The sequence below is a fragment of the Pagrus major genome, chromosome 3, assembly GCF_040436345.1.
Source record: "Pagrus major chromosome 3, Pma_NU_1.0".
Lineage (NCBI taxonomy): Eukaryota > Metazoa > Chordata > Actinopteri > Spariformes > Sparidae > Pagrus > Pagrus major.
Window position 1 is genome coordinate 3,824,525 of NC_133217.1, and position 288,358 is coordinate 4,112,882.

The following is a 288,358-nucleotide window of genomic DNA, read 5'->3' on the forward strand; positions in this document are numbered from 1 at the left end:
CCTGTATCCAAACATCATAGATGCACATTTACAATCACTTTAACCAAACAACCAACAGTGGTGACAGGATTCACTGCAGAGTGAGTCGTTTGTGTAATAACGAACAGGATGCACATCAATGCCAACCGTGCACCACACAACGGCAAATGCTCCCTTTGCTATGTCATTTATTTATTATTCTTATCCAACAGGTGAGCTTACGTAAGCCAACATTAAAGGCTTTCTTGATGAGAGTTGGATGAAAAAATCGATACCACTTTACCCAAACTGATTCATACCATGGATAGTAACTTCCTGAAGTCTCTGCTGGCTCTGATCGCACAGAGAATCGTCACTACAGGCGCAGCTGCTTTAAAAGCACCTTGGAAAAGCATGTTTTGTACAAAACAGCGTGGTGCAGCAGTGGAGTGGGGCTTTGTGCACAACTGGCTATCACATTCATTTAAAGCTGCTGTAAGCCTTGTCGTCATTTTAGCTAACTTCCTGTCCGTTTTGCGGTAAGCAATCCCTTCACCCCTTTTTTTGGATTTTTTGAGGTGGCTCTCTTTGCCTCTTTCTTTTCTTCAAGTGCACTTCTTTGCTTGGCCTGTTTGTTGGTATAAGCTGTCATTGGCTCACACTTGGCAGTAAACAGGACGATCCTGCTCTCTGCACGTCCATGACAGACAGGTCCGCCTATTTATTTCTCTGTCCTGATTGGATAAAGTGGGGATACCAGAAAATGTCTCTCTACTTTTGGAATATGGAGCTATTTAACATTTATTTACAAGAAAATAACGCTGACAGCAGCTTTAATGGAAAAGCGACTCTCTGCCTTGCGCTGAAAAGTTGCAACCTCCAAAAACTGGCATACCGTACGACAGAAGAACAATGGTTTTGCTGGCGACACGTATGTAGCGACAGGTCTTGGTGTGATCAGCCTCTTACTTACATAAACCCTGTTAACTCTAGTTATTGTTTTTCCATTAAGGGTTTTATAATGGCTTAAACAAACAAGACAAAACCTAACGTGCCAATTAATGAACTTTAGATGCGGTTAAGTGGATTTTGTTGCATTTAGAGAAAGCCAGTTACATCCTTTTCCAGTCTTTATGCTAAGTTAAGCTAACCAGCTGCTAGCGGTAGCATCTTATTTACAGTACAGACGTGAGAGTGGTTTCTATCCTCTCACTCAACTCTCAGCAAGAAAGGTATTACAAGTATGTCCCAAAATTTCAAATTAACATTTAGTCTAATTCATAATGACCGGACACAAATATATATTTACTGGATCACCGTTAAAAAATATAAACCCTCAAACATAGTCATCATTTTTATTGTCCCACATATTCATTTTAAATACACGTTCATACAAACCGATTAAACCACTGAATAAATAGCCAATCAGATTGTTGCTGTTAAAATAAATAATGAGTGTTGACAGTTTATAGTGAGACACCACGTGCATTGAGACAAAAATAAATAAAAAGCAGACGATGCCCAGAAAATAGAAGGAAACTGACCTGTGTTTAAAGCTTCTCTCTCTCTCACACACACACATACACTCTCATAAGCATAAACACACATTTAATGCATGTGATGTTTAACATGATTCACAACTTTGGAGGCTTTTCAAACATCCAGCACAGGTTACTGTCTGGCTGGGTGTCTGAATCCTAACTGGCTTGCAGTCCAGCTGACTACCTGAGTTACAGGCCATTAACTGATTTATTGACTGACTGATTATCACCAATCAATATAATGGCAATCTGCATTTTCTGAAGAATGCCTGCAACTAACTACCTGACGGACTGATTAACCGGCTCTGTGATCTTTCTTCTCAGAGCACCCTGAGGCTATAAAATGTGACTTTATACCAGCATATACCTGTTGAATTCACTCAAATCAACAGTGCACATTCACTATAGATCTGATGATGGAGGAAGAAGAGGAGGAGGAGAGAGTTGTGACTCCAGTGAAGTTGTGTTAACATATGCAGCAGCCTGGCTACATGCTTGTAAAAGCTAATAAATGTTTCAGAATATGAGTCAACAACCAGAGCATGCACTTCTGTTTGGAGCAACCCCCATGGCCTGTACATGTGTACCTCAGGTGGAAGCAGCCTGTATTATTAATTAATCACTTTTCAGGTTATAAAACTGATTTCATTTACGGTCCAATGATACATAAAGTATGTGTGGTACCTTTTTAAGAAGATGCAGGTAGTTTACTTCTTCTGCTAAAAACGCTTTCTTCCATGACATATATGTTAAAATAACCCATCCTTGGCACTAAAATTCTATTTTTAAGTGAATCTGCAGTAAAAAATATGACGTTGAGGAAGAACATATTCTGTAGTTCTGTTGACGGCTGTTCAGGGTGGATGTTGGCGCAATCCTACTAAATATTTTAAGACCATAAAAGTACTGGTGTCTTCCCCATACTCATTGAGCAGTGGTGGGCCACAACAGCCAGAAGAAAACAGCTCCAGAAAATATTTTTAAAAATAACATATTAAAAAAATATGTATTTCAATAACCCCTGCAAAATGCATCTGCAAAAAGGATCTCTGCTTGCACTGAATGCTGCTTGTTAACTGTGTGTAATGTTCATATTTTGGGGGCGGCAACTGCTCGCTGTGTGCGTCAGACACTACTGTAAATGGACCTCACCGACACCAGGAGTAAAGCAATTAATACCACTGGCTCGCAGGCTAAATCTCTCCCTCCATCTTCCACGTGTCTCTGCCGCTCTCCTTCTTTTGCTCAGAACTGGAAGCTTTCAGCAGAAAACACCGCTCTTTAATAATTTGTATTCATGTGTCATCGCTGCTGGCTACGGGCACTTTTGGCTCTCAGATATGGCTGCTGATCCAACAAGCGCATTAAAATCAACCATCAAGAGAAATGCAACTAAACAAGCATGACAGTCTAAAACAGTTATCAGCAAAATGATCAGCTAACAGGAAACACATGTAAATTGTTACACCGATGGTGACGTGTGAGCAACAGCCTGAAAAAGCATAATGCGTTAGTGTCTCACATGCATGGATGGATTATGAGACAATGGACCCCCAGGCACAAACATGTGAGAGCCCCCTCACCCCTCCTACATAACAGCAAGAGCCCCAGACTGAAAGAGACACAAAATGACTCCAAACTATGCATTCACATCTCTTTGTGGTCATTTTTATTGTCTATCTGGTTTATTTTGCCCTTTATAGTCATTTTGTGCCTCTTTGTAGTAATTTTGTGTCTCTTTATGGTCATTTTACTTGTCTTGTTGGTAGATTTGTATCTCTTTGTGGTCACTTTGCGTCTCTTTGAGGTCGTTTTATGTCTCGTTGTGTTAGTTTTGTCTCTTTATGAGGTCACTTTGCTATTTTATAGCCATTTTTTTTCATTTCTCTGTGGTTGTTTTTGTAGCTGTTTGCATCTTTGTTGTCACTTTACATCTCTTTGTAGTAATTTACGTCTTTTGTAGTCATTTTAAGTCTCTTTCACGTCACTTTGAGTCTTTATGTGGTAATTTTCTGTCCTTATTATGTATGTTGTAATAGTTTGGTATCTCTTTGTAGTCGTTTTACATCTCTCTGTAGTTGTTTTATATCACTTTTTGGTCATTTTGCATCCCTTTGTTGTTGTTTTGTCTCTCTTTGACCTCACTTTGCCTGTCATTGTGATAATTTTTTGTCCAATGTCAACATTTTGCATATTTTTATAGTCATTTTGTATTTCTCTTTGGTCGTTTGGCGTCTCTTTGTAGTCTTTTTGGATCATTTTTGGGGTCTTTTTGCATCCTTTCGTGGTCATTTGATTGACCTGACTTTTCAAAAAGAATTGTTGTCAGTCACTTCACACAGAGGCTCGGGCCCAGCGGCCTAAGTCTTGTTTTTGAAGAGTCAATCAATTGACAGTAGGCCTTTTCAAATATACATCCATGTTCACATGTGGTATGAGGTCTGGGATACTCGCTCAGAAACGTACAACACACATATACCCGCACACATATGCACACACATCCTGAGGCCAACTAGTGGTTAACATATGTTCATTTTGGTTGAGTAGCAACAACCTGTTTGGCACCAAGATAACTGACCTCCTTCACTTTTACTCCAATGTTTCCTCTCAGCAGCAGGAGAGAGGACTTTCAAGTCTTCAACACCTTTGTGTATGTATGTTTGCTTATAGTTAAATCCATCTGAAGAGCAGATGTGTGTCTGCTGTCACCATGTGAGCATCTAACAGTCTAAAATCCCCACCGCCACATCAGAACAGTTGTAGTAACACCTCAGGTCCCCAGTCCATGGCCGTCTGAGCCACAGCGAACACGGCTGCCCCGAGCGTAGCGGACAGCCCCCACACTGCCATCTTCACCATCCTGTTCCCCTTCCCCCACAGCTGGCCTCGGTCCCGGGGCAAAGCTGCTTCCAGACCTGAGTGTCGAGAGGATACAAACACAGAACAAGGAGGAGGGGTCAGAGTGTGAGGAGCAGAGGCACGGAGGGGTCAAGGGGAATCAAAATGCAGGAAGCTGAACCAAAGGAGGATCAAGCTGCATTTTGTTACTGGGATTGAAAATTAAAAGGGGGGTCAAGGGATGTCAACAAACTAGGAGTAGAGACAAGAAGGAGGCGAAAACAAAGAAAACAACAAGTATTAAAAAAAAAAGACAACCCTGCTCCATGATCAACTCAAGGCCCCAACAGTTATGAACTCCACTTAAAGTTTCACTTAGTGGCCAGTTTATTAGGTACACTGAGCGAAATTAATGCAGATATACCTTCATGAAGGCTACAATGAGAGATGTTTTCGAAAATAGGCATTGCATTGAATGGCTCTTACTGAAAATGCAGCTCATAAATAGCACCAGAAACAGGTTTGACATTATAAAAATCTTAAGGATGTCAGTCGTCAGCCAATATTCAGCACTTTAAGACATTCAGGCTTACTGACTCCCATTCAGCGTCTCCTACAGATGAATCACGAGGTTCTATAGATCGTTTCTCTTTCTGTCCGTTATGCACTTCATCTTGGATGCTGCTAATTGAATTTTGATGAAACAACAGGGAATGATGTACATCAATTTTAATATTGCATCGTTTGGCCTGAGGGGAATGTTACAGCATATTTTTGATTGCCTGTACATCACAGACAATATGTCAGACGCCGCTGATCAGATTTTCACTAAAACCTACGGGAATAAAGCATCTCTTTGTTCCGTTCTGGCATATTTAAATCTGAACTTGATTGGTCTGATGGGGGTAGTACATCATTTGTTTACTTGTTATTGATTGGCCCAAAGGGGGGTTCGTCGACATGTTTACTGTTGCCTTGTTTTGATGAATATATGTTCTGTGGATCCATCAAACGATTTTGATGGTCAGGTTGAAATGTTTGCTCTTACAAATCTTACAGTCGATATTGATTTTCCACAAGCTTCAAAGAACAAGAACTCACTTTTACTTCTCTCATCTTCACGTGCGTCTGTGCTGTCTGTATGTGTGGAGTCCTTCGTCAGAGTCAGTAATGAGATTATAGTTACTATTTTTACCGTGTCTGGAGGTGTCGGAGCCATGGGTCTTGGTGAGGCGTTGGAGAACAGAGTCAGGCCTCTGGTGGAGGGTGGAGCGCTGAAAGGCCTGGAAGGTGCTGATGGACAAACTACAGAAGGAAAACGGAGGAAAAGAAGGATGGAAAGAGGGAAGGCGAGTTAGTCAGTGATGGAGAACAGGGTCAGGTGATTGTTGAAGGGTGGGGACAAGCTGATGGATAAAGACAAGTGAGGGAAAAAGTGACAGACAATTTGAGAGATCTGTTAACTCTGTACACAGGAAGCCACGGGAGTAATGCATTATGGGACATGAGTATCTTTCAGCGTGAGTCAGTAAAGGCCTCTAGCCAGTGATGTCACTTCCTCTCCTGAATGATAGCCTGAAGTTACACTGAAGGACGCTGACAAAGAGACTGATGGAGAGAGAGAGAAAGTGTAGTCGAGTAATGTTTCTTCCTCTGTGTTAAAAAAAAAATGTGGAAAAATGGTCACATGCATGGTCACACACCAACATACACACACACACACTGGAGGGCCTGTGTGTGTCCTTCCACCACCGAGTCTGGATGTGTTTTTAGAGCATCCCCTGTTGGTTACTGAGGGAATTACATCCCACCACCTACAGTCAACATAAACCACCTCAAAATATAAGCAAAAAATGCCAGCTCCTTAAACGTGAACATTTCCTGATTTTCTCTTATGATAACTTACAGATGATATACAGAAAGCTGTGTTTTGAGACATTTTGTAGACAAATCAGTCATTGCTCGAAAAATAATTGCAGTTGGTTTTACACCTGCTATCTGTGGATTCAATTTATGCATATCAATTTTTTTTACTGAATCTCAACTATGACCAGAATTTGAACAAAAAGTGACAGTTCTGACATTATATATATTATAATGCAAACATTATATATATCATCATTACATCTGTGTACTGTGTTGTAGAGATACTGAAGTTAGCATGCTAACCAGCAAGCCAACTGCCCCTTTGCTTGCAGTGTACACAACATCAAAACTCCCCCGCTGCTCAAAGCTCCCAGTCTAGACTGCTAGCTGGACGGCATTCACTTTTTTATTATTAATCATTTTTAGTTCCTGTTAATTTCCCCCTCACCTCTTGCGAGACTGCAGTGCTGCCCGCTTGGCCAGTAGCGATGGAGGGTACTGGTCGAACAGGTCCTGAGCCTGGCCAATCAGGAGTTCGTATGGAAGATCCTGTGGGATGCGGGAGAGGAGGTGGTGGACCATGGCCATGTCACACTCGGTCTGCTTCACCTCCTTCTCTCTGTGCAACACAATCTAAGGAGGAGAGGAAGAAGAGGGGTTAAAAAGTTTTAACACTTGAAGCTGTGCACTGTGGTTAACCTGGGAGCGAACGTGAATTATTAGATTATACACGGTGCACTGTGGGTAGTTTCAGTGATATTAGCGAGGCAGGATGAGTGCTTAGCAGTGAAACAGGCAGGCAGATAAAGAGTTAACCCCCACCTCATGCTGTGCGATGTGCTCAGCCTTGGAGGAAACATGAACTACATTCTGCTTTGTTGTTTCACACACTTCAAACAGAGCTCTCCCTCTGCCCAGCCCCTACACACACACACACACACACACACACACATACACACACACACACACACACACACACACAGGCTCAACTGCAAATGAGCAAAATGTGCATGCATAAAAACCCTCATTTTAAACTCAAATAAAAACAAAAATAAATGTTCTTACATCAACTGTAAACATTTCTGGGAAAACAGCTGGTGTGAGCATCCATCCCTTTGTAATCTGTTTCTCTCTCTCCTTCTCACTCAGCTTTCCTTGTCACTCTGTTTCTTCATGCAGTCCACATCCTTTTCCCTCTTCTTCCTTTTATCTCCCCCTCTGTCCCTCCATTTCTCTGTACCCCTCTTTCACTCTCACTCTCATCTGTTCATTAGGAGGTATCTAATTAACTACTTCAGTGACTTCACAGTACTCTGCCTCACTGTGTGCATGAGTATATGAGTGTGAGTGTTCATGAGTGAGAGTCCTGGATTACTGACAAAACAGAGTCACTGCTTCCTGTTAGCCCCAACACACCGACTGATCGATGGCCAATGTCGGGACCGTCGGTGAGCGTCAGTGGCCATAGTTGTTGCTGTGTGTCCCACACCATTAGAAGTAGTCGGCCCTTGTTGAAATGTTGATTCAGCAGCCGAGCCAGTCAGTGAGAGAAATCACTCTGACTGACTAAGGCTAAGTGAATCAGAGCACGAGAAGAGAAACCTATTTAGCATGGTTTCTCCCTATTTTTCACCTCTGCCTCTTCGCCAGTGCCAATCGCAACTTTTAATCGGACATATTCTTAGCCGCTCCTCTCACGCAGTTGACCTTCAGCCGTAGTTTTTGCAGTGTGCTCAAGAGCAGCTCTTAAGCCGAGACACAGACGAGGTGAGACGACCTTCGTCGCCACTAGTTCTCTGATGTTGGTTTGGTGTGTCTGGGCCCTTACCGTAGCAGCGAGGTAGATGGGCATCAGTGGGTGTGAAGCCAGGAAGAAGTCATAGAGTCTCAGGGTGTGTTTGAACTCTGACAACACGTGGCCAAACCATGTGATGAGCCAGGAGAGTGCAAAGATTGTTCCTACCTCCGCTCTAAAAGAGAAGACCAGTATGTAATGAGATGTAAACACACAGAAGAACACACAGGACTGTCTGATGAGCTTTTAAAGCTCACATATTCTGTTCATTTTCAGATTCATACTTTTATTTTTGGTGTCTACTAGAAAATGTTTACATGCTTTAATATTCAAAAAACATTATTTTTCTCACATTGTCCATTTCTGAAGCACCTCTATTCACCCTCTGTGTAAATGCTCTGTTTTAGTGCCTGTCTCTTTAAGCCCCCCCTCCTGAAAAGCCTAGTCTGTTCTGATTGGTCAGCTCCCTAAGGCCTGAGCAGGCACCGCCCACTGTGTTTCCGCACCAGTTCTGCCAGTATTTACGCAACCACGGCCATGCTGGGGAAGTTTTAATACAGTGTTCATTTAGCAATTACACCTGCTTTATAAAGAAAAAAAGACATAGAACTCTCACTGCAGTATGAGACCTTTACCAGGCAAGCATAACTGAGATCATCTGTCCTGGCCAGGAAAAGCAGCAGTAAGTTACAGACATACAACGAAACAGATAACAGAAAATATGCTACAAGAGCAGAATTCAAAATGATGGTAATTAGAAAATCACAAGTAAAATTTCTGATAGCTATAAAATGAGAATATGTTGGCAGATTATGATGTTTTTCTATCTTCTGGGCAGCTTGTGGTTTCAGTTCATTTCAGTTTGGAATGAACATCATCACATCACAATCCATCACAAAGACCAAGTCTCTCCGAGTTGATTTTCATACTGTAGCGAAAATGAATAAAAACCAGTGGCTGGAAGGCAGGAAATCATTTTGAAAACTAATGGTAGGCCAAGTGGTGGCAAGTGGTGTGCAGTGCTGTGAAGTATAAGCAATTTTCTTGTGAGAAAATCTGAAAAATGCACTGGTATGATCTGGCTACATCAGCCTTGAAAAACACTTCAATAAATGCAGGGTACTCATGAGAGGCAGAGAAATAATGGTCAAAGCAGAGGCTCAGATATCCTCTCTTAGGGCAGAAACGTGGTCAACACCAGTGTGTGAACGCAAATGAGCATTTCCATGTGGACACATTGTGTCTGTGGAGGGATGTGTACTGCTGCGCCCTACTGCACAGAAGGGAGAGAAACAGAAAGAGAGAAAAGAAGAGAAGTGAAGATGATGTGGCATAAATATGCCGATGCATACAAACATGTTCAGCTAAAGCTTCGTCAATCCGAGCCGTTTGTTTTTAGGAGACGTGAACCCGAACTGAAGGGGTCAACTTTCTCTTGCTGTTTCATGCTAAAGCACCCGCAGGCTGCAACACTCAGACTGCAGCTCACGCCTGCATTGCGTTATTTTTTCCAAGTGACACGTAACAACGCGTGAAATCGATCTCGCGTAGCTTGAAGCGTATGCATCATGTCTGCATTTGTGCACTTGTGTGGACCATGTTTCTGCCTTCAAGCTCAAGTATGATTCAGGCTCCACATATGCTGCATCCAACGGTTCCTCTCAATAGTGTGCTTTGGTTAGAGGCTCCCTGAGAAACACCTACGTCTTTCAAAAGAATTGTGAGTCAGATTTTACCTCAAAAATGTGTCTCTGATCTGAACCTAAGATGACCGTAATGACATCACTGGGATAATTTTACTCAGACTTGACAAAGCTTCTCCAGAAGACACTGTACAACTGTTTTCACATGCAGAATATTAATTCCCTTGATTCGTAATTGGATCTTCAATAGTTTGATCCAAGGGTCATGAAATATCACGGTTGGAAGAGAAAAATACATTTGCTTTACCTTCACGTAATGTTTATAACCATCCGATACTTTCTTCTGTCTTTCACTGTTGTGTGCCGACATAAATATGCAGTTATTTTTGACAGAGTCTCAAGTAAATTGGATGCTCTCAGAGGTTGTTAATAAATATTGGATAGGAACATTCAGGAAGGAAGAAGGAGAAGGGAGTGACAAGTGAAAGAAATTGTTGGGAGTGATGGACGGGGGAGGGGTAAAGGGAGGGAGCAAAGGGCAGGGAACACGATGGGTGATGAGAGGGACATAAAAGAGATAAAATGAAGTGGTAGAGAGGGAAATAAAGGAACAAAAAAGAAGAGGGAGCAGAAGGAATAAAACGAGGCAGACATGAGAAGGAAGGTTAAAGGAAGAGGAAGTGCTGACAATAAAAGAGGCTTCCTAACTTTGAAGTGGGGTGTTGTTTATCCTGACGTTTTTCTGCGAGTGCACTGTCTGGTCTGTTTGTGCTTTTTGTGTATTTGTGTGAGCTTGTTTGTGAGTAGACAGGTAATTTGCAAATACGGAGGTTGCCAGCACAGCATCAATTATGAACAGGCAACGAGACAGCAGAGGTACTGTAGACGCAGCGGTACACACACATTTGGGCGGTACACACACCTCTGGGTGCAATTCCCAGTCTGCACAATCCACCCCAATAGCAACCTAGAGTAGCTTGGATTATCTTAATAAAATGCTTTTTTTTTGTGTTGTTTCAATAAAGTGCAAAAAGATCATGAATCATTTTTTGGCTAATTACACCTCACAAATAAAAGGTAAATGTGGTGCAAACCTTGGTGGGGCAGAAAAGCCTCTGAAACAGCTGTTGGACCATCTGACACAAGAACTCCCCAATGAGATCACTACTGATGCAATTTAGATTCAAAAACAAAACACAGCACTCTGTCTCCCAGTACAGCTCACAGGTGAACATCAACACTTTGATGCCCTCTAGTGGTTGATGCTTGTATTACAGTATGTCCAAAAGCGAGTGTGTTGTGCGAATGAGTACCTGATCATGAAGTCATGCAGCTCTGTGTCCACCTGTTCCAAAATAGGCATCAGGTAGTTTAAAATGTGTTTAGTGCGGTCCATGGTCGGATCCATGAAATCCCTACAGAAATAAAGAAACAGAAGTTATATAAACATCACTGCTAAACAATTGTATAATTGTACAATAACTGGAATATGGTTGGTTTTAGAGATCCATTAAAGAAAAAACAACAGTTGTGAGTTAAAATGTCGGTGGTAGGTGCAGGTTTCTACTCTGATTTGTTACCGTATAGCAGCTGAATAAACACCACCCTCTATGAAAACATATTTAAATCTGGCACACCCGCAGGGCTCCAGACTAACTTCTTCCACCGGTGGCACTGGTGCGTCTGACTTTTTCATTTGATGTAATTTTGGCACACTCGATAACACATTTTCATTTAATTTTCCTACCACATTATGTTAATGATTGTAAACAGGAATAAAGGTTAAATTAATGTTTTCCGTCACAGCACACACAACAAGAAATTGCTCTAACCTCAATTGTAAAATAAAAAATGAAGCTATAAAGTTCTGATAATTAAAGTTCTCGACAAACTCAAATAAATAAATTAACCCCAAGTATTACTGGTGTATTGTGAAAATCATTCATTGATTTAAAAGTTTGAACTTCGTGTTGAAACTACATACTATAGAGCTGGCTCTAAAACATGCTGGTTTGAGTATTAATGATCCCCGATTTCTGTCCTTCCCTTGAAACGAATGCGGAAGCAGTGCAGGGGACAGCAACAAGGTGTACATAAGATAGCGTTATATGCTGACAAAACTGTCTGTAGAAAATATCTTTATATATATGTATTATTCCCTGAGAAATTAACAAAAAATGTCATAAAACACCCCACCTCACAATGGTGAAGAACGTGGATCTGTCCCTTTATCCAGATCTACACCAAAAGTTAATGAGGTCTTCTAAGCTGAGACCAATCCTCCATCCAAGTTTTGAGGAAATCAGTTCAGTATTTTTTTTTTTGTGATACTCCTGACAAACAAACCAACCAACAAACAAACAAACAGACATGGGTGAAACATAACCTCCTCAGTGAAGGTAAAAATATACCAACCTGAGATGGAAATTGGACAGCGTGTCCAACATGGCGATGGCCATCCGCTCCCCGACCACCAGCAGCAGGGAGACGGCCACATCATGGTAGCCTTGGTAATAATGGAGCTGTGGGTTGCGTTTCAAAACCTCCAGTATGATGTCAATCAGCTGCTCCTGAAGCACGGCCCTCTCTGCGGCTGGCATACCTGAGAGAGAGCCAAGGATCATCACATTCAATCGTGCTCGACATGGAACAGCCAGTTCTCTGAGAGAGTGATAAAGGCCGGGGCGGCCACTGGAACATGGTCATGGGACATGGAAACTCTAAACACACCATGTGGCCTTAACACTACTATTCCATTCATTCAAAGTCATCTTTAAACAGCAAAACAACATCAAATTCTGCATTGGAGTTACAATATTTTTCCTTGGTTTCTTCCGCCTGCCAGAAAAGTTTATATAGTCAGCACCACAAGTACAGTTAGTGGGATTCAACTGACGGCCGCTCTGTTAGATAAGTCACTTTTCTCTGTTGGTCTCCGAACATTGTGATTTTGGCTGACAACACAGGCGTCTTGTGACATATGAATCTTCCCTGGTGCTGCTTCTACCCGGTTCATTAATTATTAAGCCTCGCCAGATATCTGCATGTTGCTGTAAGTACGATGGTACGGTTATGATAAATGGCACTCTGAGCTCTGCTGCTATCTTTAGAGATAACAAACACACACACACACACACACACACACACACACACACACACACACCTTTAGGGAACCGCTTCATGGACCTCCTGACATCCAGGACTACTTGGTTGTAGTCCTTGTGGTTCTTCCTCACATCCCGACCTACAACAGTAGACATTTTGTTAGTATTTCTGCTAATACCAGTAAATATTAGTGTCAATCAAAGACTCACCAGGTTTATGTGGGAGCTCAAACACATTGATGCTCAGCAGTTTGGGCCAGACTTTCCTCCTCAGTTCATCAGTGAGCAGTCCTCCCTTACTGGCTGCTGCTCTCCTCAGGGTCTCAATGTCCACTGGATCACTGCAAGTTAGAATTGGACACTGTTCAGAGTAATGCAATAATTTGCACACCCTTCAAGACACAGTTTATCATCTAAATCTGTAAAGTAACTAAAGTTAGCAAATAAATGTAGTGGAGCTGAATTATTAAGGAGCAGAAAATAGAGATACATAAGTAAAGTACATCAGTAGTGAAGTACTTCTGTAATCCTTCTGTAATCATTTTATTCACTCCATGTCTGTAGCATGATGTGCGTCCACATGTCTAAGTCAAATGGCTAAAGGAAACTGTTGCGATTAAACGTGAATTCACAAAATCAGCTCGCTCAAATCTGCAGGAGCTCTGAAGTCCCACCCGTCTCCTGACGCTAATGTCTTCATGATCCGCATCACACTATTCCTCTGGGCCCATGTGAGTAATCTTCATGTGTGAAATTAGCTTAGTACGGAGAGATGAAGGTCACCGTCTCTGGATAAATGCAAACCATCTAATTGTGGAACAGTGAGCAGCCGAGGGAGGGGAATTTCTTCCCACTTGGGAAAACACATCCCATGGCTTGTTGCTCTAGAGCTGCTAATGGAGGCGTTTTGTACAGTCAAAATTGTCAAAAGCTTATATATTTCTAGAAATACAGGTATATATGTATATAGTATCCCAGTGTCAGCCATTATTCATCAAATCAAAGGTTCTCATTAGCAGCAAGATAGCTCATTTGCAGCTGTTTCAGATAAAAACCACTTTAGATGAACACAACAGCAATCCAGGAGGTGTTTTGACTGAATGTGACAAGCTCCTGTGTGGGAAAACAAAATTAGCTTCACAACAACTCAAATCAATACATCCTCCTGGATGCCATTCAGGCAAGAAGAAAGAGTGAATCATCCTTAAGAAGCAAACTGTAACTGATAGTAATTATTTTAACCTGATCAAAGCCTGATGGATCTCAGCCAACTTCTGTTTCCTCCCACAGTCTGGTTCTGTAAGAGAGAGACAGAGATGAGGGGGAAGCGAGAAAAGAAGTATGTGGTTCAAAAACCCTATTGTGATCATTTTTGACAAGATGTGATTGCTTTATGATTCATGACTAGTGGGAATTATTATTTTGGCATTATGATTATTATGTTCACTGAAAAAACTTGTAACATTTCACCTTTAAGTATAGTGGGTAAAAGTATCTTATGTGTCTTGTACGATTGTTTTGGAAATCATAGCTGTGCAAAATAAACCACATAAACCAAAACTAAAATGATTTAAATTAAATTTGCATTCTGTCTGTGGAACTGTGTTGTTTTGCATTTTCTGCTTGACATAATTTGCATGAGGATAAAAGATTTGACTTTCATTATTGAATCCCTTTGAATGATTCCACTGACTGACCAATTTAGTTTCTGATCACTGACTGATCATGAGTCACAAATACCAGAATTATCTACCACACCTGAGTGTTTGAATGGCTTGAAGGTTTTAAACCATAATCCAGTGTTGAGTGATGATAGCAGGTCTTGTTTTGTATTTACAACAGTGAATAAAATCAGGCCCTTGTTCCTCTGTCTGGCTAACAGCTGCAACTTTCCAAAATTGTCCAAGTTGGCTGACAGGTTGCCACGCATGCACCTCTCGGGAGATAAGCAGCTAACGTGTACTTAACAAAAGGGAAAACAAAGATACAAACGGTGGTTGTCAACAGGTTAGGAGAACAGTGAACAACTCGTGATTCCTGTCTCCTGATGCAGTTTGTGGGAGCTGGCCTGACTGCAGTAATAGTATTAAGTTCACTGGCATTTCGCCACACAGACTTGACTGGTCAAGAGTCTGTCTGTCGGCTCCACGTACAGTAGATCAACACATAAGTGAATATAAAGGATTTTTGAGGTTTTAATTGTCGAACTAGCTTTGTGTGACTGGCCTGTCTAGTGTGTTTATTAAACACCACCTAGCTATCTGTTGGTTCACTTACCTCTTGTGACAGATCCATTCCCATTCACTCCAGCTCCTGTGTTTTGTTTCTTCCTCTTGAGCCTTTTCATCCCCTTTAAAAACTGACTACCGACTGACGAAGTTTGTGTTGTGCCATAGGCAAACTGGCGATAAAAAAATATGTCTCCAAAATGATAAAAACACTCACAATATTAAGCGAGACGTGTTAAACGTTTCTCTCAACAGCTGTCCGCGAAAGAATCAATCTAGCCTGAGAGCACCGAGCTGTGCTCCGATTGGACAGACGTGACACGTGACACAGCGCTCGAATTCCATTGGCTTTCCATCAACTCGCACCGCAACCTGACTTGACTGTAGTTTTGTAGTTCTTATTAATATTTTGCGATTGTCGCCAGTGTTGGTTTCATTTTATGTTTTAATGATATTCGCTCGATTGAAATGTGATTAATGACTTAATCACTTACTCTGAATGTTACCACCTTTACACGGTTATGTGCTATAAAGCAAATATTAGGTAAAATAATATATTATTATGCACAATAAAACTTGATATTTTTTATCATAATATGTCAAAATGTCGATATAGACGATGGTGTCTGTGGTCTTTTAAGAGTATGTATTGTATGCACTACATCTTTTCTCTCTTCTGAGAGTGAAAAATGCTAAAATTTACTTTCATAACAATGAGAAAATAAACTTTATAAAGCTTTATTGAGCACTTTAAAAATCCTACATCGGAACAAAACAACGCAAGTTAAAATATGGAACATAAATATGTGTATGTAATGTCCCCGTTCATGCAATACTCTTTATTAGGGTGATTTATTGTTGGTGAACTTTGATCCATTGGAATTGATGAAGTGCAATGGTGGGATCTGATGATAGCATGAGTCTTGATGATCTTGTTGATGTAGGAGAAATGTACGGTCTAAATGCCAGTGATTTGCGACTGCAAACTGGTTGAGTGAGTGACTGGTACAGGGTCATTTCAGGACATGCAGTAAATAGAGGCAGTAGGCTACAAAAGAATATTTCCTTTTTGGAGTGATGCAGTCTGAGAGGCAAACCTCAGGGCAATTTACCATAATACAGACTCAACTAAATCTAAACTGCATGCATATGTAATGTGTTCAGATGGCCAGTGAGTTAATATTTAATGAATACATAATACAACAAATAAAACATAATAAAAGATAAATAAAATACAAAAACATAAACTAGATCAGGTTGTCCTCATCTTTATAGTTGTTGAGGCTGACTAAAAACATGTTCAGAGGTCAGATTTTACAATTATATGTTACGATAAAAATGGACAGGAAACCCGAGTTAGGTTTCAACTTTTGTGGAACAGCTTTCCGGAAGTGGATTGTGAGTTCGGCTCGATAGGGGGATGTCAGTTGAAAACACAGACCTGGCAACCCTGTTGACAATTGCACCTTGAGCAGTAGTAGTGATGAAACGCCTTATCATTTCCAGCACTGACACGACTTGGGACGTGGGCAGCCCGCTACTGTTCACTCAGCTCTTCATGTAAAAAAGCTGCGGGTGGAAACAGAGCGAAACGGGTGACCAGAAATGTCAGGCAGGTAAAAAAAAAAAAAACTGCGTGACTGAAGCCGCTGAGATGAGCGACAGAGCCGAGATGAGAGGCCCCGTAACCCGCCGGAGGAGGACGACCATCTCCGGCGGTGGCAACGGAGCTACCGGCGTCAAACAAGCCAACGGGAGCAAGTTGCACGATGCCGGGGAGAAACCACCACAGTGTCCGGCTAAAGCCAAAAAAGACGAGGTGGATAGGCATGCGAGTAATAACCGGAAGGCGGACGGACAGATGAGGGTGTCAGGTGAGCAGCAGCTCGCGAACGCTCCGAGGAAACAGAGGAGTGCAGTGGAGGATATCAACGACAGACTCAGGTAGGGAACCGTGGATGCCACGCTCCGACGTGACGTACGCAAAGTAGCTACCTGCAGCTGGAATGTCACGAGCAAGCTAGGCTACATTTCATAATGATATTACAGATTTTCTCTTCATTTGTAGGATGTGATATGCGATATGGCCTCGAAATAATATTGTGATATTTCTAAGCTATATCGCAAGTCAAAAATATTTACCTACATATTTTGAAAACTCCTCAAAAGCACTTAAAATGCTAGGAGTGGGTGATAAAAGCATATCAAATATCGCGATATTTTGGATTGAGACAATATTACAGGGATGAATATTGGTGCTTTCGCAACATATTAACTTAATTCATGAATAAAGATCAGTGGATATAATGACTAAGTGGGTAAAGGCAAGTATTAGAAAAAAAAAAGGACGGTCTTGTAAGTTTACAAAAGTACCACACTTTAAAGGAGCACTATGTAGTTTGGGGAAATTTTAATCAGAAGAGAAAGATCTTCATTGACTGCCAGATCAAACTAAATAAACAATCTCTTTGATTTCATGATGGAATAAACTGAATACACAAAGTGACCTTCAAGGACGACACAATTTCATAACGTTTTGCTTTGTTTATATGTGGCGGACCCTGCCAGAGTTCAGCTTGATTATTCAGTTATGGAAAAATACATATTTCTGAGTTTGTATTATTACCTCATTAATATTGTCAATATTACAAATCTGAGTTTGAATTTCCTCTCCAAAACCCCTTTAACAGTAATGCAGCCTTTAAAACCAGGTAAAGACAGCGATATCTAACATCTAAGACGATATATATTCTCATATCACAATAATGATATCATATGATATATTGCACTGCGCTAGTGTCATTTAGTCAGAGGTTACTCATTTGTATTTCAAATCTTTTCCTTTATTTTCCTTAGCTTTTATTACCGGAAGTTAGCTTGTAAACGCGTAAATTGAGACACTCTAATGTCAAATAGCACTCAAGCAGCGATATTCAACTTGCTTGTGCAAATTAACTGACTTATTATCAAAATTAACTTGGTACAAAGATTGACACTAGTTCTATATGACAGATGAATCAGATATTTTACTGCATTAAATAAAATTAGCTGTAACTGCTCTGTAGTTGAAAATGCTTTGGTTACTTTGAAAGAGTTTTTCCGAAACATTAAACGCAACTGGAGCCTCTTCCACAATGCAATCACTCAAATGTTCGAATGATCATATATACATTCATAATAGAGTTGCAGTGGTATACCAGTCTCAAGGCATACCGCTAAAGCACAAACCCTAAAACCCTAAACACAACCATTCATTTTATGGTAGCACACCCTTTTCTCCAGATATGTCTTCACCTTTGAAAACATGCAATTCTGGCTGCAGTTTTGCACATGGCTTGGACTTAAAATTGTTAAAAGTTTGTTTCCTGAGGGACTCTGCAACACTAGTATGCTAGAATAAAGTGATTGCAACACTTTCATTGGAGGCTTTCCAACTATGTATGTGTGTACTGTCACTTTCCTGTATTACAGCAACTGTGGCATGTCCTTTTGCAATACTGTGCTTGCTGACTACGTCTCTGTCTGCACGTTCTTCTGCTGCTCTGGTGCTGACATGTCAGGGCACTTTTCTCTGTCTTTAAGTGCTCCCTGTAGTCATGTAAACCACCCATCTCTTCACCTCATCCATTCTCTCCTCTATCCGCTTTACCTGACTCTTTCCTAATTCTCCTCTCCTCTCTTAATTATTTTCAATTTCACCATCCTTCTTTTCTTCCCATTCCTTATTCTCCTCTCCCTTCTCTTTCATCTCTGCTCTATTGACTCTTTGTCACGTACAGTTGTGTAAAAAAAAAAAAACTTGGCCTGATGAACAGTCTCAGTTTACACAATGCTCTCTGGACAATGGGGTCAATACCTTTAACCTACATTTTCAAAACTCTTTCATTGACTGGTGCCACATTGGACTACTGAATGTGATTCATTAAGAAGAGGCCCTAGCTCTAGAAAATAATTTAAACCTCAAGTTATTTTTTCATCTTAAGAAAGTTTGGGGAAAAAAATGCATCAAGCAATACAAAGATTAAAACAAGCATTGTAAATAAATAAAAATCCTTAAATATTTCACGAATGTGTGATGCATAGTGAGTCCTCCACACTGTCATGTCAAATTAGTGAAATGTGTAGTTTGAGAAAGCATGTTCCTCTTCTGAATAATTAGTGGACTAACCATGAGTCACTATGTGTTGTCAGTTTGAGTCATGCAGCCTCCTCCAAACCAAATACACACTGTTTTCAAAATGCAGCATCATCCCTCTTGGTCTCTTCTGACATACACCTTCAGTCTTGTTTAATTTCAAGATGCAGTTGAATGTTTCGTTAACAGAGGTGACTAATGGTTTCATCCCTCAGGTCATGGTGATAATCAGGCAGGATGTGAAGAGCTTGATGTACCCTAAAAATCAATTAACTGTTGACTGTTTGCTTCCCCACAGCTGTCACGTCCTCCAGGAGTCTCTCTTGAGCTCAGCCAGTGGCTACAGCAACTACAGAGGAATCCTCAACTGGTGTGTTGTCATGCTGGTGAGTAAAACTACGTACACAGTGACTCCCAAAGCTGTATACAATTAGCAATGTAGACCCTGACATTGGACTGCAACAATTAGTCGATTAATCAATCCGTTGATTGAAAGAAATTTAGTTGCCAGCTATTTTGATAAATCAATCGTTTCAGTCATTTTTTTGAGCAAAAATGTCAAACAGTTGCTGGTTACAGCTTCTTAAATGTTGGGATTTGCTGGTTTTCATTGTCCTTTATGAAAGTAAATGAAGTCTTGGGGTTTGGAAAAGAAGCAATTCAACGACATCAGTTCAGGCTGACAATAATCGTTAGTTGCTGCTCTACCTAACATAGATGAATATTCCCCCTCTTTTCATTTGAATGTTTGTGAAACGAAAAAGAATGACTCATGAACACAGAATGAGAACATAACAGGAAGTCAAAAAGCAATTTATCATTTTCTCTTTCATCTCTTGACATTGCTTCAGATTGCGGGCCTCTTGCACGTCGGCACATCTGTTCTAAAAGCTGTCGGAAATTTGAGTCATTATTTTTAACAAATTGCGTATGACTCTCTTTGTCTTTGAAGCTCACACACAAAGTATGTGAACAATGAAACTGAGAAAAATTGGCTTCAAAGTTTTTTGACTGTCCAGTCAAATGGGTTATTGATAGAACAGTGGTAATGTGCTTATTAAATATGTTTTATTTCAGAACCCCCAAATGTAGTTACCAAACACTTGACAAAGATAGGTACAGTATGTAATGAAGGTTTTTTTTTTTAAATGTACGTCAACATATTTTTACAATTATGGTTGTATCTGCTCCCTGATAGATCGAACATAGACATTTTGTCAGAAGATAAAATCAACATTTAAATGTTTAATTTCAGTCTCAACTCAATTTTGACCAAAGTTGTAGTTGTGTGCTTTGGTTTTTCAGGGCATATAAATCGGTATATAAAACTACTACAATAACTAACTAACTACTGTAACACATTTTTTGTCAGTTGTAACAATGCCTTTATGTTAAACTTGTCTGTGTGAGTTGTCTGTAAAGTCTGATAAGTTGCTTTCTGTGTTATCTCTCTTCACACAAGTAGATTCACCACATGCATGCACAGTTGCGTGCTTGTTGCCCAGTTTAACATTTCCTGTAGTTTCTCATTTGCTTTTTTTTTTTTTTTGATTAAGAGGGGTTGATTGGTACAGTTTGATCTCAGTAGAGTTGAGTGTGCTTTATAAGTTGACCTTTCACTCTCAAGTCATCAGTAATTGACTTTTCCGTCAGCTGTACCTGTTTTCAGGGTGTTATGTTATATCTGCAGTGTATATCCTGAGGCTTGAAGTGACAGACAATAATCATACATTAAGCAAACACCAAGGAGGACTTTTCTGTCATCCCTAAGTCATAGGAGTGAGATGATTATAGGGTGCAAAGCAAGAAGCATCTGTGACCAAATACAAATGGAAAAAGTGTTGCATTTTAAGCGTCTTTAATGATTTGAGTGTTATATCGTTTTATTTTTAAATCCTTGTTTTAATAGTCACACGTCTTAATGGATTAGAACATCATTTACATGCCGGATGGATGTTTTCTTAGCAGTATCTTTTCAGTCAGTGGCTTGGCCAATGAAGTCATTCTGAAATTCTAAAATAAAACATGAGACTAAAAGATTAATCTTCTAGCAGGGATATTTTTATTAATAATCCTGAAAAAAGCCTGTGTATGCATGACAGTTTGTGCTTCCAAATCTTAAGCCCGCTAGTACGATCTAAGAAGGATCACTTGAAAGCAGCAGCACAAGAAGCTTCTTGCAGACACCCTCCATGTGACAGGAAAATAAACTGGCAGGAGCTCCTGTTAAAACAGCTGAAAGACTAGGCTACAGTGTATGCACTTACTGTACACAACATGTGCGGCTGCTGTTTTTGACACTGTTGAAGATGCAGTGGAAAATAGGGAAGTTTCAGTATGTATTATGGTTGCCATGTTGAGTGAGTTTTGCCCTGTGGTTTTTTGTCTGTGGCTTCTCAAACTCTTATACAGACGTGTCAGTATTGGGCACTTAAATATCTCTTCCTGGACTGGGTTCACATCAGGACAAGTGAACTCCTGTTCCAATGGCTGAAATTATGTGTGTGTGTGTGAGTGTGTGTCTGTGTCTGTGTGTGTCTCCAGAGGCGCCCTGCAGTGCCTCTGAACATCCAGTCACTGTTAGTATTTTGATAGGCGTGGAGGATACAAATATCCAGTTAGCCCTAATCCTAATGGAATTGAAATGGACAGACTATAAATGGAGCTCTATACATGTGTGCATGTTTCTGTCTTTGTGCACACACATGCATGGTTTTGCACATGTGGATCTAAATGTACTGCACTTGCATGGTTGCACGTACAGGGATTAATATTTGTCCGTGTGTCTGTGACGTTAGTGTCTATGTAGGTTTTTGTGTGTGTGCATGTTTTTGTTGGCTTTTCCAAATCAAGCCTAATTTTGCAGTTCTGTGACAGGATTAATGCCGTCTTTAAAAGTTTGTATTGCCGTAACTACCACGTCCTCTACTTTGTGGTCACCAGGGACAGTTGACACTGCTCGGTTCAGACCGTTTTTAGGAAGTCTTCAGGATTAGGCTGTAAGAGTGTGAAGTGGAACCACAGAGTCTTGAGTGTGTGTGTCTGTGTGTACATTTACAAGCTTATTTGTGTAATTTGTCCTCAATAACCAGGACCAACGGCTAAATTTCTCAAAATGTCAGCTGCAAGAGCGCATGTTTCCAGAGAACAGAGATTAGATGTGTTGTCAGTCTTACCTTCATTTTTACACTCTGAATGTTGAAGACAAGTGTTTATTATTATGGCTTATTCAATTCATGCACAATCTCAAAATATTGATAGTTGGATATTGGAAATAAAGTTTAAAAATCCACTAGTTGCCTTCAGAACAGCTTCTTTCAATTCTCCTAAAGTGCTTGTAAATTAAGTGTATCATCATCTCAGCATTCTCAATAAACATCTCTGTGTTTCAAGCTATCCTTGGTCTGCAGGCATAAACGTGTCATTTTCAAGGTTTAAAGCTCTTATTAACGAGACAAACACACAGAGGCAAGCAGATTTGGACAGGTGCTACTATATCTCTGCATATGAACCAGCAAAAAAGATTAATACTTCAGATGCTGTACCTTGTTCAGTAGACCTGGATGATGTAGTCAGACATTGACGATATTTGGCACAAGCAAAAATCATCCCAGGGTGAGGCCCAAACAATTGATGCTTCAGCTGGTTCATATTATTGTTCCCTCTGATGTGAAGCCAAACAGACCATGTGAATCACTTAAATGACCACAGGCTGATAAGGACAAGGCAAAGCAAAGCCAGCTGCAAGTATGTTATCACACTCAATTTGTTTCTGAATTTACCAAGACAGAAAATGAATGGCTTGTTTGTTTTGTTGGTCTTTCTACATTGTTTTTTTTTTTGGTGGTGGGGGGGGGGGATTATGAGTACAAATTGCTGACTACATTTAGTAGATACAAGAACATACTGTACTGTAATCTTTGTAGAAAAGCTTCAAACAGCAGACCTGTGGCAATGCAAAATGGTTGATCATTCATTCTTTTTTTGGCACCAGTTCTTTCAGGTCAGTTTTGTATGTCAGGGTGATGTTCAGCCAACCCCAGCAGCTCTTTCTAATTTTAGATTGAATGCCCACCAGATCTGATACATCTCTCCTGTCCACAGCTAAGGACACTGAGATACAGATTAATTAGACAAGTTCATTACTTCAACTTTATTTACACTAGTCCCAGACAGGTAAAAAACATACATAAAAGCAATTAATTGGTAAGGGTAAAAGTGTTTGTTCAACCAAGAAAAACCCTTGGATTTCCACTGTTTAAGGTCATTGTAAATGTTTATAATTATAATTGCGTGTTACTGTGAAACTGATATTTTCTGAGATGGACATTGTACCGTGACAATCAAATACCAATACTATATTTGGTAAATAGCGATGTTTGTAGTTCAGTATGAAAGGGAAAAAACAATTATATCTTCTTATCATTTGTGTTTTATTACTGAGGAAATTGTAAATGATTATAAAGAGGATTAGATAATAAAATGAGGTCAACTCGGACCATAAATGTTCCAATCTAGAAGACGAGAAGAAGTGACACAATAAATCTAAAAGAATGATACATTTTAAAATTATTCAAGAATGGATTTTCAATTATATGAAAAAAATGTAGACATTGAGATTTTACCCAAATTCACTGATGCACCCAGGTCAGAGTTACTGTCAAGTTTATAATATTGTTGCACCTAACAGAATTACAAATGTCTGCATGCAAAAATATAAAAAATGACAATTAGTAGCCAACTGTAAAGAAAAAATATACGGCTGCATGTATTCCTATTTCTTGTGACAATTTAAACCATGTAGATGACAATAACAAGACATAACAGCACAGAGGTTGAGCAATGCAATGGATGTAACTGACCATAAGCCAGATAACAGATGGTAGAAAAACATCCTCACTGCATTTAATAGTGTGCTGCTGGACAGAAACAGTTCGTAAACCTCCTGCTGAGGTGTCTTTGAGCAAGACTCTGAATTCCTGCCAACTCCTGGGTGTTGCTCTGTATCAAACTTTGACCCTTCAGTGTGCTAAGCAAGATTTAATATTACAAAATCAGATCTTGCAATGATCTCTATGAACGCTCTGTACAGGCCACTGTTGCAGTCGTAGTAGGTGATGGTCCCCTCTGGTCCATGCTGAAGGTTACTAAGGCAAAGGTTGGTGGTTTGGACAAAAGGCATAGTTGAATCAGAACCACATTGCTGCAGCCTCTTGGCAGACCAGTGGGCTGCCACATAATCACTCCAGTATGACCTTATCGTGTGTCATCCCCTCACTGTTCTCATTTTCTTCCCTGTCCCTTTAACCTGTGTACTGACCACAAGTTACAAATGACCTTAAAATGTAAACATGCTATACATATGCAGTCCTGATTAGTTTTATCTCGTAGAAGCTCAGATAAGTGTTGGCTGAGATAAAGCTGGGCTCGGACCTTGAACTTCAATACATTATATAATAATAAACCTATTTTGCTTGACACTTTTTAACAGAGTGAGCAGCAGCAGGGTGTGACAGTAACACATTCTTTAAACTTTGGTATGAGACAGATCTGATCTATGCAATCATTCAAACAGAATATGTAGATATCACCAGCTTTCACACAGGGCAGGTGTGTATACCGGTCAGTGACCTTTTAATCCTTTAATCCTAAAAGTTACTGTTGTTTGTAAAAGGAACCAGCCTGTTCCTGTTCTTGTTTTGAATAATAACTCACTCAACACGTACAAACAAACACACTGAAACCTGCAGACTAATCATACGCAGAGAAACGATAAGCCAGATTTACACCAGAGGGCTAAAAATATGTTGAGCTGGTAAACAACGGCTAGATCCACTCTTGTTGATACTGTGAACTATGCTCATTATCTCCTGTTTCCTGTTTCGTCTTCTCTTTCAGGGGCTGAGTAATGCACGCCTCTTCTTGGAGAACATTATAAAGTGAGAATGTACCTACACACACAAACTTACGTTTATGTAATGTACTGTATATACACAAGCCAAGTTATACAACTGGCTGTCTTCCACCTCACCATCACTACATATTTTATTGCATTTTATTAGTTTGTTGCTATATATGTGAGAATTCTGCATTAAAATGTCTAAAAACAACTAGTCCTTTTGATATATGTTTTGTTGGAGTGTACTTGCATTATCCCAAATCCTTCCAGTGATGTTCAAACCCAGAGAAAATCTACAAGTTTACTCAAAGTATTGGTGCATTTGATTTGGTTACTCACGCAACTCAAGTGTTTATTCACCCCAAACAGCCAGATTACTTTACTGTACATTAGCCGTAAACTAGCAAGCAATGGCTTAAATTCAGGTCAGCTCTCACTGAATTCAGCACTCACCTGAGACTACAGCTCTCTCTCTTCTTCCCCCCTCTCCTGTCTGTAACGTTACATTCATGTAGTAAAGTACATTCCCCCTCCAGCTCCAGTCGGCAGTCAACATTACAGTACATTAACAACTGACAATGGAGGTCAAGTTGATAAACAGGAGTGAAATATCCACTTTTTAATCCCAAAAGTTTAAAAGTTATCTCTGAGCTCTCCTCCCGTCGGTAAACATCTCTGGATCAGAGCAGAATCTGATGTGACTCTGGGTGATTATTCCTCCAGAAGGAACGGTTCTGCGCCTGACTCTCTCCTCCCCCCACCACACTCCGCCACCACTCTTGCCATTTCCTTAACATCACCAAACCTTTACCTGACAACACCAATCCTAAATTATAAACTAAAACCATTTTTAAATTATGCCTTGTTGGATCAATATTCTCACTTCTCTTTTCTCTCATCTAGGTATGGTATTTTGGTGGACCCTATTCAAGTAGTGTCTCTCTTCTTGAAGGACCCCTATAGCTGGCCTGCAGCTTGCGTCATCATTGGTATGTAGCATTTTAAACAGTAGGTGAAGGAATTACAACCACTTGTCCTTCTGTGACCTGACTTCGAGATTGATGTTCAAGCTGAACTTGGCAAAGTTCAACTTGAACATCAATCTTGAAGTGTTTTACCCGTATTTCCCGTTTTAAATCCAGAAACATTAGTTCCTTTCATGGTAACACAAAGTGCTATGTCGCAAATGGCTGATGTGATACAGCATGGCGTATAGATTTAATGAGCAGGATTTTCAAAGATAGCATAGAAGCATTTTGAGTTCTTGCATTTAATATTCTAGCACAGCTGTTATTGATTATTTACTCTTTATTTACTCAATGAAGACGTGACATTGTCTCTTTTCTGGAAACAACTTGCAGTGAAACAAGTCAATAATAAGCTGAAAGCTGAAAAAACATAGTTGTCCTCCTCTTTACCTACAGACTGACATTAGAACAATCGATCTAAATAAAGTGCTACTTTTTAGAGAAACGCTGGACTATTTTTGTACCTGAAATTAACCACAAAATCAGCATTCAACACCAGTTACCAGTTTCTCCATCTCTCTGTCTGTGTTGTCTGTGAGTAATAAAATCAGCCTACTAGTCACATCTACAGTATGTGCTGTAGCTTATGATTCTGTTGTTTGTCTGTTCTCTGTTTCAGTGTCTAATGTGTTCATCTTAGCAGCCTTGTACACTGAGAGGCGTCTGGCTGTGGTGAGTACTTACTATGATTTGCATACTTGTTTGTCATCTTTTCTTATAAAAGTCCTATAGGCCATTGACCTCACCTTTGTTTGGATCTCAAAGACCTACGGGTGACAATATAACTTTGATTAGGGATTGAAAATATTGCTGCATTTTAAAATGAACTGTAAAGAGAGTGTAGGCTTTATTTATTTATCAATCAGGGATCTCCCATCAAGGATGTTTGCTTAAACGTCCTGGAGTGTACTCAGTAAATCCTCCCCTTTTTGTGCCAGCTCTTTACTCTGATAAGAAACCGGCCACTCCTGGTTCAGATTAGATAACATAATCTAAAACACTATGAAAAGGGCAAAGACAAAGTAACACATAATGAAGGCATATCTTTATTAGTTATATGAGTGGTAATGGCTAAACTCTTCTTTGTTTTTCTCTCATCTTTTCAAGGGTACCATTTCTGAAATGACCGGACTGATCCTTCACATTTTCAACTTGACTGCCCTGTTGATATTTCCTTCAGCCACTGTGCTCACTGTGCCCTCCATGACCCCAGGTACATACTTAATATATACATGTTTATGTGGTAAAGTTATGAGACATAAATATGGCATTTTGAATGTGAATTAATTTGGAAAACTGTTGAGCTAATAAACTGTTTTTAGCTTTGTTCCTATTTGTACACAGTGCTTCATATATGTGTGTGTGTGTGTGTGTGTGTGTGTGTGTGTGTGTGTGTGTGTGTGTGTGTGTGTGTGCGTGTGCGTGTGTCAGTGGGTGGTGTGCTCTCCCTAGGAATCTACACAGTACTGTTTCTCAAGCTGTACTCCTACCAAGACACCAACAGGTGGTGTAGAGAAATCAGACAGGCGAAAGCCAAGAGACTAACACGCTCATACTCATGTAAGTATATCAACACACACACAAACCGTTGAGGAGATATTATCTAACTAGTAGGCACACAGATGTAGCACAGGGCACTTAACCCTAGTGTCAACAGTTTAGACAAACAGCTTAATTTGGCTAAATAAAGGCCTGTAAACTAGATATATACATATAAATATCATATTTTTGTATGTATTATTTTTCTTATACTACCATCTAGTGGTGACAAGAAAGCATGACATGAAGCTTTTGGCTAACACACACACTTACAGATCACAGTGGTGTATGGTTTCAATCTATTTTTAATCGCAAATGCAACTTGATGACTTTATCTCCTCACTCTAATACAGAGTAATCGAGCAATAATTATAATGGAATTTGGTTGACTGTTGTAGGAAGACATGGGTATGGCAGCGAGTGAAATGAGCTTGTGAGACTTAAAGTACTGATTAATTTACATCTCCTTTTTTATGTGTTTTTCAGGTCCATCTGTGGCACAATCCAATGGTTCAGCTGTTCATTCTCACGTCTCCTACCCAGGCAACCTCACCCACAGAGGTAACCATGGTGCCCGCACGGAGATAAATACCAGAGTTTCTAAATGAAGCGTTTTAATAATAAATGAATGTATTGTTTCTTTGTGTCTGTAGACATGTACTACTTTGTCTTTGCCCCAACTCTCTGCTACCAGCTCAACTTCCCGCGGTCATCTCGAATACGCAAAAGGTTCCTGATGAGAAGACTTTTTGAAATGGTGAGAGGGAACACACACACACAAACACACACACACACACAATGTACATGTTCTTGAAAATGTCAACTGAGATGGGTGGAAATGAACCAAAAACATGCATGTTAACACTTTTTGCTCTTTCTTGTAGCTTTTCTTCATGCAGCTGTTGGTAGGATTGATACAGCAGGTATGTTGATGAACATTTACATTATTTAAATCACACAGACGAGCTTTCATGGTGTACTCTGCACACACAAGGTTCAGCAGAGACAATCAGATCATGAAAATTGTTTCCTATTGCAAACTAACACAGTCTTCATTTGTATCTTCCAGTGGATGGTTCCCACCATACAGAACTCAATGAAACCATTTCAGGTGCATACACACACACAAACACACACACTTTATTTATTTTACCTTGCATGTAATGTGTCTGCTTCCTCAGAGCCTTACCAACAACCTCTGCCCATATGCTATAATTGTTTTTTGCTAAGATCAGACTTTGATAATGACGAAATCTCATTGTTCATGTCTCTCGCAGGAAATGGACTTTTCTAGGATGGTGGAGCGCCTCCTTAAGTTAGCTGTGAGTATATGGACATACTGTAGTTACACTGGAATATTTAAGGTAATTTCCAAGTGTATTTTCACCCCAAAATAAAGTCACTAATAAAAAGGTACCATTTTTATATTCACATTGAAATTGTGCAAGATTTCCCAAAAAACTTCCCTTGGAAATTTTCCTGGAATTTTACCAACCCTTTCCCACCGTACACTGGACACATAATTGAGTCCTATCATAACATTATACACCTCCTCTACCATTTGCTTTTACATATTGAAACAGTTGTGACGACTGTCTCACGTGTATTGAAAAAGAGTTGGTAACATGGCAGCCATAGTGTAACCCTACCAACCCAGACTCCACTCCACTCCACTCCTCTCCTCTCCTCTCCTCTCCTCTCCTCTCCTCTCCTCTCCTCTCCTCTCCTCTCCTCTCCTCTCCTCTCCTCTCCTCTCCCTCTTCCTCTTCCTCTTCCTCTCCCAGGTCCCTAACCATCTGATATGGTTAATATTCTTCTATTGGTTTTTCCACTCCTCTATGAACTTTGTGGCAGAGCTGCTGCAGTTCGGAGACAGAGAGTTCTACAAAGACTGGTGGTGAGTGGAAGCAGCATTCAGTCACACAATTACATTTAGTAGTACATACACTATTCACAGATGTAAATAAACATTTTTTAAAAGCGATCTCATCGCCAGGGTAATTTGATTTGATTTTTCCATCTTACAAACAGCAGTAACTTGTTTCCAAATGAAAGTATGCACATACATAATACGTTTTTGTAACACAGCACTCAGGAATAAAAGCATTTATTAAAGGATGTATATATCCATCATTTAGAAGGTCCAATGACCTTGAATTCAAATTCTCAAACTGTTTCATTTGGTTTATTTCAGGAACTCTGAGACTGTCACATATTTCTGGGCCAACTGGAATATCCCAGTTCACAAGTGGTGTCTGAGGTGACCACCAACCTTTCTAAAATGTTTTTTTTTTTTCTAGTATTTTTTGAACATTGACTCCTTGTTCGATGTTACAGCTTCACATTCACTGTAGCTTGTATTACCTAATATTTGACGTGCAATAATTAAAAAAGAGATAGTTGATTATTGTTAAGTCTCACTGCAAAGTCGTCAAATACAGACGCTTTGGGTTAGAATTTCGGGCCAAAGCGTATTTAATGACTATATCAACTGTCTTTCTCCAGAATTGCCTTCCCTTCCCTTCATCATGTGTCTTTGTGTGTTACAGACACTTTTATAAGCCAATGTTGAGGAAGGGGATCAACAAGTTTTGTGCTCAAACCGCTGTCTTCCTGGTGTCGGCTTTCTTCCACGAGGTGAACCAACAGCATTCAGTCTTCCACGAAGCACTATGAAAGTCTCCATATCGGCTAACTTAACCTCAAAACATCTGTATTGTTTTTTACTTTTAATTAATGTCTGGACATGAAACAGCCGGTTGTGGACAGTTGTTTTATTGAAACATGATGGCAACATCCAAGTACGGCGAGATGTGCCGAAACTTTAATTCTTGAAGCTAAAAATAAAAAGTTATTGGAGGTGTGTGCAGCTTTTACCTTCTTATATTTAGATATTACCAATAGATTTTGATAAACACTTTTTCCTCCAGTACCTGGTGAGTGTTCCTCTGAAGATGTTCCGACTGTGGGCCTTTATGGGAATGATGGCTCAGGTATGACACATTTGAATATTGCATCTCTTTCCCTCATCCCAAACACACACAAGCGCACTTTGACCTCTGAACTTTCATCTCTCCAGGTTCCTTTGGCTTGGTTTGTGAGTCGCTTCCTGAATGGAAACTATGGCAACACCGCTGTGTGGATCTCCCTCATCATTGGCCAGCCTGTCGCTGTGTTGATGTACGTCCATGACTACTATGTCATTCATTATGGGGGCACTACATAGTACTGGACAAATGTATTAAAGCTTCCACAGTCACACACATAAACATGTGCAAGTCATGTTGTATACACACATACAAGCGCACGAGCGCGCACACACACACACACACACCAGCCTGCAGGACAACTCAATGAGTAAATGCAGACAAGTATGAAGAAGCTCTGCTAATATGAACCCAACAGGAAAATTATTTTTGACTTCTTGATTTTTGCACTAAATAGAAATGACCCAGAGGATATCAGGAACGTGTTCTAACAACAGGAGGAGTGCTCGGTTTAAAGGGGTATACCACTTTATTAGGACAAAGGCAACTTTAGGCAAACCTCTGTATCTACAGCGATCACCCTGTCTTAATATCTCTATCTAGCATCGGATCCTAAACTTAGAGTGAAATAGCACTTTGATCTCTATTAATTGAAACTGATCCATCATTGTTAGATATGCTAGATGAATGACTTTATCTAAAGTAAATGTGCGGTGATGAGGTTTCCTCAAATAGCCAATATCAGTGGGTGATGATTCATGAGCTCAAAAAAAGGTTTGGTGCATTTAATAACATTTTCCGCCTGACCGTTGACAAAAAGTTATTGAACTTTTGAATATATTGAAGTGCTTTTAAAGTGGAAACAGTGTTTGTAACCGGGCACTGCTCGAGTTTTGGAAACAAATGTGAACCACTGCCGAGCGAGCAGAAGCCAGGACAGAATCCTGCCTCTGTGGAGCCAATATGAAAATGCTGTTTCTATGTTTCTGTGGTTGAAAAGTCACTTTTTACTTGTGTCCAAAGGCAACAGTGCTATTATGAAGCCAGATTAACAGTTTGTTTCTCCAAGCTAAGGCTTAAAAAATCCAATTTCCAATGTAGGATGTCTCAAAGTGTTAAAATTGACCACAGCAACAATTTATTTTTTACAAGTATTCTGTATAAAACACTCTTTTTGAAGCAATGAGGTTGTTGAGTATTAGACATTTATAATAAAAAAGATTTGTTAAACAAATGTGGTCAAAGGCAGGAAACTGAAGACTGAGAAGGACCTTACTTGTACAGTCGTGGACCTCCAGGCAGCCTCTTCGCCTCTATTTCTCAACTACTAATAACATCAATGCAAGCTCTACGTGTATCAGTACATGCTACAGATGTGTTGTCTGCCTTGGCTTTATTGTATTTATTTGTGTTGCATTTGACTTATCAGGTTTATTTTATACATTGTACAGCTGTATCTGTCTGCAGTTATGTTTTGCCATCTAGAAATTATAATTTATGTTGTATTTTATTTACAATCAATGATTTACTGCAGTAGTTGATTTACTGATTTGAACCAATGAATGTTTTTTGCACTTTAAAGAGATGCATGCTGTCGACTGAAGCAATAGATTTCTATGAATGTATTCTTTAAGTTATAGCAATCGTGTAAGGAAAATATGTTTTGTTAAAATAATTAGTATATTTTGTAATTTGCTTGTTGACAGTTTGTTATATGAGGGTTGTTTCAAAGAGAAACAGCAGCTGCAGTGGTGATAATGAGAGTTTCAAACAGCAGTTTCATGCCACATTCTTTTCAGTATCTAAATTCTGAAGAGTCCTGATTTGAAAGCTATTACAGCCTGACACTATTGCCAATATTGATTTTGCCATATCAAAGTTATTATAGAAAGATGTCCTTTTGTTTTATTTTTTATGCTTTAATATGCTTTCCAAATATATGATGACAGTTGACTGATAATGTTAAATTGGAGCCTTTTCAGGTTTTTTTCTTTTAATGTATGTCCTCTTTTCTTTCCCAATGCCTGACCACATTTTAGGCATAACGCTGTTGTTAAATCATAACACCAGTTCTCAAAAAGACTGACGATCCTTCTTGAAATTTATACGTGCCTGCTGGGAAAAATATGCTTACTCTCAACACGTACAAACATTTTATACCAATAGTTTATAACACTTACTGCCCTTACTTCAAATTCTTGTCCAGATGTAACCCTATAGCAGTATGACCTTTTTCAAGTGTTAATTTTTAAATCTGTTGTTGTTAATGAGAGCCATATGTAAATCTTATCACCTTATTGGTGTTTCAGCGCACAAATGGCAGCTTTATATATACATTAATCTGACCTGACTTTTATCAACACGACCCAGTTTAAAACCTGTGTTGCAGTAGTGAGTGCATGACATTTGTTCAATCTTTTGTTTTATAAAGAGTGAACATCTGAGGATTATTGCTGAAGCAGCAGATGTAGCAACAATGCCTTGAGTACCATATTTGCAACTCCTGTATCTCAATGCCAAAATGCACATTTGTGCAGTGGAAAGACTTGACCACTAAATGATTAAAATTACTCAAGTCAGTCTGTGACCGAATATGTTGGCAGAGACATTTAATGGTATTTTGAACTCATACTTAAAGGTGCAATTAATTCTTTGTTTTCATTTGCATGACTCTCCAGTGTGTCAATGCGTTCACGCAGTTCAGTTGTTTACTTTTAATTATACCTGGCTTTGTTTTGTTTTTCTGATATTGCGAGAAGGAAACTATGAAGTCACAGTGTTTATGCTTAAGACAGGGATATCAAAATTCTTCCCGGTTCGTTTTTCATGTTATCTTGTTCTCCTGAAACCCTTGCACTTACTGCATTTGGAAAATGAGTTGAAGATGCAGCTTTATGTCATTTAAGTTAATTTTGTTCGTGGATGATTGTTTGATGCAACATTTAGTGAAATGAATGTATTGCTGATCTGTTCATACTGTATACAGAAATCCAAAGTGAATCAAAGTGAAATCATTTTCATAGCCTTTCACTTGAGATTATTTGTGTTGTTTGATAAAGATTATTTATATTTGATGAATGGACTCGTCTGTTTTTCTTTGTATTTTTAAACGCCAGCACCAGGCCTTCATTCTAGCAGTAGGTATCTGGATTATTGTGAATTTCCTGGTTATTTGGCTCGTCTTTAAAATACAGCATGCATTGAAATTGAGGACAAATTGGTCCATAAAAAAATTTATTGTGCAGAGAGCAACACGAGACCGCACTCAAAACTCTTAGCTCCAAAATTACAATATAATATTACAAAGTTCATCATACATCTACACACAGAAAACCTTACAGCTAAACTCCACAGCAGGTCCGAGGGAAGAGGGCAGGCTGAGAATAACTACTGCTGCAAGAGACAAACACAAAAACAGACGGGTGTAAGACAAGTTATATGTCATGTTATAAGTAAATGCAGTGATGTGTGTGTTTCACCTTGGCTTTCTGGTTCTGGACAGGCAGATATAGTTTAAACTCTGCTGGGAGCTCATCTTCAGAGTACAACCTGTCTGAGAAATACACTCTCCTAATCCGACAGTTAGCGTGGATCTGAGAGGAAAACAGCAGGTTAGACATTAGCAACTGAAAGAGAATACAGAGTTGTAGCTGGTTTCTAATCTGTCTCTGTGCGCTGACCTGTACACGCAGCGTCTCAAGGTAGTTGGTTCCGTAGGCCCTCCTGGTAAAGTCCGACAGGTTGAACTGAATTTGGTTCCAGCCGTCGTCCAGCCTCATTGGCATGGTGCAGATAAACGGCTTCACTCGCGTCGTGCTCTGGTAGTTACTCGCCCGAAACCGCCGACGAACGTTTTTATCATCCAACACCTGAAAGTTTAAAAGATGGGAGAATATGTCCACTTTACTTGTTTGTACCACCAAAACATGGAACAGGTCTGTATCTGTGAGAGTGCATATACCCTACCTGGACTTCAAAGGTGAAATACTTCTTCAGATTTTTTATGATCATTACAAGAAAGGGCAGCTTGATGCCCAGTGTCTTCTTTGGGTCTGCTGGACACGTTATGTAGGTGGTACTACAGAGACGAGAAGAGATGAGGGTGCTTTAATGAGTTGCCCTGAGCTGAAGAATCAATTAAACAGACACAAACTCACCTGACGTTTGCCCCCTCGACCTCCAACACCTGGGAGTGGATGTCATTGTCTATTACTCTCTTGATGTGACCATTCCTCACCTGTGTACACACAGAAAAGTATGTATATTAAGGCTGCGCAGTCAATCGAAATATAGTTAGTTAGCTTTAGCACGACCGGCTAAGGAAGCTTGATGAGCTTCATAGCATCCACTTTGAATCGCTGCTTACCTTTTTATCCCAAATCTGAAGCGGTTTGCTGCCGATGCTGTACAAAATAGACAAAAATCCGCTCTGGAATGTGTTTTTAAACATCTTCTTTCTGTATAAATCTGTTGCTAACGAGCGTTGCGTTTGTTTACAGACGTGGTTTCCGTTCCCTGCGCTACAGGTTCCGTGTGGTACAAAATAAGCAGTTCCGCTACCAGAAGTTAAATCGTTTAAGTTAAATATAAATAATGTATTGTCGTGAATTGTGATATTTCCACACGTCTATGCTCTCAGAGGTTCGTAAAATGACAAACGCGTAGCCAGTGGTCACCTCTTCATTATTTGGTGTTGCTAAGGAACGGAATATTTAAACGGTATCACGGTGGTTGTTAAGCGGTGACGCAGCTCGTATTTCAGGAAGACCCGTCCCCTACTAAGCTTCTGATTGGCTGCTCTTCTAACCCCAACAAGTGCAACCAATCAAGCCAATTAGAGGCAGATTAGGGCGGGTCTTCGCGGAATGAGTTTAATAATAAAACCCAATTATTCAATATGAGGGCTCATTTAGTGGTTTTGACTAAATTAATCCCAATGATTATTATAAATTAGCTATTTTCACATTCGTTTTATGTATGATAATAATAAGCCAAGATAACAGAGTTGATCCAACTTCCAAAACATCCTAGAAGTAATTTAGGATTTATGCCCAGCACTGACAATCAAGCCAGCCCAAAGCACTAGTTTTACTCATGAAGTCCTCTAACTAAAATATTGAGTATATCTCAGCTTCCTCCTATATATCAGAACTCCTTCCCCCCACTAAATCCCACTAAAGTGTCAAGTGGGACATCCTTCCTCTCTGTCTCCAGCACTTTAAACAAGCCGGACCAGGATAGATCTGACAAAGGTTTCAAATATTTGAACAAGCCAAGAAAGTTTTAATCAAACATTAACCAGGCACTCTGCAAAATGACATCACCAGCGATGCAACATAAATCAAAGGTCCCTTATTACTTTCATAAGAAACCAAGATGAATTCATCTGCTAGTAGTCAGGCGAGGTCTGTGCTACAGCAGTTTGTTTGACATTTTGACACACACTAAAACACACACACACACACACATTGGAGTGTTGGCCATCTCTCTGGTTGTTTATGTCACCGTGGTTTATGAGGTGCTGCTTCCCTCCACATCTCTGTTAGAACAAATGTAGAAGATCTCTTCTCCGTCTTTTTCTTTCTTTTTTCTGTTTCTAGAAATGTGTGTGTAAATTTGATGAAACTCATTCAGTCTGGCAGTTTTGTGAAAACATCTACAGAAACAGTTTATATTTCTTAGTCTCTTTCTCTCTATTATTTTCCCCCTTTCTCTTCTCTAATTGAGTCAGATATTTACACAGATACAAACAGAGTACTTTCAGTGACCCTTTCAGTGTGGGACCACCCCGGAGACAGCTTTAAATAAACTTTATTGAAAACCCACTTGAATGAAATAGTCTGTTACAGCGTCTCCTTCCTTTTGTATCTCTTAGACATGACAGTCTGTGCCATAGCATCAGCCAGCTCTTAATTTTTGCAGTCTATTTTGCCACTTACTCAACTGCTGTTTTAGATCCTGTTATTCCCAATTACCTTCAGTGTGGCTATATGTCTATTTTTTCCTGACTCCCCTTTTGTTGCCTGTTTTGACTGCTTATCTGTTGCCAACCTTTGCCTGCATCAACAACCAAATAAACCAAGCTTTAAACTTATGCGCCTTACCAGGACACTATGCTTTTGGGTCCAAAATTTGTTTTACATGCCGTTCTTCCATTTTCCTTCTACTGTCTCCCATCCATCTGTTCCAAGTCCTTGTTTCAAATATTTGAAAAGAGACAAAGAAAGAAAAAGAGACAGGGATAAAGCAGAAATACAGAGGGTGAGGAGGGAGTGATCATGAAGATTGAGAGAAAATCAAGGTTGGCAAAATAAGAGGAAGAGAGCCAGAGAGGTGGAAGAAGATGAAGCTTGAAGGAGACCGGAGAAAGACTCTTTTTACTGTATTTCTATTTTGATTTGTGTTCATTCCTGGGCTGTAGCTCAGTGGGACAGAGGGGTGACATGATGAGGAGATGAGTAGGAGGTCCAGCTGCGTGATTGTCAACTCCAGTCCCGCCCAGAGAGGTTCACATCCCAACTCCTTTCTACTCATGGTCTACTGTCTGATGACCAACGACTGAAAGAATAATAGAAGGGAAGAAAGAAGAAGTAACTTTTAGGATACAAACATCAAACCTTTAGGAAGCTAGCGGTGGATCTACTTGGGGAAGGCTTTCGCACTTTGACTTTGTCCCCACAAGGTATGAAACACCTCTTTAATCTGTTTAGTGATCACTGTTTTGTTGTTCTTTTGTTTTTAGCTCATTTTCCATATGTGACTGGTCGCCTTGAACCCAAGGCTCCCTCTGTAATAATGTTTGAAATAAATCATCTCACCCAACAATACTTTGCCAGCTGTTTCAGGAAATGTTACCAACACCCTCTGGTCACAGCCGTGCTTCTCTCATGCATATGTTACATGCAGCTTGTTGATTTTTGACAGGATATTATGTGAAAACAGGAGCTTTCATTCACTAGAATTTACATGAAGTGGATTTTACTGTTCTGTCTGAAGCTGTTGGGGTTGATGGACTCAAAGTTTAGGTTAAAGGAAGCCAGAGATTTCTTTTTATGTGATCCAATCTGATGGGCCGCAGACAATCAACAGGAGGCACCATTATTCTTTGCAGGTGTAGGGTACCAATAAACTAAAAAAGTAGAATCAGGAATGAGGTAGCAGCATGTGGGTATTTTTCTGTCTTTTAATCCAGGCTCTCTGACATGTGTTATCCAACTGTCTGTATGATGATGAAGAGTGGAAAGACCTTCCTCGGCAGGACATGTTAACAGATAGGAGCTCATCCGTCTTTGGTATATTTATGAGGAAAGGAAAGACGTTTTGGCCAATAGCAGTTGGGTCTGTCATGAGACTTTTAACAATAAGCTGAATAGCTGTGATTTAGGGAAATCCACTCGGTGTTCTACCTTGTTCTAGGTGAAGAAAGAAGTCACCAGGCCCATTTTAAAATTGGAAGAAAAAGAAAGGATTAAATTTCATTGAAATCCTTCAAATGCTCAACCATGTTTTATCATTGTTGCCATGAAGATTTAGCCACCTTTCATGCATTTTAGGTGAAGTTTTAACAATTAAAGATAAAAATAAAAATACTTTGTAATCTGTGTTTAGTGAGGTGTCTATTTCTGTTTTACATAAACTTAACGTAGGACACACTCAGCTGAACACACTTTCGCTGGAAGTCTTTTGAAGCTATAATTTGGACAGAAAAGCATGTAAAAGCATAAAAATTCATTCTTGACCTTGGAAATAGTCGTCTGACAAAACCATCAAACCACTTTTTCTAAGGTCGGGAATGAACTATGATGCTTAAAGCAGCTGGAAACGTAAAATAGAGTCTTTTCTAACATTAAATAGTCATGACTCAATAAACAGTGATTCAATTAAATTTGGGGGAAAAAAGTGACTGAAAAAAGTGACTGACCAGTCACCTTTTTGTAATGTCATAGCTTTGTGTCATGGAGAAGTTATCCTTTCAAAAGGGTTTATTTTAAATGTGCAATATGTAAGAAATTTAGTTTAAATGTTCAAAAACTGTCCGAAAATTATTTACAGTTTACAAGTTGTGTCAAAGACATGTACTGTGTTGCAGAGATACCTTAAAGTAAGCATGCTAACCATTTTGCCCATCGCTACTTTGTACCTCAACTCACGGCAACAGTAGCTACAGTTGGCAGGACTTAAAAGTCACTCGGTTGTTATGCTGCCCCCTATTTGTTTGGCGTATGACTTCGACAAGTGGCTTATTCTTACATATCGCACCTTCAACCCAAACCTTCTTTTCCAAGTATTTTTGTTGCCTCAACCAAACAGTGACATAAAACTGAAAAGAAACTGAAACTAATAAGTGAAAAACTATACAACTTGCAGGACCAATTTTAACATTATCTTACTTTCCACCATTTTTCAACCAGAGCACCTTTAAAATCCCTGCTCTAATTTTAGCCTATTGTATAGATAGGCCTATGTTCACATTAAAACCTCTTGAGAGTGAACAGCATCTGCACGTCGAGGATTTCAAAGCCCCCCCTCCTTTAAACAGGATGTGTCACATTCGTCAAATTTATGTGACTTGCTCAAGATGAACGTATATCAGGGGTGTGTTAAATAGCAGCACCCGCTGACACGGTTCATTAAATAATGTGCACCGTGTTTAGAGTAACACACAAGGTCACGTACTGAACTTTTTAAAAAGTGTCACATCTCTTCTAGAGAGCATATGAAGATGGATTCAGTCGTCTCCACAGTCAGACAGGACGTTGTTTATAAGACGAGGATTTCTAAAGTCTCTCTCTCTGGATTAACTTCTGCTGATGTTGATCACTTTTCATCCCTGTGTGTATCTGCTCCCCAAATATGAAAATGTAGAGGATTCTTAAGCCAATTGGAGCCCATTGCATCACTTTAGAGCTGAGTGGTTTAAGTCTATTTATACTATGGTATCTGCAGCCGCCTCCAGGGTATAAGGTTGAGTTATCTGTCTCCTACAAACATTATGAGAGCTCCTGCTGTAAGTTTAAACTCCTGCTTTGAAATTAACTGTGAGGTTAAAAGTGGACAGCAACAGAACAAGTTTGGAAACAGTCCTAATATGCTTTAAGCTTTAAAAACGACAAACAAAGGAGTCAGGAGAATTATCAAGTAACAAAGTGTAATTTGATTGCTATAATGACTTGAATAACCACCAACAGAGACAAGATAATAATGACATCAAAGGACTTCAACGCCGTAAACACAATGCTAAGTGTGATTTTATGCAGATACGTCCCTTTGTAGACCATATTCAGATGGCAGCCATTTTCTTCTGATGTCACACTCAGGGTGTAAAGATCAAATGTCGTATTGCTGTGTTCCAGTTTGTCGTATAAAAATAAATGTTGCCGTAATTGTCTTATAAATGTAGTGAATCTGACAAATCGTTATCTTTTTACGGCTTCCTGATTGGTAGGCAACTGTAAAGATGAATGATGGTGAAAACTCCATCTCAACTCAGGTGTATATAAAACTCCTGTGCTGCAACTAATATCACTATCACTAAATTTAACAGATATTAATATTATGGCATAAATATAGGCATAAGACAATCTTATCATTAATTCACTCTTTTTGTCATCCAGACATCACCCTACCATTCATTCATCCTTTTCAACCAATGGAGCGCCTTCTCACCACCAACACCTCCACCTCCACCACCAAGCCCCTCCTGCCCCTCTTGACCCCTGATCCAACTAACTGTAGCAACTGGGACCAGGGCTGGGGGGGACCATACCTGCACAAGTTAGCCCACCTGGATGTGCAGCTGTACCAGGACTTCTACGCTGTGTGGGTTTCTCTCATGGTAAGACAGATCATCAGAGAAGGCTTGATTTAAGGATTATCATCACTGTCAAAGATAAAATATATTATATCCACATTAAGAGCCCTGACCCTCCGTCCCTTCCTGCTGCAGGTGTGTAACTGTCTGATGCTGGTGGTCGGTGTGGTCCTCAACAGTCTGGCTCTCTACGTCTTCTGTGGGGCGTCCACCCACTCTTCAGCCTCAGTGGTTTACACCATAAACCTGGCTGTAGCTGACCTGCTGGTGGCGCTGTCGTTGCCGGCTCGTATCGCTCTGTACCACAGCGGAGGGAAGTGTGTGGCCTGCTCCTACGTCCACACCTTCAGCTACTTTGTCAACATGTACTGTAGTATACTGTTTCTGACCAGGTGGGTGCTTCATCACTTCATTCAACACTTAAAATAAGTCCCAGCATGCACAGCGAAAAACGTTTTGTGCTTCTCCCTTTCTCTGCCTCCCCTCTCAGTATCTGTATAGATCGGTACCTCGCTGTCGTCCATGCGTCCAGTACGCTCCATCGATGCAGGACCACAGGGACAGCCAAGTGTGTCAGCGCCACAGTTTGGTTCATTGCAGTTGTGGTCACCTACTCGTTCCAGGTGAAGACACAAACACGACACAAACACTTGCACACATGCATAGATCTTAAACAGAACAAATGAAAAACCTGAGTCAAAGTCTCCTTAAACAGAGTACAACTTGCATTTAATTGTACAATCCTGTTCTGTAGAATGACAATTAAATGAACCTTGAACGTTAATTCGTTATCTGAATAGACAGAGGGTATCACTGCTCAGGCCAACTTCACATTTAGTCACTTCGATCCAAACAAAAAGGTGTTTGTTAATCTTGAAATGCACACTGCATCACTTCAGCTAAGGATTTTTCCAGGGAAAGGCCTGCACAGGAGAATTCAGTACGACTGACGGACTCTAATCTTCCAACCCATTAACTTCAAGAGTATAAACTTAACCCTGAAGACTTATTTATGACTTAAAACATTTGGCAGAGCTTACAGTGACGGGAAGGTGGTGCACACTGGGAGGCCCACACATTCCCCACTAAATGGGTCACCATGTGCTTGGAAGAGCAAAACATGAAGCTTTTAATTGGCCAGAGCAGGTCCCGAAATAAATCTAATGAGGTCACAGGTGGATTAATGATAGGAAAGAGAAAATATGTCTGTTAAACCAATTTTAATTTGTCATGTGTTTCTTATGAAATACTGAAAAGTTGATCTATTCAGGCTTTTAAAGAGCTTAGTCTCAAGCCAAAGTGAGAAATAGATCAGCCGATCCACTAGAGGCCAGCATGTGAGGGTGACCGTTATGCTTGGCGCGAAAAAGTGCACGTGTGTTGGGCAGCATGAGCAGGGGGTTATCATGAAAGACATTTGACCTCACATCTATGTGCATGGAAAGTGATAGTCTACCTTGTAAGGAAGGTTTCATGAGAAGTTTTCCGCTCGAAAGCCTTTAGGAAGTCAGGATGTTGTTGGTATTTACTTTTAGACTGAGTGAATTCATTGATTCCAAGTATTTAAAAGAATATTTTCGGTTTCCAGTTGCAGTTTTGTTAGGTTTAGGCAACAAACTAACCTAATCTAACCTGATTAGATTTCGAAAAATACAGAGGTTTGGGTTGAAATAATAAGTCACCGGTCACTTTCGATTCTAATGGGACAGCGATGACCACAAAAAATGAAAATGTTTGAAGTTGCAAGTGTCAAGCTGAAGAGAATGAAACACTCTGTGTGACTGTGAAACACTCTGGTTTCCTGTTGGAGTCCTGTGTGAGACAAACCAGTGATGGACTGTTTTGAGGAAGTAGTTATCTTAAGTGACACCATGATCTTTTCCTGAACCTAACCAAGTTGTTTTGGTGCCTTTATTTTGAAGATGTAACCGGACTCCGTGGCCAAACGCAGCAGTGACTTGTTGGACCAGTGGGTCTTTTACAGTTTGGCGTGATACTGGGTTGAAATTAAACAATATGAGAGAAGGAATTCTCTCTGGTTGTTCTGCCTACACTTATTTCCACAATTAGTCCGTCACCTGTGATGAGGGTTTTACATTATGTGGGGTCACAAGCTGAAACAGTTGGGAACTGGTGAATACTAAATGTTGAGTCTTGAACACTTGTCATGTTGGGATCTCTCTCTTGCTCTCCACAGACCACAGCGTTGGGGTTCAGCTCCTCCTGTGTGCTCCTCCCTGCCCTCTTCTACCTCACCATCCTGGAGTTCCTGCTCCCCCTGCTGGCCGTGGTGGGCTTTACCCTGCGCGTCGCCTGTTTTCTCTCCTCCAGCCAGGGCCTGATGCCCCAGCAGAGCCGGGCGAGGAGGGCGCGTGCCGTCAGACTGCTGGCCACCGTCCTGGTGGTCTTCACTATCTGCTTCACACCGTTCCACATCCGGCAGGTGCTGGTTTACCTCCGGGTCAAAGTCGGAGGGGAGGGGCTAGAGCAGGGGGCGGGGCATGTGCTCGCCTATCACATCACAGTTACCCTGAGCAGCCTGAACAGCTGCCTGGATCCAGTGGTTTACTGCTTTGTGACGGACAGCTTCAAGAGAGTGTGGAGGAGGAGGAGGAGGGGAGGGAGGGACGAGGAGGGGGAGGCAGGGCACACAAGTGGGGGAGAAGGGGAGAGGAATTCAATGAATAAATGTTCAGGTACAGCGATGGCAATAGCTCACAGCGTGGCCACACTCACCTTCACTCGCACTCCCCTCTCTGTGGCCAACATGGAACAGTCCACTTAAAAGACACCCTGGACACCCGTAGATGGAAGAATCCAGAGAGACACCTGAGGAAGACTCACAGAGAGTGATGAATAAACAGATGCAGAGAAAGATTCAGAGGCTGGAAAAGGAACAAGATAAATAATCAAATGAACACATACTACTAGTACACATAATACTAGTAACACAAATTCGTCTACACAATAACAAAAATAAAACAAACCACTTTGAGGACAGGCAGCACTTCAGTGGGGACGTCCCTCCATCCATTGTCATCCCTTCATCTCTCATTTTTGTCCCTGTGACCTCGCTTGGACTTTGTCCTGAGACTTGGGATAACAAATACTGGACCACAAATGGATACTGATCTTGATACTGTGCTTTAACTGTGGGAGAGACCACACCAACTCTAAATATGAACTACACTGAATACAGAGTTGATATTTGGTGTCCAGGCTCTGACCTCGTCAACATCAAGCCCAGCACAGCTGGGAGTGGGGAGTGACAATTATAATCCTCCCCTCGAGGAACTGACAGTTTTCACTACCATCATGAAAAGGACATGTATCTTGTTGGCCACTTACCTGTTAAATCTAATGCAATCTGATACGACAGTTCAGCCATATATTTTGTCTTTACAAAGATAATAATGTTTTTGAGGTTGTAACCAACTAACTGTGACCTCAGTCATAAACATACCAACAATTGGTCAGGGCTGCCTAAATGGTGTCCAAAGTTGGCCTGCCAGATGCTTCTAGCAGAAAAACATATTGCAACGACTTAAAAAGATTATATCATAAATCACTGTTATACCTTTTATTTTTTGTGAGGGAAAAATGCCCTTTAAATACATGTTTTTAGGATCCCTAAATATTAATTATGTTTCATGATCTGAGCAGGGAATGCGCTTTAACAAAAAAAAAGGACCCAATCACAAGATACAGGCAGACAAGTAACTGAACGAAAAGCGAGCTTTTAATAACAAAAGCTGAAAACCAAAATCCATGAAACACAAAATACAAAATGCAAGGACACAAAAGCTAAACAAAGTACAAACCAAAAGCAAAGTACCAAATCAAAAGGCAGGGGTACAAACCAGGAATAACACGGGGAATCAGGAACGAAAAGCCAGAAACATATCATGGGAGATGGGAACGGGAGACATAGGAACAGACCCAGGGAAACTAAACAGATGAGCTAACAAAGAGAGCAGGGAGCACACAGACTATATACACAAGGGAGGTATGCATAATTGGACACAGGTGAAACACATCTGGGAGGGGCAGACAATCACAAAGATGGGAAACATGGGCAAAGGGAGAAAATGAAAAGCATGACACGAGGGCAGAACTTCAAAATAAAACAGGAAACCAAAAACTAAAACGACAAAAAAATGTAGGGGGGCACTATTGAGACATTTCGCCACACCCATGCACAAGACCCATAAACATTATTCTTCACGTCAGGTGCATTGTGTAAAAGTGGTGTGATGTTGTTTTGACCACTTTTTCCCTGCAAAAATATGATTGAATGTTATAATTAAGAACAATAATAATAATTCTTGGAAATACAATAAGGTCCTCGTGCTGGTCGGTGCTTGGGCCCTAATGAACTAACGCATGCTCATACTTAAACAGTTGAATAGGTTGATTGCCATTCAATCACTCCAAAAACAACATATATCACTGTTCTAAAAAAAACAACATGGCTGTTGGCATCAAAATTACTACAGCCACAAGATTTCACTGCATAAGAAGAAACATAAACCCTCCAATCTACGTCAAACGAAGAATATGTGGCAGCTGTTGTACTGGATTGTACTAGACTGTGGAGTGTATGCTATGTGGCTGCACTGACAAACTTGAGTTGAGTCATGTGATCAACTTTTTATTGCATTTTATTAACGTAAGGATGTATTCACTGTAATTATAGCTGCACTTGTAACCATTAAACCGCAACATCTCCAGTTCCAGAGATAATTCTACTACAGGACTTTTGTTGTATGTTGCACACCTTTCCTTCTCTCTTTCCCTGTGTTTCCTGTCTGTTACTTCACTGTGATGGCCTTTTAAATGGGCAGTACACAGTAGAGTTAGTATATTCTACCAGTATTGCTGCGTAAAGTCAAAGAGGAGGTTAAAAACATTCAGAAAAAATGACATCAACATTCAAATGCAGGACGACAGAAAGAGCTGAGAGCAGAAATTACGGGACGGGGCCTTGAGTCAACACACTTAATAAGCTGGAAGCTCTTCAGTGTTATAAACACAGTTAGTCTTTAAAGTATATAATGCAGCTCTCTAACACTTTTGTTTATCATTTTACAAGTGTTTAAATGGGGGGATGTCGTCAGCGTCACACAGAAAACTTACATCTCTAAAACAACAACTTTAAAAGAAATTATGAATTGAGTTTCATCAAATGTCGTATTTTATTTTTCTGACATTTTTGAGGACATGATCGCTGGTTTGCCTCACAAAATATGTGATGCTTAAAGAGCTTAATGTGGACCTTTGTATGTTGTTTTAGAAAGTTAAAGAGAGTTGTGTTCTTTTATTATCTAAGTCGAAGGACTAAAAACATGACCCAATGACTACACCAACTACGGCCTCACCATCATTAATTGTTGTTGGTGTACCATTTCTTTTTGGATTTATTGTATTTTCTTTGTGTTTATGTTTTGAAAATGTTCTCTTAAGTTTGACCTTTTGTTAAATGTAAAGTTATTTTTTGGTTTTATACCTGCTCAAATAAATCAAATCTTATTCTTTGCAGTAAGATAAGTAGAGGAGTTTCTGTGTTGCTGCTGGACGAGCGCCAGTTTTCATCGTGGCCAAACGGTGTAACTACATCATCACATAATGCACTGCGGCCCCAAAAGACTTTCCCATAAGCTAACATTGTGAAAGAAGCGTCTGTAAAACGGTGGATAATTTTTTTTAGCGTCAAACCCCCCGCGAAATGACTCGTTTGACCGTCATAATTTGAGCCATTAGGTCCAATAAAATTGGGAAAGTCTAGAAGAACCGCACAATTAAATTATTCATTAAAGTTAGCCGGGCGCCAAACCGGAAGTTAGCCGGCTCGGTCGGCGGAAGTTGTGGCCCCACAACACGACGGAACATCCGGGTATTTTTTTTATCGAGCGTTGAAACTTAAACTAGCGAAAATGGAGAAAAGAAAAGAGCCCTGACCTCAACCCCAGTGAACAGCTTTGGGATGAACTACAACGGCGATTGCGAGCCAGGCCCTCTCGTCCAACATCAGTGTCCGACCTCACAAATGCTCTTCTGGGGGCAAAAAAGAGTGTCAGGGACCAGTGGACTGCTCTGACGCCTGCTGGTGATGAGAGGTAGGACAGCCTCCATTTGTTTTGGGGGGGTAATTTTGATGATAAACTGAGTTGGTCAAGTCTCAGTACCACTGGTCTTGAGTATTTGAACTTGGTGGCTTCATTAGAGAACAGCAGCACTGGTTATGTGTGGAGTGGTGCTGAATTTGCATGAGCTTACATGTGGTAAATTTCCTGAAGTTTTCAATGGGGATAACCAAACATTTGGCGTCCTAATAATAGGGCCTCTCCATCTCAAAGTCCCGGGCTGAATTTCTGTCCCAGTACATCACTGATGACAACCAAAAATGACAGTAAATATCAGCTTGAATCAAAAGTAATCTACAGAGTTTGTTTGATTTTTTTCCACCAGAGGACAGTGTCTCACCACAGCAGCAGGTCATGTTGTGTAGAACAGGCCAGGGTGTCATACACTGATTCACAATGAACTGCAACAGTTAATATAATGGAAACAGACAGGCAGGCTGGATCTGAGCACACACACCTGGCAGGAGGTGGCCTCCATGCACTTCCGCCGCTGCTATGTGTGCATCACTGTGCTGAATGGACGCATCTATGCAATGGGAGGTTATGATGGGCATGTGCGCCTCAGGACTGCAGAGTGCTACAGGCCCGACACCAACCAGTGGGCCATCATTCCACACATGCATGAGCACAGGAGCGACGCCAGCTGCACAACAATCAACAACAAGGTGGGTGAAGTGAAAGAGCAGCTGGGACTAGTAACAGAGAGATGTATGGTGCTGACTGGAACATTGCTAATTTGATTTTCTACCTGCTTGAATTCAGACCTGGTATTAACATCCATCCTGAGTGATCCGACCACAGGTGGACAGCTCAAAACCCTTCAGTTCAAACCTCGAGTGACCGACTGTGATCTGACTTCCTTACTCTTAACATGTAGCATCAGTCCAACAAACAGAGACAAAGTTTTTTATACAAATAAAGAAATATCTTCATGTATAACATTTGACAAATTACCAAGACCTAAACAGTTTTGTTGCAGGCAACATTTTACAGAGTTAAGTTTCTCCCAACTCAGCACCTCACAAAGGGAGTCTGGGGATTTTCTTCAGAGGCGACAAAATTGGTAAATTTGACATGTTTACCGTCAATAAATTCTGTCTTCTTTTCATAAATTTAATGCGAATGAAAACAGTTGAAACAGTGTGTTCAAACAGCTGCCAAATTTTGGCAAGTAAGACGCATAAGCATAAGCAGAAGACACTTACACTCTATACAAGCTAAGAAACAACTTAATGTATTGCATATAATGCCAAATTTGCAAGAATTCATGAATGATTTAGAATTTGTCGAAGTTTGTTCACACAGTTTAAGTTTTTTCTCACTCAATAAACTCTTAAAATCATTTGATTTGTTATGGGAGTCTGGGGATATTGGGGTCAGTAGTTCAATGGTTAGTTGAGACAGACAGCATTCACAAACATCTGCTGCAAGATGGTGTTGGCCTACTGAGCCGTGCATTTTACAATAGAAAAATAAACTTCTAAGTGATCTCCTACAAACAATGTAATGGTGACACGTTTCTAAATCACCTCAATATCTTTTGCCTCTCTGTGCTGCAATTTATATTATTTATCAGCCGACAGCTGCAATAACATAAGATCAGCTGCAATTGATTTTTCATTTGGACTATTAGATTTGTGACTAGACGCTGGGTCTCAGCTGTGATTCACTTGTTATCTTACAATGGTGTAAAAACATTTCCGTATTATTTGCATTAATACAAGGAACAGAGTCAACATTTGAAGTTGAGAAGTGCTAAATAACTTAATGTCCCTTCCTAGATCTACATTTGTGGAGGTTTCGATGGGATTGAGTGCCTGGAAACCTGTGAATATTACAGCCCAGAAACCAACCAGTGGACTGTGATCACCCCCATGAACAGCCAGCGCAGTGGAGTTGCCATCGTGGCATATGGGTCAGTGACAAATAAGGGTTTGCATTATGAGCAATTCAAAAATGTTTTAAAAAATTGTTTTAAAAGCTTGCATCAGGTTTGCTAAAGTGTATATTTTGTATTTATGTTGGTTTCATGTAATTTGAAATAGCATTTGAACTATTTTTTATGAAAGGTAAGACTGATTGCCCCTGAAAATGTCAAGTGGTGTAACCACGACAAAAGGAGAAATATTTAATATTTCTTTCCACCTAGAGTGTATGCAAGTGTACTTATGAAAACATTTACTTAGTTTTAAAATATCACATGAAAATAGATTTTATTAGGATTATTTTAAATTAAAATTGTGTGCGTTTTTGTAATATAGAGCAGGACAAATGCTGAAAACACTTTGTGCTTTCTAAATAATATCTGACAAATTATGTATAGGGGAAGAAGTCGTATTTTTCTGTTTTAAGGCAACGTAGTTGGAAAAAAGGGAGTCAACTGTCTCCTCTTGTCTCAGGGCAGAAGTTGTTTTGTAGGATTTTCCTCATGGCTGTTTAGTCTCATCTGGTCCCAGGGCAGAGACCATTGTTTCCCACAATTTTGTCTGAGGGCAGGTGAATCCCTCCTGGTCTCAGGGAAGAAGTCGTATTTTTCTGTTTTAAGGCAACGTAGTTGGACAAAAGGGAGTCAACTGTCTCCTCTGGTCTCAGGGCAGAAGTTGTCTGAGGGCAGGTGAATCTCTCGTGGTCTCAGGGCAGAAGTTGTATTTTTCTGTTTTAAGGCAACGTAGTTGGACAAAAGGGAGTCAACTGTCTCCTCTGGTCTCAGGGCAGAAGTCGTATTTTTCTGTTTTAAGGCAACGTAGTTGGACAAAAGGGAGTCAACTGTCTCCTCTGGTCTCAGGGCAGAAGTTGTCTGAGGGCAGGTGAATCTCTCGTGGTCTCAGGGCAGAAGTTGTATTTTTCTGTTTTAAGGCAACGTAGTTGGACAAAAGGGAGTCAACTGTCTCCTCTGGTCTCAGGGCAGAAGTCGTATTTTTCTGTTTTAAGGCAACGTAGTTGGACAAAAGGGAGTCAACTGTCTCCTCTGGTCTCAGGGCAGAAGTTGTCTGAGGGCAGGTGAATCTCTCCTGGTCTCAGGGCAGAAGTCGTATTTTTCTGTTTTAAGGCAACGTAGTTGGAAAAAAGGGAGTCAACTGTCTCCTCTGGTCTCAGGGCAGAAGTCGTATTTTTCTGTTTTAAGGCAACGTAGTTGGACAAAAGGGAGTCAACTGTCTCCTCTGGTCTCAGGGCAGAAGTTGTCTGAGGGCAGGTGATTCTCTCCTGGTCTCAGGGCAGAAGTTGTCTGAGGGCAGGTGAATCTCTCCTGGTCTCAGGGCAGAAGTTGTCTGAGGGCAGGTGAATCTCTCCTGGTCTCAGGGCAGAAGTTGTCTGAGGGCAGGTGAATCTCTCCTGGTCTCAGGGCAGAAGTTGTCTGAGGGCAGGTGAATCTCTCCTGGTCTCTCCACATGGCTTTTTAGTCTCATCTGGTCCCAGGGCAGAGACCATTGTTTCCCACAATTTTGTCTGAGGGCAGGTGAATCCCTCCTGGTCTCAGGGAAGAAGTTGTCTGAGGGCAGGTGAATCCCTCCTGGTCTCAGGGCAGAAGTCGTATTTTTCTGTTTTAAAGCAACGTAGTTGGACAAAAGGGAGTCAACTGTCTCCTCTGGTCTCAGGGCAGAAGTTGTCTGAGGGCAGGTGAATCTCTCCTGGTCTCAGGGCAGAAGTCGTATTTTTCTGTTTTAAGGCAACGTAGTTGGAAAAAAGGGAGTCAACTGTCTCCTCTTGTCTCAGGGCAGAAGTTGTTTTGTAGGATTTTCCTCATGGCTGTTTAGTCTCATCTGGTCCCAGGGCAGAGACCATTGTTTCCCACAATTTTGTCTGAGGGCAGGTGAATCCCTCCTGGTCTCAGGGCAGAAGTTGTATTTTTCTGTTTTAAGGCAACGTAGTTGGACAAAAGGGAGTCAACTGTCTGCTCTGGTCTCAGGGCAGAAGTCGTATTTTTCTGTTTTAAGGCAACGTAGTTGGAAAAAAGGAAGTCAACTGTCTCCTCTTGTCTCAGGGCAGAAGTTGTTTTGTAGGATTTTCCTCATGGCTGTTTAGTCTCATCTGGTCCCAGGGCAGAGACCATTGTTTCCCACAATTTTGTCTGAGGGCAGGTGAATCCCTCCTGGTCTCAGGGCAGAAGTCGTATTTTTCTGTTTTAAGGCAACGTAGTTGGACAAAAGGGAGTCAACTATCTCCTCTGGTCTCAGGGCAGAAGTTGTCTGAGGGCAGGTGAATCTCTCCTGGTCTCAGGGCAGAAGTCGTATTTTTCTGTTTTAAGGCAACGTAGTTGGAAAAAAGGGAGTCAACTGTCTCCTCTGGTCTCAGGGCAGAAGTCGTATTTTTCTGTTTTAAGGCAACGTAGTTGGACAAAAGGGAGTCAACTGTCTCCTCTGGTCTCAGGGCAGAAGTTGTCTGAGGGCAGGTGATTCTCTCCTGGTCTCAGGGCAGAAGTTGTCTGAGGGCAGGTGAATCTCTCCTGGTCTCAGGGCAGAAGTTGTCTGAGGGCAGGTGAATCTCTCCTGGTCTCAGGGCAGAAGTTGTCTGAGGGCAGGTGAATCTCTCCTGGTCTCTCCACATGGCTTTTTAGTCTCATCTGGTCCCAGGGCAGAGACCATTGTTTCCCACAATTTTGTCTGAGGGCAGGTGAATCCCTCCTGGTCTCAGGGAAGAAGTTGTCTGAGGGCAGGTGAATCCCTCCTGGTCTCAGGGCAGAAGTCGTATTTTTCTGTTTTAAGGCAACGTAGTTGGACAAAAGGGAGTCAACTGTCTCCTCTGGTCTCAGGGCAGAAGTTGTCTGAGGGCAGGTGAATCTCTCCTGGTCTCAGGGCAGAAGTCGTATTTTTCTGTTTTAAGGCAACGTAGTTGGAAAAAAGGGAGTCAACTGTCTCCTCTTGTCTCAGGGCAGAAGTTGTTTTGTAGGATTTTCCTCATGGCTGTTTAGTCTCATCTGGTCCCAGGGCAGAGACCATTGTTTCCCACAATTTTGTCTGAGGGCAGGTGAATCCCTCCTGGTCTCAGGGCAGAAGTCGTATTTTTCTGTTTTAAGGCAACGTAGTTGGACAAAAGGGAGTCAACTATCTCCTCTGGTCTCAGGGCAGAAGTTGTCTGAGGGCAGGTGAATCTCTCCTGGTCTCAGGGCAGAAGTCGTATTTTTCTGTTTTAAGGCAACGTAGTTGGAAAAAAGGGAGTCAACTGTCTCCTCTGGTCTCAGGGCAGAAGTCGTATTTTTCTGTTTTAAGGCAACGTAGTTGGACAAAAGGGAGTCAACTGTCTCCTCTGGTCTCAGGGCAGAAGTTGTCTGAGGGCAGGTGATTCTCTCCTGGTCTCAGGGCAGAAGTTGTCTGAGGGCAGGTGAATCTCTCCTGGTCTCAGGGCAGAAGTTGTCTGAGGGCAGGTGAATCTCTCCTGGTCTCAGGGCAGAAGTTGTCTGAGGGCAGGTGAATCTCTCCTGGTCTCTCCACATGGCTTTTTAGTCTCATCTGGTCCCAGGGCAGAGACCATTGTTTCCCACAATTTTGTCTGAGGGCAGGTGAATCCCTCCTGGTCTCAGGGAAGAAGTCGTATTTTTCTGTTTTAAGGCAACGTAGTTGGACAAAAGGGAGTCAACTGTCTCCTCTGGTCTCAGGGCAGAAGTTGTCTGAGGGCAGGTGAATCCCTCCTGGTCTCAGGGCAGAAGTCGTATTTTTCTGTTTTAAGGCAACGTAGTTGGAAAAAAGGGAGTCAACTGTCTCCTCTTGTCTCAGGGCAGAAGTTGTTTTGTAGGATTTTCCTCATGGCTGTTTAGTCTCATCTGGTCCCAGGGCAGAGACCATTGTTTCCCACAATTTTATCTGAGGGCAGGTGAATCCCTCCTGGTCTCAGGGAAGAAGTCGTATTTTTCTGTTTTAAGGCAACGTAGTTGGACAAAAGGGAGTCAACTGTCTCCTCTGGTCTCAGGGCAGAAGTTGTCTGAGGGCAGGTGAATCTCTCCTGGTCTCAGGGCAGAAGTTGTCTGAGGGCAGGTGAATCTCTCCTGGTCTCTCCACATGGCTTTTTAGTCTCATCTGGTCCCAGGGCAGAGACCATTGTTTCCCACAATTTTGTCTGAGGGCAGGTGAATCTCTCCTGGTCTCAGGGCAGAAGTTGTCTGAGGGCAGGTGAATCTCTCCTGGTCTCAGGACAGAAGTTGTCTGAGGGCAGGTGAATCTCTCCTGGTCTCAGGGCAGAAGTTGTCTGAGGGCAGGTGAATCTCTCCTGGTCTCAGGGCAGAAGTTGTCTGAGGGCAGGTGAATCTCTCCTGGTCTCTCCACATGGCTTTTTAGTCTCATCTGGTCCCAGGGCAGAGACCATTGTTTCCCACAATTTTGTCTGAGGGCAGGTGAATCTCTCCTGGTCTCAGGGAAGAAGTCGTATTTTTCTGTTTTAAGGCAACGTAGTTGGACAAAAGGGAGTCAACTGTCTCCTCTGGTCTCAGGGCAGAAGTTGTCTGAGGGCAGGTGAATCCCTCCTGGTCTCAGGGCAGAAGTCGTATTTTTCTGTTTTAAGGCAACGTAGTTGGAAAAAAGGGAGTCAACTGTCTCCTCTTGTCTCAGGGCAGAAGTTGTTTTGTAGGATTTTCCTCATGGCTGTTTAGTCTCATCTGGTCCCAGGGCAGAGACCATTGTTTCCCACAATTTTGTCTGAGGGCAGGTGAATCCCTCCTGGTCTCAGGGAAGAAGTCGTATTTTTCTGTTTTAAGGCAACGTAGTTGGACAAAAGGGAGTCAACTGTCTCCTCTGGTCTCAGGGCAGAAGTTGTCTGAGGGCAGGTGAATCTCTCGTGGTCTCAGGGCAGAAGTTGTATTTTTCTGTTTTAAGGCAACGTAGTTGGACAAAAGGGAGTCAACTGTCTCCTCTGGTCTCAGGGCAGAAGTCGTATTTTTCTGTTTTAAGGCAACGTAGTTGGACAAAAGGGAGTCAACTGTCTCCTCTGGTCTCAGGGCAGAAGTCGTATTTTTCTGTTTTAAGGCAACGTAGTTGGACAAAAGGGAGTCAACTGTCTCCTCTGGTCTCAGGGCAGAAGTTGTCTGAGGGCAGGTGAATCTCTCGTGGTCTCAGGGCAGAAGTTGTATTTTTCTGTTTTAAGGCAACGTAGTTGGACAAAAGGGAGTCAACTGTCTCCTCTGGTCTCAGGGCAGAAGTTGTCTGAGGGCAGGTGAATCTCTCCTGGTCTCAGGGCAGAAGTCGTATTTTTCTGTTTTAAGGCAACGTAGTTGGACAAAAGGGAGTCAACTGTCTCCTCTGGTCTCAGGGCAGAAGTTGTCTGAGGGCAGGTGATTCTCTCCTGGTCTCAGGGCAGAAGTTGTCTGAGGGCAGGTGAATCTCTCCTGGTCTCAGGGCAGAAGTTGTCTGAGGGCAGGTGAATCTCTCCTGGTCTCAGGGCAGAAGTTGTCTGAGGGCAGGTGAATCTCTCCTGGTCTCTCCACATGGCTTTTTAGTCTCATCTGGTCCCAGGGCAGAGACCATTGTTTCCCACAATTTTGTCTGAGGGCAGGTGAATCCCTCCTGGTCTCAGGGAAGAAGTTGTCTGAGGGCAGGTGAATCCCTCCTGGTCTCAGGGCAGAAGTCGTATTTTTCTGTTTTAAGGCAACGTAGTTGGACAAAAGGGAGTCAACTATCTCCTCTGGTCTCAGGGCAGAAGTTGTCTGAGGGCAGGTGAATCTCTCCTGGTCTCAGGGCAGAAGTCGTATTTTTCTGTTTTAAGGCAACGTAGTTGGAAAAAAGGGAGTCAACTGTCTCCTCTTGTCTCAGGGCAGAAGTTGTTTTGTAGGATTTTCCTCATGGCTGTTTAGTCTCATCTGGTCCCAGGGCAGAGACCATTGTTTCCCACAATTTTGTCTGAGGGCAGGTGAATCCCTCCTGGTCTCAGGGCAGAAGTTGTATTTTTCTGTTTTAAGGCAACGTAGTTGGACAAAAGGGAGTCAACTGTCTGCTCTGGTCTCAGGGCAGAAGTCGTATTTTTCTGTTTTAAGGCAACGTAGTTGGAAAAAAGGAAGTCAACTGTCTCCTCTTGTCTCAGGGCAGAAGTTGTTTTGTAGGATTTTCCTCATGGCTGTTTAGTCTCATCTGGTCCCAGGGCAGAGACCATTGTTTCCCACAATTTTGTCTGAGGGCAGGTGAATCCCTCCTGGTCTCAGGGCAGAAGTCGTATTTTTCTGTTTTAAGGCAACGTAGTTGGACAAAAGGGAGTCAACTATCTCCTCTGGTCTCAGGGCAGAAGTTGTCTGAGGGCAGGTGAATCTCTCCTGGTCTCAGGGCAGAAGTCGTATTTTTCTGTTTTAAGGCAACGTAGTTGGAAAAAAGGGAGTCAACTGTCTCCTCTGGTCTCAGGGCAGAAGTCGTATTTTTCTGTTTTAAGGCAACGTAGTTGGACAAAAGGGAGTCAACTGTCTCCTCTGGTCTCAGGGCAGAAGTTGTCTGAGGGCAGGTGATTCTCTCCTGGTCTCAGGGCAGAAGTTGTCTGAGGGCAGGTGAATCTCTCCTGGTCTCAGGGCAGAAGTTGTCTGAGGGCAGGTGAATCTCTCCTGGTCTCAGGGCAGAAGTTGTCTGAGGGCAGGTGAATCTCTCCTGGTCTCTCCACATGGCTTTTTAGTCTCATCTGGTCCCAGGGCAGAGACCATTGTTTCCCACAATTTTGTCTGAGGGCAGGTGAATCCCTCCTGGTCTCAGGGAAGAAGTTGTCTGAGGGCAGGTGAATCCCTCCTGGTCTCAGGGCAGAAGTCGTATTTTTCTGTTTTAAGGCAACGTAGTTGGACAAAAGGGAGTCAACTGTCTCCTCTGGTCTCAGGGCAGAAGTTGTCTGAGGGCAGGTGAATCTCTCCTGGTCTCAGGGCAGAAGTCGTATTTTTCTGTTTTAAGGCAACGTAGTTGGAAAAAAGGGAGTCAACTGTCTCCTCTTGTCTCAGGGCAGAAGTTGTTTTGTAGGATTTTCCTCATGGCTGTTTAGTCTCATCTGGTCCCAGGGCAGAGACCATTGTTTCCCACAATTTTGTCTGAGGGCAGGTGAATCCCTCCTGGTCTCAGGGCAGAAGTCGTATTTTTCTGTTTTAAGGCAACGTAGTTGGACAAAAGGGAGTCAACTATCTCCTCTGGTCTCAGGGCAGAAGTTGTCTGAGGGCAGGTGAATCTCTCCTGGTCTCAGGGCAGAAGTCGTATTTTTCTGTTTTAAGGCAACGTAGTTGGAAAAAAGGGAGTCAACTGTCTCCTCTGGTCTCAGGGCAGAAGTCGTATTTTTCTGTTTTAAGGCAACGTAGTTGGACAAAAGGGAGTCAACTGTCTCCTCTGGTCTCAGGGCAGAAGTTGTCTGAGGGCAGGTGATTCTCTCCTGGTCTCAGGGCAGAAGTTGTCTGAGGGCAGGTGAATCTCTCCTGGTCTCAGGGCAGAAGTTGTCTGAGGGCAGGTGAATCTCTCCTGGTCTCAGGGCAGAAGTTGTCTGAGGGCAGGTGAATCTCTCCTGGTCTCTCCACATGGCTTTTTAGTCTCATCTGGTCCCAGGGCAGAGACCATTGTTTCCCACAATTTTGTCTGAGGGCAGGTGAATCCCTCCTGGTCTCAGGGAAGAAGTCGTATTTTTCTGTTTTAAGGCAACGTAGTTGGACAAAAGGGAGTCAACTGTCTCCTCTGGTCTCAGGGCAGAAGTTGTCTGAGGGCAGGTGAATCCCTCCTGGTCTCAGGGCAGAAGTCGTATTTTTCTGTTTTAAGGCAACGTAGTTGGAAAAAAGGGAGTCAACTGTCTCCTCTTGTCTCAGGGCAGAAGTTGTTTTGTAGGATTTTCCTCATGGCTGTTTAGTCTCATCTGGTCCCAGGGCAGAGACCATTGTTTCCCACAATTTTATCTGAGGGCAGGTGAATCCCTCCTGGTCTCAGGGAAGAAGTCGTATTTTTCTGTTTTAAGGCAACGTAGTTGGACAAAAGGGAGTCAACTGTCTCCTCTGGTCTCAGGGCAGAAGTTGTCTGAGGGCAGGTGAATCTCTCCTGGTCTCAGGGCAGAAGTTGTCTGAGGGCAGGTGAATCTCTCCTGGTCTCTCCACATGGCTTTTTAGTCTCATCTGGTCCCAGGGCAGAGACCATTGTTTCCCACAATTTTGTCTGAGGGCAGGTGAATCCCTCCTGGTCTCAGGGAAGAAGTCGTATTTTTCTGTTTTAAGGCAACGTAGTTGGACAAAAGGGAGTCAACTGTCTCCTCTGGTCTCAGGGCAGAAGTTGTCTGAGGGCAGGTGAATCCCTCCTGGTCTCAGGGCAGAAGTCGTATTTTTCTGTTTTAAGGCAACGTAGTTGGAAAAAAGGGAGTCAACTGTCTCCTCTTGTCTCAGGGCAGAAGTTGTTTTGTAGGATTTTCCTCATGGCTGTTTAGTCTCATCTGGTCCCAGGGCAGAGACCATTGTTTCCCACAATTTTGTCTGAGGGCAGGTGAATCCCTCCTGGTCTCAGGGAAGAAGTCGTATTTTTCTGTTTTAAGGCAACGCAGTTGGACAATTCTCATATTATTGAAGTTTTTTTTAAAGCTGCTGTTCATGTTCAACATTGTCACTGTTCACCCACTTCATTCTGCTACATTATGAAATTACATATATTGCACTGTATATTGCTTAAAATTGTAAGTGAATGGAATACAAATATATATTAAAGCCAAACATTTAAAAAATATCAAAGCCATGCAAAATAATGATTTTATCTTAACCTTCCAGAGCTTTGATAATAAAGGTGTGGATAAATCACCACTTCTTCATGAGAAATATAACACTTAACACTTGAAAATAGTTCCACATAGTAAGTTAGTTCATATTACATCTTTAATCAGCATCATAAACTACTGATATTTGACAAAATCGGCCTCTAACCAAAAGGAATGTAATAAAAGTCAGATGGTGTAACCGGTTACACCATTTGACATTTCAATTTAAATTTAAATTTAACAGGCATTATGATGGACACCTATGTAAGCACATGGCCTTGGTGTGAAGATTTCAAACACATTTTTTAAAATAAATACTTATTTTTACAATTGTTATGAATGATAAATGTTTTCCTGGGGTCATACCATTTGACATGTAACCCTAAGCACACCTGACCATACACTGAAAATGTCAAATTATCAAGATTTCAAAGAGAGTTACTAACCTCGTCATGCAGCAGTTAGGCTAATCAGGGGTCCTTCTCTGTGATATAATTTCCTGTCACATGGTCTTCTTGCACAAATTAACAAAATGGCTCCTTGAATGTTGGTTACACTACCTTGACACTTTAGGAAGTTGACTTGACAGACACAATTCCCCAAATTAATTATAATATTCAGAACAATGGTGTTCCATTTATTTTATTCATTATTAAACAACACAAATGTAAGATTATGCCAAACTAGTTGATAGGGTGTTTTATCGAGAATTTCACATTTTTGAACAAGTTAAACTATTTGGTACGAAGTTTTTATGGTTATACCTCATTGACATTTTTGCCATTATCCCCTGAATATTCTCTGAAAATTGATTAAATCCAGAAATTTTAGATGAGGTCTTCAAAAAGAGAATGTATGCAAGTAATTTGTATGTTTATTTTCAAATTTTAACCTTTTTAAATTCAACTGAACCATAAGAACACAAAAAAAATTGCGTCACGTCATTGACCCATATGCAGGCTGCGTCTTTGCAGTGAGTACATTAATGTCAACCTCTTGAGACCAAATTTGTGCCAACCTGTCTTGTAGATTGTTCATTGAGGGCTGAGAAACTGTTACCATCTTCATTTAAACACCATTTTTTCAACATTTCCTCTCACAGGTCGGTGGCTTCGATGGCAGCGCCCGTCTACTACGACGTGATGACGGATGAGTGGTCTGAGGCCTGTGACATGGAGATTTCCTGCAACTACCTCAGCTGCTGCGTGGTGCGCGGACTCCCCAACATGGCCGAGTACACTCGGTGTCGTGACTCTCGGCCACTTTTATAAGTGGAGTTAATGGAGGAAGAATCCACCGAACAGTCTTTTTATTGTGTTTTATTGTGTTTTAATGCTGATTTAACATCAGCATTTAAAGGTTAAATAACTTTCTCTGAGCATTAAAACACCTGCTTCTTCTGAGCTTTCTATAATTGTTCACTTAGTGAGAAGTTATTTTGTGTTACATGAGAAAGTTTCTGCGTTCACCTGCTGACACAGCACCCTTCCTGCATCCAAGAGCAGTTAGAAACTGTTTGCTGTTATTTAACTAAATGAAAAGAAGTCAGAGGGGGGAGAGAACATCTAGTTCTGATTGGGATTTTTCTGGGGGGAGAAATTGTACCCAGCAATGATTTCTATGGTTTAAAGTGGACATTTTCAAATTAGCTTACTTTTAATCTGGTGCAAGAGAAGTTCTACTTTTGTAAATATCAGTAAAGCAACAACATTTTAGCAGCTCATTCCACCACAAGATGCATATGGTTGGTATAAAACTGAGCTGTATGCAGAACAACACATACACACACATTTAAACCTCTGCATCAGTACATCACACACATAACACACACACACTATCAGCTGGTCCAGCGGTCACATGATGAGTCTGGGTCAAACACACACATGCACACTCACTGGTTTCAGGTTCCTTCTCTGGTTTCTCTGTGACCGAGTGTGAGAGAGAAATCTGATTCTGCAGAAATAAGCTTTCCTGATCTCTCTCAGCGGTCTGACCGCACGGTATTGAGGGAAATCAGTCGGTAGCTTTGAAGATGCTGAGATCAGATGTTTTCCCCCTGTGAAATGAGAAATGTAGAAGTGGTCCTGAAACTGCAAACCAGCGATTACACCGCTGATGTAAAACCCAAACTCTCCATGGATTTATGGACATTTTCTGTATATTTTGTGCACTTCTTCAAATGGGCCACGGGTTCCTGGTCAGCTGTTGGTGTAGTCAATTAGGTTTTAACATTTCATATCATTTTTTATTAACAGAATCCATATTATTAATTGTTTAGGTTGTGTTGATTTATTTTATTTGTCTCATCTATTGACAGTATTTTAATATTTGTTTCACATTCTAATTTCAGTGTCTGAATACTACTGAACATGTAAAGTTCATTGCCCTTTGAAAGGGTGTACTTGCATTAATATGCTATTATATTATAATTATATCAGTGGAATGGTCTTAAAATGACAATGATGTGGTTTGTCATTTTTTTCTGGGACAAAATACCATCCAACAAAATTATTTATAAGGCCTAACTATGTGTACTTTTAACCTCAATGCTATTTAATCCATTTAAATCAATTATGTGAACAATCAAATCATCAGTTGTCTCAACATTTTTTCTGGTAAGACTGAGGTCAACAGTAGATTAAATGGTTTTTTTTCTGATAAAACCATGTACTTAAATGTCATTTTTATCAATACAGTAGTAGATTGTTTACTAACTGGCATCTAACTGCTTTTATTTTGCCAGTAATAAAGGTTCTATCATTCCCAATGCGTCAAATACTGACGCTTTGGGATTGTAGGACGGGTCGGCCGCCATCCCAATGCGTCAGTATTTGACGAGTTGGGACAAGACTCAAAAATCAACTTTTATTTCAAATAGGACCTTTAAGAAGTCAGACTTTGAGCAATGTGATTACAGTTGAGTTTACATTAATTCAAATAGTTAAAGTCACTCTTTCAGACAAATTATTTGAGTGTCTGATTTGTTCTCTTAGTTGGCGAGCAAGTCTGATGAAACAGACAAGAAATACCAGATTTGTCTCATATTTGATATATATTTGATATGAATGTGTTACAAAAACGAAAGGAGTCATTGTTGGTTTAATTCTGAACAGATTTTAAAGGTGCGTTCCATACAGTGTTCATCCAGAGTCCTACATATGAAGGCTCAAGCATATATTTACAGAACATAGAGATTTATACAGTCTTTTTATAGAAAACAAAACTACTAACAAAAATAATCATCTTTTTTATAGCAGCAAAAAAGAAGAAACTAAAAGAGAAATATGTATATTTACATCTTTTTTTTTTTCCAAATAACAAGGCATATTATATATAGTACACTGCGCATATTTGCTTTCCCATTCTTTAAGTATTCTTCTTGATTTAATCTCTGTGAAGATCAAAGTATATAGGCATCTCTCTCCTCCACCATTAACACACAGTTTACTTGAGAAGCAGAGCCACACACACACACGCACGCACACACACACACACACACGCACACACACACACACCGAGTCTGGCCAGGTTGGACTAACTGCATGGCCGCCACGTTGCTGCCACTGAAACAGCATCACCACGTTGCCACATTCATTCAGTGATCGGGACAGTGGAGCCAGCATGGCCGCCACTGAAAAAGTGCAAAGGCCAGACTCGTGTGTGGCTCTGCCTAAAAATTCTAAAGACATTTTCTAGTTGAGTTAAAACACCAGAACAGTAAAGACTATATGACCTCCAGTATTGCAGCCATCGATTCCAGAGTTAAGTGTAAACCAGGTGATTGCAAAGAACAGAGAACCAAAAACGAACACTGAGATGACATTTTTAACACACTCTTTCCTTGTGCATGTGAGCAGCTGCGAGACAACTGCGCGCGCGCACACACACACAAACACACACGATCCAGTCTGTAACATCTCCCGTAATAGCTTTATCGATTCTTTTGGAAACTAAGTGAAAAGTGTGCTTTAAAAATGAGAAAGCTAAAAAAAATAAATATCCACAGTTATTTTTTTATCCTCCTTTTGCAACACACTTCTACTGTTATGTGCAAGTTCTGTGCAACGTCAGACCCCCCCCGCGCCGCCGCCTTGGCGAACATCTCGTCGAACATCTCGTCAAACATCGAAACAAAAAATGATTTCTTTTGAAATCCCTTCACATTCATTGACTTTGTTAAAAAAACAAAACTTTTTAAGTCACAAGATGGAATCAAAGGTAAGAACTCAATCTCCCAGCAGGCCTTGCTGCTGTCTGAACATTCCAGAGTCTGCGGTTAAAAGGCTTGGGACATTAAAAACAAAAGAAATAATTAACCTAAAATCAAAGACTTCCCACTGCACTGGAACAGAAACACTCAAGTTGCACTTCAAGTATTCACGGCCTGGAGTTTCTCGCCTACACTTTTAACAAGGAGTGTCGCTCGGGACGACACACATCTTGTCTGCATGTACAGTATATTGTGTTGAAAAGCAACAAGATGTGTGCTGTCTGACATTTAAAAAAAAAAGTCACATGCTTGTTAAGAGTGTACTGACCCGGACTGAGCACAATGCTTCAGCTTAAAGAGTACATGTTGTTTTTTTGTTTTTTTTACACAAACAAAAAGAAAAAAGACACAAACATCCAGCCATGCATTAGAAAATACATCCCTGACCTATTAGGACAATAAAGAAAACGAGCTTGAGTGATTTGTACAGTCATACTTTGGTGTTCCACACATGCATATTGCTGTTGTCGCATGCAAACCTCCCAAACCCAAAGTTTTTTTTCTTTTTTTAAGCTTCATGTTTGTCCTTAAACTGAAGTTGTGTGTCCATTTTGTTATCCAGGATATTTTATTGCCCTAGTGTTTGCAGAAGCCATTCAAAAATTCTGGCATCTGTACCTCCTCGTTTTTTTATCGCCGTCGCATCCCTGCTTTTTTTGTCGCAGCAGGGTCAACCCAGGAAGCAAAACACACTCTCTCTACTCTGCTGCTCTGGGATTGACTGAATGTACCTGAAATTATGGAAGGAATCTATTTTGTTTTATAAACACTCTGCACCAGCACTTATCCAAGTAAAAAAAATAATAACCACGTCATAAGTGAGTGAATTCTCTTCCAAAGAAAAAACAAAAAAATAGCTTCTCCACTAAATGCTTAAACACACCAAAATAAAAAGTTCTTTCCTCAGTAAATAAAATCACCGCAATTAACATTTCCATTCCTTTCAATTTGCATGTTTCAGCTGATTGAGCTGAAAGGAAAACTGACCCAAATCCACAGACGTTCACAGACAACCGGAACGGTTTTCAGAAAGGTTTTCACCACCCGAAACAACCCTGCTCTGCCCACACGACCCTCACACAGTCCTCCTCCTCATTCTGATTAACAGAGACTGTTATTGCAACCAAAGATCTGATTTGTCAGAAAACAAACAACACAATAAAATCTTAACTCTCTCATTTTGTCTTTCTAACTACATTTTTTTTTTTGTTTTACTTGTCCAGCATTCTCAGCTATTGGAACATTCCAAAGATTAAGATTATTTAATATTATCTGCCTACTTTTAATACTAATATTAATTTATGCAACTTGCATGTATCCCCTCTGTGTAGGTCAGTTTGTCTCAGTACTGTGTATGAATGTTTTTTTAAGGTCAAAGTGAAGCAAAGCTTAACACTCTCACTTCCCCATCCACCATCACGTCGCTGTCGCTTGCCCTGATTAAACAGCAGACGCAGCCAGATTTGCAAAAGCCATTTTGTTAAACTGGAGTTAGGGATGCAAAACTGAGCAGCAGAGGCATGTCTTATAGCATCTCTAGATCATCAGATGATGATGAAGTTCAGGTTGGACGCCAACCCATAGTGTCAATATTTGACAACCTGAAGATAAGACATGATTACCTCTACCTTTTCCAGGAAGGTACATTTTTACTTAAATATTATTCAATATATTTTGGTCAAGGGTAAACTGGGTTTTGGTGGTTAACCTTTATTGCTATCTGGTCAATTACTCTTAATATTTTCTATTTTTTCAGAAAAAGTTAAGCTATTTCTTTTAAGGTGAAAACATGCCTACCATCCTTCTCTCCTCTTCTAAACATCCATTCAATGTACAACACACAGATGTTACGGTCAAGACACCAAGCAGGAGTGTAAATCCTCCACTGAGGCTCAAGTAACACGCGTAAGGTTGATATTATGAGCCACTAATACTAAACACTTGAAGGATTTATTTTTCCTTCACTTACATAATATAAGCCCTGGGAACATGTTGACTAAAACTTTTTCTTCCCATATATCCAGGATCCATTCTAACATTTTTTTGTCTGACGGTTAGTAGTCGAGTTAGTGGATCAACTGGAGCAGAAGAGTCCTGCTGGTGTTTTCGGACAAACAAATCCCACACACCTCAAAGAGGATTCCAAACAAGCTTTTCTAACTGAACACTATTCAACACTCTTTCCACAATGGCTCAGCTAATGTGCAGTTAGTGACGTTGTGCTAACAGCATTTTCTAAAGAAAAATAAGACAGAAAGTAGCGAGAAATCTTTCTTCTCGGCTGTTTGGTTTCTCTCTCTCTCTGCTCCTCTAACATGCAGCATGTAGGTTAGTCTGATTATTCAAAACACAAGCATCATTCTGGGCCCTCAGTAAATCATGAAAATAATATTTGGGATTTTAATGCCCTGTATACTGCACGTATTGCATCTATGCTCTTTCTTTCCTGGAATTTAACTCGATAAATGTATTTTTTTTATAATTCACTCTTGATACACAGGCAGCTTTACACTCATGCTCCTAAATAGTGTCAACTTTGCCCTGGAGTGAAGGCTAAAGCGCTCCTGCCACGTGGAGAAGGGCATAAAACAAAATATATATATCAATTTCGGGACTCAAGATTAATAATTCCCCCCCCCCCTGTAACCAGGCTTCGGGCTCTTAGTTTCAGAAATGCCACTTCCAAAAGTCTCTAGAGTCTTAAAGCTACTGCCATCGAGTGCTGCAGAAGTCCTGCACAGCCACGTGTGTTGGGTTTATTTTGGTGAACACGATGTCTCCGCTGGAGACACACACTCTCGTCCATCAGCTTCAAGAAACGAAGATTCGAACGCGCCGATTCCACAGCGAGGAAGAACAATTTTCAGCATTTTTGAATGATTGCAGCTTCGAGGACTAATGTTCATCAACAACGTTCGTTATTCAGGTGTTCATTCGATTGTGTAGACCACAGATGAAGAGGTGTGTGCGTTTATGTGAGTCCCCTGAAGTTTTCTGTCCAGGCAGCTGCTCAGTAGCACCTCCTAGAGGCCCTGAGAGACAGAGACAACCTCTCTTTTAAACCGTGACGGATGAATTTCTCACTTCTGGAGGACCCTGGCGGATCACTCGAACGTCCATGAGCTAAGTGGAAGGAATTTCGGCAACGGCTGAAACAGAACTGGGACCAGAATGCTTTGTTGTAGGATGAGTTGGTCTGGTTTGACACTGGTCCCATGACAGTTTGAGTTGTTTTCTTAAATTTCAAGTGTCCGTAAACTCGCCAGGATGGTGGCACATCCTTAAGTCTTTTCATTAGCGGTAAAGTCTGCTGACTCATCCGGCCAATCACAGAGCAGACTCATTCTCCGTGTGACAGGATGTGGTGGTGGTGGTGGCCTTGCCCTTCTTGTTGAGTTTCAGGAAGCTGGGTTTCTCCGTTGCCACGGTGACAGCCACATCATTGCTGTTGGGATTTTTCAGCGTTGTCAGGGCCCGTTTCTCCGAAGCTTTGGCAGAGTCCCCCCCCTCCCTGTCGATCATAAATAAAATCATGATTGTTAGCGCGGTATTTTGGGTTTAAAAAGAACAGTTTGACAATTTGGAAAACACACTTATTCCAGGAGCCAAAGGCCAATCAGGTTAACATGGGTTAAAGACAGTCACAAAGCATTCATAACCAATAACTTTTAGAGAAGCTGGTACGTGGATTTTGTTACCTTTGGACACCCAGGCTATTTCCGCCTGTTTCCCGTCTTTATGCTAAGCTAAGCTAACCAGCCGCTGTGTATTTCCTAAAATGTTAATTTTCCTTTGAGGACAGCTAATGTTTAAGGCCAGGTTGGTTTTCTCACCGGCTGTTTGGAGTAGGATAAATAACCAGGAAGCAGGCAGTGAAGAATCCGAGGAGGGAGCCCCCGGAGGCCACCATGGGAATGACACGAACGCTGCCAACAGCTTCCACCACAGCACCCAGAGCCGAGGCCACCAAGATTTGACTGATGTACACCTGCAAAATTACAAATGATAATATTACATGTTTTTTTTTTACACTACCTCAGCGTAACATATGAGACAATACCACAAATATTTTTCTTAATACTGGACGAACACTCACTTGGCAGGATAATATGGCACAGTCAATGCCAAAGCCTCTCCGTGAGTTACCAGGACTGTGTTGGATGTACTGAAGGAGGCAGAGATAGTTTCAGTTTATAAATATCAATGAAAGCATCAGTACATATGAAAAAAATACAGTTTTTGAAATACATTAACACAAAATGTTGCAACAGAAACAGATATATACTCTTTTAAAATGAACTGCAAAGTATGGTGAAGCTGTTTTTATGAACCAAAAGTTTCTTTTTATATCAGCATTTACTGTACCTCTTTAATTTCGTGATACTGTCCCAGCAGAGCATAAGGACAGTAGGAGATACTCATGGAGATGATGCCCATGGTGCTGATCATCACCATAGCAACATACACATTAGGGAAGATTGCCATGACAGCGGTTCCTTTTTGGAGGGAAATAGAGAAAAGTTACTTGTTGGCTGCTCATGTCTATTTTTGCTGTATTTAATCACTGTACTGTGCTTCATACCTATGGAAAATCCAAGCGTTCCCAGGATGTAGATGACCTTAATGCCCAGGTCAAAGTTGTCGAGGTACTTCTGAAGGATGGCTGGAAAAGGTTAAGTGAGTTGATTGGTTAGTCCAGAGTTTCTTGTTGATTTCTTAACGACAGTTAGCATTCCTATGATGTGAGCAAGCGTCCTTCTGTGTTACCTGAGCATGTGGCAGCAGTCATGGCGTATATTACCAGTCCCCAACACCCCATCTGAACTCCTTTGTGATAATTTTCCAACAAAGTGGAGTTGACAGGAGCCTGAGAGAGAGAGAAAAATGTCTTATAGTAATATCAGAATAAGAGGCAAATTCTAAAAGAAAACTTAAATACTCAAGCTGTTTTGGGTTGGGTATTGATTTATATTTTTGGCTGTGTTCTTGTTTTAGTAGTCGTTTTCTGTTACTTTCGATAATATGCATTTTGTAATACAGCAGAACATATGTTTTATATTTGTCTGGTTCTCGTACGGTTGGATCTCCATGGTAGATGACTTGTCCCATGAAGTCAGTGAAGAAGACAGCCTCAGCGATGATGGAGAACCAGGTGAGCAGATGACAGGCACACAGTCGCAGCAGCTCCGGAGGCATCTTCAGCATGGAGAGCCACAGCAGCCGCACGGTGGTCTCAACCTAAAGAGAGGAGACAGGTTCAGACGATATCCGACCAAAAGAGACAAACTTCACATCTTGGAAAGTGAGTTCTTACCTCTCCCTCTTCACTCTCTGTGTCCCCGCTGGAGGAGTTGGTGTTTCCGCTACGGTGTCTGTTTCTCTGCCTGCTCCTCCTCCTGTGCCTGGCCTCCATTTCGTACAGGTCGTTCATGCTGCGAGACGGCTTAATGAGAAAGGCGGCGTTAGCCCGGCGGTAACGGTAGCGGTGGCTCCCAACTCGGCCGTAGTAGGAGAAGGTGCAGGACGGCTGGCGGTAGAACGTGTGACGGTGCCGTGGCTGCCGCAACTGGGCTCCAGTACTGGCAGCTGGAGTAAAGGACAGATTACAGAGCAACATCAAGTGACTGACTAGTATCTTTTTTTTTTTTTAACAAGTACGTCTTTGAGTATTCAGAAAAGTGCTATGTAAGTCCAATGTATTATCATTATTATTATTATTATTACTGAAACCATAAAGAAACTAGGAATAGGGTTAAGACATCTCTCCATTCTTAATATACAGCTTGTTAGCTTAGCTTAGCATACAAACTGAAAACATGGGGAAACATCTGCTTCATTTTATTTTTATTTAATCTAGAATTGCACTTAAAGTAAAGTAAAATGTAAATACCCACCTTTGACCATTCCAGCGCGATGTGCCTGTCCCTTAGAGCTCAGTATGTTAGTGCCATCTCTATTAGCATCACCGTCTAACAGCCGCCCGTTCAGTGTCCGCTGCTCATTGAGCTGGTTGTTCAGCAGTGCCTCCTGACCGTCGTCATTCTCCATTTCCTGTAAGAAAGCTGAGAGGCGGGAAATCCTGGGGTTGAGAGCGTGTGTCATATGGTTGTTGGATTGGAGGCGGAGCAGGTCCTGACTTCCTGCGCTGCTGCTGCGCCTGATGTTGCCGAACCGGGGGGGTGGAGTGTTGCGACTGGGGTTGAAGAAGGAGCTCGTGGGAGGCGAGCCATGATAGGGTGAGAGGCGGTCAGCGAAGATGGACGGCTCCAGGTGGCACAGGAAAAACGCATCGTGCTCCAGGTGGTCGAGAGTGGCGTCTGCCATGGCGAGAACACTGTCACTTTTACCTGAAGACAGAGCAAGGGCTGATTAGATTTACATGTGACAAATTCAGACAAACTAGTGAACAAGTCATACAGTCACTGTATGAAACATGGTTGAGAACTACTGTTCTAGTTCTAGTTCATCTATGATACCACAAATGTGTCTCTTTTAAGGAAAAGGTACCATCCAAAACACACTCTAACGTGTAACGAACTGAACTGAAGTGGACTGCTTGATGGAAACAAGGCTACAGACACAAGATAGGACTTTATGTTTTTGTGTAAGTAGGAAGGACAATATTTGTATAAATTGCCCTCAAACGATCATTTCTTCCTTCATGTAATTAAAATTCAGAAAAAGAAGCAACCGTCTATGAACATACTTCTCACAAGTTCCACCTCTATGAAGTCCATATCCCCACGCTCTGACTGGTCGTCTCCATAGGGGTCATAGAGGTCGTAGGTGTCCATAGTTTCATCCTCTCCAATCAACTCCAGCTTGGGGGCAAGAAGTCCAGTCCTGCCATTGGCTGATGGTTGCTGGTGGCGATCTGGACTCTCCTAGTTAGAGGACAATGAGAGGAGTGAGTTTTTGTAACCTCATGGAAACTGAAGTCTTAAACATACACACATGCTGTACCTGGTCCAGCCTGTCATGCTGGGGTGAGTACTGCTGCTCCTCTATGCTGAAGAGATGTAACACCACAGAGGCTGAGAAGAGGATGGCAGCAAAGAAGAACAGGATCTGCTCCTGGGACCTGAAGATTTTTCCAAGGAAGGTGTGGGTCCAATCTAAACCTCCGAGAGCATAGCCAACCGCACCACCAAGACCTGCACACATGGACAGAGGGACAAGTTTAGACTTGGAAAAGGGACATCAGCAGAAAATTATTGTGTCTGATCTAATTTTCTTTCTTTGTGCTAATTTATGTTAAATTAACATACTACATTAAAATACTATCTGTGTGTCAGATGTCAGTGATACCTGCTGAGGCGGCGTGGATGTTGAGCGCCATGTCTTGTTCTTCCGTGTCTGCCACATCTAGCAGGTACGCTCTGATTGGTCCCTCCGTTGCGTCTGCACAAAAGTCCAACACCACCACCCCCAGCACCGTAAGAACAATTCCTATTGGTTGTCTCCCCTGCTCATCGCCCAAAGACAAACCTAACGGAGAAAGACATGAAAGGACAAAGAGTTGGTATTGTGCAACAAACAAGCTGAAAGCTGAAAACAGAAAGAAATGAGGATAAAATCAGTCAGACCACATGACTCATGAATAAATAAAGTGAAATATCACTTAGATTTGACACAACTGTTTTAAATGTTTATATATAATCAATGACAGATGTAAGCATGTGAATTGTCCATTTTTATAATAGACGTCTTCTGTATGTTCAACATAGACTTTGATTTGAATTTTGAATATTTTTTGCACAGTGGGTTAAGAGAAAAAAACTGAGAAAATATGGTTTAATATGGGTTAACCAGTTGTTTTAGACGTTGTAGGGACCAAATTAAATCATTTCTAATATACATGTATCTGTTTTGGATGCTATGATGGTAAAAAAAGGCCAATAATTATCAACAGAAGGGCATAAAAAGTTCAAATAAGAGTGCATGTACAAAAATAATTCAGTTTAAAAACAATTTAATTATTATCACAGATTAATAATTCTGTAATCACGTTTTACATCCACACACAAACATCTGGAATTGTTCCGCTGATGTAACCCAGGTCAGAGCTGCACATGTGATCAATGACCGATAAGTGAGTAATAACAGCTGCGCGACACAAACACAAAGACATACACAAATGGGTCACTGCGCATTACCCATACTGCTTTGCAGTATGTGTGCGACCTTGTGTGTCTCATTACATTTTTGACCCGGCTGTCCCCTCAAGCTGCTCAGTGTGTGTTTGTGTCTGACGGCCTGAGAGAAATGGTATGAATGGATGGAAACAACACAGAGTGACATGGGAAAGCTTTAGTAACCTGTATGTGTGTGTGTGAGAGAGAGAGAGCCAGTGTGTGTGTGTGTGTGTGTGTGAGAGAGAGAGAGAGAGAGAGAGAGAGAGAGCGATATCACGGGCAGTGTGACGCAGCATGACTTTACAAACTGATATCCATTAACATCGGGAAACAAATGTTCATAGAAGGAACAGCAGATTGTGTCTGCGTGTGTGTGTGTGTGTGTGGGACAATGGAGCCGTACTACTCACTGGCTGGGCAGGCAGACAGGAAGTGAATTGTGATTGGTGGAAAGGGGGAAGCAAACAGGAAGCATTTCCCTGTGAACTGCCTGCTCCTGTGTTCCCATGTCAACACACACACACATACACGTACATACAGGTTACTACAGTGTTCCCATGTCACCCTGCACTGTTCACACACATTCATATATATATACAACTATGGAAACACACTTTCTCTCTTTAATTATCTCATGTCTCTCACACAGAAACAGGTCATGGTCATTCCCATGTCAACCCCGCTGGCAAGGTGGTCACACACACGTACATGGACACAGGCACGCACACACACACCCTAATGCCCTAAAACGACCTGAGTGCCAATCTCCCTGCAGAAGAATGGAGGTAGAACAAAACAGAATTGAATAGAAGTGACCAGAATCTGCTGACTGTGAACAGTTCACACAGCTCTCCTTCACACTATTTATAACTCCTTTAACAATTCATTTCACTCGTTCTATTTAAAAGTCCAGACCACTATTGTTTTACGGTACATTTTTCACCCATTTGGTCCGCATTTAAATATGAACGTTTGACACTCAGTGACACTCAGTGTCAAATGTTCCACCCAATCAGTGATTTCTTTAGACTGAAACCAAGGGCCCACACACACAAAACCAATAGCAAGGCGCTAGCAGCAACAAAAGTTGACTGCTGCGTCGCCTCATATCGCCTGTGGCTCAACAAAAAAGCTGCACTTCAACACATCGCAAAGACTACAACCGTCAGCCGACTAGCTCCTACATTCTCTCCATACGAACAGGTGGCTGTAGTCTGCATCATCATCATCATTCAAAAAGGGACCAGAAGTCAAAAGTCAGAAGGTGAAAAATGAGGATAATCCAGCCTAAATGTGGCAAATCATGGTTAATCGATGCATCCTTGCATCAGGCAGCCCTTGTTCTCAACTGTGGAACTAATGTATTCCTGTGCATAAGCCACAGAACAGAAAGAAATTAAACTTTTCTGGAAATTTTGAAAATGGTACATGCTTGTGTTTTACTGGGCCTTGAAAATATGTGTGTGAGGTCCAGATATATCTGCTTACTGCAGCACATTTCAGCTTAAATGTCTGTCTGTCACCATCAGTATATTCAACAATACGCTGTCAGCCTTTCGTATGTTTATATTTATATAGGAACATGTGGTTAATGATTTTACAACTGGGGCTACACTGATAGTTATCCCAGAAATCAATATCTGTGTGGCACAAATTGACTGATCAATTTGTTTGATTGGAGAGGAGGAATTTGTCCTTGGATTGACATCTGTATGATGTAATACACTGAGGGTCAGACTCGCTAGCTTTCATCACAATGACGCCCCACTGATTCTAGAAAGGAAGCTGTCCTGTTCTTTTATTTCCTCTGTGGAACAAGTGCACGCTGGGTAAAACCAAAGTGTATCTTAGTGCATTTTCAGAGTCTGGGGTTCAATTCCCAGTGAGGCAATGTAGTCTCCGGTGGATTAGATAATAGTGTTCAAGCAGATGGCACAAAGTAAACTTCGGTATTTTTAGGCCAAAATGTAAAAGCATGTTTTTAGACATACGTCACAGTGACAGATCCTAAATTTGTATTTTCAATTAAAGCTGCAAATCAGAGACCTTTTGTTGCTTTATATTTCTGTTATGTCTGTAGCTATAGCGGAGATGTATAAAGAGAAGAAAATGTGTTTGTGGACCTCAAATATTTGTGGCTGTGTCATATTTGCGGTGTACAAACAAAAATGCAAATATTTGTTGAATTGTTTCCAAAACAAATACTTGAAGATTTGCACAAGTTAGTAAAGCAAGCGTACAGTAAATAAAGTGGAGCTGAGATGCTGCACTTTCTAGAACAATAAACACAGAGAAAAAGCATCAATCAACAAAAAAAAAACTGACAACAAAGGAAGGAAACATCCACCTGGCTGTTGACTGAATAGTGCAAACTCACCCAACAACGATCCATTCAGAAACAGCGCCACTCCGATCAGTGTTCCGATACAGAGAGCCAGGATGAACGGCCTCCTCCTGCCCCATCGCAGAGTGCAGCGGTCGCTGGCCGAGCCGATCAGAGGAGTGAACATGAGGCCGAGGACCGGACTGAGGAACCATGTCAGACTGTAATACTGCTCCGGAAGACCTGCACACACACACAGAAAGACATAGTGTATGAGTTATACTGTAGGTGTAGACAGGTCAAGAGAATGGATTCACCAATAACGACTGACACTTGACCATGAAGTTTTTCTGTCATCCACCAGGGGGTGCAAGTAACATCCTTATTGTAGAAGTGTAGAAGACTTTTTATTCGATTTTTATTTGAATGGTTTTATTTAAACTGAACATTTTTCAATTTGAATCAGCCTTTAAGGCAAAAATAAGGGTATGCATTTGATTCATGCATCTGCAAATCTGCAACCAAGTGACTTTAGTTTACAAAACATGATAATTACTTAATCAACTAATGTATTTCATTGTTTATTGCACAATACATTTCTTGCATCAGATAAAGCTTCAATCTCTAATCCCTGTGCGCCGGCCACCAGTGATTTGCAGGTTGACATAGTAAAAGATAAGAAAACAAACACATCAGAGTCGAACTTCATTATAATCACGCTCTGGTTAATAAAATGAAATTGGCTGCAAAAAGTTTACATAAGTACTTTAACTACATTAATAAACATAAACATAACATAACAGGATTTATAATATGATAAAACTGCAACATTTTCTGTTAATTGCTATGTATTAGTATTTTTCAGTTTCATTAAATACCCTGAAAAATATTGATAATAATGTTGGATATGAGGGGGGAAAATTTACAGAACATATTTAGATATTTTATTAAAAGGTTAGTGTGCTGTGTGATAAGCACAACAGTTGTGTTGCAGTTTATTTTACTTCTGCTGTGTGGGCACCACAGCAGTGGAGAGAGTAAAAACAGCTAGAACTGGTGTATCAATACTGAAAAAAATTAGTACTGAAACCTTTCAAATGTAAAGATATATCAATATTTCAGGAGTTGACAACTCTACTACACATGACAACAGTGTAGTTGGAGTCACAGGTGAAGTATACAGCAACACAAATGAACTGTTTTGTTTGTGTTGCCACCTCAGTTACCTACGAGTTGACCTGAGGCTGACGTTTCCAACACTGCCTGTTAAAGCCTACACAAAGGTAAAGAAGAGAAAGCCACAGAGTGTTTATCTCTGTGTGAACATTCAGCCTGGATTATCACACAAAGGCTTGCAACATCAACTCCTGCGTGCTGGTTAATGCAGAGCAAATGGGCAGGAGCGATCACGTTTCTTGGGCTTTTCGTCATTTTCCTTTAAGTAGACTTCCTGAATGAAAGAAAAGAACTTCTCTTTGTCTCTCCTGATGCCACTCTTTTGTTGCATTTGTTGAGTATTTCAAATTTAAAAGAAAATCCACGGAGTGAATTACTTGGACTGTAACCTATAATACACTGTTACGTACACGTGAGAGGACATTCTCTATTATATTAATTTTCCATCGCCGGAAAGCAGGTGAGGATTACAGACACACACATACGTTGAATGACAGTGTCTCAATTAGGAATCAGTGGAAATAACTTTAGCACCTTAAGCTTTAAACAGACACACGCAGGATGCAGCAACTTAATGGAAACACATACTGTACACTGTTCGGTACACAAGCTTTCAAAAGCTTTGAATAATATCCGACAACACCTTCTAAACATATCATACGAACCTTTCACCAACAAAACCCGTTTCTAATTAACTCAGTCACTAAATATAGGACAGGATACACACCCTTAAAGCACACGGGAACAATCACCTTAGGCGTCAGCTCACCGTTCACACGCAAATCAGAGAATTTGACCTGACTTTGACAAACTGACAGAAGGGAGGATGATTTATGATTTCTGACTAAATAAGACACATTTCTGACATCATTTGCCTTTAAGGGATCTAATATTATTGTAATTAAATCCTCTGTTTTTAACATTTGATGAACTTCACTCAATCACTTCTAATGCCCAGTTTCACACAGACAACAATAAACACATGACAGCAGTGCACTGGATTTGATCCCTGAAATGTGTTAAATATTTACTGTAAGAAAATCAGCTTGTTTGTTTAAAAACAAATTGCCTGTCTTTTCTTTGTGCAAAATGAATGAGTTTGTTTTACATCCGACACGCTCCATGCGTTCAGTCAAAAATGAAACGTGAGAACGTCAGCATGGGTGTGATTATATAGTCACAACCATGCCAATGGTCAGGTTATCTTTCAAACAAACAAAACATTTTTCTGGAGCTTCACAGCAAAACAGCATTGCAGCATTCTCCTAAACAACTGAAGTAGCTGGGGACTTTACTTTAAAATGTAAAAAAAACAAACACAAAATGGCTCTATACAGCTCATCCAGCGTAAGCAGCAGTCTCCAGAAGCCCCTAGATCCCAAATTAATTTGAAAAGATGTTATCTACACCCATGACGTGCGGTCGAGCTTGTGCAGCCACTTCAGACAGGGTGTCTTCTAAGGCTTTTAGTTTTGCAGCTGCAGTGAAGATTTCATCTTAGAAAAAAGGTGTAAATAAATGTCCTTTATAAATAATTTGGGATCTTGGGGCTTCTGTAGACTTGGTTTACACCATTTTAGGTTTTTATTTCAACTGTTTATTTAACATTTTAAAACACGAGAACGCTGCAACGCTGTTTTGCTGTGAAGCTCCAGAAATATTTTGTGGACTACGATGCATCACCTGACGATGCATCACCATGAGTGAGCAGATAAAGATTGAATTTCATTTTTAGGTGAATTTATCCTTCAATCATAACTCACAGGTCACAGGGAAACTACGAGTTCAGTTGGATGATGTCAACAAGTTCAATGACTTCATTTAATTTCCCATCTAGCTTAACAATATCAGTAAACTAACTTCCATGATCGCTTTCTTATTTCTCTCACCAGGAAGAGTTGACCGGGATCAGATGTATCGGGTAAAAATCCTACAAGCATAAGTCTTCACTCAGCTCATTAAACCTTCAACTAAACAACTTTGATTTGTAAAGAACACCACAGAGACCATTATAATCATCCTGTCCTAAAGAGTATTTTAAAACCCACAAGATGACTAAAGGCTACTAATTTGCTGTCATATTGTTTCATATTGTTTTAAACTCATAAAACATTCACACACTAAAAAATATGGAGTTTCTATTGTTACACAAGAGCATAACCCTCACAGCGTGTTTACACTTAAATAATATTATATCAAATAATAAAATCAATCATCACATAATGAAATCAGTTTCCCTGAGTCATGACAAAAGACTACGCCCTTGGATAGAGAACCATGATTTCATTGAGCTGCTGAGAGGAAGAAGATGAAGAGGAGGAGGAGGCAGACAGTCTTTTAGCTAAGTGAAGTCAGCTGAATGCAATAATTAAATCAGAACTTTATCATCGTCTCACTGTCAAACTGTCGCGTAATGCGGCTCACTTAGAAAGAAGACAAATATATTAAGTGCCATTTGGCCGCCACACTATCCCTCCCATATATAGAGACAAGCGAGAGATAGACAGTGAAAACATCCATCTGTCCTAATCTTGATAATGTCTCTGCCAGCCTAAGTTGGCTCAGATAATGATCAATAGCTCTGCATAAAGTTTGGTACATAGACTTTTGAACTTTAAGTCAGCAGCAAGGGAGTCTGTATCGGACAACTCTATAATGAATTTTCCATTTGGTTTTTTTGTTCTTTTATTTGACAGGTACAAAGCACAATGCATTTATCATCTAATTTGGGCAGAGGTCACCCGGTTGAGGCCATAAGAGATAAATCAACTGTCCGAAACACTTTCTGTCAGCAAAAAGCGATATATTCAGATCGTACTGTAACTTTATTTTTTAAAACATTTGTTTTATTAAAACTTAAGCAGTGGTTAAAGTTCCCTCTCTTTCCCAGAGCCAGGAATTCATTAAAAAAACAAGCTAACCCACAGTTGCATCAAACTGTATTTTTTGCTTTTGTGATCGAGAAGCAGCATTAGTGCAACTTCCCATAAAATATCCCTCTAAGAGATTTAAAAATTAAAGCCATAATCCTCTCTCAATTTTTGAATGAATCTACATTAGTGAGAAGGAGGAAGGCAGAAAGTTGAGCTGTGGAGTTGCTGCAGATCAATATGAGGAAGAGGCTGCTGATATTTCACTCCTCAGTGAACAAAAGGGATGGAGAAATAGAAGACAGCCGGAAAGAGAGAGCGTTTCAATGGCAGCTAATTTGATTGAGAGAACATAAGGCTCTTTTAAATGTAAAATGCACTTTAATGTTTCTCACACAGACCTCTTTAATGAGAAGAACATCAATAACAGAGTGCCACGGTGTCTAATATGTCCCCGCCTCCAGCGCAGATCCATTAAGAGACCATTCAGTTTCTGAGGTGTGACTCAGACTGTACCTGCTGACTGAGGCTATACATCCACTGTGAGGGTCTGACTGCTTCTTGGCCGACAGAGCAGGAGACATAAAGCTCATTTGGTTGGTAAATTCAGGAAAAATCTTGCATGACTCATCACAGTCAGTGTCCTTGAGTATGGTGTGGATGGAGCTTTTGTCAGCATTTAACATTTTCTGGAGGTTTGGGGAGGAGTTGTTTGTCTGCAAAAATTCTTGTGTCATGTGAAACCTCCCTGCTGCAATCATGGTAATTTTCATGGTTTTCGCCACACTTGGTGAGTCACATGTTTCTCTATGTCAGGAGTTATGGTGTGTAGACCTCAGCCATAGAGTCAACAACATCATATGTATGTTTTTACATGTTACTATACTGTTACCTTCCAGATTGAGATACGTATTTCCTCAGTTAAGCTAGCTGGCTAACTTCAAGCTTCTGAACACAGCTAAGTTACATGACATGTTGTGCAGGGACGAAGACCCTTTTAAACCCGGCACTGAGATGTATGTTGGTGGTGACTGGAGATAGTTGTATCGGCTGGGTGACATCAGTGGATCAGAGCAAGAGTGGGAAATAGTGGTGACTATTCTGAGAGGACGCACTACCTCAAATTCGAAAACATGCTTCAAAATGTTTCCCTAACTAAATCCTCTTTTCAAACCCTCAGTGGATAAACTCAAAAACATCCAAAAATGCTCAAAAACAACCTTGGTTTTCCTTGTTCCTGACATCCTTGAGATCAAAGTTTTTACCCAGACAGAGATTAAAAAAAAGAAAAAAGAAAGACAACTGTTAAGAAGACTTGCGGTAACATACAGCAACCCCACCTCTCTCAAGTTTAGGGCCGCATGTAAACAAGCATGTCAAGAGCCAGTCAGCTCCTTTGAGTGGTGAACTGGTGTTTACTTTGTCTGCTCTCCAGAGAATTTAATGGAGTGAACTGGCAGGGTGCAAAAAAACTGTTTTTCTGGCTATAAAAGAAGTTATGAGCATCAATTTGTGCCTTCACACCAAGAGTAAACATGTACAGCCCTCTGGTAACTTTGAAGCCTATTTTGGTGTTTCCTACCCAATGCACCACAGAGATTACAAACTCTACAACCCGTGCTGTTGAATAACAGAGATCCCAAAGACTGACTATATTTAGGCGCTCTCGTCTCAACTACAAAATACCGTTTGACATCACCTCGTTCCTGTCGACCTGTACAACTGTCGACCTCTTTTATTTCTCTTGAGTGGCCCATAAACAGGGGCTTGACCCCTCTCGCCGTGGTGACCAGGTCTTGGGAACCCTGTCACCACGGAGACTCCATCACCTCTGCTTCCTGGCTCCTAATATGGCCGTGTCATTCACACAGGGCTTCCTGTTGTGGAGTTTTCTTCAAACTAAGGAAAGCTTTGTTTCTACTCTTTTCTTTTCGCACACACACAAACATACAAAGCCTCCACATAAACATACCTGCAATAACAACACACACATGTAGCCGACAGAGACACACACACACACACACACACACACACACACACACACACAATACCTGTTAAAACTCAAACAGTGGCACAGCCATAAAGCAGGCGACAAGGCAGCAGATAGGAATCTGTCTGTCTGTAGGTTTGTCAACATCAAAACAGGAAAACAGTTCCTTGTAAACAGTTCCCTCACACACACACACACACACACACACACACACACACACACACACACACACATACACATACACACACACACACACACACACACACACACACACACAAATGATACAGAAAAACAGTCAACACCTAGTAAATAAAGACTTTTCTCTGTTCCCACACACACACAAACATGCAGATTTACCCACCAAAATAAAACAGCTGAGTTCCCACACACTCCAAGTACTGTAGGTACACACACACACACACACACACACACACACACACACACACACAGGGAACAATACTGAGAGAACAGAAATGCAGGAAGTATTTCAGAAAGAAAGAACAAGAAATGAGTGGAGCGAGAGAGAGAGAGAGAGAGAGAGAGAGAGACAGAGAGGGAGGAAACAGAGAGAGAGGGAGTGTGAGAAAGGATCGAGATCAAAGAAATTGAAAAAGGGAGGACGGAGGGGATGAGGGGATAAGGTGAGACAGGAGGGGAGGAGGAGGAGGAGGAGGAGGAGATGGAGGAGACGGAGAGGGAGAGAGAGAGAGAAAGCCGGAAGGATGGAGAGACAGACAGAAAAAGTTCATAACGTCTGCGAGTGTTGTTGATTGATCGTGGGAAAGAAAAATGTACAATCTGCTCCATCTATCATCAAAGTGCTCAATTTACCACACACACACACACGCACACACTAAACATGGAGCTCAATGTGTGACTGTCGGACTACAGACTGCCCATTCATTCATGTGTGTTTGTGCGTGTGTGTTTCTCCACCTTGGGTCTGCACTCAGACACACGCCATCAGTAAAACTTTGTGGTTCTGACCTTTTTGAGACCATTTAAATCTGGATTAGACACAGTTTGTTTGTACTGGGGCAAGTTTGAATAATAACAAGAAATCACCCAGATAAGAAAACACTTCAGCAGAGGGAAAACAATGCATCCAATACTTGAGCCTTAACTGCATTTGCCTGCAGACTTTCATTTGCAAAAACTATTTGAAACAAATGCCGACTGTCTCCTTCTTCAGAGGGAAGTCGGAGATCAGTTGATATGAATACTACGAGTCCTCATACCTAAGCTGCAAGTCTTCACAACAGTCCTCTCCTTGTTTTCAGGAAATCCTGAACAAGGATTACTGTATGTGTGTGTGTCGTACATTTCTCGGAGCAGCATGATGCTGGGATAAAAATATTTCCAACGTTGTAGAGAGTGCCCTCTTTATTCTGCTGCAAATAAAAACAAACAACAAATATTCTGTGTATTTCACTGCCACTTGAATATTGATGCGAAGTTTGAGGTACGGTGGCTTATAAGTGCCAGTGCTAGAGGAATTTGTATATAGAGTTTATCCAGTAATGTCTGATTAATCATTTAAGAATTAAAGATTTCTCTCTGTTTTGATGGACAAGAACTTTTTTTATTGGAACCTGATAGCTGAGGAAGTTATAATATAATATAAATCTAAATAGACTTAAATCTATTTTGGTTAAAATGCTCAAACATGGAGGAGACAAAGATTGATGCAACAGTGGAATCGGAAGCCAGTTTTATTAATAAGGACTGTAGGCTTTAAAGATTATGGCTGGAAAATTCGACATTTTTCTCACTGTCAAATACGACAAATATGATGAATGAACTGAAACCAACAATGAATTAATCTTACTAACAAGTGCTGACTGTGTAGCCTAATATAGCTTATTCCTCTGTGCCTGGAGCTCCATTGTTGTCCAGAAACTATTAAAAACACATCAATGAGTCACTCTGTAGCACCGAGTGACACATTCATTTATCAACTTCATGAGCATTTTGTTTTCAGTCAATCCCACCGTCCTTAATGCCCACTTTTACACTGAATGTGCATGGGAATAGTTCCCTATTTACTCCTGTTGCTTTTGTTTTTTACTTGAACTAAGAATTTGTGACGTGTGTTTTAGGTTTGCACCTTGAGTACGAACAAATGGGTGTTGGGCTGAGTGCCAGAGACTGGGTGAGGTAGTCGGTGAGTGTTGAGAGACAGACTTTTCTTGGGATTTGTTGCAGATAAGAAAAACACAGAATATTGCCAGTCTTATCCTTTAATCCACTTTCCTCCTGATAGTTTCTCTTTACTATACAACTGTATTTCCCAACATGTTGACTTTCTAGACTCACTCTGGATCTATCTGGCAAAATGTCTGAAATCACATCAAGTTTGATTTTGATGTAATTTTAATTACACAGTGTAGTTCAAATCTATAGATACATTTACTCTATTACAGAACTTAAGTGCAAATTTGAGGTATTTGTGCCTTACTTTAGTCTTTTCTTTTTACAACTCTGCTTCTTCCTTCTTCTACTTCATTACATTTTTTACAGGGAAATACTGAACTTTACTTTTAGGATTTTTGCATTAAACATTTGAATGAGTAAAAGTACATCAGAAACGATTGATCAACAGAGTGAACCATGATATAATTTGGCATTTTTCATGTAAAAACAAGAAATATGAAGGGTAATTGTGACAGATATTATCGCATTTCCTGAATTTTGTCAAATCAAACAGTCAATCTTTTAATAGAGACGATAATCAGTAGCTGTAGATACAGAATCAATTTCAACCAACTACAAACAAAATATAAAATCCTGATTTTACATTAATGTATGTGTTATAAAAATCTAATGAAATCATACAAAATATATTTTTCTGCATTGATTACTTACTTGATTACATTTTCCTGATTAAGCCCGCATACTTTTACTCAAGTAACATTTTCAATGCAGAACGATTACTTGTAACTACCTTTTATTTTTTACAGTTAAGTTAAGGATCTCAATACTTCCTCCAAAACTACACATTTCTCAAGTTTTTGCTTCACCACTCATGACCCTATCAATGGTGCGCTTCTATCCAGTAAACAAAACCCACCATCACTCTTTCACCTCTCCATCCCTCTCTCTGACCCTCCTTTCTCCTCTTACTCCTCCTCTTTCACACACAATGAACTAACAGTGAGCAAACAAAAGTCTGATATCTCCTTCCAGCTGCTGTAAACTCCAAGTTGAAGTCAAACAATCTGACTTTTTCTAAAAGCACCCACAAACATTAACCTCTTTCAGTCCTCCTTTCCTTTCCTTTCACCTCTCCTCTCTTTTCTCCCTCTGTTCCCATTCTCCCATAAACACAAAACAATCCTTTCATATCCTGCGCTGGCGTGAGAAAACCGCAAGAAACATGACAAGCGTCCCCGAAAAGAGCCAGAGAAATGGTGTGAAAGTGAGAGTAGGGCAGAGGTCGTAAAGGGAGAAAGTGGGCAGGAAGGAAGGAGGGTGAGAGCGAGAGAGTGAGAGACAGAGAGCACGAGGAAAAGAAAGGAAAGGAAAGGAGGAAGCAGGTGTTTTTGAATAAACAAAACATGAGAACAGAGTCAGGTGTAGCACTCAGAGAGGAGGAAAGAAAGGCAGCAGATGGAGTTTGGGTGCAGATTTGAAATATTAACATCAATATTTTATTATTGATAAGTGTCTGGTTGAAGGATTTATGCCAACACTGGCTGAAAGCTGCAGGCATATTTCTGTCTCTGCAGCAAACTAGATCATTTTTATGTCTTCCTCTTCTGAAGAAAAAGGAGAACTTGTGATCTAAACTATGTCCAAACATTCGTCATACAAAATAGTCCACATAACCCGCCCCGTCTACCTCAACGTCAATCATTTACTTCACATCCAAGAATCCTCTTTCTCCGTGCTTTGTACCAACACATAGAGTGTAAAGGCAGAAATTATTAATCACTTTGATGATTTGAATCTTTCGTTTCAGTTCAGACAAAGAAATGTAGTCATTATCTGAAGCCACATTTTGACCGCAAGCGAACTAGGAACCTTTGGAGTAACTCAGTGTTTCCACCGCAGGGAAAAGAAATCACAAAAAACACAAAAAGTCCCTGCTCAGGAGAAGTACTTTCCAAAGAACAGGAACTTTTCAGATTGATTATCTACTTGCAGAAATATTTAAAAATAATTTGTTTACTTTGCTTCAACAGATCAACATTGAGACACAGAAGAAGCACATAATAGATGGTGTCTTTATGTTACATCATTATATGTTGTCACTGTATAGCCAGGTATGTTTTGTATTCCTTTTTTCTTGTTATGTTTGAACTCTTGTAAAATGTCTATTTTTATGTAAACTGTAAAAATTTCCATGTGAAGTCGAGTCCTCTCTGTGTCAAAGCCATCTAAAAGTAACACATGGTGCTCGAGATAATAAGGTGAACATTATTATTAAAGCATTATTCATTTCCTGAAGGTGAGCTGACGTCCACTCACCTTATGCATTCTTACTGATTCATAGGTTCTACTAACTAACTGGTACCGGAGGTAACTCTGACAGTATCTGAGGTGTTGGGTTTATTTTCTTTATCAGAGATCCTTTATTGATTTGTTCAAGAAGAGGGTTTACTCATGGGGAAAGAACTGAACAGAACTGATAACATTGCCAAAGAGGCTCTTCTCAATTTGTTTAGGAAGAGGGTTTACTGGGGACAGATTAGAGAAACCAAATTATGTCATAAACTGAATTTCTATCTTTTGTTGTTTATTGTTGAATCCCTGAAGGATGGTACTTTTTGTTAAACTCTGTAATCTTTTTTTATGAATATTATTTGAACTTGCTTAACCCTAACCTGTAAAAAAAACAACCCCACCAGGATAAAGTTAAGCTGCTGCTGGAAAATAGAAATACCTCTATATTTGATTATAATAATGTTATGTCAAGGCATAAAACCAATGATCTGTTGATCTTTACGAATCCAGATGTGATAGTCTAACCATAGTATGGCCATCAGTGCTGAAAAAGACATTGTAAATCTAACATTGAATCATATCATGACCTCAAAATCAAAAGACACATCGAATCACGGATTTGAAGAATCGTGACACTGCTATTAATGGATAATGAACCCCTACAGAGCATTCTCCTGTTTGTTTCAAGGTTGGATATTCATACCTGATGATCCATGTAAAAAAACGTCATTCACCCACTAGGATTCAAAAATTGTCAAACAACAAAACATTAGTTCAAGTTCAAGTCAGGCAATAACATTTTACAGGGACTGTAAATGTTAACAGCTTTTAACACAGAGCATCCTGCAGATATTTGTGAAACCATAGTGATCCCAGACACTGCTGAGATAATAGCAAATAAAAAGGCAGCAGCTTGTGCTGACTGCTAACTCTATCCCCAGATAACATTTATTCTCTCAAGGACTGCAAAGTGAAAGAAGAAGGAAGAGGGGAAGAGAAAGAAGTGAGTCATTGTGCTTCCCAGGAGCAAGAGATGGCGAGAACATCAATCACACAACACGCACATACGGTCTCTTAAGCAAATGCAGACGCAAGGCACACAAGCTGCACGGCTGCAAGGTCATCATTAACAAAGTGCTCAGTGTAGACTGAAAGTGATGTATGGCTGTGTGTGGCTCAGCTGGTGGCGAGAGACTGTGAATCAAATCAATGCAGAAAGAGGAATATGAAAAGTACTGTAAACACTGTATTGTTCTTTTTTATTGATTTGCATTTGCTTTTATTTTTTACTGAAAAGCTCTTTGTTTTGAAAGGTGCTATATACATAAAGATATGATTATTAATGTGTGTTTATCCTCACAGATTTTAAATGTCAGTGTAAGCAGCTTTACTACACACACACACACACACACACACACGACCCTGCGTTAGATTGAGCGGACACTTTCAGAGTCATCCATTCGGCTCATTTAACACTTAACAGGCTGGTTGCTGTCCACTAAATGTGTGTGTGATTGGGTGTGTGCATAGCGGTAAAACCCCCCCACCAACCGTCCTCTCTAGGCATTAAAATTGCATGAAGCCTGCATGTATGCACACACACACACACACACACACACACACACACACACACACACACACACACACACACACACACATAACTGCTTCCAGTCAGCAGAGTTATGTAACACCACTGCAGTAACCTCCTACTGAGAGAGAGACAGGGAGAGACTCATACAGAGACAGAAATTTAAAGTGTGTAATATGGTAAGCTCACAAATGTCCACATATTATTATTCAATCCTATTTTAATGCCTCTACCATATGTAAAAGTACATAAGAATTTGAACAGATGTGACTGACAGGAGGGAGGCTGACTGTGGCTGACCTATCACAAGCAGGAAGCTGCAACCGGCATCACTGACTGCTCTTTTGCTACCAAAGTAGCAATCAATAAAGCAAATCAGCAGCGATCAGTCAGTAATCTTATGTAACCATAAATACAGGATGTCAACAAGAATTCTCCTGATAACTGTGCGGTCTGGTGTTAATTCAAAATTGCAGAAATTTGGTTGGTTGTGGAAAACTCTTCAACATGATACGTAGATGTCATAACATCAAAACTGTTCTTTCTTCACATTCTGCTGATAATTTTAGTGATTTTCTGAATGTTTTCAGCTAAATTCTTGCATACTGCACTTTGAGTACATTGTATCTTTTTAAATAAAAAATAATGACATGGTTGGAAATTTTGTGAGCATAATACCTGAACTTACTACCTTCCTTTGTTCTGCTACAGGTTACTTACTGTGGCATTGTTGCTCCCGAGTTATTTTCCTCTAATATGAGACTCAAAGTTAGCCAGAACAAACATGACATTGGTCACTTTGCCTGCTAGAAGGAATGTTTTAACCGACTCGTAAAAATCAGCCCCTACTTTACTCGAAGCGAACAGATCATTTCTACTTAAATTACATCACCATTTCAGCTGGATATATAACTGTACACAATTAATCTGTCAGTATCCATCCATCTATCCTTTCAGTTATAGACTGTCAAAGCCAATAAGCGTCAGTGAGAGAGAGCAGATGTTTTTCTACTCTCCTTCTTAAACACACACACACATACACATAAAATAACCCTGAGGCCGGCCATTACTGCTTCTCTCTCCGGCTGCTATTAGACCCATCACGTGTGTGTTTATGTGTGCACGTCGTGCTGCTGGGATTTATAGATTTTCTAGCCAGCTTCACTGACAAATGCACTACACGCTCCGACTTGTCTTTTATGAAAAATAAGCTGATGTCAAGTGGAACATGGAAAACAGAAATTATTAAGTCTTTATTCCTTTTATTTCTCGACAGTACAATCCATTTGGGCCCAATTTGCTGGCTATTAAAGATTCTTTGAGCTCACAAATAATTAACTATATATTAACATAGCAAACATATATTTGATATACATTTGATAAGAAATGTATGGAAATGTCCTAGCTCTCATTTGACAGTTTGAAGGTCAGGATATGATTTACCATTTTAATCACGTGTTTAAGCCAAGTTATGCAGTTTAGCTCCCAGTATATAGTTTAACCAAGAATTCAACTTACTTTAAAATTGTATCCTTTGTGCTCATTTAACTTATTTATACAATGTTTTCATGTGCTTTGTATTTTATCCTGTGGTTCTGTTTCACTTCTGCACAACCAGTTGCCCTTTGGGGACTAAAAGAGCGAATGATTGATTTGCTATGGATTTATCAAAACAATAATATAAAGACGTTATAATGAAAAGAACTGGCAGTTGCAGCTTTAAAGAATTTGCTTTCCCTGATGTTTCTTTGTCCCTCGTCATCACCTGAGAGCTCGGTGGTGGTTTGTTTTTGGTTTGTTTTCAACTCCCTGGAGGGGGAGGGGTGGGAGCAATGTGCTGACAAACAAATACACACAGACACACACATATCCAGTTCTGCATTCCTCACATATCCTACACTAATAGCGCACACATACCTCGCTTATCGCCTGTTGAATGTAAAAACACGGACACCCACATGAACGCACATAATATGTCTTTGTCTTGAAGGCTAAAGTGGCTGCTGACTCTGCATTAACTTAACGTCACAAACACATGAATGTAACCTGTACCACAGTTTTTATTACGGTATAACCCTCGCAACAACCCACCCCCCGTGGTCGGCGGACCACAGATTGGGAAGCACAGGCATCAATTATCACATACTGGTTTTGCTGGTTTGATCACCCGTGCTTTAACACAGGTGATGTGAGCAGATACAGCTCTCAAAAACCCTTTTGTGTCTCCGTCTGTGTGTACACTGATAACAATAAATGAACAAAGTTACTGCAGCGATTATATAAAGAGCTATAAATAGAAAAAGGCTTTAAATAACCGACTGGACTGGTGTGTTTCTATCTCTCTCTCTCTGCAGAGACACAGGCAGAAGTGTTAAAGCATAGGGGAGGACTTAAGGTTGTGGTTGAAAGGTCTCGCTGGCTGGCAAGAATACAATTCACACCGTCACTGGCTCCAATTTCTCACTATTTCTCACTTATCGCATAGATGTTTTATTCTTTCCCACCTACTGATTTCATCTGCCCCCTTGATAAATGCTCTTATCTTGTAGTTACCTCACACACACACAACATTTTATCCATCAATCCGCCTACTCTGTCCTTCATCCACTCTGTCCCATGAATGACTGGGTCAGATTATGGTGATTACCGTAGTCGCTGTGTGACATCAAGCCAGTCATTTATATAACCCTGCATTACTCTGTCTGCAAGGTCATCTGCTAGATTAGACCAGCTAACATGATAGGATCACTCAGAGGATTAGGCTACCTGGCATGCTAGCATAAACAATGCAAGATCAAGTTCATTTGGTGCGAATAAATAACATGCAGCATTAAACACCGGGCTCTAAATTTTGTAGAATGCTGCATAAACTATTAACTATCAGTGTTGTAGTGTTTTAATGTGCTTTAACGTTTTGAAATATTGTTGTTGTTGTTGTTGTTATTGTCGGGATTGCTAATGTAGTTGTATGGTGAATAGGTAATATCACCAAAGGTGCACTATGTCACTTTTCAGCAACAGTTTTTGTTATATAGTCCTACTTTCTTGAACTGTAGGACTTGTATCATTTTTTGTTCTCACCATCAGCACCAAAATACAAGCTTGTTCTGCTAATTTGTTTACAAACAAAAATGGCTCTAAAATACATTTGAAACTCAAATGAATCATATAAAAACATTGGATTTGACAGCTAACATTGTAAGGATGCTACATCCTTAAATAAATGTAGCTGTAGCATTGCACAAAAGACAAAACGAGGTGGCATTAAACATGTTGAATCAACCATACAGGGTTTGTGTTTTTAAAGCCTCACATGCTGCTAGCAGAATGCCATTGGTCCACTGTGCTGCATGCTAACATGCTAACATTTGAAACCAGAAGAGTTTAAGTTGAGGACAGGGACCTGAAAAAGCTCTGGTTGTGTTTCTGGTGGATCAAATACATCAAACAAATGCTATGTGTTTAATTTCACAGACTATTGTTTAGAAAACCATCATGATCACAAGACAAGATGCATCAGGATCTGGGGGACAGCCTGCACTTAGCCAGTGCTGCTGAGTGGTGTGTCAAACAGTGAAAGGTTTATCCAAAGGAATCGAACAAAGTAAAGGTCAAGACACTAATACAGTGAGCCTTCAGCCACAGAACCTGAATGAATAGAAGGACATTTCCTGTTGGATTGTGGTAATCTCCTTTAGTAAAGCCAAGACGGCCTCCAAAGAAGGATAACATTGTTGCAGGGCTGCCAGGCCTGGACTGCTTTGGGTACCACATTGGTGGCATGGCTGCTGCTGCGTGCACAGCTAGTTAGTCAAACAAGCAAATAAACAGATTAAGAATGAATAAGATTAATTGTGAAAAATGTGGGTCACCTTCACACAGATTAAATCCCTCGAATCAGAATATTTAGGTTCCCTCCATATGACCTGAACTGGAAAGAAAATACCATTTCATCAAGTTTAGTTTTTTCTACTATTGATCCCTGAAAGTATTGTTCCTTTAAATATGTCAAAGGACCTTCATGTGCGATACAATTAATTCAACTAGTGGAAAAGACTGACGTCACTTTCTGCTCTACAACCAAGAAAAATTACACTTAAATCTGAACTACTGACATGATCGTCTGTATCAAAGAATAGCTGAAAATATCTCATCACACTTGCAGTCCTTTCATATGTTTAAAGACAGCTGACTTTTAAGATGTAACGTTGAACTAAATGACAAGATTTTCAATTAAATTCTTCACTCTACATTCAATTTAGTTTCACTCTCTACGATAATGGCTTGGCATTGTAAGCCTGCACCACACTTATTACCACCAAACCCTCATTTCTTCTACAGTAAAATTAAATTCACCTCTGTTATTGCCTGATGTATGAGGTATTTGATATCCATAAAGGGCTTTTGTGTCCCTAATCTGAGACTCGTGAATGTCCTAATTTTGAACGTTTTCATCTATAATTCCACTGTTCCTGCTGAAGATCTGGAGCTGCTGCACCCGAACATGCAATGAAGATATTTTGTCAGTTGTTGACAGTTCGTCTTCAGTGAGCATCATGGTGATTTAACAGCGTTCTCTGTGTCACTCTGAGCTCAGTTCTGAGAAAGCTTGTCGTTATGTAACCCGCCAAGCTGCTAACCAAAAAACAACGACTCGACACGCCGTCTGCACTCATCACCTCCTCCTCCTCCTCCTCCTCCTTGTTCCACTCTCTTTTCAAAAGCTCTCCTTCTCCTCCTCCTGCCTCTCTTTTCACTCCTTCCTCTAGCCCTTTATCGCCTCTCTTAATCCTTTTCTCATCATTGACTCAATGTCCTCTCACTCGTGTCTCACTTTCAGCTGCATTAAGTTGTTAGGGGATGCTCGTACTCAGGACAACTTTTTTAAAAAAGGCTGGTAGTTAAATAAATCTCAAGGAGATGCACAATAAATCCTAGTCACTACACATAAAGATGAAAATCTTGAGAAAAATGGCCCAAGGTTTGCCCCTTGTTTTTTCTCCCTGGTTTGAAACGGGGTGTTGATGTGATTGGTCCAACAGTCTCGTTACGTATTTCCCTGCCTTCAGTGTCCTTGTATGAGTGACTGCTGCCATGAGACTTAACAGCTCTGCATGCCCTCCACACAAGACCTTGTAAGGTAGAAGTTTCTCATCCTTTCTCTTGGGTTGTGTAAATATGGGCTCCTTGACCAAACTGTGTCTGCTGCACACACACACTTTCTTTGACCCCAGTGTTGTGGGGGTTACAGTACACACACACACACACACACACACACACACACACACACACACACACACACACACACACACACAATGGTTTCACTCAGGGTGAGCCAACCAGCCAGCTTAGCAGCTATCCAGCTAATTCCAGTAGCTACAGTCAGTCTCCAGCGTGCATGGAGCATTAACCACATGGAGGGAGGTCGATATTTGTTATCCCAAAACTTGGATCGCTGCCCACAGTGTTGGGGGGGGGGGGGGGGACTGTTTTCATCTCACTGTGGTTGTTTGTTTGTCTGTTACAATCTGCACAAAACCAACCTTTGTGGAAAAGTTTGGGTCACGGTTGGGTAAAGAGGTAGGGCTCCGGGAAACGTAACCTCTAATTAGATTCACATGACATTATCCGACCAAGTGAGCTGATCGTGGATGTAATGTGAGAAGTGGAAATTCATTTTGAAGAAAGTTGATCAAGACAGGAAGTAAAGTCTTTACAAAATGCCGGGGACAGACCTTAAGATGGCCTTAAACCTGCTCTTATCAATATGTTTACATTAAAATGGCATTAGACAACTTTTTTCTTTAACTCATCATTTTAAAGTAAAAAATAAAAATTACTTTAAAAAAATGATACCTCATGCATATTGAGCAGACCTCCTGTATCTTGTCACATTTCAGGGACTGTCAGCATCTCCTAATATACAACAAACTATTATGCAACTCAAACATGTTGCACTGGCTGTCTAGACAGCAACAGTGTATTTTTGGGGGTCTGCCATCTACTGAGTGCAATGCACTTTACAGTCATTTGGATGTGAGGCAATCCTCTCTACCTATGGTCGGCATGAAAGGTCAGATTGAACAACAGTCAATTAGCCCAACATGAATGGGTTAACTCCCCATATCACTAAGGGTGGTCCGATCAGGATTTTTGGGGCCGACCACTGATCACTGATTAGTGGAAGCAGTATCGGCCGATACCGATCACCGATCACAAGGACGATTTTTTACTTTACTGTCATCTATAGTTGTTAGTTATTAGTGGCATAGCTCCACTCTAAACTATTAGCTATTAGCTGTGTCAACGCTAGTTACAAACACCGGCTGGCTTCTCAGCGTGAGACCTAACGCTAGGATTGCTCCACAGTGTCGGTCCTTCTATCCCCTTAGTCACAAACGGCTAGCTGGCAGGACCTCACAAATATGTTGTACTAGTCAAACCAGGGCATTTAAAATCCATAATGATATTGACAGGAGGAGAGCTAGTGAGCTGTTAGCAGTTTGTCTAATAGGCTCTCATAAACAGGCTTTATAGAGACCAGACAACAACTTTTTATGTATACGTATATCGGCCGATAACAATCAGTGTCCGATCAGTCGGCACCCTAACATATCAGTGATGAATCACAGCTTGAAGACAAATTATCTGTCTGCTTTAGTTTTATTTCTTTCAGTGGACTAATATGCAGCAGTTGTGCCTCCCAGCGGCTCAGAAATCTTCTAAAGGAGGCTCAGACATACAAAAATAGGTTGGGGCAGCTAAATCAGAGCTAAATATAGACCAAAAACATGCAGCAAGTCCCCTGCTCTGATACTACAACTGCAAGAGACAAGGGCTGGTAATGGGTGACAGTAATTATGATCAAAAATACAGATTGTTTTTATGAATCCCACTTTATTAGAGAGTGCATTTAGAACATTGCACTCCTCTGCATGAAGCTGAAATCTCTTTTACTTCCAGCACTTGGCAGATCTCTGCACCGTCCTTTTAAAATAACAGAGAATTGGAACTGAAGTGTTTCAAAGTCTGGTTCCCTGTGGCGGCTCATCCCGGGTGAGCCAGCCAGGAGTCACGGTGGCCACAGAGTGACCTGCCACTCATGTGCGCCTTGGTTATGTAAGCTAGAAGATCACACTACGCCACTGTGGGGAGAAGGAGAGATTTACAGAGCAAAGGAAGCAAGAGAGAGAGCGAGGGGGTGCGGGGGGGTTACATGGGAAGTGACTTTGAATTATATACAAGGTTACGGCTGTTTTAAGATCTCCCTCCCCTCCTCTCCTCCTTTTCACTCTTCACACCCTCTCCGTCTCTCCCCTCAGGGCTCCAGTAATTCCAGACAAAATTGGACTGGCAAAATCTCAAAGACTGTCAATGACGACACTGGTCGCGAATGACAGTACACTCACTGCATCTGTCTGTGCGTGTGTGTCCTGCGAGTGAAGGCGAGCTAATCTCCTGGCAGATGCAGTGGAGGTCCGTCTGAACAAGGTGAACAGGAGGTGGGATACATTTAGAGACCAAGGTGTCTCTTTAAATGCCAGAACAATTTAAGGACAAACAACAAGACTCCCTGTTCCTGCTTACAAACTGTATAATGTTTACGGTCACTTTGAGTTATGAAGATTACTTCTTATTTTTTTGATATACTGAATAAAAAATGGATAATTCCTCAATTAGATGGTTGCAGATTCTCCACTGGAAGGATTTTCTCTTTTCAAAAATAACAAGAAGAATATCTGTGACTTTTTTCATCTGCTGGTTGGACCAAAAAAGGACATTTTCTTGAAAAAAACAAAACAAGTGCAACAATTAGGAGTTTGCCAGGTGAGATTCAAAATGCTGTAGCAGGTAGCAGGCAACATCAGGCAAGTTTCTTCTGGCATTTTTCACTTCAAAGGGTGATGGTTTCAGACTTTATATGTCATGAAGTCTTTGTTTTAATGTGCTGCACCTGTGTTTTTATGCAAATGCAGAATGTATGCGGTAAACCTGTGCGTATGGACTCTTCACTCACCTATCTGCAGCAGTACGGGTGTCACCAGCGCCGTCTCCATGGCGTAGCAGAACTCCCGGCCGAACATCACGGCACCGTGCATCACCCATCTCTTCAAAGGGATGCCTTCGAGCGAGCCTTCACTCGCCGACTCCTCCCCTCCTCGACCTCCTCCGCCTCCTCTTTTTCCCGATCCATCCGTCTCGCCTCCTGCTCCCCCTTTCTCCTCGTCCGACCCTGATGTCGTCGAGTTTTTGGCATTCACCCCGCCCACCACAGATCCGACTTGCATAGCGTCAGCCTCTGTGTTCTGGGGAGGCATGGTGGAGGGCATGCAAGCAACGAGAAAACAACCGCACCAAATCTGAGAAGAACTTGTAGCGACCAAAAAGAAATTCCCAGCTTCAACAAACTACTCGTATCGAAGTATGTGTAGGGACTATAAAACTTGTAGTGACGTAAACACAATCGTTACAAGTTACAAACTGCAACCTGTGGTTGTAACTTTCTGGCTATATAGTAGTTAATCTACTCAAAAAATAAATACAACTGTAACAGAGTGTCCCAGCATCTAAAACTGGGTGCTGCTAAAATCAAAAAGGCTGCGGACGCTAAAAAAATGAACAAAAACAATCAGCAATCAGTTGTCCTCTATACAAGTTGTCCTCCAAAAAACAGTGCAGCTTCTACACGTTTTAATCCTCCTTTGTTCCCCCAGACTTTGGCTTTCCAAAAGCTTGTAGAAAGATCCAGAAGAATAACGGAAGCAGTTGAATTTTCACAGGAAGAGTGAGCGATACATTCCAAGAGTGAGTTTGTGCGTTTGCTTCTTTCTGAGTGCGTCAGGTGTGTATGTGTGTGTGTGTCTGTGTGTGTGTGTGTGTGTGTGTGTGTGTGTGTGTGTGTGTGTGTGTGTGTGTGGTGTGTATGTTTATGGCTTTTTTGTCATTGAGGTTTTTTCCCCTCTTTTCTTTCTTACTGTCTATTACAGGCAGTAAAAATCCATATAGAAGACCATTCGGTGAGTTCCAGAGTCATTTTGTGTTTAGAGGGCTGGATGGAGGGCTGGATGATGGAGAGGGTGGGGGTGAAGAAGAGGCCACAGGAGGAGGGGGGAGGAGGAGGGCAGGCGACGAAGGTGGGTGGAGCTCCTCTGAAAATCCCCATCGAATGGCTGATCAATCTGGAGTAAACGAGTCACAAGGCATGCGTCCCATTGGTCAGGAGGAGCGGTGAGAGCGGAGAAGGTTGAGAAGAGAGGGGGGAGAAAAAAATGAAACAACAGAGTTAGAAACAGAAATTTAACTTTCACGCATTTATTGAGCTTTTCTGTATATGAACATGAAGCAACGCTGCATTTTTCCTCTCATGCAAGTATCTCAGCTGAGTCATACAGGTGTGTACTTCACTGTCAGCAGACTGTCAAATCAATTGGCATGCATCACTTGACAAAAGAAGAATTATAAGAAGTGGTGAAGATGCCAAGATAAATTGATCCTGAGGGCAAACGTATTGATAGGCATAATTGCTGTAAAAGAACAGCTGACAATCAGGCTTCTGCAGAAAACTTTATCTGTGGATGTTTTGATGCACAAGATTGACAAGCTTGAAACACGTTGCAACCCACAAAAGTTCACTCAAGGTCAGTCCAAGTCTTTTTTAGTACAGTTTTTATGCCATATTTAGCATTTTGTGTCAAACGTACTCACTTTTTTTGCATTACGACACATTTATGAGGTTTGTTGTGGATCATATTTGTTGGGTTCTGTTGCTTGTTGTTTTATTTTACAGAGTTATTGTTACCCGTTTCTCATCTTTATGTATTTAGTGTAGAGTTACTTAATTCTTTCAGGGAAGATCTATGTTTGTCCTAAATACATTTTCTATCGGGTACCCCACATATTTCTCACTTCTGACCTTTTGTGGTATCTCTCCATGTAAGAGTTGTGAAATTTTTGCCTCCACCCTAATACAATAGAGGTGAGTGTTATTATGTTTGTGGCGTTCACACGAGAAAAATACTTTTTAAACAATGGTTGTGTTGGAAATCACCTGCTCGTTCACTACTCCAAATGAAAAAACACTTTTGGACACCGCTCAGGTCATTTGTTTTCCCTCCAGCGCAATGCATGATGGGATATAACGTGTGGTTAATTCAAGCCTGTGAGCAGCACCATAAAAAAAGTCCAGTCACCTTTATTGTTGGACTGGAGGAAGAAATGTCAGCGATGCCTGAAATAACCGTGTGTGTGTGTGTGTGTGTGTGTGTGTGTGTGTGTGTGTGTGTGTGTGTGAGACCGACATGCTGACATCAAAACTCAGACACACACACACACGTGTTCTCTCCTATGAAAAGAGTCCATTTTAAGCAGCGTAATTGGTTTGAGCACATGATTCATCCCCGCACACACTCGGACAGTCTTTGAAAGTGGACGGGGAGGATGAAAGCACACAAACAGAGGGCTTGTGTGTGCGCAGAGAAAAACCGAGGGAGTCGTCGAGAAAGAGGAGAATAAGGCGTGAATGTCTTCGGCTAATAACACGCCTCACAGAGAGAGAGAGAGAGAAAAACAAGACAGCGTGGATGTTCAGTATGATTCCCCACAGTGTTAAATTCCAAAGTGTGTGTTTTTGTGTGTGCAGCGGGCCGCTGGATTATAACCCGTGGAGACGGCACGTTTCGTCACACCCAACACACACTAATGCTTGCCACGTGAACGACACACACACACACACACACACACATCATAACAGTGCTAAGACCCTCATCAAGCCTCTTAGGGAGAGACTGAGAAAGAAAACAAAACGAGAGAGAGGGAGGAAGGAGGGAAGGAAGGAGGGTGTGAGCAGGTGGAAGGTGGGAGGAAGGGATGGAGGACAGTTTGGAAAGCAAGGACGGACAGACAGATGGAAAAGGGCGAAGGTCAAAAATATTTATCTCTCCGCCTGTTTCTTACTGGTTCCACTCTTCATCTCTCCGCTCTGTTTTCAGCACTCTCACATGTCCCCATTAACATTCACCATGCACTCAAGATGGTCATGAATATTTCATCCTCACACACACACACACACACAGCCCCATACTCCCCACCTGACCTCACACACTGCAGCACATTACATAACAGCCACACTCCTTTACAGGCACACATATATACAGAACAAACACACAATAATTATCTTCTAAATTTTGTTAAAATTAGAGGGCAACCGCAGGCAGAACACCAGGATGAGAACACCATGTGACGGCGAGATGTGTCACAACAACAACAAAATGTTCAGATCGAGCTAACCAGCCGTCTCCACATGTTTCAGTGAGACGGGAACAAACTGTAAGTTGTGATTAAGTTGGGAATGATGGGAACACCCCAGCAGGGAGGAGATGCTGAAATTATGGGTTTGGTTTGTCGGATGGTACACACATTAATGTCATGTTGAACATGAAAAATGATCGGCTGTTACTTATATTTGATTGATACTTCACAAGTTAAAATATGCCCAGCCCAAAAGCAATAAAGTTATTGCTATTAAAGGGTTTTCTACATTTAATGGGCCATTAGTTTTACTGTCAAAGTTACACCAGTTCTGCATCGTAATTAGAGCTGCAATATGAGATTATTTTCACCACTGATTCATCAAATTATCAAGAAGATAATAAGCACAGAAATCGTCCATAACCCAGAAAAAAGGTCCATAAAATTCACATCATCAAAAACCAAAAACCTTGAGAGAATCAACCAAACTCGGTGGCTGGTTGATTCTTTCTGTTCAGCAGCCGAACCTCAAGTCTGAGATTTTGAGGTTTTCCACATCGCTGAACGCTCCGCAGTGACTTCAATAATGTAAATATAAGTGGTTGAGAGGAGCAAACTTTAAAGGAGGGTGCATTGTAGAGGGATCACTTGGGTGTTAGGTCTGATGGCAGCTCGAGTAGAAGGGCTCCTTAGCAGAATTTTGTTTTTGGCCTCAGGCAAGTCAGAACCGCCTCTGCTGATCGACAGTGAAACATTTCAGTTTGAGGCTGTTTTGAAAGTTTGCAGAGGAATTAAAATGCGACCCACCATTTTTGAGTACTTGACTGCAGATCTGTTTTCAGTGAGTCTGTATGTGGTGAAAATATGTGGCTCTGTGCTGAGAATGTGTAACAAGTTGTGACTTTTAAAGTAACAGGTCAAAGTAAACAAACAAGCCTTCAGTGAAGGCGCTGCTGCCTTTCTCTCAGCTGACAGGACAACTTGGCCTGCATCTACAATTCCTACAAAACACTCACACACACACACACACACACACACAATGCTATCTGATCAGCGGTCCATATACATGTAGAGCCAGTTGTCCTACTGTCTTTGTGTGTTTGTGCATGTGTGTGTCCGTAACATGAGCTCAGCTTATATTGAATTACACCTCAGCGTTTGTGGAAGCCAACCTAAACAACGTACAGTCTGAGAGAGGGGAAGGTGAGGTGAGGGTGGAGGAGAGACAGAGAGGATGGGGTTGAAGCAAGAGGGAGAGGAGGGAGAGACAGCTGGAAGACAGTCGAATAAAGTTGCAAAATAAATTAAAATAGTTTTTTTTTTCTATCCTCAGATGGACAGAGACAATAAAAAGAGACACAGACAGACAATACGCTGGAGAGAGGGAAAGGAGATGCCTGTACACACACAAGCTTTCTACTTCTGAAAACACACACTCTGAACACACACACAACCCAGGTCTATTTTAGTGAGTGTTTATTCTTGTGCCACAGACCAGATTACCTGTGACACCGGCATGAAATCAGGCCAAGCTCCCTCTTTCTCACTACTTCTACCCTCTCCATTTCTTCTTCTGTCTCTCTCTTACGTGAAAACAGGTAACATGAGAAAACAGTCTCATGTCTGCTGCAAGCCTGATCATGTATGAGACGAAGTGTCAATCTGCAAATAAGCAGTGACATGCATTGTAAAATGCTCAGCATGTTCTCTTGTATAACTGTTCTGACTGACTGATACTGTCGGTGACATGTTACAGTCCTGCGGGGTGGGCTGTGGTACATGTCGCCATCTTATGAGTCATCTTAGGCCAAAAAATGTATGTAAGTGTATTTAGGAAAATGTTGGAGAAGTGACAATGTTCAGAGCAAACTGACCAGGATGTAAGTTTTGGTATATTTTGATTAGGGTTAGTAGTATTCGTACAATCATAAAAAGGTCCTTGCAATAATTGTTTAAAAAAAACTCACCCTCGTGCTAGAACTAAAAAAATATTGTCGTAAACATCGATCTGATGATTGTTTTCTTTATAAAATTTCAGAAAACTGTGAAAAATGGCCATCAAAATATCCCAGAGCCACAGTCAAGTTATTCAAACTCGTCCTTTGGCCGTATAACAACAGAAAACCTGAAGCTACGCAATTAAATATCACAGAAGATTTTAAAAAAGTAGCGCTGCATGATATGGTAAAAAAAAAAGAAATACTGTATTCTTACATCTGGAGAAGAAAATTTGGAGGCCGGAGTATCTCTGCAGCACTTTGGCACTTAATTTTAACGCTGTTTTGTCACACATTTTATCTTTATCATAAAATTGCAGTTTCTGTGAGTTGGTTTTCAACTTGGGCACGTTGCAATAGCAGTAACATTTCAATTAATTGTGCAGCCCTATAAAAGCTTTAAAAAAAAATCAAAAATCTAATTCGCAATTAATAAAATCTTTAATCATAATCAAAAGCAAAAGGATGAAGACACTAAAAAACTAATGGCTGAGGATTGAGGACCGTATGATACGAAACAAGCTCCAGATGTAGATGTTAAACTTGAACATGCAGTTTAAAGCTTATAGTTTAAATAATTTGATCATTAATTCTCAAGGTCAAGGTCTGGCTCCAGCTTCTCAAAAGTAAGGATTTTATGTTTTTAACTGTTTTATATCATTGTAAATGTAATATCTTTGAGCTCTTTTGGGCTATTTTCTATACTTTTCTGACATTTTATAGACCAAACAATGAATCTAGAAAATGCTGAATAATGACAATAATCTTTGGGTGCAGCCCTGGATGTGTTTCTGTTTGTTTGTGTGTCAGGACTATGTCCTCGGACTTCTAAAACACCGTCACTATTCCATCAATTTGTATCTGGACATGAGTCTTGGTGTCCACACCAGCGAGGCACGAGAACACTCTGCCAACAACAGCACTGACCCATACAGAGCTGCATATAGATTACAAGGCTGAAGATGTCAGGATCAAGTTCTTCATACTGCTGTGGCCTATGGAAGTTTGTGTGTTAGACGTGTTTGTGTGTGAAAGAGAAAAGGAGGGAAAGAGGGGCAGACAGTGAATGAAAATAAAGAGAGGAGGATTTTGTTACCGTGAGAGAGACACTAGACAGTGAGAGACGGTTTTCAAGCAAAGGCCAGACCCAATGACCTGATCTGGCGCTGTACTCGGTTCGATTTGGGAGTATCTGTGCGCTCGAAGCGCCCGTGAAATCCAAGAAATCCCTTCAGGTAGAGCAGATAGGTTCACATCAGAGGCACAAAAGCTGGAAAATAATGTAATCTGGTTTTTTAAATTGCCGCAGGGAGTTATGAGATGTCAGCCCTCTATCACCAAACATTTCAGCTCAGTCTGGTCAAACAAGAAGCTGCTCTTCATTCACTGATGATGGAGCATTTAAACAATTCTTTAGTATTTTTACTGTCTGATTACATCAGCTGGTATAGTGTGTGTACAGTATATATATATATATCTCAAGATTTACTATATGTGAGAATCTGCTGCAACATAAAAGCTTCTTTTGTTTGTGTGTTTCCTTCACATACAAAATCCATCCAGTGATCGTGACAGCAGAGAGCCAGTGGCTCGGCCTTGTCACGTTAGCTTGGACCTCGCATGCATAGCCAGAAAAAACGTTCTGACGTGCTTGTACTTCTTTAAACTAACCACAATCTTGTTGAGTAGCACTAAACCCAGGATGCAGCGAGGGTGCTCTTGCCTGCAGAGTAGTGTCAGGGGAAACTTGTTTTTTGGGGGAAACCCCACAAAAGAATCAATCTATTTTCAGCTAGATGAAGGGAAACAATAAAAATCTAGCTTCCAGCTAATTTTTCTTCCTCTTACTGGAAGTTTAATGAAATATAGACACTTTCTGCATTAAAGGGTTGTGCACAACTTGCGAGAAAAATGTCAAATAAAACATAAAACATAAAATGATGGTGTCTGTATGTACTGTATATCCTTCTATACAGTGCTTTTATATGATTATCATCTGCTAACTGGTGAATTCCTCCTCTTGTCCTGTTTATGTTGTCATTTCTACTGTTGGTGCTCAAGTTAAATAAATAATAATAATTATAATGTAATTGTATTTTTCTTTTTCATTTACTCTCTAAAATCTGATAGTCTTACGTATACATAGCTATTGTATAAAGTTACTATGACGTTATATAAATGAAAGTTTGAATAAAATGTAACTTGTAAACAATTACATAAAAATGTGTCAGGGGTTTTTAACTGGATGTAAAAGTTAAACCACAGAGGAGAGTCCAGGACGTCTGATGTCAAAGTGACAGACACACCTTTGTTGGTGGCACATGTGTGTGCGTGTGTGTGAGAGAGAGAGATCTGAGAAGAAATTCAGCTAAATGTCACTGACAGATGTCTTTTCCCGCGGTTGGAGTGACTGGAGTACAGAGACTCTTCAGTCTTTAGTTGCATACTCTTTCCCTGTCACACACACACACACACACACACACACACACACATGAATATTTGGCAGCACAGAAGACAGTTTCAGGACATCTACACCCACAGAGAAACATGTAGGCTCACAGGATGCCCTGCAAAAGCAATGCATGCACAAAAACACTTCAACGTTCCCATGCTGTCAGTGATATTCCCATGAAAAATAACCATATTCCACGCTTTGGAAAGCAGATGGCAGGGATAAGCACTAGAAAGTGAAGGGGAGAGGAGGGGGTGAGTGAGGTAAACAGAGACTGGATGTGTGCATTATGGTGCAGTGCTGCTGCAGTGCAGAGAGTGCGGGGGGTAGAGGGGGCACATGTGTATCAACGTGCACTAGCGTCAGTGACAAATCCCTTACTCATAACACAGGGCTTATATCACTATACTGGCTGGTATGAATATGACGTAATATACCTGCTGTTCACATGCATGTACTCTTTCTAAAACATTTGTGAGAAAGGATGAACCTCTTCCACTGACTCGGTTTTATCCCCCTGACACCCTAACAGCGCTAAATTAATCTCCAATCGTAGCCTCACCTGAACCTCTCAGCTGCCTCCTCTCAAAATAGAAGATCCCTCACTTCATACTTTCGGCGCCACCACTGATGAAATGACAAGAAGATAGAGCACGACATTGTTTCTCAGTCTCGGGTCAATGAAGGTCAGTCAGTGACAGGTTGACCAATTTTGACGTCTCTATCTACCAGAAAAGAAGATGGACTGATTCAAGGTTTCTATAAGTCTTTAAAAGGTCAATAGAGGTGACGATCTAACCAGCTGATTTTCATGTGGCAACTGGAACTAGCAAAGTAAATTCACCACTTTGTTGTGACACATTAAATGATGTAGACATGTTTTAGTATCATGATGATTTAAGCCCTTTTAAGTACCTCTCTGAGCGCACTGTGCTCTCTCTTTTACGAATGAACTGAGCTACAACAAAATAAAAACAATGGTGTTGTTCAATTAGAAATTTAACTGGAATAGTACGATAATATTTAATAAAAAATATGAAACATGTAAAATGCTTTTCTTGTGTTTTCAACTACTGGCAAAAATTCACAATAAAATGCATTGTCGTCAAAATATCAGTATAAAAATCCTGTTTATGTTGTGTGTTATCATAAACGGTTTGTGCAAATTATCTTTAAGAATCTTGAGAAAGTCAATATATGTTTAATTAAAAGGTGCAATACGTGAGAATTGGCCACCTGTCGAATCCACACTAAAAAACAAATAGGGGGCACCAATCACGAGAGTATCTACTTGCTGCTAACTGCTGCTGCTGTTAGCTAGATAGCTGATTAGCCATGCAGCCAGCAGTACGGACTGTGAGCTTGGAGCATCAAGGGAGTGTTGGTGCTTACAACACTAGCGCGGGAGCTTTGGACCAGGACTAGCCGTCCTAGCTGGTTAGCATCCTAACTTCAGTATGCGAGATATCATCTCTACATTGATGTTGTAGTGTCAATGTGAATTTTCAACCTCAGCAAAGCTAGCACAGGGATCCATTGTTACTGTTATTAAACTTGGCCAAGCTTCTTCGCACTCCCTAATGAAGTCAAGACTACTCTATGGTTAAATCAGGTCTGGATGTCACCTCGGACCAAATGTGGCTCAGGCCTATTTTTGTGGTTTTCCAAAACAGGTTCAAGACATTTTGTTAGCTATGCTAGCTTAACATTTGCAAAAGTTATTGGAGAAGAGAGGACTCTGCTGTGTGGTGTGTCACCTAGCTTGCAGCTAGTAATAGCCCACTCATCCTTGTGTTTATTTATAGCTCAGTTAGCTAGTTAGCACTCTGACTGGCCCACATACACGCCACAGTCAGTTCACACCCACAGTCAGTTAGCTCATGTTGCTTTTAGAAGACAAATCTACACTGACTTTGAGCTTTTCCTTTAGCCAGCTTGCTAATTTTCTCGCTAGGTTTCAGGCTAACCCAAAAAATAGCACCTCTGTGCCCATGTCCAGACAGATTGAAGATGACAAGATCTTATATAGAAAAGTTGTTCGACATTATTATTCGTTTGTCAGCAACAGCAGATTGTCCTGGACACAGAGGCCACACATGCAAACATGAACTATTAATTTAATCCTGCTGATCTGAGCCTGTCTAGACAGCTGATGTCAATGTAGTGTTTGGTGTCTCATAAATTTAGTTTCATTTTTATGTAATCTTCTGACCCAGATGCTTTGTTTTCCTCCCAGAACTAGCATGCAAACAAATAATGATCACAGATTTCTAATGTAAAAAAAAGCTGGGTTGTTGTTAACTCCTGCAGGTCTGAATTGTTGTACAGTCAGGGTTTGACAAGCTGCTGACAGCAGCCTTGGCCTACTTCTACACTGGAGTCACGTTACTGGCTGTGTGTCACCCTTACCACATAACCACACACACACACATACAGGACTGAAACGCACCGCCTCAAACCTCATTTGTGCCCCCTCTGACTATAGTACCCCCTACCCAACATCACATTACAGAACCCCCCACTTGCATCCTGCCTCGGGGGGGGAAGGACTCTGCTTGTGTGTGTTCGTTTGTGCGTCTCCTCCCCCTTACAGCCCCCTGAGGCCTTTACCCACAAGGGAGCAGTGAGCCAAACAGGAGATAGAAAAAAACTAAAAGAGAGCGTGCGAGGAGGTTATACAGATCCTCTTAATGCACCGTGTGGGTGTGTTTTTTTGTCTTCTTTACAGACATTGGTTGACCACACGTTGTCTGTCACGTCTCTCTGATCAAAACAAAAATACGACCCTAAACCTGCCTCTAAATTTGCTCGAACCTCATTACGAACGCACACATGTAACCCAGAGCCGCAGCTAAATGCACAAATAAATAACAGCTGAGGTTTTCATCTTGTAACAAACAGATACAGGTTTGACAACAGGCCAATAGGGTCACGGCTGCCTGCGCAGACATGTACAGGATCGTATGAGGCCTAAAGATGTTCAAGTTTTAACCCAGCCCACACATCTAATGGAATATTCCACCGGTTAGCTGACACACCACGGACGAACACACTCCTAATGCACACACACATGGTTGGTGCTGATAAAGGCCAAAAAGTTTGCATTAACAAACTGCTTGATCTGCATCTCCCTCGCTCACACACAGTAGAGTAAAATCATCACAATGTGAGAATACATGCTAATTATCATGCAAACAAACCACACAAGAGCAGCAACGATGAGATACAGACATAATCCTCTTATAATTATTGCAGTAAAATTTTAATAAAGTTTTTGTCGCAGCATTGCTCTGGCTTGGCACTGGCACAGCTATAACCACAGAGGAACATCTTGTTCCCTGTAATTTCCTGTTGTCAAGCTGGTGAAAACAAAACACGCCAATTATTACACGAGAAGTTGTTATGATTGGGCAGGAGCTGAAAGTCAAGTTTTTTCTCTTGTTTTGTTCCATGTTGTTTTTCTGTCAGAGCTGGACAGGAATGAGGATTGGCACATGGAACTAATTTAGTTTCTGGTATGACACAAACCAAACTGTGTCCAACGATTTCACCAAACCTTCAGCTGAACACTCGAGCAGACTTTGCCTATAAGCTGCAAACACACACAGGCACATTGTCTGTCTGACTATTGGCAACGCGTCAGGAGATCTGTGCCAACATGGCCCACGGCAAACTAACTTTACGGCTCCTCAAAAAAATTGATGTTGATGGTTTTTCAGCCAGCGTTGCATTGCATAACAGTGTGATAAAACTTTGATGAGATAAAACTCATATAGTTTATGGGTCAATAACAATTCAAATGCAAAATTCGGCAAAAAAATTGCGATCATAACATAAAAGATTTTCACTTTTCACTACGGGGTTTAGTCCACTACTTAACATTTTACAGCCCACTGTTCTGCAGATTAGACACAATGACTTTGTGCTTAAGAAGTCACATGGGTATGAACATAAAATATACATTTATTGATAGATTAAGCACTCGTTCGTTTTAATCATTGTGGTTATATCACATAGAAGGCCCCGTTGTAAAAATAACCAAATAAATAACATAAGGTTAAACTGTTATAAGTGCAATGCCTGTTCAAAACATGCTGTTCGGTGCAGATTATCTGGTAATGTGAGAGTTTCATAGATCCAATCTTTAGTCTGATGATTACATCGGTACTTTCTGAGCTGGACCACACCAACCAATAAGAGAGTCATCCCGGAGCATCTGACATTCTAGCCCCTGAGGCTATCTTACCTCCGGTTCTTGCTGAAGAAAACCGAACCCATGATGACCGCGTCGCCTCACTCATCCAGACTCGTTTAACTTTCTGCTTTTATTTTTTTCTCACTGCAATGCGCTGCTAAAGGAAGTTGTTGCACCATGCAAATCTCCAATTTGTTTATGTCTGCTTCCCCATGAGTTCATGAGAGAGAGATACAGACAGACAGAGATTCTTTGTTTATAGTTGGATGTCTGACGGATCTGTTTTTTGGTAATGATCCAATAAATGCTCGTATAGATACCAAAACAAGACACTTAGTAGTTTGACCCTTAAAAATATGGTGTCTACGTAAATTCAATAAAGTCTGACAACGTCAGAAATCACTGGAAATGTATGTGCGAATTTCAAGGGTCTAACAATCAAAAGTAGTCCATTTGTTGTAGTTTAGGCACACAAAGGCGGTGCCGAATCCACAATATAATCCAAAATGTATTGAGTAATGCATCAGTAGCTTTTCACTGACTATAGATAATATTTTTTTGTCTACAGCATCGTCAATGTGATGTTATGATTGGCCTCAGGCAGGCTGTGGTGACTCAATCATCCCTGACTTTACCAAAAACTTGTCACACAATCCAAAATCAAATTTCTATGATTGGGCCACATGGACACACAGAGTTGATTCAACCATTTGGTGGAGTGTTTAAACTGAACCACTTTAAAATACAATGAGTGCAGATTCATATCTTTGGGAGGCCGTGAGAAAACCTTGTCACTCAGGCTGCATTCATTCCCACTGACAAACCAAAACCATATCAAGCCCGTAACAAGACAAACAGAGAGAAAATATGAAAGAGGAACAAAAACTGACACACTAATACTGCTGCTTTTCCAGTTTGATGTTGTGGATCAGGCACAAAACATTTAATGTGCTGAGGAAGAACACACAATCCACCTAATGCCTGTTAAACTATCAGTTTGTATAATAAGCTGCTTCTGTGATCAACTTCTATTTGTAAAAATGCATAAAAGGGATGCCGTGCTCTTCTTTCGGAGTTGGAAAATCAGCTCAAAAGTGAACAAGTTTGTTGCGTGAGTTCGTGTCCATTACTTTGAGTGCAGTATTACTAACAGTGTTAATGACATTACTGGCACACAGCCAGCTGTCGTCTCTCCTCTTTCACCCCAGATACCTGACTACCTGTCTGTCTGTATAGCCCCTTTCAGACAGTAGAGTCTGTAAACACTCCCATTTTACATTAACAATCTATAGATGAAAAAAACTACTTTGATAATTGGTGGCTTTTTTTTTTTTTAGTTTCCTTTGGTCCTTTGTTGGTCAGACAAAACAAGCAATTTGTAAATTATATAACCTTTTTATTTTTATTGACCGAATGGTGATCCAATCGAGAAAATCACATTTTTCTTTTTCTTTTTCTGTGCAGCTCAAATAAATAAATCTCAATTAAAGCTAATAAAAGGCGCACACAAGATTAGGTTCGTACGTCACTACATGGGGAATGACGTACAAACTAATTACAAGAAGCTGTGGCTTGACAATACGATTGGGAAACACGGTGATATACTGAATACATTTGGGCAACTTTGCAAAAAGCAGGACATTTTTAATGACAATATTGTATTTCTTTAAGATTTTTGTTAAAATGTCATGAAGGTGTTCAAATGTTGGATTAGAGAAACAGGACATCACAATACAAAACTTGCAGTAATTGATCTTAGGCCTTCATTCATATTGTTCTCCCTACTTTAGATAATGCTGGAGTGGCAAATGTGACAAAGAGTTTTTTGTGATCTACACAGGATACACTACTTTTATAAAAAGAAAAAGGGGAAGACATTGACTTCAAAATGAAACACGGCTATGACAGGAATTAGAGAGCACAACAAAGACAACGTAAAGTGCTTGTTAAACGCCAAACGCCTCTTGTTAGTTAGCACTGAAGAATCCTGTTGGACCTGACTGACAACTTTCATCACCATTCCAAGAAACGGTGACCTAGCAACAAAATATCACAGGGTGTCGGTTACACTGCCTGCCTTTCAGACAACTACAAGATCAACACAATACTACCTTTCAACATGCCATGAGGGATATGTAATGCATTCCATATGCCAGCAGTGTCACTGTGACACAGCAAATACTTCAGATATAGGTTGTGTGCTGTGCTTTTACCCAGAAAGACCCAAAGATGCATCACCAAAAGCAAATCTGACTCGCTGCCAGTGATCTCTTTGGTAATTTAATTGGCATCAGGTTGTTCTTGGACATTTCCTGTTGGGATGAGTAGGTGAAGATGGGAACAGTGATTGGCGAAAACCCAAAAAGACATCAGAGTTAGAGTGACTTTTCATTATTTGATTTAAAACTGCAATGCAAAGTGACTTTGGAGAAAACTTTGATGACGGACTGCAACTTGTCCACTGAAGAACTGGCCTTGAGTGCAGATGTTTTACATCACACTACTGCCCTTAAAGTAAAATCTTACCTTGACCATAACCTGGTGCATTTTAAGGGTTAAAACTGCAATACGAGCCCTGCAGAAGTTTTTGTCTGCTGGTCCAAATCTATTAATAGCAGGGAAAATGCAGAGCAACTAGTCAGATTTACTGCTCCTTTAACAGGTATTGACACTTGCATTGTGTTTGAAAAGGTCCAGATTTGGGTCTTACTGGTGCTGGCTTTGCCAATCTTTCTACTTTGGAGTTGAACAGCATTGTTTCCCTCTCATGTGATTATGAACAGACTTATAAACAGGATTTCACACCTCCAAAAACTGCTGAAAAACACAGGCCCATGTGCCAGCTCATTGTTTTGTTCTGACAGCAATGACTCGCGGTACAACAGTATAAACCTTCTGATACTGGCCAGCTGTTTTCTACACAAAGTACTTTGACCAGAGGTGACCTTTAACTGTTAATATGACAAGTGGTCAAACAGAAATTGATTAAATGCCTCTCCACTGCTGATAAAACAGTCCCACAGCAAGGTCCATTTAGCAGCTGTTCTGGAGCCTTCAATTACACCACATGATCTTCAGCAGCTGGCAACCCAGTCTAATTAATCTGTACAAATAACACTACTTGCAGTGCATACACTACTTCTTAATATTAACTTCTGTAGAGAGCAAATCCATTGTCAGGTGCCTTTCATAAAACATCCATACTTAGGTGTCCTTCATCATTGTAGTAACCAAACTACATGGTTAGGTTTAGGAAAAGATGATGTAAGATAAAACATTAGGTAAGTTGCGAGCGTAAATTAAAACAAGTAAACACTGACTTTTGTTTTTACACAGGTCACAAAGTCTTGGGCGAAAGTACTGTGTTTGTCTGACCCATTTATCAACCCCAACCTCCACCCCGATGGAATTTCTCACTCATATGCATGGTATTTGGAAGCATCTGTTTTCTACAGAACTTAAACGCTCTATATGTGATTTCTGCCACGAGGGGTCTTTCTATTGAAACAAAACAAAAGATGTTTGCGGAGTGTTGTTTTGGGAGGGCAGAGCAGGCTAGCTCTGAGAAGAGAAAGTCAGGTGCAGAGCCAGACCTTCTGGAAGGATAGAAACTGCTCTGATCCAGAGCAGTTTACTCACAGGAGGAGAGCTTAGACATTATATTTAACTTTTGGGATTCAAAAGTGGATTTATCTTCACTCCCATTTATCAATTTATCTTATGTAAACATACAGATACAAACACCCTCACTGTCTGTCAAAGCTGATTCTTCACCCTGAAAACTGCAGTTGGCAGAAATGACAACTCCATCTGCTGAGGAAGATCTTGTAATATAATCAGAAGGAGTTGAAGAGCTACTCTGTGGACCTTGTGGGAGCTTGCTTTGTCAACTGCTGTTTCCAAGGTCACAACTAAGGTGTACATCAGCCAGATTTTTCCCAGTGTTACTTCTTAACTGTGATGAGTGACGAGTTCAAACCACCTGAAACAAACTATAGAATTGAAGAGGCAACATTGGAGCTCAAGCACTGTAAAAATGGAAACAAAAGTGAAACATAGGAAGAGAAACCAGTAAGAGAGAAACAGTCTGAAAAAAGAGAAACGGAAGACAAGACTGGGAGGAGGAGAGCTGACAAGAGACCGAGCAAACAGTGGAAAATCTCTATTCTTAGAAGACGTTTTGTATTATTGACAACCTCTCAGGCTTAAGAGAGTATCTGCCTGTGTGTGTGTGTGTGTGTGTGTGTCCTCTAACTCAAAGCCAAGGCTAAATACGGTGCAGCCATCTGATATTGTCTTTGATAACAGTCCTCCACCACCAGAAAACCATGCATGCATGAGTTGTTGATATTCGCCACCCAAACAAACACAACTGGCTGTTGATTCATCACAAACATGTAATAGAAGGAAGAAGGAAGGAGTTAATCAAACTGAAACATCTCTTTTCGCTTTTTCCGCAACATCAATGTTAGTCCTGAAAACAACCCTCCAGACTTGTGAAAGACTCTATAGTATCCTTACTTTACTCACATCACAATCTGCTAGTCGGGTAACAACATGTCAACAAAAAATGTATGTAAACAGACCAGCAGCAACCTGTCGTCTTTTTCCCACAGCTGTTGAATACTACAACTACATTACAACATAATTTATAGCTGCAACAAGTGTGTGTGTGTGTGTGTGTGTGTATGTGTGTGTGTGTGTGTGTGTGTGTGTGTGTGTGTGTGTGTGTGCGTGTGTGTGTGTAAGATCTGGTGCCTTTGATGTAAGCGAGATGACAAACACACACACACATAAACACACAGTCCTGCTCTCTGATCAGAGGTGGGAAAACATAACTCGCTTACTCTTTTCTTCCCCCTCTGTCTCTCTCAGGTTTGTGTACAAAAACTTCACACCAGTAGGAAGTGGGTTATCTACACACGGGATCAGGGTTCAGGATACAAAGACGGATCACACGGCGAAAAGAGACAGCATTAGGGAGGTTGCGTTTCTTTAAACTAAATCAAATTTAGCAAAAAGTTGAGTTCTGAATCAAAAAGTAGAGCTGCATTTCACTTTGATGGCTTCAACTTCTGGTCAAACAGTTTAGCTAGGCTCAGCTGTTGGGAACTTATCTTTACTTTTTTGTTATTTTGATGACAATTGGTTATTTTTGTTTGTTATTGTGGCTTTTATTGGACAGTTCTGCCAGTGAGTGAGGACCAAAGACTTTAGAATAAATAGTAGGGCTGTCAACTATGGTTTTCAAAGCCTCGTGTTTGGCATTACGGTGGTCAACATCTTGTTTTTTTGGAGCCAGAAGTGACCATACTTGGATGTGATGGGGCAGGATGCGAGGATATCCTGATTTGATCTGACTGAGACACGAGGACACAGTGCGGTGGCAACTTGTCAATCACAATCGAGCCACGCTCTAAATCATTGCCTGCTATATTCTCTATTTTACTATAAATGGGAACATAATGTACAAAGTGAACACCGTGCTGTATTGAAGACATAAAACTAAAGACTGAGACCATGAACTCATTTGGAAACTGCGTAATGAGTTAAAAAAAAATCAAGTGAGAAGTAGGGTAATTTTTTCATAAGCTTACATACAATCTGACCACTTTTTGCAACCAGTGGAGTCACCCCCTGCTGGCCACTAGAAAGAATGCAGATTCAAGGCACTTCTGCATTGGATTCACTTTTCAGACCTATAAAGACCGTCCATTTATTATAATTGGGGCTTGGTTTGACTCCCTTAAAAGTCCCCTGTTCCGGTGGAAAAGCCCCACTTGGCTATAGTGAGGGATGTCAGGGTTGCATCTGCTCACATAGAGTCTCACAAGCTTTTTGCATGCCGAAGGGAAACCATTAAACCGACAGATCTGGAGTTGCATTGATTGTTGTCTCACAGCAATTGTTTTTTTTTGTGTGTGTGTTTGAATCACAAATCAACCTCTTAAAACGTCCATTTTATAGTAAAAATCCCACACAAGACCTCAACTCTGTCTTCAATTATTCATCATTAATTTAGAGTGTGTTTCTGTGTGTTTTAATGGATGGATCTAGCAAAAGACTACCTACAGTAGTGTGTGCAGTACATGTAGAGAGCATTAGAGCGGAGACACAGGCTGCACGCTTATGATCTTTGCATTATTGATATGTTGTTTATGGAAATGTGATCCAGCTCTGCATGCAAAGTATCAAAATATCTGTATGTGTGCAGACGATCAAAGGCCTTCTTTTGTGCATTTATGCATTAGTCTCTGTTTGTATAACATTAGTACATTTAGGTGCATGAGTGGTTGAGCTCATGTGACTATCTGCGTGTGACCAGCCGTGTCTGGCTACATATTGTGCGCTTGACTGTACGGTAATAACCCACTGCTTACTCAGCACCAGTTGATAGTCAGCACACATTTCATCAAGAGGAAGTCGATTGCTTTCACTTCAGCTGAAGCAGCCGTTCTGAAACCAAGGCGGCATCAACAGCAAGAGGCTGACACAAAGAGATTGTTTAAGGAAGACGTCTGCACAGTTTGCCTCTGTGGGCATATTGCACATCTACTCTGTATTGTTCTGCTCGTGCTGCTTGTGGTTTTCAGCAGAATAGAAACACAATTACAGACGATAGAGGAAGAACATCTGTTGGTCATTTACATCTCTATTTGGGACTTTTTGTTATGTTTTTGTGCGCACCAGACAGCTAAAAAGTCGCCACAAAGAGGATTTTAAAATGTGTGCGAGTGTGTAAAAGTAAGGTACCTCCTCTTGAGTGTTTTTGTGTGCGTGTACTCACCAAAAGGCCTTGAAAGCTTCATAAATGTCGCTGAGACGTTGTCGTTTGGTCCAGGCTGCAATCTTAAGCCCTGCAGTCGTACCTGAACACATGCAAAACAACAAGTCAAGACCCAGCACGCAGACACATCTGCAAGTCAGGTTGAACTGTAGGTTAAATCAATACAGCAAATACGCACATTCGCACTTACTCTCCCGTGTGCATGAGCATGTCATTAAATCAGCTGTTGCCAATAATAAATCAGCACCAGTCATTTGACGGGGCTGCAACAGTCCAACACGGAGATATTTAAACACTATCGTAGACAGAAATGTGTGAAACATACTGTATCAGACACAAACAGTAGCATCAAATGGATGTACGTTGAAGAAGGATTAATAAAAATAAAACACAACGTTTTCTGACAGCAAATAAAAAGGTGGAGAAGCTCTGTTTTTGATTAAACTCTGACATTTACATAACCGCAACTAACGACCGGTATATTATCATTTTTATCTGCTGGTGATTATCTGGATAAATCAAGTAATAGCTTGGTCTGTAGCGTGTCAGTGACTAGTGAAACCACAGCCTAACAGTTTCCTAAACACAACACAAGGTGACGCCTTCGAACTGCTTGTTTTGGCTTGATCAAGAGTACAGTGGCCCTGAGAGTCATTTCAGATTGTTTACCAAAATGTTCTTGTGTTTTGTGAAATATAGTTGTGTTTTCTGAGATGTTGTTATTGTGTGTTGTCCATCAGGGCCACTGTACCAAGAGCCTAAAATGCAAATATATAATACTTTTTATAATAAAACATTATGAGTAGCAGCAAATGCTCACATTTGGGATGCTAGAAGCAGAGGTTTCGACTAATCTTTTCAGCCGGGAACAAATGTATTTTAATATTAAAGTCAGTGAGTCAGTGGCAAGTGACAGACAATCCACACACAGCACAAAGTGACACCTGAGAACTGCTTGTTTTGTCTGACAATGAGGATAAAATGCAAATATATTCAATTTCTTATGTAAAACATTAAGAAAAGCAGCAAATACTCACATCTAGGATGCTATAACCACAGATTTTTTTTGCTACTTTAGCTTAAGAAACTACTGTTTTCTGTCTTAAACATCACTTTGTAATACTGGAGTCAAACTGCAGGCTGTGGCATCACACCTACATGCACCTGCAGGCAGAGATACTACAAATACGGATGATGAGTTAACCACAACGCAGGACACTCCTCATATTTTTCTTCATTTGTAATTGACAACCCCAGATTTCCAAGCACAGCAGTACCTGTTATGTCACAGGTGTGTTATTCACCACAGAAACTGCTCCTCCCTGGTTAATTACCAAGTCATGATGCAAATGAAGCTTCTTCTTCTTCTACGAATGTCGTCAAACTCTCAACAACAACAACAACCCTGAGCGTCTTCTGATTTTAAACCCTCTTTACCTGCTCTCGCTCGGAGATGCTAATTATGCAACACTTTATAATTAGAGCGACCTAATTATGGAAACCTGTCCCGGGGCTGTCTGCACCTCCAGCCTCTCCTCTCTTTTTTGTTTTTGACACAGGCCTACAGAAACTACTGTAAATGCCTCCCCCCACCTCTCCTCCTCCTCCACCTCCTCCTCCTCCTCCTCCTCTCTGCAGCAGCAACCTGAGATGCTGTGTACTCCGCCAGCCGGAGCCGACCGACAGCGGCTACAAAATGTTTAATGTCAGTCCCCTCTTGTCGCCGGACAACGAGCTCACCTCGCCCGGTCGTGTCAGCCGCCGGCTCCGTGTCTGTGTCCGCTGAGCGGTCGGAGAGTCGCTCGGCTCTGCGGCAGCTTTTGTTGCATAGGTTGTCCGCTGCTCCTGCAACTGAAGCCAGGGCTTTAAATACGCCTTTAAAGGAATATCTGTCGGAAGAGAGGCGTAGCGCTGGCTTCCGCCGACGTCACGGTCATTTGCATAAAGGGGCGGGGCCGCGGCGGTGGTATACAAAGAAGCGAAGGGGCTGGATTTAAAGGGAAATACCGTCAAAAACATGCTGTTACAGAAAGTACATTCAAACTACTCAGCTCAGGTTTGAAGTACATGTACTTTACTCGAGTATTTCAATATTCAGGTACTTTATACTTCTACTCCACAGTGATAGAATGTTACTAAGTACATCTACTCAAGTACTTTACTACAATTTTGATGCACTTGTTCTTTACTTGAGTATTTTTCATATTCTGCTACTTTATACTTCTACTCCACAGTGATATAAAGTAACTAAGTACATCTACTCAACTACTTTACTTGAGTATTTCCATTTATTTTCTGCTACTTTATACTTCTACTCCACAGTGATAGAATGTAACTAAGTACATCTACTCAACTACTTTACTTGAATATTTCCATTTATTTTCTGCTACTCTATACCTCCACTCCACAGTGATAGAATGTAACTAAGTACTTCTACTCCAGTAGGTTGATGAAGGTTCTCAGTCATCCAGGTCATGGTAGATCTAAGTGCTGTAGGCAACTGGACTTGTTTCAGTTTCTTGAAGACGTCTCACCTCTCATCACTGCAGGGGAGTTACAGTCTTTTAAACTCTGTGTGGGAGTGTCCTTACAGAGTCATTAAGCACAAGTGTGAGCTCCGAGTTTCAGAGTCGTTAGGGCCACTTGTTGGACGGTGACCCAACCGGCCTTCATGTGGGTTGCTAGGGCTAGGTGAACCCAGGTGTGAATGGTTGTTAGGCTGTCTGGGGAGGAAACTCAGTACTGTATTGCAGGTGGGTGATAAGTCATGTCTTAAGACTACCTCCTCTGGTAAAAGCCGGTCGTTCCAGTTTGACATAGATGGATTATTTTACTCCTCTTTCAAACCATCTGTCTTCTCTGGCCAAGATTGTTTGGTTGATTGTTGTCCTCAAATGACTGATTCTACTTAAGTACTTTATTTGATTGTTTCCATTTTTTTGCTACTTTATACTTTTATTCCACAGTGATAGAATGTAAGTAAGTACACCGACTCAAGTACTTTACTTGAGAATTTCAATTTTCTGTTACTTTATCCTTCTACTCTGCAGTGATAGAAGGTAAGTAAGTACATCTATTCAAGTACTTCACTTAGTTACAGTTTTCAGGCACATGTAGCCTACGTTACTTGAGTATTTTCATTTTCTGCTACTTTATATTTCCTCTCCACAATATTTTGGAGGTAAAAATTGTAGCATACCTTTCACTCAATACATTTATTTTATAACTTTAGTAACTATATACAGATTGTAAACAGAGTATTACTTATTCAATGTGGTAGTGGAGAAAGGGGAGGGTTTAATGTATTCTTCCTGCTCCTTCTCGAACATGAAGACTCTGTGTTAGTGGTGGTAAGTATTATCAAACAGCTTGCATCTGGTGAAATTATGGTCTGTGGCTTCTGGGCGGTTGGCTAACACGTGGTCATAAATTAATAAAAATAAAAACAGAGATTTAACTCTGCCAATTCTTTTCTCAGTTAAAAATCAATATAACCAGGTATCATCTTCAGTAAAAACAGTAAATTCTTCAAAAAACTTCAATTATGAATCAATTATTACATTTTTAATATATAAATGTTTGAATCATCGACTCAGTTCTCAGTTATGGAGTCAATCTGGAACTTGATCACACAACAAACCAGCTCAAAAGTGCATTACACTTTAAAACACACTTCAGTAGTTATGTTCATCAAGGCCTTCAGCGATCAAACTGGAAGCCAACAAACTTTTATCCTCGCAGGTCACCCTATGACCTTTAATGTCTTTAATTGTGTGCTGTCCCTGTTAAAATAAACAATTAAATAAGAAAAACATATATAAAATTCTATAGAGAAGCTAACAGCAAATGATGTGTTTGTTTGCTTGTGTGTGTGTGTGTGTGTGTGTGTTAGGGGGTAGACAGGACTCAAAAACAAGACAATCTACTTAAATTTCACCTGTGGGGTGCACACTTGAAGCTCTGACAGATGTGAGGCACCTCCAGGGTGCATACCTCTGTAGGCGATGACCTCCAAAATTCCTCTGCAGCCCAGGTAGGCTGAGCTCCTTTGGACTTAGTTGACAGTTATGATTCGCATGTGCAACATTGCCCTAGAAAAACAGCACTCAAGAGCACACAACTGTGGCTAAACTGCTTTTAAAGGTTGACAGCCTGAGGGCTCTGGTCCTACCTGTGCTTGACTGTCCATAATGATCACAGGGTGTGGCTTCTGAGGCCTCACCTGAGGAGCAGCTGACGGTGCCAAAACACAGACATAAATATGAAGAAACAGAAAATAATATGCCATTTAAAGAGCAACAGAGAACTGTCCAGATGTTTGCAGCATCTACAGTATCACTTTATAATAACTATTATTAATACATGGTAAATGTGTAGTTGTCACTGTTTACAAACAATGAAAGGCAGTATAAATATTTTATTTAGCAAGTGTAAAGAATTATAAACATCAGTTGCAACTTTGCAATATACAATTGCTTAATAAATGTTTTATAAAGCATTTAATTGTTTGTTAACAGTGAAAGAATTGTTAACTTTTTGATTAACTATATATCAACCATTTATTAATGATGGACACGAAGGCGTTTTCACATAAATATCCAAAAACATCATCTTTAGTTGAAAATCTGAACATTTTTATGAATACAACTCTTAGTAATTCTAATGCCCTCTATGATTTGCAATGCTCAGGAGGACGTGGTATTCTTCTTCTTCCTTCCTCTGTCATAACCTGCATGAATGCAAAACAAATGGCATTAACATGAATTTGTCAAGAGCACTGTACTGTCTGGCTAATGTAAATACTCACAATGCTCCAAATGTGTATTAATCCTCTGCCAAAAGTAGTCCCCAGTAGTTTACTATTTGCTCCTGTTTGAATAATGTTTGCCAAAAACTACAGTGCCCAGCTGTTCTAAGAAATGACTGTGACTACAGAGAATTACTGAGACGTACAGAAACATAATATTTTCTGTTTTGGAAATTTGACATGAAATGATTTCGTATTTGTTGTTGAGTGTTAAACTCTTAATAAGTAATAACTTAAGATGGTTTTCCACAAACTCTGTCTTTGATTGTGTTTTTCACTGATATATTAAAATATGTAACATTTATGTGAAGTTTTCAGAGGCTTTAAAGATTTATATCCTAATTAGCAATAAATAGGTTTGCGGCTGAGAGACGAAGACAGGGAAGGGAAACTAGAAACTGCATTGTGGATTTTGGTGTTTTAAGTGCACTTATTGACAGGAAGAAAAATACATATTAACACCATTGTCATCCTTCGATGAGAAGAAAAACGAACCTTGTAATTTTGTCTTTTGTTTCTTTCTAAGCAACAACAAAGACTCAGAAAAACAAGGAGCAAAAATGAAGTGGAACTATCTTTGTGCCTCTGTTGACTCATTACTGCTTCACCACTGATGAGTTCTGAGCCTGGTTCTGAGTTGCAGCACAAACAACGCTTGTGTTTTTATTCCCTCTTAAATAAAGCCAATGCTTTCAGCCTGTAATAGTTTACGGATTAAAGGAAACTGATAGAAAACAACTTATCTTCCACCGCAGCTGAGGCATGACTCGACCTGCATGGTGAGAGATTAACAGCTGCTTATGGCTTTATGTAACAAAACAATGTACAGCGCGCGCGCACACACACACACACACACACCACCTAAAGGACTCGAAGGGAGTTTCAGTGCAGCGTTGTATTAAAAACACCTTGACTGGCTCCACAGGGAGGTCAGAGGTCATTCACAGAGCATCAGCCCAGCAGGGACTGAGTGTTTGGCTCAGTGTTTGAACACCTGATGAGGGTGGAGCCAGTGTGTTTTAGCTTCATGTTATATCCTCAACACCCTGCTACCCAGGCAGAAGAAGCAGAAGAGTCAAACAACTTTCATGTTTTGCCAAACAATTTCTTGCTTCATCTTCTAAAATATGATGAATTGCTGATTTTCTTTGACATGTACGAAAAAAACCTAAATATTTTGGCGTGTAAGACTGACAGTCAGATGGAAAAAGGACTTTGAAGATGCCACCTTGGGTTTATAACAATTATAATGTTTTGCTATTTTCTTACATTTATAGACAAAGCTGTTAATCACTTAGCCAAGAAAGTAACTGGTAGATAAACAAATAAAGAAGATGTGAAACTGACCTTTCATCAACTCTCAGTAGCAAACCTGCTCCCACTTTAACTTCTCTTGGTATAAAAGAGCACCCTCTTCTGGTAAAGTCTAGGAAGTGCAGACAAATGGGGCTGGAGTTCAATTCTAACTCAACTAGAGAAAGTAATTTGCATACAGCATGTAGTTGGATGGAAACAGTCATAAATGTAATTTTATGCAATGGAAATTATAGGCCAGTAAATCTGACATCTGTATATCTGGAAGATCAACTACACTCTAGTTTCTCACTCTTCTTGATAAGTGGTCATCAGCTTGGGATTGAGGACAGACAGTTGCATATATGGACTTCCCAAAAGCCTTTGGTACAGTCCGTCATAAAATACAGCTGTTAAAATTAAAATTGATTTCATGTTTTATCAGCACTGCCTAGTTTTTACACTTTGATCTGTGTCTTGTGAGCCTGTTGAGTTGTGCTGGATGTACCTGATAGACCAGTCAGAGCAGCAGAACTTTGACTGACTGGTTTCCAGGCCAGAAATAGAGTTGTAGACTGAAATGAACAACAAGCAGAAGCAGTTGGTGTTCCACAAAAAAAATATCTCCATGAGGTAACAATGAGATATTTCTTAATTGCTTGTAAGTAGAGATAATAGGTTTTACATGACATGACAAGCCAAAATGCATGGATGGTTTGTCATGGTATTTACTGGCTGTCCGCAGTAGAGAGGTCCTTGGTGTTGATGTATGATGTGACAGCCTGAAGTGTTCTGATTTTGAAGCTGACCTACTTCTTCCACTTCTTCTGTTTCTTCAGTTGAAAATTGTCCTATTATTATTATTATTGTTATTACCACAGAGTGCCACAGGAGTGTCAGACACTCTAAGTCGACAGGAGGACTGGACTCTCTAATGTGCAATAATTAAGACAAACAATATGCAATAACCCATATTTCAACTGTAGCATTATTTATTACACTGTATATATGGATTTATTCTAGTAGAATGTACATTTCTTGTATTTTTTGTTCTGTTTTTGTTGTTCTTGCTTATATATAGTTTGTATTTTTCCGCATATTTCTGGGACTTTGAATGGGAGCAGCTGTGACACAAGCAATTTCCCCTCGGGATCAATAAAGTATTTCTGATTATGATTTATTATTATTTTTATTATGCTGTACGACATTATGGCTATGACATAAGACTCAACGTTAATTTCCATCATTTTTGACTCTACAAAGGCAAATCACGGCAATTTCTTTTTCCCTCACCAGTTTTAGTGCTAGTTTTCCAGATTTTCATTATCTTTTGGTTTTTTTAAAAGGCGAATGCCAGTTGGTGAACCGGAGCACCCGGCGAAAACCTGTATGAGACATCCAGGGAACAATGTCACTCAATGATCCCCCCTCCACCACCATGCCCGCCCTCACGACATAAGTATTTGGTGTAAATACCATGACAAGCCAAAGTGCATGGTTGGTTTGTCATGGTATTTACTGGCTATGGGCAGTAGAGAGGTCTTTGGTGTTGATGTATGATGGCATATGTGACAGCTTGAGTTGTTCTGATTTGAAGTTGGCCTACTTCTTTCACTTCTTCTGTTTCCTCGGTTGAAAATTGTCCTGGTTATGCAGTTAGTCCTGTCTAAAAGGGAGGAGGTTGTACATGCACTCGTTTGCCGAATTTGGCAAGGATAAAGGAAGAGATCAATGTACTTGCAGTGCTGATGGCAACTTTCAAACCTATTTTCAGTAGACCTTTAGCACATCTGTACCACAAACTACTGGTCTGAACCTCAGCAGCTTGTGGTTCTGCAGGTGGACTCTCCAGGAGGTCGTCATCTCTCAGCTCCTCAGATGAGCCTGGGTTTTCTGTATTTTCAGCCAAAAGCCTACATTCCTGACTGAAATTCTCAACACCAGCCAACACCTCCTCCTCCTGCCTTTTCTCTAACTGGTGTTTAAGTTCACGGAGTGATTGTTTCCCATCGGTTCTTTCAGTGACAAGCTCCCCGACCAGTTGCTGATTGTACTCAATGTGACGGTCTTGCTTTTTTATGAGCTCATCTTTATCAAAGATTTGTTGCTCAGCCGCATTCAGTCGGCGCTGAAGCTCTTGCACAACCGTTTTCAGGTTTTTGTTCTTTTCGATGTGGCTCTTTGTCAGAGACTTATGTTGAGACAGCTCATCGACCATGCTGTCATGCTGCTGCCTAAGAAAGTCTTCATTTTCCTTAAGATCACGCACTGTGGCCATCAGCTGTTTATTCTCTGCCTGGTTTCTCTCATCTAGACCTTCAAGGTCGTCCATCTTAGCAGTGAGATAGCTGATCTGCTCGTTCAGAAACTTCTCTTTGTTCTGAAGACTCTGCAATGCCACCCTCAGTCTTTCAATCTCTTCTTGTTTCTGCTCCGTCAGAGATTCAAGTTGGGCCAGCTCAGCAGTCAGACTCTGGTTCCACTCATGTGTTATTTTCTGATCTGCCTTTGTATCTTTTAACTCCAGCTGAAGCGCCCTAACTTGTGATTTGAATGACTCCAGCATTTCCTCCCTAAACTCCACCCGACCATGAGAAGATCTGGAGGGCATCTCCAGCCCAGGAACCCTTCGAGGCTCCTGTGATTCATGTGAATCTTCCATCTCTGACACAGAGAAGCGCCGCGATTCCACTGATGACCACGAATGGGGCCGAGCAGCAGATGTGTCTTGAAACATACTCAGTAATTCAGCTGTTCACAGCCTCTCAAACGAGAAAATGTATGTATGTAAATTCAGTGAAGATTTAAAACAATCCTTGCCTGTGATTACTTAACTGCTTTCTCGAAATCCTTTAGATGTCAGCTTAACAATGTTGACCAGTTCAAATAAATGTTAAATGTATCAAGAGTGACGTCATCCGTGCCTTTGATGTCTGGTGACGTCATCATGATCAAAGGAAAATGAAAGAACTTTAGCCTTTGATTATTATGATCAAAGGCAAATGTATTTACTTTTAAAAAATAGAAAAGGCCTAATAATGACGTCACGTCGTTTGCATAAAGGGGCGGGGCCGCGGCGGTGGTATACAAAGAAGGGGAGGGGCTGAATTTAAAGGGAAATACCGTCAAAAACATGCTGTTACAGAAAATACATTTAAACTACTCAGCTCAGGATTGAAGTACATGTAGTTTACTCGAGTATTTCCATTTTCTGCTACTTTATACTTCTACTCCACAGTGATAGAATGTAAGTAAGTACATCTACTCAAGTACTTCACTTAATTACAGTTTTCAGGCACATGTAGCCTACCTTACTTGAGTATTTTCATTTTCTGCTACTTTAAATTTCCTCCCCACAACATTTTGAGCATTTAGGCAAAAATTATAGCATACCTTTCACTCAATACATTTATTTTATAACTTAAGTAACTATATACAGATTGTAAACAGAGTATTACTTAATCAGTGTGGTAGTGGAGAATGGGGAGGATTTAATGTATTCTTCCTGCTCCTTCTCGAACGTGAAAACTTTGCACATCATACACACACACACATCACCTAAAGGACTCGAAGGGAGTTTCAGTGCAGCGTTGTATTAAAAACACCTTGACTGGCTCCACAGGGAGGTCAGAGGTCATTCACAGAGCATCAGCCCAGCAGGGACTGAGTGTTTGGCTCGGTGTTTGAACACCTGATGAGGGTGGAGCCAGTGTGTTTTAGCTTTATGTTATATCCTCAACACCCTGCTACCCAGGCAGAAGAAGCAGACGAGTCAAACAACTTCCATGTTTTGCCAAACAATTTCTTGCTTCATCTTCTAAAATATGATGAATTGCTGATTTTCTTTGACATGTACGAATAAAACCTAAATATTTTGGCGTGTAAGACTGACAGTCAGATGGAAAAAGGACTTTGAAGATGCCACCTTGGGTTTATAACAATTATAATGTTTTGCTATTTTCTTACATTTTATAGACAAAGCTGTTAATCACTTCGCCAAGAAAGTAACTGGTAGATAAACAGATAAAGAAGATGTGAAACTGACCTCTCATTAACTCTCAGTAGCAAACCTGCTCCCACTTTAACTTCTCTTGGTATAAAAGAGCACCCTCTTCTGGTAAAGTCTAGGAAGTGCAGACAAATGGGGCTGGAGTTCAATTCTAACTCAACTAGAGAAAGTCATTTGCATACAGCATGTAGTGGGATTTATGCAATGTCATAAATGGAAATTATAGGCCAGTAAATCTGACATCTGTATATCTGGAAGGTCAAATACACAGTTTCAGTTATACAGTTTCTCACTGTTCTTGATAAGTAGCCATCAGCTTGGGATTGAGGACAGACAGTTGCATATATATGGACTTCCCAAAAGCCTTTGGTACAGTCCGTCATAAAATACAGCCGTTAAAATTAAAATCTTACTGCATAGACAACAAGGTACAGATTGGGCAGAGGACTTTTTATGTAATGACGTCATATGAAGGGAGGTTAAGAAAACTACAATTACAAACTCTAGTATACAGGCGACAGAGAGGAGACCTGACTGTGGTTTATAAGCTTGTTCATGCAATATCAATGTCATCCACTCTTAAATGAATAAGTATGAGCTAGGAGGGAACTGCTACCCGCACATGTGTGGTACCAAAGCATGGACCTGGTTCCAGAAGATGTGATGTCGGCTCCTTTAAAAAAATAGAACGGATAAATTTTGCTCAACATATTTTAAACATGTATATTGTGGCATTTTCCTCTTTTTGTTGTTGTTGTTGTAAGGTTTGTTTGTTTTGAGTTGTAGAGTCTGGTGTGGAGGATTTACATTGTGTTCCAGAAAACGTTCAATAAATCAAAATAAATGACGTTAGACTGTAAAACGACGCATAAAGCTGTGATATGCAATCATTTTGGTTTGTTATCCCTTAAACTGAAGCTACATCTACTCATGACTGATCATCACCAGTCGCATTATGTATACAAGTTTTGGGCAGGTCTACTACAGTATATATATTTTTCTTTTTACAGTTTTATTTAGCTTAAATCATTTTCCAGTAATTCTTCCATATAAATTGAGAAAATCTTCTGTGTGACCTCCAGGTGGGGAACCACTGATACAACCTCGCTCGCGTATAAAATACAGACAAACAGAAAACTTCCTTTAAAAATGTGTATTTGCTTTGTTCACTGTTTGGTTAAACATTAAAAAATCTTGTTAACAGTTAACAGGAGATATTTCACACTTTCATGTGAAGTCTTGTAAAAAAAAAAAAAAAGGGAATGACAACAATATTCATAAAACAAAACACAAAATTATATCCATGTCCTCCAGTTATATACAGTGTTTAAATACATTAATAAAAGATAAGTTGAACCTTTGAATGAACCAGAATCATCCCACTTTTAATGCTTTTTGTCAAACGTGTCCCAGAAAGAGAACTTTTATGGAGAAAAAAAAGAGCTGTGAAGAAGAAAGAACTGAAGAAAACTTCAGTTTGTCCTGTTTCACTCTAATAACACCATTGTGATAACAACCAGTTAGAAATCCTTTCAAAACAAACAGGACGCAAGTGTCTGCAGATGATAAATACATTCTAACATATGAGAGGCAATTTAAAGCCTTAAAATTATAAACATTTTAATATGCATAAGGCATTTTTCACATGTTTTGTCAGTCTACGTATAAAAAAACATTTTGCATTTACTTGTTAAAACCAAAAACACGGATAAAACTGATCTTGTAGGCAAATAAATACAGAAAACTGTAGAAACTTTGTCTAACAATGAGGTAAGTATCTGGTAAAGAAAAACAACAAGTGTGAAGCACTGAGGGGTCGCCTCAGTGGTCGCCGCTCCACTGTGCATTGTCCATTAAACTATCAAAATAAGGGGTTTTTTCAAGGCTTTTCTCACAGCGAGGGGTAGTTTGACTCCTGTGAGCTGGAAGAAACACAGTTTGAAGCGAGGCTCAGTCACACACTGTTTCCACATAATACTAGTGTGATCAAACATTAAATACTATAAAATGTAGAAACCTTTATTAAAGCGAAGCACTTTGGATTAAAACAAAAACAAAAACCCATGCAGCAGAACTTTACATCTTCATTTGTCTTCCATATTCCTGATAAAACATGTTAGTACTCTAAGTATTTCTAACTGCAGATCACCACTTCATAGCAGGCAGGAGAAGCTGCTCAGTTGGTGTTGTTAAATGTAAACACGTTGCTTCGCGTGACCGCTATGACGATTCCTTTAAATCTTGGAGGTGCAAAGTCGATCTTCACTCCGATTCTCAACCTGGGGTCCAACTTTGACATTTGTCCATTGTCCATCTACTCCACCTTCCAGATGGCGATCTTTCCGTCATGTTTCCCAGCTCCACTGAGGACGTAGCGGTCCTCAGCAGAGCAGAGCGCCATCACCTTGTCGTTGTGGCCGTGCAGCTCCTTCAGGACCTGGTGGCGTTCTGCGTCCAGGACGTAAATCTTCCCTTTGGTAGAGCTGCGGCCGACACCGCCGACCCACACCTGGAGAGAAAGAGGAGGAGGTCACTGCCAGGGTTCTAAAGCTTTAAGTGAGATTTAGAGATTGAAGTGTGTGCGTGAGTGCTGTATATTAACCTGGTTTTTAACTTTGATCATGCAGTAACATCCGGTGCAGTCCTGCAGAGCCACGCGGTGAAACGGTTTGCTAGTATCCTTAATGTGCCAGATACTCACTTCACCAGAGTCCACACACACACTCCACAGCTCCTCCCTCTGACACACACAAACACAAAGGGTCAAATACAAGAAAAAACAGCAGACACCAGACACATATACTCAAACTGTGTGTGTGTGGTACCTCAGGTAACAGCAGCACAGAGCTGAATATAACTGTGGAGTCTTTTTGTTGCTCTGGCAGATTCAGACGATGTTTCACTGAGCCGTTCCTCCACACCTCCATGATGTTGTCCCTGGAGCCTGGAGAGAAAGACAGAGAGATTACTTCATTTCCATCATCGAGTTTTTTATTTTCATGCTCCATACAGTGTGAAACTTACAGCACCAAAGTGTTCCGTTACAGCTGGAGACCGACTGCAGACGGTCGCAGGAGAGACGAAAGTACCTCTTCACCTGTTTGATACAAACAATTAAGAAACTGGAGGATAAATGGAGGAATGGATCTGACCAGTACGTTCATCTTACAAATTTTAATCCTTGAACTAAAATTGAAAAGTTCTAAAACCTCTAAACTATTAATTCAAGATTATTTTGTTGTATTTCAAAACAGAAAACCAATAAAACACAGTCTACATGTCCCAAAGTGTTGTTTTGAAACTGACCTGTAGTGTCGAGATGTCCCACACCATGACGCTCCCCTCAGCACTGCAGGAGTACGCCACCTTCTGACTGAAGGACAAAGTCAAATAGTACGAGTTTTTTTTTTTCTTTATGTACATCTGAGCAATAACATGTCACTTTGATCGAAAACTGATTTAAACACTGCAAAAAGTTCTGTGCTTGCCACGACTTCCAATCGTGAATTTGGAAACATGAGATTTTTATTTCGTTTTGAAAGTTACTTACTAGTTATCTATCTTTGAATCCATGACATGTTCTTTAATTGATAATGGATATGTCAAGTAATCAGGAAAGTCTTAAAGTTGAGAAATTAGTCACTAAAACAAGCTACTTTAGATAAAGTGAAGCTAAATATCATCTTCTTTTTAAATTAACTTGTTTCAAGTAGTTAAACACTCCACAAGTCATTTTCCACTTATATTAGTAATGTTTTTCTAGATCTTTGGCCTTAATGTTTTCCAGTCTGCTTGAAGTAAAAAAGCAAAAGGGATAATTAGGAATTATTTGCGATTATTTGTTGTATTTATTTTAGCAGGTATGATCCCAAATAATTTGATCTAAAAAACATTTTCCACTTATTTCAAACCTTTAAACACTCATCAGAGTCAACGCATTTCTAGACTGAACCCACTTCTTTCAACATTTCTTGTCAAGTAAAATCATCTGGCAGCATCTTGCTTTCATTTTTGCAGTGCACACACATATTGTCAGGGACTCTCTCACTTCAGTTAAATTAAATACAATTTTATTTTCTGGCATGAGAGCTCAGAAACAATACTGCAGAAGTATGAAGTTAGAACGCAGTTATAACATTCAAAACTGCATTTAAAATCACGTAAAATCCAAGCGAATGCATTTCCATTGAGAGCATTATTTTCTGTATCAGGAGTGTATTATGCTGTTTGCACAATTTAATGTCTTTACACAGTATATGGACAACAAAAACATACCGAATGGACACTTGGTGAAATAATGTTTACAGAGAGCTTTAGGTTTTGTGACATGACTTTACATTTTACTCGTTACCTGTATTTGTCTACGTCGAGCGCCAGTCCGGTGACCTCGGCCCTGTGTTCAGTCAGCTGTCTGTTACAGACCATGGCCACCATGCTGATGATGTAAATAACCGAGTCCTCAGAGCCCATCCAGACCTGGTCCTTATCAACTCCCAGCATGCAGTTCTGCAAACAGAGACCGGAGTAGGAGTCACACTACAGCTGATAACGTTACAACCAGGTTTCTACAAATAAATCTCAAGTTTTACATACGCTACATATATTTTACATCAGTGACACCAGCTTCCTCCAGAAGAGGGGAAGTGGTTAGCAGGGGCAATAAATCAAATCGCTACTTATTTGCACAAAGCTGCGTTCAGCTGGATTTCTCTTTGAAGGGAAATAAAAACCAGATCTGAAACAATTATTTAAATAAGAAAATCAGTCAACTGGCGGAAAACTAAACCAACTATTTAATAACAAAACATTTGCTGGTTCTGGCTTGGAAATTATTTGCCTTATGTGATCGTAAATTGATTATTTTTGGACTGCTGTTCAGACAAACGCTTTGCATTTTTCTACAGTGGCAGTGAGAGAGAACATACATGTCAATGTGTTACAATGAGTTATTCTCTCTCGGCTGCCGTTCTTTTCTCTTTCTGTTTTATTTTTGTCATTTTATGGACCAAACAATTCACTGATTAATCAAGAAAATAATCAGCAGACTGATATACAGTGAAAATAATCATTCATTGCAGCTGTGGTAGAAGGATGTTGGTTAAACATTTAAAGGAAAAGTTCACCCAAAAATGAAAATTCGGTCATTATCTACTCACTCCCATGCCAAAGGGAAGTCGAGTGAAGTTTACAGGGTGTACTCTTAACACTTTTTGCTGTGCAGCTAGTTACAGTGAATATTTCCGCTTTAAAAAGGGTGTAAATAACAAATATTATGAAACAGAAATAAAATAAATGCTGCAAGGCTGTTTTGCTGTGAAGCTCCAGAGAGGTTTTTTGGACTACGAAACTTCCCCCGATTTTCCATCAACATGAATTTTTCATTTTTGGGTGAACTTTTCCTTTAAGTGTAGCAGGTTTGTGTAAAAGTAAGTAGATTAAACGCAAAATGCTGAGAGTTTATTGGGGAGGAAATTCATTGAGCAGTACTGAATTTCTCCACCAGGCGGTAGCATTATCTTACAACCTCCTCTCAACACCAGTGCATCTAATATCATGGTCTATTTTATAGATTCAAACTTCAAACAACAACGTTCTGCCACCGCAGAACGTTGTCGACTGATATTTCAATCATCTGTCAAGCTTAAAGTCACTTTACTGCAGAAGTAAGGCCACGATCCAGGTGTTTCACATGAGACCTGTTGGTGAACTGTGCAAATATTATGGTTGAGTCTAGAGAAAACACACACACCGTCTCTCTCACACACACACACACACACACACACTGGTTAACATATTTCATGTGACTGTGACCTGCATGCCTGGAGTTGAGGTCAGTGATAAGAACCAGTCCTGAGAGGTGCCTTAACCTTAACCTCATTAACCATGAACACTCTCCACAAAAGCTTTGAGGCGTTTCTACTTTTTTATTTTGTTATGAAAGAAAATGCGTTGGTCTTCAACCTATTCATAACACAATGTACACTCCCTCAAACATGTGCATGCTAGTCTGAAGATAATACCGACACTGTTTGAAGTGAAGCAACATGAGAAAAAAATCAAGCTGAGGAAAACAGTTTTATCTGTATCTGATGTCAGTGGCGTGAATGAGCCGTTTATCTGCTGATTCTGTCCACTGATGTGAGGCAGTCAGACATCTAGTGACGGCCAAACACCAGGTTCACTATAGCATTATAATTAGCTAGCACAACTCTTTTTCAGTATCTTACTGTAAGCAACATAAACACGTTTTGTTTACAAATGGTTTTTCAATTAAATGACGTCAAAGTTCTCAAATGCATCCATGATTCATGTTGTCGTCTTGACGCAAGAGGCTTTGTCTGAACCAAGTCAAAAATTGTGGAAAAGATACAAATTGAAATAAATGAGGAAGTGAGAGAAATACAGCTTATTTCACAGACTTGGAGAAAATGAAATAGTTTTGTTATGACTCCTTGACAGAACTTGGAGCAAAGACTCTTGCTGGAGAGACTGTGGATCATACTTGGTGGACCAAACGCAAGCAGCAACCTCCGGGGCCGGAGAAATGCAGCCAACGAAGTAGCTGAAAAACCAACAATTGCAGTTGGCTACAAAAGCGTGTCGACCGCAGAAATAAACAAACTTTTTTTGGTCCAGAAGCCCGGAGCTTCTGGAGGAATAAACGCCCGGAGCCGAGGAGAGAGCAGAGTTTGTTTTTCAAACTTTTGGGATCAAAAAGTGGATTAATCTAGTTTCTCTACCTGACCGTCAAGTCTCATTTCAGCTCCATCCGTGCTCCACCTCTTTAGCCCAATTTTGATTAGCCGGGTGTTTGGCACTGCCCAGATGGCGACAGAAGAGTGAATTTATTTCCCTAATTTATTTGATTTTATTCCAAGACCTTGTGAGACTTTTTAAGGAGCTGTCATGTTGGTGTGTCTGCCGTGTTTTTTCTTTACCAGTCTTGCATTCCCAACGTGACACGTGTGTGTAAGAGACCAGCTGGAGGCGTCAAACACCATCACCTTCCCTCCGCTCACAGACACCCACAACTGACCTGAAAGACACACACATGCACATGAAATATTTATCAGTTACTTCTCAATAGCTTATCACAGTCTTGCGGCTTACAGCTGCCAGTGTTTACTCTCTCAGGGGCTACATAAAAAATGTGAATACCAACCAACAGCTTAAAAGGAAACGCTTCTTTTTCAAATCTATTTTTCTGCTGCCTGACTCTACCCCGGCTTCAACTAACGGTCAGATTTCCTCTAACGTATCTGTTGCTATTTAAAAGCACTGCTGACGGAGAGAAACAGAAAGTAACATCCTGTATTTCATTGGAGGAGAAAGGGAGAGGGACAGTGAGACACAGAGGGGAAGGAGAGAGCTGGGTGTAAAAAGTGAGGGAAAACAGAGAGAGAGAAGGGAGTGGAGAGGGGAGAGAGGGGTGGGAGTGAACTGGACACACGCCAGGAATTCAATTCAGTGACCTATATTCAAACCAGAGAGTCAGAGAGAGGCAGAGAGGATCTGAATGGACAGATTTGTTCTTTTCACCAACAGAGCTGACTGCTGTGGAAGAACTGAACAGTGTGTGAATAATGTGGACATCACTGAGTATGAGTATGCGTGAGTGTGTTACTGCTGGGGGTCAGTCTGCCACCAGCCGGGCATCTAAGTGGCCCCAGATGTCCGGTCCACTGAAGGCCACGGCTTTATAGTTCTTTTTAAGCTGCTCCCTCTCAGTCTTCCTGCCATGTCATGGAAAAGTCTGACTGCCTCCCTCAATAAACTCTGTATAGAAAGGTTAAACAGCAGTAAACAAGTCTTGTGTTTTAAGATTAAATCTGATGACTGGGATGTCTTGATGGATGACACAGTAAAAGACAAACAAATATAGTGTCCGATAAAGTTTTGGGCCACCACAAGCTGCCAGAATCCTCTGTGAACTTTTCCTCCAGTCTCTAGTACCTACCAGAGGGATAAATACCTTTTTTTCCTGATATTCGTTGGTCTCTGAGGCTGCTCAGTCCCGGTCTGGCTACTGGGTCCAGGTTAACTATAGGGCTGACAGCTCCATGGCTAACTAAGTCATGAGGGAATTAGATAGTGGTAGCTAGCTACAGCCAAGGATAGCTAGCAAAGATCAGCTGTTGTCGATTACTCTAGTGATGTGCTTTCCCCTATATTTTTGGAGCTAACTTCGAATTTTGGCCGTATTTTACAAATCAAACCTTTAAAAGGTCCAATATTGTAGAAAGCGAGAAAGCGTTTTTTTCTTTTTACTACAAAACAGGTCTAGGTCGTGTAGGTGCTATATAAATACTGTGAAATGCTCGGTCCACAAAGAAATGCACACAGCCCATATTAAGAAACTGTGCCTTCAAACACGCCTTTTTCCTGTAAAGGCGACCAGGAGGTCTGCGGCTTTATGACAGTCTGTCTTTTTTACGTTGGAGGGAAACAGAGCGAGTCAGAGATGAGAGAGAGAGAGAGAGAGGGGTGATGACAAAGCAAAGTTCATGTGTGTGTATTTGTCAGTCTGTGTGTGTGCGTCGGTGTCACAGTTGAAACTCTGGATTGTGAAACTGCTCTGAGAGAGAAACCTGATACTTTGTCGTCGCAGCAATAATCTGAACACTGAAGGGACTGCTTGGATACGGGACTCACACAGGAGCAATATATGTGTGTGTGTGTGTGTGTGTGTGTGTTTGTTTACCTGGTGTGTACAGAAGTACGTCTATGGCCTGAGGTGCAGCCAGCTCCAGTGAGGGGTTAATTTTATGCTTCAGCGTCTCTGTGGTTGTCTTGGGAACCATCATCGGCACTAGAGACACACACACACCGCTGTTAAAAAGGGATAACTAACCTCTCACAGGTGGTGACGAGCAGCGAAAACCCAGTGAACAGTAATAAACCCCTCTGATGAATCATTATGTGCAGAGGAACACAAAGTTTCCAGATGTTCTCAGACCTATCTCAACTGAGTGTCTGTCATATGCAAATAAGAGCAGAAACCAAGTCATTAATCTCCACAGCAATTCAGAGGCAATTTATCAAAGCTAACTGAATTCATAGTGTGAGCTGGTTGCAAAAGCAAAAGGAACCAAAGTCAGCAACAATAATCATCATCATCATCACCGTCCTCGTCTACCTTCCATCTTGATGCGGTCAAAGTGAGCCAGCTTCGAAGCAGCGTAGATGGCCTTGCTGTTCTGAAGGCTGCCCACAACGGCGTCCATTAACAAGGCGTTGGTCAGAGCCTGCTGCATGTACTGGGGGTCCTGGAGACAAAGGATCCTTTTATGATTACATTTAAACTTATTGTAAAGAAGTAGACAGAGCAGGTGCTTCACTAAAATAACATATAGGAGATATACTTGAGGTTGAGCCACACGTTTGCATAGACAAGCGGCTACGTGCTGAACGCAGTTGTTCACATACTTATACACTTCGCATGTTAAAGGAGGATACCACCGGATGGCACAAGTGAGTTTGTTGTCGGACTGTTGTCCGTACTGCCGCTGACTTGCTACCTGACTCTTGACCCTGTCACATCCCCATACTGCTGCATACGCTCCAAACGGACGCAGGATACGCGAGCTTGTTTACTCTAAAACCCCAAAAAAATAGAGTTTAAAAAGAAATGGGGAGAACATTTTCTCTAGTGATGAGTGGGACTTTTTTCCTTTTGTGTATTTGTTTTTTTTGGGGGGTCTACATTGCCACGCCAAAAGAGAGATATGAGAGTAAGAATGAGAGAGAAAGGAGAGGGGTGAGAGACAGGGATGTTACAGTTTCATCATCTGGTTTCACAAAGGAAACCCTCTGTCTTTGTTCAAGTGGGTCTATTTAGGTTCATGAACGCCTCATGGAATTTCAACCACACCTACAAAGGTCACATGAGTTCACAATGACTTGCACACACACACAAAAGCTGATACAGAGATAAGGACATATTATGAGTAATAAAGTCACATAATAACCCACCAAATCTCATGCATTTATTCCTCTCTTTTATGATTCTCTCTTTCCTCACACACATACACACAACACCCTCAGTGACATCTTTACCTTGTGTTGGTCGGCCATGTTGCGGCCGGCCCACATCTCTTTGACCATCAGGTTCCACAGCTCTGTCTCTGTTTTCAAATTGGCTTCAAACGCCTCCTTTCGGCCCCGAACTCGCAGCTTCAGGCTGGGGATTCGCAGGAGCAGGAAGGGAGCCGAGGACACCTTCACCTCCTACAGGAATCAACAAACTTCAAGTCCTGATTGCAAGCCCCATATTTCTCTCCTCACAACCTTTCTTCTGCTCACTTTAATCTCACTTCAGTCTCATTTTGTCTTACCTCTAAATCTCGGTACTGTGCCACCTCCACGTATCCCGGTCGTCCGTCGGTCAGCAGGAAGAGCCGTCGCTGCGTCATGGCGATCTTCCCCACGCCGCGGCTCGTCTTCACTGAGGAGGATACCTTGAAGACGCATTCGCTGGGCTCAATGTGCTCCAAGACAGATGCCGGCAAGCACACCTGAAAATCACACAGGAACAAATCAGCTGATTTCAAAGAATGTGGCTTTTCATTATCCTTGATTAGGCTATTGTTGAAGTGCTTGCTAACCACGTTCAGCTCAGTTACCACAGATTTCAGATGAACTTCTGGGTTTAAGGGTTTGAACTCAGACACTAAAAAAATCTGCATTACTACAATAACACGATTTGTCTAACGTTTACTAAAAATGCACAGAAATGCATATTTAACACCCTGAAAAGTTATTATGAATCAAGTTATTCTCTTTTTATCCTGACTATTTCCAGACTCTCTACATCTTGCAGTCAGATCAAACACTCAGGTCTGCTTTGACTGATTTATATTTTCTTTTTTTCCTCAATATAAATATATCTAACAAGTATTTGTATTTGTAAGTGTGTGCACCAGCCAGATTACCCTCTCAGACGCAGTATTTCATGCATGAAACACCAGAAATTTAAATAATTTGCATCTTTGCAGCGGGAAAGCTTCCTTCTGCAACACAATCTTCCTCTTTCACAGACTTTACATTTATAAATAAACAAACTAATACAAGGTCTAATGCTGACACTGATGCTGTTTGTATGTCTGTAAGGAGCAGGGGTAAAATAAGCTTAGAATTTCAATCGTGATCAGCTGACAAACGCAAAATGTTGATTTTCCATCTATATGTCACACTACCCCTGAATGTTGTGGATGTGAATATAACTGCAACTCATGTACCACTACTGTATATTCAAGACTTGGGCCTCTCAGTTGTGTGTTACAAGCAAAGCAAACATACAGACCTCCTGTGCCTCGGCCTCAGTCTCCTTCCAGATGGTGTAGAAGACTCTGAACAACTCTGGACCGACCTGCTTCTGATGACCTGCAACAAATAAAACGCTTTCACAGTGAGGATGATTTACAGCATTTCTGATTTGTGACTCCGATTAAAAAAAACTGAGAACTGGCTCTTTCACACACGTAGAAACATCTGGTATCTGACTGGGCCAACTGATTTTTCTCAGTCTAATCTGCCAGCATGCCTGCAGTTGGGGGTTGTCATTGTTACTGTATTACAACAATGACTACATACAGTAGAGGCTGTGTGCTCCCTCCAGCCAAACAACATCCCATACAGCAACACTCATCTGCCAGTGGCCACCGAGGCGCAGCGAAGTCACAAAAGCCTTTCTTTTATTTTCTTTTTCTGTCTTTCTCAGCTGCTTTGGCGTTTAGCAATATGTGAATTTTCACTTTTATGTCTTTTTATAAAGGGAATATACTGTATCTTTCACTTTTCATAAATGCTTTGATGACAAATGTATATGTTCTTGCAAAACCTGATAAACAACTTAGATATATATACATATATTCTCATTGTGTTGTAGGCATACATAAAACATCCAAGAATTCAAGAATAAGGAGTCCCCATGTCACAGATCGACCTCTTTGTTCAATAGGTAATGCAAGTCAAATGAATTACAGAAGCGAAATTCAGTTTCATTCTGTCTTCAGATAACCACATACATACGCGACTCCACATTGTCAGGAAATGTCTGTTTAGCTCCGTCTTACTCAAACAATATTCCACCACAATAGTTTTTGGATGTTTCTGATAATTCTAGTTTTGACAACCAAAACTATGAACTCTCTGTATCTGTTTCTCCAGCGTGTGTCAGAATAGGAAAGGAAAAACTGCAGGATGTAAATGCCTTCTTCTGATAATGTGGAGGGGAAAGATAAGCTCTCAGTCCAAACTCTCTTCCAGAGGAACGATTTCCAGCAAATTTGGTCAAAACTTCAGCTTCTGAAAAAGTACCTCAGCTCCTCCCTTCCTCCCTGATGTCTTATCTTAAGTTCAACACAAATATCTTGACACACGGCTCTTATGACTCAAATATCTTTTCCTCGCCTTCCCTCTCGATCAGAGATCACAGGAATGTCACTGCAGCTCTCACAATGGCTGAATAACTTGTTACTGACAGCTTGTACATGTTTACTGTTGTGTTTGATTCTGCTCTGAGACAGAGAGCAGCATCTTCAACGTAAATGAATTTAATACTAGGTTAAAGAATGGCTACCAAAGGGATTAATAGTGACTTATGTAGCTATTTTCATCAGGATATGCAACTTTTTAGCCATAAGCCTCCAGCTAAATGTCCACTGGAGCCCTGGTTACACCTACAACACCAAACAGCTCTGTGACAAACTCTCCTTCTTCAAGAAGAGGTGAGGTAATGATTAACCCGGGGAATAAATGTTTGCCTGGAAAAAGGGACGAGGAGGGGTGTAGTGGAATATTTTTGTGTGAATGCATGTGTGTGTGTGTGTGCTGAGGCTGGTCAAACGTGGTGGAGTTCGTGAGAAAACTTCTACAGCTCTGACAATTGTGCATTTACGGTAAATAACACAGATCTGACTGTATAAATGTATGTGTATGCAGTATACTACGCTACTTACCTACAGTTAGAGCGTCAAAGAGTCTATGTATAGTTCCTTGGTCTTTTACGATGCCAGACTCCTGGATACATTTCACAAATTCCTCCAGCTGCATGTATTTTTTTGGCAGCTGGAAGCGCTTCACGGCGCCGTCCTCATGCCCGTTGTCATGGCGCGAGCGTTCCCTCTCCTGGTCCCTCTTCACCCGACTGATGAGCCGTTTGAGCTCTGACCGTCTGTCCGCCTGTGGAGAGATATTGTCAATGATTCTTAATCACTATGACAGTTAAGGTTTCTTTGCTAGATGATATTTAATGCACTTAACACCTCAATAAAATACAGTTAGACAGATACAATTAACAGAAGTGAATCTCGATAACTAGCAGAGTAAAACACACTGTCTTTATTCATCTTGGCCTGTACTGACTTGTAAGCGCTCAGCTTCTGGCAGAGAGTCAACCAGTGACTTAACCATCTGAGAAGGGAAGATATCTGAGTCAGTCTTATAAAGACTCTGGAAGTCTTCCAGAGCATCCAGACGCTTGTTGGACACAGTGTTCACCAAACCACGCAGGTAGTGATACCTAGAGAGAGACATTGACATGTTTGGGTCACCTAGTTGTCTACATGTTTGATGGTTTACATGAAATGCACATAATCTGTGTGGAACTTTAGTTATATTCAACTAAAGGCTTCAGTCTGAGTCAGTAACTTATTCCAGAAATGTTGTGAGATTAGCCCGGGGCACTTCTCACGACAGTATTAATAGATACACGAGGGCTGCAAATAATTATTATTTTCATTATTGATTACTCTGCTGATTATTCTCACAATTTATCAAGTCCAAAAACCCAAAGAACTGTAGAAAAAGATCATTCAGATATGAAATGTTGTTCCAGCACCACAATTAAATGATCAGATCTTTCTAGCTTGCACATAAACATTTTCTCCACTGTCTATCACTTTCTTCTCCTCACAGTACCTGGCGAGCAGAGCAGACTCTTCAGGCGGTGTAGAGCTAATAGCCTTCCCCAGGGAAGAAACCATGTCAGAATAATAGTTCTGGACGTAATGATAGGCCAGCGGGGGGGGGAACTCTGGGAGGCGGAAAACTTTCACTGCTTTCTGCGGAAGCTTTAACCCTGAAACGTGAGAAAGGAAATAAGAAAGAGTTCAACTCTCAATCATTTTAATTTGTTTCCTCCACCAGTGCTGACCTGTGTCCGGAGTCATCTTCCTGAGAGAGGCCGGTCTGTTGGAGCTGATAGCGGTCACAGTGTCATTGGCAGGGTGCTCCAGGTTCGGCAGGCTGGCTCCCAGCCTCTTGCTCAGTCTGTCGCTGGGGCTGGTGTAGCTTCTGTAGCCCGTTTTCGACAAATCAGACATGAGAGGACGTCGAGGAGACTCTGTCATCGCACGATTCCTGGAGAAAGAAGAGTAGGAAGAGGCAGCAGAGGTTGAGGTTGAAAAGGAGGAGGCATTAGTTACAGTAGTTTCCTTTATCTTTGTCAATATATATTTTATTCCAGACAATCTCATTTGTATTCATTTATTGGGGTCTTTGCGCAATAAACCCAGATGATTCATGTTTATAGCTGTGGGGACATCCTCCATTCCAGTTATTCACTACATGAGTGTCTTTATCATTGGAAAGTCTCTTCCTTCTTGATAAGCACCTTTGTGTTTCCTTCTCAATTTCCCTCTCTCAACATTACAGGCAGAAATGTAAAAAAAAAAAAAAACAAACTAAAAGCTGTGTTTTTTTCTTGGCCTTTTTTTTATGGGTTCATTGACAGGACAGCTTGATAGATGACGGGAAATGGAATTTGCAGCAAAGGGCTTCAGCTCGGACTCAAACCCTGGGCGGCTACAGCAAGGACATAGGCTCTGCACAGATAAGGCGGCTTTACCAACTGAGCTACCGGGACACCCTTTTTTCTGGTTTTAGAGCTGCAACTAATGCTTATTTTCATCATTGAATCATTTAAAAAAGTGCTAATTAATTTCCTGTTGATCAAGTATTAGTTTCTGGTTCACCAGGTCTAACAAGTATAACAGGTTTGGGGCAGCCCTCGAATTGGTGGCTGGCAAAGGGCTGGGTTGTGCTAAAATAGAAGAATTGTTGGACTACGTCATCAAAAGTGTTTGTAGTTTCTAGCCACACTGGCAGGTTGACTAAAAAGTTAGCTGTGTTCCGTCGCACATGGTTGTTCACACTAACACTGACAGAAATGTTTGTGTTACGAGTGAAAAAAGTGAGCTACAGAGAGAATTCAGACCCAGGCTCCATTCTTTCTTTGCTTGCACTTTGATCCCCTCAGAGTTGCCTGTTTTACCTCTGTCCCTCAGTTATGACATCATACCTGTGGGCGTGGTTACGAGTGTTCTGCTCCATGCGACTGAAGGTGTCCCGTTTCCTGTTCAGCCTGTCTCGCAGAAACGAGTGGAAGATATGCGTGTCTAATGCCTGAGAAGAACGACAAAGGAGAAACATGCAGCACACATTGTCAGAGTGTTGTGTGTGTTTACTAAGTGTGCATATCTGTGTATGTAAATATGTGAGTGTACCTTCTTGTAGAAGGACTGGTCTGCGGGCTCTCTGGTTCTCAGGAACTCCTCACTGTTAAAAACTCTGTGTTCGTAGTTAAGAAAGTCCTGGACGCCTCTGACAGAGTGATGAAAACGACAGAAATAGAAGTTTAATTTAGAATCGGTTTAGTATATCTTAAACAGGTTTTAAATTTAAATCTACTGACCACTTCACTTCCCTGAATTACACAGCTGTGAGCAGAGTGTTACCTGAAGATGTTGACCACCAGTTCCAGAGCGATGTTTTGTATCTGTGTGTTGAGGCGCGTCTGCCAGTCTCTGCGTTGGCCTCGCAGGGCATTGGCATCAGTACCCGCTCCAAGATGACACATCTCCAAGTCATAGTGAAGCTGGAGACACTCTGCCCTGCACACAGAGACAAGCCATACAGGACTTTGATCTAATTCAGTCATTTAAACTGCGTTTCCTTTCTAAATTTGATTTGGCAGATATTTAGGGGGTAGATTAAAGCACACTAAGCATTTAAAGATACATTTTCAAGTTTCAAAGAAGTCAAATTGTTAATCCAAACAAAGAATGGTTTTCTCTGCGTCAAATCATGGCTAGGCTCCGGCTGCATGATTAGAAAGACCAATAGCGACCACGCCATTCAAAGGATACAGTCCAAGCAATACATCAAGCTTAAGAAACTTCATCAAAGATGTAGACTTAGCTAAATAAAGAACACAAGAAACCAATTAGCACAAGTCCTGTCAAAAGAAGGCTGTCTTGTAGTGGTCTCTGGGGACTTCTCATGAGATGCAACAAGGCCAAACACTTGTGGTTTCACAGTGGATGACTGAAAAAAGTCCTGTTTACTGATGCATCCAACTTAGATTTATGGCAGTAACAGGAGGGTGTATGTAAGGAGACAGACAGCAGAGACAATGATACCGCAGTGTTTCAAACCTGCAGTGAAACATGTTGGAGGGAATATTCAAGTCTGGGGTTGTTTTGCCTCCTCTGGACAGAATTGACTCCACCCTAACTAAGGAGAAGTACGACTCCATTCTTCAGAGACATGCTACACCCTCTGGTTTGCTTGATGGCATCCTACTGTTTGTGTGTGTGTTACCTTGAAATAAAGCTCTCAGCTGCAGCCAGAGGGATAGCTGGCAGGTCAAGGTTTTCAGACCATGACGACTGAATGATGCCGTCATCAATGTTCACCAGGATTAGCTCCTCTGTCTCCTATACACAAACAAATAAACATGAACACACATATTGTAGGTACAATGGGTACAATTCATTACACTGTGCCCTGCTCTGTTAGACTAACAGACAGCTACTGTTAAATATGTGAACCGAGCTTCTGTAACACACTGAATAAAGATGAATGCAGTGGAGAATAAACAGCTATTGTTACAAACTGTATGTGTGCATGTCAATCAAGACGATTACAAAACGACTTGTCATTTGAATCACACACACTCACAATTTAAACAACACTTGAGATTAACCTGATGGTAACTTTAAGGCTGAGAGCTTTATGCTTTCTGAGAAATGGCCGAGACATTATGAGGAGGAGTTGAAGCAATAATTGTTCAGATTTTATGCGTAAAACATGCATTTCTGTTCAATAAACAACGCAATACTCTGTCATAATCATAATATGTCCTCCCTTTGGTATGGAGGAATAGAAGATTGGATATGAACTTGAGCCGAAATCTCAAAATATCCCAAGTGGCTCCCATCATCTTGGTCAAGAAAAGTCAGATTTGACTTTAATCTTTGATGCTGCCTGAACAGAGACAGCGAATAATCGTACTCACTGCTGCGACCTCTTCAAAATGACTGATGTGGCAGCCCATCAGGAAGGCTGTGGGCGCCATGAGAAAGTCCAGCATCCCTCCAGACAAGACAGGTACATATGGCTGCTGCCAGGACAGAGGCTGGAAGAGATGAACAGAAAACAGATGAAAAGATGGATGAAGGAATGCTGCAGGAAGTTTCGGAATATTTTTTAAGTTAAGTAGAAAATCAAAAACACGATATTCCTCCTCCACTGACCTGCAGGTACAGCAGCAAACTCTCTGCGACCAGAGTGAGTTTGGCCCAGTCAGCAGAGAAAAATACCAGCCTCTGCTCCTGGAGAAGGCAGGACAGCACCTAGAGAAGCATTTACGAGAATAATTACATAAAATAAAAGTCGTACTGCCACTGCTTCTGACTGTTTCTACCGTGCCATCCAGAAGGTGCTGTCCATCTGCCATTTACCCTTCCACGTGAATGCAGCATAAAAAAATATACTTCAAATCTCTTTATGACTCGTCTCATTGTTGTGCATTACCTGGAGCAGTGTTGTGTGAGTGAAACAGAGGAAAGGTAGATGCAGGTCGATGTCGATAATGGGGCTGTCCTGATCCTCCCTTGATGGAAGAACCACATGGAGAGGACGGAGGCTGAAGCACTAACACACACACACATATACACACACAGTATTATGTTACTGTAAAGATCTAGCAATTGAAACAAGCTCCTTTTGTAATCATTTATAATAACCATCATTAATAAATGGTAAAAACACAGTTTATAAACTTCGGTTTTTTAGTTATTTCACTCTTAACACACTTTACAAACCATTTATTAAGCATCTGTTTATTGTAAAGTTTCAACTGATGTTTCTAAACCTTTACAGTTGCTTCATAGATTTTTGGTCTAAATGTTGCCCAATCAGAACGGAACTGGTTCCATATTGGTTGAAATGGAGCAACAGAAAGACAAAAACAGAAGCAGTGAGCGTGAGCGAAGAGAGATGTGTCAACAGGAAAAAGGTGTTTTCTGACCACATGTAGCTGTCCAGGAGGAGGTAAAGGGACCAGCGACAGCTTGGCTGAAAACTCCTTTATTGTCTCCTCAAAGTCAGATTGTCTTGCAGGCCGCAACTGGACCAGGAGACTGAGAAGGTGGAGACGGGGATGAGAAGTACAGAGAGAGTGTTTAACATGTCATTAAATCACCGTCACTAAGGTCAGGCATCAGATTAATGTATAATTATTACCATGACAAGCAGTCTCTCAGAGCGTTGTAGTAGGGGAACTTGGAGATGACACACACAGCAAAGGGCGTAAAGAGACGGGACTTTGAGGAGTTCCACCTGTGCCCGTTCTGGAGAGCACCTTCCTGATAGGACTGAGAGGTTAGACAGCCAATTAGAAACAACCGTTGGATTCAACATGTTTTTTTTCATGTTTGTGCGGGAGTATGTGTGTGTGTGTGTGTGTGTTTGTACCTGTACTGCCCTGTAGTGCTGCACAACAACTCCATGGGTTCGGTTCCCAAAAAGGTCAGTGAAAACCAGGAAGTGATAGCTGTCTTCTCTCTGCTCATTGGCCAACTGGAGACCACCTAACCAATGGAAATCAAGAAGTCTAAAGATATGCCACAATCCAGAGTTGAGGTCTATGCCACGTTCATGTCACAGAGGAGTTATTTTCACAATGACATCAAAGACGTTGCAATGACTGGGAAATTCAAAATTTTCTGAAAGCTCCAATACACTGTATATCCAAGCATAATAAAACAGAGGTGCCAGAACATGCCCCACGTGAACCAAGTATGAATATAGTGCTGTTTTGTCAATGTACAGTATTTTTTTTGTTAAATTAACTTCATAATCATACTTGACTCGTCACCATCCCTATCTCTCCCATCCATATGACACAAACACAACATTACACACCTAATTAGATGAATACGTGTATTAATAAATTCTAAACATGATATGTTCAACACAGAGTAAAGGCACTATACCAGGGAAACAGAGCTGTGGCAGGGCGATGAGGTCCAGATCCTTTGGAACACTGATGTCCTCTGTCGCTGAGGACACTTCTGTACGACTGGCGTTGTCTCCATTCGGCACCTCTGCAGCACGATCTCGCCTCTTCTGCAAACAAAGAATGTGTCACATAGACACATAGACATTTTTGTTTTTTCTGTCTAACACTGACCATGAATGAATGAATTTGTATTTATAGTTTCAAATAATTGTTTTTGTTTACCTTCTTGATGAAGCTCTTCCTCCTCTGGACACGACTGAAAGCTGGACCAATCGACTGGCTGGAGTTGGTCTCCTTGGAAACAAAGGGCGGGGCATGGACCTGCAGTACCTCAGCTTCCAGCAGCGGGAGTTCGTTTAACTTACTCTGCTGATGAAGCTGTGACACAGTTTGGAAATATTTAGGGCTATAGGTTTGGCAACCTAGCAGTCAGTGAAGACACTAATACCCAATGAAAAATCTATTCTTACGTCTTAAAATGTATTCATGGTATACTATAAGCCATTTCAAAGAATGTGTCTCATCTGTTAGATACCATGTACAGCATGTGTTTAACATGTTCTTGCTCTTCATAGTGTTAAAGGGAGATTCCAGTATTTTTAAACCTGGGCAATAAATCTGCATGATTTGGTGTGTGATTCAAGATGATTCATACTTGCCAAAAGTTTGGGAATCGGTCCAGTAGCTTGCCTCAACTAGCAGCCGTAACATGGCTGCAATGTAACCATTTAGGGCAACTCTGACTGTCAAAGTGAAGTCATCTAAACGTGTTTGTATTTGCCACCGAGAGGCTGAGGTTGCTACTGTAAGTGTCTGTTAACATGACAGAAACGATTCCTCTGGAGACCTTTGTTAAATAATAACGTCCTTTTTTGTAACCAGAAACTCAAGTCTCGCCCGAAGGATAACGTTGCAGCCGTGTCGCGGCAATCTACTAGACCGATTCCATAACTTTTGCTAAGTATCTATCATTCACACACCAAAACATGTAAATTAAGGGCCCAGGTTTAAAAATACCAGATTTCCCGTTTGACTGAGTCACAGAAGAGGTGAAAGAAATCCGATAATCCCTAAGTAAACCGTGTGTTGACACAGGACTCATGCAAGGTGTAAACGCTCCTGTTACTGCGCACAAGGTTTTGATTTTGTCTTTGTGTATGAGTATATTCTGTATCTACCTGGTATATGTCTCGAAGCTTATCACTGGGGGCTCCAACCACTACACATGCCTCCAGCAATCCAGACGGGAGCTCTGCCATCACACACACTGCCAGGAACAGACACACGCAGAGAGAAGGTGCAGTTAGATGAAATCACGATATAAATTTGCCTTCTTGACAGTAAGATTTCTTAGCTACTGAGGAAGCTATCCCTGTAAATAACTCTGGTTATATGTAAATGCAGGAAATGTTACAAATCTAAGATGTAAATCTCGGTTCCTTGTTTATTTACATATTTAATTCAGTGGATTATTATGGAAAATTATCTATGAAAAAAACTTTAAATATATCACATCCACTTACTATAATCAAGGAGAACCACTGGTAAAATTTGGCAATATTGATGATGACAATGGCAGAGTGGGCTGTGGTGATGGTTCAACAATTTTATATTTTGACCATGACTCACAAAAGATTCCCAAACCAGATGTGATCTCATCTGAGTTTGTTTAACAAATGAAAAGCTAGAGCTTGTGCAACCTAATTTGTAAAATATAGCATGAGCTAAATACAAACCAGCAGAACCTCAGGTCTGACTTCAAGCGTTACACATCCACACACACAGACAAACCTCTTTTCCCCGCAACCTCCTCCAGATGTGTCCTCACTCACACACAGACACACACACACACACTCACTGAGGAGGGCACGCACAGACACATATAAACGTCTAAGTCACACACACACAGCAGATGTTGGGTTAGGTCACTGGCGCAGTAAAGTAGTTTGTCATCAGACTCCCAGATGGGAAATCTTGGTTACCATAACTGAATCTGAAAGTAAGGCTGGGCGATATGGCCTGAAAATTGTATCACTGTATTTTTTAGGCTCTATCCCGGTACACGATATATAAATCTCGATATTACAATTACATTACAATATTTTTGACCAAATACCCTCTCTGATGGGACCACATTGCAGGGATGACACACATTCTTTCACAAAATATTGACACAATGAGATTGTTGATAAATAATTGCCAGTAATGTGGATATAATGGCTAAGTCAGGTAAAGGCAAGTATGAGAGAAAGTATAACGGACTCTAAATTCAGAAAAGTACAGCACTTTACTGTAACGCAGCCTTTAAAACCAGGAAAAAACACCATATATGCCTTATCACGGCATAACGATATCCAAAACCTAAGTCGATATACAGTCTAATACCTTGATAACGATATAAAATCTTTATATTGCCCAGCCCTACCTGACAGTCAATGAAGAGGAAAACTTTGTCTTTAGTCTATCTGTCTGGTCTTGGTAAAGCAGATCTCAGAACAAACATCTGACTTGCATTAGTTGCAGCTACAGGCTCAGGGAACTGCATTCTCTTAAATTGTCCTCTTTTTCCTCAACCCTCTCTTTAAACTCACCTCCTCTTTCATTTCACCTCCTTGCTTCCCCTATTTTATCTACTTTTCACCTCCTTCATCCCATATTTGTTCCCTCTTTTTGTCCTCTTCTCTGTTTTGCCATTTTCTCCCCTTTCTTCACCTCCAACATGCTGTCTTTCTTTCTCTTTCTTTCTTTAGGCCATTCCGGCCTCTGACTAACTACCCTGCTGTGTCACGGAAAACACACACGCACAACCTTAAGTAATTTACTCCCTTACAAACCCCCAATTTTGGAAACCCCATGCATGTACGAGTGTGTGTTTACACTTCTCATAAACTCAACCAGTGTCCTGAATCATGGGGTTTTTATAACGATCTGACACAAATGAAGTGGCAGGATAGTCTCTTGAGCACAGATACACAGACTCAAACGCTTGATAAAATGAAGACACCGTGCGAGACTGAGAAAAACAAAGACAATCCATGTGGAAGTTCATTTTGAGTGCATCTCTGAGTCCTTCATTTCTTAATTCCACGTACAATACAAAGACTACTGCAGCTGGGAGTTTAGCTTTGGGGAGGCAGCCTCCTTGCAGACACTGAGAGGCTGTCCAGGAGCTTTAACAAACAAGTTTGTCTTCATATATTTCAGACAGGAAGCAGCTCTGATGTTGCCGACAACGATTTCACCGAGCAGTAGCTGGAAAGCAGGTATTTTATAGAACTGAAAAGGTGTGTGGAAGTGGTGAAGAGAAGTACTTACACCCATTTAGAGTAATGAAAGTAACTTTTGGGAATTCGCACATGGGATTTCTGTGCCCTCAGACAGCTCTTGCCAGTGTCGACCTTTGCTAAATTTAGAAATCAAATTAAGTTTTAACTTTGTAAACTGGCACAGTCCAGAGGTCAGTGAAGGGGTCACTGACTTTGTTGACACAATATCTCCCCCCTTGTATTTCTATTTTGTATTAATGACGTTTCCATTGTTTGGTTGAGATGGTAGATTTTTAGCTTCAAACTGGAGATAATGTACTACTCCTCTGCATTTTCACTGGAAATGAAATCACACAAGTGTTTACTGAGCTCTTCTGGAACACAGGAAGAGTGTCAACTCTTAAAATGGGTGGCATGCACCTTTAATGGGGCACCAGCCAACATTTACTAGGTTTTGGCAGGTTTGTGAGAAGACTTGAACTAATCATCCATGATCTGAACCAGGAGACAACATGAAGAAATGGATAGCAGTGCAGCAGTGGGGCTATTTTAAGTACTTTTACTCTTTCTTCATTGGATTTAAAACTGCCATTTGACGTGTAATGCTCACACAACCTTTAACCTTACTTTTCTTCATGTGTAAATACATTCATTGTTTTGGGGGGTGGGTGGAAAAGTACTAAAAAAAGTGAGCAACGACACACATCCCTCAGGTCCATCATGAAGAAATCTGTTATGTCATGTTAACCCTACATGTATAAAATGTCCCCAACATGTAAGTTAACGCCGAAGAGCTTAAAAACTGACCGCTGATATTATCGTAAAGTTAGTAACAGGACATGAGACTGACTCCTTAAGACCAGTCGAGCAAGTTTCTTGACTCAGCAAGACTAAAGAAAAAAATAATAATAAAAAAAATCAAAGACTGACCTGAAATCACTCGATCATTTCCACCAGCCGACGTTTAAGTGACACTGAAGAGGAGTTAGCTAGCTCCAGCTCGCCGCCATGTATCTGATTAACAGCTCAGGTAGTCACTTCAATGCTGTCTGTTAACTTTTACAGTAAGCTGAGATTCAGTGGTGTCTGACACACACACACAGAGAGACTCACACATTGTGTTGGTTTACCGCTGCTCCGTCAAACTCGGCGCAGCGCCACGGTCAGTTACACTTCCTGTATAGCACATTTCAAAATAAAAGCCCTTCTTCGCTTTCAGTTCCGGAAGCCGCGTAAAGATAACAATGGCGCCATCTGCTGTGTGTTTGGTGTACTGCTGTTTAAAGAGAAGAGGATGAAGCAAAGATAGAATACACAATAGTGCCAAAGTATTGCGTTGATTTTATTGGCAATCAGATTAAAACAACAACAACAACAAAACAGTGATTCAAATTATTAGAAAAATGCTGAATATCAGGTCCAGTAACTAAACAAACAGGCCAATAATCGGTCAACCTATAGTGGGCTGTATAGTTCCTAAAATTAAATATACGTATAATTTACTTTTACTTTAATACTTAAGTAAATGTATTGCCAGAAAATGACTTTTGATACTCGAGTACTATTTGTAAAGGTGACTTTCACTTTTACAAAGTAATATTTGAACATGATATCTTTACTTTTACTCAAGTATGACTTTGATTACTTTTTAAAACACTGCTCATTTCACTGTTTTGTTTTTAAAAGAAATGATAATCTGAATCAAAAACATGCAACCCTGAAGTGCAACTCAATATGCGATTGATATACATGAACACCCAAATGTATACATAACCGTATGCACAGCACTGTCCCAGGAACATACGCACATATGGGCCAACAGATTAAAATACATATCACATGCTGACCTGCACATTACAATGACCTTCTCATGTACACACATGAATACATAAATAAACACACAAACACACACATAGAAAGAAATGTGAATCCACCTGTAGATTAGAAAAAGGGATTATGAAACTGTGGCTGGATGCAGATTAAAGTAGACTACAGAGTCAGAGGCAACAGATTTGAATCTAGTCTTTATGTAATTTATATAACATGTTACATTGTTTTATGGAGGCTAAATATATTAAGGTGGCCTCTGTCTGATATGCTTATGTTGTCTGATGTTCTGCACCTGCTGGTCTCTCTCAGTGGGATTATGTGGAATTAAACAAACACTGTAATCACCTCTAATCCAACCAAATTCCACTTAATTTATTATGACTTTTTTTGGGGGGCGAATCCATAAATATTGAGCTCCGTAATCATTTTGTTCCAGTAGTGTGCTTATTTTGTAGTTAGTAGTATTTCACTCTCACCCCTGTTGTAGAAGCCGTTAAAACAGTTTTGTTCCACTCTCTATTGTTACTATGACAAAGTGACTCAGGGGATCAACCTTATCACTCAAAATAAAGATCTTGCATTTTGAAGTTGTGTTTTCTCATGTTTGCCTTGCAGAGAAGGACATGACTTATTTGCTGAATGAATGAAACAGTAGCCTATTTTTGGAGGAATGAATTAATAATGTTTGCTTATCTGAACATCACTAAATGGCACCCATGCAATATTTAACCATTTTATTTGTCATACAACTACAATCATATATTCTGTTTCCAGTACATAGCTGTCCTTGCATATACAAATATCGAGCACCCTGGCTCTCTGGTGAGTGCCTCACATGTCTGGGGAGCAAGCCGTGATCGTATAGTGGTTAGTACTCTGCGTTGTGGCCGCAGCAACCCCGGTTCGAATCCGGGTCACGGCAGACTGTCCTCGGTCTGTTTTGAGACCGTCTCATTAGACAGAATGAAAAATGAGAGTTACTCTTACTTGAGATTGGTTTGATGGCTTACATGACATGCAACAGAGTCTATTGTGTGTTTGAATTAAGAAAAATGTGATCCTAACTCTTCTATTGCCAAGCAGGCTTTAACAAGGTTGATGGTGTTTTTATGCGTAATAGTCAAAATGTATTAAATAGAAAATACCTGCAAAAAGTAATCTATAATACAAAACAGAAATTTACAATAAAACTATGTAGATAATATTTTCTCGACTATAAAGAACTGTATAAGTGGCGATTTGTAGGCTTGAAAGTATTATTTATACTACTATTTTGAGCTTTTTCTACCAAATTGTAGACATTGTTTGATGTATATGGGAGCCTTGTTCGCCAGCCGTGATCGTATAGTGGTTAGTACTCTGCGTTGTGGCCGCAGCAACCCCGGTTCGAATCCGGGTCACGGCAGCTTTTCTGAAAAAAGCCTCTGTGCTCTCTGTCATCACGAAACTTGTAATTGAAAGGCTTAGCTTATAGTGACCACTTCAAAATGTGCATCCATCACATACATGATGCTTTGAATGTTCTGTGTTTTGTAGGGAGGGACAGATTGATTCAAATGCATAGTCGTGTCTTAGGTTTGTGCTGCTGTTTAATTTTGTTTTGCTCAGTGGATCAGCCGTGATCGTATAGTGGTTAGTACTCTGCGTTGTGGCCGCAGCAACCCCGGTTCGAATCCGGGTCACGGCAGACCCTCATCGTTGAGGGGACCCACATTTAAGGGAGAGGTGGTCTTTAATAGTTTTAAGGCCAGAATTGTCACTGTCAAGCAAAATAGAAGTCATTATCCAATCTGTCCCTTCCAGTGTAATCATGGCATAAAGCTTTTCATATATATATTTGATTGGAAACACTTTATAATAACCATCTTTTTATTAACGAAACAAAATTTTAGTCAATAAGTATTTCACTGTTAAAAAAACAATGAAATGCTTTAAAAAAACATTTATAAAGCAAGTGTTCAGTGTGAAGTTGCAACTGATGCATATAATCGTTAATAACTGTGTTCATCTATACACATTATTTGTTTGGCCGCTATACAGTTGTGAAATAACTATTAGCTAATCAGATATAATTTTACCATTTAATAATGACCGTTATTATAAAGTGTTACTGATGTGGCTTTGCACACCATGAAAATCCAAAACAAAAACCAAATGTAGGCCTACTGATGATCTTTGGCCCTATGGAAAGATAGACAGATCACTAACATTAGTATTTGTCCCACCAGTGAAAATGAAAATGAAAATGGAAAAAAAAAATGTCCATATGGAAATCCATACTCTTGGGGCAACATGTAAACCCCAAAATAGTGCAATAACAAGACGAGGCCACCAGATGTCATTTTTGATCCTGTGCACAGAGGCGCAGCACATCTTTGCCATGGATACTTGGCATTGACATGAAAAGACATCCCCCAGGCTAACTCCAGATCAACTGGTTGAAAGTCATTTGATTAAATGCAAATTTGTCAAGGAATTTCCAACACTAAAGTACAATTTCATCTAAGACAGATCATAATCTTGTGTCCCCAGTCTAGAAGGAGCCCCATGTAAAAAAGGTAGGCCTTTCTATTAACTACCACCTCATACTTTTATTTCCCACATCTATTTCCCATTTCCCATTTATTTGACTGCCTTGTTTACTTACTACTTTGCAGAGTCAGATTATTGATACAAAATAAAATCAACTGTCATATCTAGATAAGACTCTATTGATCCATGGGGGTGAATTCACAGGCTTCTCAGCGGGACCTTATTCTATTGGAGCCACATAACCAGAGCTGGCACGACACAATAGGACACAAAGAATATCCCTCTAAGGTGATGATTTCTCATTGGATAACAGAAAACATGAGGGGGCAATTGCAGAAGATGACGCTGAAACTGCTGGGACATGCATAAAGTTTTCTAGGGCATTTTCAAGAAGCTATTTGTAGTGCAGTGCAAGGAAACTCACAGAAATCTAAAAGGTGTTTTATTGGGATCAATAACAGAAAAAGATTTCCAAATGGGAACGTGGAAATCTTAAAAGAAGACTCCCTGTAGGATTTTCAGACACGTGTGGGAATCAGTGATTTGATTGGAACCCGTAGAAGAAAACAGATTTCCAATAGGACTCTGAGAATCCTGAAAGCTTTTTTAGAAATTTATGGGAATCCTAAAGTATTCCATTAGAAAAGTTGAAAATCCTCGGTAATTTGTCATTCTTGGAAAAATGAATAGTCTTCCAAGAGATTCAATCGTGGGGAAACAAAGCAATATGTCTGCGAAAGGCCTGTCAAAACAGAACCAAACATTTTCCAGTAGGCCCGTGGAGATCCAGAAAGATCCTAAACCTCTTCATCTAGAATTCCTATGTGATTTTTTAGACAATTATAGGAATCCTAAGAACTTTTATTGGGACCCATTGGAAAAAAAATCCTAAAAGAAACAAAACCTTTTCACTGAGAATCCCCATTTGAATTTTAGAAACTTATAGGAAGAACTTTACTGTAAAAAGCTGAAACTCCTTTTGGACTTTTTGACTATAGAGCCACTACTACTACTCATATAAATGCCTGATAATACACAAAGTATGTACACACTGATTCATTCATGGGTTGCTGTTTGCTGAGCCTGAGGCTATGCTTCCCTCACAGGGAGTCTCTCTCTCTCTCTCTCTCTCTCTCCTGTGTCTCTCTACCTCTCTCTCCCTCCCTCCCTCGCTCCCTGCAGCAGCCATATTGGAATGCTGGATGTGGAGAGGGGAAGCAGGAACAGGCGACGAGAAAGGGAGAGGGGGGAGACAGGCAGGAGCGAGAAAAAAAAAAAACAGTAACAGTAACTACTCCTGGCTCTACAGCTGAAATAACGGATTATTTACCGACTCTTAACAGCTTCTCCTGCCGGAAAAGTCAACACGAACCCGCCGGACGTCCCCTGGAACAAGTCGACGTGAGTGATGTTGCGTTTGTGGGATTATTTCAACAGCTAAAAAAGAAAGTATGGGATGCGGTTGGTTCAAAAACGTTCGTCCTGGCTGCCTTTAGCTGTTTTCAACCACTTTTTTTTAAATAATTATTCTTTTGGTTGTGACTTGGGAGTGAGTGGTACATTAGTTTAGCTTCAAACCGCTTCACGACCAGGTCGTACTTTTTCTTTTCTTACGGGTTAGTGAGTTGGAGCAGTGAAGAGTGACACACTGCCGCCGAGCTCGTCGCCACAGTCACATGGAGTGAATGTGGAGTAACATTAACTCAAACGGTAAATAAAAGCACAGGATTAACCTACATTAAGCGAGCTCCTAATCTCTGACCGGAGTAGTTTTTTTTGTTCCCTCTATCATGGACTCAAGGCTGTGTGGTTACCTTGATGTGCCCCTGGATCAAACTGAACTCTTCCTCTCTGTCTTAATGGGGCCAGTTTCATTTTTCAGTCGTCTTAAACCTAACAAATTGGCCTAGAAATGTAGGTTTATTGGCAATTATAACATACTGAATTTATTGATTTGTTTATGATGTATGATATCATGTGCCTGCCCAGGCTCCCTCTCATTCTGCTGTCACTAGTAGCCTAATATAGTTGATCAACTGCATTTAAGCAATTTACAGCTGTTCGTGCACAAATTTAAAGGAGCACTTAACAAAAAAAAAGACAATTCAGTCATTATCTACTCAACCTCATGCCGATGGAAAGTCGGGTGAGGTTTCGTAGTCCACACAAAACATTTCTGGAGCTTCACAGCAAGACAGCGTTGCAGCAATCTCCTTAACAACCAATTTTGATTTATATAGCCCAAAATCACAATCACATTGCCTCAGTGTGCTTTACAAACTGTACAGTCAAAGACATCCTCTGTCCTTGGACCCTCGATTCGAGTGAGGAAAAACTTGCCATATTGAGAAAAAACCCTTTTTAACAGGGGGAGGGGGATGGAAGAAACCTCAGGAAGAGCCACAGAGGAGGGATCCCTCTCCCGGGACGGACAGACATGCAATAGATGTCGCATGTACAGAACAGAATAACAAAATCACAATTTACAAATTGCATTGACAGAATATCTGATACAAATTATATATAAAGTGTGTGGATCCAGGAGACGACTGAGGTGCCTGGGCCACATGACCTCCTCTCCACCGTGGTGACCTGGAAGAGGGCAGGCCACACAAAACACACAAAACAACCTTAATAAAAAACATAAAATGGCATCATACAGCTTTAACTGGTGTAATCGAAGTCTATGGAAGCCCAAGGATCCAAAATTGATTTTAAAAGATGTTATTTACGCCCTTGACACTCAGTTGAGCTCTTGGCTCTAAATAACGTCCTTTCAAATAAATGTGGGATCTCTCTGCTTCTGGAGACATGGATTACGTCAGACAAGCTGTATGGAGAAATTTCTTTTCCGGTTGATTTTTTTTACGTAGTAAAACAAGTCCCCATCTACTTCAGTTGTTTAGGAGAATGCTGCAACGCTGTTTTGCTGTGAAGCTCCAGTAATGTTTTGTGGACTACAAAACTTCACCTGACTTTCCGTTGGCATGACGGTGAAAAGTTTTGGGTGAACTTTCTCCTTTAATCTTACAAATTAGAGCTGAAACAACTGCTCGAATGGTTAAAAGGTAATCATTTAATCAAGCAAAATGCCAAATAGTCACTGGTTCAACCCTTTCAAATGTTAAAATGTGCTGCTCTTTTTTTTTTTTTTTGCAGTTTTATTTTATTTAATATAAGTTGAATACCATTGTGTTAATTAAAGACATCACCCAGACTCTCAGAACCTGTGATATCATTCATCACATTTTAAATGGTAAAAAATTTGCAGTTCATTTCTATTTCCTTGCAGGTTGAAACACCTTAATAGCACTGCTTTTACAACATGTTTCCCTTAATTTTTAAGATAACAAAATTGTTATATTGAACTGACTAAATCCAAGTGAAAAGGCTCATCAACACGCTGCCCTGTGTTCTGTATGAAAGGTAGCTGGAGCTTGATTTGCTTCTACTTCATATTCCAGATGCAAGAAAATGCTAATGAATTGCAGTATCCTGAGGCCACTGAGGCTTCCGACCCACAGTATACTAATAGGAGTGCTGCTCTGCACCCTTATATTTGCACTTCTGTGGACAAGCTAAACCTTTGTGTATGGATGTGATCCGTGACTGAAAGTGTGGGGAAAGGAAAGTTTTGGATACAGCTGTTTATCACAGTCACAGTTTGGTACATTGTAGGTACAATATGTAGATATTCTGAACCAAACGGGCTGCTGTTTATTGGAACAAGCAGAATTCGGTGGTTGTGATGGTGTGACACTAAACTCTGAGAAATTCTTGTCATCTGAATAATGGCTGTAGTGGTGAGATGAAAATTTGTGTGAGGATGATGAAGCCAGTGTTTTAACGGTTTCTCTCATATGTTTCTTGCTCAAAACACGCAGCCTTAAACGCTGTCAGATGTAAAACTAAATCCCCTCACCCATCTTTGAATTTAAGTGTAATTGATTGGAAATGACATTCACAAAGCCTTTTACAGGCTTGAGGTGGTATTTCTGAATTAGCGAACAAGGCTGCTAATTAGTTTATCCACTTGATTAGCTTGTATTTAGTGCCACTTACCGTGACCAAGTGGGGAATTTGTATGGACAGCGACAACTTACTGTGGCTCTTTTGCCAATTCGAATCAAGAAACTCTGATTTTATTACATTTAAGTTAGTCCCATCCCTGTTTGTTTGAACCATGTCATAAAATACAGCTTCGGTCTGCTAATTTGCCATCATAGGATCTAAATGATTGCAGTGGAAACATGTCATTACCTTCAGCGTGTGAAGCAAGCAGAAGACAACGTTGTTTGGCTGTTTTTTATAATTTCGTTACTGTAGGAATTTAGGCTTTTGTGATAGATTCACAGAGAGTAGAGGTAATAGCTACACCTTTTCTGACAGGATTGTTCCTGTGGCTGGTCTACAGCAGGCTAATACAGGCGTGGCAGTGGTGTGTGTGTGTGTGTGTGTGCGTGCACACTAGTGTTTCCGTGTGTGTGTAAATTGCAGAGCAGTGCAGGAGGCCTATATTTATAGAAACACTTGACTACACTTAGAGATCTTACAGGAGCAGTTCACCACATTGCAGAGAACTCTACAGTTTGTATTCTGTTTTAACGTTTTCTTTCCTGCAAGGTTTTGCTCTTTGTTTAACTTTTCGATTATTTGCAGTAATCTACTATATATTCTACTCAAGTTTGTTCTATTCTGGACAGATGGGCAGAAAGAGTAACTGTGGAGAAAGACAAGGGGTAACAAAGCCTGCAGTCTGTAGTGTCAGTCGATTGCAGTATGTGGTGTGACTCATAATGACTCTAACAATGTGATAGCAGTCATTGCAGAGACATATTGTGTGTGTGGAGGTATGTTGAGGTCCTGAATAAGAGTATGTGTGTCCTTAATATGTGTGTCATGCGGAATTCATGACACCAAATGAAGTAATTTGTCTTGGAGGGGAAAAAGAACGACTCTATTTTGCATTTTTTTTATTAAAGTTGTTTGCTGTTGACCTAGCAAACATGGTGGCATTTCCCCCCCCCCAGTGATTGGCCACTTCATCCCTACTGTGTAAATACTTGCAGCTGTGTGGAGGTCAAAGCTGTTTTCTTACATTTCGCCCAAATGAATGAGTGCTATTTGCAAACTCACCTCAGGAAGGAAAAAAGACATGAATGAACAGTTAAACTAAGCAAATGCTTCTCTTTGTTTTGCACCAGTAACTTCATCGGGAAGTATGACTAATTTTGTGTGTGTGTGCGTGCAAGTGCTGGCATGTATGTGATCGTATGCGCCCTGGTTCTGTAAATTTGGCCTCTATCTTCCTGGGGACTAATTCCCCTGCATCCTCCTGCATGTGGTTTCAGCTGCGAAGGAAAAGGAACGTGTGTGTGTGTGTGTGTCTGTGTTTTCGGAGGCTGAATGGAGGTCCTTTCCCTTTGCTTCTGGATTGGTTGCATTCAGGAAGGAGCCCCCACACCCCTCCATGCACACAGACACACACACACACACACACTCACACACACACACTCACAGAGCACTTACTGTACATCCTAAAGCATGCTGTGTCCCTCAGGAGCCAAAAGGAAAACGCCTTCTTCCTCTCAACGCTGCTCAGATCTCTCTGAGTGTTTACGTATGTGTTGGTAAGTTTGTGTGTACCTGTGTGTGTGTGTGTGTGTGTGTGTATGTGCATGCTTGTGTGTTGCTGCACTGTGATAATGACTGTGTTTACCCAAGATAACACGAGTAAACGTAGACTTGGCTTTGTCAGTCGGAAATACTTTTGTACTCATCATTACTTTAGTTTCCCGATATGTGTGGGCCTTCCAGTGGTTGCATTTGTGTGTTTTCTAATTGAGGAGGAATTTTACAATAAGACAGTAATACCCCGGATGGTTGACACCTGTGTGTAATTGTGCATAGTGTATTTGTTGTTTACAGCAGGAGAGTGTCTATATATATATATATCAGAGCTGGACTGATTAATCCACCAGGCCAAGATCTATCGGCCAATATTGGCTCATTGCAGATATGTCAGTAAGAACATGCAGTACAGAAATGCCAAAGTAGGTTTAGCAATTTATAAACATCTTAGAAAATATGCAGAACATGTATTTCACTCCCATGCCCAGTCATTATCAGTTTTGCCCTATCAGCCTACATTAGTCTCATGTTACACCCGCAAGATCCACATTTTAATGCCTTAATGCTTTTATCTATGTCATCTTTTCTGTCATGTGAAAACAGCAGATTTCCACGCGGTCAGAGAAAGTACATATGTTCTTCCCGATCGTATTTAAGTTGTGAAATCAGAGCACACCATGCAGCGTATCTCCTGTTGGGCTGCTGAAAGCACTCAGAGAGACACTCACATTGTCAATCACATTCCCTCAGATCATTTTCCCTCCAACTCCAACATTGAATGTATTGATTTAATTAAGGATGCTAATTAGAAGATAGTCAGCCATGTTGGTGATAAATAAATCATTAAAAGAAATGATATGCAGAGCAGGGATGCATCGCAGGATCCGTACTAGCACTGAGACTGACCTTGTTAAGCAGATCAGCAAATGGCCATGATGTGACCAACAAACCAAGAGAAATATATAATATGTAAGATAAGTAGTTTACAGTAGTTTGCAAATGAGACTAAACTTAATCACTACTGCAGTCAAGTTGATAAACAGGAGTGAGTATGAATCCACATCTTTTTATCCCAAAAGTTAAAATTAATCTCTGAGCTTGTCTACGGATGAGAGCAGAGGTCGATGTGACTCCAGAAGATCTGGCTCTGCGCTCCTTTATGGGTGGCCTGCTCTGAGTCCACGGACTCAGTTTGTAGTCACACAGTAATCTATAAGAATGACTTCCACACGGTAAGATACATAGATTTCAAAATTGGGAAAGAGACAGCACTGGTTTGAGATTAATGCTCAATATTAGTATATCACATAGCATGAGTTGAGTTGAGGTATCAGTCATTGTAGGCCTGTTGGATGGAAGGCCTGATCCATTTCCTATAGAGTGATTGTGTTGGGCCAACGGTAAAAAAATCCCCATTGTGCTACTTTAAAACAATAGACAACATAGTATTAGGAAGTAATGAGTTACAACATGCTTTTGAGAGTCTGTATGTCAGCTGTCACACTCCCCACAGTGGGAATTTCCAACACATTTTGAAAGGAGTACTTACTTGCTTGTGCATACATGGGCCAGCTATTTCAAAGGTGAAAGTTCTGTATTCTGTGTTCCCTAATTATTTTTTATTATTTATGTTTTTATTATCTATATTTAACCTCTGTAGTGTTTGAATCCCCCAGAAAATGTCACTTAACGATTGTTATTGAGTGTGTGTAGTTGGATAGTGTACAGTATTGCATATTTCTGCAGTCGTGTTTAAAAACATACATGAGTTTAATGGAAGACATTATATTAGCAGGTTTTTCTGGCTTTTCCTAATACAGTTCTTCTAGTGTGTGTATGTGAATAGATGACCCGCTGTGTAGTGTAGCATTCTTACTGTGTGCACTGAAATTTGCTACAATGGCAGGAAATGACATCGTAGTTAATGGCTTGTCCCTCCTTGGGGCATGCACACACACACACACACACACACACACACACACACACACACACACACACACACACACACACACACACACACACACAGAGTTAGAGCTAGCTACCTTCGGTCATGCAGGTCACTGGTGCAGCATGTCAGCTTGTGATGAATGAAACTGGAGCACAGAGATTCCCTCTGGTATATATTTATGTATGTGTGTGTGTGTGTGTATGTGGGTTTGTGTGTTTGTGTGTGTGTGTGTGTGCATGAATAAGACTGACTCCTGGACTCAACTGACATGACTCCACAATCTAATGACCGCTCTCTTTTTCCCTCAAAGCGAAGCAGTGACTGAACTGCAGTCTAGAGAAGAACAATTACAACCACAGATATTGTAAATAAGTCGCCCCCTCTCCCTCTGAGTGTGTGCGTGCCTGTCGGGTTTGAGCGGACAGTCAGTGTAATTACATCGCAGTGAGTCAGAGGGAGAGAGAGAAAGAAGTAATTGTTGGGCTTTGTCATATAGAGACAGAGAGAAAAGAGGTGGGAGGAGGAGAAGCCTGGGTTGAGAAAAGGGAGAGAAAACAGAAATAGAAAAAGATGAGGGAAGAAGACTGGAGGGGTGAAGGAGATGTACTACTGTATATTCCCACATTTTGTGCATATAAAAATATGTCAATACCTCCTGGACACAAGCTTCACAGGCAGCCTGTACTTTCAGACAACAAATGCGCTTTGTTCAACCAGTACCAATATATAGTTTGAGCTATTTGGTGAAGCTGTAGTTAATGGAACACTTCAACATTTTGGAAATACAATTACTTGCTTTCTTGCAGAGAGTTAGATGAGAAGATTTACGAAACTTTCATGTCTGTAACTATGAAGTTCCTATGAAGCTCCTGCCAGAAGCTAGTTAGCTTAGCATAGAGTCTGGAACAGGACGAAACAGCTAGTTTGGCTCTGTCCAGAGGTTACAAAATCCACCTATCAGAACCTAAAAGCCCACATATCCGAGTGAACACGCTAAATTCTGACGTATTTCCCACCGTGCAAAGTGATGATGTGTTAGCAACATCCAGTGGTGGCGCGCAAATAAGGAAGGAATTTGGGATGCGGTCTATTGTTGTTTCCTCTTCTGTTACAACATCCGCCTTCATGCTGCCTACTGCTTGTTTGTGTTTACTTTAACTGGTGTTGTTCCCTGTTTCTGGCGCATTCGTGACATGAAACGTGACGTCAGTGACGTACAATGTAACGATTTAGATAAAAATCACAGATGGGCTGCCTTACCTGTGGGAAGTGGGAATGGGGTCAATAGATGATCTTTAGCGGGTTGACATACCTTTAATTTTCAAAGATCCTTCAATTGTGGAAATGTAATGGAAACAGGATATTTTGTGGATATCGCACAACATTTACGCTGATACTGATATATCTGTGATCGATATCCAACCAGATATGTCGGGCTCTACTATGTGGTTTTACTGGGGGTGACATGCTGTCTTGGCACAGTAACTTCATGTTAATGGTGGTTTGTGAATGGTAAACAGGAAAAAGATATGATGTGTTTATTACACGTGATAACTCATCATTCTAACAGATTCAAGATAAATGAAGGTAACAAAATGTAAATCTAAACCCAATCCCATGTCTCTGATGTGAAGTTTGACTGTCGGCAAACAGTGAACACAACGTATAATCATTGGTTAACATGACTTTAAACGATTAAATAACAAGACAGTGATATCGATCTATCATTTCTTGTGTAATCATGTATAGAGTGACTGGTTTCTAGGTTAAATCAAGCCAAGTACTTCACTGAGAGCGAGAATGAGACCAAGGCAGACATCAGTGTCTGCTTGGCCAATCATATGACCTCATCCCTTCTCTCATGCACAACCACACACCCACAAGAACACAAAAAACACACAGTCATAATAGATCACGGCAGAACACACACACACACATTTACACACACCCAGAGATCAGCAGTAAAACACCTGGATACGAGCCATAGGTATGACATCACACATATTCACAGACTGGTGTGCTACCATAAACTAGTGTTGCTGAGGTCAGATGTGGGTATAATGCCACAGTGTGTGTCTGGCTGTGTGTCAATGTATATGTGTCTGTCTGTGTGATTAGTCACCAGCCGTCACACTCGTGTAACAAAGGTTCATTGAAGAATTGTCTCGAGGCTACCCCCCTGTCTGTCTTCCACCCTCCCTATTTTAATCTAAGTGTTTTCTTCTGTTTTTAACATATATGTTTATAAAAATAATAGTTACAAACACTAGAAAACCTGTTACACCTTTCTCAAAGTGTAACATATGTATGGAATAATCTCATTTTGAATCATTTGGATGTACGGGTGAAGTAGAAACTTACTTATTTACCGTTGCAGACCCAGCGTTAATTGAATATTTAAGGACAAACCATGCAAAATGACAGCAGCAGGGTTGTTCAAAGACTATTTGACACATAATTGACCACTAGAGGGCAATGCTAATACACCAACTCAAGCAAAGATTTATAGGAGGGAGGGAGGCAGAGATAGAGCGACAGAGCTTAGATCCACCCTCTAAATGAGAGTTGGAGTATACAAGGGGCTGTGATCGTGTGTGTGTATATGTATTTGTGTGTGTGAGTGTGCGTGTGCGTGTGTTTGTGTGTGTGACATCTTGGCCTACTAATCCAGTGGCCCATTAATCTGCTTTACTCCTGAGCAACTCTCATCTTGTCTGTCTATCTGTTTGCTTACTTGTGTGTGTGTGAGAGAGAGTAAGCTTGCCTCTGCCATGGCTCATTCATAGGCTTTGTCTTCAGTGTCAGTGTGATGAGAATTTAGTGTGACCTCCTGGATATGATATCAAGACTCAGTCACAGCCATGGGATTTTATGGCACTTTGAGCCCATCTTGTGACACAAATTATGGAAAAGAGAATGGAAAGTTCCAGATTTCTGCCTTTTGGGCACAGATGTTCATGCCCTCAAATGCTGACTTCTTTTGAGTCTTGCTGGCACATCAGATGACATCTCTAATACACATTTGTTTTATCAAATAACATTGTCTCCCAACGTTAAAATCCATTTTATGGGCCCAGACACACCAAATCAACATCAAAGCACTAGTGACAACGAAGGCTGACTGTTGCGTTGTCTCATGTCGCCTGAAGAGACTACAGCCGACAGCCAACTACCTGTGTGAGAGGAAATGCCTCTCTGCGGATATTCAAATTGTTATGATAAAGCTGCGTTTTTTGACACCACTCTCGCTAATATATCTGCATCTTATTGAGAATATGATTAAAAAGTTGCAAATGCCATTGGCGGAGAGGCAGAGTTGAAAAATAAGGAGAAACCATGCTAAATGGGTAAATGAAAGCCACTACCAGCCAACTACATACGGTATTCATTATTATTAGCCCTGGCAATTTGAGGTACATAATTTTCTCCTCCCTTTCTGGCACCAGATCAAGTGAAACATTTCTGAAGATCAAGGTTGAATTCTGCTATTATTTATTGCAGAAACCAAAGCAGAACTTATACTTCATCTGCGACGCTGCGTAGGTCTGTGTAACATAAATCTAGTCGTCTGCCCATGTCAAGGCGGGGGTCTGCATACGCTCCGACAAATGTCTGCAGTATACAGTGGCACATAACACTAAAGAGAGGTAACTTCGGACTGTATTGGGCATTTCAAGAGATGGCAACAATCAACCATGAAAACATAAATGAATATTGTAACAACTCCTTAGTATTTAAATTTGTAACATTAAAACATTATAGTCCGATTGCTAATTTCCAGTATATTTAACTGAAGTAATGAAGTTATAGTGAGTTAAGCCAATAGGTTGAGTAAACTATTTTCTCTCAAAATAATCTCAAATTAGTTCAGGGTGGGTGTACTTTCCTCTCTATCCCCGGCTGCATGTGATTTGATTTGATTAGGGTATAAGTGGATTAAATGTGCACCCCTTACAAAGCAAAGTCAGTGGAACAATTGATGGTTACTCCATGTGTCTCCCATTTTCTGTCTTCTTTTTGTTCTGAAGATCGATGATTTCTGTGGGACAATGTTGAGTTGAGAACACTGGGTTATGACTAATTGAGTAGCTCCTCGGGGGTGCATTTGTGTCCAAGAGGCAGAATAGCCAAAGGCAACACACACAGACACACAATGTTTAAATAACCGATACTCCTCTCCCTCCCTTGTTATGTCACTCTGGGCTCTGCTGTATTAATTTTCTTCTCACTTTCTCTTCTTTTTACCACATTCTTCCATTGATGTCTCTGTATTTGCGCCTCTTTTCCTCACTTTCTTGTCATCAAATTGTTCCATCATTTCTCTCCATCTTTCCTCTCGTCTTTCCCTCGTGTCTCCTGTACATCTGGCTCCCTCTCTCCCCCTCCATCCTTCTCCTGGGACACAAAGACGCCCCCTCCCCTCCTCTCCCCCCTTATTCCTTCCTCCTTTTCTCTCTTCCGTCACCCTCCCCCGCCTACTCCTCCTCTCCCCTCCCTCCTTCCCTCTCCCCTCCCCTGCTCTACTCCCACTCGTGCTGCTGTGTATTTGTGTGTCAGTTGTAGTAGTAGAGTGAGGAGGAGGAGGCTGGGTTTGTAAGCTTAAGCCGACATTAGCCATCATTACTGAGTTAGCCGGCTAGCACATCTCAGCGCCAACCCAAAGACGACTGGGATTTTGGCTTTTCCCAATTAAGCTGCCTGTCAAGGGGGGAGATTACACTCTCTTCTCTACTCTTCTTTTTGGGACTTTGAATGGAAGGGCTATACCATGGTAAGGAATTCAACATACAGTAGTGTGTAAGTGTGTGTGAGTGGGTGGGTGCATGTGTGTGAAATTATGTTATGTGTGCATTTAAGTTTATGCATGTGCAAAATTGTGTTCAGTGTGTGTTTGAATGTACATTCATTGTGCAGCCTCTAAACTCAAAATAAGTGTTCCTGCGTTTGTGTGTGGTCTATAGATTTATATGCGTCTATATCTGAACATACTGTATGTATCAGGAAGATTTAGTTTGAGTGTAGTTGTTGATGTTTTGGCTTAAGTAGTAAGTATAATGTTAATTGCAGTTTTGTGGTAATTTTAAGAAAGATGATAAGTAGAAGATGAAGGAAGAAGTATAAGATGGAGCCCAAATGATATTAGCTCATCACAGATCAGTATTGGCGTATATGTTGTCCAATATGTGCCGATATGGAAGCTTTTCATTTTTTACAGACCATACTGCAGAAAAAGATGCCATAGGGTTATGTGAAGTTTTTAATTTCCAGTGAAGTTTACTGTTTCACTGCACTGATGTCATTTTTGGACACTATAGTTTACTGTTAAATTGTGAAATACTCACTTTGTCACAGGTTTTCGATAACCCCATTTGAGGGATCGTTGCCAAAAATGTGTTTTTTATTTATCTGTGAATATGTATTCTAAAAGAATATCGGCCGATATATCAGTAGCAGAGGGTTTTACTCCCTAATATCGTGATCGGTTGCAAAAATTGTTCGGCTCTAGTATAAGATTATGTTATTAAGGACTGTTGATAAATGCAGTTTTTCAGAAGTTGCTTGGTTTGTTTGGCAGCAGGATTACACAAAAATCACTGAACGGATTTCCACCAAACTTGGATGAAAGATGGCTCTCGGCCCAGATTAGACCCCATTAACTTTTGGTCTAGATCCGGATAAAAGGACTATCTTTCTAAAGACTCGATCTTTCTTAACATTGTGAGATAAGGTGTTTTTTGACATTTTTGTTAATATCTCAGGGATGAATGCATGGATCTTGATTAAACAAATCCGTCGTATTTAGGTGGCTCGTATCTATGAGTAAGGACATTTTGATGTGGATCCTAGATCTGGTGAGCTTAAATTATGGATAAGCCGTTATGGGTGGTTTAAGAGTTAGGTTAATTCAGGGCTATTGAGGGGACTGTTGGCAGAGTGCCATCCTAGTTATAAGTGTGCTGATCTCGATGAGGAAGAGTACATCAACACACCTGCAACTGTGCAACTTGAGCTGAAACTGAAAATTTTAATAAGTGATTAATTGTTTTAAGTAATTTCTTAAGCAAAAACATTTTTTGGTTTCAGATCCTAGAACGTGATAATCTTTGTTCTTCCTTCTCTTTGTTTTATATCAATGTAAATTAAACATATTTCAAGAACATATATTTGAAGGTGTTAACTTGGGCTCTTTGAAGTCATAAGGGGATTTTCTTTACTCTTGACATTCTGTAGATGATAACCCATTAATTGAGGATGTAAATGACAGATAAATCGTCAATGAAAGTCGGCTACTTTCAGCCTAATTTCTATTCACTACCACTCAGTTTTGTTTTCCATCTGCCATCCTCATGATGAAGGATCATGTATGTGTGTGTACTGTTTGTGGAAAAAAGGACATGCAAGTGTTTGGTTGCCTGTACGGTATGTAGGAGGCTTCAACATGAAGGGGGTTAGAGTCTCCTGTGTGTATGTGTTTTTGTGTGTGTGTGTGTGTGTGTGTGTGTGTGTGTGGGAGGAAGGCAGTATGTGTGAGATGATATGTGTGTCAAATTAGTGGGCTGTGTTTGAACACAAGTGTGCATCCTTATGTAGAGTGTTGCCCACATGGCTTTTTGTGTAGGTGTAAGTGTGTATTTTTGTGTACATTTGTGCATGTGTGTGTGCGTGCATGTGTGTGTGTGTGTTGTTAACGTAGGCATGAAGTAGCAAATCCCCCAGCGGCGTTTTGTTTCTAGGTTATATCATCTATATTTTAGTATGTTTTAATATATTGATCTTGTTTCATAATTGATGAAAATTTGCTTAACACGAAGCACACACACACAAACAAACACACAGGGCACTGAACCTTTACCTTCTGTTACATTCAAGGGCTTGACCATATGAAGAATTAGTTTTGTGTTGTTAACCTGTTTCAGCATAGTTAATTATACATATATCCATTAGTATGGTCCAGTACGACTCAAATCTAACCGAGCATAGAGCGGAGCTAGTAAGAATTTGTTTTCACTGGCCAATCAGAATTGATTATTAATTTTTAGCCTTGTTAACTTGTTCCCTACTGATTTCCCTCATAAAAAGTCAACGAAGAATTAAATATTTAACGTCACATTTGATTTCCTTCTTACTCAAAAATCATGTTTTCATAGGGACGGCAAGTGTAAATGCATGCTTTGACCCACAACTGGTCCTGTAATTTAATTGGTCATTGATGTCAGATGTATTTTGAAATTTAAAAACCTGGTATCGTTTAAAAACACATTTAAAGCTCAAGCCATTTAACCGGTTCACTCGTCCTAAATCTGCTGTGATGAATTATACATCGTATCTGGTCCGAGTGTGATACATTAACATGCGTGCCGCTCCAGTAAGCCAGTTAGCTTCATCACAGCACCTGAACTATACACACTTGAGTGAATGTGTGTGTCACAGTGTGTGCGCTTTTGCAGATAAATGTCTATGAGCAGTCATGCGTTTATGTGACCTTATTATGTTGCACGCGTGTACGACTTATCTGGAGTATGCATCATCTGTGTGGTGGTGTGTAGGCTGAGTAACTGTGGATGTTTATCTGAATGTGAATAATGAGGAAGTGCGTTTTGTGTTTCTGTTCGAACACATACAGCTCACAATGGCAGTGTTTGGAATGTTTTTCACTCTAAATTGAGTGCTGAAATCACCAACTTGTCCTCTATTGAATACAATTTGTCCCTGCTTTGATGTGAAACAAATTATGTGTCATTTTCAAAGTCAAACCTGCGCTAAAAACCTTTCCCTGCTAAATATGTTTTCAAGGACAAACACGTTGCAAGTGTGTGATTGTATGCATTATGGTAGTGTGGCTGGCAGGTGTGATTGGTGCCTCAGGGGTTATGTTGTTGCATCGTAAGGCCGCACGCTCCAGTAACACCCCATTGTCCAGAGGGACACACACACACACACACACACACACAAACGTGCGCCTGCTCAGCTTGAAGTTTAACCATTAGACACAGAGCAGCGATGCAGAACAGCTGACTGCTCTCATCAGGTTAATTCATTTGATTCTTACGTGTTTTATTTTTTATGGGTAAAAGAACATCTGCCTCTCCTCCTCCTCAGCCAGTCTGATCTGTGACTGTTGTGTTGAGCTGCTGCACACAGTTTTGTTAAATTTCTCTAACTTTTACTTCCATCTACGTACACAACAGCTGTTGTTGGTAGTCATCTGCTGCTTCAGTCTTTCTATTTACATGTACATGTAATTTTAGAGAAACAAAATGTCTAAAGTCTGGACATACAAAAACAATGATTTTTAATGGAAGCTAAACAGGAAAAGAATTGATAAAAAACATCTGGTTGTAATGTTTAACACAATATTTTGCTCTGATAATAGCAGTCATTTGATTTTGATGATGGGAATTTGCTCTTCAACAGAGCAGGAACGTTTTTCTTCTTTTGTTTTGAATAACATTATGTCAAATGCAAAACAAAAATGAACTTTAAACTCAGTTTAAGAGGGTTTTGTCTTTAATTTGTTTTCATCACTTCCCCTAGCAAAGAAAGCTGCATTACTCTTTGATTTTCCTCAAAAAAGGTGAATCTGAGACCAGTAGTTTAGACATCATTGCCTGGCAGACTCTGTCTTGATTGTTCTGTCTAATTACTGTTAGCAGAGAAACTGTGGTTAGCACACAATTATGCGCACACAGCTTGCAGACGTGGAGACTGTCCACATTGTGTGTGTAGATATCTGTCTATAAAGGTGTGTTTTCTGTTTATGTTTTTGGTACCAACATACTAAGCTTTACTAACGCAGGCTCTTGACAGAAGTGTGAAGGGGAGCAGCAACATGTGAACAAAATCAGGTTGTGTTGACTTTAAATCATTTTTTCAGCTAACAGAGCTGTAACTCAGAGGGCAAATGCTTGTGTTTTTGGCATAAGACTGCCTGAGCTCTTCTATTTATTTTGCTTTCACTCCTCCACATAGCTTGTATGTTTCACAATCTCTCAGTAGGAAAATGGTTGGCTTTGAGCAACCAACTTACCTTCAAGACGAAAGAGCTGTTGTCAATTTGACAACATTTACTTGACAACAGTAGATATGAGTCCCAGCTCCTCTCCTCTCCCGTGTGTCTGATTCTTGCGGACAGCTTGAGGAGCAGGTGTTTTGGGCCGCCTGCCAGTCTGCATGCAAGTGTGTGCTCATGTGTCCCAGACCCCTCTTTGATATATGTGCAATGGAGGCTGTTAAAAAGACTGGTATGTAATTAGCACCACGCTAGCTCTCCTCTAAAGAGAAAAAAAATCACATAGTGAGCTATTAACACTTTTCAACATGGCACTGCTAACAATTTAACTCAATAAATTGCACAACATGAATCAGGAAAAGTTTCCTATATGAAAGAGCTGAGAGCTCTATGAAAAGTGTTTTAACTAATTATTTGTCTAAAGACAGCGATCTGTTTTTTTCTAGCTCTTTAGGTGCTGTCTAATCATGTTTCTCAGACATGAAAAGGCCACAGTCTCCTCTGGTTTTTAGTCTAGACTGTAACAACGCCAGTGTGGCTGCTGATGCCCCACTACATAGCACTTAACTTAGACTGAACTCTCACAAAGGAGACAGTGAAAGACAAAATGTCTCTTCAGGGTGAGCATCCGCAGGACAGATGGTGTGTGTAGGGTTCAAATCTGTCTGCTTTAAATGTCTGTATCAACACTTTGAGATTGAAGCAGCAGGATATGGTTTAGTCGTTTATTATAATTGTTGTTTGTGGCTTAATCATCGACTGGATGATCTGTGGCAACATGAGATGAGAGGAAACTGTTGTGCCTAAATATATCTTATTTAATCATTGCACCATTTGACATAATGACTCGAGCTTGTCATAAAAACTTTTCTGCTGCTTTTCTGCTTGTGGTGTATTTAGGTGGATAAATTTAAATGTTGAAATTGACCTAAATATTGACATTTCGTTTACAGAGAGGGAAGTTATGAAGTTTACTATAATGATGTCTCATTTTAACCTTGTTACTCCCTCACACACGCACACGCACACGCACACACTAACTGTAGGGTCCTGGTTTTGTATTACAAAGGGTTTTTGTCAATAATACACACACAGTGAGTCACCTTACTGGTATTTCCTCTTGGTTTGTGGTTTTTCTTCTTAACCTTACATCATTTTTGTTGACAACCCCTGCTGTCATTTCACCCCCTGTGTGTGTGTATGTGTGTGCATCAGGGTGTTTAAAGCACTCAGGCACTTGTCCTTCTGACCTTCCTCCAGCACACAGTCATATCACTGCTCTAACCGGGTGTCAAGTTTTCGAAAAGCTTCTCCTGGGCTTCCTGTGGGGCTTTGGGAGCTGCAGTATCGATGCAGTTTAGTGTACTTAGCCACTCGATAATAGAGTAAGACTGTGTCACTTTTAGCCAGCCTCGAAACAATGGATTTTAAATAGTCGTGTTCAAAAACTAGAAGCATGTCAACTCTGCAGTCCTTAAGAGTACAGCCACATGTCATGTTGCAGTTTACCCACCAAACAAACACAAGAAGGTTGACTGACGTGACTATAAACCTGTTCCTCTGCATTTCCTAGTCAGCTCTTTCATCCAGTAAAGATTTAACATATCTGCAGTGGGTGCTTAATGATGTAACAATGGGCTATTGATTCTAAAAAAATCAATCAATGTCCTGTTGAAAAGTCGACAGGATATTGATTGAAGCTATTAGGTTTGACAAATATTGGGCAGCAGGCACACCAATTCACCCTCATTAACTGAACTGTGAACACCTGCTGTGGGACTTTTTTCTTCAGACAAACCAGCTAACTCTGTCTTTTCTATGTTTGTGTTTCAGATATTTCCAGGATTGCCTACTACACAGGTGAGTGAGCTGAACCCTCTGCAGCACTGATGATCAATCAGCTGCTTCACTCACTCATACACAGTTTGTAGCGGCTCAGGTCACATTAAAGGGGTCCCTAATAGGGGATAGATGAGGAGTATTAGTGTGAACCTCCATTCATGACATTGGGGATTCTTTGATAAAACGGTCTTATCTCATGAAACACTATCTTTTTCTGATTCTGGATCTTTCAGCCATATTGTCGTCAGTATTTGACGACCTGAGAATGAGACTCGCATATCAACTATCGTTGTCCGGATTGCTCTAAAAGCTTTGCTACATAGTGTTCCACCTTATTGCACAGACACTGGCTTGCCTCGCCTTTCTGTTTCTCTCCCTGCACGTGGTTGCTCTGTTGACTGTCTTCAGCAGCAGTATGTTTTATGAAGTCGCCCAAAAACGCATCTCACGTTTTAGATTTTTCACCCCAGATTATGATTTCACAACAGCGGTTTAGCTGCATGTAGATGAAGCTTGTCTGTAATCATGTAGTCTATCCAAACTATTAAAACCCATTAGGTACTGAAAGACTTTGTAAACAAGCAAATTGTTTTTCTCAGGAACTCAAAGTGCTAATAATCTGTGTTGGCGCCAATGAGAAGATAGACTAATTGCACATATTTATGTGAGTCACACTTGTGTTTGTGTGAGACAATTAAATGGGAGAGAAAACATAGAGAGTGGGGTTATTTATTTGTGTGTGAGTGTGTTGGTGTTATTAGTACAGACGGGGTGAGGGAGAGCGTGAACATTGCTCTAGTTGGAGTGTGTGACTAATTGTAATCTTCACACTGTAGACACCAGAAACACAATGTGTTCCTTGGAGACCAAGCTTAACTTCCAGCAACCTGAGGGTGTTTTTGTTTCCTTTGAATCACTGGAAAGAATAAGCAGCCGAGCATATTTATATATCATGGCATCATGCCCTGAAATAAAGCTTCGCTGGCCAGTTATATCAGATGAATTAAGTTGCTAGTGTCCAGCAATTTCCATCCATCTTTTGACCTAAAACGTGATGCTGTAGTTGGAAAACTATTTATAATGTTGCCAAATACATTAACAACATATCCACAGCTAAATACCTATCACAAGCTATTATTTTATGTTCATCCCAATTTCCCAGAGCTTAAAGGGACATCTTCAGATTGCTTCTTTTGTCCAACCAACAGTCCAAAACCCAAAGACTCTTCATTTACTGTCATAAATGACAAAGACAAGCAACAAATCCTTTCTTTTAAGAAGCTTTAACCTAACATTCTTGCTTGAAAAATAACTGAAACGATTAATTGATTACCAAAATTGTTGGCAATTTTCTCTTGATTACCTAACTTAGCGTTTTTCAAACCTGATCCTGGGGGCCCCCTGTCCTGCATGTTTAGATGTTTCTCTGCCCAAACACACCTGATTCAAATGCATTGGTAGTTATCAGGCTTCAGCAGAGTTTGATGATGAGCTGATAATTTAAATCAGTGGTGTTGGAGCAGGGAAACATCTAGAACATGCAGGACATGACCAGGACTGATAAACAAAGACCTAATCGATTAATCCGATTATCACTGTAGCTCTAGTGAATGGGCTGTGACTACAAATGACAGTGGTATTCAGCTTTACCGTTGACACGGATGAAAAAGAAGGATGTAGATTATACACAGGAAAAGGACTGTTTGCCTTTATGAGGTAAAATATGTTTGTAATTCAAATAGTCTTTGAATTTAAACCTCAAGGCATGGATGTGAACACACTGATTGTTCACTGATTAAACATAAGCAAGGATACATCAAAGTAGCTAGTACAGTTCTGAGCTTTACCTGCATCTTTGAATTTTGCATTTAGCAGATAGTGGGTGTTGTTTCTCTCCTCTGCTAAAGTAATTATGTGTTCACAAACACAAACACACACACACACACACACACAAAAACACACACACACACACGCAAACGCAAACACACAAACAGCGAGAGAGAGGGAGAGACTTTGGCACAGTCCCAAAAGAGCGCTTCCCATTCATGGCAACATCCGGCCCTCTGACAAAAGGCTTTCAGTAGTACACACACACACACACACACACACACACACACACACACACACACACGCACACACGCACACACACACACACATACCCTCCTCAAACCCCCTGCTCCCACCAGATTTTCATAACAATGGCCAATGCCTGAATTAGAGCACAAATTATAGGAAACCCACATGTGCACACACACACACATACAGACGCACAGACGGTACCATTAAGATTTCAAGTATCTGTGACTTTACTGTGGGTGCATTTGTGTTTGTGTTCAGTGGTCTGTTCAGTTCTTCAGTCGAGGTTGTGTTCAGCCATATAAATGTCCGTTTGATTAATGGAGTCTGGCATCTGGTCAGCAGTGACACTCGCAGAGCTAGGTGCCACTCGCTGGCAGGATATCGTAGGCAGGTTACCTTGGAGATGTGCCTCCAGGGCAGAACCCTTGCTGCACTCAGCACTCTGAAAGATCGAGAGTGTTTGACCCTCAAAGTACAGGCTGAGTGACTTTGAATGTTCATGATGAAGTGTGATTGATTGAGACCTTGAGGTTTGGAAGTGGATTGGTTGGCACGCTACAAACAGCTGCTAGTTTACATGCTGGGCACGGTCTGGGCAACGTCTGCGTCGGCAAAAATGCTCTTCTCATTGTGTTCGGGTTTGGGAGATTGTTAAAATTTGATTTGTTTTGTTTATTTTTGATGTTTTGTAGAAAGAAACGTGCTTGTTCTACTAGCTTCCCTGTGTGGGTTGACTAAGTTGGCCATTTTTGGGCAGCCAGAAAGAGTTCAGGGGATGTGGCATTTAATCTTGTTGAAATAGTGGACAGTATCGAAATTTTTAGTTTTAAATGGGCTTTGGGAGGAGTGCATATGCTAGGGGTGCAACTAATAATTCTTTTCATTATTGATTAAGCTGATCTGAATGTAATCTCCCTCTGGAGCTGTTCGGTTTCGGGATCCTACTTGTTCAGAATTGCTGAAGAAGTCTCAGGCACTCAAGAGGGTAATGAGTTAAAAAGCCTGAATATCTCATGGTAATTGAGTCAACAACAGGAAAAACATGCCTACTCATTTTAACCATTCAGGCCTTAATCAAGGCAAGTACCTTTTAAGCATGCTCTTGCTGTTGTTAGGATTCAGTAGCCATGAGATATTAAAGGCTTTCCAACTCCTTGCCCACTTTTTGTGTCCAACCAACAGTCCAAAACCAAAGACTCTTTATTTACTATCAGAAATAACAAAGGAAAGCAGGAAATCCTTATATTTAAGAAGTTTTAACTAGCAAATGTTTGACTTTTTTTTCTTGAAAAATTACTGAAACGATCAAACGATTATCAAAATAGTTGGCAATTAATTTTCTTTTAATTGACAAATGGACTTATGACTAATTGTCACAGCTCTATACAGTTGGAAATGATAGAGATCTAAAATGGTTTTGTGAGTATCAGTAATTAGAAACACAAAACAGTGATTGAAATACCTTAAATGTTTTTTGTAGTTTCTTTGAGTGGTTAAATTAAGGTTTTTCTCTGCTTTTCTCTTTCTTTCCGTTCCATTTGGTAGCATTATTTGGTACAACTTAATGGCTGCTCTGAGGTCAGCTTCATAAACAGAAGTGGGAGGGTTTTTTTTTCTTCATTGAACACAAGAGACTAGCCAGATTAGCATATTAATAGTTTGTAGCTCCTCCTGCTTCTCCAGCAGCCCTCTCTCACTCTCTTGATCTCTCTCATTCCCCACTCAACTTTCTTTCAGTTTGTGCTGCTCTGTCCTCTTTTTCCTCTCATTCATTCCGAAACAATCGCTGCACTTCTCTCTCTATTTCTCTCTCTCTCTCTCTGTCTCTGTTTCCTTTGTTTTTCTGGCTCACTCTTTTCTCTCACTTTCTTTATTCTCCAAGAGAAGATAACTTTCTGTTTGTGTAGCACTGAACACAGTAATTGTCTCTCCTTCTCTGTGACCGCTAACTGACTGAACCTCCACTGGATCAGCACTGTAAAAGTTGGATTTTGGCTGTGAACTTTTGCCTTCACTGGGACTCCTGAGTGAAATCCTCTCCTGAGCGACGGTCGCTTGACTCTTCCACGGCAACTGTGTAACTATGGAGTGCAGGCATGGGGCAGAAATTGAGCAAAAAACAAACAGTGTGTTGTCAGCAGAGAGAGGTTGCTGAGAAGTGAAAAGAAGTTGAAACTAACTTTGCTTCTCTGGGGATCGCTTCGTGACTTGTGGATAACAGAGAAGATTTCGAAGAAAAGACTTAACAAAGAAGAAAACTCTCAGAAGGATGGGACTTTTTTGCATTTTCCCTGTTGATGTGTTTTCTTTAGCGTCTTCACACTGTAAACAAAGGATCAACAGACCAGAAAATTGGCCTTTTTGAGGATTACTGCTGTCACCCTTCTGGAAGTAACTGTTGGCTAACGAAGCTGTTGACAAAAGTTGGAGACAAAGATTTCTGCCTCAGAGACTGAGTGTGTTGTGTGTGCCTTAGCGTCCTTGCACCAGTGTCAGGACCTTGTTGTTTGTGTGTGTTTATGTTACTTCTGCAAACGAGTACTACAGTGTGTGTGTGTGATGCGTGGTTGCGAGACGGCTAGCTGTCTATCTGTCCTCGGCGAAGGTAGACACAGGGAGGGACAGACATGTGTTTCCATGGCGATGAGTGGCTGTAGCCCCTTCCCCATGTGTTGGGACAGAGGTATGAATGAAATCACTTTTGCACACACACACACAGAAACAAGTAGCATGAAGCCCCTCCACAGTGTGACATCTGACTCCATGGGAACTGACTTGGTGTGCAGCCAAAGCTACTGTTGCTCTCCAGAAATGTGTGTGTGGTGTGTGTGTGATCGAGAAAGAGAGGCATGTTAATTGTAGAGTGATTTGTCGATATAAGAGTCATTACTGTTTGAAACTGGCAAAGTAACATGGGAGTAAGTTTTTATCTTACTGTGATATATCCCTCAACAGCTTTAGTCTCTCCTCTGAGTTAAGTGTATGTGTATGTGTATGTGTATGTATGTGTGTGTGTGTGTGTGTGTGTGTGTGTGTGTGTGTGTGTGTGTGCATCCGCTCTCTCTGTCTCTCTCTCAGGTGTAATTACCTGCTAGAACATATCAAATTCCCCTTTTAATGGAAGAGAAGGCAGGAAAAGGGAGAGTGAAAGAGATCCCAGTATATTTTTCCACATAGTATTGTGATTACAACAGCACACACACACATAAAAAACACATCTTCCACACAGACATAAAGGAGGTAGCTTTTGTCAGGCATTCCCCGATCAAGTTGCCATGAAATTCCAGGAAGTGTGTCAATGTCGTGACTTCTTATTCAGGAAGAACGTCAGCCCGAGGTGCATTGTCTTCTTTGTGTTAAAGACACACAGGTGCTTACACAGTGAGCCGTGACCCAGACTCCACCTAATTCACTCTCTGGTGTCTCATTGTTGACTGTTTTTCATCTTGTTTTTGATTGTGCCCAAGAGCGTCATATCACAGACTGTACAAGGTTAATTCCAAGTAAGATGAAAGCAGGATCCAAGTCCACAACGTCACATGTGCATCAGTCTGGTATAGAAGGAGAAATCATGTGGTGTCGGCCCATTATTACATTTTACAGATCGAAAGTGAAACAATAATACGATTTAATCAATAATTGGTAACTTTTATTACAACAAATGACTTGTTTACACATTTTTTTAAGCAGAAATGATGAAATGATTCTTTGTCTAAAATGATAGGGAATTGAATATTTTTGGGTAGTAACAAACTTTTATCATTCCTATCACGGTTCTAGAGTGTTGGTTAAACAAAACAAGCAATATGTAGAGTATTGGAGTATAGAGGAGTTTGATTTGTTAACTGACAGAAGAATGAATCAGAAACTATTTTGTTCATTGAGTAATGATTGAAGTGTTTTTTTCCAGCAAAAACACCAAACATTCTCAGATTTCAGCTTCTCGAATGTGCTGATTTACTGTTGTTCCTCTGTTTTATATAATTGTAAACTAGATATTTTTGGGTTTTTGACCGTTTGATGCAGAAAACTGCACATTGATCAAACGATTAAGCGGTTAATCGAAGTAAAAATCGGCAAATACGTCCGTAATAGGAATGATAAAAATTTGTCACTACCCTCTGAAGATTGTCTCACCTTCTCAAAATCTGATGGTGGTCATCTTTTCATTTGTTGTACATTAAATTGACTCATTGAAAAAAATGGAGGAAATAATTGCCAGGTTTCATAATAGGGATCAAGTCAAAAAGATCTCTTCTCTTTATTCTTTCTCATTTCACTGATGTCTAATTTGCCCTCTTATCTCATTCCCAGAATATGACAGACACCTAGCAGCAGCAGTGTCAGCAGGGAAAAACATGGCGACGGCCTACCTGGACCCCAACCTGAACCATGCCCTCCTGGGAGGCGCCAAGTCACGGCTGAGCGCGGGGGGGTCGGACCGAACCATGGCCGGCTCGGTGGACAGGGTTCTGAAAGTCTTCCATCATTTTGAGACCAACACTGAAAGCAGCTGCTGGTCCTCCAATATCAGATACGGAGATGCAACCGATGTCAGGGTAAGATGAGACACCATGTGCTGAATGTGTTGTGACAAAATAAATTGTTGTCAACCAGGAAAATATAGCATATCCCCATATCCCCACTAAAAACTGAATATTATAACTTTTACAGTAGTAATATTTGGAGTTCATGACACTGCCATTTTTTTATATGTTCCTATAGTTTACCCCCACCAGTAAATTTAAAGGTGGATGTAAGCTGATTGTCCTCATCTCAAGGTCCTGGCTGTCTGCTCTGATTTAAAAAAAAAAAACACTCACCACAGTGAGAATATTAAGCTTGCAAAATACATAACCTCAGGGCACTCTCTCTCTCTCTCTCTCTGTGTACCAGTGTAGGTTTATTTGGCAGTAAGCTTTTAGATCCACTCCCATGACGCAGAAACTACTTAGCACTGCTCAAACTTTAGTGGTCATACAGGATATGTCACTGCTTATATCCTCTCCTCCTCCTTCCCTCTCCTCCTCGCTCTTCACTCTCCCCTTTAGTATCTAGGTCAGGGCCCCTAGCATTTTACATGGCAACACACATGGTGCTGTGAGCATTATTGTGCGTGTGTGTGTATGACGGCTGTCAGCTTGTTTGGGTGGGAATGTCACGTTAAATTGCTTCAAGTCACCTACACACACATGCGCATGGATAGACTCTTGCCCTCATTGACCTGATGCAAAATGCCAGACATAAACATTGGCAGAATTGGCACATTGAGGTATGGCAGAGTGACTTCTTTAAAGACTGGCAAACTGTTTTTGACTACAGGGCATCTTTGATTTATTTAGCACTCATCACACTTATGTACATGTGTACATGTGTTGGGCCACTACAACTAGGACACTACCACTGTAGATTAAGGGGGAATTGTTCTGTACTTAAGCCCTATTTTGCCTAACAAATAAATAATAAAAGTAATATCTGCAGACTTTATACCTTACCCTTCAATAATACTGGTGCAGAGTCTAAAAAAACTGTGCAGGGGACGTGTGTTTTTATAAAAATGTTGACTTTTTGTGTCTAGGGAATCATCCAGAAGATTCTGGACATCCACAAAGTGCGCTGGACGTCTTGTTTTGGTCTGCGTCTCAGCAACAGCCTATCCAGAGACCAGGTGCACTGGCTTCATCCAGATATGGGCGTTTCCCACGTCAGAGAGAAATATGAACAGGCACGACCGAACGAGGAGTGGAGGTGAGAGGAGCAGAGTGTGTTGGTCATGTGTGTATATATATATATATATATATATATATATATATATATATATATATATATATATATATATATATATATATATATATATATATATATATATATATAAACAATTGTTTTCAGACAATTTTCACATTGTTGAAGTTGCTTTTTTTCCCCCAGTGACATGTCCGACACAGAGCTGCTGTTTTTCAGTGATTTGATTTGCTAAGGTGGACAGGAAGCAGCGTGGGAAGGGTTGTGACCATAAAGGGATTAGTGTGGCCAACGGGCAAACAACAGCAGTCCACAAAGTTGTAAACTATACTTTGTATCAGCCAAGCAGTCCCTCCTCTGCTTGTATTATTTTGTGATGTAGTTGTACAAATGAGGATTTAAACAATGGATATTTCCTGAACAAGAGAGCAGTCTCCCCTTTTCTCTCAAACTGGTGGACACTGGTGAGCCTGGTGTGTCAAAGTTGAATCAGACTGGAACACGCCTCATCCTCTTCCTCATAGAAATGATTTGAGAGCGAAATCTTATTTGACTCGAGGTGTAAAAATGTAATCATTTCAAGTTACCAAGCAGAGGAGTAGAGATATCCACGACCAAATGTAGTCAACTAACCTTCAGATTCTGTGGCAGGTGTGTGCAGATCCTTTACATACCACTTTAAAACCAGTTTCCTGACATTAAAAGTGACTTATTTGGCCATTTAAATCAGTTGAAGTCACTGTCAAACAGCTAGCTTCAGCAGTCGGCCGTATTGTACACCAAAAGTAGCAGGAGTGATTTATTGCAAACAGCGCTATGAAAAACTCCCGTCTGCTGTGTGGCACTATGAGGCCATGTGTGTGTGCCACTGTGTGGTTGTGTTGATCTGGCAGTTTGGATGTTAATGCCCTGGTATATTACGTTTACTGTGGCAGTCTAGCTAATGCTATTGTGAGGTGGAGACCTTTTGCACTGAGGACATAAAGAGAGAGAGAACCAGATGTCTGCTTTGTCTGACTAAGTCAGCAACTCTCTCTGTCTGTCTCTCCTCCACTTATCTTGCAATCGGTCTTCTCATTTGAGCGCTTGCATATCATTTTTTTCCTTGAATCCTTCTGTTGCTTTCTCGAGCTGTCTTCACCTCACCGAGCTTAATTTATTCATGACCTTTCCTTTCTTCTCCTCTTGGTGTAATATCCTAAACCAGAGTATTCTGATGTTTTTACTACATAGATGACAACTCAAACATATCACTTTATTCCAAGGTTTCTTTCCAGTAGATATAAAAGCTGCAAGCTGTTGTACAATATGAAGGTCGATACTTGTTTTTGCTATAATTGTATTGTTGCATAACACGCTCACTCTCTTACTGCTTTCCTCTTGTGCTCTGTAGGTATGAGTTAAGGATCCGGTATCTTCCAAAGGGCTTTGTGCAGCAGTTTACAGAAGACAAACCTACACTCAACTACTTCTACCACCAGGTACACACATGAATCATGCACAAATACTCAAGAGGGACCCAGACTCAAAAACATATTTTATATTCTGCCAGCAGCATGCCAGCACCAAGACATATGGCACTGCTATAAGACTGTGTGTGTGTGTATGTGTTAGTGTGTATGCCTTTTGGTAATGTAGGTCAGAAGTGCTGTGTGTGTATCAGTGTGTGAAATGGATGCCATGCCATTTTTAATTTGCAGAGATAAATGTTTTAATAAGCATACTTTGATGGGGCGGCTGTTGGCACAGGAGGTAGAGCGGGTCTTCCTCTGATCACAGGGTTGGTGGTTTGATTCCCACCTCCTGCCTACATATTGAAATGTCATAGGGCACGACACTGAACACCAAGTTGCTCCCAATGGTCAGGCCAGTAGCTGCCATCAGTGAATGAGTGTGTGGGTGAATGAGTGATTACTTCTGGAGCCTTTTGGATAAGTCATTTACCATTTTGTGCTGTGTACTTGTGTCCTCCAGGTGAAGAATGACTACATGACGGAGAACGGAGATCAGGTGGAACAAGATATAGCTCTCAAACTGGGCTGTCTAGAAATCAGGTAGGAAGCTTTCACACTGCAGAACAGTGGCTCTCTTTCAGGACTTTGTCAACATTGCAAACCACTAGAATCGTTTATGTTCGATGACGGTATTCTTTTTACATCAAGTTGTTCTGTTTACTACAGACGTCGCTGGAGTTTAGACCTCTTCAGTTTTTTTTCCACTTCGTTCACCATGGAAGTAGACGAAGTTCTGCCAGAAATCCCTGCATCGCTAACATTAAGGGTGTTCTCACAGCTAAGTTTTTAAGTGTGGTTAAATTGGACTGTAGTTAATTTTCCTCTTTGGAGCGATTCATTTGGGGAGGTGTGAACACAGTAATCGCACCCTTGTGCTTACCTAAACAACCGTACCAAGACCCTTGACAGAAGATGGTCTCAGCCCAAGTTGACAAGTACTGATTTGGACCAGAGAAAAAGATCTATAAGTGTAAAAATGCCCTTAAAACCTGAATTGTGTTTGGTACATATTTACCAAGTTGTCCCTTTAACGTGCGTGTGTCTGCAGTGAATGGATCTGACCTTGTTCTCTTTCTGGTTTCAATTCTAGGAGGTTCTTCAAAGAGATGAGAGGAAACGCCCTGGACAAGAAATCCAACTATGAACTACTGGAGTAAGTATTTTCTTCATGAATTTTCTTTACTTTCAGTCCAACTCACAACATTTCTGGTACTTCACGTCCTTCCTCTGCCTGGAAATATGTTTTGTAACCCAGAAGAAACAACAGAAAAACAATCCAATATCTCAGTCTTTTGGTGCAGGACTCCAATTGCAGTTCCTAGGAATCTGATTAGGTGGAAAACAATTGAAAGGATTTGAGTAGGAGTTTGGGAGCAAAAGTCTGGGATCGTTTAAAAATCGATACTGTTGTTTAATTTTTTTGCAGTCTGTGTTTAGTCGGTCTCCCGATCACCTGCTCTATGTTTAACACTTCAATTCATCTTTGTAGATTTATGTGGGATCATCTGATCTGTCTGCGTATATGGATGTCGATGAAGAACATTAACAAACACTGACCATAACGAGGCTTGGCTCTAATGCTGTCTGATTCTAATGAGCCGCCCTCTTCCAGTGAAGTCTTTCTTTCTGTCCGTCTGCCTAACGAGCTCTCCAATTAACCGAGAAGAATGCCCTCTGTCTCTCCACCGTTATCTCTTTGTCTCTCCTCTTCATCCTCTCCGTCCCTTTCCGTCTGTCTGTCTCTCTTCTCTGTGCTCTCAAACTCTATTTTCGTCAGAGTTCCTCCTTTCTTTCTTCATCTATCTCTCCCTCGCTGCCTCTCTGTTGGCTGAAAAAAGCAATGAGAGAGGGAGAGGGAAAGTGCTGTCGGGGCTTTGATACATCGAGCTGACAGTTGGTTATCAAGGCTCCTGTTGAGTGTCTGGTGGATCAGCGCCCATTCATATTGTTGTCTGGCACTTTTGGCCATCGACCATTTTGACTTGCTGGTCGAGGAACCAGTTTGTTAAGCTTTAAAAATCAGTTATTTCACTCAACATTGTCTCTATTTTTGCCTAATTTTTTTTTAATACAATCTGTTGTTGGGTTTAGGAGGACAAACCATTGCCTGCTTAGTTCCTCTTATTAACTGAACATATGTGCGTGTTGGAGATCAGCTGGCTGCAGTTGGCTGTAGTCCTTGTGGTTTGTGAGCTACTGCAGAGCGTGTAATCAGTGGGCCTTTGTTGCTCAGTGCTCGTTCTTTGAGGTCGGCCTGGTGTGTCATCTTTCACAGTCCTTTATTTGCCGTATCTGTTTGTGCTTCTGTGATGAATATAGCTTTGATTTCGAGTGAGAGGGGACAGTTTTAGGGGTGACATGATCATGGAAAGCCCCCAGCGAAATGGTAGAGGAAAATGTTTTTAGTTGTGGCAAGTCTGACATTACAATCCCAAACTTATTGTACACCAAACACTCTAATAATGCTATGATAATAATGATTAGAGACTGTTACTTGACCTATGTTGGAGAGTTAGGCTGACGTAAGCTTTTACTTACGCTCCCTCCACTCGTTCTCTCCTTCTCCCCCTGTACTTTTTCTCCAGAGGAGTTTGAGTCATTAGCTAGCTTCCTGTTTTAGCTCTGCACATCTTTCTTTGTCTCTGTGGTCTCCCTCTTTGTACTCCTCCTCTGCCTCTCTCTATCACTCTCTCCGTTTTCCTTCAGTCTCGTCTCTTAGGAAAAGATGAGTAGTGCTCTCTAGTCAGCACTTAGTCATAGCTTTCTGTTTCTGTTTTCAGTTTTCTTGCCCGTCTGCCTAAATGCATCTGTCTGAAGCTGTTGTTGGTAATTTCTCTGAGGACGAAGGAAAAAACAGTCTGCTAAGATCAGATAAAGTTGAAAGTACTTGTCAATTAGCATTCCTCTGTGTAATTAGTGCATAATCAACATGCTTCTGTATCTCTCTGTCTCTCTTTCCAGGAAAGATGTTGGCTTAAGGCGTTTTTTCCCAAAAGACCTGTTGGATTCAGTCAAGGTGAGATTGATGAATTTTGAGATCAAAACAGAGGTGGAGTGTACAGAGTTTAACGTGCCAGGTTATGCCAAATTTACTTTCAAAAAGAGGCTTTACGATCAAAGTTGGCTATCACTGTGCCCCAGCTGCTCATCTGGAGTTGCTCAGTTACCAAAAGTAACCAAACCTTGTGTTTTTGTGGGCAGCGTCATAGTGTAAGTGAAGTCTCCTCTTAGCCAATGTTTTGAAGGTGTAAGCTGATGTGTTGTCAGGCTCAGTCTAGTCTGGCTGACAGAGGTGTGAAACAGTCCAACACTCAGCAAGAACGAGACAAAGCCTTGGCCGACTAACCAGTGAAGTTTAGATGAATGGAGATGAGTAAGAGAAGGAAGAAGAGAAATGGTTACCTTTGCCAGATGATGAATGTAGAAACCTTATGCTAGCTGGAGTACGCTGAAAGAAACCGGGGTACTGATACATGAGAACCATCTCCAGGTTTCTGAACATTGTCTGCCATGTGTGGAAAACAAATCATCTGATGATCAATGATGTAATGATGTTTTCACTATCAAATTAAGGGAGTCTGAGTTGTATTTCCATTTCCTGTGATGAGATAAAGAAAATTTATCCAGAGATGTATTCAGACAGCCAAGAAACAAACTGGTCTTCCTCAACTATTGAGGTAACTGACTCAGTTTAGAAATGAGTGGCTAAGATTTTATGGAATAAAGACACTCCTGCAGGCAGATGATCAGATGATCTGGATGATGCTATGAGCATGTATATGTCATCATGTCCATGATTAGTCAGTCAATCTTAAATGTAAAGTTTGGCTAACTTTAAACAGATCTCGACAGCTCAAATGTAATATGGAACCATTTTAAGGTATTTTGGTTGTTTTTTTACATTTTAAAACAAGTTGCTATCTACTTTAGTTGTTTTGGAGAAAGCTGCAATGCTGTTTTGCTGTGAAGCTCCAGAAAGGTTTAGTTGACTACAAAACTTCACCCGACTTTCCATCAGCATGAGGGTTGGTAGATATTAATGATTGAATTATCACTTTCAGGTGAACGTATCCTTTAAGTAAGGTTTCTACTGAAGTTTGCTTCTTCAGCACCTTCCATTAACTGCTTTAAAAAAACCTTATTCAGGAGATGAACTCACATGTTAAACTGAAAATGAAGCTTTTGTGTTAGAAAAGAAAAATCCTTTGATTTGTTGTTCAGCAGATTTTTGCTGTGTGGGTTTGTATGTGAAGACAGGGTGTGCTTGCATAATGAGCAGTGTCTGTGTCAGTGATAAATTTACGGCACGCGTTTATGAGGAGGGTCTTGGTGTGTGTGTGTGTGTGTGTGTGTGTGTGTGTGTCTGCATTAAAAGGCTCAATGACCCGAAAAGGTCTTGATGTCAGCAGGCGGGCAGACAGATGCTCTGCAGAGGGGAGTGTGAGTCTGTGTGTGTGTGTGTGTGTGTGTGTGTGACCCTCAGGTCATGTTTAAACCCACTTTCTCTTTCCAACAATGGGGACGGAGCGGGGAGGCGTCAATGTGCGTCTCCTTTGGGGTCCCCCCTCGTCTGTCAAGCCCTGCTGACACCCCTCTCATCAGCTACCAACTTTACCTCCTCTTCTCTTTCTCTCAAATCCTGCGTCATCCGACATGGCATCACACACTCCCCTTTGGCCTGTTTTATATGAAGATGAAGATGCACACAGTGACACACATGTGCAATCAAACATTCAGAAATTGGCACATCTGACTTGATTGTAGATGTCTGCACAGATGCTGCAGTTTAGGAAGACCAACATGTCTAAGAGAATGTAAGAACAAAAAGACAATGAATAGGTACTTTAATTAAACAACATGAGTATAAAGCTGAAACAGTAAGCCAATAATCAAGTATTTTGACAACAGATTAATTAATTCAAGTTATTTTTCAAGCAAAAATACTAAACATTTTCTGGTTCCAGCTTCTCAATTGTAAGAATGTGCTAATAAATTGAATGTCTTTTGAGTTTTTCTACCATTTTAAAGACCGAACGATTACGATTACTCTATTCCTCAAGAAATAAATGGAAAATTAAGTCAATCATTACCTGCAACATAAATGAGTAGGTTGTGCCTGTCTTTAAATATTCTTGTATAATTATATATGTATAACAGTTAGTGTTAAACAAGTGATATATGTCTGACACATCTGCTCGTATATACTTGCATGGATGTGGGTTAGAGAAGAGAGGGCACAGCTGTCATTTACGTTTCTGTAGTTCACTCTGGTGACAGAGAATGGTAGTCATTTAATGGGATTATTCTCCCTCAATGGACTCTACTCAACACACACACACACACACACACACACACACACACACACACACACACACACACACACACACACACACACACACACACACACACACACACACACACACACACCAGAGCAGATGGCTGTGGTGGTAAACAGTGACTGATGTGAAAGCGTTATAAAGAGCAGAGTCTGTTCATTGATATTGACAGGCTGGGCAGCAGGTTCACTAGAACTGACCTTTGGTGGTGTTGGAGATCAAAGTTTGAACAAACAGCCTGAGCTTGAGCCAAGAAGTCACCAACTGACTGAAGTACCCTCAACTTTATGAAACAGGGATTAGCACGAAACAATCTGGAGATACTGCAGTGAGATTTATTGCTACATTTGACAAAAAATGTATCGGAACAAATAATTGCAACACAGCACAATCATCAATGAAATGTCTAAAGAAAACCGAAGATGCTGCGCGGATGTGGAGGTGATCCAATTATTAACTCATTATTTAATATTGAGGTCTATAAACTAGCTAACTCTTGAATAAAGGCTAAAACGTATTATTAGAATCGTCTTATCTGATTTTGTATTATTGGCACAATGAATATTTGTTTAAAAGCTTTGAAAAGACACCAAGAAGGTTTGTACATAACTATCTTAATTTATACATTTCTAATGAATGCTTGAGTCAATCAGTATTACTTTCAAACAAAATGAAATCTATTACTAAACTATTCTGCAGTGAAGGCATCAAAGCAACACAAAAAATTAAAGATTAAACAGAGTAAGTGGTGACTGCGACTGGTCAGCACTGTTGCTACATGGTCAGCATGGTGATGGGGAGGGTGATAGCCACTCACAGTATTTCCTCTCAGGAAGGGTGGACACTTTGGACTGACAATATCCCTCTCTCTATCTGTCTGTGTGTGCGTGTACGTGTGTGTCATGGAATTCTAGGAATTAACACACTGATCCTATCAAGAGCCCGAAGAACACACATACGCACATAGATACATTCTGCAATAATCACACGCGGGTTATGACATCTGTTGAATTGACATACATACACACACACAGCTGAGCACACAGGAACATTGTAGATGTCTGTGTTTCTTAATTCCTTCAGGCTTAACGAATAGACAGCTGGCGATAGAAATGCTGGGATGAAGAATAGATATTAATGCTTTTATTCACAAATGAAAGATAAAAAAATAGATATGGAAAGTTATTAATGATTATAAGAATGATTCTGCCCTCAAAAGTGTAAAAGGTTTAGCACACACTGCACTCTGATAATATGTTTGGGCCTTAATAGACTCACCTGAGACCAATCAACCGACTGACATCTAAAGCCAATACATCAATGCAACTGATTGCTTCTCTTCTTCCCCAACCCTTGGTGGTTAAACTGTTCATTTATTTCCAGGCCGAATGACCTTAATGTGATGAACCAATCTACTGTAAATCCAGCTTTTTTAAGCCTGGTCTGTAGTGCACTAAATCTCCTCTAATCTTGATCTTAATCTATATGTGTAGAGCTATTTATAGCTTGGGATTGCCTGCACTATACTGTACATGTGCTCATGTGAATGTGTTTGTATAATACTTCCATCTATATACATTTAGATGGTGTCGTATGAGGGAGGAAAGGGGTTAAAAAGGTCATTTTGTCAGGGGTGAATAAGTCGAGATGTTTTAAGATATACATCAGATGAAGAGGATTATGTATGACATTGTATGTGAGTGTGTTGTACAGCTTTATGTCTAGAGTGATGAAGTATATAGAGGATTGTAAATGACAGAATAATGTTACTTGATAGATGCTCCCCATCTGTCTACTCTCTGGTGACATAACGGACCAAAAAGAAATCGGGTCGCACAGCGAAAAAACTGGCATACTAAAAATTTTGTCTAGATTACACATACTGTGATCTAAGTTACACTAACGATGAATGAGAAGCAGACTGTGATGTTTAATTGAGTGGTAACTAACAGCATCAATGGGTCTTTGTTAAGATATTGATCTGAACTAAGAGTGCCCCATGAATGAAGTGCTGAGGTCAATTTGATTGGAACCAGAGTGGCCTATTAGTCAATCAATGTCTCTGTCACACACACACATCCCATCACGCCTCCTCCACCTTCTCTCTAGCAGTTACATAATATTTTCAATAAAGTCGGATTTTAATTGTAATTCCTTCCTTTTGCCCCTCCTATCTCCAGGCTAAAACTCTTCGTAAGTTGATTCAGCAGACGTTTAAGCAGGTCGCCAATCTCAACGACGAGCAGTGCATCCTGAAGTTCTTGGAGATACTCGCACCAATCTACCGCTATGACAAAGAGTGCTTCAAATGTGCCCTCGGGGTACGTTTCTTGCCTCCACTCCACTGTGTCCTAATGCACTCTTGTGTTTGTTGTGTTATGTTGACCCCTTTTGGTCACACCAGGTCTTGCATGTATGCTCCAACTCGCTTCCTCTTTTAAAATGTGTCTCTACTCTTCTCTCTAACAGTCCAGCTGGGTGATCCAGGTCGAGTTAGCTATCGGGCCAGAGGAAGGGATCAGCTACCTCACTGACAAGGGATCCACGGTGAGCTTCTACCAATACCACATCCTTTAACGAAGCCATGTTTTAAAAGGCTTTATTAATGGCCTCTGCTTGTATTGCTCTGTTCCCAAGAAAATCTTATTCCTATTTCTTTGTTTCTCTTTCTGTCTCTAGCCAACCCATCTAGCTAACTTTAACCAAGTTGGGTCCATCCAGTACTCGGCTATGGAGGAGAAGGACAGGAAAGGGATGCTACAGCTCAACGTAGCCGGAGCTCCTGAGGTACTACGACCCTGTTTGTCTCTTTGTCTAGATGTAGTAATTTTCTCAGCAGGTACATTTTGTTTTAAAGCATACCATAGATACCTGATTTCCATTTATATGTAGTTCCATTACTGTTTGGTATTATGGTAAAAACACATAAAAGCTGCCTTTATGGTATACACACTTTCCCTTAACCTGTCTCAGATTCAGGCAGCAATTTCTATCTTTCCCAAGAATAATTTCAACAAGAGAAAGAGGGCCTTGTGTGATGTTTATGTACAAAAACACCTTTAGTTCAGTTGTGTTTTTCCACTCTAAAGCAACTGACTGTATGGAGAGAACAATATCATGGAAGTGGGCGATAGGTTAATATAAAAACGTATGTTCAGTCTCACAGACAATTCTGTGACGATTGAAGCTGTCTGCATTGGACTCTCTTCTTTTTATGCTTATGTTGATCTCTACTTAGCTTATGGTTGTGGAGGGAAAAAAATGAGGTCCATCAAGTTTTGTCACTCTCTAAAGGCAGTTTGATTGCCTATCATGGTGCATAGACATGTGTGTCTGTGTGTGTGTGTGTGTGTGTGTGTGTGTGTGTGTGCGTGTGCGTGACTGAGACGGATACAGAGATTATCTAATGGCTTTCCGTGTATAGATTTCACATAATGGTTCTGCTCACAGCAGAAAGGGTTTCGTAACACCCACTGCCGTACGAGTGGAGTCTTTCTGTTTTATAGGCTTTTATAGTATTGGATTTACTTACACACATACACCACACACATGCACGCACACACACACACACATCACAAACACCACACACACACAATACTGTGAGACAGAGGAGTTTTCCCCTGACATAAGGAGCAGCTGGAAACCCCCACTGTGCCGTAATGTGTGTGTGTGTCTTTAGAGATAATGGTTCTTTGTAACAGGCCTGCTACTTTGTGTTTCTGATCGTGCATTCGTGTGTATGTGTATGTGTATGCGCAGCCTCTCACAGTTACAACAGCATCACTGACCATGGCGGAGAACTTGGCCGACTTGATTGACGGTTACTGTCGCCTCGTCTCCATGGAAACTCATTCCTTCATCGTCAGAGTTCAGAAAGGTATGAAACCATACAACCCACCGTTTCTTATACGTGTTTTGTGCTTCACATCATTCATCCTGATGATGTGTGTTATTGTCCTCTAGAGGGAGAGAGAGCGCTGCCTTCCATCCCAAAGTAAGTACCTGTTTCATTCTTTGTATTTGTTACAGTAGAATTAACACTTCTGAAGTTTATGAACTGTTAGTCAGTAAATCTGTAATCCGTCTCTCACTTATGACAGTTAAAGTTTGCCATGCTCCCGGACTTATAATTCTGCTCATATGATCACATGTGCTTCTCCTCAGTACCTTGAAATGCTTTACTCCCATGTTGTCCTGAAAATAAAAGAGGCAGTAAATAAGTCACAGGGACTTTCAGAGCAGCATCAATTTTAACGATGGTTAGACATGATCAGCTCTTAGAGAATTTCTTGTTTATACAATATTATCTATCAGTGCCAGTGACCTTTAGTTCCTGTTTCACAGTTTAAGGCATTTTGACGTCTTTTTCTGACGTTTTAAAAACTGAACAATTAAACGGCTTATTGTAAAAATATCGACAGAATAAGCTATGATAACATTGATCATCATTTGTAGTCCAGTTGTCTTACATTGAGATGGTAGTTCAATGTGTCCATAGATAAACTGCCTCAAAACGGTTTTCAAGTATTTACCCATAATTCAACCTGCATCTTTTTCTCTTAGAAGAAAAATAGAAAAACTAGGACAACCTAATACAAATCCCTTTTCTGTCTTTTTAAGGGTTCTCTGCAGGGTCTTTAAAAAAGATCCTCAGAGGAAACCTTTTATTTTATTTTTGCAACGTGGAGTTCATTGCGTTTGTTTATCTGTGACCGTAAGAAGCCTGGAGCAGTTCAATCAAATCAAAATTCAAACACCACCATTTTGCTTACTTTTGGTCATTTCAACTCAAATCTCTCCCTCTTTTTTCTCCTCCCTCCCTCTGTCCCTGGTCAAATAAGGAGATAAGTTTAGGAGCCAAATATTTTCCACTTAGGGTTTTTAAACACTCGGGTAGTCCCCTCCTCTTTCTCTCGGTCTCTCACTCTAAAAGTTTCTCATTGCTCACTGTCTCTCTCTCTCTCTCTCTTTTTCTCTGCCGGTTGTGGTCTCTGTGATGTAAAGATCGTAGTAGAGCTCAGATGACACAGACAGAGCAACCACAGGAAATGTAGCGAGGCTTAGTTTACAGACGCAGTTACAACAGGCTACTCTTTCAATGAGACCTGACTTTAAAAAATCACTATTGTGAGTGTTCAGATTTAACCCAGGTATGTTTGTTTTGTCATATCTGAGTGTTAACCACAATGTTGTGTCATTGCTGCTAATGTGTTGTTTTCTCCTCTTCTCTAGAGTGTCTAATAATGAGAAAAAGCTAGAAGCAGTCAGGAGTGGAGTAAGAGCGATCTCCGTCTCAGGTAAGATAGAAATCATGCACTCACTCGCAAATCGACTGGTTTATGAGTGATGTCTCTCTTTGCTCGCTGTCTTTCTGTCAGTCTTTCCATTCCCTCCAACATCTGTTTTTTCTTTCTCATTGTTTTCCTCTCTGTCGGGACTACCGCTCCCTCTCTCTCTCATCCCGTCCTCTCTGTTCCTGCTTTCATATGTTTACTTCCTCCTCTCCCTCACATCTCTCCGTCTGTACTCACATCCATTCACTCTGGGTTTTGTTTTTTGTTTTTCCTCTCACACTCTCTGGTCCTCTTTCCTGCCTGATTGGCTGCAGACCTAGTGACATCGATGCCTCCTAAGCCAACCAAGGCACGGCGTTTCCTCCTCCCCTTTGTCTTCTGTTCAGATTCGCCGCCCAATGGTATCCTCGGCTCTCGTTGGACAGTTAGTGGAGGAGCGTGTCCGCAAAATTGTGATGTGGCGGAAACAAAATGCTTGATTTGATGATCACAGAGGGTGAACAAAAATGGCTCAGTTACTTACTGATGAAATCTGAAATAATATTGCACAATGTTAAAAGTATTATTTCAGGGTTTTACTACTGAGTGATGGTTGTAATTTGGTCCCAGAAAGGTTAAAGTTCAAAGTTTTGTCAGCTATTTTTGGATTGTTCCCTTTTTTTTTTAGCATTAATTGAAATGATTTTATGGATTAATCACTTTTATCTGCTGCATCACAATTTGTCTAATTTTAAGAGGCCCTCTTCTACTATACTGTCTTTGCCTGGTTGCTTTGACTAATTCAGTATTACACACACACACACAGACACACACACTTCAACCACAGTAACTGCTTGTGTGTGGCTGCTTATAACCAAAGCCAGTGCTCTTTAAATAAGACTGGGAACCAAATGGAAAAGACTGAATTGTGCAGTACATTCTGACTGAGAGATAGCTCCATAAAACCAAAGGCTTCTGTGTGTTTATAGTTTGGTCTTTTCAGTTTCTATTTATGAGAGTACCTGCTGACAAAATCTAACTTTCATTCAACAAAACTTGACTGGAAGGAGTCGATGCTAAAATACAGAGTGAAACAGTTCTCTTGAGTCTCAACTAAGCGCATGCTTTACTGTTGAGGTCACAGTTTGGTTATTTTATGGTAGTTAATTCAAAGGGGCAGAGCTTAATTAGTAGCAGGGCGGCCAAGTTTTTCAATTTTTTAAGGTCTGAAATCAACCACCAACTATCTGCCCTGTCAAAGAAGAAGAGTACCAGCTCAGGGGTTTAGTCCTGTAGCTTGGAAAAATCAGCTCCTTTATTGAAATGGTATTGAAAATGAAAGAATCTTATTTTAGTGTACAAATGTGTCCTGGTGGAGGTGATTGTTCAGAACATGTCCTTACGTCTTCATCAGTGTGAGCTACTTCATCAGTAGCTCACAGGACTGCTCAGAGAAAGTCATGGATCTGGACAGCAGCTGGTTTGTTCAAACTTTAACAAATGATTCAAACGTTTTCTGCTGGAGACTCCAAACATGACACGCAAGCAGGGTGGACATGCTTCTTTTAGACATTTTACTGCGAGCTCCTGCTTGACGGTTGAGCCCGTAATAATAGATTTATTTGTAAAGCCTTTTTAAAACACAAAGATAACAAAGTGCTAATGGATTAAAATAAGAAAGCTTTAACAATAAGTATGACACTGCATCCAGGAAGGAGTTCAGCTTAGCTCAGTAGAGGTGCTCGTTGGCAGATTTTGTTCCCTGCAGACAAAGCTAGGCTAACTGTTTGTCACCATTTCAACTGGCTGCATGCTGTATATTTACTATACAGCATGAAAGTGATGTTGACCTTCTCATCTTAGTCTTGGTAAGAAGGCGAATAAGTGTATATCCTTCAACTTTTCCTTTTTAAACTGGAGGGATGAGGTTTTTTCCTACGTGTTTGGGTTAAGATTCTTCAGAGACCATCACAGTAATCCAGTCTATAGTTCAACTGCCTCAGAGAATAAAATCTGCCTTTTTTCTAGATTTGGGTGAAACTTTCATCAAGCAACGAGTGTTCACCCTGCTCACTGTTTACATTACACCCACATGTTAAACTCCTCAGCCTGCTAACCATACATTAACTGTCCAACTCAAGTTTTTACAGCTTGACACAGACATCATACTTCATTGAAACCATGCTGGCATTTCTTGCATTAATACATTTCACTTACATATGTGTGCACACTGCACAGCGTTATTAAAAGTTGTTCACTCTGCCTTTTCTACTGGAGATATTTTTGATCTTAACTAACTTTAACCACAAGCGTTTGGCTTTGCAGATCCTGCTACATCTCCCATGTTGTTTCAAGGCTTTTCATGCTCTAACCGCTTTCTTCTCTCTCCCTCTTTTTCTCCACTCTGCCTCCCGCTTTTCTCTCTCTCCTCGCTGCTTTCTCTCTCTCTCTCTCCCTTCTCCTCTGCCGTCCCGTTTCCTGCATGCTCTCCTGGACCCTGCAGAAGATCTTAGCGGGGATGGTAAAGTTTTTGCTGTTGTTTATCAATCTCTCTGTTGTTCTGTCTTTGTAGTTCCTCACTCCACCAACACACTGCAGCCTCCTGGGAAAGGGTAGCGTGTGTGTTGGTGTGTGGGTCGATGTTTATATGTGCATTCCTACGTCTTTAAAAATGGCGCTGTGTGTTTATGTGCTGTATCGTGTACATATACTGTTTCTTTTGGTGATTGTTTCTCATGCTTCAGTGATTGGAAACATGAATAGATCAACAGTAGCCGGAGCGGTTTTATTATTTTAGTCTCGTTTTTGATTTTAAGATGTTCGTGTGTTTGTGCCTTTCCACTAAATTTTGAAATATGTCTGCTTTTAACCACAAAAACAGCACAAAAAATGCAGAATTTGGAAATTAAGTGGTATTTTTCTTTAAGGGAACTACTCCAAACTTCTCTCTCTCTCTCTCCACACACACACGCAACATCACGCACACGTGTACTCGCATACACTCATGCACACACGAACACTGCGAACACTCTGAGTGAAGTTGGGAGAGGTTTGCTGGATTCAAGAGCGGGTGCATTCCTGGCTATAATGGGCTAACTAGATCACACACACACATTCAAACACACACATTATCCCTCCACTGAAAGCAGAAAGAGTTATACCAGTCAAACTTAGAACAAACCGCATGGGAGCGAATATGCAGCAAATAAAAACAATCGACTTCACAGAACAAATTTACGAATGTGTATTAAAAAATCACGTGTGGGAACGCTGATTAACCAGGCTGGATAAAACTAAAAGAAAAGGAGTAAAGTGGTTTTTGTGTTTTATCGTATAAACCATGACAAAACCACCGTTTTGCTGAAATGCAATGTTGTTTTATGATGAGTTTATCTAATAAAACACATTTAGCAGCAGCGTAAGCAGAGCTGTTGCTCTTATTCCAGCTCATATGGAGATATTTTTAGAGGCACATTAAAGTCTTTCCTTTCCTCTCATGCGGAACATAAATCATGCACAGCGATGGCATAGCAAAAGCAAAAGTCATGCCTGTTTGATTAAAACCTGAAACATTTTCCGACCTCTTCTCCTGCCCTGTTGTACTGCTAAAGGAATGGTAGTAATACAAGTATAAGTACAAAGCCTTTAGTATTTCATTCATCCTATCCCTAAAGGTTGAGTGTGTAGGATTCAGGTGGATCTACTGCCATGTTTTCTTTAGTGTAATATCACCTGAAACTGTGTTTTTGTTACCGTACAACGAGCCTTTCATATCTACAGAGGGGAGCAGCTCCCTAGAGTTGCACCGCCATTTTTCTACAGTAGCCCTGAATGGACAAACCAAACACTGGCTCTAGAGACTGTCTTTCGTGTTTGTCGTGTTTTTAGTGGCCGCTGTTGTTTCTCCTTTATTTTTGAAAGTGAAGAGTGAATGGAGGGGTATTTAGTTGGTTGTAATCTGCAATCTCACCCCTAGACACCACTAAATCCTACACACTGGACCTTTTAAAGGGAATAGTTTGACACTTATTTGCTTCCTTGTAATACCTCTCGCATGGCTGTCCATTTAAACATATAGCTGGAGCCAGCAGCTGGTTAGCTTAACTTAGCATAAAGACTGGAAACGGGGATTCGGCTGACATGGCTCTGTCTGAAGAATAAACAAACTATATATGTTACTCAGTGAACTTCAGAAGTGCTACCAGGCCTGCAGACTGTGACCATTTAGTAGCATTTTGCAACCAGTTTTGGCGACAGTGCGACTACATTTTAAAACTAGGAGCACATGTGCGACAATTTATATATCTAACACTTGGTAAGAAAGCAAATGTAGTTCCCAAAACTATTTCTCTCAGCAGTAAAAACACTTTTACTTTTCCTTAATAACCACCCAGCATTATCATTTAGCTTTTATTTTAGCCTGCTTTATATTAACAACTAAATGGCTAACCAGTAGTGTTTTCTCCAGCTTATTATACATGGCTGACTTCCTTGGGAAAAGCAACCACAGGCTTGTGAAAAAAGGATTTCTGATAAGTTTAGGGACACGTTCCCACAGAGCCTGATAAATCCTGAGCAGAGCTGCGAGGGTAGCGTTCAGGACAGCAGATGTTTGACTCTTGTTTCCAACAGCTGAGTCTGCACGCTGATTTTATTTTAAACACCGCCATCTGGTTGGGACAGACTTGGTCCATCTTTTCCTTTTCTTTTCCCCCGCTGGCTCTCTCCTCTCCCCGTCTCTCGCTTGCCTATCTGTGTGATTCTGCACAGATTTGATCCTAAACGCTACCATCTGCTTACATGACAGCCACTATTTCTCTCTCTCTCTTCCTCTCCCACTCTCTTACTCCTGCATCCCTTCCGACTCTTTCCTGTTCTACCTTTTATTTTCTACTCGTCTCACTTGAACTCTCTCCTCTTCTCTTTTTCTTTCCTTCTTCTCCTCCACCACCACAACAGTAACTCCCTGCAGCCAGCTGCTCTCACACAGACAGATATGCACAACACATGCTCAGCTGACACTCTCCGCCAAGTGTGTGTGTGTATGTGTGTGTGTGTGTGTGTGTGTGTGTGCAGAGAGAGAGGGAGAGAGGAGCTACGTGGGTGTTGCTTTGCGCAGGAGTTGTCGAAACTCAAGAGTTTAGCTTCACGCTTTATTTCTTTTGGTGCAGCTTTGTTTCTTTTCTGCACACGTGTTTTGTTGGTATCAGTGGACGCACGGTGAACTTGTGCTTGATTTTCCCTTTGTGTGTAATTTTAGACTTTGGTTCCTGTGTGTGTGTGTTTTTTACTCTCTCTTTCTCCCTCCTCACCTTTTGTGTGTTTCTAATGTTACAGAGACTGATGACTATGCCGAGATAGTTGATGAAGAGGACACATACACCATGCCCTCCAGTAAGTAATTTTTCAATCATTCATTCTTCTCTTTTGCCAATAACATCTGCAAACTTAAAGTAGCTTCTGTTGCACCGCGGCAAGAGAACCATATAACAACTGTTTCAGTGTTATTCTTCTGTCAAAGCCTGACCTTCTCAGTAGCTGAGTGTGGTGTGAATCTTCTCCAAGAAACACACTCGCACAAGGAACATCAGAGAAGCTGCATTAAACCGCATTTGGTTTAGGTAGCGGCTAATCAAATTCAGGCCGGTTTTGTACAAACAGCTGAAGGCCAGAGAGGCTATAGCTCATACTGTGTGACTCCGGCTGGTCGGACTCACATTACATCTGTCAAATTCATTCATATGTTAGTAAGAAGAAAAAAAAACTGAATGTGCTGCTCTGTACCAATACATTTGATGTGGATGTTACGGTCAGTACAAAGTACTCATGTATTTGATTACGTGGTCAAGTTTGAAACTGGACTGTGTTCTCCTTTTCCTCCCACAGTCTTTTTCTATCTTTCCCTGTCTGGCTTTATTTGTTTGTCTCTTTCACTTTGCTTTTTTGGTCTTCTTCTTTCTGCGACTTCCTCTCAACAGACATATTTTCCAAGTCTGAGTTTGTGTGCGTGTTCGTGTCATAACTGTCTACGCTGTTTAAAATGAAGCTGTATAACGGTAATAGCTTTAAAGCAAACCCTACATTTTTAACCAGTGGCAGAGCAAGCTTAGTTTTTTTATTCAGTAACTTGCTTGTTAACGAAGCTTCAGAGTGAAATGGGTCTGTGAGTGTGTGTGTGAGTGTGTGTGTGTATGTGTGTGTGTTTGTTAGTGTGTTATCTGAGTTATTTTCAATCTTAAAGCAGCTCTCTGGCTCTCTCCCTCTCTTCATCTCTCGTTCTTCCTCTTTCTCCCATCGCCAACACAGTGAGCTATGGAGTAGTTGAAGGTAAAACTCCCTGTCTCTCTCTCTCTTCTTCTGTTCCCCCAAAGATTTTACATTTTTGTTGATATTTTTCTTTGCCAGGCATGGTTGCAGGGAAAGATCCCGCACGTTACTTTGCTGATTAAAAGCTAACATTGAGTTACATTAATAACACGATCGATTTTGTGGCTTTTTTGAAAAGTTAGGGAACACAGGGGCCTCATAACAGAAAAATGTTCTATCATAGGCAACATAAGTTTCAAAGATATGAAAAATTCTAGGACTGAAAACTCATTCGTCAATCGGCACTCGTCCCGTCATGCCTGTCTTTGGGTTTAGAATGTACACAAGACTGCCTGTATCATGACAACAGGCTAACATCAGCGTTAGCTTCTCTAATATGCTAATATCAATATTAGCTTCTCCAACAAGCTAACATCAGTGTTAGCTACTCCAACAGGCTGAAGTCAATATAAGCTTCTCCAATATGCTAACATCAATATTAGCTTCTCCAACAGGCTAACATTGATGTTAGCTTCTCCAACAGGCTAACGTCAATATAAGTTTCTCTAATATGCTAACATCAATATTATCTTCTCCAACATGCTAACATCAGTGTTAGCTCCTCCAACTGGCTGAAGTCAATATTAACATCTTCAACAGGCTAACATCAGTGTTAGTTTCTCCAAAAGGCTAAATTCCTATCCTAAGAGAAAGAAGAATGATCTAAATAAAGTTTTGAACCATGTTTTTATAATACCAAAAATCCAAAATGTGCTCCTAAATTGAGTTAAGATAGGATTTCAGACTAGAAAGTTTCTGTAATGAGGCCCAGATATCTTCACCATTCGTAGCTGGCAAAGAAAAATACAAAGTGCCTTATATCCAGATTGTTGTTGACTTGTGGTTGTTGGTGTTTTGTAGAATGCAGTTTATTCGGGTCTGTTGTTGGAAATGAAAGGGAGGGCCAATCCATAAACAATGCAACATGTTTCTTCATTAACGATTGAATCAGAATCCTCTGCAGCTAAACAATCTAACAGTGTTTGCGTTGTTTATTGGCTCGGTTCTCATTTCACCATCATGTTGGTTATGAGATTTTTATTTCTTAATCACGATGTATTATCATGGTCGTATTTCATTTGTGGTCTCTTTTTGGTTGAAGCAATTATTAGTTTCCTGCTGCGTGGATTAAATGCAGTACATTTCCTTGTAGTGGAATGTGTTTTGGTTACGCTGTCAGAATTTGTGATTTTACTGTTTATCTGTTGGTTGAGTCAAACATTCGATCTATGTTCAGCCCAGCAGAAAAGTAAACCTTTACAGGATTAGTTCCTGATGGTCAGTGTCCTACATAAATCTCTTGAACTCAGCATTTAGTCTATTTTTTACTGCAGTTGGTTGGCAGCTGACATTAATGCACTTCTGAGGAAATGACCTTTTCAACAAGGCGGAAATATTGATAACACGTAAATGTCAATGTAAAATGTCAAAGCATGTGGATGTCAGTTGCAGAAACAACTGCTCACTGAATATAAAAGATTACTGTGAGTACACAGTGATTCTTCTTAAATCAAGTTTTTTATCAAATAGGCTCTTGATGTTTACATGCACAGAGCACTCCAGGGTTTTATCTCAATTAATGACCTTAATCAGAGCAGCTCGTTTATATGTTTCCCTGTATCCCCCTTTGTGTCAGGAATGATAATAGACTGTGGTGTGCATGTAAACAGATTTTTATGGTCCTTACATTTTGCTGTCAGATGTGTTTGCTGTATGTTGGTGTCTTGTATATTTGTGTGTGTGCATGTTAAAGTAGAGGTGTCAGGGGGAAGGTGATATAATATAATATGTATGTACAAACCTGGCTTAAATTGTATTTTTGTATGTTGTTAATGGTTTGTTTCAGTCTAATCTGATTTGCCAATGGGTGCGGTTTACCAAAAGGACGATAATTTGACTGCCCGAAAAGTTAAAAATAATTTCCAAGTGTCTTAAAAGTATCTTTTATGTGCTTTTCTGTGATTAAAGCAATCACCTGATACCATCTAAATTGTCTTGTCCTGGTAAGCCCTATCCAATTTGGTCCGAGGCATGTCAAATGTGATGGGGTACAGTCTTTCCAGTGTATGAAGAACAGCAGGTAAATGAGCATACCTCACTCTTTCCACTTGTTTCTGTCTTTTCGTTTCTCTTCCTCTCTCTCAGCGCGGGATTATGAGATCCAGAGGGACCGGATAGAGTTGGGCCGCTGCATAGGAGAGGGCCAGTTTGGAGATGTACACCAAGGAGTCTACAACAGCCCGGTATGTCAAAATACACACAAATAAGTTTTAAAGAAATGGGATACAAGATGGTCGTCACTTTTAAGTCACAGAAAACTAAAGTGACTCTGATATCTGCTAATTTGACTTGCTGTGTGTTCTGCAGGACAAACCAGCTCTGCATGTCGCCATTAAGACCTGCAAGAACTGTACGTCAGACAGCGTCAGAGAAAAGTTCCTACAAGAAGCATGTAAGACCACACTGTCTTGTTTTGTGTCTGTTAACTTGACATATTAGCAAACCGTGACTCACATGACGAGTGTGTTGACGAGTGTGTGTTTGTTTCCCTCACAGTGACGATGCGTCAGTTCGACCACCCTCACATCGTTAAGCTGATCGGAGTGATCACAGAAAACCCAGTGTGGATCATCATGGATCTGTGTACTCTCGGAGAGGTAGGAATGAGGCTGCGGGGTTTGAGTGTGTGTCACTTCTTGTTAGTATACAAACGAAACCGTTGAGTGTAGGTCATGACGGTAAAATGTGTCTCTGTCATGACCTTATCCCTGTCCTTCTGACCATCTTTCTCTGTCTACAGTTGCGTTCGTTCCTTCAGGTGAGGAAGTACAGTTTGGATTTGGCCACACTCATTCTGTTCGCCTACCAGCTCAGCACAGCACTGGCTTATCTGGAGAGTAAACGCTTTGTACACAGGTACACAAACACATGAGAGATTACAGCGATTGACTGAAGAATAATTGTGGGTATTCTGTAAGATCGCATGTACTGTATTCACATTATTATCAAAACTTGTTAACCAGGGTGGTTTAAATAGTTTGTATTTCTAATGTTAAATGAAAATAAATAAGGAGGATGATGTCATGTTGCTTTTTTAGGAAAAGATGCTGTGTTTGAAAACATTCAATTCATTAACTTTACAAGAAACACTCAGCAGTTTGAGATTTCTCAGTAATGAAAGGACACAGTGCATACGGAGTTGTTTTCAGACAGTGTTGCTCTTTGATAGATGTTTTGCATCTGAGAAATGACTAATAACACCTGTGTTTCAGGCTTAATGACAACCTTTTTTTTTTTTTTTCTTACAGGGACATCGCAGCTCGCAATGTGTTGGTCTCTTCAGTCGACTGTGTGATGCTTGGAGACTTTGGTCTGTCACGATACATGGAGGACAGTTCATACTACAAAGGTAATGATACACAAAACCAATATAGAAACACACACACAGCTTCGTAGTATGTTATGACACAGAACATGGATTCACTAATATTTAAAGTGCATCCAAGACCTGAGACCAGTTTGTTGTCCCAGTAACATTTCTAGTTAAGAGTGTGTCCCCACCTCTTCTGGTTGTTAGTACTTTACCACCATCACAAGGTTGCATCAGGTACTGCAGTTTTTCTTGCACAAGTTTGCTTGTTATGAAAACAGTGTCTTCTTCCATTCTATGACCCTCTGAGTCTTTTTCAAATTACAGAGTTACACATTTAATGTTTAATTTAGAGGTAATTTTAATGTTTCTTTTTTAATCTTTGTACCAGCTTCTAAAGGTAAACTTCCTATCAAATGGATGGCTCCTGAATCGATCAACTTCAGAAGATTCACCTCTGCCAGTGATGTCTGGATGTTTGGTGAGTCAAGACAATTTGCTCAATCATCAACACGCTCTCTTATCGAGAGTGTCCGTGTCTGACATTTGTGTTTCTGTCAACAACTGTCTGTTCGTTCCTTGTCTCTCTGCAGGTGTGTGTATGTGGGAGATCTTGATGTACGGCATCAAGCCTTTCCAGGGCGTCAAGAACAACGACGTGATCGGCAGGATAGAGAACGGTGAGCGATTGGCTATGCCTCCTCAGTGCCCGCCCACCCTCTACAGTTTGATGACCAAGTGTTGGTCGTATGACCCCAGCAAGCGGCCGCGATTCACGGAGCTCAAAACACAGCTCAGGTAAGAAAAGGTTTTGTTGCCTAATATACGACAAAGACAAGGAGGAGCACTTCTTCCAATACTTTGTTATAGTTTGATGAATCTACATTAACAGATTTCTTCTTCCTACACGTCTGTCCGCCTATTAATATGAAGAAGTAAACCACTTGATGAAAAGAGTCCTTTGTGTGTAACTTGTGTAGCACCATACTGGAGGAAGAGAAGATGCAACAAGAGGAGAGACTTCGAATGGAGATGAGGAGACAAGTCACCGTGTCCTGGGACTCTGGAGGGTCTGACGAAGCACCGCCTAAAGTAAGATAACACTGTCTGACTGTCTTATTAAGACACTTCTCTTTGATTATTTTGTTGTGTTCCAGCACATGTGTTTGTTATAGCTGATAAAAAAGAAACAACCTGTTTTCTTTCTGCCTGTAGCCCAGTAGACCAGGTTACCCCAGTCCTCGTTCCAGTGAAGGCTTCTTCTCCAGCCCGCAACTCAACCACTTCTCGGTACAGCAAACAAACACAGAGAATACACACAAACAAACACACACATACAGAAAAAAACACAAACAAATGACTGCCAGAGTGAGAAAACTGTGCTCCTCTGTTCCTTTTTCATCCGCCGTGGCTACAGCAGCAGAGGTTTGAGGTGGCGGCAGCAGCAGCTTTCTGCAGCTGTAGATAAAGATTCAGTATGAGGGTGAGAGCCATTGGTGTGCCATTTCCCACCTCTCTTAAGCCTTTCAAACAGGGTGTCGTCACACCCTGATTGGCTGGGAGGGAAACACCCCAAGCTGCTTCCACTCCTCAAATCAGGAGTCAGTCTCCCCACCTGTGCACAGGTGCTCTGAATCCCCTGTGATTAGTCATGAGGGAAAATCAAACAAAGAAAAATAGCAAGTCAAACAACTGGACTGCTACAATCTTATTGTTACTCTTAATATTAATAAATTCTTACGGGAATCTTAAAGAACAAACAGTCTGTAGCTGATCTACAGTATCAGGAATAAATAGCAAACTATTACTTGAGAAAAATATATATTGATCAAGTATTTTTATAGGTTGTGTGTGTTCAAATTCACGAACACTTGTTTTTGTGAGTTGCCCTCTAGCTGTGCAGTGCAAGCTCTGCACAAAGCTATTTTTCCCTCTTTTCCACAAACATATTGCATAATATCAGCTGACAGCTGAGAAGAGAGACACCTAGAGGCCGTAATGTTAAACAAAAGTCAAAATACAAATGTTGTATTGAGACCTGCCCTTTCCACTTTTCTACTATGTTTAATGCTAAGATCAGTGTTGGAGGCTGGTCAGCTTGGCAATAAGCACAAAACTCCTTAAATGTTTTGAAGAAGTAAAGGTTTAGAAAAAGTGCTGAATCAAGAAAGATGCATTAATAACAAACCTTAAAAACGTAGCAGAAAATCTTCTCACTACAATATTGAAATCATATCCTGTCAGATTGCATAAATCATCCATTTAGTTATCAAACACTGTCATCACGATGAAGGTCAAACTCTGTGCTGAGTCTCACAATACAGACTGTCAGCAGACGCGTGTCAGAGTCAGAAGAGAAATGTGAAGGCGGAGAAAATGAGAGAGCCTTTCAGTGCAGTTATTCCTCTCCTCATAAACCGAGCAGACAGCAGGCATTTCCTGTAGTTCTGAAAGACACACACACACACACACACAGACACACACAGGCACACACACACAAATCAAAGCCACTCTACGGCTCTTATGTCAATAAGTAGCTCTCTCTCTCGTCCTTATAAGGAGTGTATAATTTTAACGGCTATTTAAGTCAAACTTCATATCGCAAGTAAGAATAACATCTATATATTTTGGTAGCATTATTACACAGCAGACTGAGAGCAGCTTAGGGAGAGCTGTTGTGCAAAAACTCCCATGATTCTTTGTGGTTTTGTACCAAACCAGGGCTTCTTATTATTGATTGATTGATTGATTCCTTTATTAGTCCATTTTTTCTTACCATTATCAGCCATCCCTCATCCTCTCTCTTTCTGTCTCTCTCCTTGTGTCCACCTCCAGCCGTCAGCCCATGGTGGTGTAGGAGGCAGTTACCCTCCTACTGATACTTGGAATCAACACAGACCTGAACACACCGCACTATGGAGCCCAAACATGGAGGTAAACACACCCACATACACATAAAAAGTCATACCTGAATACAGTATAAGGATGACTTTTAAGTAATATAACTCAACAGTCGAATAATAATGATAATTATTAATAATAATAATCCCTGGTCACAGGTCTCAACTCTTCATTTTGATTAAACATAGCAGGTGACATTAAAGGAGTGTCAATCAATCCATGTCAGCAAATAAAAATGGCCGAGGTGATCATGTTTCTGCCTTGATACAGTTTCCACTTTTTCACAAAAGTCAGAATAAACAAGTTTTTAATTTAAATATTTAGTATGACTAAATGTTAAAAAAAAAAAAATCACATTCAAGCATGTTTCCTACAGGAAAGTGGCCACGCTATGATGGAGGAGAGGCTGATGATGCAGCAACAACAGATGGAGGACGACCAGCGGTGGCTGGAGCAGGAGGAGAGCTTCATGGTAAAACACAAACCTAAAAGCATGGACAAAAAAAGCAAACATCACTTGAAAATACATCGCAAAAACAATAACTCACACAAAATACAAACAAAGGAAACCAAAGATACTAGTAATCTAAACCACTGGATGCTATAGAAGTGTCATAAACCATAGTTGCTATGACTAACATGAAGGAACAACCAAAACAAATATTTAGATGGACAGATAAAATATGAAGGCAGCACTTTTTCCACTTAATAAAACATCTTTATGTGTCTTGTTGTTGCCAGAGGAGCTGCAGGATATCTTTCTCAGATCTTTAAACCAGCTCAGTTGTGCTTGATTTATCTCATCAGACATTGAAATGTCCCCCGAAAGGAGCCAAATCACTACTTTAGCAAAACAAGTCTGTTTTTCTTCTCTCTTCTGGTCTCTTTCCCTGATAGGCTAAGCCAGGTGTAGGAGCGCTGAGACAGAAATTGAGAGAAGATGACAGAGATTTATGTATCCGTGTTCATACTGATATATTGAGTTTGCTTGCCATATTTGAATGGCTCATTTACTTCCTCACAGAAGAGGAAATCTCTCAGGACAGACTGAGTTTCTAATCTTATTTGTTATGTGGTAACCCTGGGACGTAGTTTTCTTTTTTCTCTGGCTTGAGTGTTCACTTACCTTCACAAACATTTGACTGGGCACACAAAGTAGCACTCATCTCTAAATGGTTCACTAAATCCCCAGCAGTTTTATGGCCCTGACCCTGGTCCCTCATGGAAATGTACAAGTCTAAGGAAGCTTCCTTTACAGGGATGAATAAAAAAATATCATTCTGTTTGATGACTTTTTCCCTCAGTAGAAAGACAGCCACATTCTTGACACTTGATACATCGCAGAGGAACTAATTTGCAACTACTGCCCAGGGACTTTTTTCCATTAGAAAACCACAATCAGTTCATACAAACAAGAACGTCAGTGTGGTGAGTTCATCTGTTCTAATCTGATAATGTCACAGTTTAGTAGCTGAAAACAGAGCAAAATACGACAATCAGTTAGGAAACTTATTTTACCACGAAGACAAGTTGATAGAGGATTATTATGTAAGGCAGTGTGGTTTATGAACTCTGTGCAGCTGTAGCCGACTGCGTCATCACTTGTTGGAAGGAATTTCTGTTGACTAAGGCCTCTATCATTGTATTGTGCGCTGAGGACACAAGTATGGAGTATCATAACATCCTCGACTCCGTATCTGAGAAAGTATCGCTTTAATGCATCTGTAATGGGCTAATGGCACAGAAACAACTCTTTCATAACTTAAAACAATATAATATGGAAGAATTCTGCATTAAGATATTTGAAAACAACTAGACCTTTGTGATATAGTTTGTTGAGTTGTGTACTTACATTATCCAAATTTTACTCAAGTTTACTCAAGGTAACGGTGTATTTATCAAGTTACTTCTAATATGAGCTCCAAGTTGAGGTCTAAGACAGTATTGAATCTTAGTTTTTTATACTTTGTGAGTCTTAAAAGAGAAAAATCATGAGAATCCAGGTAAAAAGTATTTGTTTGTTGTTGATCGCTCCCATTCATTATGTCTGGCACAGTAGCATGTAAGGATTTTTAGCACTCAGAGAAATTAAGTCACATCAAATGGAGCTAAACTAACACAGAACGTGTGTTAGAATACCAGTGGTGAAAAATAACTGATTACTCTTACTCAAGTACTCAACTTCAGTTTAATGTTAAGTGAGAATTCTTGAGTATTCATAGTATATGTTACTTTTTTACTTATATTTCTCTATCTCATTTGATAGCCTATATTAGTGCAGTGGAGCTGTCGTTACCAGCAACTTTGACAAGATTGTTTTTATAAAATGCATCATATAAAGTTAATTTTGTACATTATGAAAGGGACATTTTTATAAACTACTCAACCGTAGTTAGAGTTGTTAAATTTAGCATCACTTCAACAGGCTGCAATATGAAATACTGTAGTATTTTTTACATTTAGGTAGTAATACTGTAACCAAGGTAGAAGTACTTCTACCACTAGAGAGTACTGCAGAAGTGAGTTGTATCGATGAAATATGAAAGTAAACTTTGTTACTAATACAAAAGAATAGAAGCAGAAAGTGATGAGAGAAAAGGCCTGAAAAGAAGGAGATGGAAGTTTTTGAGGAGGAACGAGAGTGCAGGACAGAAGGAGGGAGAAAGGAAGTGGGATTGGCAAGAGCCGTGGAGAGGGTGGAACGAACAAGGAGTCAGAGAGAGCGAGGGAAACAGGGAGGGAAACAGAGAGAGAGAAACAGAAGGAGATGCAGAGAGATGGAAAAAGTGGGAGGGAGAAACAGAGTGAGGGAGAGAAACGGAGAGGAGAGTGAGGCGTTTGGATCTTTTCTCTCCAGGATTTTGTCTCTGTGGCTCAGTGGAGCTTTTCCTCCTCTGGAAAAAACTTTCTTTCTCTGTCTAACTCTTCCTCCCCCTTCATTCTTCTCTGACTCAGTTTTTCTGTCTTCCTCGGTTCATTTCTCTCAGTCTCTGCACCACCTTCCACGTTCTTAGTTTCTGCTCTCTCTGTCCGTCTCTTTATCAGTCTTTCTCTATGTCTTAAGTCCTTCGTCTTCGCTCCCGTCTCTCTTTCCCTCATACTTTCTGGCCCTGTCTCCGCCCTTCTTTCGATGGCCTCCTCTCTCTGCTTTCCTCCTCCCGTCTTCATTGGCCTCTTTTCTCCCAGGATGCATCTCTTCAAGGCGTGCTTCACCATCAAAACGGTACTGAAACAGAAGGAAAGAGGGAGTGGGACTCGTGCTTTAGTGGTTCAAATTCGGACAGGGTTTTTGGAGGGTTGCTGTTTTCTGTAGAATAACGAGCTTTGTTGTCATTAAGTTAACTGTTTGAGCAGGATTGTGCTTATCTGCTGCTCTTCTTCCTCACTGATTTGATGCTGATGGTGATGATGTTCACTTTTTGAGACAGTGTAGATGGAAAAGTGGAAATCTGCTTCTGGTTGTAGTGGTGGAACTGAAAGTTTGCAAAAAAATGTGGTGTTTGGTTCGATAAAAACAATTGTAGCTGCTTTGCATAGGCTTTATTCTGAAACCTGCAGGTGTCAAACTGTTTATACATTGTGTTTTCTTATTTTTTTTCTTTGTTTGTGAATGCCCTTTGCTTTTTTAAATTGAGTGTTAAATGAAACGTTGGTCACAATGTGTTGCTTATTTAGTTTTACTTATTTTATCACTAAATTAAAACTTCCTGGAAAAGCTTGCATATAATCTCACAGTAAAGGAACTGCTCCAAAACACATGCTAAGTTATGTTTCTTATATTAAAGAAATATATATCTCCATTTAATTAGTCTTTTTGTCTCTTTCCTGCAGAAAACAGAGTCCAGAAACAGCAGAGGAAGCATCGACAGAGAGGACTGCACACTACAAGCACCGGTCAGTCACTGTGTTTGTGTGTTTGTTAATGCTAACATAAGATATTTGTGATAAAGAACTGGGGAGGAGGAGAAAAGTGGCAGATTGTAGCAAAGAAGAGAAAGATGAAGAATGAAAGTGCAAGAGGGAGGCAGAGGCAAAGTATTCAGTCCAACAGACAGACAGGCAGACAGACAGAGACAGTGAGGCAATGCAGAGGCTGCGAGAAAGAAAGTATTTCTGTCTGTGTGCCAGGGAGGGTACAGCCTACACACCAACCACATGACCACAGAGGGCTCATGGGAAACCCAGAGGCACTGCACAGTCCCATCTGACTGTACATGTGGCTATAATGTCCTAAAGCTAAGGCAAATTCTCAGCATTAACTTCTTCACACTGTGTCAGCCGTAAATGTAGCCGAGAAGTCACATTTAACTGGTGGGAAAGTAGAAATCAATAACATTAACATACCCTCTTTGTCCTCAGAGGGTTCATCTCTTCTTTTTGATTCTTTTGTGATTAAGATGACTGAAAGTTTGTCTATTGTTAATTTGGTGTGTGTGTATTTTTGTCTCTGCACAGGGAGGAAGCCAACATATCTACCAGCCTATAGGGAAACCAGGTAAGAGAGGGAGCATACTGATATACTGATCACATGTTTTCTATGATAAATCATAACCAGTACAGCTGTAAAAGTACAATATTTCACAGAAGTGTAAAGTAGCATTAATTGGAAAAACTCTAGGTACAAGTATCTTAAAATTATAATTAAGTGTAGTTCTTGTGTGTATCTATGTAGTCACATACTGTGTACCTGTTAGCATGCATCCTACTTAGTCTATACTCTATACCACAGATACTAGCATTATTTAGCATTCTAGCATAGTCCGTTCCAATGACACTAGCATTACTTAGCATGCTAACGACTCCATAACGATGACACTAGCACTACATAGCATGACAGTATAGTTTATTCCAATGTGACTAGCATTACTTAGCATGCTGGCATAATCTATTCCGATGATACAGTCCTAGCATTACCAGCATACTCCATATTTATGGTACCAGCATTACTAGCATGCTATCTTAGTCTATTCCAATTATAATCACACTACTTAGCATGCTAGCATACGCCATACCGATGACACAATCATTATTTAGCAGGCGAGCATAGTCTATTACAATGATACTTGCATTATTTAGCATGCTAAGGTACTACATACTAATGAGAGGCTAGCATACTACATATGAACACTCCTCTGTTTTCAGAACATGTGGCTCCTCCAAAGAAACCTCCCCGCCCTGGAGCTCCTGGTCACCTAGGCAACCTGGCCAGTCTTGGCCCTGTGGACAGCTACAACGAGGGGGTCAAGGTACATACATATATGAGTAGATATACTGTATATATCACACATTCATGCACAAACTCAAGAAAAAAATCAGGGTTATAAACAATGATTCTCCAGTTAAAGCTGAAAATCTGATGTAGCTGATTAAAGATTTTTGTTCACATCACTGTGCTCTTATTTGGCCTCTTTCACAAATGGAAGTCTGGCTGTTCTGTATTTTATTGTATTTCTCTTGCACGCTTTGTTTGGACACTCCATTCTGTTTGACTTCAACAGTTTGGCATTGATGGGTTGCATGCTGTGCTGCCTGTGGTTGGCTTTGGACTAATGTGCTGTCCCTCTTCTCTCCCCTTTTACTTCTTTCTCCCCCTCTGCCATTAACACCCATGTATTCATTCTCTTTGTTTCCCTTTAACATCCCGCCATCTTGCTACTCTTTGTCTTGCATTTCTGACCTGTTATTCTGCATCCATCTATCCATCAATCAATCTTTCAAACCCTCTCCCCTCCCTTCACGACCTGCACACCTCAATCCTCTTCCCTGTCAAACCCCCATCAACCCAACCACACCTCCCTCAACCTCCCCATAGCCGTGGAGGGTAAGCTGATCTTTGTGTGTCTGTCATCATTGTAGAAATAGTTAGCTAATAGCTGCCATTACTATCATGTGCGGAGGAGCTTTCTGAAGCTCTCTGAATTGTAGTTATTTTTCTTTACCAGAGACAATTATCACTGTTGGCATGTCAAAAACAAAACGTTGCAGCGTAGAAGGTTAATTCTTGATCTTGGAGCATATATGGCAAAATAATCTCAACTGGGGCTTTCAAATACTGTATACAAAGTGTTGTAAAAAAGATCTCTGGTAAAGAAAAATAAATAAAAAATGTAAAAGTCACCATAAATAGATCAATAGATGATCACTGTATGTCTGTCATTGCATCTTTAGATGTTACATTTAATGAAATTTAGAGGGACATCCACACAAATTCGATTTCGATCTTTAACATTATACAGAAACTTGAGCGTGTTTCCTCTTACTTTTATGGATTTACAAACAAATATGTAATGCTCTTTCTCATTAAAGGGATGGCCGACACATCACTTCAGCCATTCTCTACCTTAATTATGTCCCCACATCATTTAAATAAGTTTTGTGGACATGCAGTAAGGAGATTTCTTTTAGCAGTGGTGGCCAGAAAAAAACAAAAACAAATCATAGACAGACAACAGGAATGCAGAGCTTCAGATAAACCTTTTGAAATGATACCAAATCATTTGATTTAACAGTAGTATTAAAACTATTGCTTGATACAGGTTGAACTCTGAGTCCGTCACTAGACAACTGACCCCGTCTGTCCTCCGATCACACTGTACAAACACAACCCTACACACTCCGCTGTCATAGTGAAAAAGTCAGATGAGTATGTAGAAATGCATGTAGACAGAAATAACAAGGTGTGTGTGTGTGTGTGTGTGTGTGTGTGTGTGTGTGTGTGTGTGTGTGTGTGTGTGTGTGTGTGTGTGTGTGTGTGTGTGTGTGTGTGTGTGTGTGTGTGTGTGTGTGTGTTAGAGAGTTAGAGAGTTAGAGAGTTAGAGAGGGTAAGTGTGTAAATATAGCCAGATACTGCCTCCCAGTGTTGTGTGTGTCTAACTACAGTCACATATGTCGACCCTGGTAGAAGAAAGAGCTTTTAAATTGATCTTGTAATACGATCACTAAAAGATATTCATTTTTTACATTCCTTAAAAAAAATTATAAAATTTGTATTTCTACTGTGTATTTCTATTGTGTGCTGTGTATTTCTACTGTGTGCTGTTATTTAATGTGTATTTCTACTGTGTGATGTGTATTTCTACTGTGTATTTCTGCTGTGTGCTGTGTATTTCTACTATGTGCTGTATATTTCTACTGTGTGCTGTGTATTTCTACTGTCTATTTATGCTGTGTATTTCTACTATGTGCTGTGTATTTCTATTGTGTAGAAATACACAGCACATAGTAGAAATACACAGCACACAGTAGAAACACACAATGCACAGTAGAAATAGACAGCAGAAATACACAGTAGAAATACACAGCACATAGCAGAAATACACATTAGAAATACACATCACACAGAAATACACAGTAGAAATACACAGCACACAGTAGAAATACACGGTAGAAACACACAGCACATAGAAGAAACACACAGCACACAGTAGAAATACACAGCACACAGTAAAATACACAGTAGAAATACAAAGTAGAAATACACAGTTGAAATACACATTAGAAATACACAGTAGAAACACACAGCACATAGTAGAAATACACATCACATAGTAGAAATACACAGTAGAAATACACAGTAGAAATACACAGCTCACAGTAGAAATATACAGCAGAAATGCACAGTAGAAATACACAGCACACAGCAGAAATACACAGTAGAAATACACAGCACAAAGTAGAAATACACAGTTGAAATACACATTAGAAATAGACAGCAGAAATACACAGTAGAAATACACATTAGAAATACACATCACATAGTAGAAATACACATTAGAAATACACAGTACACAGTAGAAATACACAGTTGAAATACACATTAGAAATACACAGTAGAAATACACAGTAGAAACACACAGCACATAGTAGAAATACACAGTAGAAATACACATCACATAGTAGAAATACACAGTAGAAATACACAGTAGAAATACACAGCTCACAGTAGAAATATACAGCAGAAATGCACAGCAGAAATACACAGTAGAAATACACAGTTGAAATACACATTAGAAATAGACAGCAGAAATACACATTAGAAATACACAGCACATAGCAGAAATACACATTAGAAATACACATCACACAGAAATACACAGTAGAAATACACAGTAGAAATACACAGCACACAGTAAAATACACAGTAGAAATACAAAGTAGAAATACACAGTTGAAATACACATTAGAAATACACAGTAGAAATACACAGTAGAAACACACAGCACATAGTAGAAATACACATCACATAGTAGAAATACACAGTAGAAATACACAGCTCACAGTAGAAATATACAGCAGAAATGCACAGTAGAAATACACAGCACACAGCAGAAATACACAGTAGAAATACACAGCACAAAGTAGAAATACACAGTTGAAATACACATTAGAAATAGACAGCAGAAATACACAGTAGAAATACACATTAGAAATACACATCACATAGTAGAAATACACATTAGAAATACACAGTACACAGTAGAAATATACAGCAGAAATGCACAGTAGAAATACACAGCACAAAGTAGAAATACACAGTTGAAATACACATCACATAGTAGAAATACACATTAGAAATACACAGCACACAGTAGAAATATACAGTAGAAATACACAGCACACAGTAGAAATACACATCACATAGTAGAAATACACATTAGAAATACACATCACACAGAAATACACAGTAGAAATACAAAGTAGAAATACACAGCACACAGTAGAAATACACAGTAGAAATATACAGCAGAAATGCACAGTAGAAATACACAGCACACAGTAGAAATACACAGCACACAGCAGAAATACACAGTAGAAATATACAGCACAAAGTAGAAATACACAGTTGAAATACACATTAGAAATACACAGTAGAAATACACAGTAGAAACACACAGCACATAGTAGAAATACACATCACATAGTAGAAATACACAGCAGAAATACACAGTAGAAATATACAGCACAAAGTAGAAATATACAGCAGAAATGCACAGTAGAAATACACAGCACACAGCAGAAATACACAGTAGAAATACACAGCACAAAGTAGAAATACACAGTTGAAATACACATTAGAAATAGACAGCAGAAATACACAGTAGAAATACACATTAGAAATACACATCACATAGTAGAAATACACATTAGAAATACACAGTACACAGTAGAAATATACAGCAGAAATACACAGTAGAAATACACAGCACATAGCAGAAATACACATTAGAAATACACATCACACAGAAATACACAGTAGAAATACACAGCACACAGTAGAAATACACGGTAGAAACACACAGCACATAGAAGAAACACACAGCACACAGTAGAAATACACAGCACACAGTAAAATACACAGTAGAAATACAAAGTAGAAATACACAGTTGAAATACACATTAGAAATACACAGTAGAAACACACAGCACATAGTAGAAATACACATCACATAGTAGAAATACACAGTAGAAATACACAGTAGAAATACACAGCTCACAGTAGAAATATACAGCAGAAATGCACAGTAGAAATACACAGCACACAGCAGAAATACACAGTAGAAATACACAGCACAAAGTAGAAATACACAGTTGAAATACACAGCAGAAATAGACAGCAGAAATACACATTAGAAATACGCATCACATAGTAGAAATACACATTAGAAATACACAGCACACAGTAGAAATATACAGTAGAAATACACAGCACACAGTAGAAATACACATCACATAGTAGAAATACATATTAGAAATACACATCACACAGAAATACACAGTAGAAATACAAAGTAGAAATACACAGCACACAGTAGAAATACACAGTAGAAATATACAGCAGAAATGCACAGTAGAAATACACAGCACACAGTAGAAATACACAGCACACAGTAGAAATACACAGCACACAGCAGAAATACACAGTAGAAATATACAGCACAAAGTAGAAATACACAGTAGAAATATACAGCAGAAATGCACAGTAGAAATACACAGCACACAGTAGAAATACACAGCACACAGTAGAAATATACAGCAGAAATGCACAGTAGAAATACACAGCACACAGTAGAAATAAACAGCAGAAATGAACAGCAGAAATACACAGTAGAAATACACAGCACATAGTAGAAATATACACTAGAAATACACATTAGAAATACACATCACACAGAAATATACAGTAGAAATACACAGCACACATAGTAGAAATACACAGCACACAGTAGAAATACACAGTGGAAATACAAAGCAAACAGTAGAAATTGACTGTAGAAATATACAGCACACAGTAGAAACACCCAGGTGTCTCATCATAACTCGTTTTACTTTTCCCCGGTCCAGTTGCAGCCTCAGGAGATCAGCCCCCCGCCCACCGCCAACTTGGACCGTTCTAACGACAAAGTGTACGAGAATGTGACCGGATTGGTTAAAGCTGTGATTGAGATGTCCAATAGGATTCAGCCTGCAGCCCCAGAGGAGTATGTCCCCATGGTCAAGGTGGGATCAGTATTCAGTCTCTGAATAAGAACAAATGAATGTGATCTCAACTGTCATTTTAGCTTCGGTGAAGTTAAAGATCCATCATCATCAACAGTTTTTTAAAAGCAAAAAACATGCGTGTGTCTTTGGTAGGAGGTTGGTCTGGCGCTGAGGACCCTGCTGGCAACAGTGGATGAGACACTTCCTGTGCTACCAGCCAGCACACACAGAGAGGTAAACATGTACACAAAATAGGTTCCTATTTAGTAAAACCACTGGGAAACATTCTGATGGGGATGACTCTCTTTCCCAGGTTGTCAAATACCGACGCTTTAGGTTAAAATTTTGGGCCTAATACCGACCCGTTGTTTGTGTCACCACAGATTGAGATGGCCCAGAAGTTGCTGAACTCGGATCTGGCTGAGTTAATATCGAAGATGAAACTGGCTCAACAGTACGTCATGACAAGGTAGGGAGAAAACACCCTGCACATGCTCTACTCATTATGGTTTATAATGTAACTATGGTGACATTAATTGTTGTCTGTGTTCTGTGCAGTTTACAAAAGGACTACAAGAAACACATGCTAATGGCAGCTCACGCCCTCGCAGTCGACGCCAAGAACCTGCTGGATGTCATCGACCAATCACGGCTCAAGATGATCAGGATTTAATCGAGTCAGAGGGGGTTAAAGCGCAGTAGCTCTTAGCCAGTCAAAAAGAGAATGAACATTTGGATGGATATCAGTGACGGATGGACGGATTTAAAAAAAAATCAACTGATGGACAGCAGACATGACTGAAACAATCAGCTCCCTCTTCTCCCTCAAACATTCATTTCCTTATTTTCTCTCTGGCGACGGTCATGTTCTGGTCAATATTGTGTTTTGTACTTTTGTCGCATTATTTGCTTTTGTATCCAGAGAAACTCTCTTCTTCACCCTCGTCACTTACCCTCGAAGTATCCATGACTTCTTTTTAATCTTTAAAGTGAATCAAACAAAGGTTTAAGAGGCTCGTTGAAGGACTGCAGACATATATCTGTGAATGGAAGCGCCAGAATCTGCCACATAAACACAACCAACACTCTCCACATACACAGGATGTAACAACTGGAACTGAAGAGCCAGGATGAGGAGGATCATGAAGATATGTTGTTGTTTAAACATGCTTTTATATCATTATTAATTATTATTATTATTACAATTTCCAGCCTTGACTCTTACAGTATGTCTCAGTTTTTCAGTCTTCCTCTTGCAACTTGTACGGACACAAATTATTGATTTTACAGCTCATCATAAATGTCATATTTTTATCTCTTTTTCTTCTTCTTCTCCTTCTCTCTAGATCTCTTTATCTCAGGCATCAAGAAATGGCATGAAAAATGAAATATGATAGCTGAATTTTTGAAGAACAAACTAAATGTCACAGGCCACTTTTTTTAAGTTAACTTACATAGTGAATATACAAAGAAGCTATATTTTTAACACGTTTGTGAGGCATGAATTGTTAGTGAATAAGGGAGAGGGATGAACGGGAGGGGGGAGTGAAGGGAGAGAGGGGTGAGAGGTGGAGGGAGGGTGAACCTGTGCCAAATGACCTGCAATTGACTGAAAAAGAACATTTCGCTCAAAATGCTCTGATTTTGGTTTACTCGATGATTTAAAGAACATTTTTTAGCAGCAACTCACCGGATATTTCTGCATTATTTCAACAAAAATGTCACAAAAATTCCCGTTGTAATTTAAACTGTTCATCTGCATCATAATTTGCTCTCAATCAGTCCTCCTGTTTTCCTTCCCTGCCTTTCTACCTCCCTCACTGGAGTTATTTATTCCCTCTCTTCTCCTCCTTCGCCCCGTCACCCCCACAAGTCTCCTCTCTCTCCCTTGCGTCACCCCCCACTCCCTTCAGCTTCCTCTCCTCCCTCTCTGATTCTCTCTCCATTCCACTGTTCCCTCTCCCCTGAGGTGAGCAGTATTCTCAGGAAGGAGTCACATGTACAGTTGCTAAACCAAGCAAATAAAACACTGTTATCATTTAAAGAAATCATTCACGAGTCTGCTTCTTTCAGCGTGTTTGTCACTAATCTTACACTCTCTTTTCAGCAAGATATCCTCTCTGGATGTGTGTTTTTTATGTGTTACGCTTAATGTGGTTGGATTGGAGTCAAATGATTTCGTTATTATTAATACATAGCATAGTTTTACGTTGGACTGTAAAACTGTACGTTTATTATTTAAATGCAGGACACATTATTTAGATTTACTTAACTTGGGATGCCAATTTATTAATGGAATAAAACACAATATTTTATTGACACATTTTATGGTACTTAAAAAATGTTTAAGTAGGTCTTTTCTGGACAGTTCAACTTACTAAACGAAGCAAACACCATCTTGTTGAGGAAAGAAATGCTGTTCATATTGTCTTAATTCACTGGATATGTTTGTATTCAGGAACAAACATAACCAGCATCTATTTGGTGGCAGGCCGCTAACCTAAAACACAAACATAAGTGTACTAGAGAGGATGCTGCTATGACGCATTTCTTTAGAGTTTTCTTTCTCTTCATTTTGTCTCTTTGTCACCTGTTCTTAGCCATTAATGCCTTTAAACTACTCAAAATTAGTTAGGGTTATTGGGATATTTTAGTGCTCCACTTGATTGTTTATTCTGACATATCTGAATTTTATTTTGTTTTTTGTGAATATTTTTGGTCCCTAAAAATGCATATATGCACCCATGTCCCAATATCCTTAATTTTGAGTGGTGCATGTAGCCATACATGAGCATGAGGGGGACCATGTGCAGATCCCAATCTGATCGACATACAGGACCCAGAGGATCCACTATAAAACGCCCTGGTGCCGGACACCACAGGACACCCTCAGAGGTCTTAAGTCCATGTCTTGACAGGTCAGAGCTGCACAAGGGAAACCTTCACAATATTAGGCAGGTGATCATAATGTTATGCCTGGTGCGTATAGATGTATGTATTTTAATCTGTTGTGTTTGAAAGAAAGATTTTTAAAAAATGAAAACATGTTTCCGCCCGGTTTCGAACCGGGGACCTTTCGCGTGTGAGGCGAACGTGATAACCACTACACTACGGAAACTCGTGCTTAAACTACGCGGTCGGTAAGTTTTTGAAAACGCCATTAATACACGATATGTTGATGGATTCATGTGATCAGACGGCGTCCCATCGGGTTTTGTTTGTTGTTTTTTCACTCATCAGCGAAATGTTAGCTTCAGAGTTAGCCTCCAGAAGCTACAGCCAGCGAGGGAAGCAGTTCAGTCTTCTTCTCTGTTACAGAAGTGACTCTTCCACTCCACATCCCACTGGTTAAGGTTGCTGAACAGTGTAATAATACGAATAAATAATACTAAACTACTGTATATTTATGCTTTAAACTCTTCTTTTTCTGTGAATGTTAACGTATAAAGAAAGATTAGCTAATGCTGTCTTGTTCACTGTTAATTTGACCTGTTCACGTCCTACAGCGACATCTAGTGGCCGGGGTCGTCAAAACAGCTTCATTTAACATCAGTGGTGGAGGCAGCATCATGCTCATTTACACTTGAAGGGATTATATAGATTACAGGAGGAGGAAGTTGTCTGTAATGGGACTATTTGTATGCAAAATAAAACACTAATATACATTTGTGTTTTTTCTGAGAAAAGGTTTACAATATGTTGAATAATCTGTCATGATCTCCTTAATTCTCCAGTCCTATTATCTGACAGACTACCTTACTACTACTGACAGCATTTCACCAGTGTCTAGCCACCAGAACTACTGTCAAGCAACAGTATCTGCAAACTGAGGTAGTGTAAATGTTAACATTTATGGGGGTTCAACAGTGCATGTATTGCAGATTAAAGTAATAAAAAAATCCAATAGTGCAACAATAAACTGATACTGTTGACAAATATTAACAGAAACAAAGCAATGATCTGTGTGCTGCATATAGAGAAAGGAAAAAAATAAAGTGTTGTCAAATATAGCCAGTAACTGACAGACCAGCAGTTGCACCATCATTAACATCCAAAGTGAGTGGACTATACTTAACTGAGTTTGAAACCTTTTCCATCTAACAGATACATATCAACCATACAAGCTCACAAAATGAAGAAATCCCGACCATAAACACCAACTATTACTGTCTTTGCTGCTGCATTTAACCCCACAAAAATGACACAGCACATGTCCACTAAAGATCAGGGACTGCATCACTTTTATAAAGACAAATAAATTGGAGACAGTTCTACCATCTAGTGTAGCATGTGATGTTTGCGTTAGTACCAGAGGATATAATTAGGGAGAACAAAAAGTCAGACAAGGCACGAGTCATTTTTGTTGTTTTATTGTGTTTTCTTAGAAAAACATCCGTTTTAATCAAAGAGACCGAAGCCCATGTCATCGTCGGACTCCTCAGACTCTTCCTTCTTCTCCTCTTTCTTCTCCTCCTCCTTGGCTGTAGGGACAAATGAGAGAGGGTTATGTTAACAACAACAACGACAAAGATGAAGGGTGCACAAACTTTGCTGTCATGTTCTGGGAGACTTCAAACACCAGGAAAAAAAGACTAACTTCACAATGGCCTTAAAAGATGAGGGTTAAGTGTGACTTTACAGTGAGAACTTAAAAATAAGAAGTTTTCCCTCCAAATTGAGAAAGATTTGGTGTGGACATTACTACACCACTTAAGTTACTAGGCTACACCTCAAAAAACTGGCCACGATCCTGCTCGCAAGTCAGCCGCATCTTTTCCCTTAAATCTATATTCAAAGTGAGCTATACAAGGCTGGCTCAGTTGAGTTTAGTGTTGAAGTTTCTGGAGTATTTGATTATGAAGCCCATCTGATCAGTTACCTGGGGCGTCACCAGCAGCAGCGGCAGCTCCAGTGGCGGCGGCTCCAGCGGGAGCTGCACCTCCAGCTCCAACGTTGCAGATCAGGCTGCCGATGTCAACGCTGGTGAGAGCCTAAGAAACAACAACATTCACAGGTCAGAGTCAGTTCATTTACGTGTCCAGGACTGGTTCTGCTGAGTGATGCACAGACCTATGGAGTTAGCTCTAAAAGGAAGCCACAGACTCCAAGGTAATCTTATGAACTCTTCACAGGCACCCAAGGTTTTATGTTAGACACTAACCCATCCTACTGACGACACTGCATGTGCGCCACCTCTTCATCAAATGTTATTCACAGCAATCTACACATCAGGGTTCAACAGCAGTTTATGTATGATGCCTTGACAACATGTGTGTTCTCTCACCTTGGCAAACAGACTTGGCCAGAAGGGCTCCACGGTGACTCCTGCAGCCTTGATCAGGGCATTCAGCTTGTCCTCCTACAGACACAGAACAGTTGCAAATAATTAGAAATCAAGGAGAGTGAAAACCAACGTTTGAGCAGATATTCAGTTGCTGCAAGAATGAAAGTGTCAAAATATCAAACAACCAGTGATGGAAAGTTCCTAAATCCAGTTTACCCTGTACTGTTCTTCAGTACATATTTCTGCTTCTTTACACCTCTTCACTACATTTATTTGATAAACTTAGTTACTTTGAAAATTGAGATTATTCTGTCTTCATAGTCTTTTAATTGTTTCATGTTACCAATCAGATATTGTCATGAGCGGATGTGACAGAGCCAAAGTAGCACATTTATCAATTAGTATAATTTACCAACAATCTGACAGAAAAATCAAAGATACGGATAATTGGATAAATTCTGAATATTGGCCACGATAATCGATCTACCCCAACTTTAAGTCATTAAAAATCTCCTGGTTCCCATTTCTCAAATGTAAGCCTTTAGCTGCTGTTTCATATTAACAATGAAGTTGACTTGTGTTAAGTTAGAAAAGTTTAAGACATCACTTTAAACTCAGACTACACTGATGACGACTATTTACATATATTCATTGCAACCCTACCACAGATTATGTAGATAGTTTAATGCTACCATGCTAGGATCTGATCTATGCCCAAAGTTTGCACATCACACTGATGCTGTGCAGCATCCACGTGTGTCAAACCTGTCATGACAACACTGACCAACCTACTCATGAATGAAACAAGGCAGCCACACACTAGAAAGTGCTAACTCGTAGTGGATAATAACCCCAGTTTTAAAAGGTGACAGACCTTCTGAGAGTAAAGCAGTGTGCTGCTGTGGAGATTCACTAGCTTAACGTTAGTTAGCACCTGTCACTGGGGGAATGACTCTTTTAGGACTCGAGCGTCTACAAGAGTTTACGACATGTTGCAGGAAACAACAACTACACTCACTGGTTGTAAATATTACTCATAAATGTCGCAATCAACCCAGGGGTCGTCCTGTTACAGAAACGTGGCCTGCCGTTAGCTAGCTAGCTAAAAGCATGCCGCCATTTTTAACCGGAGGATGTGCCAGTTCGTACACATAAGTCCTTAAACATATTTTAACAGACATACCACTATCCCCGTTTGTTAGTAGAGTCCCTACTCTCTCGGCTTTATTACTGAAGGCTTTCACACCACTACCGAGGCTCCAGTAAAGAGGTATCGGCTGAGCTGTCAGGGATATGCCGGTACACTTACGGTGACGGCGACTTCATCGTCGTGGAGGATCAGAGCAGAGTAAATGCAGGCGAGCTCGGACACGGAGGCCATTGTAGATGTTGGATTTTATATTTCTCACGTCGGATGCCTAAATTTGACGGTGCTAGTCGCCGGATTGAGGGCCTTAGCTTCGGGTGAAGAACCGAGCACCTTAGGCACGTTAACGTCGTAGAGCGGAAAAGGAAAGAGGGAGGGCGGGAGCTTGGCAAATATACGGTGCGTCAAACCTGCGTGACTCTGACGTCGAGACGCAGATGATGTGACGACAGACGTAGTCCACATTAAAGTCGACCTGTTTTTCAAACTTTCAAATTCAAACTCTGTTTTCTCTTTTAATATGAATGAATATTCTTCGAATTAATTATCCCTCGGGAAAACGGCAGTTGCTATTTCGAGATAATACCTCGAGATCTCGAGAAAACAAATGAAATGAACTCGTTATCACGGGAAAACGGAGGAGATAAAATGTATGAATGCATGGCCCTTTAGGGCTTCCGTAAATACATTATTTCGTCTTAATATTCACATTTTTCATATGTAACTTTAAATTAATCTAAACAGATGAGTTCTAAGTTGAATACTTGTTAGTATTACGCACTATCAAGATCTGAATATGTACATAGAGTGCACTGTATCAACCCTCCAGGTGGAGGTTAAATGATGTTTAGAAATTTGGCACTGTGCAAGTCAATATGCATGCTTTGTTCAGTTCCTATTGCTCTTATCACTTTAAACCAAATTGTGAAATACATACATAAGTAATATATCCAGATGTTTTAAATCCAATGCAAATGATGTGTTCAGTCAGTCAATTTTATTTCATCTCAATCAAAAACAACAACATTACAATAAGTAAAACCCTTTCAAGACAAATCTCTCCAGGCTGCATGTACACAGGAACAGAAAACTTGTGCTGGACCTTTGCACATAAACCTAATTTATCCTGATATGTGAAAATGGACTCCGCTCATTCCAAGTATTCTTTCTATTTAAAAAAATAAACAAAAAAATAGAAGTATGGCAAAAAAACAAAACAAAAAAGTCCAGATGTAGTAATACTTTTCTCAAGTCTTACCATTCACTGTTTCCCCCCCACAATGTCAGCATCAGTTTAAAAACATCAGATGGACCATAGACAGTGAACATACAAAGCCCACGAGAATCATTCTCACATTTGGCACTGACGTATTTTCTTGGCCCTGATATGTAAAAAATACTCGAGCAGGTAAAACTACAAAAACTAGATTGGGTGGAGAGGACAGCGTGGCGTTCAGTGGCACCCTCCTGTGTTTCAGTGTAATAAAAGTCAGCATCATTCAACAAGCGGACAGAGCAGACGGTTCACCTCGACAGGTTCCGTAACTCTCAAGCGTTACATTCCAGAATGTTCATCCCGGTCTCCCGTGGCAACAAATAATAATAGTCTATCTGTTTCTACTGCAGCTCGAGATTCTGGAATGTTCCGGCAATTGATCCAATTCACCATGGCAACAAATTGGAATCTTCTACGTTGCTTCCATTACAGCCGTCATACGAGCACAGGTGCAGGGTGCGTTAGTAACATCTTAAAAGTTAAAATTTATGTATTTGAAATGCTGACAATTGCCTTTTTCTTTCACTGTCTGACATATCTGGAATTTGTCAACGAGTATGTTAGCTTTTGTCTGCATGAGAATTCAGGATAGAAATGTTGGAATATTTACATATTGATGCTTTAAAATCAGCATTAATTTTTATATAATTGAAACACTCACATTCTGCATTAGCAATATTTACAGTAACTGAGTTAACGATACATCCAGTTGTTGCCCACATATGTCAGCACTGTCGACCTTTGCTTAATGCAGCTCAGTATCATCACAGTTACCGTGACAACCAGTTTCCAGCATCCAAGCTACGATTACGATGGGGACACGGGGAAAGCTCCGTCGTATCAGGCTTTGCGCTTACATTGAATAAAAATATGGAAAAGTAATAAATTTAGATGTTTGTTCCTTGAAGCAGTCTGAATTAGACTCTCCTCAAAATTAACTCTTTCAATTAACTGGAATTTTGTAAACATCAACATGTTTAAAAATGATGATCCCTTTTTGACAATGCAATAACATTTCTGAAAATAAAACATCTACATTGGTTCTCAAGAGGAAACTTCGGCTTAAAATGGGAGCCCAAGACAGTGTAATAAATCTGATTTTTCTCTTGCTGTTGAGCACAACCTAATCAGTATTTGCAGACATCCAAAGCTGGAAAAACCAAGGTACAACCTCCCCCCCCCCACAAAAAAAAACTGGATGGAAGGATGTTTTAATAGACAAGGAATGCCTTGACATGATGTTTGGGGAAAAAAAAGGAAGAGCTGAATTTATGGCTGAGAGGGCTGGGAGCTGCCACCAATATCTACCTGTCTGACCTGTGGTAGACACAGTTGCAGTCGCGAGCAGGTTGTCAGCCACTCGCACCAATCAAGAACACAATTTTCCCAGGTTGTTGCGTTAGTTTGAAATGCGCCAGAGATTCTGTCCCGCCGCACACTGCAAAACAAAAAAAATTACCCCTCCAGACGGCAAAAGACAGACAAGCAGATGTAAACCTCTTCACATGTTGCACTACGGGGCGAGGTGAAGAAGACAAACACCACGAGGATGTCGATACACCTAACTGACCATAAACAGAAAAATCTTTGTCCAGGTGTCTCTGGACTGTTAAACCAGCTCAGCTCATACCACTGGAGCGAAGACAAAACTCGCAGACACCGGACCATGGAAGCCAATAACCCGCCTTTCCTCTCTAGTCCTTGTGAGTCTTTCCTTTGGGTTTTTCGTCATAAGAAACTCCATATTCATTTACTCTTGTTTTGTCCACTGGGTAGAGCCTGTGGAGGAAGAGAGAGACTTTTAGGTTTGGAAACTGTTGTATATTTTGTTGGTTACCTAAGAATCTGTGTGTTAGTGTGTGTGTGTGTGTGTGTACCATCTCTGGTAGAGGTAAATGAGAAACACCACATCGTCTCTGAAACAGGCCAGTCTGTGGGACGTTGGCATGGTGATGATGAAGGCAAACACATCGTCGATAAAGGTATTGAACGCCTGACAACAAACAAGAGATATCAATAATAATAATTATACATTTTTGAAAATGCACCAATCACTAAAAAGGATATTCAGTGACGGTGACTTCATTTCACATTTGAAAATCACAGTTGTGTTCTCACCTTGTACATGAAGGCTTTCCAGGGGAGGTGGGCCACAGATTTCAGCTGTTGGATTAAGCATAATAAATCAGTGGGATGTTTGAAAGACAAAAACAGTCAATCAAATCAAATCAAATGCGAGGCAATATCGGAACAATTTCATGTTTTAGCAGGCTAACTTTCCTAGAAGATCTGGAGCAGTTAAAGGTGCAGTTTGTCGAATTTAGGGGATATATTGACAGAAATCAAAAATCTGGAATCTGTGATGTTTCGCCGCCATGTTTCTACAGTAGCCCAGAAGAGAAAAACCATTTTGTCCGTTACCACATTGTGCATTTTTCTTAAAAGTAAGACCGTGCCCACATTCACGTTTACAATCATGAACTGACCTTATAGTTGACAAACAGTTGAGGAAGCATGAAGAGGAAGCCAAAGGCGTATACACCTGGAATGGTCAAGAACATGGTGAACCATCAAATAATGGAAATCAACGGCACAAGCAGGTAATCAACTTGTAATTCTACGACTGGTTTATTTGTTTGTAAAAAGTTGTTTTGATCCAAAGCGTGAAGAGATTTTTATAAAAGCTTACCATTAACCAAACTGTTGATCAACCACGAGTACCAACTAAAAGAGACACGGAGAAACAGATGAAGGAAATCTTGTGACATCAGTACCACTTGAATAGTAATCACAGTATATAAATGTAAAGACTCTCACCTCTTATATCGGAGGAATATTAGAGCGTACACAGCCCCTCCGATACACAAGGGGTAAAGGAGGTATGAGAGATACTTCATGGCCTACAGAGAAACACAACGCACATGAGAAGTCCAGTTACAACATAATATATACTGTCCGGTAAGTTAATAAATGACAACAATCCTATTTATTTTAGAAATAATTCCCGATTACAATGCCAGATGCCTCTAAGGCTGTAGATAAATGATATCTTTTGTGATTTGGTTGAACTGACCCTTTAAAGAATTTACTTTAAGATGCTTTAATGATGACTTCCTGTCTCAACACGTATGGTTTTTATTTTGTATTGTATTGTCTATGCACGTATGACTGTGTGAGTCTATCGGGTCTTACCAGTGTGTCATACTCTTCTGTCCTCCTCTCTGATTCATCCAATTTCCCAAACTGTTCCACAGAAAAGAACACACACACACACACACGCACACACACACACACACGAGACGTTAGTGGCTCTGAAATATGGGAAAATGCTGCAATCAAGCCAACAAGGCCAATCATTTTATCTATTACAGATGTGTAATCCTGCCGACGCTACTGCATAAAAAACATTTTTCTTTATCATGGCTGTAAAATGTGGCACTCCAGCACCTGCTCTGTGCTTTCTCTTTCAACCCACAGTAATTTAGCAGAGAGCTTTAATACAGCAGCGGAGCGGGGAGGGAAAATGAAATGAATTATCTGTGCACAGGAGTTAGAGGAAACGGTGCTGATGGATTTACTATCAACAAGCAGTAAAACAGTGTAGAGCAACCTACATAGGAAGGAGTTGCTTTATAATGAGCTGTGAAAATAAACGAGAGATGACAGAAAAATTATCACACACACACACCTGGAATTCTGGTTTGCCTCCTCTCCAGAACACCTGAATCTTGAAGGCCTTCTTCACTTTCCACACCTGCAAAGAAAATAAAAAAATGTGAATGGAACTGCAAAGTGCAGGTGTGTCTGTGTTCTTCATCTTTGTGTACTCACTTCAATCATGGAGCCGATGCCAGCAGGTATGAGGACAAGCAGGCTGGTCTGCTCGTCAAACAGATAGAGGAAAATCACTATGGTGCTGAAACATCGCCAGAGCACTGGGAAACAAAACAAAACATGCAAACATTAAATGTTGTGCTGCGACGGCTTTGCCTCGGTTACTGTCGGTCAAGGTTTTAATCCTGTAATCCAGCACACGATAGACTTTTCCACAGTTTCGAAGCATCATATCATATTCTGTCCACACAGATGTTATTGCACCATCTGCTCTAAAAATCCGTGAGTCATGTCGTCTCACTGTGCTAAAGCTGGCTGAACAATTAGAAAACTATTCAGAATCATTAAGCTGTAGCAGTGTAGGCCTGTTTCTTACACAGCTCCGGGCTAAATATTGCTCAGCAGCCCTCTGCAGATGGTTAGATCTTACCATTACCAGCTAGAAAGCATGTAAGAGCATCCCTTCTTCTGTTACAGAGCAGAAGGAAGCAGAACACAACATCTGGCCACCCAGCAGTCCAGACTCACTGAGTCAGATTACACAACAACACATCGCTGATGCCTGGTTTGTTGTGGATTCACTTGTTTTACACATTTTTCTGAAAGGACTGACAGTTACATACTCTGCTGTACATGCTCTATTGAACCAGTCAAAAACAGATGTAAAGTGTGCAGCTGAATCTGCAGACCTTTCCAACTTTGTCATCTGTTTTGCTTTTTTTCCTTTCCGTGTTTTTCATGAGAACAAAGTTACCTACCTGCTTTGCTGGACATTCCCACCATGCTTTTCTTCTGCTTCCAGAAGCTGATGTCATTCTTGAACGCCAGGAAGTCAAAAAGGAGCTAAAAAAAAGCAAATAAAACATATGAAACACTTAAATCTGTTAAACCACAGTTTTGTGTGAACTGTTTATAATCAGTACATCTCAGTGCTTACATGGAAAGCAGCCACAAAGAAGGTCAGAGCCAGGAAGTACAGGTTGGTGTCCACAAAGATTCCTTTAATCTCATCTGCATCCTTTTCTGTGAAACCTGCAACACACACAGCAGGGAGACAGCAGAGGGAGAAATGTATAGCGTATTAAAGTGTAAGCCTTGTAGACTGTGTGTTTGTGTGTGTGTGTGTGTGTGTGTGAGAGAGAGAAAGAGTGATTAACATACCAAACTGCTGCAGAGAGTAAACAGCGTCTTGCATGTGGATCCAGAATCGTAGCCTCCCCAGAGAGATGGAGTCGTAGGAGATGGTCAGAGGGAGCTCCATTGAGGTACTGTTGATCTCCTACAGATACACACACATTATTTTCAAAATTCAGCTACTACATTCAAGTATTGATGATCTGCTCTCATTCTCTTTAAAGTTTGGTTGTGAAACGACACATCAACATACTTTTTTAGATGAGTAATGGCTCAAAACGGCTGTAAACTATTGTCATAAATACTTTTTTGTCTCTGTGACATTTAGCTGAGACAAACTTTATTCTGAGTCAGACTGTAGTTTATGTCTGGGGTCAATGAAAACACACTAACAAAGAGCTTAAATCATTGGGTAATAGTGTAAATGTTTAATTTTACCTCTAAACAAGTTCAGTAAAGCAATGGATAACAGAACAAACAGTGCATTTGAAAATCTGATGGGTTTGGTTAATTACAGCGTATTATGTAATACTTATTTCAATCAAAAGGCTTACCACAAGGTCCTTGACCCGGTTGCTGAGCTCATCAACAAACAGCAGAGGTAGATAAACCATCTTTTTACCATTTTGGAATCTGAAACACAGAAAAGCAAAACATCCTCTGATGCTTCTGGATCCTAATTTAAAGTTTTGATGAGACTTGCACAGCCTGTGTGTGTTATCTTACACTCTGAGGTATCTGTGGACATCACCGGGGAGGTATTCCCTGTCGAACAGGAAGTGGTCGCCGACAATATTGAGTGTCAGGCGGGAGCGCCAGTGGGAATAGGGGTGATCTGACGTGGAAGTGGGACCCCCTGCTGCGGGGTTACCATTGCGCCGTTTCTTTTGCTGGGCTTCTTCTTTCTGACTCTGTGTTGATCACATAGACAAAGATTTTCCTCTTAAATCAAATGACCAAACTTATCTGGATCTACAGTATATTGATAAGACACAGAACACAAATGTTCTGCAGTTAAGCTAACTTGTCGTTACAAAACTGTAAGTGGTCAGCTACAGGACGGAGAGATGTTACATATATTAATACCAACATTACAAAAGAAAATACCTGCTATTACTCAAAATAACTGCTAAAATAAATCATCTAGACATCACACAAAACAAATTCTCAAAGTATTTGAAATAAAAGAAATGATAAATATAATGGACAAGTGTTTATTCAGAAAACTTCATCCTGTTTCACTTTCAGCCTGAACTTTGAAACGACTCAGTACCTGTGTTTGATCCTCTCCGGATATCAGGGAGATCTCAGGCGGTTTAGGGACCATGTACGTGGTGAGCTGAGCCACCAGGTGGACCTGTCGAGGATCCTCCCACGGGGTGACACCGGCTTGATGGACAAATACGAGCGCATATAAGGTTCCATTGTTACGTGTCTTCTTAGGGAGGGAGACGTTTACTATTCTGGAGGGAAAAGAGAGAAGGAGGGAAGTTTATGAAAGGAAGGATAATATATTTGTTTAAATTACTGTATGATATGGGTTATGAATGGTTATAGATGTGTAACACTGGTTTCTTTGGAAAATACTTTAAAAAGTGTCTTAAAGGTGCAATATGTAAGTATTAGCCACCTGTTGAATCACTAGAATAACCGTTAATTGCTGCTAACTAGCTGCTATTTGCTAACTGTGAGCTAGTTAGCTCAGTTAGTCGTGCAGCTAGCAATCCAGACAGGAAGCCTGGAGGACCGGGGGAGTGTTGGTGTTTACACTGCTAGCACAGGAACTTTGGACCGGGAGGGGCCAGGGCTAGCTGGTCAGCATGCTAACTTCAATTGATTTCTATGTCCTAACATCAAAACTGTTATTGCTTCAAATTCTTTTGACAATTTAAGGCAATTTATAAACAGTTTTAACTGAAATTTATTATACATTTCACCTTTAAAATATCAACTTCCAAAACTGTAAAACAAAACATTCACAGTAAGTCAATAAATAATTCTTAAAAACGTTAAATTACGACCGCACTGAAGCACATTTAACATCTGTTTCAGTCTCAGTACCTAGCCAGATTTAATGATGCATTAACAAATTAACAGTAGCTACAGTTATTCTGGTGATAGGCTGCCCCCATTTGTTTTGAGCATGAATCCAACAGGACTCAATTCTTACTTATTGCACCTTTAACCGATCAGATCTGAGGACAGAGACACTTTATGTCTCAGGCTTTTCATAACTCTATCTTATGTCACATAGTGAGAGTACCACAAACCTCTCAAACTTGCTGTTGACATCAAATTCGTCCTCTCTGTGGATCAGGGTATGTCCTCCCTCTGCGTTGCGCCGCACTGCAGTGTAGATACTTAACTGGATACACACAGACAGATTTTACACATATTATTACATGTATACACAACACTACTGGCATAACCACACACAGAGACAGTTAAACAGAAAACACTCCCTCCCTATCTCCCTAAGGTACTGACCTGTAGTTTCGGGTTCCCTGCCAGGAAGGGTGTGATACAGTTTTCACCTTTAGGGCTGTCGCAGGGTTTAGTGTACACTATCCCGTACATCACCCAGCAGGTGTGGAGCACGTAAACCACAAAGACACCCACGACCAGGGTGGTGAATGATGTTTTCAGGAACATGATGCTGCTGCTCACGTCGTGTCGTTGCGTCGTCTCCTTCGGCTAGCTGAGGAGCAGGGCCATATGTCTGCAGATGGAGAGATCATAGATGGAGGGTCAGTGGGTAGTACGGTGATAATAGTTACAATAATACAGGCTTAAATCTGTGCTGACTGTCGGATATACAGAAGATTCTGGAGGCTGGCTGCAGGAATTTGTTCCCAAAAAAACATTTTCTTGTGGACATGGCTTTGTGACACGCTGTCATGTCAAGACAGGAAACAAGTTTCCCCCCAACTGTTGATTTCAGTGGACAGGGGTTGTCCACACACCTATAGCCGCGCTGTGTTTGTGATAAGATGTGCAGGAACGTGATTCCATGCATGAAACAAGTCTTCATCGTGCCTTTCAACAAGCATAGGACACAGGCTGGTTAAAGACATGTGCCAGAGCGTGCTCGTCCAGTTTTGTACCGCTCGACTGCGACAAAAGATGAAATGAAATCAGGGAATCACATCTGCAACGTTAGATGATAAGAGGGAAGGCTTTGACATTGACAGACAAAATGAGACTCACTTAGATTTCTGCAGCTGACTTATTGTGACCACTCAGGTCAGTTACTGACACAGATGTATTATTTGCATGAGGTTACAGTAAATACCCACCTGTTTTCTGTCATATAAATGACTGTAGCTAGGCTAGAGGCACTCTAAAGCCCTCTAACTGACTTAAACTCACAGACACTTGCTGCCAACTTGTCCATATGGCTGCTTCTCTCTGGTTTTTTGCTCGTCACGATTTGTTTTCTAATGTTTCTTGAAAGCTGCTGTCTTTGACTCGTCTATCAGAGCCTCGGTGTTGCCATAGCTGAAGGTTTTATATGTATTTTTGCGCTCATATTTTATATCATACAATACAAGTGAAATTCAGAGGTGAAACGATGAACGTACCGATGTTTAATGTGGCAGGCTGTCAGTGACAGGACACTCTCAGCTGGATCATTGGCTGGCTATCCGCACATCCACTTTTACCGAGCCCGCCGGGTGGTTAGACGCGACGACATCGTTTCTTTAAAACCGTCCACCGCCGTTTTCAGCTGAAGACATCTGCTTTCTACTCGGCTGTCCTCTCCATTCAGGCAATAACACGTCCAGACAGAAATTGCAAACTGAAAGCGTGAGGTGGACTTAGATTTCCGCCGTTCGCTTCCTGGTTGGTTTCCTGGACGAGATTTGGGGAGTGATAACGCGAGACTTCACGTCAGCGAGACACAGAAGACGAACAAAACAGTTATTTAGCCCAAAGCTAAAGAAATTCACTTTAAAATCAATTAATGATCAATTTATTTTTATTTTTTTAATCCGATTTTTTTTTTTTTAGATTAAAATTTAATTTTGAATCAAAATCACATGCGGATGTAATATTTGGACTGGTAATGAAAGGGAAAAGTGTAAATCTGCTTATTATACAACTCTTATAATGGCAAAATATTACATTATGAAAAAACCCCACTCATTTTCAATGCTTTTTACAATTAATGTAGACTGTATTGTAAGTCCCTGAAGTATATGAAATGAAAATCTGCAAAAGAACTGCTGAAATGTGCATAATACATACACATTAATTATTATTATTTATAATTATTAACCATTATTGAAGTGCCTTGTTGTTTGTACCTATCTTGTTTAATAAAAGCAATTAAAAAAACATGCATTTATTTAGCTCAAATATACAGGTTTTGTTAAGTATTGAGATTTATTAGATATTACGACTTTTCAGCAAAGGTACATTTTTAAGATATTATATTAGCTTTCATTCACTTGGTTGGTTAATTTTGCTTGCAAACACCAATATCCACTGTTCAGACCGAGTGTTTCTAATTCCACCCTGTGACATGACGATATAAACTAGACTGTAAGGTTGTATGTAGGTTAACCCCCAAAATTGACTGCCGTGACCCGGATTCGAACCGGGGTTGCTGCGGCCACAACGCAGAGTACTAACCACTATACGATCACGGCTGGCCATCTGTCGTGGAGACGTCACGCAGCAGATAGGGTACATGTTACCCACTATTTCCGTTGTTAGTTAAATATTTGTTCTAATGTCAAAAATCATCAACCTGCCAGCAGAAATATTACCTCACTCTGTTGTATTTCCTATAAATTAGAAATACTTTAGATCTTATTTGTATTTAGGCTCATATTTTTATATTTAATATCATATACCTTCACTTTCTTACCTTTATCACTGAGTTTGTTGTCCTGTTTTTCTTGATAAATTCTTATTCTTATATTTGCACATATATGTTTAACTTTTTTGTGTAATCAGAAATGTCACCTTTGATAATTGAATCTCGTCATACTGAACCTCTGCAATGACAAATACATATAAAGATGGGAATAATCTATTTATTGTCCTTTATTCTTTTTACTGCCCATAATCTTTGGATCTGTTCTCAGTTCCTCTGATGTGATGTCGTCTTTTCGTCCTTTATTGGTTTTGTTCTTTTGTTTATACCTGTTCTTGTATTACTTTTCCCCCCTGTCTCTTTCCTTTTCTGTGATTTTGCCTGTTTTATGGCTTTTATTCCTTTTACTTGCAGTTAATCATATTGACTTTTTGTGTTTTTTACATTTTCTGTTCTACCTTCCGGTCTTCCCTTCACCTCAGACGAGGCTTTCTTGTGTTTGTCTTGACTGCAGTGTTTATTCTGTAATATTGTCTTCCTGAGTTTCCTGCTTTTGCTAGATAGTCAAAGCACTTTGTAAACTCTGTTTTTAAAGATGCAATATAAATAAAGTTTATTATAATCAAGAATTCCTAATTTCTGTCTATTACTTCATTGTGAAAGGGATTTATAGAGGTGACAAGGTCACAGAAGGAGCTGCTTACTTTTCCTTATGAAGCCGTACCATCGATAAAGCGGATTGTCTGTATGTTTCACCAAGGTGTCACACTTCTCATCATCTTCTTCTTTTGCAGAGGATTTATGATGTAATCTTTCTGGTTGTTCCTCGCTGTCAAAACTGACTGCCGTGACCCGGATTCGAACCGGGGTTGCTGCGGCCACAACGCAGAGTACTAACCACTATACGATCACGGCTGGGAAGCTGCACTATAATGCAAATTAATAAAGAAACTTGGTACATAGCTAAAAGCCCAAAAAATTAAAGTATAAAAAGTAGCATGTAGGCTGTTTATCAGTCTGACTAACTCTCTTTAATCAAAAGACAGCACAACCAGACAAAACCAAGTCCTCAGCGCTGACGAGCTACAATGTCTAGCTATAATTCCTACTGATACTCATTTCAGTAAATCAAGTCATTAAACAATAAAATATACATTTGTAGCATTTATTTAGTCTTTCAGCAGTGCCCCGGATCATCAGCAATAACAATGAATCATAGACAATAAGCGACAGATGGTTTTATAGACAGACTTAAGCAAGCAACCTGACAATGTGGTTATTTTCACGAGTTACCTTTGAGTTTTATTGTGTTGGATATTTAATAGTCTAACTTTACTTATTATAAATAATTTGATAAAATTTTCTGTCTACTGGTCAATTAAAGGTGTACTATGTCGTTTTGGGGAATACATCTTAATCAGAACAGAGACTGATTTTGTAGTACAATTTTATACTGTTTTACTTTGTTTAGGCTATATTTGGCGGACCCTGCCACCTTTCTAGCTTCAAACAGTGTTCTGGGAACCTTATTCTCCTCTGAGAACAAAAAAAATATTTAAATAAATCAGAGTTTGTATCATAACCTCATTAATATTGTAAAGATTAACATTTTGAGTTTGAATTTCTTCACCAAAAGTACATAGTGCCCCTTTAAACTTACATTTGGATAATTAGTGTATTACGCAATGTCCTAAAATCCTAGCCTCTGCTAAGAGTGAGTGATATTTGTTTCAGTGTTTGATGTTTTAAGTTATGAAAAACTGAGTGTTGTTGAAAGCATCTGTGTAAAAGTGTATATGACTCATTCACAGTATTATCCTTTTAATCTCATCCAGCTTTGGTTGCATAAGACCTTTCTATCTCGACTGCTCCTACACCAAAACAAGGAGATAAGCTGATTTTTTTTTCCAGCTTCCCACACTGTTGTTGTTCCTCAGGTAACACCAACCCTCACTTCAGCCCACATTTACCCAACCAGCCCAATCATCCAGACAGAAACAGAGCTGCGTCCTGTTTATTATGGGACTTTGGGCTTATTATCTTGCAGAAATAACATATTGCCCTCCGAGCGGTGTCGTGAATCTGTTTCTGAGTTATATTAATATTAAACACTGTTATATAGGACAGACATTGAACCACAACAATAACGTCGTCAATACCGGCTAGTTGCCCCCGGGCGAAATGATTTAACAGCTCATACCAATTTCTCCTGCATAACCTCGGGGCAGGAAAACATAAAAGTACATCACTGATTTTTTTTATGCCTGTTCTCTACCTGTGAAATATTCATCCACTTACCTGTATTTGCCCAAATTTAAAACAGTCAGTGTGACATTTAATCAGTGACATTTAACCAGCCAGTGTTTGTCCTTAAATGACATCTACTTTAATCATCTGTGTGCTAAAGAAGGTCAAGTTCACCTTCATCTGAGTTCTGGCTCGTGGCACTGACCTCAGTCTTAATGAAGTCCTCATATCTCTCAGTGTTTTCTTATCTTGCATGTATTACAGCCTCACTACTTGACCCCCTGCAGTCGAACCAAGAGGGTGATGTTTCTCTGCCGCGTCGACACGGTCTTATAATTTGTCCAAGAACGACAGTGCTCTCAGGATATTGCGTTTGGAATATACAGTAGCTGTACATTCAGCGCCATCATCCTGGAAGTGCTCTGTGGGCAAATTTCCCAGCTGAACATCACTTCATAAATCTGCTGCTGGATGTTATTAGACTACCTTTACAGTGACCCCACCTGTCTTTGCTGTATCACTGAGAGAGATGTGTTGCTCCATCCCCTACACTACTCCCTGTGCACCGATGACTGCACCTCTTACTTCCTGTCCGTCAGATAGCCGACGACCCTTTTGGGCCTCATGATCACGGATGAAAAGGACTGTCTTATGCCGTGATCTGCAGTGGAAGCACATTTCAGCCAATTAAAGAGAAGAAAAAAAAGAAGTGAAAACTATTCCCATGGTAAAACATAATTAAGAGATAAAAAGTCATAATAATGAGATATAAAAAATATCATAAGACTTGTATCTCACAATTATGACTTTTTTTAATCTCAATATAATGAATTATCATCTCGTAATTTTGACTTTTTTGACTTTCTATTTCATAATTATGACTTTTTATCACATTATTGGACTTTCTTTTGATAATTTTCAATGTTTAATCTCAATATTATTACTTTTTATCTCATAGTTATGACTTTTTGTCCCATAAATTTTACTTTCTTTTTGATAATTTTGACTTTTCAAATAAGATCATAATTTACATTTTTATCTCATAGTTTTGAATTTTATCTCAGATTTGTGACTATTTTTAATCATGACATACCATGGGAATATTTGTTTCTTCAAGCTTAATTTTTTATTGAATTTCTTTTTCCTACTGGCAGAAATGGGCTTCCATAGCCAGATGGTATGTCACTATCTATCTAACTATCCGGATAGTCATCCGTGAGAAAACTGCTTGGACAAGGGCAGGCACTTTCAAAAAAATACTTGGCAGGTGATTGGATCTCTCTGTCACAGTCTATCACAGGCGTACTTCAACCACTCAGATCAACAACAGGATAGTGCTACCACCAGTGGAGCCAGTTGGAAAAAAACAACTCTTGCCGAGGCCAATCAGGAGACAAGCGAAAACATCTTTTCTATAGATAGAAAGCCTTCAATGCCATTCTTTGCTCTTTTTTCAATGGAGAAAAGCTCTCCAGTTCTGATGTAACTGATGCTATAGCATGATGATAGTATGATAACCTCTTTAGGAGCTGCCATTGATAATTTGAAATTAACGGTTGCTTTTCTCACTGAGTGTCAGTTTTAAGTTTTAAGCATGAAAGTTTAAGCTTTCTGATAATACTGGTGGACTTTTGAATGCAGGATTTTCACTTATAAGTATTACTTCGTTGTTGTCTGTATTGACGTTATTACTTATGTAGAGGATCTAAATACTCTTCCACCACCGGATATTATCAACTTGATCAGATGTAACATACAGGTGTGTCATACAGTCTAATATTTGGTATTTGACAAGGTTTTAGCTTTTATTTTGAAGATATAATCCATTATTGTATTTAACAAAAAAGAGTTTGCCTACATAAGGATCTGCATTAAGATAAAACTTCCCAAAGAGAAGAAGTCATGTGTTTCAGAGCCTTTGGGCGGAGCAGTATGTCAAGAGCAGAAATGCAAAGAAAAAATGGCACCGTTTTAAATATATGACCAAGAGAAGGGCAGAACTTTCCCCTGATGCATTCCACGCCCATTTACTTGTCAGATGTGATTAAAAGGCCTCAGCCCATCCCATACCAGTGATGAACTTGTTCCCTTCCCTCAGGAAATCTGAGTCACATACATTAGCTAAATTGCAGAATTTTTTGGTCCCCCGTGAGCCGGAGTGCAGGCGGAGATCCTCAGGCAGATTCCTCTAACTGCTCCTCAGACTCAGTTTGAGACTAAAGGTGACCGGACTTTTTGCCTCTCGACTCTCAAACACCCAGTCAGGGAATGTTACGCCAGCAGCTTCACTGTCTATTAAATCACTTCCCCTCTTACTTTATTCATAAAAAGCTAATCTGTTAAGGCTTTTTTTTTGCTTTATTGCTAGTGTTAATGTATTTCTTTAATAGAATGGTGGAGTATTACCATTTTCTGCTTTCTTATACTACACTTCAGAGGCAAATATTGTACTTTTTAATCATCTTGATTTGTTTGACAGCTGTAGAAACTTTTCAAATTAAGATTTTACATACGAAACACGTGATCGGTTTACACTATATGATCACAGGTCACAAAACTGTCAACCTGGATGCACAAATCACAATCTGTGTGTTACGGCCTGAGAGCCGTTAGTGGTAGTGTGTGGGTGTGGCTGCTCTCTTCTGTGCTTCTGTGTCCTCCAGGTGCCGCCTTCCCCCACTGGGGCAGGTGATTGTGCATGGCTGTCTCCAGTTACTAATCAGGGCAAGATATACACTGGGGCTGGAGATGTGGCTGGTACCAGTGGGTCATCCATTGGTGTCCATGCTGTGTGTGTTCTGAAGCGTCGAGAGCAGACTGAATCTTTTCCTGTGTTTTTCTGTTAGTAGAAACTTGCTGTGTGTTGCAATCGGCTTCCCAGTTTTTTTAAAAGGGAAGTTAGCTTTCAGTTTGTATTATCATTTCGGTGTGCTTGTAGAGCAAATCTTTTTTTATGGTAATAAAACCTTAAGCTTGATTTGGGAGTTGTTTTATTTTGTAATGTGTTACTCCCCACAGTCCCTAGACCTCCCAGGGGACGTAACATATTTGCGTGTTGTGCGTTTAAAGGAAACCTATTAAACTTTTTTTGTTTTTATCCTTTCCTTCAGTGATATAGGTTCTTGTGCATGTAAAAGATCTTGAAAGTTAAGAAGGTCAAAGCCCGCACCGACAGAAGCTCCTCTCTCCCGCAGAAAACACTGCTCCTAAAACGCCTCATCAGTAGTCTCGCCTTTAATTGACATCACACTACGTCACCATGTCACACTTTGGAATAGTTTTTACCTGGCAGCTAGTTCTGCTCATATGATCTGATTTAGCACAGCTGCTCTGTTGTTGTAAGCGGTGCTGGCTCAGGCATGTGTGAGCTGACCAATCAGAGCAGACTGGGTATTCAGGAAGAGGGTCTTAAAGAAACAGGAGCTAAAACAGAGTGTGTCAGACAGAAAGTAAATACTGTGCTGCAAGACTGGACAGTATGAGAAAACGGGTGTGTTTTTTGAGCATTAAAGCATAAAAACTTCTTACATACATTAGTAATAATTATCCCATAATATATTGTTATGTTGTATTATAACATAACTGACAGGGACTGTTCTAGTTTAACTGATATATTTTGTACTTCTACTCGAGTACTTTTCCCACCACTGCTTTAATAGCATATTTTGTAATGTTTATGTAATGCCTTATATATTACTTTGTCTGAGCTGTGTCTTTTCTTTGTTTTATTTAAAGGTGGGTGTTATGTTGTATCTTATTTTATTGTGACATCACTCACAGTATGGTGTATGACAAAATATTCGACTTCAGATTGCCACAATAATTAGAGACACCAAAAAAATCTAATATGAATTGATATCAGTCGAGTGTAGCAATGTTTTTCATGTCTTACTCATTTTGGTTTTAGTAGATATAGTTTGAACAGTTTCACATATTTGGTGGCGGTAGTTAAACATTTCACCACTCAGTGGCGCAACAGCTCCATCTACAAAAACCTGATGGATTCTGTCATTAACCATTCTGAGCCTGCAATCGTCTCTCCTTCTTGGTTTCCGTCTGTCTGTCCCTGTCCTTCCTCAATACTCTGCGATGATCCATAATCACCACTCTGTGTGTCTCCATCAACATCCATCACTCTTTATGGAGTTTCGCAGTCAGGGGCGCCGAGGAGAGAAATCGAGAGAGAGAAAAAGACAGCCTTCTAGTCAGGGGCACAGAGAAGGCTACTCAGCACTCTATTTCCAAATGACCTCCCAGATAGAAAGAATGCGTCCCCGTCCACACATTTTCAATTGCCAGTCTTGGGGTTTTAACAAGACACCTTTTGCTCTCCTCTCCGGACGGGAGCACCCTGCTGAAATGCTCCCTTTATTTAAATAAATTGCCTTTTCACAAATGTATAGCTCCAGAGACGTATCATCATTCTTTCAGAGCCAGACACCTCGCAGTCAGATGCCGAACAATATTTAGTTATTTCACCCAGATACACGGACATCAATAGGTGCACGAACATGTATATGTACATGCATATGAATTTATGAGAAGAGTTAATGTAATTTCCCACCAAAAAATTAAATAACAAAGGAATTAAAGGTCCCACAGACACGACTAAAGACAGGTTGAGAATCAGCAGTGCAGTTATTTGGGCTCCACACAGCTGCTGGGAGGTTATAAGTCTGTACATGTATGTGGCACTCAACTACAAAGACCCCATATGTGCCTGACTGCTCCAGCACTTTGATTAAAGCTGAGGTGGAGGTGGAGCAGAGGTTAGTCACACTAGCAGGGGAGCACCGAACCTGCGGACCCTGTGGAGTTTTCTCTAGCATGACAGCTGATAAGTCGACCTGTATCATAGGTGCAGTAATGAAAAGCTTACTGTTTGATGTGCTGCACAAGACTGAGCACCAACATCATATATTGTGTGTCGAACATTCATGATAGAAAAATACTTTGCATGTGTTTTTCATGAGTTAGGTGACCAGACTGCCATTTGACATTGTTTGACTGTGACAAGTAATGACTTAATGAGTCACTTGTCTGTCTTATATATATTTTTTCAATAATGTGCTATGTAACATTTCTGGCTTCGTTCACAGCTGGAGAACAGTCAGTGTTGAAGGGCTGCACAATTTCTCCAGATATGATCAAAATCACAGTATTGCCAGGTGCATTATCCAAATGTCAGCAGCTGCAATCTTTTGATAAAGGTAAAATATGTGACCAAACAGCGTTATAATGAAGTACTGTAGTGCTGCAGAGATGTAATGGCTTACAAATGTCTAAACATGTTAAAAACATGTTTGTTTAGTAGAGACCCTAACAAATGTCACATCATCATGATTTTAATAGGTTTTTTTTTTTTGTGAAAATGAAAATTGCGATGCAAAAACACTCATTCCCACTAATCCTGAATCATGAGTCACAATATCTGTTAGAATAATCACGATGCTCTCATATCAAGGCAGAAGAGTGTTTCTGGTCTCTCACAGGCTGCAAATAATTCAAGCAGAAATACAATCCAACCTTGACTTTGAGTGTTCTTAAATATAAGCTACATTTTTAAAAGCACATTCTGAACATCTAAACTTTGAGGAACGGGCTGCTTTCTTGCTGCTTATTAGCCCAGGACTGCATCATCCTGTATAGTATTTGGGGAGGTAGAAGTCCTGCCAAGTGTACAGGTGCATTAAAGAATCTCTCTGTGACACGCACACCTTAGAGATAAGGCTGAAAATCATTGGAGTCATCCTTTAGGCAAGACAGCTTGCATCAGTCAAGCTGTTCAGTGCTAAACTTCGAAGGTTCTGGTTTTAGGCTACTGAGCAGCAGCTCTCAGCTGTGAGCGAGTGTAACTGTGAGTTTGATGCAGGGCTGTTGCCGAATCTGAGCGTGTTCACTCAACCTTTTCTGGGTCAATAACACTAAAAAAGCCACCAGTCTCCCTCCTCTCATCTCAATCAAAGCTATTGCGTTAGTAATTTAGAGCGGGCCTTGAAAAAAAAGGAAAATAACTTGCCTCATTTAAATGCTAATTTGTCTTCAGCTGAAGATTCAGTACAAAGGCAACAGGTTGGCAGAATATGGAATATATTGTGTGAGGGCTCATAGATCAGAAACAAAGACAGATTCCCGACCACGTTTCCCCATAAAAATCTTTTATTTCTTCATGCATCTTTTGTGTCCCAGCAGTGCTGCATAAATACACAGGAAGCAGTGGTCCGCACTACTGCCATGACTGAAAATCATTACTGAAGCTTCTTTTTTCAATCACACCCTCTCTGTCAGTGGTGACAGTAACCCTTGGCTTCTATAGGCAGGCTGTATTCTGGCAGTCCACGTGTTTTTTTTAACCATGATGTCGGGGAGAAATGGCTTCTTTGCAATTGACAAGGAGCATTATTATATACACACATCACATGACAGTGCAAGACTATTGGAAAACAGCATGGATGAAAGGTGTAACAACTATATTCTGATTCCAAACCACAATTTTAAAGCAACAAAATGTAACTTCCTGGAGAAAGATAGTTGATTGTTGAGTCTCATCCCCAGGTAGTTGAAAATCCTATCTGGGCTACAACTGCTGTGGCTGAGTATGTTCTGTACAGGACTCTCACTCAGTAGACCAGCATTCATATCATTTATGGAACATAATTTTACTGTTCACTCATTATTTTTTACACAAAGTTCACTTATTACTTTCCTTTTCTTCTCAATTTTCTGTTTTTGATTAGGTGTAGGCAACAAAAATAGTTGGTTAGGTTTAAAGAACAAATATACTTGGTTAGGTTTAGGGAACCAAAACACTGGGTTAGGTTCAGGGAACCAAAATATTTGGTTAGGTTTAAAGAACAATTATACGTGGTTAGGTTTAGGGAACTAAAATACGTAGTTAGGTCAGGGGAACTAAAATACTTGTTTAGGTTTAGGGAACTAAAATATTTGGTTAGGTGTAAAGAACAAATATATTTGGTTAGGTGAAGGGAACCAAAATACTTGGTTTGGTTTAGGGAACTAAAATATTTGGTTAGGTGTAGGGCACCAAAATACTTGGTTAGGTGAAGGGAACCAAAATACTTGGTTAGGTTTAGGAAACTGAAATAATTGGTTAGGTTTAGGGAACTAAAATACCTGGTTAGGTTGAGTAAGCATTAATAAGGGCTTATGTTCCCTTCCCCTCCTTGCTTCTTACCTGCCTGCCTTCCTTTCGTCTCCCCTTCCTCCCTTCTTTTCTGCCCAAAGATCCCTATACAAACCCTTCCTTCCTTCTTGCTTGACTGCCCTCTCCTGTCCTTTCTCCTTTCTTGCCTTCTCTCTTGATTCTGAGGCTGTCACTCTCCCACACTCATCCTTTTAATTTGTCCCATCTCTCCCTCTTTGCCCCGCTCTCTCACCGTCTATCTGAATCTTTAACCTCTTTCAATCTGTCTTCCTGCGTCATCCTCCGTCTCTGTCACAGTGTCTCTCTCTCCGTCACTCTTCGTCTGTCTCGCTCCATCTTTCTCTTTCTGTGTGTCGCTCTGCAGCCACCCTCGCTCTGTCTCTTTGTGATTGAGTGAGTTGAGAAGTTAGTTGGATACCCTTCTACTGTCCTCCAAGGTTAACCACAGACACACACATGCAGACACACACACTGACCTCTCTGTGTGCATCATTTCATTGGCTCTTATGGGTCTTTCCACTCGTGCTGGTATTTGACATGCTTGGCTTAATGTATGGGGGACATTTATTATCACACAATTACCTTTAAGTGTGTGAGTGTGCAGGTGTGAGTTTGCATGTTTGCATGAATATGTGTGTGTGTGCGTGCATGAGTGTGAGTATGTGTGGCTGGCTCATTTAGATTGTGGACCGTATGAATTTCCATTATGCAGGGTTGACAAGGAAATGGCCCAATTTTTAATTGGTGGGGATTCGCCTGCGACACAAGGTCATTGGCTGATAATATGTCAATTATCTGTCGCACAGCTGAGAGGGCGAGCTGAGAGAGAGCGAGAGAGATATAGAGAGAGACAGATACAGAGAGAGAGAGAGAGACAGAGAGAAAAAGGAAAGTAGAAAAGGAGAGAAGATCAGAGGATGGACATAGCCTCATTTGACTTGTCAGCCATCTATTCCAGTAGTGATCTGAGAGACCAAACACTCCCCCCAACACACACACACACACGCACACGCATGCACACACACACACACACACACACACACACACACACGCACACACACACACACACACACTCACGCACACACACATGCACAAGGCAATGTCACCTCCAGGCACAACAGCAGGAACTCTTCAAAGCACCAGTCAACTCACTTTCCTTTTGCTCTCCTTCTCCATCTATTTTGTCCACACGCACTCACAGGTTAAGTCGGTGGTTTAATATGCGATAAGTGGATGAAGCATGCTGTGAGTTTTAATGTTATCACTTCCTGTTAATGTAGGTTAATCCATATAACAAAAAAATGTAATCATTTTCAAAATACCCTTAAAACTTCCTAAAGTTTCTTCCTCTCTCTGTCTCTTATAGCCACCTTTAGACAATAGCTAACGTTAGCATATGTTAGCTAGCGTTAAATAGATGAGCCCAAGACGTGCGTAAACACTATCAAACTGTTAGTTTCTCCTCCTCATGAGAAAATGTCAGAAAATATCAGTTACCCAACGGACTTTTTCTACCTTTAATAGAAATGAAAAGATGCATTTTTCTCCGGCTTTAAAGCAGAGTGAAGGCACGTAACAGCAGGTGGCAGCAAAACATCAATGCTGCACATTCACTGTCAGAAATAAAAGAGGAAGAAATGAAACGTGGTCTCCTTCACAAAACCTTTTTTGCAAACTCAAGGTATTTTTTTTCAAGCGTAGGTGTGGGTGCACATTCAAAGTGTGCATTAAAAAAACCAACAGGTAGATGGAGACTCATTTGCACTCTCCTTTACCCTCTTTCTATCTTTCCCTTTGTTTTCGAAGCCTCTGCTCCTTCGCTCCACTGAGGCTTCACTCAGATGTGACTTTGACACTTTCACAGACCGTTGGACTCTCGATCTCCCCTTCTCCTCTCTCACCCTCGGCCGTGCCTCTCCTCTGCTACCTTGTTTCCACAACCCACCCTACTTCTTCTCCCTCCTCTTCTTTTTTCCCCTTTCGTCTTTTGCCCTGTCTCCCCTCTCCCTCGGTTCCCAATCTCTTCATCCTCGACATGTGTGTCAATTTGGATGGAGTGGCTCTTGTCGCCGTGGCGATGCAGAGACGGGTGGCTCATGGAGGGAAGGCGCGATGGAGGGCCGAAGGGACAGATGCACCAAGCGAGAGATAGCGGCGGAGAGATGGAGAGACATCTGATGTTCTCTCGCTGGGGCAGCCATGAGTGTAGTTACAATCTGTAAACACACCCACACACACACATACACACACACGCACAGTTGGGAAATGAACACAGGGGAAATCTGTGCCCTCTCAAACAGAGAAAATTAACACAACAGGAAATTGGTTTCTGCTTTCTGTGCAAATGTGACAGTATATCTCCTGATAAATGATATATAAATGGTATGTGTAATTTATTTAGCTACAAAAAGAGTGAGCAAGACAGAAAAAGTAAACAAACTTTAAGGCTTAAAATGAAAAACAGAGAGTTAAGTGAGAACATTGATACCACTTTCATACCTGTTCATTAAATATGAAGCTAAAGGAACAGATGGTTAGCTTAGGGGGGAACGGCTAGTCAGGCTCATCCAAAGGTAACAAAATCCAACCACAGAGCACCTCTAAAGCTCACTAATTAACATGTTATGTCTTGTTGGCTTAAACTGGCAATAGACAAGTTTTCTGCTTCAACATATAACTGTAGAATAATGAAACCATCAGCGTTACATTGGTTCCAGTCACCTGGGAAAAGGAAAGTTAACTGGCGATCCCTTTCTATTATAGACTTAATAATGATAAAATAAACCCACGTTTTTGTCCTGATGTTGAAATGATCCAGTTGTCTTTGACAGTTGACTGAATTGTACAAATGACAATTCCCCATTTGAAAAAATTTACTGGCAAAAATATATTTCAAGTGGCCATAAAACAGCGATTGAAGAAGATGCGATATATTTAAAAATGTATCTGTAAAGTGCCACTTCTCTTTAAACCATACTCCCACCGTCCTCTTCACTTGATCTTCTCCAGCAACGTACAGCTGCAACCAAACTTGACCCATGACTCTCTTTGCAGTTGGACCAGAATTCTCCTCAGTGGTACCACTTGTGATGCTTTGCCATTGTTCCAAAAGCCCATTAATCCGTACGTAAATCCCACTGTACAAAAAGCCTTTTTGTCATATAGCCTGTTAATCATATACACACACAAACTTATACTATAGCTAACTGCATCCTTCGAAGCACACAGTCTTCCCAGACCACGAGGGCCGAACTGAGTGTTGTTAAAAGACGGCCTGGCCCGGGAATTTCCTATATACGCCACCGACTCCCCCCAACCTTACCCTTGCATCACGAAGTGCTGCTCTTGGAACTTAGCAACCTTGACAGTATTGGGGTCCCTTGTTTTTTAAAAAAAATAATTGTATCATTAGCTATTTGATTGACTTTAAAACCCCATATTTATATTTAAAAGTGTATTCAGCTGCTACTTTGCTGTGTGTCCACCATATTTGTCTTTTACAAAAACAAAACCAACTGTCACCAGCACGCATTTGAGTCTTGGGATACAGTGGGCCATGAAGGATGCAAGCGTTGTATCCTCCAGGACACAGGAAACGATGGCCTTCATTTCTTGGACGCATTTGAAGGAGCCTACGAAATAGGACGGCCTTGTTGCTCGGTCTTCAAATGCAGCCTTCGAAGGATGCGGGCGGCCCTTGGATTGAGACACAGTTATTAAGGCCAAAAAAACAACGGGGCCCTCTGGGAAATGGGCTTTTGTTTTAAGGATAGCAGGCTTTTTGAATAGCTAGTTAGATAAAGTACATATAACCATATTGATGACGGGTCAATCAAAGAATTAGTCGATGTGAAACAAATAAGCTTTTATGTTGTAGTGATGAGAGTTTGTAGTGAAGGAGGCCAATTTCAGCAAACCAGCCAATGGCAGCTGACCTTAATTCTGTCATTTATTTTAGTGGCGGGTGCTAATTTTGGAACCTGGTTGGACTTCATCCGCATGGTGATTGGTAACTTCCTGGAGACTCTGTTGGTTGCCTGGCAACTGTGCAGATTAAATAAATGAGATATGCCTCGTTATGATTGAGCTTTAGAGGTGGCTCAGGTGAATGATGTCACCGTTGGACAGAGCTAGGTAAGCTGCTGGCTGTAGCCTCATACTTAGCATACAGACTAGACTGGTATCGATCGTCTCATCTACCTCTCCACCAGAGAGGGAATGAGCGTATTTCCCCAAGTGTTGATTTTTTCTATATATACACACACACATACACACACTGACGTGAAAACACACACACACACTTGTATTCTGTTCGTGTAAGACTGTGACACACTGCTGAGGCAACCCTGCCAACCGAGAAATCAAACGCCGTGGCACCAAGTGGCCTCTGTGATCACTGTGGATACGGTGAGACAGCTGACCACTTTGTAGGGACCGTTTGCATATTTTTTTTCTGTGTGCGTTTCTGGGTGTGTGTGTTTTTGTGTGATCACCAAGAACAGAAATCAGAAGGAAATATTACATGTGAGAATGATTGTTTTTTTCCCTGTGTGAGTGTGTAGGAAGCACAAGAACAATGACCCATGCCTGTGTGTGTCTTTTTCCCGTTGTCTGTTAGTGTGTGTCTATGTGTGTGTTTGTGTTTCGCGTGTGTCCACATGTGTGACTGTCTGCGGCTGAGTGTCTCCCCAGGCTTTTTTTCTGATAGACCACTACTGGGTGTTGTGGAGATGAAAGGGATGCTGGGAACTCATCTCACGCTATGAATCCTGGGTAAGTGGCGTGTGATGTGAGTACATCCTCATCACTCAGTGAAAGAAGGCTTTCATCCCTTATCCGTTCCTTCTATCAATATCCCCTCTTTCTGTCTCCTCTCCTCGCCCTCGCCCTCGTTTCTTTCTTCTCTCCCTCATCTTCACTTTCTTCTTTCTTCTATTGTTGCATTTTTTTTCTTGTCTTTTCTTTCCCCTGCTCATTTCTTCACCTCATTTTCATACCTATTTCCTTCTCTCCTTTTTATTCAGTTTCCCCTCCTCTCGTCTCGCTCCCTTTGCTCTCCTTTCAACTGAACTGTTCTAAGTTTTTCTCCCTTCCTCTCCTCTCCTCTCCTCTTTTCCTTTCCTTTCCTTTCCTGTCTTTCCTTTGCTTGTGTCTCATCTCTATTTTGCTTTGCTTTCCACTCAACTTCTCAATATTTTTCCTCACCCCCTCTTCTCCCTTCCTTTCCCTTCTACTTCTTTCATTTCTTTCTCTCTTTGCCTCCCCCCTCTCATTCTTCCTCCTCCCTAATTCCTTTCCTCTTTTCTTCCCATCTTGTCTTTTCTTTTCTCAACCACTCCTCCTTTCCCCCTTTCATTTCCTTTCATCTTATCTGTTAAACTCTTCCTTCCTCACACTTTTCTTTCATTTCCTTACATTTCTGCTTCTTCTTTTTTTCATTTCAACTCAATACCTTTTTTATCTCCCCTTATATTTTCCTTCCTATTCCTTCCCTTTTCATGTCCCATTTTCTTCTCTTCTCTCCCTTCCAATTAAATTTTTCTTTTCATTCCATATTCTGTCTTTTCTTCTCTCATCTCTTTCCCCTTTTCCATTTCCTTTTCTTTCTTTCTTTCTTTCTTTCTTTCTTTCTTTCTTTCTTTCTTTCTTTCTTTCTTTCTTTTTCATCTTTCTTTTTCATCTTTCTTTTATTTTCCTTTCCTTTTTTCCTCTTTACTCTCCTCTTCTTTCTCTTTGCTTTTTTCTTTCCTGTTTCTTCATTTTCTCCCCTCCTCTCCTGTTTTTCCTTACTTCCCATCTTCCGATTTTTCTCCCCTCTCCTTCTCCTTTTCCCTTCATTTCATTTCCGTTTCGCCCCTAAACTCCTTCCTCTCCATTTTTTTTTCATTTCCTCTACATTTTCCTCTCTCCTTTCTTTTCTTTTGCTCCCTTCTTTTCACCCCTCCTCTCTCTTACACTTCCCTCTTATCATTATATTGGTTACCTTTCACCTTCTTTCTTTTTCTTTCCCTGTCCTGTGTCCTCATCTGTCCTTTCGTTTGTTTCCTTATCTCTTTTCTCCTCTGCTTTCCCTTTTCTCTTCTCAAGTGTTCTACATTCTTTTCCACTCCTCTCCTGTGAACACAAAATGATCAAAGTGCCCATTCTGGCCATGACAGTTCAATTTTACCAGGACACACACACACACACACACACACACACACACACACACACACACACACACTCTTCTTCGTACTTTTCAAAGCGTGTACATGCTGTAAGTGAGCCTTTATGTGTCTAGATGGCGGACTTCCGCTTGAACAAGTTGGATAAGTCAAATTTCAAATTGTCCTTGTATGATTATTCTTAGAAAGGCAGATTTGACTTTCAAACTTTCCAGATTTTATGAACAAAACCAGCTTTACCATATGGCCACGAACTTTGCCTTAATTCCCGTCCTCAGTCCCCGCTGAAGATACTTCAACCAGTGGAGCTGCTCATGCAATAAAAGACACTTTATAAAAGACGACTCTTTATGAAGAGCAGCTCTCAGGTAACCAACAAAACACAATATATAAGAAAGTTTCAGTGGAAGCAGTTTCCATGGCCTGACGTTGCCATGAATCATGTGATCGATCACTTTATCCAGTCTTGGACCAAAATAATATAGCACATGACATTCACAGGACCCCACTGGGAATCTAACTGAATTAGGGCTGCAACTATCAATTATTTTCATTATTAATCTGTCAATTACTTTCTCAATTACAGTATTAGATTAATCACTTTGTATACAAAATGTCAGAAAGGTGTGGAAAAATGGCAATATCCCAGAGCCCAGGTCACTGCTCATTTTGGTAAATGGACTTTTTCCAGTCTACTAACCGCTCATAGCACTTTATAACAATCACCCATTCACATCCACACACTGATGGCAGAGGCTACATGGTGCCAACCTGCTCATCAGGAGCAATTTGGGGTTCAGTATCTTGCTCAAGGATACTTTGACTTGTAGCAGAAGGATTCCAGGGAAGGAATCGAGCCAGCGACCTTCCGATTACTGGATGAGCCACTCCGGGATCCAGGTTCCAACTCAAAGATATTAAATTAACACTGAGAAAAGCAACAATCGTTATGAGATGCTGGAACCAGCGAATATTTGACATTTTTGCTTGAAAATAGACTAAAATGAATAATAGCTTATCAGAATGGTTGCAGAACAATTTTCTGTGGATTTGTAAACTAATAATTTCAGCTGTAAACAGAATCAGAAGTAGGTTATCTAGCTTTTTCTTTTTCTTTTGCCCCTGCCCCTCAAACATCCTGTGAAGGGTGCAAATCAGCTGATACAAACACACTCCAATTCTCTTCTCGCTTTCCTGGTGCTAAAATGAGCCACCGTGGCTGTCTGTGTGAACATATACAACGCTACTACACAACGTTGAGGTGGTTATATGGCCTTCAATGGGCTTTTATCACTCGGTGAGGTCCACAGAGACACTCAGCACCATGGACAGAGCCTGCGAGGCGTTCTAGTGTGTGATCGGTGTTGTTTTGCAGCCTGTGCAGAAGTCTGTTAGTTGATGTTTTGATGTGCACCTTGTAAATATAATCTGTTACTGTGTGTTGTGTGGTTCTATTCCACCACTGGTCTGTACTCGTATCTGAGTACGTGAGAAGCTTCATAATGCAGTGTCTAGAAGTTTTTATGTCAAGAAGATGGTTCAAAATGTGGGAAAAAGCCATGTACAGAGGTTTGTTTGTTGTTTCATTTTGATTAGAAGATAAATCTGTCATGAGTGTGGCGCCAAAACAGCTGCAAAGTACAAGACGCCATGAATTCATATAAGCCCGGACTAGACTGCAGCACACAGATTTAAAACGCTCAAGTGTCTTTCATAATCATATCTTCAGACCATCATTGAGTACAACAGAAACAGAAGTACAACTTACATTGAAATGTGGACTAAATGTGTAGGACCTTTCTCACTTGGTTTCCTCACAGTATTTCCTCACACCCCACCCCTGCTGATGTAGCCTGGTCTCACTCCCAGCACGGCCTTATCAGTGGCCCTGTGCTTCCAGATTTAACGCTGTAGTTACCCCTGTAGCATCACTTCTTCGGGGTGGTCATAAACTGGGCTCTTCATCCGGAGAACGAGTTATGCATTCTGTTATGTAGCAAGAGTTGCATGCTTTAAGATCCTAATTGTAAGAAAAGTAGATTTTTGAGTCTTATTCCCAACTTGTCAAATACTGACACTGGGATGGTAAGTCGCGATGGTTGCCGCCCCACGTATCAGTATTTGTCAACTTTAAATAATGTTAATAACAATTCAATTGAGGTAATATGTGAAGTGTTGGTCAGCTAGCTTTATTTTTAAACTCTAACCAGATGTTGCATATGTACAGTATAATTTGTCACTTGACCGTGGAGCCAGGGACATCAGAGTACCAGGGACAGGAAGTATTTGGGCAGCTCTGGGTCTGTTTTTATCTCCCGGTCTGTCCCTAAGTTACAAAGTTTGCACTGTGAGACGATGATGCCTTCTTCTCCTTTCTCACGGTCTTCCTCTCCTGCCTGCCTCATGCTGCTTTCATCCTCCAAATTCAAAAAAACACTTCCACATCCACGTGTCTGCTCCTCACAGGTTGTTATACAACATACACTTATTCAGTGTCCTTCCAACAGACATCTAACACATTGTTTTTGTGTTAATATGCACGGCCGGTTATACTCCACCGAGCACACTCACACACATTTTCTTAAGGCAGTGCAGCTTCTCGGGTTTTCTTTCCTCATCCGTCTCCTCCACTTCTGTCTGTGTCTGCACCTGCTCGTCTGTCTGTCTTTCTCCATCTTTTTCTTACCCTGCCATCCTCGTCTTCCTCCTCTGTTCCTCTGCGTCACTCTCTCTATACTGATATATGATGCAATGAAACAAAATGTGACAGTCAACTTTTTCCCCCTTACTCTATTCCCATCAGACCTGTCTCTTCCCACTCCGTTTCTTCCCTCTTTTTCACATTCTTTAATTCTCTACCTCTTTCTCGTCCTCTCCTTCTCCATTTGCTTTCTCTGTTGTCTGTCTCCCCCTCCTCCTCCCTCTTCCTCCCCTCATCTCTCTTCTTCTCGCTCCTCCTTTCGCTCTCTAGAGTCCTCTTCTTTCCGTCTGTTTCATTAACAAGATTTATCTTCTCTTGTAATTACAGTACACACACATGCATGCAAGTGCGTGCACACACACACCCACACACCCACACACACACACACACTGTGCCAGTCACATATCTTGGCGCTGCAGTACCACTTTTCTACCAGTCAGGGTCACTGTGGCACTGTGACGAAAAGAGCAAAGAAGGGGGGGGAGTGAATGACTTGGTTGGAACAGGGGTGTGTGTGGAAGGCTATTAACATGTGTGTGTGTTTGTGTGTGTATGTGTGTAAGTTTCCATGACGCTGCTAGACGGCAAACTAGCGTCAGGATGGAACAAATATAATTTGAAATTAACACCATCCACTGTGAATAAATAGCATTCTGCCGGTATCCTCTTCCTTTATACATTCCAATTCAATTATGTTTGAATTCATAATACACTCTCACACCGCCTTAATGCCTTCCTGAAGGCCACACCTCCGTCTGTCTGCCCGTGTGTGTGTTTGTGTGTAGATAAAAACCATCAAGGTCCCCGATGTTCTCGATGCGTGCAAGTACTTTAGATGCAGAAACAACAGGCTTTATGACTGCAAATATTTGCACGGTTAGATGAGCTGGATGAGGCGTTAATGGAGGCACTTTTCAAAAGTTCAACATTTATTCGTCTCCCGGTCCACAGGCCTCCGATCTCCGATATCATAATCCCTCTAAAGTAATGGGCCCCGCTGCTGACAGAGCCTGATTGATGCCGGTTTTCCCTCCGTGCAGAGCTGGCTAGTTGGTTGACATTGACAGAGTGACTGACAGAAAGGTTGACAGAGTGACAAAAGCAGAGTGACTGGCGTTCATCATCACAGCGTTTCTGACTGATACAAAAACTTGCTGAGAATCAGGGGATGATGAGGTTTTTGTTAACTGCCCCCACCTAAACAAATTAAGAGAAGAGACATGTTTTGTTTTGTTATTATTCAACATTTGAACTGCAGTGTGTATGCTCCCAAGTGTGTTTATGGTGAATAAAAACCTTGTAAATTAAGCAACCAGAAAGTAACCCTCCTGGCCTTCTCTCCACATTGCCTCTTCATCTAACTGAACTAAAACCTACAAACTAAATTAAACTTTTAGCACATTAACAAAACGAGCAGCAGCAAAGGAACAAATATCTTTTCATCTGCAGTAGATTCATTTTTAAGTATTGGATTATGTACCGAGCCTATTAACAATAAGCAAAACATGAGTTTGTTTTCACATACATACAGTTACGGCTGATTTGTGAATACGAACACACATACTACACTTTCCTCTTTCTCTTCCTCAGTACTGTGGCGCATTAACAGAATGCCTCGCTCCCAAATTAAACAAAACTATTTTTTTTTTTTAAACAAACAAACGATGAGCTATTTTCTAACTAGCATCTGCTTCCCCCTGTGTTCATCACACAGTGGTAGACTGACAGATGGATCGTCCACACACACTGTGATCACAGCAGAGTTGGGCACCTTTGGGTATGCAGATACGGACAACATGTTGTTTATAAATAACATGAAGCATTTCACTGTGATTTCAGAGAGTCGATTAATGAAATGTTCCTTTTGTTGTAGCTTTTATATGGGAGAGTTTAATTTGTAGATACTTTAAACAGTAGTAGGTGTTCACTGTTTCGTGAATGCACTGATGACGCATTTTTATTTGAATTTTTTTTGCTTCAGTTCATGTAAAAATGTGAAAATGTGAAAGAAAAACGCCCAAGCACGTATTATATTAATGATTCACATACTTATGAGCAGTTATTCATTGGGATAGAGGGGTGGGGCAAAGTGTTAGGGCTGCATGGCCCCCCTTTTTTGGAGGCGCACTTCAAACTGTCGTTTCAATGTATTCCTTTTCTTTGCAACAATGTAACACAATGTGTTACATAAAAAAGTTTGCCTGCATGAAATGTTTGTATAAAGAAGTTCTTGATTTAGATCAGGTGATGTTTAAGGCTGCCCAGGCAAGCACTCAGAAGTATTGAGGTTCAACAGTCAGCTCTGACCAGCATATGCAGTCACACACACACACACACACACACACACACACACACACACACGCACGCACAGAGCGACACAGACACAGAAATTCATTTATGCACGGTGGAAATGCAGCGATAATGACAGTCTCTAAAGAGGCGTGTAAATGTTATTTGAATTTGCCATTTTATGTGTGTGTGCCCGTATATGTGTGTTCATGTTTTTGTGTGTTTGTGGTTGTGGGTTTGTGAATGTGCAATGATGTGTATCGTGTTCTCAGGCCAGGAGTGTATTGTTGTCTCCTCAGTCCCTCGAACATCATTTATACGGTTTCCACACATGTGCACACACACACATGCAGTTGCAGGTGTCTACCTTGTCGAGAGAGCAAAGCAAGAAGTGTGCCTGTGTGTGTGTGTGTGTGTGTGTGTGTGTGTGTGTGTGTGTGTGTGTGTGTGTGTGTGGTTGTGCACAAGCACAGGTGTGTGTCGGTTGATAAAGTTTATCAGCTCGGGGCATGTTGCTGCTGGCAACCAGTGTTGTGAAGGGAAAAGGCCACGCAGACAAAGTGTGTTTGTGTGTGTGTGTGTGTGTGTGTGTGTAAGCCAGTCTATCTGTGTGTGTCTTTAGGGAGGAGGATGGCAAACATAAGCACTGCTGATGACCCTCTGCTCATCACACACACACACACAGACACACACGCAGCAGATGATTTAAATCCATTTTGAAGAGGAAAAGCTATCAGCATATTTATAAGTTGATATTTCAAAAGTAGCAATAACTGTAGCGCAAAACATTACTTTTTTTTTGTCAGTGAAGGCAGTGAAATAGATCTCTATGAAGAGGATGAGGCCACACACAACAGGATACATACTTAGATACACACTGCTCCTAGATTCCTGTCTCAGCCACATTTTCAGACTGTCAGCAAACCAAATCCATACATCTTGTTTTGTAACCCTGTGGTTGATATTTAAAGGTTTGTCCTATGACAAGACTGTAAAAAATCAGTATAACACTTTATCCACATAGTCCACTGTTATCAGGCAATGTACTGCAGACTTCAGCCTTCAGTCAGAAAGGCAGTTATTTCAGATAAACAAGAAGACCAGGCCCCAGTGGTGGATTAAAGACGTTTGAGGGGCAGGGGTGAAAAAAATAAAAAGGGCACCAGCTGTGTGTGGTGGGGCACCAATGTACAGAAAGTTGTGATACATCTAACCCTTGAGGGCTCTTTATCAAGTTTTTTTTCACCCTAGGGGTCACTCTTTAACCTCTACTACACATGCGCATGGATCCACGACACCAACTACTTTACGGCTCAATCCAGGTCATCCCCAGTACTTGAGCAAGTGTTTAAGAGTTTAATGTCTGATGTTTGAAATACCTCACCTTGCCTATTGATCCTTTGCAATAGTGTGATATCCTCCTCTTCCATGCCTTTTTGGAGTCTGTCTGCAGCCGCGCCAAATCGGTTGAAACTGTCGTGAATTTCAACTCTGCCTGCCGTCAGTGGATCAACAGGATTGGCTGAAATGTTTCCCGTTTCGGTTGTTGTAAAGCCGAGGATTGGTATTTACTGGGAAGGGGCGGGATATGTGTTATACAACCACCATCTCTTACAGACTTTTCCATTCAAAAGGTCTTCAACTGGTTTCCTTCTCTCTTATAACATCTCTGACTATAGTTTCCTTTTAGCTGTGTTACAATTAGCCCATTCCAATAAAGTGTGACCCCAGCGTTTGACTTGTTCGTTTGGCTGCAGTAGCCTGACGGGCAGGGAAATCCACATCGACGAAAACTTTTGGACTTGAATGTGAATTTAGCGGAGAATGCGAGCGAGCGACACTCTTTGCCCTCCCAACTCCTGCTGAAGTGCCTCTGAGCCAGGCACTTGACCTTCAAGTGCTGCAGTTGCTCAGCAGCTAAAAGAGCATGATTACACTGGGTAGCTCCGAGCGCAGAGTCACAGTAAACCTCTGACACGGCTCACTCACTGAGAAAAAGAATGTTTTCAGTAAGTGAGCATATATAATGTTCATATATTGTATAGATACAGCGCAGGCTTTAATTAGTCTAGTTAAGTGTTCATACTCCTTCTCTGCACACATGAATACAGTCAGTGATGAAAGCGGGATTTCTATGCAGCCATTTAAATTTCTTTAAGGTTCAAGGTTCATACATGTGTAATTCCCTTAAAGTGTAAGAAAAACTACTTTTTATAGTGAAGTGTTGAGGATTAGTTGAAGAGGATTGTTTTAGTAATTTCTCAAGTAAAACACACTCAGATGTTTTCTTTTCAGCTTGCTCAGATGTAAATATCTGCTGTTTATTTCGGTTACTACACAGTAGTGATGAATAGAGACACTGTGCTCATGAAACTAATCTGTTAGTGGCCATGACGCGACCGTTCCACATTAATACAATTTCTTTTTTTCAATGTCATTTTAAAATTAAATCATTATATGCAGTGCTTCCGCTATCAGTTAAATACATTCAGTCACGCCGGGCTGCAGAGGTTTCAGTGCCACAGTCATCTCTATGTTATCTTACTTAGAAATGATCCAAATGAGGTCTTTACAGTAAGGTTTATAGATTTAAAAATTGGGGAAAAGGGAACAGTGGTATTTCATCTGTATATGAATACACCCTGAGCTGAGGTGACAGGAATTGTATGAGGAGAGAAAAGGTTGTATTGATGCATCCCAAACTGTGTTTTGGACTGTAAGCAATGCGAAAAACTGCCCTATTGTGGGCATTGTAATAGGCTTTTTTCACTATTGTGCATTAATCAAAAATATTTTTGGAATTGCAATATAGTGAAAGTGGAAAATCCAAATCACTGGAGCCACAATTATACAGTAAAATGTGTCACATAGCTGTCACAACATGTCACAACAGACCATTAAAAATGAAGCATTGTGGCGCTGCAGAGATGTCCTACAAATCATGTTCCACCAGACATAAGGGAACATGCCTGTTTGGTACAGGTCGCAGCAAAAATCACATCATCGTTTCTATTTTATTGTGAAATGCAAAAAAATTTGACATTCCCACTAAATTTGTGACTCAAATTGCAATTGCAATATTTGTCAAAATGATAATCATTCAGCACTATTGACCGATATGTCATAGAGCAAACCATCAGTCCATTTATCAGGAAGTAATCAGTAAATTAATTGACACTGACAGTTGCCGCCCTGTATTCACCGTCTTATTCTTCCTCTCATTTACTTCCTCTCTCTTTGCATACCGTTTCCTTCACACCTGCCTTCCTCGAGTAACATCTGTGTTTCCAGACAGGCTTGGTTGACACATTGCCTGACAGTCAGATCCCTCGAGTCTTCCGATGACTGATGGTACATAAGAGGGGCGTACATAGAGAACAAATTAAAGGTAAATAAAGTATGTTAATGCAGTGCTTACATACTGTATGTGATGGATATCATCAAAGCACATCATCGATGTTGAGATTCATCAGTCTGGTGCTAATAAGTGTTGCAGTCAAGACAGCTGGCTGTGAAGCGTCACGTGTCTGAGCATCCTTGAACGCACCAAGAAGGGCAGTTGATAAACAGTCTCTGCTCACAGCTGCAGTACCATGCAATGATAATGTAACTTTGATAAAAAATAAGGCTGATTAAATGTCGCTGTGATGGATTACCCATCTTAAGTTTCCAGTATCTACAGATTCATCTGCATAGCACACAGTAATGGACGTCTTGGAGCTCTTTTTGGCTCGTCAAAGAGAGACACAATCTGTAAAATGAAGCAGACACACTGTACTCAGGAAGTTCAGGAGTATGTATGTGGCTCGCGATGTTTATCACATGTGATCCCGTCTGTTTGTCTCAACACACTGCACCCAACTATGAAGTGATCCCCCCCAAATTAGAACGTGCACTAGGTGGCACTGTTGCCATATCTCACTTCATGCACACAGACACACACGCACACACACAAACAAGCACAGATTGGCAAACACAACGCTACCTTAGGCTCAAGAGATGGAGAGACGCTTTCTGTCTGTCTCTCTCTCTATCTGACACACATACATACCCTCTCTCTTTCCCCATTTTCACACACACACACACACACACACACACACACACACACACACACACACACACACACACACACACACACACACACACACACACACACTTACATTACTCTGTCTATTCATCCAGGGTAATGTATCGTTATTACTAAAACAGGCACCCCATAATACTAAAACCCATTGTTACAGCAGCCGAGCGTTGGAAAATCAAAAAGATTTACAGTAGGCATGCAGTATTGTGTGATTCATCAAATTACAAAAAACGGTGTAGCATGTAATCATGAGCTGCTGCAGTGGAGACAGACAGGCTGCCGCACATTCGTACGCTTGCATCAGTCAGATTCACTCACACCTACAGGCTGCATGTTACTGCAGTGGAATAGTTCTTTTTTTTCCTGGTGAAGTGCTTTGCTGAAGAGCACTTCAGGAGAGTGGATTATCCCTCAGTCATTCTTCCGAAGTTTATTCTGACTGCGAGGGTTTAAAGTGTTGTCTGCCTGGTCACCAAAACCTCTCCTTTAGAGGATCCCGCCGCCCAGAAAAGAGCCGAAATCAATTGCGAACTCTTCGAAATCTTCGCTGTGTCACGGAATGCACTTCATCCAATGATCATCTCGACTCCGTTATCAAAACACACACACACACACACACTGTACTCACCAGAAAAGTAACAGCAATGGCCGCTTGTTCAAACACTTTAAGTGACCTGTGTTTACTGTCAAGTCACCTCCAGTGGACCGGCCCGCTAATGACCGTCCCCTCTCAGGAGCAAAGAAGTATCATGTTGTTGTAGATTCCCAAAACCTCTCAGAGAAATGGTGGGTTTGTTGTTCTGAGGACGTTAAGTGTCAGATTTTGACACCAAAGACTGTGGTAAGCATCCTCTCTTCTTCCAACTGCCAAGATGTGTGGAGCCATATCAGGAACACCATCATATAGGTTAGATATGAAGGCTGCAAAGTGACATATATCCTTTGTTTTACGTACGACAACAGATGTAGCTATAGCTAGAGATCTGTCCCGAACGATATAACCATCACTGCCCACATACTTCTTTGTGTCCCCCATGTTAGCGTGGATGTCGAATTGGTCTCGCACAGACCTCCACTTTTACTTTGCCACTTTCTCCTCCCAGCTGACCTGTAAGTAACTGTTTGTGCAAAGTAACAGCATACAGATGTTTAAAACATAACCTCTCCTCAAAAAGTTGTGCCACTTTTTAAACTTCTTCCTCTTGTCCTGAGGTCATTTCTCACTTGAACTAGTGGCTACACTGCCACACGGCCTCCCATGACTACCAGAGGTACTGCGTCGTTGGTCCATATCTGCAAGCTTTCAGAAAACATGCAGAAAAATGGATGGGTTCACCTCACAGGTTTTAGCAAGCTCACCAAGCTTTTCTTCGTTCAAACACAAGATTGATGTATCTTCCGCATGGTTTTCTCGGTTTTCTCGGTTATAGGTTTAGGAGTTAAGTGTCTGAAAGTGAAAAAAAAAGAGTTTTAAATTGGTTATCTGTGCAGCTATCTAACAATGCGTCTACTCCATTGTGTGTTCAGCCACACCTCCCCACAAACATTTTGATCATTCATTAATCGATGAATCATATATCGAGCAAAAATGCCTGCCAGTTGCTGGTTCTACCCTCTAAAATGTGAGGATTCATTCCCGTTTTGCTCATTTACGTCACAGTAAATGCAATTCTTCTTGAGTTTTGGACTTCTGGTTGGATAAAACGAGAAATCAGGAGATGTTTCACTAATTAGACTTGTTTAACTCAGCTATGACACCATTAACCACACAAAAAAGAGCAATTGACAAAGTAATTCATAATAAAATTATTGTTGCTGCTGCGATTTCATTTCACCCCACAGCGAGATGTATGTTACGATGAACTAGTGAGGTATTTCATTCAGGTAATTAATTATCATCATCAATCATAATTGCAGCCCTTGTGCAAACTATAGCCTTCAAAATGGTCATGAAGTTGATAAATGCCACTTTATAGGAACGTTGAGGCTTTCATTAAGTTTTAGCAAGGTACTTAACTGGCAACTGAGTCTACATAACTGGAGAGGACACCCCAATGACAGTCAGTTATAAGTTAAGTAAAACTTTTAATCATGATTTGCAGACAGGTCATGATTCATCACCTAAATCTCAAGTTTGACCTCTGCTCATCATCGTCAGTGAGCCGGTGAGGAGTGCCAGGCTCACACCCCTGAAACACAACAGCAAAACAAATCTGCTCTCCTGTGGAGCTGACAGTTAAAACACTAAGATGCTTGCCAAGAAACGTTATATCGCAACGGGTCAATAACAGCAAACGAGTACATCACAAACTCATGAGCACGCTCAAACTTTCTAATCGAGCAGGAAACAGTTTGCTCCGCATGAGTGAAGCAGGAGGTGAAGACAGTCTGACTGACTACTCGTTTTGCAGGACACAAAAACGGCAGCGAATCTTGGCCACAGACGCCGAGCTGTGACAGTTCAGCCATCACATCCGATTTAACAAAAGTTGCAGGTTGTCTCCTCACACCGACAGTAGCCAATACTGCTGCTGCTGACAGCGCTCCCTCAGGAAGTGCTCCTAACTGTCACACATCCTGTAAAATCCTGTTTAAAGGACAGGTATTAAAACCAGCCGTTACTAAACAAAATGTTCTGACAGATATGACTGGGTTCAAGTTGTATCTGTTCAGTACTGAGTACACAACACATAGAAGACAGAAGTACATTTACTTTAGTACTCGACTTACTTGGGTAGTTCAGTTATAAGCTTCTTTATATTCTACTCTGTCTTTAAAAATATCCTGTGGTGTTTCTCGAACTGTGGTCGTCCGTTTGGCTGCCTTGTTAGCTGTAATAACACCACCACCACCCTCTCCACCTTCTGATGTAAAAGGTTGCTAATAAGCACATAACATGAAGGTGATACGCCACATTTAGAGACCAATGTCAACCTCGGATGTATCTGTGGTTTCCAGAAACATTAACCGCTAATATTATGTCCTGGGGACTGGGCTGCCACGAGTCCAGTATCTGTCATACTCTAATTATAACCATAAACTGTATAAATTATGGATGGGCTTTATATTTATAAAGGTCTGAAACCTCTCAAAACCCTCAAAAAACTTTCTTCTTCAGTTTTGTCAACAATAACAGTCACAGAACCTGCTGTTTGGCCATCTGCAATACTGCAAGTCAGGGTTTTTCTTCAGCGTTTCAAGCTGAGAACCAAATCAATAGTCTCTCCTCCACCTCTTCAGGAGCCAGACTACTCTCCTCCCCACACCTTGTACCTGAGCCCAGTGCAAAGCCTTACTTATTATACAGCCAAGGCCTCAAAACAGAACATTCGTCATGCTCACTGTACGGAGGGTTTCAATGTCACCTCCTGCACAGAGATCACACAGTTTACTCGGAGATTAAATGACCTTGAATCATCAGCAAAGTGTGAAATACAAGTTCTTCTAGTCGATTCAAACCAGGCTGATTGACAGAATTTAACATTTAATCACACTGAGAACATCTATGTAAACACTCAGCTACTATATTTCAGAAGATTCAAAGGATTTCTGGGTTGCCTAATATTGCTGAAGTCCTGCTAGGCAAAACTACTTAAGTTCTCATAATATGCACTTACCTGCTGCACATATACATTCAGATAAAGATGAAATACTATCTATTTTCACATGGTAAAAGGTCTCTCCCTCAGAGAGAGGTATAGCAAAGAGGTGGGGGAGCAGATGGTAGAGAGGCAGACTGAGACTGTGCGGGGGAAAGGAAAAGGGAAAAGGGAGAAGACAGTGTGTGTTTCAGCGTTTCAACACTCAGATATTTCCTCCGCAGCACTCTGTCTCTCTTCATATCTCACCCAGGTGTCAGGGGAGTGGGCGGCAGGATCTGTCTGGAGAGACCACACAAAAGTTTAGCAGTCAGAAAACTAGCCTTGGTAGTTCTGAACGCGGAGGTAACACACACTGCAGTTGTGTACAATATGTGCGTTCTAGTTAAGTGAGGCAGAATTGTGTAGTTTTATAACTATAGCAAAAAGAGAGACTGTACTGTGTCTTATAATGCGTCTTAGCCATGTTAGTGGCATAGCTAGGGATGGCAGTGCTCGTCTGTCGGTCGATCAGTTGGTCCACGGCTTGGACACCAACTATTGGATTAATTGCCATGTGCAGACACTCATGGACAAAGCCCAATGACTTTGATGATCCTCCATCATGATGTTGACCTCTAGCGTTTGGAGTGAAATGTCCTGAAAGTTGTCAATCTAGCTTTAAGTTATCCAATACATTGACGATAGTTCCAACGGTCTCAGCTGTACTTTGTGCTTACTGCTAACAAGCTCACTGGATGTAGACGGCTGCCGTTGGGCGACTTTTTCAGTCAGCATTCTTCTCCCCTTCCGCTGTCCTTATTAAATCCTTATTCTACCACGGATATAATCAAAGAAATCTGATACAGCATCGGAGGCAGATCTCCGTTCATTTCTTAAGCTCCTCAGTGGCACATGAAGCCAAAAATGTTCGACTTCCTGGGAGTAAAACTCCCCGGATGTGGCCCATACTTAAATACAATTAAATACATTAGTCAAACCTTCCCCACATAGTTAATATGCTCAATTTGCATTAAAAACACTGTAAATCTAGCAGCAGGTTTGCATATATATTTTTTGGTAGAACAGTCCATAAGCATAATTGTCTTAAATTCTGAAGTGGCCCTCTTGTGAAATAAACCCCTCTTGCTACAAAAGTGTTTCAATCAATAGACAAAGTAATAAAAAAGTAATTTCTGTGGCCGATAAAAATTATTTGATCAAGGAGGAAAAAAGCTGTTAAGGCCATATAACTTATATGGGTGCAGTGACTTGAATGCAAACTGCAGAATTGGTGGAGAAACCCATAAACTGCCTGCGCTGATAATTTGATTCAAACTCTCTGATATCTCCCAGATGGAATGAGTTATAGAGTCAGATACAGCACAACTTATACATTTGCACAGCACCATCCTGCCCTTCAGAGAGACAATCTATTTGTCACGCTTGGGACAGACTGAAGAAAGTTATTTATTGATGATTAATGATTGAGAAGAGAAGATTATGGAGAGCCGTGACTTATCAATACCACTACATACTCACTGCATTTTTATGCTCATCATTGTTTATTTTATGTTCATAAACATGCATCAGATCACTTTCTTATAACATCATCTATGATAATGTCATGTTTAACGTAGATCAGAGTTAATTGAAAAATAATTTTGTGATTGACTCAAAGGCTGTGTCGACACGGCCTCGGCAGGTTTCACAAACACAGATGCTGATGATTCCTTTATTTGGTTGTCGCTCGTTTATTGGTGTTAATTGTGACAATGGATTCAGATGACATGCATAATTTGTGGCAATCCTTTCGAAGGAAATGAACAAGGAAAACAAAAATGGGTAGACCTGAGAGCAATACTAAATGCAGGAGAAAAAAAAAATGCAGTGTTAACATGAACCGCATAAGTATTTTATGAGACAAGGAAGATGTTCAGATCACAGATGTGTCACTTTACTTCACCTACAGCAGAGCAGAGACAGATTAGGTTAAAGGAGAGGAGGTGGTTTGAACAGTCAAAGCAACAAAATGTAACTTCCTGTAGAGAGGGTAGAGAGAGTTAATTATTGAGTCACATCCCCAGGATGTCAAATACTGATGGTTTGGGTTGGCATCCCACCTGAGCTGCCAGCCCAAAGTGTCCAACTCCTGAAAAAATAAAGACACATAACAGTAGCCTTGACTTTGCCAAAAAGCAGGCTAAATCTTGAGTGCTTTTATAAAGCTGCAACTGAACTTATGCTCTCCTGAAGAGTGTTTAATCTGGCAGATACCAGACAAAGGTTATCACCCATGTAACATCTTTACCTTGAACACACTTGTGGTAGATTCACACTTCAGGGGCTTTTCTCCGTCAGTTATTGCAAGACTTGAAAGGCAAAGATAAAACAATGAATGGAGCCAAATATCAGGGATATCCTTCAAAGGAGCCTGCCTAAGATTGCCAAACATCTTGGATCGTGGCGATGATGTTATTTCCAAGATTTTCCAGTGATCCTAAGCACAGCACAAAATTAAATCTGGAGTGAGTTCAGACCAAAATTATAAAAAGTCCTTGAGTGGCCCAGCCAAGTGGAATAACTTGAACATAATTGTTCAGGTGCTCCCCATCAGATACAAAGGCGTCTAAGCAAATATGCAAAGGGAACAGAGGAAATGCCCCGAACTCAGGTGTGCCAAGCGGATTTCTGAGAAAACCCAAAGCTTGAAATGTTGCTTGAGGTGGGTGTGGAAAGTACTAATTGTGGAAGATGTACACACATTTTACATTAAATATCTCAGTATTTCATCTTTCACATGCACTAAAGATAAAAAAAAGGGTATTGGCAACACCACAAAATGCAAAGTGAATGCACAAAACAAACACACATCAGCTATGGAAAGAGCCTTGTCTAACAGGAATAAATGTTGGCAACTTTATGTTTCTTTTGGCTCAATTGTTTTATTTTATGTTGTGACAACGCTCTGCTTATGTTCTGTAAGGTTTAGCACTTGCAAAACATCATTATTTGGCTTAAAATACCTGTTTTGTTGCCACAAACATGCCAGATATTTCTAAACATATCCAGTCCTGTCACACCTTGAACTGCAGTCTCTGGCTTGGCAGCCTTCTTTCCTGTAACTCCACCACCATCCCCTCCACCTCTCGTAAGGAAAGTGTGGACATAAACATGCAATGTGAACATGATATAAAACAACAAACTACAAACTAACCTACAAGTTAGAAACTTAGCAGAAAACAACTTTCATACACGGCGGCTTCAAGGATAAGTGTCACACCGCGGTGAGGTTGTCTCGTCTTGGGTTATTGTCTGGTCATTTCCTGTTTTATTTTGAAAATCTAACTCTCCTCTCGTTTCAGATCACTTGCCCTTCCTCTTGTGTCACCTGCCCGTCTCCCCTGATTCCTGATTGTGTCCACCTGTGTCCCATTTCCCTCATGTGTTTAAAAGTCTGCGTTCCCCTTTGTCTTGTGCCAAAGTGTCTCGTTCCATGTCCGACCACAGAAGCCAAACCATAGTCAAAGCCACAGCGTATTCGTGAGTTCTTGTTGTTTCCTCGTGAGAGTGATTTTCTGTTAAATTTTCATAGTCATTAGTTCTGTTATTTAGTCAGCCTCCTTTGTGAGTGATTTTCTGTTCATAGTGTTTATGGTTAATGTTTTGAAGCCCTTCTGATTTCCTCCTTGTGAGTGATTTTGATTTTGATAGTTTTTGTATTTCGAGTTTCCTCCTTGTGAGTGATTTTGATTTTGATAGTTTTGTACTTCGAGTTTCCTCCTTGTGAGTGATTTTGATTTTGATAGTTTTTGTACTTCGAGTTTCCTCCTTAAGAGTGATTTTGATTTTGATAGCCAGTTTTCCTCCCTAGGAGTGATTTTTGTTTTAGCCAAGTTTTTTCCCTCCCGATAGACTCTCTTAGAGTAATTTTCATAGCACCATTGTTTTGAAACCACTCTCTCGAGAGCATTGTCAAACTCAATAAAAATCGCTCACTGACACCTCAGCTATTGAGTCCTGTTTTGAGTCTCGGCCTGACAGTACACTTTGGCCAGAATGGACTCAGCAGAGGCTGGCCAGTGGGCGGCTGCGCTACAGGCTCAGGAAGCCCGCATCTCCCGTCAGGAGGATTTTCAGACGGTGATGGTGGCTCAGCTGGGTCAGCTTTCATCCCAGGTGAGGGAGCTGGCGGACCATCTGCGGCAGACAGCCCGGCCGCCCGCGGCGTCGGAGTCTCCAGCCGCTGCAGCGGCTCCGACCCAAGGTGCTCCCATGACCGGGATGGGCATCAAGTTGGCCTCCCCGGAGCGTTTCTCTGGGGAACCAGGACAATGTAGGGCTTTTCTTATCGACTGTTCGATACATTTTGAACAGCTCCCACAGGCATTCATCACAGATCGTTCAAGAATTGCATTCATGATTTCCCACCTGACGGGGAGAGCCAGAGCTTGGGCCACCGCTGAGTGGGCTCGTGACTCTCCGCTTTGTTCATCCTTCACAGACTTTAAAACTGCTCTCACAAAAACATTTGACCCTGTATCTACAGACAGGGAAAAAGCCAGGGAGCTGAGTAGACTGACTCAGGACCGGGACTCGGTGTGCGATTACGCCATCCGCTTTCGCACCTTGGCGGCGGAGAGTGGGTGGAATAACGCCGCCCTGTACGACGTGTTCCTGAAGGGGCTGGCGCCTCACATCCAGGAGCTGCTGCTGCCGGTGGATCTGCCTGCAGACCTGGACTCGCTGATCTCCCTCGCCATCCGGACAGACAACCGGGTTCGTGAGCTCCGGCAATCGCGGAGCAGCGGCCCGACGACGGAGAGGTATCCACGTTCCCCTGCCCCAGGCAGGCAGGTTCCCCGTTATTCTCCGCCTGAGCACCGCCATCCCTTCCCCATCGCTAGGGAGGAGGAGCCCATGCAGCTGGGAAGGACACGGCTGACCCCGGAGGAGCGACGACGACGCCAACAGGAGGGCAGCTGTTTTTACTGCGGCCAGACTGACCACCTCGTCGCCGCCTGTCCGGCCAAAAAACCCCGGGAGGTGAGTCAACCCCCAGCCACAGACCCCGCTCCGCGCGGCCTGACACCTGTTAAGGTAACGCACCATGCCACCTCTATTGACATTAAAGCGCTCATAGATTCTGGGGCTGACGAGAGCTTAATTGACTGGGGTTTGGCGGAGACATTGGGGTTAAAATCGGAGCCCCTGGCCAGCCCCATCAGGGCCAGAGCCCTCAATGGCAAGGAACTTTTTATGATCACGCACACTACAGAACCACTGGAACTACAGATTCAAGACCATAGGGAATTAATGAACTTATATTTATGTAAATCCCCCTCTCAGACTCTAGTCCTTGGAAACCCCTGGTTATGTCAACACAACCCCCACATAAACTGGAAAACGGGGACAATCATGGGATGGGGGGAAGATTGTGTGGACCATTGTAGACCTGTTTCGGTCCAGGAGAACAACATAACGTCAATTAATCATTTTTCTGTCACTTCTGCCACAGACTCTGAGACCTCCGACCTGAGCTCCGTGCCCCCCTGCTACCTCCACCTCCGTGAGGCGTTTAGTAAAACTAAGGCCATGTCACTTCCCCCACACCGGCCTTATGACTGCGCCATAGACCTGATTTCGGGCTCCCCCATTCCCAAAGGCCGGCTGTACTCCATCTCCGGGCCGGAGAGGGCAGCCATGAAGGAGTACATCGACTCATCACTGAGGGCGGGGCTTATTCGTCCTTCCTCGTCAGCAGCGGGGGCCGGATTTTTCTTTGTGGGGAAAAAGGACGGCTCTCTTAGGCCCTGTATCGATTACAGCCCCCTAAATGCTATCACTATTAAAAACCGTTACCCCCTGCCTCTCATGACATCAGTCTTCGACCAACTGCAACAAGCCAAGGTATTTACAAAACTAGATTTACGCAATGCTTACCATTTAATCAGGATCAGAGAGGGGGATGAATGGAAAACAGGGTTTAACACTCCTAGCGGCCACTATGAGTACTTGGTCATGCCTTTCGGACTCACTAATGCCCCAGCCGTGTTCCAAGCCATGATCAACGATGTGCTCCGTGACTTTTTAGACCGATTTGTCTATGTTTACTTGGATGACATTCTCATTTACTCACCAGATCTAGAAACTCACAAAAATCATGTATCCCAGGTTCTCCAACGTCTGCTAGAAAACAAGCTCTATGTTAAGGCAGAAAAAAGTGAGTTTCATGCCGACACCATCTCCTTCCTGGGCTTCATCGTAGCCCCTGGAAAGGTGCAGATGGATCCGGCTAAAGTGAGCGCTGTGGCCGAGTGGCCCACGCCTGATAGCCGCAAAAAGGTCCAGCAATTCCTCGGTTTTGCTAACTTTTATAGGCGGTTTATCAGAAGCTTCAGCGCAATAGCAGCTCCGCTCCATGCACTCACCTCTACAAAGGTGCGCTTCCTCTGGTCCCCGGAGGCGGAGGCAGCCTTCCAGCACCTCAAGACCCGCTTCACCACGGCTCCCATCCTGACGATGCCGGATCCCCAGCGGCAGTTTGTGGTCGAGGTGGACGCCTCCAACGAGGGGATTGGAGCGGTCCTGTCCCAGCGGTCTGCACAGGACGGGAAGATGCATCCCTGCGCCTTCCTGTCGCGGCGTTTGTCCCGAGCGGAGCGGAACTATGACGTCGGCAACCGGGAGCTGTTGGCGGTCAAGCTGGCACTGGAGGAGTGGAGGCACTGGCTTGAGGGAGCTGAGCACCCGTTTATCGTCTGGACTGACCATAAAAACTTGGAATACATACGTAAAGCCAAGAGACTAAATTCTCGCCAGGCAAGGTGGGGGCTTTTTTTTAACCGCTTCTCTTTTTCCCTCTCTTACAGGCCGGGGTCCCAGAACGTCAAACCCGACGCCCTGTCACGTCTCTACGACCCCGAGCCTGTTGCCAAAGAACCAGAGCCAATCCTTCCACGAACCTGTGTGGTTGGAGCGGTAATTTGGCAGATAGAAAAGGAGGTTAAGCAGGCAAACGGTGAGAGTCCGCCACCTAGTGGGTGCCCTGAAAATCGATTGTTTGTCCCGGTTGAGCTGCGCCCACAGGTGATCCACTGGGCTCACACCTCGCTGCTTTCCTGTCATCCGGGGGTTCGGCGGACTGTGTTCGCCATCTCTCGGAGGTTCTGGTGGCGGTCCATGGAAAGAGGTCCAGGAGTACGTCGAGGCTTGTTCGGTCTGCGCCAGGAATAAAACGTCCTCCGGGCCACGGATGGGACTCCTACAACCGCTCCCCATTCCCTCCAGACCATGGGCCGACATCTCCCTGGACTTTGTCACGGGGCTCCCGGTCTCCCAAGGTAACACCACGGTTCTTACGGTGGTGGACAGATTTTCTAAAATGACAAGATTCATAGCCTTGCCCAAATTACCTTCAGCCAAAGAGACAGCTGAAATTATGATTAACCATGTCTTCAGAATCCACGGTTTTCCTAGGGACATCGTTTCTGACCGGGGGCCCCAGTTCATATCATGTTTCTGGAAGGAGTTTTGTCGGCTCATCGGGGCCACGGCTAGTCTCACGTCAGGCTATCACCCGGAGGCCAACGGCCAGACCGAACGGCTCAACCAACAGCTGGAAACCGGTCTCAGATGTCTGGTGTCCCAAAACCCCTCGACCTGGAGCCGGCACTTGGTCTGGGTCGAATATGCTCACAACTCCCTCCCCACCTCAGCCACAGGTTTCTCACCTTTCAAATGTGTATATGGTTACGAGCCACCTGTCTTCGCAGACCAGGAACCGGAGGTGTCAGTGCCCTCCGCCCATGCCATGATCCGCCGTTGCCGACGTATCTGGGCGGCCGCCCGGCAGCTCCTCATCCGCCAGGGAGACCGGGTCAAGAGGGCCGCGGACCGGAGACGACGACCCGCTCCCGCATACCAGCCGGGCCAGAGGGTGTGGCTCTCAGCCAAGAACCTCCACCTCAAAGCCCTCTCCCGGAAGCTGGCGCCGCGCTTCGTGGGACCTTTCCCCATTACCAAGATTATCGGACCCGCAGCGGTTCGCCTTCGTCTGCCCCGCTCTCTCCGTGTCCATCCCACCTTCCATGTCAGTCAGGTCAAACCGGTCAAGGAGAGCCCCATGGTCCCGACCCCCCCGCCCCCTCCTCCCCCGGAAGTGGTAGACGGGGGTCCCGTCTACAAGGTCAAGAGGCTACTGGCTGTGCGCAACCGGGGTCGGGGCAAGCAGTACCTGGTGGACTGGGAGGGGTACGGACCGGAGGAGCGACAATGGGTCCCCTCCCGGTTCATACTGGATCGGTCCCTCATTGACGACTTCGTGAGGGCCCATCCTGAACTTCCTGGGCCGTCAGGAGTCGGCCCTTAGGGGGGGGGGGGTACTGTCACACCGCGGTGAGGTTGTCTCGTCTTGGGTTATTGTCTGGTCATTTCCTGTTTTATTTTGAAAATCTAACTCTCCTCTCGTTTCAGATCACTTGCCCTTCCTCTTGTGTCACCTGCCCGTCTCCCCTGATTCCTGATTGTGTCCACCTGTGTCCCATTTCCCTCATGTGTTTAAAAGTCTGCGTTCCCCTTTGTCTTGTGCCAAAGTGTCTCGTTCCATGTCCGACCACAGAAGCCAAACCATAGTCAAAGCCACAGCGTATTCGTGAGTTCTTGTTGTTTCCTCGTGAGAGTGATTTTCTGTTAAATTTTCATAGTCATTAGTTCTGTTATTTAGTCAGCCTCCTTTGTGAGTGATTTTCTGTTCATAGTGTTTATGGTTAATGTTTTGAAGCCCTTCTGATTTCCTCCTTGTGAGTGATTTTGATTTTGATAGTTTTTGTATTTCGAGTTTCCTCCTTGTGAGTGATTTTGATTTTGATAGTTTTGTACTTCGAGTTTCCTCCTTGTGAGTGATTTTGATTTTGATAGTTTTTGTACTTCGAGTTTCCTCCTTAAGAGTGATTTTGATTTTGATAGCCAGTTTTCCTCCCTAGGAGTGATTTTTGTTTTAGCCAAGTTTTTTCCCTCCCGATAGACTCTCTTAGAGTAATTTTCATAGCACCATTGTTTTGAAACCACTCTCTCGAGAGCATTGTCAAACTCAATAAAAATCGCTCACTGACACCTCAGCTATTGAGTCCTGTTTTGAGTCTCGGCCTGACAATAAGTTAGAATAAATTACCTGTAAACAACCTGTAACTCATCAAAGGTGACAGGCAGAGGTCAGATAGATAAAGAGCAGCCAGGCTGATATGAACCCAACACTCCGAACCAACTGCTTTCCTCCTGTTGGGTCGGTGAGAGGAGTCTTCAGCCATGTCTTTATAGATTGTCTGGTATGCTGTAGTGACATTTAAATGGATTTCCATAAACCTAGCACATCAAAATATGGGAAGGGCTACATTTATCAATAAGCTATCCATCTGCAACAGCTCGTCTCTAGAGACAAAGTCTCTCTGAGCTGCTGTGGGCGATGAATAAGCTGCATGTGTCACTCCGTCATTTAGCAACAACACTCGGCAAAGACAATAATCACGGGGCTTGTATATTTAGAGTATTTTGAACGTTTTATAATGAGACTTTGGATCATTTACTGTATATACCAATGACTTGTACATGATAGATGTCATATATTAATATTAGAATGACAGATGAATAGTTGAATACCTAATGTTTGTCCTGATGGCAGTAAAATATATGCATCAGATAAGGTATGTGCCTGGTTTTTCTTATTACAATCTGGTTATGATATTGCACCAGTGAAAAATAATTACATTCAGTGTCAACTCAGACTTTACTTCTTTCATGTGTCTCCTTTGCACCGACACCAAAAGTTTGGTACCCAGAAAGCAGACAAGAGGAGCTTCCGTTGACCCTTTTTAACTTTCAAGATCTTTTACATGCACATACAGGTAAACAAGCATTATAGGACTCCTTTAAGACTTGTTTTCTTGTTATATTCATTTTACAGAACAATATTGACACAGTTTTTATTGTTTTCTAAAAAATCGATAGAGAGATTGTTAATGGATAAGATAGTCTGACACGGTTGTTTGTTTTCTGGCTAATCCAGCAAATCAAATGCCTGACAAATTAAAGTACTCTATCACATTAATGTAAAAATCATCATTGTCATAAAATCATTGATTCACAGTATTGCACAGCTAGCATGGTATACATGGAGAAAATCTCTGTCCAAGGACAAATTAATACTGGTATAATAATGATATATTATCATATCAACCACCCCAATGCACATCAATATCAGCTTGTTCGAAGCAAAATAAATTTTACAGTCCCCTTTTCATATATTTCAAGACGTACATTCATTTTCATGCTCACTATTGTCATCTGTCTAAAGAATGACTGGACTGAGAGTGATAACACACCATCCCAGGAGGCAACAAACACTCAACACCAGTATCAGGAAGGTCAGCTCCAAGGACGCCGCTCGGTGAAACTTGTTGAAGTGTCACAGGAAGTCTATTTTCCACTCCAGGTGCTGCAGCTGATTGGACTTTGGAGTTACCTGTGACCAATTAACAATCAGTGCACAGCCTGTTTGACCTGCCACTCTCCCCCGAGGCCTGGACGAGCTCTGGAAAGATGGACCGGACACACAATCTGTCCTACACTGTTAGTTCATAGGTCAGTTGCTTTTAATGACAGCGAGCATGCAACCTTCCACAACCCTGCCACCTCCAGAGAAAGCTCACGCTCCCCTCCTCGCTAACACCTGACCTGATAAGGCTCTGGCTCAGCCTTTTCTTTGCTCTTTTTATATTTTTATAAAGATTTGATATCTTTTGAGTCTTCAGTTGACTGAGGAATACCCTAGGCCATGAAACATTTCATTTCAGTTACTCCCCTTTCCTCCCACTGCCCCAGAGTCTTATCAGTAAAGCCGACTCTTTGCTCAAATGTCAAACTGCTTGTCTTGGCTTCTTATTACACAGTGAAAACCGTCTCATTCACTCTTGGGTTGTCACATTTTGTGGAGAATGAGGGCAAAGTGAGTTTGTGGTGGTGGCAGAGAAGGCACAGCTAGTTGAGGTGTGACCCAATGCATTAATAATCACAGTCTCTGCATTCGAGTATCATATTTGGCTATTTATGAGCTCTTAATCACACATAGGGTGTGCCAGAGCTTGAGACTGACACCATCCCGTCAACCCAGGGACAAGGGACATGTCTCTGGGATGAGAGAGGTTTGTGTATGTGTACGGTAAGGTATGACTATCACTTAACAAATGACAAACTCTACCGAGTGCTGACTACAACGGAGGACGCCTTCTCATGCCGTTGCTACAGCTATCACTCTCTCCCCGGTGCTGTGTCTGCACTATTTACATCTGCTGGCTGGCTACACAGCGCGAAACTGAAAAATATGGCGTGATAAAATCTGAAAGGATGCAGTAAACTCTTACCATGGGGAAAGCAACCTGTGTTTCCCCCTGATAATTTGACATTGTAAACAACAAATCCGTGTTGAAAGTCAGCAGGAGGAGAGCACCAGCAGCATGATAGTCCTGCTGTGTGTTTGGCAAACGGCGCTAACAGCTAACAGAGCTAAACACTCAGCAGGACAGAGAACATGAAGCATTAAACATCGAGCTGTAGTTTATAGTAATAACACATCAAGTTGTCTTCCTTGAGTTTTACCAACTTATAGGTACATTACCGCCACCTACTGGACCGGAGTGTAGCTGTAAATTGGCATGATAAACTAAATTCTCTATTATTCATGTTATTAAGTAATTTCGTAGACAATTGCGTACTTTCCAGCAAAGTTTTCCATCATTTACAAATGCTAAAAGTTTACAGTTTATACATTTACTGAAATACTTTGAAAGAACAGTTTGGGGGTAAACTAAAGAACTGGACCTCGTAATAATTTAGTAAAGAAACTACATTATAATTTTTGGACGGTTAAGCAAAAACAATTTATTTATAAAAGAGTACGGATTAGCACATTCAAATTCACAAATCAAACATTGATTTTCAGCTTTTTAACTTGGCCTTCATCAGTGGATTTGGTCGTATTCTAACCAGCAGAACCATTTGAGCACAAAATATATTGTACAGTATGTTGAAATTCATCCTGAGCATCCAGACTAAAATTGTAATGCTAATAACGTTTTTACAGATTTTCCACTGGGCTCCACCTGCTCATATATCTATAAAAATCGGAGAGCATCAGGCTGATTTGGATGTCTGTGCATGGATTTGTATTCTTGACCTTTAGGGGCAATATGAGATAATATAAGCTGAAAGGTCTCATCTCACTGTCTTCATGTAGCCTGGCTGCTGAAGAAAAGTATCCCTATGTGCCATCTTTCTTTGTGTCATTAAAAAATAAAATTTGATGGAATTATGATCAGCTCAATTTGCAAATGTCTCCCAGTCATCGTGTATTGAGGTTTAAGCAGTCATGGAGCATCTTCAAAGCGTGACTGCTAACAGAGTATTTATAATGCAGGAGTGATTGGATTGTTAAAATTTTAGTGCACTGAAGTAGCAAACAACCACAGTAATAATTCAAGAATGACATCAGGAGAAAGAGAGCTGATGATGAAACGATGATGCTCAGCACCTTTGTTTTTCAGCTGCCTCCTTTCTTCTCCTCCTTTATCCACCCTCAGTACTTTTCCACATAGTCCAAGTTTTTTGTTCTGCAGAAACTCGGATTTCCAAAAAGCAAAGTTTCTAAAAAACTTGAGGCTAAACTGGTGTCTCACTGTAACACCCTCTGCCCATTTCTCCCACCTCTCCCTCCATCTCTTCCTGGCTCCTTCTTTTCCTCCTATCTCTATTCCACCCTTTTTTCCACCTCCTCCTCCTCCTCCTCCTCCTCCCTCCCCCCGCCCCCCACCAGGTTCTTGGCAGTGCTTGGCAGTCGCCCACCTTGTCTAACTAGCAGGTTGATGTGTGTCTGTTCGGTGTGTATTTTCTGTGTCTCCGCTCGGTGTGTGTGCGCGTGCACGGGGTTGCGCGAGTGTGTGTCTCTCTAATGTGTGTGCGTGTGTCTTGCAGCAGTCTAGACGTGGTTTCCTCTCCTGTGTTTGTCTTTCTCCTCAGGCCAGCTGATCTGTTCAGCCAGGAATGTTACTGCTACTGCTGCCATACTGTCAACACACACTCTGTTTCTCTGCAGCTCCCCCATTTTCTCTCCCCCCTTTATCTCTCCACTCATTTTATTTCTCTCTTTCTTTATTTACACATATCTGCCAGCTATCTTTTTTGCCAGAAGTCTTCATATTCCTTCATCTCTTCTTCTGTCTTTCTTGCTTTCTGAAGGAGCCACATTCACAATTTGTTTTGATTTCTCTCTCCTAAAGTGCTTGTAATCTCCATATTTGATCAACCTCACTTCTACGTCCACTTTTATCCCTACTTATCATCCAGCTCCTCTCTTTTCTCCCATCCTCCCTTCCTCCTCGCTGCAGACAAAGCTGTCTTTCACCGAATGTCTGCTGGCAAAACACCAGCACACCTCAGAGTGTGTGTGTGTATGTGTGTCTCTTTATACAAATACTCATATTTCTGAAATCCTTCATGTATGTTTATCTGCGTGTGTTTGATCACTGGCGTAAAAGCAACTGCTGTTAAGTAACTTCTGTGTCTGGTGCACGTGCGTGTCCGTGTGTGTGTCCGTGGCACTGCCAGCCAGACTGGCATCGGGGTGGCACACCTCAAAGACCGGAGACAGACAGAATTAGAAACACGCTCACACATACACGTACACCAGATAAATGGAAGCACTGGTGACCTGTTTTTCTATTTATTTTCTTTATTTATTCATCTTTCAAACTCATAATACATATTCATACTGCCTAACCACCTTTGGGGAAAGTATGACTGTGTGTCTGTCTGTGTGCGTCACATCTATGTAATGATGCATATGCATGCATAGGGGGGTTTGTGATAGCTTGTGACCGTTGGGAGTGTCAAGTGTTGAACGTCACTCAACGCACAATGAGGGTAAAGAACACTGATTTTTAGACCTGATATTTCTCTATAGTGCGTTCATGTTTTAACCAAGGACTGTAAAAATAGAGGACAGAGCTGTGACAGTGACATCACCCGTTTCGATCTGTGGCTGGAAGTGGAAGTGGCTGGGAATGGCCTAATCCCCGGCTAATCAAAAATGGCCAGAGAGGTGAAGTGTGGGTGGAGCTGAAGTGAGCCTAGTTAGTTAAATAAGCCCACCTAACTGGGAGCTACCAAGCTAGCTAAAGCTAACAAGCTATCTGTGAAAGAGAAGCGATTTTCTCATGAATATTCACGTGAGTATGATCGCAGGATTGTTTGTGTTTTTTCAAGTTACTCCCTTGAATCTGGTTGCAAGTTTATTTGCCCCAAACCGACAGAATACCTTGTTGTACAAGAGTTTTAAAAAGCAAACTCATCAAGTCAGGGTGTTTATTCCTCCAGAAGCACCATGCTCTGCAACTGGTTGTCTCTTCCTGGGCTCGCTAGCTCCAGCAACTGGCTAGCTTATTTTCACCTAAAATGTCTTCAGAAACACATTTCGCTGAGCTTTTTTTTATATCATAAGAGAAAGTTTCCTGTTTTGGTCATGCGTCCAATGCTGGGAAGCTTTGCGTGCCCTTGTGTCCAACAACCCCTGTGGAAATGCACCATGAGGCAGGTGAAAGGGTGCCTCAACCAACCAGGGGGAGCTGCGACTGCAGGACATGATCCCTCACTGACTTCCCACCCATGAACTATTACGCTTGTTAAAACCTATGACCAAACCAATCAGCTGACAGATAAAGCCCAAGTACAAGAGCCAAGTTTCCTAAAGTAAGCCCTGTCACCATACGACCCCGGGTTAAAATGCTCAACTTTACAGGAGAAGCTCCAGCGATGCTCCACCTCTCTGCCTTGGATCAGCTGGGTGATGGGTGGAGTTAAGAAACTGCAAAGATGGCAGCGGCATGAACCAGATTTTCACTTGTCAAAGGTAAAAATATACATATACAACTGTGTTTTTATTTTGTTGAGATAAAGCCACAAACCAGTTTTGAAATCGTATCCTGTTTTTTTTTTTCCTTTCCTCATTTTCCTTCCCTCCTTTTTCCTCCTTCACTTCCTTCATTCCTCCCCTTCGCCCTGCCTCTCTCGACTCCTTCCTCTCCCTCCGCTTTAGGCCTTCAGGTTGTAAAAATTAATCTTCATAAAAGGAAAAAAAAAGTTTCTTCTTTCATCTCTCTTGGTCCTCCTTCACACACACACACACACACACACACACGCAGGCACTGACGCACTTTCCCTCACTTTTAAATTAAACTGATAAAATTCTCTTTCTAGTTGGCCTTGACAACGACCTGCACTCGCTGGAACACACACACACGCACACACACGCCTTGGCACTGGCCACACATCTCACATAAATAAGCAATGGGAAAAGGACTTGATGCGGAGGAAGAAAAAAACAGCGGAAAAAAAGGAAAAAGAAAAGATGAATCACAAAGAAAAGTTGAAGAGTCTCTCACCTGTTCTCTGGCTTTGCTGGAACAATGTGAAGAAATTAAAACACTAATAAGAAGTTCAAACAGCCGTCACCCATCATCACCAGAGATTCAAAAAGGGCCTAGATGACACTGAAAGAGCTCTGCATGGCCACACACACACACACACACACACACACACACACATACACACACACACACACACACAAACACTGCTCCTTCTCTCAGTCTCTAACCATCTGGTTAACTTATCAGCCCTCTCTCTTGCGACTGGGGGCTGCCACACAGTACAATGCCTCTCTGTCTTTCTCTCCTCCTTCCTTTCACTCTCTGTGTATTCCCTCAATCCCTCCATCCCTCGTTCCCCTGGCCCGTCACTCCTTCTCTGCATCATTTCTTCTCTCTCTCCCTTGCACCTTTCCTTCATCCCCTCATCCCTCGTCTCCTCTCTACCCTCCTTATTTTCCCTCTCTTCTCCAGCTCTTCCCAGTCCAGATTCCTCCTTCATTCTTTCACGCCATGCTGACTTTATTGTCTCTCTCTCTCTCTCTCGCTCTCTTTTCCTCAATTCTGTTTCTTTCCTTCTCTCTCTCTCTCTATCTGTCTTGCCAATCAGGATACTAAATTGAATTCCTGTTTCTGCTTTCTACATGAAATGGAGAAAGAGTTATGGTATGGTACGAGGGTCTATACGTGTGTTTGAGGGGAAGACAGAGTGAAGAAGGTAGAGAGGAAGCGTGTGTGTAAATGTGGACATCGTTAGCATCGATCCACGCTTTACTTCTGTCCTTCTTTGTCTTTGCTCTTGAAGAAGTAGAAACTTTACTAACTCTGACTGTTTTTGTCCCAACTTTCAGGTGAACATCTTTATGTTAGGGTTTGGTATTGGAAGTGTGACGGCCCCTGCTGCTGGTTGAGTGTTTGTGCAGGTTGGTTATTGACACCCTCTACCTGTCTCTCTCTGAGGTCACCAGAAAGGAAGCTGATTGCAGTGACAGCCTGATCTGGAGCACCTGGGCCCTGAGCTCTGGAGGATATAAAAGTCCGGCCTCTAACTGGGCTGGCTCTCTTGCTTTTCTTTCATCGGCCTCACCAGCGCCTGTACCTTTTTGGTTTTGATTAACTATTATTTTGCTCCGCCAATACCTACACCACACCATCTCTCCACACACCACTGACACACACACCTTATTTTGCAGTGTATTGATTAGTTTCTTATGTTGATTGTAATAAATTACTTAAGTTCATTTCGCACTCTGCGTCCTTTCCCATTTTGTGTCATGGCCTAGAGCCAGGTTATGACAGAAGTCAGAGTTCATTAAAGTGCTGTTTAATCTGAGAGTTTGCATGCCAACATCCCAGGGATCATTTTATCTAATTTGCCTCACTGCTGTGTCCTCTTTACGCTCAGTGCTGATTACCATTCAGTGTTTGGTTCACTAGATGTTTGGCTGATTTTAATCTTCATAATACCATATTTTGTCATTTTTGGAGTCCAGAAATATAACTGTGGGATAATGTAACTGTGTCTAAGTAAGGCAGACATTTAATGATGCTGACATATAATCAAGTAGATATTAACTTTTTAAATCAGTAGATACAGAACGCCAAAATTGCTTCTGACGGTTGTTCCGTCAGTGTGTGAGTGTGAGTTTGTGTGTCTGTGAAGCTGAGTATAGAAACATCATGGGGAGCCTTGGTTACCAAGTTTATATATATGTTAAGGTTAAACAAAAAATGACACAAAAAGGCAGGTAGGTAGAAACAGATTCAAAGTCCAAACTAAACATGACACAAAATCCAAAAAGCCAACATGGAAGACACAAAAGGAATTAAAAAAAAACAAAAAACAGAGGATGCAGACATGGGCAAATCCTGAAATAATTTAATTAATTTAAAAAGCCAAAAGGGTAAAAAACCAATGAAGGGCTGAGAACAAGGAGAAAGGAACAAAGGACAAAGACAGAGGGGGAAGACAAGCACTTAAATACACAGGTGGTGATTACTAATCGAACACAAGTGAGGAGCAAAACGGGCTGGAAAACAGACAAAGGGAGGAAATGAAAAGCAAAACATGACACACAAGGACAGAACTTCAAAATAAAACAGGAATTGACAAAACAGTATATGAATGTGTGAATGTGACAAGTGTTGTAAAGCGCTTTCAGGAGTCGGTTGACTAGAAAAGATATAAATGCATAAATACTCTTCTGCACCCACTGCAGGTTCTTCTCACTTCAACATTTAACACTAACCGTCATCTCAGTGACTGTTTTCACAATATGATTTTACATTTCTGATTTTTTTTGATGGTAAAAACTAGATTTAAACCTAAAAGCGTAACAACCCTCTGAGTCAGTTTCATATATCAGGATGTAGTGTATGTACTGGCGCCTAAATACTTTTACATCTGTCCGCGCCCAAGCAGTACTCAAACAACTCAGAAGGACTGAGGTAATAGATATTTAAAGGTAACCATTAAAACATTGTCACTGAGTACCGGATCACCACTGGACCTGTGCACCTTTTGATAAAGATGGGAAAGAAGAAGCGAGATGGCTAATTTCCGTTTGGTTTTACTTAATAAGATAATAAATGAGGCTGTAATGGTCCACTGATCAAAGCTTTGCTACGTGACAAACAATAGACAGTGCTTCCTGAAGTTAGAAATGTTCTTTTAAACTCAAACACCTAACCTTAGTCCTATATGGTACATTTGCATTAGTGCAGCTACCCTGAGCACACAGCTGTTTCCTCCAAGGCTTCCCTCATGCAGCACACTGAATGCAGCTGAAAAATGTTATTAGTCTGGTGACATTATAGGAACACATGATTTGCAGCACGCAATGGTCGGTGCGTGCTGTAGTTTCAATCAGCAGCACGCTTATGAAAGCTGCTGTGGTTTTGTCATTTCAGAACAAATGTGAAGACTGAGAGCAGTTTTTGAGAAAAAGACGAAGAAATGAAAAAAAAATGTAATTCTTATTACAAGCAAGATACAGCTCATAGACACCGGTTTTTGTTTTTAAAAACGTACTTCTAGTAATGAAACTTACTTTTTTTTTTTTTTACTTTAACGGTAGATTGGACACAATCTTAATGTTTTTGTTTTTGTAAGCATTTTCAAACAGTAGGGAGATGAAAATAAGGAAACGGGGAGGTGGGGGAATAAAGTGCAGCAAATTTGCTCAGATGGATTAAAACTGGGGGTGTGTTTACACCGTCGGAGCCTAAAACCCTATAGGCCCAGGCAACAGGCTAAAGTAAGGCCCTCAGAAAAACAGTGAAGTTGAACTAATGAAAGTAAGAATTTACTCGTGTACATTATCCGTCTGATTTCTGCCTTTCAACACTTAAATGTGAACAACAGCAATTTTTTGTCACATTTCACTGGGTCAATCAATGGTGCTGCCTTTTTCCTTGTCTACATATATTGCAAATAGACCTTTTTTGAGAAGTTTTAAGCCATTATGATCCAATCTGAACTCTCATAAAAACTTCCTTTCGTCCTTTCGGTTTGTTGATTTGTCAGCAGATTTCCACAAAAACTGGATGGAGGAGCGAGATATAGCATTTTTCAACATTTTCGTTTATGCCTCTGGGAATAATTCATGGATCTTGCTGAAAAATATCTGGCGGATTTAGGTGGTTGGTATCTATGAGTGAGTACAGTTTGTTGTGAACTCAAATAAAACTCCAGATCTGGCATGAGACACTAATATGGCAAACCGTTCCTCTGACACCATGCGTAAGAAAGATAACAGACTAAAAGGTCAATGTGGTGAATGTGCGTCACATTCGGTATATTGCTGTGTATGATGAGTTGAAGGTGTTAAGGTCTTTAAATGTATCACATTTTAATGTAGTTTTTCTGATTGTCTGAGTGCGTGCATGGTTGTCTCCGCACTGCACCACTGTGTTTTGCATATTTCCTCAGAATATAGGTGTGTTTCTCTGCTGCCCTTGCCTAAGGCAGTGTACGTGTGTGCGTGTGTGTGTTTGTGTGTGTGCGAGTGATGGATGTGTTAGGTGAGCAGGTTAATCTCTTGCTAATGTAGATGAATTGTCCGCAGCCCGTGTTACACAAAAAAGTGCAAACATTCCCACACACACACAATCACACACACGGATGAACGAGCTTCACCGCAAAAAGCATTAGACACACACCCACACGCACATTAGATAAACTGTCACAACAGCACGCAAAGAGCACGGAGCACGGCGGGGTGAAGGGTATTGGACAGCCAGTGAGGGAATTCTGCATTTGCATGTGTGTGTTTGTAAAGAAAAAAGAAGAAAATGTCAAACTATCTGCTGCAAAGGGATTCACTTTTATTTTATGTTTTTTTTCTTCTTTTTTTTTCTGTTTATACTCTCACTGTTTCCCTGTGTGAATCTAGCTGTCATTCTCCCTTTGTAAAGCTCTTTGATATAGAAATAACAAAGTGCACACACACATACATGCAGTGACTCATTGCTGCTAGTTTCTTCTGTCAAAGTGTACCCACTCTGGGTTCTGGAGACTGTCAGTGGTGTGTGTGTGTGTGTGTGTGTGCTTGTCAGTGTGTCATGGTCCACGGCAGTAAGACTTAATTTGGACGATGAGCTGAGACCTCCAGCTCCTCTGGGTTTGACAGACAGACAGATAACAGTCGGACTTTGAAGTCGCTCAGCTCGACTGAGCGGAGCCGCTACTGAACGGGCGTCCTGCCACCTGCTGATGCTCCCACAGAAAACCTCATCAACACTCCCGCGAGCTCTGTTGTTGATGCCAGGAGCCGCTGGCCTTCAGCCAATCCCTGCAGGCATATCCACGACCCTCACGTTACTCATCTTTGTGTTTGCTGAGCAACAGTTTGTCATCTTTACAGGCTGATTGAAATTCACACTGTGTCACAGTAAATAGCGTTAAATTGATAGGAATAAGACAGGGAAAGGGTATTTTATGGGGAACAAAGCTTGAATTGATGATGCTTTTGTTTCTTAATTGATTTTGATGAGGCTACTGAAGTTTACCCACCGTTAAATTATCATATATCACTGACTGTAGTAGTGCACGGGGGTGCTATATGTATAATACAAAGCAATTTACATGTATTACTGTCTTTGAATTGCCAATGTGGGAATGGATTGCGACATAATTTACACAGAAGAGCCTGTAGAATGATATCTGTGGAAAGGACTGTGGAAAGGACAATTTTTCCGGGAAAATCCAAAGTTTGTGACATTTTGCACGCTGCCTCGCTTCTCTTCCACTCCCTTACAGCATCAAGAGTGCAACACTTGCTAGCGTTAGCTTCGAAATAAACGTCCACTAATGTTAACAAATGCCGGCACCAACCACTAAAGTCCAAAGTCAAAGCTAATGAAAAGCAAGAAAAATTAGAGAGATTGTGGCCAATGTTAGCTTGCTTGCTAACGCCGATGAATTGCTAGCTCGCTCATGCAGGAAAATACTGTCTTAAGTGTACAACATCAGCCAATTCATCCAGACTCCTGGGCAGCCAACACCAGATCCATGCAGCGTAGCTAAGTTACAGCTAGCTGGCTAACATTAGCTTTCTTGCTTGCCAACGTTACTGCTAGAGAAATACTACCTGAGTGGATAAGTAAAAAAAAGACATAATCAGATTACTGATACATGTTTCAAAAATGTGTATTATTATCATGATTACAATTTCAGACAGGGCTGCCAACGCTCACACTGCCAGGGACTCACCAAACTGTCATTTGCTCTCATGCCACATGTCCATTTTCTCATGGTGAAAAAAACTAATTTATAAGTGACGACGGCGCAAAAAGAGGGCACTGACAGCAGCTTCTGTGGGCTGAAACTATTATTCAATTGACAGAAAATGAATCTGCAAATGTTGTCATGGTCAATCAGTCGTTTTGTTCAGTCATTTTTCAAGCATAAATTACCAGCAAATTAACGGTCATTACCAAACCTAGCTACCAGCTTCTCATTTGAGAGAATTTCCTCTCACTTATGTGGCAGTGAATTATTTTTTTTCTGGTTTCACAGAGCAAACAGTTTGAATACAATACTTTGGACTTTCAGGAACTGTGATGATGTGATATTAATCATTTTGTGAGAGTTTAGAACAAACAATGAAACACTCAGATTAATCAACATCGAAGGTAATTCAGATAGAAAGGTTGGTATTTCAATACTTATATGATGACAAAATATAACCACGCAATGTGTCATTTTATAGAAATATAACACACACGTGCAGAATATGTCGTCTTCAACTTCCTATGCGACAAGGAAAATACAAGTTGTTCTAAATTTAATTAAACATTGGATTACAGCATAAGGTTCTTTAGCTCTCTTTTTCACTCCAGTTTATTAAAACATTTACTTTCATGCCAAATTGTACTCCGAGTGTCTTAGTGCACTGTGTTGTCTGCAAGTAATCTCATTTCACACATCCTACACTGAAATCATAGCGGGGCCAAATGGGGGGCTGAGAAAATTGGCTTCAGTTTCACTATGAAAGTCAATGTTGGAAGTTTTGGGGGTAAATCTGTCTGAAACCGCACCCTTCTCACTTTGACAACTGTTATTGGGTGGGGTGATGAGTTATGTTTGCTTTAAAACCTCAACATTTCGCTTATTACTGATCCAAATACGTAATATTTGAATATTTGAATAGCAAATAGTTCTTTGTGAAAGTCAGAAAAGTGAAATGAATCCATTTTTCGAAGAACACTGCAGCGCATCAAAATGCAAAAGCTGAGGTGAACGTGTTTTTGAACTAATGTAAATGAGCTTATGAAATATTGAAGGCAACGCTCGAAATCCACGGTGTCCTGAAAGATTCCAAGAAATGTGGTTGACAAACGCGAGTCAGCTATCTTCTTTATATCGCACACTAACGTACAGTGTACACACAATGATATACAACTATTAAAAAACTGTGGAGACAGAAAGAACCAAGTGATCTAGCATCAGTACTATGCGTTCAGAAGAAGCAAATTAAAAGGATGGACCACTGCACCACAGTCCTCTGTCTTCTCTGGGATTCATGCCAGGAGGCTGTAAAAAAAACCCATATATATTGAGAACAATGCTCGGATCCTAATGAGAGAGCAGAAACACCATAATTTTAGTCCCCTCCTACACTGCGTCCCTCCACGACAGAGTTCAATATTCTTCTGTGACTCATCGGTGTATCTATAGAAATATACAGCTTACCTGAAATAACACTTCAGCCTTAAGCTCCCTGAACACGCCACTAACGCAGGTTTGATGTTTTTCTTTCTTCTAAAATGTTGTTTTCTTCAAGAAAAGGCCTCCATACTGGTCTAACTTCTTCTGCTCTGGTCTGGGCTTCCAGGCACTTTCTAATTTATTACTTCTATTTTGGAATTTATATATAATCAACCAAAACTCCTTTCTTCTCGTGGTTTAAATGCTTTTTAATTGCAGCACTTTAGGATTTTCCACTCATGAAAATTGTTCTACATATTTCCTTAAATCTTTCATTATTCAGTGCATTGTCCGACCACTCTCTCTTGATCTTCCTTCTGAGTTGTTAGTTTAAGACGGATTAAATCACTGGATCGCCTTCTGCATTTCTGCATATGCTCCAAATTTCCAAATGTCACAGTTCATTCAACCTCTGGGGGGGCTGAGTGTGTGCTGCTCAGAGCCGTCTTGCTCTGGAGGAGAGGATCAGGTCCAGACCTTCTGGAGGAGTAAACACCCAAAATCATATCAGCTTCTGCTCTGATCCAGAGCCGCATCGGGATTAAAAAGTGGATTTATCTTCACTACCATTTATCAACCTGGCTGCAGCAGGGATCCGCAGAGGTGATTGTCGGGTGCTCATGTACTGTAATGTTGACTGCTGACTGGAGTTGGAGGGGAAATCTACTTTACTTCATGAACGTAACCTTACAGAGAGAAGAGGTTAAGTTAAACGTTGTCTTGTTCGTTTCTATTTGCTGAAAACCAACCAAACAAATTGACGTAATTCATCTCCATGTCCTACGTTTATTTTTTTACTAGAGTTCCTGAACTCTTCGCTGAAATTCACCCCATCTCCTGAGCTTCACCTTGCAACAGGCAACCACAAACCAGAAGGAGCTTTGTTATGTTTTTATATGTGATGGCAAACTCACATCATGAACAACAGTTCAGTGTAAGTTCAGAGAGAGTAGAAGGTCAGTCTCACAGTATAAATCCATCTGCTGATTATTAGGGTGTTTATTTCAGGCATACAGACAACACTGCATCAGACGAGTGAAGGTGTAATGGTTGGCTGCATTTTTTAGCGTAAGGTGTTGCACCATATCTATGCAAGCATGTATCCTCCTCTCCTATTCTCTCCTCTATCTCGCTTTGTTTGTTTCACGCCCTCCTTCCCTGTAGCTCTCCTTCTGCGAATAATTTATAAAAAGAAAGCACAGAGCTGAATTTTATTATCTGATTCAAAGTTTTCAACAACTTCTTTTCCTCCCTTTTCTCTCACTTTTTACCCCCCTCTCTCTTTCTCCATCTGTCTCCTCATTTAATTTCCATTTCAAATCCTGCCTCTTATTCTAGAGACCCCCTCGACACACACACGCCGCCTCTCTCTCTCTCACACACACACACACTTTTAAAGAAAAAAACATTTTGGCTGGTTCCCTACCCATATGGGGACATTCTCCAACATACACTCCCCAGCCAGTAACCTTAACCGTAACCATCCCTTATCTCTACCGAACCCTCATTGTAACCCTAACCCCTAATCTCAAAAGAGGTGCAGCATTTTATCGTGTGAGGCTGCAGAAAAACGTGTACACAACTCACACACACACACACGCACATATAGACAGCCCAAGGCCATAAAGTTGTAAATTCTGGGTCAAAGCAGCACGGTGACAGAAGAGCAGATAAATTCAGTGGCAAGCTGCTCAAAACTCAAATGACCTGCACACACACACACAAACACACTGCATGACAAACATCACTCACACATGTGCACACCCTTGCAACTGTACATCCTGTAAAGGGTAATGATGTATATGTAAAACCCTGCTCACTGTACAGTAGATAAATGCCCTCTCACAGACACCGTATAAACACACACACATAGAAAGAGAGCTTAAGAATAAATAGTCATGCATTGGAAAGGTTGTGTATAATAGAAAACACTGCTGTAGATCAGCAGAACTCTGTCGTGAGCTACGAGCCTTTGCTCTTCATGTATTTACTGCCATGCTGTAAGTGTCGCCCTGACGCCCTGATGGTTAGACCGAGGTGAGTTGTGCCGATTGAGAGCTCGAGGCCGGCACTGTACACGACCTGAAGTGGCCTCATGTCTCAGATCATCGTTTTAGTTCATCGTTATTGCTGTTTTTTTCCCGATTTACTGCAAGCACACAGCGTTTTAGCCGCGGATTCGGTCAGCACTCTCTCTCTTTGATGCAACACTTGGTTATCAGCATGGAACAGGCTTTTGACTCCAAGTGAGGAAGGAAAGGGGTTTTAGATTGGACGAGCTGCACTGCGAGCTCATTCATCTAAACAGTGGGCATCAGTGGATGCAATGATGGACACTTTCCCCGCACAAACAAGAATTTTGGTCTGTTTTCAGACCCCAGATACTTACAGAACAACATGCCAAAATAAATCAAATACTTCAGTTATTTCTATTTCCTTAAAAGAGCAATTTGTAAGATATGGCTAGAATTTTAGTTTCAAACTTTCAAAAAGTGACATTATGTTTATTTACTGTGTTGCAGGGATGTCTATTGAAATTAGCTTGCTAACAGGCTAGCTCCAGCCTGTCCTGTCTTGTAATACCACTTAATACTGTTGTTTCAGCTGGGGATATTTTCAGCTCTTTTTATGGGGACCAAGACTGGCTATTTTCTATGGAAAGTCTGATCATCTCCATCCGTGATCGTGACAACCAAAACGGGTAAGTGTTTCCTGAACCAAAGCAGACCATAAGCACAGCGTGTGACAAGAGAGAAATAGAAAATGCAACCTTAAGAAATGTAAAGTTGCAACATAAAGAAATGTACTTCACTCACATCTATATTGGTGACTAGGTCTGGTTTCCAGCTGTGTTAACTGGGCCCACTGTTGACTGCGCCCCTTTACCCGAGGTGACTCCCCTCATCATCCCAGGTAGCAGTGCGGGCAGACCCCTGTCAGCTAATGGGTCCACTTAGCTCCATGGCTAACTGAGCTACTTGCTAATGGCAGCTAGCTAAAGCAAAGAGTAGCAGGTCCAGCAAGTGAGCAGCAGCAAGTCTTTGAATTTTGTCCATTTCTTACAAAGTACACCTTTAAATCTGCAAAAAAAAAAAAAAATCTATTGATGCTCTTGTTTTTAATGAGGATTTGTAGTGTATAGACGTGGTCAATTGTTCAACCGGGCAGATTTTTCCCCAGGACACGCTCATTAAGGATGTTGATCAGTCTGTTGTTTATATTGCAGCTTAATAACTTCCCCAGACTGCTGCTCGCACATCCACCTCAGTAATTACTCAGGTTCAATTGTCTCCACTCTTATAAAATGGGGATATAAACCCTTGTCGCCAGATGTCGAGAAAAAAAAAAGAAACAGCTTAACCGAATGCTAGGTTGAATAACGTGAGTGTAGCAGCATGCAAATCCATTTAGCTGTTCATAAGCATCTCATTAAAGCTTTCAGAAGCACTCGCTCTCTCTGTCTGCAGCACATAAATCCTCATGGCCGGTGCTAGGCATGATATTGGAAAGTCGAGTAGGTTTTGATTGTTTTAAATTCTTGTTTGCTGTTATTTAATTGAAATTGAGATTGTGGTCATAATTTCAAATGACAACACAGGCATAATACATAATGGAGATTTGTCTGTTTTGCAGAGGATTACGCCTCTGTGTCAAGGATGCAGGTTTTCTGGGTTATACGACGACCTCGTAGGTTAGAAAGTTGATTCTCCTTTATTACCGGGAGATGCTGCATATTGCCAGTAACCTTATCCTTACCTACCATCTGTTTTGGCCTGAGAATAATTGAACATGAATATTTCAATCTTCATCCATCAAGCTTGATAATCAGTACTCTGGATCTGAACTGTCATGATGCTGCTGGTGGTGGTGGTGGTGGTGGTGGTGGCTGCCTCGTTGTCTAAAGCAGCAGGAGGAATGCTGCAGGTGCAGCTAATGGGGTTAATGAGGAGCATGCTGATTGATGATTGGCTCTCACGTAATGTATAACAAGAGGAAACACAGAGCTTGGATCTCAATAAGTGAATGGAAAAACAAGAAAATAAGAAATGGAACAGTTTTTACATTGTAGCACATTGACCAGCAACATAACTTAATTTTATACTTTCTTACCAACTCCTACCTGAGGGAGGACAGTCTTTTTCGTGCATGGTAGCAAGGCGATGGCATTATTGATCAGCCCAACCCTAATCCAAGAGTGCAATCTTTTCCAGATACTAAATAACCATGGAAATGTTAATTTTCCGAATGGTGTGGAAACAAATGTGCACTTTGGCAGGTAACAGTGTGCAGCTAGGTTCAATTTGCAGCCTTTGATAAAACAAACAAATGTTTAAACCCTCCTGTGTCTTCATTATTTTCTATATTTTGTATAAGAGGGAAGCGGGAAAATATGTGAAAATGACATAAGAGAGTTGGCTTAGAGCATTGAAGCAGTCTTCCTCATTAAACTTTTTAAACATGATACCTGATGTCTGTTGAATTGCTATCCTTGGTATTTAGTCCACTCCAGTCTAGTCTTCTCTCTCTCATTAGCTGTTCTAACTGTTCAATCGTATTTCATTTTAATACAATTCAAGGTATAGAGTCTTCTCAAATTACAGCTCTGTTTGATTGCAAAACAAAGACAGAATGACTACAGAAACACTGTTGAATACTCATGAGGTACATGATGGGAGAAGGGGAAGGAAAATACGGAGAGTACGACAGAGAAAATGAGGAAGAGAAAGAGGGGAAACTGTGAGTGTGTGTGTCTTCCATTTTAAACTATCAACTCCACATTTCCATGAGATTGGGGAAAACATTTGACTTTGATACGGGGACTGCTTTGAAGAAAATCGAAATGCTTTCCCCAGTCACGTAATGTCGACTCACACGTGCAGCTGGAAAGCTTGATTCTGAGACAATGAATTCATTTTTTTGGTTGAGTTTATTTATCCGTGCATCTGAGTTGGCAGGCTACAAAGCAAGCACAGCACAATACAAGTTGTTCAATTAACTTTTCCACACTCAGTTTCTCCTTTTCTCCTCTTCTTTTGTGTGGTAAGTGACTGAAATCAGTGAGGAAACAGACTGGAGGGAGAGAAAAAAGTTAAAATTGTGGAAAAATGTAAAAATTAATTCACAACAGAGATGGGCAGAGGACCTGAAGACCCGCAAAGTATGAAGTGTCCCTCCAGTTGTAGTTTCAGTACTTTTCTCAAAGTGAAATACAGAAACACAAAGACTAACCTCAGCAGAGTTACAGGGAAGTTTGGAGACAGAAAATGGACTAAAAAGAAAAAAAAAACAGTTAAATTTCTTTAGCAAACCACGGACAGTCAGGTTTCATATCTCCAGAATAAAACCACTTTATCTCCTATAGTCATGAATTACTAACGACTTTTTAAATAATTAATAACCGAGGAAAATCCATTTCTTTTGATCAATTGAGAACAATCACATTTACAGTTACCATTTCACTCAACTGCACCGTTCGTCAGTGTATTGTCCCTCTCCATTTCTCATTTTGTCTTTTCTGTTCTCGGTTGGCCTCATTCTTTTTCTCTTTAATCTAACACCTCAATTCAATCTAGTCTAATTGAGTTTTATTCAGTCCATTTCAAACGTCCTGTCTTGGCTTGAGAGTCAAAAAAATATATTGAAACAGCTTTTTATATGAGACGTACTGACATTGTGTACGTGGAGCCAAAAAGCAGCACCGATGGTGACGAACTGATGTGGAAATAATGTATGAACTTGTACGCACAGAAATAAGGTGAGCTGAACGAGAACTCCTGATGCTTCTGGGCAAAATTTCCTGGTTTATATTTTTTGCTGTAGTTTTCAGTGTCTTAAAAAATATATTTTTTCCCTCAAGCTGTTTTTCTGAAAGTCTTGTTTTCAGTGCCAATGGAGACAGTTTTGTTTGATTGGGGATTGATCTTGATTTTTGATGCTTTTGTACTGGTTTGTGTTGCCTGTCTGTGTTACTTCCATCTGGTGTTGTTGAGCTGATTGCTACTGTACAATCTCCTCATACCTCTCTTCTTACAACACAACACACTACAGACCACCATCCGATGATGCACCGCTGGTGTTCTGGGGACGATAGAGTGCTCACAGATAGGAGCTAATTGAGTGCCACAGGAATGAGTCTGAAAATTATTAGCATTTTTTCACTTCCGGTTGCCTTGTGTCAAAATAAATGGGTTCTTTGTATGGGTTTTTAGCTGACTGCCTGAAATAAGGTCTGTTGTTAAAAAAAAGCTTGATATTTTTTCCACATTTTGTTCAGTGACATAAAATATGTCAGTAAATATCCCACACGTGAATTAAAAAGCATCTAAGTGTCTTAAAAAAGGCGGTTGCTAACAAGTGGCTAATTGAGAATACAGGGGTTGTCGGGGACATTAAACGTCATAAAGCCGAACACGGACTGAATTACTCACTAGTCCGTCTTTACAAGCTGACTTTAGTTGCAAACTATTCTAACTCTGAGGTCTGCCTCTGACTTTAAATCATCGATCTCTGAATTTATAATAATAAGTAAGTAGCGTAGTGAGACCCTTAGTGGTGCTGACGGTGAATTCATACTACAACTCCAATGTAGTTCGTTCATAGCCTACAGCTTATAGCAAACAGAGCTGATAAATCTAACAACAGCTAACCAAGCTAAAAGCTTATAGATAAGGGAGCTAATAGAGCCAACAGAGCTAACAGCCAACGGAGCTAAACACACAGCAGGACTGAGAGTTTCTGTTCAGAGAAACATGAAGCGTTTAACTGAACTGCAGTTAATGTGGCAACACGACAAGTTTACAGTAAATACACGTACTTCCGATAAATATCGATAATAATAACAGAGAAACTACATTTTGTTTCGGGGACAATTACGCAACAGTGTTGAAAAAAGTTAATCTGGAGGCCTGAGAGGATACAAATTTTAATTCAGAATGTTTTTATTTATATGCATAGATTTCTACAAAAACTCATTATTTACAATGTGTCACACCATTTTGTGAGGCTGTCGTTACATACTTGATTGTTTGTTCACCCGAAAAGATATTCAGGAAAAAGTTAGCTCTCAAATGATACAAAGTCACCTCGTGAGCATAATCTTATTAAGTCTTCACACCTAAACGTCCTGGAAATGAAAATGACATTTTTCATTAAGATTGCATTCCAACCTTTTTACTGAATAAATATTTTTTCGAAGTAAAGCAAAGATAACCTATTGAAGCTCTGTTTTTTTTTGGCTGAGCACTCACTGAAATTCAGTGCAAGGGAAGCACACCTGTTTCCTCTTATGATAACGGCATGTCACCAGTTGTTTGCGTTTTCATCGGTCAAACTTGATAAAGCGCTCTGCTGTCGCCATAGGCCCTTTACACAGAAGACATCTTGACATGTAGGAAAAGCGCAGGTGTAAATGATAAAATGAGCGACAGCTGAATTTCATTTAGCCGCTTCAGTTTCAGAGTGCTGGTATTATTGCTCATGCCGGCTCACTGTCACACTGTCATGGCTTACTGGGACACTTGAATAGAACAGAGCCACCGCTAATGTTATTAGTAACACCTGTGCCTTTCCTACTATGACAAGTTAAAATGTCTGCTGTTGCCTGTTGAGGTGGGAATTGCTGTTTTGGTGTATGACTTTAAGCACAGCATATAAAACAACTTGCTGACATCTTCAAACAGTAAAAGTTTTCCCATTTTCTTTTTCCTCCCTTATCTATTAAAATGATGATATATTCTCTTTGTTCACTCGACGTCGATTCAGTGTGGACACGCCAGCCAAGTTCTCTTTCTCCTCTGTCTACTACCCCAGAATAAAAGTAGGGATTTTCTTCCAGTGGCACATTAAATGTATCCTTAAGTGGAGCCATGCATACCTTAATGAGAACAAAGAGTGAAAAACTATTCTGACACACAGCAAAGACAATGTTTAAATGCCCACTAATTTTCCGCTATTATTCAAAAAATGAAAATATTCTTATGGTTTTCATTTAATTGTGTCAGTTTTATTTTGGTAAATATATCCTCATGTTTCACTTTCCTCTTTCTGTCTTTGTCTGTTTTCCCATTTTTTTCCTTCTGTGTATACCTGTGGCTAAATAGTTAATCACTTCCTGTGTATTTAAGCCTGTATTTTCTCCTCACTCTTCGTTGGTTTGCTAAAAACCAGCAGGCATTTTTTCTGCGTGACAAGTATGCATATCAGGTCCAGAGCGAATTATCCGCTGTGGCGTGTCCCCCTTTTCCCCCAGCACAAATGATCCACAGTGGCGTGCATACGTTAATAAGAACCCGTAGAATCAGTTTTCATACATTTCCTTGTTAATTTTTCAGATGAAAATCCGTGCCTAGTGTGAAAAGGCTTTAGCAAAAAATGTAATACTTTGTGCATGTAAATGTAGTCATTGATGAGTCTTTCCAAAGCATACATACCTGTATGACATCAGCCTGAAACAGTCTCCTTCGAATGTCTCTCAGACCTTCATCTGTATGTCTCTGTTACATTTTTCATATGCAAACGCTATTATCTGTCGTTTATCCACGATTGAGCTTAATTTCATTGTAAGAGCCAACAGGTGTGAGCCAGAAAAATGTGCCCGTATCCCCGGAAAATCACACTCGGTGCTGCCACTGCGACCACAAATTCAGCTTCTTTTTCCCCGCCACTGAAGCAGCTTAAGGATTTGTCTCACAGCTCGGGGATTTACGTCCTGATGGCATAATAAAATAAAGATAGCCTTGTTCTTAGGTTTTCCAAGCATCGAGAGACTTGATTATGTCCACAACTCTTGAATGAGCTAAGACCATTGGACAGTGGCTGAGGTAATGTGATACTGCAGTTATCCTTTCAGTGAAATTCAATGCTCTCTCCATCGACAGATGTCAGAGGCCATGCAGCTGGGAGGCAAACTTTCCTGTGCTGCTGGGCATGTCGGTGAGTTGGATCACATTGGGTTTCTCGTCTTGATTCCCCTGCTACATATTGCAAAATGACATAGATCACTGAATCCACCCTTACCTTCAAGCACAGACTGAACCAGCGCCTCAGGGAGTCGGCTTGACCTGGAGGTTGTTCCCCAAAGGCATTACATACAGCTTCCAGAACACCAAACAAGGACAAATCGCACAGCTGCCCAGATGTAGTACATTTGCTGCATATCACTGGATAAAGGAAATATCTCTATGGAGAATTCTCCCATTTATCATAGCTCCGACTAAATATCAAGGTTGTCAAAACAATGTGTATTTTGTTGCAGATACTCTATCCAAAAGCCAGCAGGGAAGGCTCTAGTGATGGTTTAAAAATTCTGTCTTCTGCCTCTGTACATGTGGCAACATGCCAAGCAACATCTGATCTGACCACACCATTATCTGGATGTCAATCGGTCACACCAACACCGTCTGAGAGGAGGTCTGATCAGGCAAAGTAAGTGACCCCATTGTACCGTGGGTGTGCACAGCCTTTAACTTGAACTGACCTGACTTAAATGTCTTAAGGTGAACTTTTTTAATTATATTTTTGAGGTCACCTAGAGACCTCAACAAATACATTAAATCAGAACAGAAAGTTTTCAGTGTAGTTCAGAGTAGTAGTTTTGCATTTTCTACTTCAAATGCCTACTGAAGAGATGAAACACAAACGAGGCTATTTGTAGATTTTTGTACAGAAGTTCGCACGCTAACATTAGACCAACCGAGTTGAGCGTTTCTGCAAACCGTGGATATCTTTAATCGCTATACTTTTAATTTTATGCTGTGACAATGCCCTGGATAAGGTCTGGTTAGGTTTAGGAACCAAAACATCCGGTCAGAGTTAGGATAGGATCATGGTTTGGGTTAAAATAACCAGAAAGATCCTTCAACGTATCTGTGATGCATTGTACAGTTTCTGTGGTCAGCAGCAAATGCAAACATTTTACCCTGGCGACTGGGCAGCATTAGCCTTGTGCTCTTAAACAAGCCAGAGAGCTTCAATCGACCACCAAAGAAGGACAGGGAGTTGGAACGACCATTTTAATGCATCATTTGGGCTTGAATTATCCTGAGCAGCAACAGTAATAATGTCTCAAATTAGAACAATAAAATGCAGTTCTCCCTGTGCTAAAAGAAGCTACAGTATATATATCCATATGCATACAGTAGCTGTGTTGTCTCTGATGACTACAATAACACAGTAACTGACAGATGTGATGAACACTGATGAGGCTAATTGTTAAAAAAAGAGCTTCCCTGTGGTGAAATGACAAAGAGCAGCATCACTCACCTGTCAGCTGCGCCCTGTAATTTCCCACTGGTGTATAAACAGTGTATCAGTAATATACAATACTCGACTATGTTTGGATTTTATATCAGGGAGGACATCTCCTTTAATGTGCCCTTATATGCTGTAAATGGCTCCGGGTGTTTTAATTGTCCCCAACCTGAGCCTCGCAGTCAGTGTTTCAGCCTCCCCTCAGACAAAAACTCTGCCACCAGCAACTGACCTGAGACCAGTAACTACCTGCTATATGCACCATGCTGCCCATCAGGCACAAACAAAGACACAAAAACAAACATTTATTCTCTATATTACAGCTGACTGTGTGTATGTGTATGTGTGTGTGTGACAGAGAAGCAGTTAATTTGGTATGTTGAGGGAGAGTGTGTATAAATATCTCAGTATCTTGGATAGGGTGATGCAGTTAGACACAAATTATAGCTATGGGTGTGTGAGTGTGTGTGTGTGTGTCGATGTGTGTGTGTGTGTTGGGCAGTATGAGTCAGTTACAGACA

General features: G+C 40.9%; 9 protein-coding genes, 1 long non-coding RNA gene and 6 other non-coding genes across 18 annotated transcripts; 6 read left to right on the plus strand and 10 right to left on the minus strand.

Moving 5' to 3' along the window:
• Window positions 1-1,299: 1,299 nt before the first annotated feature.
• On the minus strand, window positions 1,300-15,255 carry LOC140993803 (TBC1 domain family member 20). Its single transcript, XM_073463349.1, has 10 exons — window positions 15,023-15,255; window positions 13,988-14,042; window positions 12,956-13,086; window positions 12,805-12,885; window positions 12,057-12,243; window positions 10,955-11,056; window positions 8,032-8,173; window positions 6,652-6,836; window positions 5,533-5,642; window positions 1,300-4,414 (listed from the first exon to the last, which is right to left on the minus strand). The coding sequence occupies exons 1-10, from the start codon at window positions 15,090-15,092 to the stop codon at window positions 4,248-4,250; spliced, it is 1,230 nt and encodes a 409-aa protein (XP_073319450.1). The 5' UTR covers window positions 15,093-15,255; the 3' UTR covers window positions 1,300-4,247.
• A 1,191-nt stretch (window positions 15,256-16,446) lies between these two features.
• On the plus strand, window positions 16,447-33,635 carry dgat1a (diacylglycerol O-acyltransferase 1a). Its single transcript, XM_073463096.1, has 17 exons — window positions 16,447-16,917; window positions 19,407-19,494; window positions 25,007-25,047; window positions 25,911-25,996; window positions 26,655-26,707; window positions 27,143-27,248; window positions 27,467-27,595; window positions 28,061-28,135; window positions 28,228-28,331; window positions 28,459-28,497; window positions 28,644-28,685; window positions 28,852-28,896; window positions 29,359-29,471; window positions 29,769-29,834; window positions 30,124-30,211; window positions 30,505-30,567; window positions 30,654-33,635. The coding sequence occupies exons 1-17, from the start codon at window positions 16,628-16,630 to the stop codon at window positions 30,798-30,800; spliced, it is 1,575 nt and encodes a 524-aa protein (XP_073319197.1). The 5' UTR covers window positions 16,447-16,627; the 3' UTR covers window positions 30,801-33,635.
• Window positions 33,636-33,778: 143 nt separating this feature from the next.
• Window positions 33,779-35,277, minus strand: LOC140993613 (cilia- and flagella-associated protein 20). Of its 2 annotated transcripts, none has more exons than XM_073463098.1 (6): window positions 34,928-35,277; window positions 34,719-34,798; window positions 34,528-34,639; window positions 34,242-34,430; window positions 34,041-34,154; window positions 33,779-33,951 (listed from the first exon to the last, which is right to left on the minus strand). In XM_073463098.1, exons 1-6 carry the CDS (start codon window positions 35,009-35,011, stop codon window positions 33,949-33,951), a joined length of 582 nt encoding a protein of 193 aa, XP_073319199.1. In that variant the 5' UTR covers window positions 35,012-35,277; the 3' UTR covers window positions 33,779-33,948. The 2 variants fall into 2 exon arrangements, with proteins under 2 accessions (XP_073319199.1, XP_073319198.1); XM_073463097.1 differs by having other exon boundaries at window positions 33,779-33,954.
• A 4,933-nt stretch (window positions 35,278-40,210) lies between these two features.
• LOC140994132 (G-protein coupled receptor 20) lies at window positions 40,211-43,157 on the plus strand. The gene is made up of 4 exons (XM_073463703.1): window positions 40,211-40,396; window positions 40,508-40,764; window positions 40,863-40,995; window positions 42,570-43,157. Exons 1-4 carry the CDS (start codon window positions 40,211-40,213, stop codon window positions 43,155-43,157), a joined length of 1,164 nt encoding a protein of 387 aa, XP_073319804.1.
• Window positions 43,158-60,408: 17,251 nt separating this feature from the next.
• slc45a4a (solute carrier family 45 member 4a) lies at window positions 60,409-92,420 on the minus strand. Its single transcript, XM_073462822.1, has 14 exons — window positions 91,990-92,420; window positions 71,957-72,145; window positions 68,753-68,932; window positions 68,408-68,598; window positions 68,151-68,328; window positions 67,339-67,791; window positions 66,759-67,030; window positions 66,521-66,682; window positions 66,212-66,311; window positions 66,027-66,107; window positions 65,810-65,940; window positions 65,541-65,609; window positions 65,278-65,432; window positions 60,409-64,955 (listed from the first exon to the last, which is right to left on the minus strand). Exons 1-14 carry the CDS (start codon window positions 92,300-92,302, stop codon window positions 64,772-64,774), a joined length of 2,658 nt encoding a protein of 885 aa, XP_073318923.1. The 5' UTR covers window positions 92,303-92,420; the 3' UTR covers window positions 60,409-64,771.
• Window positions 92,421-92,892: 472 nt separating this feature from the next.
• Window positions 92,893-112,432, minus strand: LOC140993453 (uncharacterized). Its single transcript, XR_012178668.1, has 3 exons — window positions 112,391-112,432; window positions 110,651-110,732; window positions 92,893-93,151 (listed from the first exon to the last, which is right to left on the minus strand). It is a non-coding gene; the product is annotated as an uncharacterized lncRNA (long non-coding RNA).
• A 9,465-nt stretch (window positions 112,433-121,897) lies between these two features.
• On the minus strand, window positions 121,898-144,438 carry dennd3a (DENN/MADD domain containing 3a). Its single transcript, XM_073463216.1, has 30 exons — window positions 144,262-144,438; window positions 141,244-141,332; window positions 140,288-140,443; window positions 140,040-140,172; window positions 139,519-139,634; window positions 139,288-139,418; window positions 139,073-139,184; window positions 138,577-138,696; window positions 138,297-138,395; window positions 138,059-138,178; window positions 137,362-137,477; window positions 136,497-136,652; window positions 136,266-136,362; window positions 136,061-136,164; window positions 134,915-135,120; window positions 134,680-134,839; window positions 134,125-134,281; window positions 133,719-133,941; window positions 132,062-132,141; window positions 131,094-131,273; window positions 130,816-130,986; window positions 129,896-130,025; window positions 129,461-129,568; window positions 127,698-127,795; window positions 125,111-125,265; window positions 124,066-124,132; window positions 123,784-123,856; window positions 123,585-123,703; window positions 123,362-123,499; window positions 121,898-123,268 (listed from the first exon to the last, which is right to left on the minus strand). Exons 2-30 carry the CDS (start codon window positions 141,322-141,324, stop codon window positions 123,074-123,076), a joined length of 3,801 nt encoding a protein of 1,266 aa, XP_073319317.1. The 5' UTR covers window positions 141,325-141,332; window positions 144,262-144,438; the 3' UTR covers window positions 121,898-123,073.
• Window positions 144,439-146,011: 1,573 nt separating this feature from the next.
• trnah-gug (transfer RNA histidin (anticodon GUG)) lies at window positions 146,012-146,083 on the plus strand. Its single transcript has one exon. It is a non-coding gene; the product is annotated as a tRNA-His (tRNA).
• Window positions 146,084-146,494: 411 nt separating this feature from the next.
• On the plus strand, window positions 146,495-146,566 carry trnah-gug (transfer RNA histidin (anticodon GUG)). Its single transcript has one exon. It is a non-coding gene; the product is annotated as a tRNA-His (tRNA).
• Window positions 146,567-146,776: 210 nt separating this feature from the next.
• On the plus strand, window positions 146,777-146,848 carry trnah-gug (transfer RNA histidin (anticodon GUG)). The gene has a single exon. It is a non-coding gene; the product is annotated as a tRNA-His (tRNA).
• A 2,054-nt stretch (window positions 146,849-148,902) lies between these two features.
• LOC140993987 (focal adhesion kinase 1-like) lies at window positions 148,903-211,235 on the plus strand. 2 transcript variants are annotated; one of them, XM_073463554.1, is made up of 34 exons: window positions 148,903-149,094; window positions 166,116-166,142; window positions 172,518-172,762; window positions 173,782-173,951; window positions 175,339-175,426; window positions 175,920-175,999; window positions 176,550-176,612; window positions 178,421-178,475; window positions 182,976-183,116; window positions 183,265-183,342; window positions 183,475-183,582; window positions 184,555-184,672; window positions 184,759-184,789; window positions 186,028-186,092; window positions 188,572-188,589; window positions 191,406-191,462; window positions 194,580-194,677; window positions 194,802-194,886; window positions 194,991-195,091; window positions 195,235-195,350; window positions 195,743-195,843; window positions 196,196-196,285; window positions 196,398-196,602; window positions 196,785-196,896; window positions 197,020-197,094; window positions 198,640-198,738; window positions 199,082-199,177; window positions 202,537-202,599; window positions 203,161-203,200; window positions 203,848-203,951; window positions 209,047-209,202; window positions 209,338-209,418; window positions 209,568-209,653; window positions 209,743-211,235. In XM_073463554.1, exons 3-34 carry the CDS (start codon window positions 172,562-172,564, stop codon window positions 209,855-209,857), a joined length of 3,096 nt encoding a protein of 1,031 aa, XP_073319655.1. In that variant the 5' UTR covers window positions 148,903-149,094; window positions 166,116-166,142; window positions 172,518-172,561; the 3' UTR covers window positions 209,858-211,235. The 2 variants fall into 2 exon arrangements, with proteins under 2 accessions (XP_073319655.1, XP_073319654.1); XM_073463553.1 differs by lacking the exons at window positions 148,903-149,094; window positions 166,116-166,142 and adding an exon at window positions 170,763-170,886.
• Window positions 211,236-212,229: 994 nt separating this feature from the next.
• Window positions 212,230-212,302, minus strand: trnav-cac (transfer RNA valine (anticodon CAC)). The gene has a single exon. It is a non-coding gene; the product is annotated as a tRNA-Val (tRNA).
• A 1,236-nt stretch (window positions 212,303-213,538) lies between these two features.
• On the minus strand, window positions 213,539-215,993 carry rplp1 (ribosomal protein lateral stalk subunit P1). The gene is made up of 4 exons (XM_073463555.1): window positions 215,778-215,993; window positions 214,469-214,543; window positions 214,064-214,175; window positions 213,539-213,665 (listed from the first exon to the last, which is right to left on the minus strand). The coding sequence occupies exons 1-4, from the start codon at window positions 215,847-215,849 to the stop codon at window positions 213,583-213,585; spliced, it is 342 nt and encodes a 113-aa protein (XP_073319656.1). The 5' UTR covers window positions 215,850-215,993; the 3' UTR covers window positions 213,539-213,582.
• Window positions 215,994-216,597: 604 nt separating this feature from the next.
• On the minus strand, window positions 216,598-225,666 carry clptm1l (CLPTM1 like). The gene is made up of 18 exons (XM_073463273.1): window positions 225,441-225,666; window positions 224,347-224,578; window positions 224,130-224,224; window positions 223,133-223,322; window positions 222,586-222,770; window positions 222,414-222,492; window positions 221,887-222,004; window positions 221,663-221,757; window positions 221,484-221,568; window positions 220,723-220,826; window positions 220,580-220,645; window positions 220,084-220,134; window positions 219,709-219,791; window positions 219,581-219,615; window positions 219,378-219,433; window positions 219,010-219,054; window positions 218,769-218,884; window positions 216,598-218,670 (listed from the first exon to the last, which is right to left on the minus strand). Exons 2-18 carry the CDS (start codon window positions 224,509-224,511, stop codon window positions 218,586-218,588), a joined length of 1,653 nt encoding a protein of 550 aa, XP_073319374.1. The 5' UTR covers window positions 224,512-224,578; window positions 225,441-225,666; the 3' UTR covers window positions 216,598-218,585.
• Window positions 225,667-226,439: 773 nt separating this feature from the next.
• On the minus strand, window positions 226,440-226,511 carry trnah-gug (transfer RNA histidin (anticodon GUG)). The gene has a single exon. It is a non-coding gene; the product is annotated as a tRNA-His (tRNA).
• A 1,013-nt stretch (window positions 226,512-227,524) lies between these two features.
• trnah-gug (transfer RNA histidin (anticodon GUG)) lies at window positions 227,525-227,596 on the minus strand. Its single transcript has one exon. It is a non-coding gene; the product is annotated as a tRNA-His (tRNA).
• Window positions 227,597-288,358: the final 60,762 nt, after the last annotated feature.

Bases quoted from the DNA above. Each gene is read 5' to 3' on its own strand.
- LOC140993803 (XM_073463349.1), bottom strand. From the start codon at position 15,092: ATGAAAAGGCTCAAGAGGAAGAAACAAAACACAGGAGCTGGAGTGAAT. The intron at 12,886-12,955 runs GTGAGTCTTTGA...CTACTGTTGTAG, and splicing joins TGAGCTCCCACATAAACCTG to GTCGGGATGTGAGGAAGAAC. The intron at 5,643-6,651 runs GTGAGGGGGAAA...TTCCTTCTGTAG, and splicing joins GCACTGCAGTCTCGCAAGAG to TTTGTCCATCAGCACCTTCC.
- dgat1a (XM_073463096.1), top strand. From the start codon at position 16,628: ATGAGCGACAGAGCCGAGATGAGAGGCCCCGTAACCCGCCGGAGGAGG. The intron at 26,708-27,142 runs GTGAGTACTTAC...CATCTTTTCAAG, and splicing joins CTGAGAGGCGTCTGGCTGTG to GGTACCATTTCTGAAATGAC. The intron at 28,686-28,851 runs GTGCATACACAC...TGTCTCTCGCAG, and splicing joins ACTCAATGAAACCATTTCAG to GAAATGGACTTTTCTAGGAT.
- LOC140993613 (XM_073463097.1), bottom strand. From the start codon at position 35,011: ATGTTTAAAAACACATTCCAGAGCGGATTTTTGTCTATTTTGTACAGC. The intron at 34,640-34,718 runs GTGAGTTTGTGT...TCGTCTCTGTAG, and splicing joins GTCGAGGGGGCAAACGTCAG to TACCACCTACATAACGTGTC. The intron at 34,155-34,241 runs GTCAGCGCACAG...TTTTCCTCTCAG, and splicing joins TTGAGACGCTGCGTGTACAG to ATCCACGCTAACTGTCGGAT.
- LOC140994132 (XM_073463703.1), top strand. From the start codon at position 40,211: ATGGAGCGCCTTCTCACCACCAACACCTCCACCTCCACCACCAAGCCC. The intron at 40,765-40,862 runs GTGGGTGCTTCA...CTCCCCTCTCAG, and splicing joins AGTATACTGTTTCTGACCAG to TATCTGTATAGATCGGTACC. The intron at 40,996-42,569 runs GTGAAGACACAA...TGCTCTCCACAG, and splicing joins TGGTCACCTACTCGTTCCAG to ACCACAGCGTTGGGGTTCAG.
- slc45a4a (XM_073462822.1), bottom strand. From the start codon at position 92,302: ATGCCCTCCACCATGCCTCCCCAGAACACAGAGGCTGACGCTATGCAA. The intron at 72,146-91,989 runs GTGAGTGAAGAG...GTGTGTGTGCAG, and splicing joins ACCCGTACTGCTGCAGATAG to GTCTTCCGGAGCAGTATTAC. The intron at 68,933-71,956 runs GTGAGTTTGCAC...TTTCTCCGTTAG, and splicing joins TCTGAATGGATCGTTGTTGG to GTTTGTCTTTGGGCGATGAG.
- dennd3a (XM_073463216.1), bottom strand. From the start codon at position 141,324: ATGGCAGAGCTCCCGTCTGGATTGCTGGAGGCATGTGTAGTGGTTGGA. The intron at 132,142-133,718 runs GTAAGTAGCGTA...TATTTGTTGCAG, and splicing joins CTTTGACGCTCTAACTGTAG to GTCATCAGAAGCAGGTCGGT. The intron at 123,269-123,361 runs GTTAATATACAG...CTTTCTCTCCAG, and splicing joins TGATCAAAGTTAAAAACCAG to GTGTGGGTCGGCGGTGTCGG.
- LOC140993987 (XM_073463553.1), top strand. From the start codon at position 170,763: ATGCGTGGTTGCGAGACGGCTAGCTGTCTATCTGTCCTCGGCGAAGGT. The intron at 196,897-197,019 runs GTAAGATAACAC...TTCTGCCTGTAG, and splicing joins CTGACGAAGCACCGCCTAAA to CCCAGTAGACCAGGTTACCC. The intron at 197,095-198,639 runs GTACAGCAAACA...GTCCACCTCCAG, and splicing joins CGCAACTCAACCACTTCTCG to CCGTCAGCCCATGGTGGTGT.
- rplp1 (XM_073463555.1), bottom strand. From the start codon at position 215,849: ATGGCCTCCGTGTCCGAGCTCGCCTGCATTTACTCTGCTCTGATCCTC. The intron at 214,176-214,468 runs GTGAGAGAACAC...GTTGTTTCTTAG, and splicing joins GGCCAAGTCTGTTTGCCAAG to GCTCTCACCAGCGTTGACAT. The intron at 213,666-214,063 runs GTAACTGATCAG...TTGTCCCTACAG, and splicing joins TGCTGCTGGTGACGCCCCAG to CCAAGGAGGAGGAGAAGAAA.
- clptm1l (XM_073463273.1), bottom strand. From the start codon at position 224,511: ATGTTCCTGAAAACATCATTCACCACCCTGGTCGTGGGTGTCTTTGTG. The intron at 219,792-220,083 runs GTAAGACCCGAT...GTTTCTCTGTAG, and splicing joins CAGAAGAGTATGACACACTG to GCCATGAAGTATCTCTCATA. The intron at 218,671-218,768 runs GTACACACACAC...CTTCCTCCACAG, and splicing joins ATTTACCTCTACCAGAGATG to GCTCTACCCAGTGGACAAAA.